Source organism: Scomber scombrus, chromosome 8, assembly GCF_963691925.1.
Source record: "Scomber scombrus chromosome 8, fScoSco1.1, whole genome shotgun sequence".
Taxonomy (NCBI): Eukaryota; Metazoa; Chordata; class Actinopteri; order Scombriformes; family Scombridae; genus Scomber; species Scomber scombrus.
The window spans coordinates 8,715,525-8,965,527 of NC_084977.1; the positions used below are offsets into that span (position 1 = coordinate 8,715,525).

The following is a 250,003-nucleotide window of genomic DNA, read 5'->3' on the forward strand; positions in this document are numbered from 1 at the left end:
GCACAACACTGGGCGGTTGAACAGGATCCATGTGCATCCTATAATTCCACACAAAAGGATGCGGTATGAAACACATGCAGAAAACTTGCAACATGAGTGAGGAAAAAAAGGGCTATTTAAAATGTTTAGGATGATTATGATAACCATGAATAATGCTCAAAAGATGAAAGCTGACTTTTTGTAGTGTATTTATGGAAAACTGGCATTATGGTATAAGATTTTTTTAATTTTTTAATTTTTTTTAAGGTTTTTTTTTTTAATAGTATGACAACAGGGTAGTTACTGAAAAGCAACAACCACTTTTTATTTTTATTTTTTTAAAACAAAGTGTCATCAGGTTATCCAGCCAGGGTCCCACCTGTTGCAGGAGCTTTCTCGCTTGTGTACAGCATGCACATCCACGTGTAGGTGGGAGGGGGACACGAGGGAGGAGAAGGGGGTGACCAACACCCAATCAGATGCGAACGTCTCTCCAGCGCTATAAAAGCCGCGTGCGCTCCTCCTCTGCAGCAGTGCTCGCGGATCTTTCCTTCTTCTCCTTCGTGTGTTGTTACCTCTGCTCAGCCAGGAGTCACTTCACTGCTTTCACTTGAAGGTTTTTTCTCCCTGAGCTTTGAAAAATTTAAGAAAAGAACACAGTTTTGTCTTCATTTTTTTCCTCTTTTCGAACGGAATAGACGAACGGACAGTACGAACAAAATGCGTCTTATCCACAACATGACGACCATCGCGGAGTACGCAGCACCTGAATCCTCTGTCCCCAACCGGGTCATTAAGATAGCGGTGATAGGAGGCGGTGGAGTTGGGAAAACAGGTAAGAAAAAAACCAAAAGCACAGCGTCGTATTTTATTTGTAGCTCAGCAACAGAGTGATTCATTTTCGTCTAATGTTCTGCTTTTTAACATCCTGTCTTCTGCTTGTCTTTCAGCTCTCGTCGTGAGATTCTTAACCAGACGCTTTATCGGAGACTATGAGAGAAACGTAGGTGAGTTACGAAACCATATTTTTTCTTTTTTAGGTAGAAACTTGCAAATTTGGCTCTCAAAGACAAGAGAGACTCTCAATATTAACATAGTTGTGTTGGTTTTTGTGTGTGCAGGTAACCTCTACTCCAGAGAAGTCCAGGTGGATGGAGAGCAAGTGACCATCCAGGTTCAGGACACCCCCGGTGTTGAGGTAAGCGCTCCCTGAAATCACACTGAAACCAGACAGATGAGTTAATGTTTAAGGGCTGACCAGGTTCAACACGTTAAAATCTGTTTAAGAGCTGTGGATAATCCAATACAAAGACAATATAATCTAATTGACTGTCTGACTGTTAAAATCATCTAAGCCTCTCTTGATTTGGCATTAGTCCAGCACCAATCTGTGCTGTGCCTGTCTGAATACATTTTTTTTTGTTCTGCTAGTACAGCCCTTCAGTCTGGCTGTCTAATCTCCTATTTAGGTTAATGGATGTCTGAGGCCAGGGTAAATGATACCCTGATCTACATCCAGACTCCTCAATCACCCACACCTCACTGTTCTGGAGGAGTAACTCTATAGCTCTCGTCTGCCTCAGTCAGCATTCCAGTCATTACAAAAGATCTGTTGCATAAAGTCAGGGAATGTTTAACCTGGCATCAATTCAGTTTCATTCAGTTTTAGGACAGAAAAACCTGAAAATGTGTCTCTAAGGAGGTGTGCTGGATGTTGTAATAAGTTTTTCCTTCTTTTTTTCCTCCTTCACAGATAGCTGATAATGGTATCAGTCTACCTGACCATGTGAGCTGCTCCATCCAGTGGGCCGATGCAGTCGTGCTGGTGTACTCTGTAACAGACCGCCGCAGCTTTGACCTCATTGATCAATTGCACCAGCTGGTTGTTCGTACCGGCGGTGCCAATATGCCCCCGGTCATCCTGCTGGCCAACAAGGCAGACCTGTTGCACCTGAGGCGCGTGGACTCCCAGCAGGGGCCTTTGCTGGCGGGCACGCTGGGCTGCTCTTTCTACGAAGTGTCTGCTAGTGAGGACTACAGCCAGGTGCATGGGGCTTTCCAGAGGCTGTGCTGCCAGCTGGCCAAGCAGCCGCCACCCGCCCCAAACTCCTCACACAACACTGCCAGCGCCACCACAGAGAAGAGGCGCTCGCCCCTCATCCCAAGGCCCAAGTCTCCCAACATGCAAGATCTTAAGAGGCGTTTCAAGCAAGTGCTCTCTGCAAAAGTCAGGACTGTGACCTCAGTGTGAAGACCAGAAGCTGATAGTGGTCCAGGGTGACCACAGACAGAAAGAAAGCGTTGAAGGTGGAAATGAGGACAGAGAAGATGCTTCTCCACTGATGTCCTGTACCATTAAGGCTAAAGAGGGCGGGTGTGAGATGAACAGGAGGAGGCAGGAGGTTGATGAATCTTTACAGAGGTGATGACCTCAAGGTGGAAAGGTGTCTCTCCTGACAGACACCATGTGTGAGGAGAAACAGTGAGGAGGTTCATCAACTGTTCAAGAGCAGAAAAGACACCAGAGGAAGCAGAAGCAGCTGCTGAACCTCAGACACTGCATATAAACTCTGAAACTGTTAATCAAGCTCTCCTGGCAACAGCAGCTCTGAAGGACTCCTACTTATTTTTAGCTGTGCTGCCTATTGTGGCTGTTCTTTATCCAGACTGCCACAACATGGCACCACTAACTGCTGGTATTATACCAGACACTTGAGCCAGGGCTCTGTGCAGCAGTGTGTGTGTTTGAATTGTGTACTCAGTCTCCTGTATGTCAATGTCTGCAGTGTATATATATTTTTTTACACCATTGAGAACTATTGTGCATGATGGAGTGGGGTGGGGGTGGGGGTGGGTGGGTTGTAGCAGGGCAGCAGACACAGTATGTAGCATGTTGCGATTATTATCACTGATGCACTTTAAACAGGAATAGTCCAAAAGGGCTTATTGTTATTTATTTTGTTGCAAATCCACATTTTGTTCACAATAAAATGATGATGAATTTGACAATGTCTCTGGTTCTTTAATTATCATGCAGCACAGGGGCGCATGTGACAGCAGGAATGACTATAAGCACCTTCAAACAAGCAGTCAAAGAATGTCTACATGTCCTTGGCTCTGTACAAACATCACTGCTGCTGTTAAGGTGATGACGCACATAGAGAATAAAATACATGAATAAACCACTTCACAAAAAAGGCTTTTATAACAGCATTGAATAGCATGAAGACAACAGAAGCATGACTCTACAGTGGCCTCTCAGGGTTTTCTTCTAAAGCTAAAAAACCCAGTGATATCATCGACCCCAGAAAATGAATTTGACCCCAAATAAAAAGGTGTTGAAATAACCTGAGTCGACAGAGATGGAGGAGTTCATGTTAGTTTTCTCAGAGCTGACCTTGTTTTATCAGGGACTCGTCAGAGAAACGGCGAGCTCCCAGAAGATAAGGAGAAAATATTATTAAGCTCTTTTCCAATTAAGTCTGAATGTGTGTTATTAGGTTTGAGATGGGTTTATTTACAATCCAGAACTTCATTAGTGAATTGTGAATATCTGATTCCTATCTGTCAGACACAAAACTGAGGATTTAATCTTCGTGTGTTAGACACAACTTGGGAGACTTGTTACTCAGAAGCGATGTAGGTGGGTGAAATGACTGAGCTCCAGCAGAGGTGATTCATGTCGGAGAGAATAAAGAGTCCGTAGAGCGAGGAGGAGGGGGGCAGGAGGGTGTAGGCGAGCTCTATGTGTGACCTAATTATCATTCATAGCAGACAGTCACTCTGCTCTCATTAGCTACCATGTGATATTGTTAGGTGAGAGCGGACGCTAACAGGGAGTGTGTATTCTCTCCACCACAACTGCAGGCCTTCTTCTGTTCACACACCTTCACCTGTAATGAGTTCACACATGCGCCTGCTTTTAACACTTCCCGGTTGAAACGGCTAACAACTGAGTCCTGAAAATGCAAAACAACAAAAACAGCATCACAAGTGTTTGTTTGAAAAGAAGATAATTTTATTAAGATTTGAATCAAGGGTGGTCTGAAACGTGTGTCGTAGTTCTACACATGTTGCAAAAACTACAAAGCGGCTTTTGACAGACTTCTGTTTGGCAGAATAAGAAAGACATTGTCAGTCCCACATAAAAATGTTCATTTTCTTTATGGCCTCCAAGAAAAATAAGCCCAATAGTGACAATTAAATCATTATTTTGCACTTTAGAATTAAATACAACAAAACAAATCGACACACACACACATACAGAGGAATGTTTCATCAACATGTCTCTCAAATTTTTTTATAGTCTCCATGATTTCCATTTGCGGCTTTTAACAGAGAATTTCACTCATCCAGCCTGACTCATACGCGATGAGGTGTTGAGACCCATGTGTCCCTACACGTGAGCGTTCCCACGTGATGGCCTCAGACACCGATATTGGGCACCAGCCTCTGGGAGGTGAAGAGCAGGTCGGGGATATCCGTTGGCCTCAGCAGTTTGGTGGACAGAACCAGCACCTGGAGCATAACACAACACGTTCGTTAAGGTAGGTAGCCGTGTGTAACCCAACACTTCTGAGTGAAGCAGACGTGTGAATAGCGGCAATCAGCAAGGTGCATGAATCAGGTGCCTTGGCAACGGCTACATTTTAATTAACTTAATTATCTCCGCCAAGGTGACATGCCTGTTGGTTTTCATTGATTGAAATGGCATGATACCTTAAAAACTACTTTTCAGTTGGGCTTAAATAACCCCAAATCTCTTTTTTCAGTAGGAAATACTGTTAAAGAATGTGTTAAGAATGAGATAAAACTTGTGTATTGACCCAGTTTTGGGGATAAATTATGACTGGAAACGACTGTGACGAGCAGCGGTGAGATGAAAAGTAATGTCAACAAGAAAGAAAAGACTTTTCAGTTACATCACTGTTTGCATCAGTGATGGGTTCCAACACGTATTTTGTGGTTGAAGGCTTAATTAATGACTGCTGTGACTGTGAGTGCTTCTCTTCTAGTGCTCCCCCTGATAAATGTTCCCACTAATTGCACCATTAGACAGAGAATTCTGCTGCCTATTTTTACAGAGTGATGGTGCACAAGCATTGAATAATTGGCCTAAATCCCTATTTGCTCACATATAGAAACACAGGAAGAGAGTGCACAGGTTTGCAAAGTTTCACAGGTATACGGTTGTGAAAGTTTTTTGATCCTATACTGCTACGGTTTTGTTTGGTTAGATTTAAATACAAAAGGATTAAAAACAACCTGGTTATATATAATTTTTTTAAATGTTTGAATTGCTTTTGAAAAAGGAACCTCCACAACTTCAATAAGGGCTCATTCACAGTGTTTCATGGTTCATTCATTTCTATTTTATTTGTACATAAGAGGTGATAATTAAGTGATCAGTTCATTAAAATGCTCTTCATTGATGCATCTAGCCTCCGTGCATTACACTGTGTGCTGCTGTCATTGTTAATGTTAACGTGACGGTGTTTAATTCATGACTGCATGTCAATATTTACGTGGTGTGATGCATGACTAAATAGAGATGTTAGAATTCAAAACCACTGTGAATCCATTTGTTCTATGCAAATAAGCGAACCTTCAGTACAAACATGTGACATTCACAAGTCTACAGGGGGTGAAGGTTTGACACTCAAAAAACACATTTCAATGAAAATAGGTGGAAATTTAGACAATGGCTAAAGGGGCAAGTGATTGAATTTTAGTGTGGATTCAAGGGTTTTTCAAATAAAGGTTTAAGAAAATGATCCTCATTAAATGGACTTCTTGAATAGAAAAACTCATATAGACTTACATACACCATGATTTTCCTTTTGGTATGTGTATTTCGATGCAGATCTGGACCCAGATGCAGTGAAAAAAACTTGAGCCCTCTTTCAGTGCTGTCTAGTTAGAATAAGAGGTTCAGTCCTCTTGCAGTATAACAGAGCCGCTCTGTTCCTCTGCTGCAGTGTTGCTTTAACACTGGGTCGGCACCTCAAATTGGCAGTGGGCCTGTTTGTAGTGGCAGGGTATGTATGGTTCAGCGGAATTTTGTCCAAAATGCAAGAGTCAAATGTGCAGTTTGGTTTCAGTGTAACATTTGGTTAAAATGCAGTATGTTGTGCAAAAGTGTTAGGCACTAAAAGTAAAGTTAGGATGTTAACAAAAATAATGCTAGGAATTGTTTTAGAAAAGTGCATTAATCAGAAGAAACCTTAAATGAAATCAATATTTGGTTTGAGCACACTTTTCCTTACAAAAGCAGCAGCTCTCCTCAGTACACCTGCACACAGTTCTTCAGGTACTTTGTAGGTAGGTTGGCTTCATCTTGGAGAAGTTGCCACAGTTCTTTTGTGGATTTAAGTATCTAAATTTGTTCAGTTTCCTCATATAATCCCAGACTGAGTCCATGATGTTGAGATCAGGACTCTGTATGGGCCACACCATCTGCACCATCTGTTCTCCTTGTTCTTGTTGATCAAAATTGCTATTATTGACCCAGGTTGTATGTTTGGGACCAATCAGGCGCCTCCCTCATGGTACTGCATTATGGAAAAGAATCTAAACATCTGAAGTGCTTACAACTTTTGTACTATATGTACTGAGGTCAGTGTGTGTGTGGGCCTGGAGGATATTATATAGGCTTGTCTTTATTCAGTCTCCCTGATTACAGATGGAAGGCTTTGATCCTGGCCAGCCCTTTCATTCCCTTGGCCTCCTTCTCGAAGCCTTTTATTAAGACAAACCCACATTACCCAGCCTGATCTCCCTGCATGCCCTCCTCTCACCCAGAGAAGACACATTCATCTGCATGTTTTGCAGTGGGCAGTGTGGACTGCATATATAATCAGCACTTAAAACACCCCCAAACACAAAGGCAGAAAGACACAACATCTGACGTATGAAATGACTGTAATTAACACAAAGACCAGATTCATTCTCACTTCTACACCTGATCCGAGCCACCTGCATATGTAGGTCAGCGTTTATGTTCATTCTTTCACTCACATTCTTTGCCAGGCACAGTATTAAATCTGCTGGTATGAAATCGGTACCAGACCCAGTGTTAAGCCTGTAGAGTTTACTTTCTTTCCTTTTTTTTATCTGGATGAATATTTTAATGATCATTTTACAGTTTGACACATCTACAGGGACATAATGGTTTTGTAAAAAAAAAAATCTAATTAGGGCAGCAGCTTCTGAAATGTATGTTGATGATTCATCAAGTGATAGAGAGAGTCAAGCTATCATTAACATGTTTTATTGTATATTTTGTCTGTCAGAATTAAACACTGAAGCACTTTCTGCTCTGGTTGATTTTAATAAACAACAGCTTTACTCACAACCTACTATAAAAACTCCATAATTTTTGTCTTTCTTAATCTGGTTCACTTATTTTGTTGCCAGATGTTGAAGAATTCTTCTTCTTTTACTTGAGTAAAAGTAGCAAAACCACAATATACATATATTCAATTTGGTTAGTTAAAGTAAAAGTCATGCATTCAAAATTGTACTTACTATTTCTACTCATTATGCTGGCAGAATGGCCCTTTATCTTATGACATCACAAGAATTTTCCAGCTTCAAGTTATGCGCTTGTGTCCAAACCACCAAACCAATCCGTGACAGATGGTTCATCCAATCACCTGACAAGTATTTTTTAAGGAAGTACCTGCCCTTTTCTAAACAGTTACCAAGGACGACTTCTCAGATGGTTCTGTGTAACAAACCATGTGGTGTGTCAAGTTAAGTGGCCCATGTCAGTATTATGTTATTATACATTATAATAATTGATTATCATTATTGATGATGCATTAACCTAAAAAAACAGCTTTTTAAATGTTGAAATATTTGACCTACTTATCTACTGGGTAGATACATCATACTTTCTGAGCTGGTCACATGTTTTGTTTGTCAAATATTTGCTTCTGATATATAATGGCATATAAAGTAACATAATTGAAAAAGCAGATTAAAATACTGTGCTAAGCTTTTCCATGTTAGCATATTACCTGCCAAGCATTTATCATTTTAGAACCACAAGTTCCATTAAATTAAATGTAAAAGTAAGCTGAATTTCAATTAAGTTGTATGAAGATAACTTGATGTTTTATAGTTTTTGCATTAAGTTAAAATGATGTGATTCTGTTGAGAAGATAACATACAGTAACACTACTGTTAGTGCACAATTCTGGGCTGAGTGAACCCCGGTGTCTTACTCAGTTTGGTTTGATCCTAAATGATCCTTTTACTGCTTTAAGGGGAACTTGAGACAAGAAAGAACAGTTAAGTCCAGCTCAGATGCAGTAAAATTGTTCTATTCCCCCACAGGCCCTTTACTACACACAGTTAGCATTATCCACGAGGAGATCTGAAAGACTTCACCGGCCCTCTTAAAGAGACAGTCTGAGAGATGATCCCTGTCTTTAGGATTTGTATTGGGAGAGTGAGATGATGTGCCAAGGCAATTGAAACCGAGCTAGTTCACACAAATACAAATACAGATGGACAAATGTTTTATTTCATCCACAAACAGCTGGGCTTTTTATACAAGTAACTGTAATGTAGGAAATGCAACCATGACTACATAGACACTGACATCTGTTAGTCACTTACTAACTGTATTTAGCCCACTCACTCACCTGGGTGCCTGGTTTGTGCGTGGTAACAATCTCCTTAACGAGCCGAAGCTCTGAGGGCGTGACTCCACCGACCAGGAAGAGGAAGAGCAGAGGGTTGTCGCTGGGATGTGGACGACTAACCTGTGGAGTTAAGACGACAAATTGTGATTTGTCTGTGTATTTTTAGGCTGTCTGAGACCTTAATTCGGTTTCTCATTATAGAACGTGCCTGTAACAAACAACCCACTTCGTCCAGGGAACATTTCATCATTTCCCTTTCATGATACCATCTATAGTTGACTCTGTGTCTTGTTGCTTAGTCTCTGCTCAGCTGGACGCTTGTGATATTGCGCTGATGCTGATGAGAGTGAACTCCACTGGGAGGTAGGGCGCAGCCACCACAAACAAAAGCTCAACAGATGATTGTCACCCTGGTGTTATGATGGTCGACATGTGGTCACACACACACACACACACACACACACACACACACACACACACACACACACACACACACACACACACACACACACACACACACACACACAAACACACACACACACACAAACACACACACACACACACACACACACACACACACACACACACACACAGAGAGAGAACTGCACCACATCACCTGCATGGGGAAGCTCTCACTACCACTTTAAGATGTGTTTTAACAGCAGGGTGAGGTCTGGTGTATCTGCTGTGTGCGATTGGTTTTCTGGGGAATAATGGCTGTGTGCTATTGGTTGGTCAGCTGCATTCAGGACACATCTGCACCCGCTGAATACTAACCAAGCAATCAGAGCTGCAGGGGGCGGACCCAAGGCCAAGGACAGAATGGCTGTACACGTGAAGCACCAACAGGCTGGGGTGAAGCGTGTTTCAGGCATGATTCAACGTGGCTTTCATGAAAAATGTGTGAACAAACATTTTCTCGTGTATTCTGCTCATGTTATGCTTTGTATATTCAGTGGCGCTCGGTGGTTTCCCAGACACACCAAAACCATGTGCGAGAAGACAACCACCTGCGTGTTGACGGAGAACCATGTGCACTGCCACGGGACTTACAGGGAAGGAGGGGCTTATGGAAGTGTGTGGAGACGGTGTGTGTGCGAGAATAAGTGTAAGTGAGGACAAGAAAATATTCTATGTCCTGATGATAAAATACATTCACTGATGTAGAAATGCAACCCACTCAATGTTCTTGATGCATATTATTCAGATTTAAATGCCTCAGATACATTTTCACAGTTGTGTTGCCAGTGTTGCTCAGTATATCCTTTATGACTACTGCCCTGTTCTCCTCTTCGGCTGTCATGTACATTTACTTGATGAAATCCCTTTACTCCACCACATTTCAGAAGGAAATTTTGCACTTCTTTCTCCACTACCTATATTTGACAGCTATGCCAGCTGGTTACTATTCAGATTAAAATTGTACATAGAAAACATAAAATATTTTTATACAAAACAACCAACTGTTTAATATTAAACAAGTAGTTTTCAACCTTACTGTCTTGTGAGCTCTTGTATAAAATCAGTGTGTAGTTGTGGCTCCTTGTCATGTTTCAGATGTCTATGAGTTATTTAGCAGTTCCACCAAAGAGACATTTACCACCTAAACACACACACAAATCAAGGATAAGAGAAATTTATATTCATCCCATGACAGCTCAGATTTGCCTTGTAACCCTTTGGAGGGGCCTGATCCCTACATTGGGAATCAATAGACTTAACTAGCTAACAGTATATAAAGTAGATAAAAGTTTGCTCCATCTTGAACAGCTACTATGATATGCTGCTTAAACACGGATGCAATAACAACAATCTAATAATGTCATATACATTAACCAGCCACTTCATTAGGTACAATACAAGGTAATCCAATACAACAGCTCTGCCATAAACTCTATTTTTGCTAAGCTTATGTATGTTAATGGAGTGGACAAAATATTAGGAACACCATTCAATATAATGCACACCAGTAAACCACCTCCATGCCCACTACACCCTCATTACTAAACATGAAGTAGAAGTATCACCTTTCAGACAATGTCAACAAAAAGTGAAAATGTATAAGCTTTGTAAATGTAAGCAGGTTTACTTTAAGTAAAATTAGCTGTTAATACTTTAGTTATTTCACTCAGGAAGGCTTTTCATTGCAGGACCTTTACTTGTAATGTAATATAATAATCCAATAAATTGTTGTATTGGCACTTTGGTAGTGATCTGTGTACCTTTTCTAACAGAGCATAAAGGTCACTGCAAAAACTGTAGACAAATTGCACCTAACTGCTGAGAAAAATGTTAGCGTTTGGATGAATCCATAGTGTTAGTCAGCACATAACAAATTGTGCTTCATAAATGTGAGAAATCCTGTAAACCTTGGATTTAAAATGTTGTATGTGAGGTGTTAGTTCGAGAAACTGTGGCCTAATTAACTTTTGAAGGAACAGGGGTCACACAGTCTAAATAAAGACTAAACATGGGACACTGCGCATACGCATGTAGCCAATTAGTTACAAGCAGTTTAAGATGACAGTTTTAGCAACGGTGCAGAAGCTCTCAGTGGGTGATAACCCACACTGCAGGGTCTGCAGAGTATTTAATGATATAAACCCTGAAGTACACAGTATACCCTGTGGTTAAAAATAGATGTTTTATTGGCGTCTTTTACTGCATGAAGGGTGTGCTCTGTGCTCCTATAGAATTCTCTGAGTTCAGGTTTATAGGTTTACTATGTCTGAGTTGGTGCTTCGTGGGCCAAGTTTCTTAATTTGTGTAAAACCAGGTCACTGTTACACAACCAGTCTAATTCCTCCCCCTGGGTATTCATCAGTTTAATCAGGCCCAGATGTGGGATAATCAGACTGTGGATAGTGATCTGCTCTGCGGTGGATATACATTACCCACAAGCCCAGAGCTACATGTCTGTTGCAAAAGAGCATTTGGCCAAAATATTAACATAAGTAACCCAAAAATGCAGGTCTTTGCATCTCCCTCTGAGGCATTCAAGACATTCAAAAAACAAAATTGTAAAATGTATGTATGTATAAATATATAATAACTAGAAAAAGTTTCCACTCTCTCATAAGCCTCTTTCACACATAGCTCCTGGTAAATTACTGGGATAACCTTTCAGGCGCTGCTAGTGATTTTCACTATTCACACATGCAGCCACATTCAGGAACATCTCTGTCTTCCGCCTTTTCGCAATGCGGGAATAGACGGGGCAAAGGACAGTCCAGCTGATGGCGGTCATGCAACACTTACTGATACCAATAATGAAACTCAACAGAAGAAGAAAAAGGGGTGGGTTCCAGTTGTGTTTGGAAGTCGGAATTTCCGAGTTCCCAGTAGTAAATTGCAACGGGAACGCCCCCTGAAGTCAGATCTCCGACTCGGAAAGTCGGACGTACCACACCAGCCCCGATCTCAAGATCCAAGATAGTAGCCCTGTGCATTAACAGTGTGTAAGTTGTAGTTATATCCTTTTTATTAGCAGTTTTGCCTTATTTGTGTCTCATTAAATCAATCGCACACACACAGCACTGTTCAACTTCTATCTGTGGACATGTTGCTACATTATGAAATGTGCGAAACTTTTATTGCTAACAATGGCTAACCTGGCTAGAACTGTTTTTCTGACCTTTAAACCGAAACAACACAAACTTGGGTGTGACGTCATTCCCAGCTCCGACTTCCAACTAGGTAGGTAAATGGAGCACAGCATATGTGTAAGACGTCTGTTCTTATTTTCAGAAACATGGCGGGTGTAGAGCATTTTTTGTCGGCTGTGAGTGTTCTAGTAATGTATTTAATATTCCGCAAGTTCACGAGACAAATCACCAAGAAAAGCATCGGCGAGGTAACCATAAACAAGTCAACGGTTCACGTGAAAGTGTCTTTCGTGAGATGGAGGTAACCCTTTATCTTTGCGATGTTACCACTTTCCTTCACAACACAGCCGTACCTGATAATGTACAAAACGTTACCTGGTATTGAGCTAAGAAACTTGCGGTACAGATTTCCCTGAACATCGATCCCTGCTGCCATTCACACGTGACCCCACGCAGGAAATATTCGTGAACATTTTAGGGATAGACTTCACGTGTGAAAGAGGCTTTATACAACAGAAAGTTCTGCAAATTCAAATGTTTTGTGGTTAGGTCTTCTTTACGGTTGTCTGGGGAAAAACCTCTTGTTCACCACTGCAGGGTAGAGGGTTCAACTTCTGGCTTCCATAATTCTTGAAAATGCGCCCCACAGAACACAGTTTGCAGTGACTGTAGGTGGTAATACAAATAAAGAAAACCTTTTTACTGGCTGGTTGGCGAAAGGGCAAAAGGGAGGTTGGGATCAGTTTAGGGGGGTAGCGTGTTAAGCTGTCTCAGTAAAGAAAATTGAGCTCCGTAATTGTGAAAAGAAGCAGCTGGTGACTCCATGTGGAGACACGTGGATGTTTGCCCTATAAAGTGTGATCCTTGTTCAAATGTATTGTGTTTTTCTTTCCGCTCCTGGCTACAGAATCTGTATTATCTGACAATGTTTCCTGTGCATCAAAATCTGAAATGTCTGGCGATGAAAAGTCAAGATGAAGAATGAACTGTAAGGTAAACAGTATACCTGCAGATATGGAACGCTTACTCAGCAAATTGTTAAATTAGGTCAAGTCCAAGCAACAGAAGAAATCACTTCATTGTCTGCCATGAGTGGTTGACAAAGGTAGAGTTAAAAGGATGTGACATCGCTGACCCCATTTCATATAAAAATGTGTGTGTACGTGTGAGTGAGCACTGCCTGACCTTCATGAACATGCTGAAGCCGGTCTTGAGCAGGTCGGTGAGGCCTCCGGACATGTGCTCGATGTCGGGGCATTCGTGTCTGTCAGGGTGGAAGACCTCCTCCAATATCTGCCTCAGGAAAGGACGGTAGGTAGCCTAGAAAACCCCACACACACATGAACATGAAAATTAACACAGAAGACACCTACACTGACAAGACTTTATACACAGAGATGTATACATTTCACAGTGAATTAAACAATCTTTAAATAAATGTGTGAGCATATGATTGAGGAGCTGTTGGTGTGCCCTTCTTTCAGCACTTGCATGTTTGTGTGAATAACTGTGGGTGTGACAGTCAGTGGAGTTATAAAAAACTCTGCTGGACCAAACAGGCCGCTGACTTATGAATCACTTCAGGAAGAGTGCCTCAATCAGGTTAAAAAAAAATCCCCATTGTTATGTTGGCTGAATGTGGTGTGTGTGTGTGTGTGTGAATGTGTACATGGATGAAAACAGCACTTCAGCCCACCATGAGCAATATTTTGAGGGAAAAATCAAATAAAAGTTTCTGGAAATAGATATTGCTGCTCAATTCATGGTCCTAAGAGGATGAGTCACTCCTCCCCAGGGGATCTCTTCTCTTTTCTACAGGGACCACGATGGGGTTTTTAGCTTTTAGCAAAATGTCTTGACGATGTTTAAAATCTGGAAAAGATAATCATGGAGCCCAGAGGATGAATCCTAATGACTTATGTAACTTTTATTTGTCCAATACCTTGCTTTTATGACTAAATAACTGCAAAACTAATGCCATTCCCATCAACTTCACTTGTACTTTGTGTTCAGAGCTAATTAGCATATGATAGCATGCTAGCATGCAGAACTACTTAGCTCAAAGCTGTAGTGTGCTTAAGAGCAACAGAAATCGCCCAGACAGTGTTAATATTTGAGCAAAACACATCTGAATGCTGAAAGTCAGTCACATTTCAGCTTCAGCTGTTTTCAATGAAGCTTAGTGTGCATGTGCAATGAAAAACTGTAATATTTTTCCTCTGAACACTGTCATATGACCTGACCTGCTTCTCCAAAACAGTAAACAGCACCTGCTTCACTTCTCCATAGTTATGAGCCACCGCCTGGCTTTCACAATAGGCACATTTTATTACTTTGAAATATGTCCTTGAAAGACATAAACTGCAAAGCTTCAAATAAAGCCTCATAAATGCCTTTTAATATTCTTCAGAGGTGATTAATGAAAAAAAACCCAACCTCTAACAGAAACAGGGAGTCAGCTTTTTATGCTTGGCTACCCAGCACAGAATGAACCATTTATAGACCTCAAAGCTAGAAGATCAAGAATTAATGAAAGGGTTTTTTTTTGTTCATGGGAGTGAACATTGCTGTCGTAGAGAACAATAAAGAGCCAGATAAGACTTGGCAGAGCATAAATTTGGGTTCTCTGAACAGCAGATCTTTTAAAATAGTCGCGTTGATTATCTTTTACATGAGTTTACAATTTACTCAAAATGAGGCCGAGGCAGGAAACAAATCTTTTCTTTTTGGGACGTCAAAGGAACATCTGAACACTCAGGAAAGACTGCATCTACCAAACTGTTGATTCAGGCAATAAATACACACACCTACACCTACACACACACACGCAATGCTGACCAAATACTAATGCGCCCAGGTGTTTCTGCCCACAAGCATCTACTCACCTCGACATGGAGTTTCTGTATATTTCACTATTAACAGAAGACTCCCACTCCTCTCGTCACTGAGGAGCAGCCAAACGAGGCCTGGGAAATCCTGAATTATGTAAACTAACATTTACTTCTGTTAACATGACTTTACTGCATGGGTCAGCCTGCACAAACTAAGCTTGGAGTAAACAAATTAATGATTTACATACGACTAAATAACCCGCTCACGCACGCACATACACGACCAATAATATCGCAGGAATAAACGTCAGATGCTACCCACACCCACGCATACTCCATTTTGATCTGCATCCCAAAAAGCTAAAAGCAATTCTATTAACCCACCACCACAAACACCCACATGATAAAGAAAAACAATATTAGAATTAGTCATATGATAATACCAGTGCTTAAATATTCCTCTGCGCACGCACACACACACACACACACACACACACACACACACACACACACACACACACACACACACACACACACACACACACACACACACACACACACACACACACACACACACACACACACACACACACACACACACACACACACACACACACGGGTATCAGTTTCCCCAGGGGTTTTCTTGGCATAGAGGTGGATGAACAAATTAATTTTCCAAAACAACATGGTGACAACATCAAAAAACGAAAACACACATAGAACAGAGAACAGAACAGGCTGGAGTCAAATTGATAACAAAGTGGTGTTTTACATCGCATTTAAATTTCTTAAAACAATGTGCCAAGTTTTAATCAACACATGCACTTTGATTTTCGACACACACACACACACACACACACACACACACACACACACACACACACACACACACACACACACACACACACACACACACACACACACACACACACACACACACACACACACACACAAATATTAAAATTAGTTTGTAAGTGATGTATTTTTTAGCAATATGACTGAAATTCTTTTCACCTCTATAGTGAAAGAGTGGAGGCAGAAACATGTGATAAATATCTCAAAACCTGGGAAACTAAACACTACAGTATGTGCATGCATAGATTGTACTGGTAGTACGTAATGTTCTTTGTAATTTGGATGAACCAACCCTTTTATTAGTATTTTTTTTACATTTTATTATAAAGCACCAGTATAGTAATTTTGGGAAATTCACTTATTGTGTTTCTTTGTGTAAGTTGTGTTCTTTCTGAAAATTAGATGAGAAGATTGATACCACACTCATTTTTGAACATTAAGGATATGGGTTTTTTTTTTTTTTTGCCTGGAGCAGTGTCTTTGTGGAGTGTCTGCTGGTTGCTGGGCAACATCATGGTGATGACAAGACTCCAGTAAGTCACTGACCTGGACACGAAAATGTCGAGGCAACTATTTCTTTAAATGAAATATATGAAATACACAGTACAACTAGATACTGATAATTGATGTCTTGCAAAACCATGTTAATGTATTACATGTATGACATTATGTTCCATACTCAATGATAAATTAACACAGTCAATACTTCATACAGCTTCTGTCAAAATGCTCATGACTTGCACTTTGGTAGGTGGAAAATACATCTAGTCATAGGTGTGTACTCACTCATATGGAATAAATAGTCAGTAATAGGTATGTGTAAAAATGACTATGTGTGTGATACAAAGTCAGACCCGGATGAATCATTTTCTTGTCTTTACGGATATTTCTTGGTTATGTAACTCTAGCCTTAACTCTTGCTGCTCTTAACAAAGATTTCATATAAGAATGAGAGTTCGTGCAGCAACAAAATATCTGCCATTAAATGTTTCTCAGAAAAGCGGTAAATCAACCCTTCCTCTCCGCTGAGGTCAATACATAGCATTAGACTCCAGCTGTTACAGGCTCCGTCACTCTGATTTCATTGATGTACTTTTTCCAAGAAATTCGTCAGCACTCAGTAACTCACAGCTTGATATGTGCTCAGGAAATGTGCAATTTTCATGCAGCTCTACAGCGGGCATACATGTGACAGTACATGCATACGAGTGATGATGTTTGCTGGCTTGATTAATTATGGTTGGAATAAACAGAGCGTGACTGGAGCCAACAGAGAAACTGTGCTGTTCTCATTTATAATACTAAATCCATTTGCTATTTTTCAAGACATTACTTCGCTTAAATGAACTGTGAAAGCTTGATTACTGAAGATAATAGTGCTGTGCTCAGTGGTATTCATCCCATATTGACCAATTGCAGTGTTTGACAGCAACTTACATGGCATACAATAAAAAAACAAAAGACAAGAGTAAGAGTGTGTGTCTAAACTTCTCATTTATGTCTGAACCCAGAAGAGGAGAGCTTGGCCTCTGGGATGACATCTTGACCGGCAGGTATCGGCTTCATCATTGGACGGGGATGCTTGCTGAGAGCAGGCTAATGGATTTTTGAGGTTTCTCAAGAACAGGCAGTAGCTGGCAGATATCATGCTGTTTTCTTTTTATATGAAATCATTTTCATAATGCAGGAGGAAAGAGGACAGACAGTACCGTCCTAACACAAAACACAACAGCGCTCCTCACATGGTTGCGCACACACACACACACACACACACACACACACACACACACACACACACACACACACACACACACACACACACACACACACACACACACACACACACACACACACACACACACACACACACACACACACACCGTCTGTAAAGTAACAAAGACGTTAAGACAGAACTGACTTTATATGGTGCTTGGCCACAATCAGTGAGATCGTGAAGTAATAAAAAGCTGCAGGAAAAAACTTTTTTGACAATTAGGGAGAAGAACAGCAGAAGTAAGTTTAATGAACTCTGGATGACTAGATATAACATTTCAGATATGCAGCTATTTAAACTAGGATGAAAATGGATGAAAATGAAATGCTCCCCCAGCTTTGTAACTCACTGCTTAAAGAACTTATGTAAGAAGCGTTGAGATGAAAACCTAAATCGACACGTCAGCACAACACAAGCAATAAAAGACGAATAGAGAGAAAAAAAACGGAGATCCATCCAAACATTTGCTATTGCAAATCTTTCCATTCAGGCTCAACTCCAACTATATTTCATCCACTCTCCCAAAGACTTTAGCTAAGAAATAAGCACGGCCATTAAAATGAAGTGTCTTGAACTTTCATTGACTAACCTTTATGCTCTTGCCCTATTATTCTCTGAAAAGCTACCTGACCAAAACGAAGGACGGTGGGAGTGGAGACTGTTGATTGTCTGGGAGAAAAAGGTAAGAATCTTTCACAAGGACAAAGATGTACACAGGGGCCCTTCAGAGTTACATAAGCTTCAAGACACAGACGGTTTGTGAAGATGGCTCTCACAGTGAACTTTCCTCTCTTTGCTTGTATGCATGTGTGACGCAAACAGGAAGGGGACAAAAGCAACACAGGGCCAAAGGTCCTCCACTAAATCTCTGCCTGTGTTCGTGCAACATCTAGTGCAAAGTAGAGAAACAGGTAAAAAGAGGACGAGGTTAATCAAACGTGTGATAAGCAGCAAATATTCAGCTTGTCTTGTGTGTGCTCGGGATCATAACTGTGTCGTTTGAGGATGCGGTGGTGTATTAACAGTTGATGTGTGTGTGTTTTTTGACACTGTTAATAACTGTTTGTGTGTCTCTGACCTGGTGGACTCCATCACCGGCGGTGTAGACGGAGCGAAGTTGCTTGAGGTGGTCTCTAGTGTGGCTCAAACCTCGGAGGGTCTCGAACATCTCCTCCATTGCGGAGTGGACTCGCTCTGTGGTCAGCTCCTCTGGATTTGCACAACCTAGCAACACACACACACACATGCACAATTATTATTAGATGAAACTCTAATAGGTTTCTTTCTTTCTAACACATGCAAAAAAAAAAAAAAAAAAGTTTGTATCTGCAAGAAAAAAATGGGGTAATAAGAAGTAACATGTTGGCATTTGTGGGTAATTTTCTCAGCTGGGTGTGTGCTGAAACCAATTATCAAGGTAAACGCTTGGAAGCGAGAGGACAAGAGCTCCTTTATTCGAGGAGAAAACACTGCTGTCTAATCAAAAGCTAATGTTCCCTCTTTTCTAAAGAAGTACGGAGGGAAGCAGAGACTCCCTGTGAAATAAACTTGAAATGGCAGCGGTTAAGATAAAGGGAGAGAGACGGGAGAGATGGTGACAACAGAGTGGAGGGGGTTGGGGGGCATAAGAATGTGAGCGAGAGGTAAACAGAGAGAAAATGAGAGGATAGAAAGACCGTGGAGGAGGAAAGAATATGGCAGCCGAGTTTACAGTGCTGTGGGCAAAGTAGGTCGACTGGCACCTGCGATTCCCTCTCGAGCTGTTCAGGTATGTGGCAGCCTTCTGTTAACAAGATGGTCAGCTGTGTTATAGAAGATATAAACACAAGGCTGAAAGCTGCATCAGCATGTAGCTGCATCTGTGAGGCTCGTTACAAACAAGAACACTAATGACTCTGCTGTTAATGCTGCAGAAACAGCAAATTTACATATGAAGGTAATTTTCACACCATTGTAGTGTGTTTATATTTTAAAGGAGTAGCTCCACATTTTCTTTACCTGTCGGGAACTTTAAGCTTCATGGATGGAAGCTGTGAAGTGGGCGCTGGGATGAGATTACAAAAGCCACTTCCCGTCTCCTGCCTCTCTGGGCTCTGTTGGGTCACTTTGTGATATAAGAAGTGTATTACACCACCATGACCACTGTCTATAGGTGTGCTTACTTGTTTATTTATTTATTTTGTAAGGGACCATGGTTGTTGCATTTCATGATTCTGAATGATCTGTGAGGACATTTTCCTCCACAGTCCACTGATCACAGTTAAAGCATAAAACACACAAGAGTCACAACATAACAGAACTTATACCATATTGTAAATGAGATGGATGTTTACCAAACTAACAAAACAGCCATACCAGCAGCTATGAAGTACAGCTGATAGGAATGTCATGCCCTTTGCGGGTATTTGGTATTAAATCAAAGTATTGGACAAACATTTTAAAAAATGTTGGTAGTGCTACAGGATAAGTCGGGGGATCACCAAAGTCATTGGGATTTAACCTCTTGGGTTCATAAATGTCTGTACAAAATGTCATAGCAATTAATTCAATCGTTTGTTGAGATATTTCAGTCTGGACTAAAGTGGGGGTGTAATATTTCCCATCCATATAGCCCTGCTGCCAGCATGGCTGAAAACAGCAAAAGCGAGAAAATATTGTAAAAAGCAGAAAAACTGCATTACACCAAACTGATGAAAGCTAAAATACTGTGTGTCCGAATGATACAGTAAAAATCTCTGCCGGAACGTGCTGCATATAGAACATAGAATATATTAACAAAGTGGGACACGCTCGTCTCTCAGTGAAACAGGATACTGTCTGACCTGCTCTCAGTGAAAGGTAGCGAGAATTACCCAGGCACTCCAACTTTGATTAGACTAATAAGGCTAGACTCAAAAGGTTATGCATGACTTCTGACACTGCGGGGCTACCATCAATCCCTAGAAACTCAATTAAAGCTCTTTCTCCCACATTATATAACAACGTATGAGCTCATACATTATACAGGCTTACTTTGGAAAGAAAGCAAAGGCATGTGTGCGAGTAATATGTGAGATAAGATCTAACACTCGAGAGACATGTGGTAAAAATCGGCCTTTGTGCACACAGATTCACTGCTGCCTTTGCTTGTAACATGGAGTAAATTGATGGATTACGAGGGCAGCTATATCACTCCTAACTCTTCTCCCTCAAGACCGTAAAGGCAAGATATGACTTCCACAAGACTGAAAACTGACCTGCGTAAATATTTTTGCTTCATTTGATTTAGCACATTACATACTCCTCAGAATACATCAATGTCAGAGCATTTAGATAACGCTCCCAGAGCAGCTTGACTTAGTCAGGCCTGTTGTTTGTTCTCTGATAGTTCCTTTTTCCATCTCATAGAGATGATATCAAATTCAGCACGGCGAGTCATTGTTTTGAGTCGCTGCCTTCAGGAATGTAAAGTGTCTAGCCCGGCGGTTTGCTCTCCTGTGTGCTGCTCTGGCTGAGAGGTAAACTCTTAGGAAAAAACAGGAGTGCTATTTCATGGTGCTGAGCGTGAAGACTCAGTCATATGTGGGTCTTATCTTTCCAGACACCCGCAGAGGAGAAAGGCATCCTAGAAAACAAACTAAAGCTGGTGTTTGTCTCCAAGCATTTGCACTGTCCAAAAAAAAGGAGAAAAGAAGCATAAATTGCAAATGTGGAGTATATTTAGATGTTCCATGATCTGACTGTAACCATGTGTTAGTGAGGATATGTGCATGTTCCACGTGTGCAAGGGAGGAAATGTAGAGTAGGAGTGGGTTGGTTATAAAGACTAGGTAGTAGGAGAAGTGTAAATCTGTTCCAGTGCTTGCGTGTCTGCAGTGGGAGAGAGCTTGGTTGACTTGTTGCCAAAGCATACAGTGCAGGCCCAGGACTCGGTCTGGAACTGCGGCAGGTTTGTTGGATGCTGGTCTTCCCCCTCCTCCCCCCTGAGGCAATCTGTGGGTTGCGATGTTGATCGTGGCAGATCCTGAGTGGGAGCAGGACCAGGTGCTGATCCGGGAACATCCAGTTTGGCAGCGAGAGTGAACACCTGTGTCTAAAATTAATCTCACGCAATGCTGCGACCCATCGTATCTGTGCCACACCACACTGACACCCCCGTCCACTGTCTGGTATCTCGCACGCAAATATGGGAACCAAATTTTTGTTTTGTTCAAATCAAGTCCATAATGAATGCTTATTTATTTAACTCCCACCTCACTGTCTCCTCGCATAATGTGTAGTCTTTATATGATTACAACCTTTGTAAAACTGAGGCACAGGATGGGAAATGATGAGTAAGTACATGTCATCTGAACAGCCCTGCATAATGCCTTTTTACATCCATAAAAACATGCACTTACTTCCCGAAACTGCTCAGTTTAACAGTCGCCAACTTGTTTAGTAAATTACAATGTAATATCTGACTCAGCACTGCGCTGCTAAGAGGGAGAAAAGGAGGAGAGATAATGCAGTTTGGTCCTGAAATGGAGAAACAATAAGAATCCAGACAGGAAATGGTTGATTGTTAGGTTTTCTAACAGAGCCGTAGGTGAGCAATAGTTAGTGAAAGGGGTGTGAGCGCAACTCATGACGCAAAAAAAATCAAGTAGAGATGGACACACAAATGCATCACTAATAAATGCACCTGAATAGGGATTACAACAAACAATAACTGTGGTAGTTACTACCTCTATTATGCAGCAATTGAGCAAACAGGAACATGGTGCATAATGTGTGGAAATAATTAATAAAAAAAGGAAAAAAAGAAGGAAATGTGGATTAAGAAATCATATGTGTCTATTAGCACCGCTGCCCTGCATCTGCCTGCAGGAAATATGGCCTTTGCTAAAGAACACAGGGAACATTAAATTAGAAAAATGCGGTCTGTTTCCTCAACAACCCTCAAAACACTGCAACAACTCAACATCTAGGCCCCACAATCAAAAGTAATCGCTCTGTACTTATCAGTGGAATGTAGACAACCAGACTACTTATAAATATCCCGCCGTATTTTGAAACCTGATCAAAAATTCTATTCTGGTCTGAGAAAAGAATGAGGGTCCGTGATTATCAGAGAAGGAGAAACACACAGAGGGAGAGAGAGAGGGAGCAAAGTAAAGTTTTTATTTTATTTTTTTTTATTTTTAAACAGACAGTTTGTATCAGCTTTGGTAATCCTGTGTGGAATGTCAGGTAGGGAAATCTCACCGTTACTGTATCTCTGGATGAAAGGAGAGAGACGGAAGTGGTGGGTTTTCAGAGCTACAGGTTTGTCATGACCCCTTTTCTCTTACATGATGCTAGTGGTCACCATGGCAACCGTGTGATCACTAGGTCGGGAGGAAGTTACCTCCGCGTGGTGCGATCATGAGACTGACATAAGAGGAGCTCAGCTCTACTGAGGAAATGCGCACATGAATGTTTACAAGAAGCTACAATGCATTTACCTTCAGCTGTTCTAATTATCCTTAAGAGGTAAAGCAAACACACAAAAAGGGAAAAATAAAAACAAATGATGGAATACTACAGTTCTATGGTTGAGAAAATGTATTAAATTATATCAAAGAATATGTAGTTTAAAAATGTCTGCACACTAAATCCAGCGTATACTGAACCTGATGTTTATCCTGAGGAACCTGGAATACAGTGACAAAGTCGGATCACATATCTTCCCATGAGGATTCAGTAATTAGTCAGCAGTCTGTATTCATATCCCAGAAAAAACAAAACATGTGCCTACTATTTTCTTGCCAGTGAATATGATTAAATTGTCTCACATGCTCAGAATGTGTCTGCAGACTAAGAATGTGTCTGCTGAAAAGCAATAACACTTAAAAGTCCTGCTCCACTCAAAAATGGGTTTTGTTGTTATTTCACTGTGATGTTTGAGCTTCACTGTGCAGAATGATGGATGAGTTTGATACTAGAAAGGCTGTTTTGGCATCGCTTCTCCACGTTTGACCGTAAATCTGAGTTAAAAGCCGTGTTTGGCTTCGATTCTGATCCAGTATTCAGCTTACAAGAGTGCGATGTGGAAACTTGAAGCCTCCAGAGCACAAACACTGAGAATTGATTTTACAGTGAAGTTGGAGACATCTAGGAGTCCCGAAAGTTAAACTTGAGATGAAAAATATTTGCGTATTCACAGTTTATGGAATTTTTATGAGGGGGTACATAACTGAACTTTTGTGGAAAAACCATGTTACACACAAATTATTCATTCATTTTCCATTTTCCATACTGCTTAACTTAGAGAGGGTAGTGGGGAGGGGGGGGGGCCGGAGCAATTCCAGCTGTCATTAGACGAGAGGCAGGGTACAACCTGGACAGGTCGCCAGTCTATCACAGGGCTAACATAGAACAGACAGACAACCATTCACACTCACAATCTAGAGTGACCAATAACCCACACAGGCACGAGGAGAACGTGCACACTCCACACAGAAGGGCCCCAGCCGGCCGACCACCAAATTATTATTCAAAAATACAAAAAAAATGTCTGGGGTCGGGGATGGGGGCTTAAAGAACTGTATCTGGTGTTGTCAGCATGTGATCCCTGATTCATTACACTGAACAGCCTGTTAAACAGCTCCCTTTAGGCTGCTTCTGACACTCGGTCAATTGGCCAAAATAAGGGCCAGCTGGTGCCAGAGGTGCCGACAAGGCAAAAATAAAAGGTGACGGTCGGCCACAGATGGCTCAGTGACTTGGCTTGCTGTGTAAGCAGAAGTTCGGTCCACAGTTGTCTGAATTCCGGTGATAAGCCTTAATCCTCTCCCAAGTGGCCCACTTGAGGGAAAACACAAGACCTGTTAATCTGGGCTGCTTCATAGACTCTTTACGAAGCGCTGAACAATACACACACAAACACATACACACACACTCAGTAGTTACAGCATGCCAGCATCCTAAGCTTCAGTCTTCCGCTGCAGGAGCTTGTGTATCCACTGTGGATGTGATTAATCACATGCTGAGGAGGGTGTGGTCTCCTGGTGAAAACTTTTCATGGTTGGAGTGGGCCACAAGTAGCACAGCTGTGGAGAACAGAGGGATCTGGGTGTAAAGCACTGTCTCCTGAGTGCTTTCATGTCGGCCGGGTGGTTGTGTTAGTGGCTGGGTGTGCGGGCTGCACAGTGGCCTGGCAACAGGGTCCTCAGATGTTACGCTGTCTACTAACAGGCGTGAGGAGATTAAACAGCAGGCATGTAGGACGCACTCACTCACTCAGGGAGGAATCACCTTGTAGCAGCCAAAGGGAGTTTCTGCGTGTGTTTACGTGCGGTTAATATAATGACGGACGAGAATGGGGGTACGTCTGTGTTTCTATAAGTAGATCAGAGAGTTCTGTTGCGTGTGTGAAAACAAAAAGAAAGATGGATGAAAGTGGGGAAAGTGGCTTAAATCACAGGGTAATGATATGCTCAATTAGAGAGTGGCAGCCGCTTATTCCCCCATCTGCACATTAGCTGTTAGGCTCACACACACACACACACACACACACACACACACACACACACACACACACACACACACACACACACACACACACACACACACACACACACACACACACACACACACACACACACACACACACACACACGTACTAATACGCACACAAACCAAATACAAGTCTGTTTGGGAAAAATCTTAGCACTTCTTCAGACACTGTGTATATAAAAGACGCACAAAATATACACACCTAATGCATCAATGAGACAAACTTACCTTAAGTAACCCTGAGCCTAAAAGGCACATTATTGCTTTTTATATTAAAAAAATATTACTCACTAAGGACTTTTTTTTAAATCAAATTCAATTCTCCCAGACAATGGCTGATTCATGAAGACAATTAGCTGTATAAAAGAAAATGTTCACTATAAAAGAAACTCGTGTTTCCTTCTCCTAACCCCGGGTTCACTCTTTGATATTGTTCCCCATGATCTGGGTTTCACCTCGCTGTCGTCTGCTATTAGCCGGACTATCAGACTCGCTGAATTTCACTTTGATCCTCTGTAATTACAGTGCGGTATGTTTGTGCGAGTGTGCACGAGTGGGTGACTGTGTGAGAGTGACGCTGTGTATCGTAATTGCGGCGGTTCCAGTGTTTTAAGCTTCAAGGTAAATCAGTGAAATCTGGCAGTTTGCACAAAAATGCCACCGACTCCAGACAAAGACAAAATTACGACTCTGCACGCAATGCAACATGAGTCCCCTCCTTCACACAGGATGGCGAAGTGGAGCAGGGGGAGAGGGAGAGAGGTTTTGTGTGTGTGTGTGTGTGTGTGTGTGTGTGTGTGTGTGTGTATGTGTGTGTATTATGCTGGGATGTTAAACAAACCCCTTTTCCACATCAGGCCTACTGCGGCTTTCTGCCTCACTGGATATAGAGTGTGTTAGCACTCCTGTCTCATAAATTTCCCTGTAGTTACATAACCACATCTCAGTGGATCACCAGGTGCTTAATCACACGTCTACTGCAAAAATATTCTTCAGTGGATTAATGGAATACATGTACACAGGTTTATGCATACAAATGCAGCACTCATACTATTAGTTTATGCATATAAACAAATGTAATGGGCTGAATGCGGTCAACATGGAGATGCTTGGGTTGGATATGTGAAACAAAATAGGGATAATGATGGTGCCAATGAAAAAATGCTGATTTTAAACATATTTTGTAGAGTGTTACATCACTTAATCACCATAATGGGCTGGATGAGGATCAGTAATGTTGCTGACCATAAAACCAAAACACAGAACTGAAAGATGCTAAAAAGCTCCATAGATCAGGCAAACTACATAGTCAGGTGATTATTCATCACTACCTTTCACTTTTTATAAAGTTGTTCCATGTATTAGGTTTGGACATCAGAGGTGGTGACAGAGCATGAACAAAGAGAAGCATACTGGATTGACAGTCTTAAAGCCAGAAGTAGATATTAGGTGGAAGGTGTGGTCCATTAATCACTATTATATATTGTACTCTATATTAAATCTGAGTTGCTTATTCTTATGTAGTTGTTCCAGTGAATTTCATGTTTCATATTGTTTTTATGTCTTTCTATTTACGAGTGTTTTTTTAAATATTGAGACTTTAAAAAAACAACTGTTGTCATTATTGTATACATGTGGCATGTTTGGTTAAATCTGTGCATGCATGCCACTTTACAAAGTTCACACTGGAACTCACAAAAAAATCCGATCTGACTGAAAAGTGGGAATTGAGCATAAAGGCCTGTAATGTGAACATAGCCGACAATGCAAGCATTATGTATTGGGTTCACTTCACAGGTGTGTAGAGTTACTGTTTATTGCTTTGGGTTCATTGTATGTGGAGGAGCGCAAGTGTGCCAATACACATTGGTGTGTTTTTTAATGCATCATTCAATATTCATGAAAGGTTTTTATTTTTAACCAGCCACCTGGTATTATGCCACACCCACCCATGGATGAGGGAATATTTTTTGTTCCTTCAAAATTTTATATATTGTTGATATTAAAATATAGCTTTAAAGCTTTAAAGGACCATAACAGTTTGTTCATGTTTTGGCCCATTTAGCACCAATTCTATATACTTTATATTACAGGTAACCCTTTTGCAAACCACACTGATGTATTATACCACTGATTTTTTTTCATTATCATTTGTAAGGTATAAAAATCTGAGTTACATCACAGTGAAATTCAAATGTGCATAATATTTTGATACAAGCTACATTATCTTTCTCTGGTAACACAGTGTTCACTTTGGATTTGTATCAATGCAATGACAAATTCAAACAAAAACCAGAGATTGTACAGCATCTACTTAATAATGCACATTATAAAGAGCACATGTGTTGTAGTTGAGGAACTCAAACTTGCATTCACACTGCTAAATACTTTTATGCAGATCTCTGACTTGTGTATATGCTCTTGTGTACTTAGGGTGTCTGGGTTCACATAGTGTGTCACAAGGTGCTTATCTGGCCAGTCTGCAGGATTTATGTTTATGCGGGTCGAGAACGTGGTTGACATGGCAACCCAATACCTTCTCTCAGGCTGAAAAGGCTGCTTGCACTGAATGAGCACAGTAAAGCTAATACAATCTGCTTTCTTTGTGTGTCTGTGTGCATTTAAATGTGAGGGGTACTTGTGCACGCACACACACACACATACATGTGCCTATGAGCATCAGACATGTTTTGCATTACCAACAGTCGCTTTGGTGAAATAAGGGAGCTTTAATTAATGGTGAAGGTTCAGGGAGGTGTGATTGCATCTGAGAAGCGAACAGTATTTTATCATACAATTGGCTGGCCATGGCCATGGCCATGTTATGTAACCAACAAAAAACAGCTTTTTGCAGCAGCTCTTACGTGACTATGAAAGAAGAAAGAGTAGCTGCTGAAAATCACCTCGCCTGCAAAACTAGAAAATTCTGATTGAAAAGATATTTTAGATTTACTTCAGTTCCTTGACCGATAACAAAACCCTTTCAAAGGAAACTGCTATAAAAAAACACATTTCAGCACTGCATTTAAATCTACTGAGAATCTTTTAAGATAATAATTCTAATTCTACCTCTTGTACATTTTTTAAAACCATGCAAACAACCTTGTATTCTGGAAAAACATCTCTGTCCAGTATGTCAGTCACTGAACCCCACTCAACCTGGACAGTGTTGCGACGCAATCATACCTGTATGTGTGTATGTGTGTGAAAGAATGTCATTAGCACCGCGATGACTGAATGTGTGTGTGTGCGCCAGGCCGGGACAGAGAAAGAGAGAGTGTTTTTTAATTTGGTGAAATATGCTGCGCCTGTGTGCACATGCATGATTAAGCAGTGTGCACACTCTAACAAGTGTCAATGTGTGTGTTTGTGTGTGTCCATACTGGTAAGGGACAGTTTTCAACACTCCTCAATTCTAGATCATTCCTGAGGCCCGGCGTCAGCGCTGCAGACATCAGGCCATTCCACAGAGAAAAGTGCTCACAGTGTTTCCTTTTTCTAATCTCCCAGCAGGAGCTGGCAGCATTTGAGCTCCTCAAACTGCTGACAAAGACCTTGACTGTAGGACTGTGCTGTGAGATTAGGCATCTCATTTAAACAAGTTACTGTGTACAGACATACCATGAAATAATCATGCTGAGCTGACCAGCTCCCCCTGCTACACAAAGGAAGGTGGTGGGCCATCCAGTAAATTAGGCAAACTGAAGCAGGGTCACTCTATTAGCAAAAGTAAGCCTATTCTGCCCCCTAAAGGACAAAAGAGGCAGAGCAGACAGTGAACTATGTGCAGCACACTGGAGGTACAGTGAATGGCAGCTTGAATGAATAGTGTCTAGTCTATCTGCAAGATTGCAATTCCCTCAATGGTTCGAATGGTATAAAACTTTATGACAGTGTATCTGTAATAGGCTAAACCTTTATTAGAGCAGAGGGTATTCTTCTGAGACTAGTAAACTTTTTTTTTTCCACTGACAGAGAGCCCTCTGTTGGTCAAAAGCAGACCAACACATAGCAACTGTCTCTGCTGCCTCTGTTCAACATCCACCTAAATTTAATGGACAATTTAATGTGTGTGTTGGGTGACTGTAGCTCAAGTTGTAGTGCCATTCATCGTGAGGTTGGTGGTTTGCTCCCCTGCTCCTCCTGTCCACATGTTTAAGTGTCCGTGCAAGAAACTGAACAGGGAGGAGAGTTGCTTTGAATTAAAGGGTTTGCCAAATAAATGTAGTGCAGTTATATGAGGATGCCCTTTAAACTAAGTTCCTCAGGTGAAGCAGAGTTTAAATCAGTATAAATCAACAGTGCAGGTGTAAGAGGAGGAGATCATTTAATACTGACTGGCTTGTCAGCTTGTACCTGCTTGACAAAGTCAATAAAGTTGGTTCTAGACAGCCAGAACACAAGTTGAAATATGCTTGACATGTTTTAATTAACTGTCACTGCTGGAAAAAGCGATGGCATGCAGAGAATTATAGATAATTCATTCCGACAGGATGGGATTGAATGATTTTGAGGTTTGAAAAAACGTGCAGATGCTCTGTGAAAGTTTGAAATAGACCTTGACAACAGTGTCTCTCTATCAGCTTCTAACTATGAGTGAATGGGTCATACATGGACAAGCAGTGCTCAGCCAACATTAGATATTTATATATTTGTGTTGTCTCATCTCGCTAGTTTGAAGTGGGTGAGGCTCATTTGAACCAAGACGATTCTTGCACTTCCATGCACCAATCAGGATTTATCAACATATGAATCCAGATGTGATGACAGTTATAGTGTTGTCTATTTATGTTGCCAGGCCGCCGTCAATCAAATTTATTCAGACCACACCCAAGCAGCTTAGCTGAGTTATTTAGTGTTCAACTCCTAATAAATAACACCTCAGGATGTTTTTTTCCCCTAACTTTAACTTTGATTGTTGCTTATTTTTCCATGAAGATCTAATATTATTAGGAGATTTAATTTTATTCACTGCAATTAAACAAATAGTTGTAAGTTAATGATTTTGTTCAGAACTCTTTAAACTTTTAAGCTCTCTCATTTTTACCATGAGTTTTATTTGGCTACACAGCTAATGTTTATTCTCCTACAAGTTACACACATTATGCAATCACTGAACAAAGAAAAGCTGCTGAAACATCTGTGCTAATGTCTTAATTGTATGTGTTGCAAAATTTTTGATTTTTGGCTTTCTTTTGGACCTCATCTTGATTTTGTGAGCATGAAGTCATTTTTTGTGGGTTTTAATGGTTACCAGTGTATACATTATATCAAAGTCAACATAGTGGTATCTGGTTGAGTATCTCAACAGTTTCTGAACCAGTAAGACTTCAATAGCACAACATTTGCGGGGTCAGAAAAGCCTAAAGAAAAGAGAGGTCAGCAACAAGGTTAAATATGAGTAAACAAGGACTTCCTCCCTGAGGGTAAAATCTGCACCTGGACTTCTCATTACTGCTGCGCTCTGAGTGTGCTCAGCACTACAGAGCACATGTGGCCCAAAGGAAACAAGCTCATAGTGCAGCTAGTTTCCAACATTGCATCAAAAACACACACACACACACACACAGGCAGAGAGAGTTCTGGGAAAATTTGCCGGCCAGTGGGGGTTCAGTGGATCACCTCCCTGGTTTTCATGAGTAACCATGCCGGCATTGCATTCTGTTAAAGTATCGAGAGTGTTAACAAAAATCACAGCTGCACGCACGCACGCACGCACACACACACAAACACATACGGACACACACATAAGCTCAGAGATAGCTGTTTGTATACGGTTGCCCACAGTGCTGTTAGAATCAAGAGTAATACAACGTCCGCTCCATCTGTCCGCAGGGAGGGCCCAGGATTTATTTATGACTCGCTGACACTTTGATCCTCTTCAATTTCACAGCTCAAACAGCTTGTTTGCTTCCTCTCTGCTCCAACTCTGTCACATTCATCTCTTACTATCAGCACTGATACAAATGGTTTGCCATTTCTGTGCCAGTAGGTGCCTGTCTTACGTTCGTCTCGTGTGCAAGACTGATGCATCTGTCGGATAAAATACACCACGTTATCATTATTATAAAGTCAAAATGTATAAAAGCAAATATCCCAGTGCTCTTTCTCTATCTGCGGTCATGTCTTTCTGTTCTTCTCCTCCATTTCTGCCTCCCTGAGGTCTTCACCTGGGGCCCAAGGCCCTGTGGAGCTCTACTATACACTGTGGGGAGCGAGACATTAATCAAAGAGGGAGCACAAGGAGGAAAGCAGGAGGAGAAGGAGGCGGGGATGTCCTGCTCTCCCACCATGTTTTCTCCAACCTCTCAGGATTTTAAATCTCTCACAGTCTGAGGAATCATCACCCACAAAACCCCTCCCCAGTGCAAATCCCCAACTCACATAAAAACAGAATGCAGAATAAACTTGAGCATTCATGAAGCTAACTTCAAAAAATGTAGGTAAAAAAACCAATCCTTTAAAAGCATAAAAGGTGTAGACAGAACATATAGTGAGCTGCTTGTGAATGAGAGAGTCACTGTTGAAGGGGAGGTCCGAGGGGGCCAGCTCATATTTTGACAGTCCTTATGTCCTGGAGAAAATGGCCTCTGTTCTGTTTGTTTTCTAAAGAGAAACATCTGAACATCTGTGGTTGTTCCTCGGAGCAACACGCTGTGCTAGAGTTACAAGCTGCACCGGTGCACAAGAACGCATAAACACATGTGCTCAGTCAGACACATAGAGACACATGCACGCACACACACACACACACACAGACACACACACACACACACACACACACACACACACACACACACACACACACACACACACACACACACACACACACACACACACACACACACACACACACACACACACACACACACACACACACACACAGATTGATTGATTGATTTAACTAGAATGTTTTTTCCCCCCCTCTAAAAGCACCATCGAGGGACAGTATTAATCTGAAGATGAGGTACTGTGTCATATACCTGCTATTATTCTTAAGCAATCCCTTTGTTTTCTCATCAGACGGTGAGGAAATAAACTTCAAAGGCAGACTGAGGAATGTCGCCTAACCTCACGACTGCTGGGGTACTCTGACCACTGTGAAAGTGTGTGTGGCAGATATAAGCTCAACTCAAGTCTGCAGCAATAGCTGGACGGCCAGCTTTATTGTCTTCTGGCTGTGGCTGCAGTTCATGTTGCATACATATTAGACCAAGAAATCCAAGGCTCAAAAAACAATTCTTAAGCAAATATTGTGTAAGCGCTAACATATTTCACTTGGCAAGAACATCTGGGCTTTGTCACAGAACCTCCTTCTTTCTCAAAAAACACAAAACAACAAGAACAAAAAAAAAGAAATAAGCTTCGTCTCCAAATGCTTTCTGCTGTGAGAACAGATATATTTCAGTGATGATGGTGCTCTGAAGAACTTCATCTCAACGATGGGAGCAAATGTGTTCGCAGAGAAATACTTTGATCACACAGGGGAGTTTATCTGGAGTCTGTTTCTATACAATCTTTTCGGATGCAGTTCCTGACATGGTCACAAGGGTTCACTGTTACACTGTTCACTAACCAGCCTTCACACATATTCAGGTACACACGCACACACTCCTAAACACACTGCTGCCACGACTGAGCTGTTTTTTCTTGTTCTCCTCAGGGAGATAGTTTTTTTCTTTCTTTTTTTTAAATTTTTTTTTACTGTGTCCAACTTCTCCATCTCAGATAATACATGGAGGTTGTGGCCCAGATGTGAGGCACCAACTCTAAACTCTAAAAAACACAGCCACTTTCCCTCCTCCTCTGCGCTCTCTGTGTTTTCTTGTCCATTTTTAACTCATACTACTTTACTGCGGTGCTGTTTTGTTGTTTTTCGAACCTAATGACATATTAAAAGAACCACATAAACAGAAATTTGACTTTCTGCAGAAAGAAGTAACTTTAACGTTTAAATAAGTGCTGCCCACACAGACAACACATACAAGTGAGTATAAATAAATAAAGGAAAAATACAACAGTTCATCTAAGACAGATAAATTTGATTCAAACAGAAGAGACATTTGGTTAAAGCAGTTGATACTCAGCAGTGACAAGCTGCTAATCAAAGTAACCCACTGACACCAGTCATGTCATTTCAAAGCCAGTGTTTGACTTTGTTCTGTTCTACAACTGTACATGGTATATTTCAGTGGAAGTGTAGCGTGAAGTGACACTACCCTAACATGTTGCAGGGACAGCTTTGACTTCCTGGAACATATGTGTTATTATTCTGGACTTTTCTTTCTTAACCACTACTGGAAAGACACTTTACAATGGTCCAATACTTGCGTGGGACATGAAAGATTGTTAAAAGTACAGCATTTTTGGCTGGACCGCAATCACAAAGCAAGCCCTATAACTGCAAATATCTGTGACTGAGTGGCTGAGTGATGAAGTTAAACGATTGGTCAACTGAATGCTGCCACTTCCTGTACCCCACTGAAAAACAAGTTAGAGTGTCTTAGCTTCTGTACTGTGAGCTTCAGAGGACTGTTGATTCCACACTCGCCCAAACCTGTTGTTACATCAGGAGGACGAGGGAGAGGTGAACGAATTAAACCTTTAACCACACTGTTTTGGAAGGTTTTGCCCACCGATAACACAAAAACTCTATCCATCTCTCTCTCTCCATAATGCTCTGTTAGCTACTACAACCCACAAGCGGTCAAGTGTGGTTTTATATGATGGGTGCGGTTAGTTTGCGCCCGAAATCACATTTAATTGGATTAACTTTTGTAAACACCATTGACATCAAGATGAATCGTCTAAACATTTTAAACCATTTTCCAGGAAAAGGAAAGACAATGATTTTGATGAAAATATATATTTTTGACATATAATTGGTGTATATCAAGAAATAACTGGACAATTAACACAGAGACACAGGATTAGAAGTGGGAGAATGTATTTTTCATTTCACTAGGTCTTTAAAAGCTCTTTACTGTGTCATACATGGTCCACCTAGTCTTGTTTAAACCACATCTGGGGAGGTGCTGTGCCTCACACAGAAATTGGGACCTGTAAACTTGTAATGATGGTTGAAAATAGAGGCTTTGCAATCATACTGGACACAGGTTGACATTTGAGAGAGACACTGAGGCATAACAGTAGGACCCAGCCTTTTGAACTACAAAGACGGGATAAATGGCTGACATGATACTGAATGGAGGGTTTTTAAATCACACACCAATGCCACGTTGTCAACAGGTTCAAAATATCAAACAAACTCCAAACTTTTTAAAATAGATTGCACGCCTTGGTTTTAGAAACATACTGCTTTTAATATAGATAGCATACTTTCATAGTAGTTCCTAAATTATGTGTAGTGCATTATTTGTCAAGTTATCAGTGTCAGTATCAGTGCAGACAGCCATGCAGATAGTAAGCAGGCTGCATGATGCGTCTATGAGACTGGTGTTAGAGGTATTCAGATGAAAAAAAGCAGCATTCACAGTATCGCCTGTATCAAAGCATCCTTAACTCTGCAGTGGAGCAGTACGTTTTATTCACTGACAAGACGGTGAACATGATGAGATACTGCATCACAGACTGATACACAGAAGGAGACAGAGACTGAAAAGTCGCTAGTGAGCTTCAGTATATGAAACTCAGTCAGATAAAGATATTTTATCAAGGAGAAAAATGTGTTACCTCGTGGAGTTTTGACCACTGGTAGCACAACGGAGCAATGCTTTCATAAGTGAGTCTCTGTCTAGTTTGTGTTGTGCATGAGGACAAACATGCATGGACACACAAGCAGTATGACACACAGTCCTACTGCCAGTTTTGGTTTCACGCTATTCCGCTGACCGACAGTTGGTGGCACCAATAAAGGAAAAGAATAGAAAGACTGGACAGGAGTTCAAATATTTCATGAAATTGGCTGTACGAATGTTTTACCAAGAAGGAAATGCATTCAATGTGTTTTTCAGGCCTCAAAGACACACACGATGCAATTTGGGGAGTTCATTTAATATACCACGTCAGTACTGCTTGTCAGATGGTCAGATAGCTCTGGCCAAACACCAAATGCCAAACTACTTCTTTGATCGTCTCCATGTTCGGATGCGACAAAACAAACTCCACAAATCTAAGTAAGTGTCCTCCAAATGCGCCCAATGATCCACCTCCAGTGAATCACACTTGTACCATCAAGGGACATAATTAAAACAAAGTCTACAAATCAGAGTCGGAGGAGCTGTTGGTAAGTTTCAAAAAGTACAAATCACTTTTAGTAGAACAAATGAGCAGCGATACACAAGAGAATACAACTGGTAGCATCTTCTGGGGGGAGGTAATGGAGGAAAACAGAATGATCAAGTTTTATATACAGGTTCTGTCTGACTTAGTTACATGAATAGCCGCTTTAAAGGACCAATGTGTAGGATTTAGTAGTATCTACTGTTGAGGCTGCAGATTGCAATTTAGTGAATACCGCTCCCCTCCTCCTCCATTTCCAAATGCGTAGAAGAACCTACGATGGCTTCGAAACTCAAGACAAACATGAACTCGCTAGAGCCAGTGTTTGGTTTGTCTGTTCTAGGCTACTGTAGAAACATGGAGGTGCTACATAGAAGGGTTCATTCTAAGGTAACAAAAACACAAGGATTCTTATTTCAGGTGATTACACACTAATTAAAACATATTTATGAATATTATATTCTATTTCTGCCGAGTTCGTCCCTCTTGATGGCATTAAATTCTACACACTGCACCTTTAGCACCCTATTAATGTCTGCCTGGTGTCATTTTTTAAAAGAAATATTTGTGTTGCAATGTCTACATCCTATTTCTCCATTTAACTCACTGGAAGTCAGTATTATTAACAAATCACGATGACATAAAATCAAGTTGTTGCAAATGTGCATGTTAAACTAATCAACTCATAGTGGCCACCTGAGGATATCTGACCCAATAAATTTATTTCTACATCATACAGTTTGCAGTTTTGCCATCACTCTTTGACAGTTGCTTATTCGATGAATAATGGAAACTGTTGGAATATTAAACCAGACGGACTATAATAAGTCCAACACACCAGACTCAAAGAGATGGGTGCTGCTTGATTTACAAAACACTGAAATCATGCAGTTTCCCAAGACATCACAAGCACATACAAGCGTGAGTCAGATCAGTGTGTGAAAGTGCTCAGAAGCCTGATGGCAAATGTTCAATCCCACACACTAGGAAGCATGATAATGTGATAATGTGCATGGCAGCCTTTATAACCCTGAGTGTAGCCTGGTTGCTCTGAGCCTGCACCACCATGCTAATGAAGAGCTGGAGGAGAAGCATGGCTGCGGGCCAGCCTCACTGCTGGGGTTATCACTAATGAAGTATGGAGCACAACGCTGGAGGCTACTTCATGGCAGAATATCACTTCCTGTTCCAAGCCTGCCTGATTCGCCGATGAAATTCAGACACTCAGAGGAGCTGTCAAATGTGGATGCTACTCCCTGAGGTTTTTGCACAACATAAGAAAAGGGCCAATCCGCAAATAACTACGGTTTAAACACAAGATGTCTCTGCTAACAGAAATAACACATTAATGCAGCAGAAAAGAAGGTTAACTTATAAGGCAAAATTCAGATTTGAATACATTAAATTTTGATCATTTTAAACCACTGTTAATAAATGAATATATAACTGAAAAGGAACTTGGTTGCATACCCTGAAGTCTTTCCTAGTTAATGCATAATTTAATATCGTTTTGTTTTACAAGCACACAGCCTGGAGTAATGATATGGAAACTCACACACAGAGGAATATTTCTAAATATCTACTTTTGAATTGAGACGATTACGATGTTTGAAAATTATTGCCGTGGGAGAACTGCAGAAAGACAACACGCAAGCAAAAACCCAAAGACTAACTCATATTCACGCTGTTGCTTAAAAGGATAAGTTCACAATTTTTTAGGTCTGCCTTAAAATACCAATCACGAGCGCAAATGAAAACTGAAGTTTTGCTCTCTGTAATAATTCCTTTTGTTCATACTGGCTATTAGAAGATCCCCTTCAAATGTGCTCACAATGTAAGTGATTGGGGCCAAAATCCACAGCCTTTGTTTTGAGCAAAACACATTTAAAAGTTTATCCTAACATAATATTAGGATTCAGCCATCTGCTAATCAAATCATGAGGATATCTTCCACAGTTACAGTCTTTTTAATAAAAAAATCTCTCTTTGTGTCTCGACAGACAGTGCTTTCCTGTTCAGCTGCAGTGGAAGGATCATAACAAAAAGAGGGACTTTGGCACTAAAATGATAGAAAACTCGAAAGACAATGACGTGATTTGACTAATTTAGACGACTAAAGCCTCATATTTTGTCTAATAAAATTTGAAATACATATTTGCACAGATGGTGGATTTTGTCCCCCATCACTTTAAAAGTGCATTATGAAGGGATCTCTTAATGGTCAGTAAGTACAGGAGGAATGATTGTAGCAAGAAAAATTTGGGTTAAAGTTCAGTTTGGAATCTGACTATCGTTTTAAGACATATCAAACTTGAAACACTGAACTTTTTCTTTAAGAACAAAAGGATTTTTTAGGGTTCACTGCTCAGGCTGCAGGATCACATCATTTTCAACAAGAGAATCATCATCTTTTACTCTTATACAGTATGATCCTTGGATATCATATGCTGGCTTGTGCTTTGAACGCTGAAGCACCTCACTGCCATTTTGTGCCCCTGATGTAAAAAAAATCTCCATTTGATAGTTCAGGAGGGATTTCTGTAAACGTACACCTCCTGAATGAATAAGCACTTCCTGTTTCAGTCAGGGTTGGGGTTCACAGAGGGGGGTAAGACTCTGAAATGTCCTCTTCTCTCTCAACTTAAACTTCTTTCTCAACTCCAACGAAAGAAGAAGAAAAAAAGAGATAAAATAATTACATTTAAAAAAAAACACCCAAAGAGCAGAATTTTCAGTTCACTTACAAACTAAAATCTCACATACTTATCAAATCATAGAAAGGCTTGATTACACAGACTTTACTGGAGCATACATCAAATTAATAGCCAATTTTACAAGTACAGCAGAAACACTTGGTTCCCATTAAATCATCTAATGTAAACTGTAGATTTTGGTTTCAGAGGGAAAAAAAAACCTCTTGGAGATGGAGAAAGATAGAAGAAAACAATGGAAAAGGAGGACAGTGTGTTTATTTACTGCGCGCTAGAGAACAAAGTGCATCCAAAGTGTCCACTAGTGAAGACAGAAATGCTGCCGCAACCGCAAACTCATACATATGTACACACCACCTCACACACACACACACACACACACACACACACACACACACACACACACACACACACACACACAAAAACCCACAACCATTAGACGAGAAGAGGACAGATAGAGAAGAGGGTGGTGCAGCTGATGAAAAGACATGATTAACCTTTGATCTACACTCAGTTCTGTATGTGTGTGTGTGTGTGTGTCTGTGTGTGTGTGTGTGTGTGTGTACATAGGCATGTCTTGGAGAGAGTGAGTGTCTGCTCAATGATAACTGCGCTATGTGCTCGGCTGCTCCCCCGGGAGACAGAGATAGATAATGTTGACGCTGTTCACATCCTTTAATAATGGCTGCAGGGATGGAGCGGTGAGGAGGAGGAGGAGGAGGTTGGTTGGCGGTGCTGCTGTGTGTGTGTGTGTGTGTGTGTGGGGGTGGGTGTGTGTTTGTGTGCCTCTGATGGGTGGGTGACATGTTGGTGGTGGTATAGCATCTACCCTCTGGTGGTCCCTGGGTGCTGCTGGTCTGAATTACGCGCTACAGATTGGGGGGGTGGGGAGAATGTTTGTTTGCGTCTGACCTATGTAACCGAGCTGATCTGAGACAAAGCATGGGAACTCGGTAGCCTCGTATCTGTCTGTATGTAATGTATATGTCGTAGTTGAAAAAGTTAGCGATTGCAAGGAGGGAAAAGAGAGAAAATGTGTCTGTGGGAAAGCAGAAAAGAGGGATTAGTTTCTATACATGCTGGACAACGAGCTGTGTATTTGTGCAAACAAGTTCATGCGCGACTGTTTGTTGACTCTACAAAGCTATTACTACGCAGTCGGACTGAGGGAATACACACGCGATTGTGAGAGAGTTGTGGGTTTTCATTTGATACCTGAAAGCTAAATAAACAAGTCAGACCTGCCAGATCTGAACCTGGGGCAATAAACTCAGCTGATATCTGAGACACTGGGGTGTGTTTACTGGCTCATCAGTCAACACACCACAAGGGCATACACACACACACACACACACACACACACACACACACACACACACACACACACACACACACACACACACACACACACATCCATCTTTCTTAACAACACCGTTCCATAAAAATCTGTCTTTTTTGTTAGTTTTTTCTCTTTTTTTTTGCTATAAAGATATTCAGATGGTATAAAAGATGTGAAGTTCAGTATTAAATGACTTGTTTTCAACCATGAAGACGTCTTAAATTGTCACAAGTGTCTGTGAAGGGTAAAAGAGGGGTGGGACATGACAGAAAGCAGAGATTAAAGCCACATGTCCAAGCGCATTACAGATCACGCTCTCTCTCACTCACTCACACACACACACACACACACACAGATTGATTAATCTGGAATGTTTTTTTCCCCTCTTAAAGCACCACAGGGAAAGCCAAAAGTAGATGAAAATGTTTATACTCTAACACATTTAAGGGACCATACACTTAATTTGTTCCTGTTTATCCTTTTTTGCATCTTGTACACTCAAACACTTAGCCGTGACTCACACTCATCTACTCAGACACTATTGTGCTGTAGCATGACTCACATCTTCTTCACACAGGAGAATGACGGGGTGTTGTGCTCTGGGATGAGCTCGCAAACTGCAGACTGATGCCGCAGAGAACAAAAACAAAGAGACAAAGTCTTCATCTCCGAGTCCCCAGTTTCTACAAGAGCCTTGTAGTGAAACATATAAAAACCTCCCTTGTGATCTCAACAATGACAGCTGCTGTTAGGAGTGGAGCAACGTTCTGTTGTTGGTCTGAAGGGATAGTAGCATATAGCAGGAAGGAGAGGTTGTGTCAGTGTATAATCCCATAGTGAGGAAGAGGATGAAGCTGCAGAGGGATGAGGACAGCTCTACTGAGATGTGAATGAAAGTGCAAGATCTCACATGTAGTGAGGACCATAATGACGACTTAAAACACTTCGGCAGAACATATGGTGAACAATTTTCATTGGGACTACTTATTGGATAGAATGTAGTCCCAGTGAACTATAAATAATACTTCCAATGAATGAAGAAATAAAGGTTATAATGAAACTGTTCACAAAAAGCTATGTGAGAAAGATAGATATGGAGACACTCAGAGCGCTTGGCATGCACTCTCACCTTTGGTAATGTTGTGGCCAAGGGTTGGAAACTTATTGTTCCCTGGGACATGCAGAGTTTAAAATATGACTACAGCAGCTAAAATATGCTGCCAACAGTACACGATGAGTCTATTTAAGCTGAATTCACTTTTCTGAACATGCTGAATATCCAACAGTAACTATGCTTTCTGTGTGTAACAGTGGAGGTTTTTTTAATCTATTTATTTTTTATCTCAGTGATCCATATATTAACCATCTGCACTTACACAGTTACAAAAGTTTAATACAGGCTATTATGTAGCATGATTTGTTTTTATGTCTGAAATTATTTCTGAAGCTCAATTCAGTTAGAATTCATATAACATGAAATGCATACATACAAATAACTGCTGACAAAATAAATATTTGCCTGTTTAATCTTCTATAGTAATGATCCACATATAAATTATTTATAAGTTTCTCATCACTATAAGCGTTAACTTCATCATCTAGTGAATATCAAATCATGTTGGTGATTAAAGCCACACGTATATCTGTTTTGTGATTAAAATGTGGACCTTCAGGCAGTTCTTTGGCCTGACTCTTGAAAAGGATAATGCAGGCAGTCGTTGCCCATAGTTACCGGATGTACTGAATGGAAAAGAGAGATTTCCTTGTAAAGATGGTTCTGAGTTATTAGGGGTGAAAGAAGTTTTACTTCATATGATTTTTCATGGGACTGTGTGAACTGTTTTCAATAAATCTGTGTCCAACACTCCTGTTGATTCTCAGAAAAAACTGTGCCGAATAATGAATCATAAAGGACGAGTCCAACGTGCACATAAGCACGGGGATTTCTGGACTTATTTGGCATAAGTCTGGTGCTGCTTGCACAAAATTTAAGCTGTGGATCAGCGGTTTGGCTTGAGATTGTGCAACACCAGTCCAATTAGGGACTGCAAATGGAACAGACACCTGCTGACTTCATATGGGTGTAAAAAGAGTTTTTTGGGATAAAGGAAAGGAAGTCAGTGTCAACTATTAGCTGTTGTGGATGGCAGAGCTTGTATTTATATGTTGTCGCACTGGCATTAATTCCATAATCAGGATAAAACTTTGTTTCTCTAAAGAAGGTAGAATAAAGAAAGACAAGCAAAACATGAATAGAGTTGTTTCATTTCAGAGAGGTTTATAATCAAATAAAGTGATTACAATTATGGAAAATGCGTGCTGAGCTGTCGAGGCAGAAATCCCATACACAGACATCTCAAAACCTTTCAGAATAAAACCAAAACTGTCTGACTGGCTATTTATCACTGAGGAACTGAACTTTTAACCTGAGAATAAAGTAAGTGTGACATTAACATTTAACATGTCGAGCAACAGTGTTTGACAGAGGAGTGAACTGTAAGACGAGGTAGTCATCGCAGTTAGTAAGAAGGGAGTCGAGATAAGGTGCTGAGTCCCACAGACACAGAGGAAGCCTCCTATCACAGGAAGCTCCCCCTTGCAAATGTCAAATGCTCGTAATCGGCCCTCTACTTCCTGTCTCATTCCCCTGAGCTGGACAACATCACACGAGCAAAACACGGGAGGCTCGCACAGATACCCGAGACCAAACAGGATCATACATACACTTACACATCCAGGCAGGCATCCTACACAAACATCACGTCCTGGTGGGGTTGAGGTCCGCATGAAAGTGGATTACAGGGCTGGATGAGGCTGGCGCTATGGTGACCGCTAGCAGACATACCACTTATTATTTCTGACCTAAATACGTTGACACCAGCCAGGGTTCAGGGGGAACGTCTCCAAACTATCCGCTCGCTTCTGTCCCTCATTTTCTCACCATCAGTCCATTGTCTTAATAATGTTGACATGACCTGTAATTGGAGAGTGTGTGTTTGCCCGCTTACATAAACAGGTTAGGATAACACAAACACTGTAACGCAGCGTGATTGCTTCGATGTTCTGCCTCAAATCTTAATCGCACACAACTTTTCATACATCCGAGCCCTATGGAAACACACAAACTCGATAATCCTGTCATTCAAAATACACAACGGGCTAATCCGCTCTCACACATCGCAACAGAGGGCTGTCACGGATTGGGTCAGGAAGTCGGGCACGGTGTATCGCAACTAATAACATTTGCGATGCAAGGCTTGCTAGTTTTAGAATTATTAAGATCAAGAGAAAGTGTGAAGCAGCGGTGAAAGTGTGTGTAGAGAGTGTGTGTGTGTGTGTGTGTGTGAGAGAGAGACTCTTGACTGGTGCAGTGATGCAAGGAGGCCTAACAGAGGGTGGCTGCTTCCACCTGAGAGACAGATGTTTGTGTTATGTGTGTGTGTGAGTTCATGCGTCCACACAGGCAGACAGGAGAGGGCTAAACCTGCCACCCCAGTGCTATAAAATGCACATTAATGTGTCTAACAGCACTTCAGAATGAAAAAACACCAGCGTGCGAGCACTTATCCTGATTGCACGATTCTTTTCAAATAACCGACTCATAATTCAACAGTTCGAGCCGTGTTTCGTCATTAATTCTCGGCGTGTATTACACTACGAGATCCACACCCAAGATGTGAATCAGACATCACAGAAGCAATGTCACTTTGTCAACACTTAGAGATGAATAAGTGAGTGTTTCATTATAGGAGAGAGGTTGTGTACAAGTGAGTAACTGTGGAGTAAAACTGAACTCTTCTAGCAGCAATATGAGAGGAGAGAGTCTTGGGAAGGGAGGGAGGAGAAAGCAGGATATGCAGAAAATTAAAAACATACATCCCATCCTGGAAATAACACATCCCCTACAGTGGATTTTCTTAGGATTTGATATCGGTGAGGGAAATTATAGCACGGCCAAAAATAGTGAGTGTTTTCAATGTGGAGACTTCAGTTTGTATGTTCTGGGTCAAAGACTGTGGTGTCAAGGACCTGGTGAGTATAATAGGAGTAAGGGGGGGGGTGCTCTCGCCTTAGGGCAGCTATAAGGGAGGTGTGTGTCTGTATATATGTGTGAGATCTAATGTGTTTATTTTCTAGAGAAGGGAGCTCAGTTTATATTAGCCTCACTGCAGCGATTCCTTCGCCGCAGAAAGTCATTATCACTGTATATACGCCCACGCTCTGTGGATGACGGTGATAACGACAGCGACGGTCGTCCACGCCGAAAAAAGTTGCTCGCCCCCGAGAGATATACCGCAGAGGAAATGTTATAACAGACAATTCATTCATTCCCCCAGAATCTCTCTGTGCCCACCAGAGCGAGACATGGTCTGAGTCGGATGTGATAGGGCCGAGCTCAAAGACACAGTGCAGACGGTGAGCAGCTGCCAGCATCAAAGAACTGTTGAATGTGTGTGTGTGTGTGTGTGTGTGTGTGTGTGTGTGTGTATGAGAGAGGGACAGAGAGAGAGAGAGAGAGAGAGAGAGAGAGAGAGAGAGAGAGAGAGAGAGAGAGAGAGAGAGAGAGAGAGAGAGAGAGAGAGAGAGAGAGAGAGAGAGAAAGAGAGAGAGAGAGAGGGAATGTGTAAGAGGCAGCCTTAGAGGACCATGATGCAGACAGAGCTAACAGGAGATAAGATGAAATGATGGAGAGTCAGACAGAAAATGTGATGGGGAAATAGGTTCTATTGATAGCAGGATTTAAATGATAATCTTCCGCAGCAGTCTGTGCTTTATCAGACTGAGTCACTGCAGCAGGACCAGTCATCTAGCAGGGTGTGGGCAAAATAAATTGAGCACCTAATATTCAGGGCTTGTTATTGAACCTCAGTACTTGAGAATACTGACAAAAATGAGCCTGTGACACTAAATATTGAAAGCAGGCACTGAATGTCTGAACAGACTCTTACTCTTGTTTACAATTCTTTTATCAACCATTTCCAGATTTAAATGATTATTTTATCAATTTTCGACAGCATTTTGTCAAGGCAAAGTTCTTGTGTGGCTGGTTTGTGTTAAGACAGAATGCATTCAGGAAATGTGGCTTATTTGTAACAGAAGAGCACAAGAAATTGTTTTGTAGAAAAGCAAGTTTATATTTCTCCAAGTAAAGAAATATACAGTAGTGTTTTGTTACCCAAAACTCAAATAAAGTATTGTATTAACACTGATATAAAAAAGTATTGAATAAAACCATAGCAATCCAACACAATAGACCTGAAATTCAACTCAGATGTCATTTCAAACTTTACATTGACTGTTTGTTGCTAAGCGATTGCATTAAACTGCATTACATCCAGATATACAACTTAATGAATGACAGTGGCATTGTATCTACAGTAGTCTGCGCAGTCACATGGTTACGATTGAGCTCTTGCTAATGTCTTGTTAAAGCTGGTTTACATGAACTTTTTTCAGCATTGATTACCCAATAATGAGGTTTTTTGTTTTGGAGATTCCAAACTTTCAGAGTCATTATTTTTAAAGGATATGGTTGGTGATTTTCCATATTTCTCATGTGCAGAGCCAAACCAACAATTAACTGATCTATTTAGTATTGTATTACTAAGTATTGTGTTTGTATCCGAAGCCTGACCTATTTTATCCCTCTGTGCCGTAGTTTAACCTCTGCTGTTGTCTAAAAACGATTAAAAACATGTCAATGAAGAATTTGGCCACGTTAATTTGTTTAGAAACAGCTCCAAATACTAATAACGGCGGTCACGGTTTGAGCCTCCAGAGAGTAGTTCTGTGTAACGGCGGCACGTGTGTGGGAATGCGGTTCGGTTTACAGAGCTTTGCTAGCTTGTTGTGCCATATATAAAAACCTCTTGACTTTGTACTGAAGTTCTCTGAGAAATTTACAATGTAATATGAAGTCAAGTGGTTGTGATATGTAGCACCTGAGACCTGAAATCTTAAGTGTTGTTAAGGTGAACCATTGCTTGTGAAATCTGTTGTTTTCCATCTGTTTTGCAGATGAAAATTAAACACCATAGAGATTTTTTGACTGGAAGGTTTATTTGATGAATGAACAATTAGTATCTTTTTTTTTTCTTCCAAGGTTGTGTCCTCGGATAGAGAAAAAATAAACGATGTTCTCCTAAAACTGTAATAGTATGATTTACTTGGGGCCATAAAAGTTCAATCATAATTATGAGATTAAAGGGTGAAAAACCACAACCTAAAGAAATTATTGTTTTCGAGCCAAAGTCATCACAAGTTCTTGAATTTCTCATATTTTGCTCAACTGGTGTTTTAACTGGACACAATTAAGTTTGTATGTGTTAACCCAAAACCAGGAAACATGAGTGATAAATACATGAGTCAATAAGCTCCGTGCATGTAAATGAATCCACTGGAAAACCACAGCTGAGGCAACACATCACCATTAAACTCTGCAGATGAGGCACGTAGACCATTAAACGATTAAGAAAAACATAGCAGGAAAACTCAGTCCAAACATTTCATCTGACTGCCCCCCTCTCGGTTTGTGGGCCTGCGTCTGGTCAGACAGGAGGGTCAGCGGAGTAGGTTGAGCATTGAGATAAGCTTATCTCCCACTGTGTCCATCACACCACTGAAGACACTAACAGATGAAACAGAAAGTGACCAGAACACCAGGCCGAGAGTAAAGAAATACTCCTTTCTCTTCATTCCTTACTATCTCCTTCTATCTATTGGCTGGACCGCTATAGGGACGCTTTGATAACACAGACCATTACCTTCTCATGGTTTACGACCACCTAAAGACACTCTGAGTGGAGTATGACATGTAATAAACGAGCGAGGGGTACGGTATGGAAGACAAAAGAAGAGAAACTAAAGGGGGAAAATGGGGGTGGAAAAAAAAAAGTGAGTTTCTTTTCTCTGCTCGATGAGGGGGTGTAAGAGAAGAGGGGTTGTAAAAAAGAAAAGGAGGAGGAGGCAGGGGAGTAGGAGGCGTTCCCGCTGGCTCGGGTCTTGATTAACACCAGGCCTCTTGACAGGAAATGACCCGGCCAGCTCATAGCGCCAGGAGAGCTTCCATCTGGTGTTGAGGCCATAGAGGAATTCTCCACCCAGGAGAACCGAGCAGAAGAACTTCGAACTGAATGAACACATTTCACTTCCAGGGTCTGTAGATATTAGTCCAAGTGCTTCCCACCTTGTATCGTTACACAGAAACCACCCTTCAGTTTCTGTTGTTTGCCAAAAACAGAACTGAGCTGCAAGACTTTTTCAATCTAGGCCCTCAACAATCACGACCACATTGTAAAACTCTAGCAGAAAAGTTTCAATCTGGACATCCAGTGAGGAGCACGAGGTAAAAGTAGGTTAGCGAGCTCCTCGGATTCAAAGAGGGGAGGAGGAAGTTGCACGGGTTGGGGGTGGGAAGGGGTGGAGAGAGACAGCGAGGGGACAGTTTGGGGAGGAAAGCGGGTACATTAGGACAGGTCATCTTTCACTGCTGACTGGAATCCTAAACGTAAACAAGTCCTTCCGCACCCACAGATAAAACGCAGATATACCGTAAAAAACCAACTGAGTCTGGTAAAAAACAGACTCGCACGCACACACGGTCTGCTACACTTACACACTTGAATATTGTTTGAGCAAAGACATTTGCTTCTGTCGCCATCATACTGTAGAAAGCGCACAGATCGGCAAACACAAACACATTTCACCAAGAACCTAAAAAACTACTACAAAGACCTGCTTTAAAGTCTTTGTCTGTCAGTCTGAGTGCTGCGCAGACTCTAAACCAGATGCTAATGAAAGCAGGGATGTCCCCCCAGATGAGCCAAGGAGTGTCCCTGTAGGACAAGACAGAGGCGAGCGGGTAGTGTGTGTGTAGGCTGGACTCCTCCACTGACCCTCCGTCAAAGGGTTACGGGTTGACCCCCGCCTGCACTGACGCGTGTGCAGGGGCCAGGGGCCGCTGTCTCAGTTAGAGTCCCTCTGGAGCCGGCCCGTATATGTGTGTCTGGTATGTATTTCTGCTTTCACTTCGTAGTGAGCGACTGCTTGTGTGTGTGCGTGTGTGTTTGTGTGTGTATTTGCGAGTCTGTGTGGGATGGTGATAGTGTCCGTTTTCATTCTGCAAGCCCAATTCCCAGCAGAGATATAAGTGCTTACGAGCCTTTTATGATGTGCATTTCCTGTCATAAATAAGAAGCAGAGGAATTCTCTGCTGAGCGCTAACACACTCCATAAAGCAAACAGAGGTGTAAACTACACACCAGGACAACTCTGTGAAATCTAGCCGACAAACTATGACTACTACTGACCGCACTGCTTTGATAGTTGACAACCTGTATCGTTTGAGTGACGATACAGGTATAACTTTTCTTACTGTGCACAGTTGATTTTGAAGTCATCTTAAGACAAAAATAAATGAAAAGAAGCAAGAAAATATTTCCTACACAAAGATTTAAAGTATCTTCCTCTCTTATTTCATCCACAAGTCAAAATGAAATGATCCACTGGCCTGAAGCTGTAAAGTTACAGATGTTTCACCACTCATCAGAACTTTATACTCTGTTTCTGCTCTGTTTCATTTCTTCAGTCTCCTTTCATACTTGACACTGGATGATTGAAATGAACTCAGACAAGTTTTTACTGAGATATAATTACCAAATCTAGAGTTAATGACAGTCCACAGCCTGATGCAGCAGAATAACTCCATGATTGTTATTAATTTGTAAACTATCCATTCATGCATCTAACAAATTCTTGCAGTTTCAAACCAGCCAATTCATTCTGGGCCAGAAGCCCTGGTGTGAAAGCCAAGTAGAGGACATCCATGGCTGTACTGTGTTTGTGTTTTTTTTAAAGAATAGTCAATGAAAAAGTATGTTTTTTTTAAAGCTCTCTAGTCGCTCTTAAAGAAAAAGAATTATCTGCATAAGGTCAAGGAATTTCATTCTATCAGTCTGATCAGTCGGAGATTTCACTGAGAATAATCCTTTAAGAATTTTAAAGGAGACTGTCGTGGTTTGGGGGGGGGGGGGGGGGGGGGGGGTAGATGTACATAGATGTGGGATAAAAAAGGTTTAAGATGTGCTAAGAAACAAAATACAAAAATTAGCAAAATTGATACTTTTTCCTCTTTTCATGTTAATAATATGATAGATATCCTCCTACAAGCCTGATCTTATACTCAAACAATAAAACATGAAAAGTAAAATCATGCAACCATTTGAAGGGGTAACAGACCCATCAGACGGCAGTTTTTCACACGTATATGCCAGTTCATCTATATGACTTTGTTGCTATTCTGCTTTAAAGTTGAAGCTATTTGTTACCTTTGAAACTTGACCACAAATTCACTTAGTTGCCTGCCTGCCTCAGCATAACTGTAAGTCTGCCTCTAAACAGCGTATACTGGCTTTTAAATCTACCTTCTACTTCCAGGTGTCTATATTTCTGTCCTGTTCTTGCCTCTAAAACTGTCACACCTTGCCTTGGTGCTAACTTGGCGGAACTAAGTGGAGGAGGAAGCAGAGAGTTGGGAGGATAAAAGGAAATAACGGTACAGTATGGAGACCCTACCACAGACTTGGGAGCAGAGTTGGTTGGCTGCGAGTCTGGGGGTCTGATCGCGACTATGTGTGTGGGCCTGCCTGTAAACCAAGCCTGTCTAGCCCGGCAGTAAGGAGCTGATGAGCCTCTGCTAATTAAAGCCTGAGCTCTGTGTCATTAGCTTATCTGATGAAGTGAACTAGAGAGAACACTGCCACCGGCTGCGTTGTTCACCCTGGGGTCTACAGTTTTCACCTCATATATGTATGTGTGTGTATATGTCTCTGTGTTTGCGTAACAGAGGCGGAAGTAAAGAAAGACCACCAATTAAAAATAATTGGGACTAATTTCATAAACACAGTGCAACAGGGAAAATATATTTAATCAGGCACGATCATTAGACCGACTTATGCTCGACTTCCTCCTATGACCAGCTCGGTGCTTTTAGGGCCTGGGAGAGAGGGGATGGAGAAGAATCACAGGGAGGTATAAAAAGTGAAAAATGTAAGAAGGGAGAGAGAGCTGTGGAAATGGAAAAGGAAATGAAGAAAAAACAAAGAGAAGAAAAGTTTGAGAAGTAGGCAGACGTAGAGTTGGTGGCCAGAGTTATGTGTGATCCCTTTCATGTCCCTTGACTGGCCCGTGTTGCTGCGCCAACCCAAACAGTTGCGTTGGGGAGGTCTGACTCTCCCACTGCTCCCCTCTTCCTTGCCTGGTGCACACCCCATTGAAAGGATGAATAACAAACTCAATGTGAGTCCGGGGCAGAACATGACACGAAACTGCCACAATTTCAGTTAAATTCACGTCTTGCTCGAAAAGTTATTTTGCGACCTTCTTCCCTTCCACTGTCACTGCTGCCAGTAAATCACTATCATCACCATCTGGGGACTGGGGATTTCACGTTCTCACTACTGGAGCTGTACGCCCACACACTGACATAAGTGTAGACAAACTATGATCCATCATACTGAGCTTGCTCTGTCCTAGGGTGAGGAATTAGGAACATTTGGGTTGGCCTACTCTCTCTCTCTCTGTCTCTCTCTCGGCCCACTGTACCCCAATGCTGCGAGAAGAGGAGAAACAAATTTAAAGAAAAGGGAAGAGGTTTGATGCTGCACCAAAGAAAACTAAGACCCACCAGGGTTGACAGGAAACACATCCATAAAGTAGTCTGAGGAACTCTCTTTGGCTCTCTCACCAGCATCAATGTAGTTATTGCCACAACTGAACGAGGGATTAACAGTAACTGCTTGGAGCTATTTACAACCTGCACACATCACACACACCACCCATATACACCACAGACTGTCTGGCAGCAGCCAATCAGACTGCAGGGTTCAGGAGAGCAGTGAGTTTCTCATCCAATCCCATCGTTAGTTCTCCCTCTGCGGTGTTGCCCACGACCAATCCAGCTCTTTCCACATGTGGTGTTGGCTGTGGAGCATTTGGTTTAAGACCTTGTTTCCCAGTCTGCAATAAGCACAACCATTTTCTTGGATAAATACTGTTCAACCCTTTAATCAAAGCCATACCCTGACACAACAATACACAGACATACTGTTGAGTATGGATGTTCATTTCACATGCACAGGCACCCACAGTGACGACAAAGTAATCACAAATGCAAATGTACAGGCATAAAAATACTTATTTTTTACTTGAAAACCAGAAACTCTGGTTGACGCTTTATTTATTATGACATTTTAAGGAGTCTATTTGACTGTGCTGCTGTCCTCCACTCTTGCAACACAGGGAAACTGCAAATAGCGAAACTAATTTGTGTATGACAACTCAGTGGGGGAGCTAACTACTAACTGCTAACATGCTAGCCAACTGGGCAAGCGCTAGTCAGCCACAATAACTATCTAAGCTTCTTTCTATTCAGTCTGAACTGTGCTTTTAACTCCCCCAAGCATTTTATTCACCATTGCACAACATTTTGTTAATAAAAACGTCAAAGAATGAAAATAAAGATCTCCAAGATAATGAGTTTCATAATTGTCAATTATTAGCAAGCTTGTTAGCTTAGCTGGGTTGCTAGCAGGACAAATAAGTTCACATTATTTATTCAAAAGAAGTATTTTTAACATCGACTCCTGTCTCATAACTGTCTGCAAACCAGTGCTCCTTTGTGGAGCAGTTTATACTTCATTAATAGCTAATAAGCGTACTCCATTCTGGACTCTTTTGTTGTCTGTCAGCGTTAGCTTGTTACACTTGTCACAGGAAAGCATTTACAGATCGAAATTCATTGAGTTAAACTTGATGCTAAAAATCTGAGCTGATTTATTTCACTCCCACAAGCAAATCCACTGATTGTGGATTGGAATTTATTGGAATTCACTGACTTTGCCATAAAGGTGCATATCCACCTAAATTATCTCCTGCTGACAAAAAGAATGCACTTAGCCTATTGGAAAAAAGCTTCTCTGACGCACTCTACTTGGGACATTCACCAGCTGTCTGCATTATTGTTAAAACTATGTTTTTATGGAAATATGTTGTTGTACCAAAGAAAACAAAGATCCACCAGGGCTGACAGGAGACATGTAATATCTACAGTGTAAAGTAGTCTGAGCAACATCTTCCTGTAGATGTTCTTTAATTTTGTTCCCAGAAGGAGGTAGTTAGCGGGGTCGGGTTGTGTTTGCATTAGCCTATCCTGTCCTGCTTACTGTCCTAAAAACTCACTTGTCCTCGCTTCTCTCCGTTTCTGGCAATCTTTCTCGTGTATATTGTTCTTGTGTTTCTGCACCCTGTTTGTGCATGCACTGTGTGTATCTGTGTATCTGCAGTGTTTGAGCTAAGCTCCAATTGCTTACTGTAGCCAGGGGGAACAGAATAGAAGAATTTGTAAAAACATTGTTCTCATGGCGACCAGGTTTCATTCAACGTCTGGTTTCCATTTGAGTCCTTTAATTGGGGAGAATGTCACAATCAATGTTTGGCTCTGGATGCGGAGAGAGACGACCTCCCGCCTCATGTTACCCCAGCCAAGCACTTCATCGGCTGCCATAAAAACTTTGCACAGACCCTCATACACGCACACACACACGCTCAGATTTAAAAGAAAGGTGCACACACTGCTGAATTCCTCTGAATGGGTGAGACATGCACATGTGCACACACACACACACACACACACACACACACACACACACACACACACACACACACACACACACACACACACACACACACACACACACACACACACACACACACACACACACACACACACACACACACACACACACACACACACACACATTATTTTCTCTGTCTAAAACACACCTGGCACACTATGACAGGGTAATTTCCAATGAAGTGTTTATAACAGAGAGTCAGGTTTTTAACATGAGCCACATCTCTAGGCCTGTGCCTGCCAAGAGGCCCCTCAATTCCAAGCAGCACTTAGCCAAGTAGAACAGGAAGAGCGATAGACAGAGTATGAGAAGGAAAAGATGGAGAGAGAGCGTAAAAATGAGCTGGGATCAACAATCTTTATTAGTGCTTTACATAGATTTACCAACCCTATATATACTATATGAGCCTATGTGCGATATGAGATGGAAACCCTAACAGCAGTGTATTATTTCAGGGTGTGTGTTAAGGTATGGAGTGGGCCAAAACTAAAAGTAGCTCTAATTATGAACTATGTGGCAGGGGAGGAGACGGTGTGTGTACAGGCTCAAGGTTAAAGACGCTATTACTCTGGGAGGTACAGCTGGTTGTGGTGTGGAGATAGATGGTTAATTCGTCTTAAGTGCTGGCCTTGATGTACTATACCACACAGTTACCAGCTCAGCTACAGACTCAAAAGCTACACGGAGGAACAAAGAAACCAGTACAAACAAATGCTGATGCTTATTAGCACCACAAATAAAAGGTCTTCCTATACCTGCAAGATGTAGAGGATTAAATGGAGGGAATGACGCGCTAATTTCTCTATCACACTATTTCTCCTTCACACTTACGCACATGCATGAAGCCCAGCGGTTCCCACACTCGACTATTTTTGTAGCTGCTTGGCAAATTGTTTTGGCAGTGCACTTTTTACGTGTGTAGGTGTGCGCGTATGTGTGCATGCAAGGAGAGCAGCGGGAGAGGGATGAAGTGTGAAGACTTTGATAGAAATCCTCCCATTAGAAGGACTGGAGGTAGAGACAGGAAATAAACAATCAGCTGTTTCCACTCTCTAAGTCTAATTTCTCTCCTCTTAGACCATTGGCAAATCTGGCAAACTGAGCATGGCTCCTGGAAGTAATCATGAAGTGGAGATCACATTAACTCTTTCTCACCTGTGAGTTTCTGCAGCAGGGGGCTGAGTTCTGTCTCTTGGGTGATGACCAGGGTGAGAGCTCCTATCAGCTCCCTCTCCAGCTTCTCCAGCTCCTCCTCGTCGTCCTCGGCGTCGCGGTCGACGGGCTGCGCCTCATCAGCGAGGGAGTAAAGGTAGACCAGCAGGAGGATCAGCTCATCGGGCCCGCACTCCTCCTTCCCAAACCTCGACCCAGATGCCACGCTGTCCTCGCCTCCATGGGGCTTCATCAAGGGCAGCAGCTGCTTCAGCACACCCAGGAAATCAGAGTCTCCAAGAGCCTGTGACCCCCACACACAAACACACACATGCATGAAAAACAGTTGGTTAATCGGAAGATGGCCATTTTTGCACCTTGTAGAGGTATAATAAGTTATATGCCAATAGCACAAAGTAACCAGAGCCTTGACATTTTGGAGAGTTATTTCATTTATTGCAGCCATTTAGGTGAGAAGATTTATCCCACCTTCATGTCTGTGCAGTAAATATAAAATGACAGCCAGCAGTCATTTAGCTGAGCAAAAACACTGGTAACAAGGGGAAATCTCGTTTGTTTACTCTGTACAAAACCAAAATGAAATGACTTGTGGTGGTTTTATTTGGGTTTCCAGAATGTTATTGTGCCATAACCCCTGTAAAACCACAACATGTCGGTTTTACAATTTAGGTTTTTGCACAAATTAAACAAATGACTGTAACTTTATATTTTCTGTATAGACATGAGAGTGGTATCAATTTCTCAATTGATTCCTTTGAAACCATTAACCAAAAGATGTTTGGCTGTGGAAACTGACTGTCTTCTTGTCAATGGAAGATGCTGCAATGCAAAATGAATGTATAAGTGAAAATTTCGTGTGAACTACATTATGTTGCAAAGAGTATTTACATCATTTGATATTACATATTCATTAGTCTGTATTCTTATTGGTTGGCATCCTGTAGAGATACAGTAAGTGTTTAAATTATGACCACTCTGTGAGTGAGCTCATCGTTCCATTCGCTAATTTTACAGCCCTGCAAATGGTTGAGGTAACGCTTAATTTTGTTTCATTCTTTTGTTCACATGGGTACTGAACTGCTTTCTCTCTCTCTTTCTCTCTCTCTCTCTCTTTCTATCACACTTTCACACAGATACACACACAGTCAGCCAAAATTTGGGGCAATGTTTAGGTGCAGTGACCTGTTTTTGTGAGCCTGTCTGAGCAGGTTTTGAATAGTCCCACACGGTTGCTGTAGATCACAGGACCGTTTACAGAACACTGGCCACTCTCATAACAAGGGTGAGCTCATAGACCTATAAAGCAAGGGTGTGGAGCTAATCTGTCTGATGAGCAGCATGAAATTTCGATGAAAAATAGGACTCTAGGAGGGGGGAGAGGAGGCAATAGAATCAAAGTGGAGCGAGAAAGTAAAAAATAAAGCCGGGAAGAACGGGAGTTTAAGAAGATATTACAAGAAGTATTAAGCTTCAAATAATAGTATAAAAGGAATGATTGTTGACAGAGGACAGTATGTTTGTGTCGGATGGAGCTACAAATGCCCCTGTGGATAGATTTCATTCTAACGAGGGATTCCTTTGTGAAGATCTTTGTGTTCCTCTCACCAAGACAAACAGACTCTCTCTGCTTTGAGAATGAGGGGCTTTGGATCTGATGGTGGGCCCACTGGGGGGATCCTGTGTCTGACCCAGAAGAACTCTTAAACTGAGCCAAAGACGCAACACAATCAGACACAGAGATGGTGAGCCAAACCCACAGAGCAGACTTAAATGTCCCTCATGAAGAAGTGGCTACGGAGAAGTCTTTTTTGGAAGACGACTGTCCCTTGAGGAGTTTGTTCACAACGCAAGGTCAATGTCTGTGACTCTGTGGACGTTAGTGATTTCCTGGATCATAAATATTAATTTGAAGTTAACAGTACGGTGAAAGTCATTGCTGTGGCATGAACAGATGCCGCTGATAGTGACATCTGCATGGCTTACGAACCTGCAAGGTATCACAAGAACGCACTGTTGCTGGTCTGTTCAGTTCAACAACAAGGCCTCCTCCCTGTCTCAGACCGGGCCAACGGTTTGCCTCTGGGGACCGTTCAAACACAATCTAGCCACAGATTTTTCTTCTTAAACATTGTGAAATCAAATACCTCTCCAAGTTGCACTCATTCCAACTGCCACACAATGTTAGAGATGTTTCCCTTGCTCGTTTTGCTGGTGTGGAGAGAAAGACAAAGAGCATTAAGGGCTTCTTGTTGAAATGCAAATGGCAAAGCGCTTTCTCTTTCATCTCTCACTTTAGAGCAACTACTGATCTCATACACCTCTGTCTCGACATGTCCAGCGATGCATTTATACAATCTTTTTCAGGCTCTCAAACAAGCGTGTCCACTGTCAACAAGTTACTTTTTCATTTTGACCAGCGCTGGCCTGAGAAGTACCCTGTTGCCATGTAACTTTGGCATCAGAAGCTCTCAGTATGGGTCAGTGGAGAGAGGAGGAGCTGAAAGAGGAGCTCTGGAGGGACTCTCTAACATCATCTGTCAAAAAGTACTTCACTCAAACCTGACTAGTATTACCTCGTGGGCCTCTGAGCACACTAAAAGCTCACAGTATGTTCGCAGTTGTTGGCATCCAGGTTTTTTTAAAGTCTATTATCCTTCAACATGTGGTCTTACTTACTGTTTGACAGGTTGCAGGTTGGTCAACATCCAGTAGCTACCTGGCATACAACTAGTATGCATTAAAAGCAGGGCAATGACGCCAGACAAGCCTGTAATCATTTTCACCATCACAGTCATCATCATTTCAGTATTTAGAAAAAGCCTGTTTAGACCATTATTGTTATTACATGCATTAAAAGAGCACTCAGCTGATTTAGCAGTGCACTTTTATTCAGCCTATTTGTCTACTTCCCTCGCTGTTGTTTGCCCTATCTGGTTGGAAGCTAACTGAATAATGCGTACAATGATGATAAAGTTCAATGTAATCTAATCTAATAACATTATCCGGATGGAAAGATTAAGAAAAGTTTCAAAATCGATGCTGTGGAACCGGGTATACTATCTCGAGTGCAGACATTTGGGAGATTCGGGTGTGTTGTGATAGTAGCAGCTAATTGCAGCAGCTAATTTATTGTAATTCTACTCAGTTGTAGTCATTTGTTTTGGTCTTTTATATGCCTGGAAAAGTGTGTAAAAGACTGCATCTAAATTAAAATTGAATCTGGATTTGGAAAATTTAATTTGAAATAGTAGTTTAAAGTAAATCATCAAACATTTATTCCACTGAAAAATTGTATTATATTTAATAGTCTTGCAACTGTCATCACTAATCTCCCTTCATTTCTCTTTTTCTGTCACAAAGATGTCTGGTTTGTCTTTTTTGGTTCATGGCCTCAATCATTCATATAAATGCACCATAGGATACTTTCATTAACCGTGTGTCTAAAGTGTGCACTGTGTGTTTTCACGTGTGAGAGGAGGCATGCACTGTAACTGGGTCCCTTCAGGAGATCTATAAAAGCTGCTGTCAGCTGCATGCCATGGCGCCAGAGCAGGAAATGGAGGTCTTTGGTACAGAACTGAGACTGAACTGAGTGAAGCTGAGTGGGAAGACTGACTAAAGCTCTTTCCAGCACTGGAGCTACACTCAACAATGACCAACTCACAGCGCTAACACACGGCCTCACTGGAAAGGTGGTGTACTGTACACCTCTGGGAACCCAGGTTTACAGGTTCATGCATCAATAGCTTAACGGTTCAGAAGGGACCCATTCAAGTACATTTTTCCTGCTAATACCTGGTTTATTTAAGGTAACTTTCTTTTTTTTAAAGGATATCAAGGACATGAGTACTTTTTTCATCACATCATTCATATAAATTTCTAAAAATCCATCATTTCTCTCAATGACAGACCTTCAAAAAACGTTGCTGGATTCATGTGGCGTTAAAGGTCCACTCTAAAAACAGTGCTCCTGGCCTGAACTATAGCATTACTGCAGTAATAACAGGAAGCTAACATTATTATTATACACCATTACTGAATCCACTGGTCTTGCTGCCATGGTCTAATGTGACCATTACACACAATTATAGAATAAACAATGGCATTACTCTATCAAAACAAAGCTAATTTTGGGGCTTGCAATTACTCAAATAAAGCTATTACTTTAGATTACTTTTCAGTTTCTTATTATGACACAATATTTCCTAAAGTAAAAGTGACTTTAGGTAAAAATATAGAACATAACACCTCTTTGTTCTCTGAATGGGCTCAGCAAATTGGCTGGTACTGAATTTGTCGCTGGATTGTTGGTAAAAGACTAAAGCATCGCTGACTTCTTGCTCAGGCCTTTGCACCAATCCCAAGCTCCCCCTTGCATTATGTTCTGGTTTGAATCTGTATGCCAGTGATTGACAGATTACTGTTTGGCAATCCCAACCATCATGGGGTCCATAAAGGCTCACTCTCACCCAATCACAGAGCTGGGCCAAACTCCGCCCCTGCCCAGCGCAGCCTGAACAGGAAACCAGCTCCAGATGCAACCCCTGGAGGAAGGCGAGTATTTCAGATGCAGCTCTACGCGCTAACCAGAACCAGGCCTCACTTGCCTTGCTCCCTGCCTGCACAATGAACCTTTTCTGGGCTCGACGGCAGGGGGAGGGGTGGGTATTGGAGGTGGGGGTCCTGGTGGGAGCACAAACAAAGTTGGCTATAGGTCAGTTGTTGTAGTCAACCGAAGACAACCTGGCCAGGAGTCAACTTACATGGATGTCAGACAGTTCATCATTACCATAGCGACCAGGGGAAAAAAACACCCAACCCATTTGCATTCTTGTGAAAACACACACATGTGCTTCATTTGCAAATATGTAATCACATCCAATTTGCCTTCACAAATAACAACATGCAAAGCTGGAAGACATAAAAAACAAAAACTAAATGCATAAATCTTGCACTTAAAAGACAGCAACTAAACTTTGACTCCAAATTATGTACAGCAAGCTTACTATTGATTTGTAGTAGAACAGCTGGAAAACAAACAAGTATGTCTTCAAACTCGGGGAGACTGGCAGGATTTAGAAAATGTAAACACCGAAACTCAAAAAGCAAACTAACAAAGGCTTAGACAGACATTTTGTGGATGACAGTGACTCATCTGAGCCTGCCAGCGCACTCACACATGTACAGCATCTCCTCAGGGACACATGCTCATTGTAACCTGTGGGCCGTGACAATGATGAATCCTAGAATGGGTTCACCGGAAAATTTCTGTTTATTAAAAGACGGAAATTTGCCTCAAGTTGAGGCGGAATGGAAAAATAAAGTTTATCTCTGACTCTCTTTTTATACCCATTATTCTGTCTTGTGTGAAAGGTGTGGACAACGTATCCCGTCTTTAACAAGGACAGCGGAAATGTGTGTTTAAACAAAGAGGAGCAAGTCTGCACACAGAATCATATATACACTGAAGAGTGGAAGATCACCAGGAAATCAACTTTGTGCAAAACTAGCTTGCAATCCACATTTCTCTCTTGTTCCTTGCTCTTTCTTTTAAGAAAATGAACAACAGATGAATTTGAGAAAGTTCATATAAGTTTATATATCTGTTTTAACCAGGGAACAAACTGCTGGACATAAAGAGTTTGCAGAATACAGTCTCTAAATTCAGATTTATGTTGTAAAGGAGATCAAACAACAGAATCATAATCCTGTTGGATCAAAACACATTTGCTATTATTTTCTGTAGGTCATTTACGAGGTGAAGGATTCTGTAACTGTACACGCTGCAACCTCTGCCATATTCACTTTCTTCGCCAGACTGATCATCGGCTAGGTGATCTGCTGACTAAGCAAAAACCCTGCTTGACTGCACTGGGAAAACAGAGCAGGATTTACATCACAACAAATCTATTAATACTCAGTAAATGATGGAATGTACTGAATGGACTCAGCCAGACCACTACTCCATGGCTTGTCCATCAGTCGGTTAACTCTTGCATGTCGGAGAAAACATAGAAATGGCTGCGGAGACGAGTAAGGAGGGGGAAAAAAGAAAAGAAATGGCTACAGATAAGACTGTTTGATTGATTGATTGGACAGATTGTGGTGGATGGAAAAGCTCTTAAAAGTAAGGTGACCCCTGGTCTGGCTCCATCAGCCTGATGCCTGTTGTGTTTGTAGGAGCACTGAGACATAAATCTTTCATTTTAAATGAGGCCTGAATTACCACACAGTGTGTGAGGTGGTTCTGTTTTGTTTCTGCCCAGCCGTACAGCCTGGTCGCAGGTCTACATGCTGGACTGCTGGGAGGAAAATCAATAGAGTCCCACTCACAGCTGAAGGTCAGCTCACTGGAAGGAGGGATGAACAGGCAGCTGCCTCCCTTGCCATACAAGAAAAAGCTTTTTGGAGGCTTTCACATCACTTCTTCTTTGTTTCACCTTTTATCTTCTTCAGTCACCTTCTTTAAGCCACTGTTCCCACATCCATTTGTTTAATCTGCATTTCTCTCTTTTTTTTCTCTCTTTGCTCAGCGTGTCAAAGGTTGGCTCGGTGCAACGCTTGAAACCTATAATTTAGAAGAGACGTGGGACCCATTCACAGACACAAACACACAGTCCCCGCACCCCGCCCTGTCACCGCCTGCCAGCCACATGCTGGTCACTGCGGCTGGACTCTGTCTGCCCGGCACGCGACACCCTGCCTGCTTATCACACTCCGGCTGAGACCCAATACGCCGCTCATTGGAAAAATGAGCGAGATAGAAATCGTAGGAGCTCCAAATGTGAAGAAGTGTATTGAGGCAGTATACTCTGAGTGTTTGGAAACATAGGAGGATTAATGAGGCTTTATTTTTGCCACATAGGCTGCAACAGATTATGGCGTAATTCACCAGATGAGAGTTGCCTGCAGCCACAAACCCCAGGGCCATGTAAAACCTCCCGCACTTTTCTCACACTGAGAAACTGAAACACACACACACACACACACACACACACACACACACACACACACACACACACACACACACACACACACACACACACACACACACACACACACACACACACACACACACACACACACACACACACACACACACACACACACACACACACACACTAATACTGCCAAAGACAGTACATTACATGTACTACTAATTGACTCAGGAGGCTCCAGCAGGGGAGAAAACATCCTGAGGTAAACAGACGGTTTCTAGACGAAGCCGAATGCAAGAACCGCAATTTATCCGATGGGACTCAGAGCAAAAAAACTGGGTTCAACACTGTGCAGTTGCTCTGTTTCATTTTTCATCGCAGCCCATAAGACAGACGATACGGCCATGATACGAGGGATCACTTTTCTTTTCTTGTATCTTTTTGTTTCTTTTAAATGAAGAAACATGTAGTGTGAAAGATTAAAGCAGCCCATCTGATTCCAGTTTGTGTCTTGCACACGGAGAGGAGGGTGCAGAGTGGGGGGGCGGGTGGGAGAGGGAGGGCGGGGGGAGGGGGGAGGGTGGTTGGCTTGACTGGTTGGAGTTTGGCTTTGCTGGCTGTAAGCAAGCTGCAGGCAAATTTGTATGTGTGATCAAATTCTCTTTTTGAGCTACTGTGCATAATTAAGGTGATGAAAAATGTATTTTTTTGAAGAATGTATGTGTATATTTGCATTAGAGAGGAATACACATTTTAATTTTGCTCATGAGGCATGTTCTCCAGGGCCTGTGGAGACTTTCAAACATTAGGGGGCACTGTTGCACCATGCCAAGTCCAGGCACGGTTCATCCTGGTCTGCACAGATCTGCCTGTCTCTTTCCCTCAAAAACTCCATCCTCCATCCTGGAGAAGGATCCAATAGACAGGAAATAGTCTGGAGTTGAAGTGCTGGATATTTTTAAACTATTAGCTGTACGTTAGGCGTGTCATGGCTGTGGCATTGTGAATTCTGCAATGCTGACCTCAGCTCTGTCCACGCCATCATTTTAAACCTGGCAGCGTGTCATCACAGGCTGCAGAGCTCTGTTGGGGTTCTGTCGAGAAGTTTGAATAAAACATGAAATTCACCATGAATTACCCGAGAGCTGTGTCACTAACTGATGTTCTCAGATGTGCGTCATGACTCGGAGACACAGCTGTTTCGCTCTCTGTCTCTCAAAGGAGGAGGGGTTATGTGTGTGTGTGTGTGTGTGTGTGTGTGTGTGTGTGTGTGTGTGTGTGTGTGCGTCTCCTATATTCTTGTGCCACATTTGCAGAGAGGCAGGGCTTCTTCTCTGACCCACATTAACACAGAGGTCACAGAGGTAACTCTGTATTTATGTGAGTACATGTAAATTAAAAAGAAGGTAATGTGCACATCTGTTTTAAGTTAAAGTGGTGCTAAGCTTTTGCAAGGGAGGACTGTGTATTTAGATGTACATGCCTGAGTGGTTTTTTTTTGTGGTGTAAATATGGTCTGCATCATAATCTGGATTGTCCCGGCAACCTGTATCTCTATCAGGAGACACTGACAAACACGCCTACACATGTCTGCTCTTCCCCAAACATTTATAGAACACTCATTACAGACACGGGAAATGGAAAACAAATAATCTCCGTGCATCTTTTCGCAAATGCGCCTTTATACACACACACCTGGGAGGATGTGGAGATGAATTATGTTCAAAATAGAAGCACTGGATCATGTTAGCTAACATCGCATAAACAACAAAAAAATATCTGAAAAGCAAACAAAGAGAGAAAAAAAGAGAAAAAGAAAGAGACAGAGAGAGAGAGAGAGAGAGAGAGAGAGAGAGAGAGAGAGAGAGAGAGAGAGAGAGAGAGAGAGAGAGAGAGAGGGGGGGGGGGGGGAAACAAACAGTAATGAAGTTTGGAATGATGGGAAGGGGATGAAGTGAGACCTCCACTGAGAGATATTATCGGTAGTAGTGTGAGTGTGCTGGGTCACATGATGCTCCCAGATGACCACATGAGTGATGTGACTCAGAGCAATGTTCTATTTACTAGTCAATTATGATAAACATGGTTATTTACTGTCTGAGCTGGGGCCAACATAAGGGGTCTCTGTGTAAATAGAAACCAAAAAAAAAAGAAAGTTGAAATACAGGCCTGTAGCACGCACACACTCATTCATGTTTCCCTCACTTCAGAGGACATTACATTGAATTATTCATTTCCTGGAGACCTTAACCATAACCACGACTTGCTGTAACCCTAACCTTAACATAATCTGAAACTTACCTTAACTTTAAACCAACTCTTTAAACCAACCCATAACCGTACAATTAATGATTTATGTAAAATGGGCTTGCTTTGTGTCCTTATAAAGGATTCAAGTCCCCACAACATGACTGTATAAACAGATTTACGTCTCCATAACATGACACACACACACACACGCATGTATAACACAATTAAATAAAGGCAGAGTTGGGTAATGAGGCATTTTCTCCCATCCTTGTTTTACTGGAAAACCCTGATTCACACAAAAAAGAGAGAAAATTAATGTTGGGCAATAGAAGCCACAATGAGAGGTAGTGGTGGTGAGGAAGGAGAGGGAGGAAAACATTTAAAAGCAAAGCTCAGAGATGAAAAACTGTGAAAAACATGCTTATTTCCCTTCTTTAATTACTTAAATTGTATTATGTGCTAAGAAACCTTTAAAAAGGTTTTCACAGATGAAGCCCTGCTGTGATGATGATTGCATGTATTATTTTAACGCAGTGACTCCTCTCAGTGTATCGGAGCAGCGGCCCGTGAAGAAAACGCTCTTTCTGTGAGTAATCTAAGACCTGAGACACAGGGTGGCATTCTGCACACACAGCAGTCCTCTGTCACACGTACAAACTAGCGTGCCACTGCTAACACAGGTTGCATGGAGGCAAGCTTGTCCCCACCAAAACAGTATGAATCCAGTCTGACTGGAGCACGCAGACACACACAGGCAACAGAAGGTATATGTGTGTATGTGTACGCTAATGTTTACTTTCGTGTCATAGGTAGAGCTAGAATGAAAGAGAGCACAGACATACAGCGACTACATGTCTGGATACTGACACCCATTGTCCTGCATGAATTCCATCTGTTATAACACTTGGAATATCAGAGGATTTTACCAGGATCTCTTTTTTTGGCAATTCATTTGAGCATTGACCCACATTTCATGGAAGTGGCAGCGGAACACAAAAGAGCGACGGGGGCAAAAGGGAGAGTTTGGGAGACGATGTCAGGATGGAGACAGACAAAGTGATGAGTGCATGACGGATTTCTTTTTGTGTGCGAAAAGAAAACACAGTCCTGGTCTGCTGACGGCGGTTCGACAAACAGGCTGAAAAAGAACAATACAAACAACATTGCCCAGGGTTTCTACTGCACAAACATTCCCAGAGCCTTAAGCCCACAGCTCAGCTAAAAAACACTACCAGGAAGGGCAACGAGACAAGCCTAAACCATTAATACATTCTAACACCTCTTCTTTTTATAAATCTTTTTTCTAGGACCCACTACATCACTCCCTCTATTATTGTCTCACTCTTTCCCAGATTTCTTCACCCACTCCCCAGTGCCTCCCTCTCTTTCCCTCTCATCGCCTTGTTTGTGAAGGCATAACTCTGCTCTGGCTGAATTACAAACTCCTAAAACTATCCTGACGTGATTAAAAACTCCTCCAAGGCTATCACAACTTGGCAAAATCATAACTTATATCTCGCACACGATCGAATCTGCTAGAACCGAAAAGTACCAGGAGTGTATAAATCTAATCAAATAACAGCTCCGCTGAGGTTTTCAGAGAACGTCTTGTAATATTGGGGTGGAGGGCGGGGGGGGGGTTGGCTGATTGCAGGATTGCTACACTAAACTCAAGCAAAAGTAAACTCCATTTTTATCGAGCTCATTCCGCTCTACTTCAATCCTTACCTTATCTCCCTGGGGTCTAATGGATCACCTACACTTCCCAGAATTCTTGGGTCATGAGCTGTGATCCCCTCACATGTCAAGCATCCTCCTCAACAACTGAGGGCAACAGCTTGACTGCGTTTCTCGCACTTTCATGACTGTCAGCTGGGATTGTTTCTCTTTCGGTGCTTAAAATTTCGGGGCTCTCTCTGAGCATTTAGATTTTCCGTCAGCTGGGGGTCTCTAAATGTTGGCGGCTGCTTCCAATATCATTATCCCTCCCCCCATCGCTGGGAACCATACCTCAGTCAGATCTTGTATTTCAGCATCACTGACAATCCCTGACCTGTATTCTAGGTTAAAGATGACAACGTGACACAGAGGGTACCACAACGTCTACATGGCCACTCTGATAAGTAACGGTTGATGTACGGCAGTAAATCCTCAGACACCCCCCCCTCCCCTTTGCTTGTCCCTTTGTACACCGTGAAAACGTCTCTCTTCCTCAACCTCTCCCATCGTTTCTGTCCTTCCTGAACAGATGGTAAACATATCACTAATGTCTTGTCTGTCTGTTTGTCTATCCTGTGATGCAGCGCAGAACCTCGCCGCTAAACAACGACTAAACACATCACACTGGCAGAGAGGTACCTCTTCTCCAAACACCACTAACACCATGAGAATTACAATGTCACTGTGTGCTTGATGGTCTAAGTGCTAAAGTACCACTTAGCTAATATTATCCATTTATTTTTTTTAACTTTTAGCTCGAGCACCGGTGGTTGGAGGAGTCATTTTCCCACTACCACTGTACTTGCCTGCAGTAACACCAACAGAGAGAAAGGCTATTTAACAAGGAAATGCATTTAAATTGACAGAAAATGTGGTATAAACAAAGCAACACTTATGAACACTTCATTAAACCATACAGTGGTTTAACGTCAGTTTAATGACTTATTTAATGGCTTTTCAATTTCAGTGCAAGGGTTTATTGACTTTTATAAAAGTCAAGTGATGTGTGGAGATGAATAAGCAAAAAAAAAAAAAAGTATTTTATTAGAAGGTGTTTGTAATAGTTTGGCCAACTTCTTTGACATGAATTAGCTTGGACTAAATACTGCAAACAACTTTTCACTATAATGCCATGTAATGCAACATTACCAAACACTACAGCCTCCAAAATGACCATGGAGCTGAGTCAGCACTTTTCTGACACAGTCTCACCACAAACTGAATATGATAGAAGTGCATTACATATTGCAAGGCTGTATTAGATTAGATTATATTAGATTTAGAGAGGTGAAGTGCATCTACTGTAACTGGCAAAGCGTAGCTAAAAAAAAAAAGTTTTCTTTTCATTAGTCATGCACATAATCTTTTTTTATTTTATAACCACTTATGACATGTTGTAGAATTGAGTAAAAAAGTGCTTAACTAATGCTTAAGTTTTCTGGAGACATAAAAAATAAACATATTGTGAGCAAAGTCAGCCGACTACAGACTGAAATGCAAACTTGCTAAAATAAAAAATATGGATTCTGCAGTTTAACCTCCGTATTATTATGCTTTAGACAGGATGTGGAGCGGTGGTTAGAGCAGTGTGAATGAGTACATCTGAACTTCTGATCCTCACAGCCAGATGTGCAATATGCGTTTAATGTGTCACTTGAGGCAGCGCTTCATTTTTCTCTCCAATCTACTCTTATTATCCAAGATAAGCAAGCTCATGACACTTGAAACACAAACACGGCCACCCAATCTGAACACACACACTCATCAAATCATAGCTGCTAATATTTATTATGCCTCTCAAAGACACAATGCGCGGTGTGTATAAGGCCGTAAACAATGTCACTTGTCATTTGTCGCCCCCCCACCCACCAGCTCTTGCTTAGAAATACGAGATGAGAAAAGACAACTCCGCTGTGCTGTTTAGACACACGGCTGCTCGGAACACAAAAGACATCACAACAGCAAACATGAAACAGAAAGCACGCAGCATCTTAAATAACAAGAAGAAACAGAACAGAAGAAAGAAACAGTGGGGTGGAGAAGATGGGGAGTTAAGGAGCAGAAGATTGGGAGGAGGAGGGGGGGAGAGTGAGGGTGGGTGAGGGGGGCACATGGCGAGCGTATGAGAAACCCTGTCTCCCAGCCCCTTCCATCCCTCCTCTCGCTCATAATTAGCGGTTCGGCGTCGGTGCTCGTTTTGGGTTACTTTCATTCCTTTTCTTATTTCCATGAAAACAGCAGTGGGACAAACAGGCCCACATGTGTCTCAGCGTACACCCAAGCTTAGAACAATAGAAGAAGAGAAGTGGGGCATATGAGTTCACTCTAGATGAAAGCTTTAGCGGGAAAACACAGGAATTAGTGAGGTTTTCCCTCACATGTTTTCAAATCAAGTTTTCCTATTGGATAAAATGTAGTATGGAGAGCTGGAACTGCTTAGTTTTGGCTTAAACTGGCATACACCATGACGGGCAGTGGAAACTTTTCGACAAAACTCTACGGGCCATCATAATGCGCTGGTGTATGGTACAATAACCTACACATTCAACAACTTCTATGAATTTATATCATGTGTTGCTCTTTCTGTGTGTTATAAGCAGAAAACACGTGAGTTATCAGTCTCTATTTGTCATAATTGCACTAAACATATCCAGTATTTTGGCAACTGTTCTGAGGGATTTCTAACAAATCTATTTGCAAATATTTTGTTGATTCATACATGTTCACATCAGTTGCTCTGGTTGCAGACCCTTACAGGATACTTAGCATGTGGCTACAGCCTTTCTCGATGCCGTACCAGATGCACCCCTCTGCTTCAGAAAAGACTGCAGATATAATGAGAGACATTTCCTCAAATCAACACAGGACCAATTGAATTCATGATGAGAGTTAAAAGGGTTGGGGGTAAAGAAAGACAAACTTCAAGGAGAAAAGCTCGAAAAAATACATTCAAAACCAAGAGAAAATACTAATAATATAGGGAATGGTGATAGAAGGATATTTAACTACCTCCAGACCCCAGCAGAGAGCCTGAGGGCATCTCCCAAAATTCTCTTCTCCTTGATGTCAATCACATTACGAGGGGAGAGGAGCGGTCCCTTCCTTAAAGCTCCTTCCGCAGATGAGTTTAATTTCTAGCTCATACAAGATGATTCCAAGAACAACAAAACGCAGGCTTGTCAAACACACACAAGAAAAGAAGGGACCCTGTATGCATTTTTTGTCATCCACATGGCTCCTAACAAATGCAAATACCAGCTCGAGTTAAAAAGCTGAGTTTAAAACCAGATACAGCTAATGTTGTCACAACCTATAAACATTTAAAGCTAGAGCAGGCTGGGGTCTGTACGCTCTGGTTGCTTGAATCAAACAAAGTGCCCTCTCTCAACCAGCAGGCCCTGATGTCTTTGGGATGCTGTTAGACTCATCTTAAATGGCTCAACCGTGAACTTTTTAAACCTTTCATCAAATAAAACCTTCCTTTAAGGCCAAAGGTCCCTGAAACATTACACAGCCGATACCATAAGTTTGAGTTGTTATTGATAACATGGCATATCCATTTGACACGCTAGTTCCAAACACTGTCACAGGGTGGCACACTCACTTAGCTGGTAATGAAGACAACACTGACCCCGTCACTAATACCCATATGAAACAAATGGCGCTGCGCACCTGATCATACACTCAAACCACTTGGATCCAGCCTGCTTAGCTATGTGGTTACACGTGGAGCAGTGCCCCGGGGAACTATGGGTAATTAATGACAGAGCGAGGGTGGTAAGAATCTGTCTCTGATTGACCCAGTTTGACCCTCACCGCTTAGTTGCCATAGTGACTGGTCAGCCTCGTTCCCACCGGGCGACTGGTCGAATCCCTGGGGCGACAAGGTGGTCTGTAGGGTGGGCATGAGTGAACAGAGTGGTGGGGGTGGAGAAGAGAAGGAGGTGCAGACTGAGGTTTCAGATAGGTACAATGACATGCTATACCAAAGAGCAGTCTTTGTCCCACCTTTGCTTCACGACCTAAGGGGATCATTCCCACTTCCCCCACCTTACCCCATTCCACTCTATCCACAGATCTTTGCAAGTCTTTGCTCACGCTTGGCAGCAGGGGGCACAACCAATCTACCTTGTCTCCAAAAAGTGTAAATCAGTAGGAAACTTGTCAAAAAAATTCCAAGAGTTCACTGTCCACTGGTTCACAAGGCTGAGCATTCATCATCACTCAACTAAGCAAAGAACATCTGTCATCCGTCCATCTGCAGCTTTGAAAGTATGCTAATTCTGCGAGGACTAGTGTGGACCTGGAACAGCAGAGTTTTTAGTTTGTAACTGGTCGCTGATGTACTCTTCACCCTTAACTGATCAATCACAATGAAATTTTCAATCTGACTAAAAATGTTCAATCTTGCGCAAAGGGGGTCAATCAGTGTCTAAGGAAGACGCTTTAAGGTCCTGGAATGTTCCTCTGTCTCCATTTCAGATCAGATACAAAGACGCATGTCCTGTGGCCCGTGACCTTCTCTGGCCTGTGCTCAGCAGGTAGTGACAAATGACCTGATAGTTAATCTGTCCTGAGGTGGAGCTTTTCTGCAGGGAACAGAGAGCTTGTTTGTGACAACAGGAAGTTGAGACACTGTTACCAGAATAAGCACATTAAAGGATGCACATGCATGAATGCATGCATGCATGCATGGCCGCACATGCACTTGCAAGCACATCTGGCTATAGTTTCAGATGCAGTGTATCATGGAAATGGCATATAAACAGTGAGCGGTGACATGCTAAACTGACGGAAGAGGTCTTGTGTCCGTCAGATGTATGAAGTGGTTCACTGGCCGGCTCCATCCGGGACACAGGGTCATTGTTGGGTCTCTTGCAACCCCCGCCATCTTACCTAATGGTCAGCTTTTTCTACGGCCTTCCTTGTTAACAATCTGAGGGTGAATGCTGGGCATTGTGGGATTTTCCCTAGTCTGTGGTGTCTTGTTGGAGCATGCTCAAATGAAGTCTGACGCCAGGAGGCCAAGTCAGCAGACCACACTGACCTGATTCACCGGGGACGGAGAGCGTTAGCGGGAGCTCCGAGAGCCCCTCCGATCATGTTCCCTAGACAACCTCACCCAAACACTGCAAGATTACAATGCAGCTCAGTAAAACTGAAATTCTGAAATACCGAAAGTGTGCTGAAGTGCAGAAAGCAATGTGGATGATCTCCAAGAAAGATCAACCGTTTTATACTGTGGGGTCGGTCTGATCAAGTGTGAGAAAAACTAGCCTCCTTTGGCAGAAGCTGCAGAGCCCTCAAAAACACACATTCGTGAGGAGAAAAAAAAAACAAGCCACATGAAAAACCCTCCTGACGTGAAGGGTTTTGACTCCTCAGTTAACCAGCTGCAGTAAACAATAGAGACCAGCACAAAGAGTATCTGCAGATGCACATGTGTGGTGAATGCAACTCTGACTCAACACAGAACGCCAAAAGAAAAAGGCGGCTTTATGTAAAAGAGAAAATATTGAATGTATGAAACCCTTATGGGCCGATCTTACCCCCTCAACTTTAACATGCAGAGAGCCGTAGCGCTATAATTTTATGGCTATTAACACCAAAGCAATTCCTATAAAGTTTCAGTTCAGTGGGCTGAAATATAGATTTAGTAGAAAGATGCTTAGTAGAACATTTAAAATGCAGCACATGCAAATTACTACTGAGCTGAGAAGTGGAGCCAGTGAAGTTTAATAGGAGGCAACTTTGGTTGAGTCTTCTTGTGTTCCTCGATTTTTCCAGGGCAGACATATTGAGCACAATCATAGCCAGCAGAATGGTGAGGTGATTAAGGATAAGTAATGCAGAAAGCGGAGTGAGACAAGCACCTAGCTCTCTGAGAGAAAAGAGGTAATGATAACAGGAAGTGAGATGAGTTGGTGTTGCCCTCTGGCCTACCAGCCCATCACCTCTGTTAAAAAGGTCCCTCTCTATAAACAGGCCTCTCTGTGCCTATTAAACAGATAGTACATTAGGCCTGAGCTGTGCAGAACAATGTAAACACAGCCGTCTCAGGGTACCAGCGCTGAGCGAGGGGGGGAGGGCGGAGAGGAGGGGAGCTTAGGATGGGGCTATTCCTGGGTCTTCCTGGGAGTGAACTCCATCAATGCTCATCTCTCCCACTGTAATCCTCTCCAGCTAAACACAGGAAGGAAGAGATCGGTAAATAACTCACTCTTTTGATAAACCCAACTCTCTTCCAGCTCTGTATTTTCCTCTACTTTTAGAAGGCTTGTTATGCTTCAAAATACAGCAGCTTGGACATAAACTGAGCACATACTACACGTGTATGTGTATATTATAGCGAGGCATATGTTTGGAGAACACATAACAAAGATACAGGGTAAACATAACATATTCAGAAGGGAAGTGCAGGATAACGTGTAGTTTGGAGAAAAGGGATGAACTGAAAATGACAGGAGAGAGTCAGAGAGGCCACTTTGTCTAAAGACAGTCAGGGCTTGATCCAAAGCCTCCTGTGGCTCATTCTGCCAGCGGATCTGTGTTGCTCCAGGGCTACAGAGAGGATACACAAAGGATGGATGAGGGAGAATATGGTACAGAAAGCGGGTGGATGGGGAGAGGGTCAGTCCAGGTCAGTCCAGATGTGAGACTGTTAAACAGTAGGGAGCTGGAGGAGGTCAATGCTGGACATCTCAGGGCAGTGCCCCGGAGTCATTCACGCCCCTTTGTTACAATCTCCAGCAGAACACAGCAACGCCACCCCCGTGGGGGTTGTGGGGACACAGCCGAGATGGAGAATAAGGGGAATGTCTGGGATGTGGGGGACAGGCTCCATACCCTGGGGAAAGGCCAATTACAGGCTTTAAGCCCCCTGTCTGTCTGTGGCATGCAGCTCAGATAAGATGAAAGTTACTCAGGACCAATATCAACATTTTTCCCTCTGTCGCCTTAAGTAATGATACAATCCAGATGTTACATATATAACTGCACGTTAAGTATTCTGGGGATTGGCATGCTTTCATATGGTTTTACATAAAAGGAGAATGACATGGGTTTTTTTTTGTTTTTATTGTCAGTCTTCTGACATACCACAGAACCGCAAGCCTGAGCCTTTACAGGTCAGTATATGTCCAGAAGGGGTCAAGGGATAGAGGTGCAGGGTCATGAATCTCTAAGCCAGCATAAACTGACACTGTACTAGAGGGGTTAATGGGGTATGCAGGCCAGGCTCCAACTTGGATGTATACTAATTACAACAACAGACACAGACACAAAGAGCGAAACATTAGTTTGGAAAAGACTTAGGACACATCATCTAGAGAATTAGATGTGACACAGCAGCAGAAAATTTAGTTTTGCAGTGTTTCTTGTAGGAACATTTGTCAAGAATATGTTTAGTTTAGTTTTTCTCTCTTATTCTATCATTTGTTTTCTTTTCTGCAGTCAAATGATAGATGGTATAAAGTGTAAGTGGGATTTTTGGTTTTGTTTTGTTATTTTGTTGAGTTGTTTATACATTTTGTCAGCATTTCCGATATATACAAATATTTAATTTTGGAGTCATTGTTCCTTGTACAGTAAGAGTTCATTCAGTTTCTTTTTTGTTATGTTGTAAAGTTGTTGGAAGGTTATACTAGTTGTTTTAATAAACTAGTTTGAACTTTAGTTCATAGTTTATTGCATTCCAGTAGATAAGTTGAATAATGAAGGCAAATTACCACATTTCATTGTATAAATACAAATATTTTTTCTTCTATGAAGTTCAACTGCTGTAAATTAATATCGTGAACCACTGGGTGCGGCTTCATGGCTCCATTTTGACAATTATATACAGCATTTTTGACTGAAACATAAACACACAGAGAAGCCAGAGATAAGGAGCAGGCAGGCAGTTTGTGTGACCCATGGGAGAAGGGGACATGCAGCCAGCGGAGCCTTCTGTCTGAGCAGCGCTGTGACCAGTAATAACTCGGCGCTTGAATGTTTGCAGAGGCATGCCCTGGTAATCCCAGCAGAGTAAAGCAACAGGCCGGGGTTAGAGAGGTTAGCTCCTCTCCACTGCACTGCTGTCATCACGACCATGTTCAGTAGTGTGACAGACTAATCAACAGTAGGCTGCGCAGCACACTCAAAGTCAATGCTGGCCTTACAAAATCTGACATAGATAATGTAGCATTAACCCCCCCCCCCCCGCAAAAAAAAGAATTCAGCTCTCTCTGGGAGGGATGCACAGTAGTAGTGTACATGTTTGGTTTGGTGAGGTAGAGACTCTGGCTGGGCTGTTGATGGGAAGGTTGGTGCTCCTGTGATGTTCTGGGAAGTGGAGAAAGAGCGAGTCTGTTGAGTTTCGTCTTGGCTGCGCCGCCCCTGTCCAGCGCTGAGTACTTCTAGCATACACATTCTGTAGCTGTGGGCTGGAGCTGAACCAAGCCTGCTCAATCTGACCCATTCAGACCGAAACCCAGTCACATGCCAGACAGCCACGGGGGGAGGTTATAGGTGCAGGGAGGGTGGCAGTGCCAGCCAAGAAGATATCTGGCCGACTCACACAAATAGCAGTGCTAAATTGAGAAAATCCAACGGTCGGTCTCCATAAAGGCCGAATAAACTGTAAATATTACACCAACAGCATTTATATATCTCAGTCCAGCTCACATGTCAACCTCCATAACCACATCTGTACATCTAACTCATAACATCCCAGCTGCAAGACCCTCACAGGTACCCTTCAAGCAAAGGTTGCCATTTAAAATCATCAAAAGCACACTTGCACATTTCAGAAGAGCTTTTTAAGTGTTACAGCATATTCAAGCATTACCTCATGAGTAAAACACTAGGTTGCTGCTTGGAAAAGATGTCTGGGTCACAAAGTAGCTATTACAGAGTATTTTATTTTGCACAAAGCGTGTGGATATATGCGGAGAAAGACGTGAACTAGGCAAGCCCCTGAACTCAATGGCCCTTTGCCTCAGTTCGACTGCTGCCCACTCCAAGGCTCCTGTGTGTCACAGAGGGGTTGAATGAACTCACACTGTGCACCAGCGATGGTGGAGCGCCCAAGCTCTGCCCGGTCGTACCCACAGCATCCCTCACACACTCAGGCAGAGCAAACACAGTCCAACCGCCAGGCAAAGCTAAAAGGCATTTCATCCCGCCATTCTGTAATGTAATTAACTTCCCTCTGTCCATGTTGAGCCAAAGTAAAAAAAAATCTCACATGGAAATTAAATAAACAGAGGGGGCACAGAGGACACACAACTCATTTCCCTTAATACCTCAATAAAACTCGGGGCTCGTTTTGATTGCAAACACCAACTCTCACATCGCGCTCAAGGCCTGATTGTGAGATTTGATTCTTGAAGAATGTCAAGTTGAACAGCGGCCAAGTGCTAAATATACAACGCTGCTGCTAAATACAACAACGGGCTGTTCTTTTCATAGTCACCGTGAGTTTAATGAAGCTCGGCTCCACCTGGGGACAACTCACCTTAGAAGGCTGCTGGTTAGGAATCTGACCACAAACAAGTGGTGAGAAAGTTGCACTTTGATTTATCCAGGTATAGCAGACGACCATGGGAGAGTGGATCAAAGATTCATGAAGTAAATGGATACTGGAAGTATAAGCCCTAAAGTCTTCTTCCTTTATTTAATAAACCAGCGATGGCTCCAGCTGAGGACCAAGGTTTATGAGGTTGTTTTCAAATTCCAATTTGGCATGGGGCACTGCTGCGAGCTTGTTTTATTTTTCCGTGATTTAGTTTAATAAGTTCCTAAATACTCGGCTGTCCTACTGCTTGCTTTACAGCTTCAGGAATATAAAGAGACTCCCATGAAAACAGAAAGGTAAGAGAAGGAAAAAGGACATGGTTTTAGTACTAGTGAGCTCACAGTGTAGAACATACATTTTTAAAATATCCACCGATGATGCTGAAGTGAGAGGCGAACTATTGACGACTGAAGCTGGCCCTTGTCTCTCTTGTCTCTCTATCAGATTTGCCCTCTGACCTTTCCACCGTCAAACACACATGTACATCCGCCTCTGTCCTCCCCCGTAAACTAGACCCCTTCCCTCCTCTAAAGTCAAAAAGCCACTAAACAACATGATGGAAATCTGGCGTTTTCACAGTGTTTACTGGAGCCGAATGTTTTCCCTACAAACACAACTGACCTTGTTTACGAAGGAGAGCGACCTGCGTTTTTTCCTGTCTCTGTCAGTTTAACACAACATTCTGGCCCCCATCGAGCGAGCCACAAGCACCCACTTACCTGCTGAGCGTAGACCATAAAATATTTACCGAAGGCAAAGATGTGAAAGAATAACTACGGAGTTAAGCACACATTGCTGGTGAATGTGCTGTTTCAATACTTAATTTGGCCAGTGTGACGCTGTTTAGGATTTAATTTTAAAACAACATGTGCATTTTGTAATTTGATTCACATTCCTCGTTACTGAAAAGAGAGTTGCATGAATCTAAAGGGTTAAAAGGCTTAAAAAAAATCTGTCTGGCTTCAATTTTTTGAAGTTGTGGACATCTCATTTTGAAACACTCCTTTTCATTTTCATCACCTGTAGCACTTATGGATAACGGGTTTTTGTAAGGTGAGTACGGACCTGCAGCAGCAACCTCTCGAAGGCCAGGCAGGCGTCCCAGCGGGGAAGGCAGGGGTGGCGGAGAGTCTGGGCCGTGGCCAGGCCCAGCTGGAGCATCCCGCAGTGACTCTCTAGCGCTCCCCAGCTGCTCCGAAACAGCTTCATGTAGGTGCACAGCTGCTCGGGGGTCACACGGCCTAAGAGGAGGGAACACAAAACTGTTATCTTGGGGAGAAATTTGGACCCCTATTGCAAATGTACTAATCGGTGTTGGTCAAAGCATAACACACAGTATATACTGTATATAATCCACAACTGGCCTAATGGTGTTTTGTGTACCATCTGTTACAAACAAATAAAAATGTTTGAAGTGACATACACACACATACACGAGTTATTCATCCTGGGAAGAGCAGAGCGTGGAAACAGAATAAATAGACAACCTTTTCCCAAGCATAACAGCCTTTTTAATAACCACCACACTCTCAGCTCAGGGCAGAGGGGAATGACTGATACTAAATCAGATCATAATATTATCTTAATGAGCAAAAAACTTCAAGCAGGCTGGGAAAGAAACAGGAGTGTGTGTGCGTATGTGTGTGGCTGTGTGACACACGAAGTGCCAGTCAGGAACTAAAATTCTTTATATGGGTGAGCTTCAGGTGTTAGAGTTTTCAGTGAAATGTTTATACGAGTCACAAACATCCCCAAGTGTGTGTGTGTGTGTGTGTGTGTGTGTGTGTGTGTGTGTGTGTGTGTGTGTGTGTGTGTGTGTGTGTGTGTGTGTGTGTGTGTGTGTGTGTGTGTGTGTGTGTGTGTGTGCGTGCGTGTTTGCATGCAGCAGAGGTACAGCACTGTTGATAAGAGCTCCTGAGAGCCGGTCTTGAGTGTGACTAATAAGTGTAAATCAGAGGTTTTCACTGATTATTTACAGAGGCAGCAGAGAGAAGCTGGACTCCTCGTTCTGTTTAAGACCCTCTGCATCCTCCTCTGCCCGTCCCACGAAGATTCACAAAGACACAAGAAGAGCAGCATAAAGACTGTAAGGGCCAATGGGTGTGTGTGTGTGTTTGTATGTGTGTGTGTGTAGGGTGGCCTGGAGGTAAGAGGCGCTGTTTTAGGGGTTGGGATAGAGAGGGGCACACATTAACTCCCCATAAAGACTACTTCTTCATGTTGATGTTCTGAACCAGCACCAGATGTGGGAGTATTTCCTGTTGGACTACATGGCCAATGTTTTCTTTAGCGGGGCCAAACACATGACTAAAGGAGCAACAGACAGGCAGAATAAAAAGTGGAGCAGAAAGCTACAGAATACTAAAGACAATATAGATTTGTGACTATTAACAAAGGTGAAGATAAATCATTTTTTCTTTGTTAAACTAGATGATAAAATCTATGAATATGGAATATTTTTAGAGAGAAAATTGCAAGGAATCATCCAGGGCAGCTTTCAATAAAAACTCATTTTCACTGCACTGATGCGTAAACCTGACAGCGAAATAGAAATCTGCGAGTCGGCCTGTTGGGAAACATACTTTCTAAGCTGCACTGACAGTGTCTGTTTGTCGTGCTGCACTTACGAGCAAAATGAAGCAAGTGCCTACAAAAAGAGGATCAAGTTTCTTGTTGAAATTAAAGCATTTTCAAAGAATAAGCTTCAGTCCAGACATAGTCAGGATCCTGAAAAGCTCTATTGTGAACATATCCAGCCATAAAAATCCTGGCGGTAAAACCATGGTTCACGAATCTTGATGTGCCAACTATAATTCAGCACAGAACCAGGAAATAGGTCCAATGCGAGGGCCAAGCATAATTCCGCTCGAGAATAGGCAACCAGGAATTGTACAATGTCAGCCAAGTATAATGAGACTTTACAGCTAGCACAGACCAGGTTAGACTGACTGAGAAAATGTAAGACACTGGAAAAACCTGACAAAGAACTTAAGACGGGAAAGCCACACAAAAGCCTGTTCTCCATTACACAATCAAACAGGCCTGGTCCAACATCAGCTCTTATCTATGTCACTAAACTTCCCTCAAAACAATTCTGCGATTCCTCAGTCATCTTGCTGCCAGATGCAAAAAATGAATCTTAGGGGGAAGATCTGACAGCTGAGTTGTACTCTCAAACTTTGGGTGTTTCTGCAGTAAAAGCAGCACTGACTGGAAAAGCTTCTATGTTTCAGTCTCTAATAAATAAGTCTGTATATGTAACAAGACACGGCGACTTAACTTTTCCATGTCAGCGTTAAGATTTGTGTGACACTGTTTCCATTACATGTCTAACTCTATGATTAAATCTATTGTTTTGTGTTTTTCTGTTCATTTTTAGCACATTTAAACATAAGTCTTTAATTTCTAGTGTTGAAAACAGCAGAAATAGTTCATGTATGTGTTTAAGCTATCTGTATCAAGTATTAGGCACATGAAAGGTTTCTAATGTGGAGTTCATTCAGTTAAACCAGTTGTTTACTAGTTGCCTAAGGTTTCAGGAATTTACATTGCTGTAGTGTCCTGGCGCATGTTGGATATCACCTAAGATGGTAGAGAAACCTGAACCTTTCGGCCATTTTAATGTTCTTCTGGGTGTATTTATCGCCGGACCTGCCATAAAACAAATCACATTTTGACTCTCATGCTATAAACATTTTGAGCTGCTGCCCATTTTACCCTGATGTGCAGAAGTGGCAATTGAGGCTCAGCCATGATCAAAGTCATGAACAATGCAAAAAAGGGCAGGGGCCAACAATGATTTAGTCCGGTTACTGGAAGATGACTTGCATTCTAGGTGCACAGGGTTACTCAGAGGCTAAGTGATGTCTGATGTCAGCATGGAGCTGAGTGGTGGCCTGCCTCAGCAGCTGGACAGCCTCATAAGTAATTCTGCATGGATGGGGGACACAGGAAGGCTGAGAGACTTTTATTTATGCACTCGAAGAGGAGGCAAAGTCCGGGAACTTTTACTTGTGGATGTATTTTTGGGGCCCCTTTTGAGACTCTACTGTACGAGAATGGAGAGCACATGACATGACAGGGCAGCGCACAGATGCACCAACATGTCACTCAGACTATGTTTAATGTCCGTGTGGAAGACAGGTTTAACTTTGGATCCGTCTCAATCAAAATGTGTGTTGTGATGAGTGATGTGATGATCCAAATATCTGATGAATCACTTTGAACAAGGTGTTTAATCCGTTCCATCTGCATGGATGAGCCATGTGGTACAACTCTGAAAAGCAAACTGGAACAAGTTTTGATTATCCAAAAAAATATATGATCTGCTTGATCTTGTAATCATACAGCTTTTTTTGTGTATTTTATGCTTTTTAAACAAAGTGTCTCTGGAATGACAGAGGTATAACTGAGGCTGTACGTGGATTGTGTGCATGTGTGAAATTTCCAAATATAGTACATTTGATAATGCTTATTGCATGACTGATTCCTAGTACTGTATACACTGTGGTTTTTGAAAGAAATAAACAGCTGACACCATATTTATATCTTACTGCTTATTGTTGCTCTGCATGTTAGCATGTGTCACAAAATGGTTATAATCAGTTTTGGCTGGTTGTGTTTCATCGCCTTGTCTTGCCTGCATTGCTACCTGTACTATTCAGTACATATTGTTGCTGTATTATTGTTGCTGTCTCTTGAGAATGCTAATTTTGTTGCATCTTTCTGTCTTCTGTCTAACAATGGCACACTCACAGAAATGCTAATTATTGTGCTTCTCCCTTAAATTAAATGTTTTTATTGAATTTGCTTGTGCAACGGTGATGACCAAAATATGCGATGAATACCAATAAATGAAATAATCTTATTAACTGAAGAAGAAAAACAAAACAATTATGAACTGAAGTACAAAGCAACCTTTTTTCGCACTTTAATTGTCTTTTAATTGAAGATTTAAAAAGGAAGAGATGATATGAATATGAATACTGATTTGAACTAATTGCGATACTACACTATTTCACACTGCTTGAAATGATGAATGCAATCAATTGTGTGCTTGAGTCTCATTCCTCCACGCTGTTGAAATCCCAGAGTACACCGAGGGAAGAAAGGCCCTGTCAACACATCTCATTTACACTGCAGTATCAGTGAAAACAATATAACATTGTACACATAACGTAAGGTTGTGACGCACGCGCACACACACACACACACACACACACACACACACATACACACACACACACACACACACACACACACACACACACACACACACACACACACACACACACACACACACACACACACACACAAAAGATAAACGCACGTTAACGGACGATGTAACCAAAGCTGTCTGACTAATTCCCTGCTAAGAGCAAAAACACCAAAGATAAACACTGGATTCACAACCGCATACATATCTACACACACACACACACACACACAGGGAGCGAGGGAATTTCATCATCCTATTGTGCTATGAGAAACCTGACGGGTCATGCTCGGGCTCTGAGAAATGGATTATTTTCTCTTTCTCTCTGTGGATGATCTTATCCTGTTGAGATGAAAAGAAGCCAAGTTTGGTCGGTCTGTATGTGAGAACGCAGGGGCCTGTAGTACACTGCTGGACTATTTTCTCTGCTGATCTGCATAAACCTCCCAGAGTTAGAATGCGTCCAGGGTGCGAATGGAAATTTCTACTCTCCTAGAGTGTGAGTGGGCACTGAGAGAGCAGATAGGTATTAATGCTAAGCGTTTCATGTTACTGGGTTTAGCTTGGTCTCATATGAGCAGACCATGATGGATTGAGAACTCCGCTGGTGGTGCTGGTGGGCAGGATGGGAACTGTGTGGGGGTGTGCTGGGAGTCTAAAAGGCTTCGTGGAGTTTGGTCGTCCGCCAGTTGGGGTATAAAGGTTCAGTGTTTAAGGAGTTTGTTCGGTGCCCCCCTCTTTCCTCACTTTTCTCTTTCTCTTTCTCTCTCTCTCTCTCTCTCTCTCTCAGCAAAGATATTAAGTCAACAGACTGTCAGTCAGCAGGCGGGAGCAGCGTTAACGCTACACCTTCTTCATACTTTCTTGCTTTTACTGCCACTCTTAATCTGTTCCTTTTGTTCTTTTTTTTCTCCCTTGCAGCTCGTTCTCTTGTTGTTGTACATTTGTCTAAATAAATCTGCGACGAAGCGGCCGCCCAGAATTAGAAGGATCGTTGTTTAGCCCAAATGTGTGAAAGGAAACCACCGTGTGTATGCAGATGCTTGGCAGAGTGTGCGGGGTGTGGACACATATGTGTGCGACCTCCAACATATTACAACCTGCTTGTTAAGAGAGGAGACCTTCTTCGCCGCCCCTCCCTCTTAACTCCCTCCTTCTGCCAGATGCTAACCTGCATATTAGCCCTGAGTGTGTGTGTGTGAGTGTGTGTGTGTGTGTTTGTGTAAGTGTAGTACATCAGTCACCCATTACCTATATGAGTCAGAGGGCTGCATAAAGGTGAACGTGCGTGTATACTTGTGCGTGTAATGACTTTATTTTTGCGTGCCTGCACATATTTTTATCCCTTGCTTCAGCCCCATTTGCTTCATTAACAAACAACAAAAGTTTTCGAAAGCAGCGTGTGTGCGAGCGAGCATGTGTGTGTGTGTGAGTGTGTGTCATCGAGCCAACATGTGGTTCAGATTTCCTCTGTGGCCACATGGACAAATACACGGCAAGGAGGAGAAGCTGGATCTCGATAGGAGGCGCTATAGTTCTGCACTACAATCGTGCAATATTTACACACACAATTTTTATGTATTTTCTTTTTCATTGGCATGAATTTGCTTCTTTCTTTTTTTTTAACATTGGGAAACAATATGTGTCCCTGTATTCCTCATTGGTCGCTATCTCATTCTTACCCATGCTCATCTTGATTGGCAGCTTCTCCTTGCTGGCTGCTTCCACCAGTTGCCGTCTGACCTCCATCACTCCCTCTTTATGCTTACTGGTCAGCATGGCCTCCCACAGCGACCGCGCTGCAGATGACCTGAAAGGTAGAACAATCAGAGAAGTCAGTTAAGTCATGAAAAAAAACAGATCTTTTTCCCCCTGCGCTGGAGCAACTGTTGCTTTTCTTGTTTGTTCAGAGATTGCAGGCCTCTGAGCGTAAACACAAAAGAACAACACGGACTTGATTGAGCGCTTGTCTCAGTGACAGAGAGCTGGCCCAGTTGGAGAGTGGTTACTCCCCTGTGGGACCCCTCACAGGAAAAAGAAAGAAATTAGCGCGGGGAACATTTAGGAATGTTTTCAATCCACCTAAAATGTGAATCAACATTCCTCTGGACTGATCTGTGACGTCCTTAGTACATCAGTGGCAACAGAGCCTGGAGACCAAGGCTCCTCTTGATACCATCTTGGTCCCTCGCCTCATTATCTGCTAGGTTATGAAACACACTGATCCGCATCTCTGGTGGGAGAATGAGGATAGGGCATGTGTGTAAGACCATTACCATCTGCCATGAGCAAGGAAAACAGCTTCAAATCTTTCCACCAAAGAATCAAAGAGTGCTGTTGAACTTTATCATCATTAGCTTCACAGAGTGACACGCAGTCTTATAAAATGGCCCCTGTATCTAGATTCAAGCTACAATCCGTTTTTTTTATACGTCTCCTTCTATCTCCTCTTTCATTTCATGCCCTGTTAAAGGCACCGACACTTTGTAGGATGGATAAAAAGGCATCAAAAGCCGACGTCTATGTCTGCGCCTTTGACAACAAGACAGACAAGTGGACACGATCGTCTCCTCGCTCTCAGGAGTGACCAGAAAGTGATGAGGGAAAAAGAGACAAAGAGAGAAAAGAGGCTAAGGACAGAGAGTAGACGAGGGGAGAGGGGAGTTAGGAGGGAGATCGTTGACAAATCCACTCTGTTTTTCTTTTTTGAAAAACTTTTTTCTTCTCTCGCCTTTTCTCCTTTCTAACTGCTGCCATGTGTTTAATATCAGATGTAATCTGTTCCAGACCTTGGGCTTGGGCTGGATGGGGAGGAGAGGGGCTCACACTGGGACGGCCGCCATCTTCACACTAGAACCAGACACAAAGACCAGCAAACACGACACAGAACTCAGGACAAAATCTTATGAAAAGACTCATACAGTAAAAAAAAAAAAAGAAAAGAAGATAAATCAGGTATTTCATAACAACCTCTTGGCTTGTTTAGTCTTTTTTTAAGAACGTGAAGATAATAGTGAATTGTAGCCATTGGTCAAGATTGATGACATGGTATAATTTCTGGAAAACACGTCTCTTTATCCTTTTGGAAACACCTCCCATGCACTTAATGATGAAGTATTGGAATGGCTACGATTATGAAAATCCTGAAGTCTCACATACTTGTCATGGCTGAAATACCAGTAGTGTGACTCAAGCAGCCATATGTAAGCAGCCATGCGTATGTGTTTAAGGATATGTGTACATGCATCTGTATATGTTTGCACACAACCCTGTGCATCTGTGTGTGTTCCAAGAAGACGAGGGCCCCGACAGAGTGTGGATGAAATATGGTTCTAATTTGGCTCTTTGCCCAACCAGCCCCCCTCTCCACTGGCCAGCTCCCCTGACGCTTTCCCTGGGCCATTTGGTCAGACGAAGGCGGGGGTTCGAGCTGGGCCGAGGGGTGAGGGGTGAGGTTTATACTGGCAGGGTGTGAGACAGGCTCCATAACTAGCCAGGAACCTTGTTGAGTAACTACTATACTATGGAAGAGGAGGGAGAGATGGAGAGTGGGGGGGGGGGGGGGGGGGGCTGGGGGCGCGGGACGTTTGTGCTTATCCATCTGTGTGGCTTTGTTTGCGAACGTAAAGTGCAGAGTGGTTCTCCTTGTTTGAAAATGCTGCTCAGACTGAAGGGGGCACTCTTGCACTTGACTTGTGTGCATCACAGTGAACGTCTTCTCTGGCTTACTTGGACAGGCTGTGTGGGTGTGTTTGGAGAGTGTGGGTGTTTGTGCCCCAAACTGAATTCCACTAGATGTGTTATGAGTGTTGTACCATTAAAAGTCAGTTAAGCAACAAAATAGTGTAACTAGAAAAAAAGAGAAGAAAAGATGTGTGCACCACGTAGAAGAATGAACACTCATGCGCCCATTAAAGTGATGAAATACCTCTGACTGGCTCCAAATATTAATGACTGTGGGGGTAAGGAGGGGGATAGTATTCCTGGAAGTGTATGATACAGCAGAAAAGTATGGCCCTAACCGGTCTGACGCAGGATTTCTTCAATTTACTCCTCATCCTGTGGCCCCCTCATCATTTAGTTAAACACACGTGTGTGCGTACACATTTTAGTGTTTATTTGTCTAAGCTGACTCCTTCTCGTCAACACACACACACACATACACACACAGCGTACACCCCAAAGTTCAGTATTTATAAAATGATTCAGAAGTGAGTCATACTTCATACATACGATTGATTATGCCTCTAGGCTGAGTGGCAAGTGGAACACACACACACACACACACACACACACACACACACACACACACACACACACACACACACACACACACACACACACACACACACACACACACACACACACACACACACACACACACACACACACACACACACACACACACACACACACACACGAACACGAACACGAACACGAACACGAACACACACACACACACACTTCAGTATTCATAACATGATTCAAAAGTGAGTCATATTACATACATAAGACTGATGAGGCCTCTAGGGATGAGTGGCAAAATGTAACATACACTACTGTACTGAATTGAGTTTGTGGGGCTCACGGCATTGAAACATGGAATTTTAAAATTCTGCAGCAACATCTCTTTCCAGAAGGCATCCCCACTTCTCTGTATAATCCGCTTAACACGCTGTTAACTGCTTTCATGGGCAATGTTTCTACTGCAGAAAGTACTTCCAATATAAATATGGTAAAGTCTGTGTATTATATACTGTAGAAGTGAGTGGGATCTTCTTTCTAAAAAGTCATTTCTGGATGCTGCAGATAAAATGTCATTCAATTACTTTGTATAGGGGTGGCAGCAGAAAGCTCAGAGACAAATCTCTTAAAACCTCTGCAAATATAACCCAAACTATCTGCGTGGCTAGATATCAGGAGAGATAAGTGACAAAATATGATTTTCCAAGCCTTTAATACTAAAAAACTATAATTAAACTGCCTGTAACTTTAACTTCTACCCTATTAATTGACAGCTGAGCAACTTCTTACTACAGATCACAGCTCATAAATCTTTGACACCACTTCTTGGAGATAGTCGTCTACATTTTAATATAATCTCAATGTGATTAAGAGTTTAGAAACTTCACACTCAAAGTATAATCTGTAATATTTCCTATTTTCCTATGATTCCGGCGATCCTTCTTTGCAACAGACTTACAGTCCATCTAATGGAAACGACCTACTAGAGTTGTGCCAGATCAGCAAAAATTCCTGGCCGTTAATTTATGGAGAATGTTTAATGGAGTGAAAACATGCCGTCGGTTCCCTGTAAACATCTCATGTACCACAGGAACAGGACGTGACATGAGGAGGGGGAGAAAAGACTGAACCAAAACCAGACCTGGCCTTGAGTGTCTGTGTGTCCTGGCAAGAGGGACAAATGACCCAGCAGATTTATGGACGGGGGGAAAAAGGGAGAGACTGCTGCAGGAAGTGAGGAGAGGAAAGGGAGATACACAGTAAAAATTAAACAAATCAACACAGCTGTACATGAGGAGCTTTAATTGACCAGCTACGATTCAGTGATGTCAGCTTAATGCTGAGTTCACGCTACGTCAGATAGGAAAGATCGGAAACAGTCTCATTAGGGCCGCATGAGGGTTTGAAATACTGCGCACTGACAAAATTACATTATGTATGTTAAATGTGGGTTTAATCACATTGAACGACAGACTTTGGCTAACGTGAGGTGTCCATGTTTGCTTGGTTTTCAGGCACTTCAGTATCATTAAATGCTAATTCGGATATATCTGACCTTTCAGAAAAATCCCATTTTCGCAGTCATGATCACAACCTGGAGACTGACCTGAAGGCGGAAACTTGTAATTATGGTTTCTCCGGTATAACATGAACACAGCAATAGGGATGACTCCATATATCCTACTAAAACTATTGTAAAATACTTTACTGTTAACACTCTTTGCAATTAAAATGTACGTTTTTGCTCCCAACAACAACGCAAACTTTGATGACAGTAGCAAATTTCCTTCAAATTACACTAAAAGCATGTTAAGCATATAAAGTATATATATATATACACATTTACAGTGAAAGACGGGAAAAATGACATATGAACATATGAAAACAGACATAAAATTGACTTTTTTCAAATAGATCTTATTTTGTAACGGAGTAGTGAGGATGGTAAAATGGGGAAGAAGGTAAGAAATCTCAAAAGATCTGGACGGGGGGTGATGCAGGAGTATCTTCCTCCCTTCATGTCTCTTGGCTAGTTTACCATTTCAAATGAAAGCCAGCAGCGGGGGCTCTTTGAAGGATTGGGCCTGGAGGATGTAAAGTACCAACTTTGGGACGGGGGGGGGGGGGGGGGGGGGGGGTTATCATTTTACTGAATAAATGTGCACTTTTTCTCTGCTAGAAGTGTGTTTCTGGAGTGAAAATCAAATAAATGTCGTTGGCGGCATACAAGACAGAACAGGTTATGTTATCTCAGCCCTGATGGGAACACCGAGTACAAGTTGTTCAGGTGCAAGTTATCTACTTGATTGATGTACTGTGTGGGTTTTGGGATGAGACGCCTTCTACTCTGCTAGAGAAAACAAAATTAGGTAGCGAAGGAAACAGAGACACAACATCAGAGATGGACCAGAGAACATGTCAGCTCTTTGAATCCTAAGATATGACTAAATCCCTGCATTGCCTAAACTTCACTTCACGAGTCAAAGCCACTGATAGCAACTCTGAAGCAATCATTGACCTTTAGGGATGGCTGATACAAATCTATGATAAATTATTAGATGAAAGCAACCAAACTGTCTTTCACATGAACAAACATATGCGTATGGCTTAAAGGGAGAAGTCGATCTCTTTTTTTTTAATCGAAAAACTGAAAGAAGGCTTCTAAATTAAATTGCAACTATTTTTTGGTTTGATCGTCGCTATATTGAAGTATTGCAAGTTGATTCTCACTAAGTTATATGAAGTGCATAGCTACAGTTCCCACCCACACACACACACACACACACACACACACACACACACACACACACACACACACACACACACACACACACACACACACACACACACACACACACACACACACACACACACACACACACACACACACACACACACACACACACACACACACACACACACACACACTGTATAAGCACTGCAATTCACTTTCCACAGACTAATCACCACAGACTATTTACAGTATCATCAGCTGCAGGTTAAACCATGGCAGGAGTGGATCATAGAAACCACTGACTGTAAGAATTCAGTTTTCTGGGCGACACAATGTAAGGATGTAAGGAATCCGATGTTTGGTCAGTAACTATATCCCACGCTGCTTGTGTCTCTGTTCAAACAAACCCTCTAAACCTCAAAACATACCCAACAAGCAGGCCTGTATGGGAACTCACACTATACTGTAAATAATACTCAATCAGACTCGTTGCATAGTCTATAAATCACTCCAAAGTCTTCATGTTCATTCTGCTGTTTGTGCCACTGTTCACAATAACATGAACCTCCTTACACCAGCATATTACAGTCTAAGTATAGAATGGCAAAACAATCTTCACCCCACAAGGAACCACCATAGAATGAATGTGGCCAGTTTTCATACCCCCTCTTTATTCTTGGTGGGGTAAAAACAGGGTTAGCTGTTCTTAGCTGTCTATCATTTTGTTCGTTCCTCTCCACACTCCTCTATCTCTGCTTCTTTTTTCCATTTACTTTTCCCCATACAGCCTCAAATCAACTAAGTGTGCATGACTTTTTATTCGTGTTCATATTTCCCAGCTGGGACATAAATAGGTGTTTTTTTTCCTCCGTCTCGGTGGTGCGTGTGCAGAATCTGCTGGGCAGATTTGGAGGAGATGGCAGCCTCGCAGTGTTTTCTCATGGCAGGGTGCGGTCGGTTACTCTGCCTGGCTGAGACTCAGCAGCTCCCGAGGCAGACCCAGAGCACCTTGGCCACCCGTACTCGGTTCTAGCCACATGCACACACCCCCACCACAGGATCAAGGTCCAAGGCGGCCAGATGACGGGGGTGCAGGGTTCAGTCTGAGACGGAGGGAAAACTTGGTGCCCTCTGCCAATGGGGTTCATATGGCCTTCTCAGGATCAAAAGGGCCGTGCAGCCAAGCACAGCAAATTACACAGACTGGCCTGGAAGGTACCTGACCACAGATACACATACACAGACATACAAAACAACACTTCGACTGCAACTTTCACTCAAAAGCTTTCAACAGTCAATTCTGCATCCTGGCACTATTTAATGGCTGCAAAAGAATGTCACAGTTCAAGAGCGGATAACATAAAACCCACGCAGGCTAAGTGTGCATATGTGTGTGTGTCAGTGTCTGTGTGTGTGCATGTACACACCCACTCAAAGTATACTTTTTTCCCCTGGCATGATTACTAGAACCACAGAGTGAAAGTCAGGTTGTAGGATGAGGAAAATTCACACCGGCTTATGAAAGACAATACGACAGTAATTGCAAAGTAAGTGTGGGGTCTTGCCTGGAGAGCTAGAATCAACAACCACCCACAGAATGTTTAAGACACAGTAATCTATAAAAATATCCTGGAATTACTGAGGGAAATATCATACAAAAAGGTTCAAATTAGGTCCACACCTAATATTTAAAAGGTTTGAGCTGGTCTACACAACAAAACCAATCAAAACACACTGCAATCTAGGCTAAAAATAACTCGAAAAATCATAAGTGTATAAACATCCAGCAGGAGGGAACTTATTATATTATAGACAACCTAAACCACACAGAGCCAGTAAGGTCTAGTGGTTTGCACAGCTCACATCATGTAGAGAAAACAAGCTCCAGAAAACCTTTCCTTTTTATCTTTCGCAGATTAAGGCGCAAGAACGGCACACCTTTAACAACGCGTGTTTGCAGAGCCGTCTTGAATATACTATAGCGTTCGACATAAACACTGCCTGTGGCGAGCTGCGCACTTGAAGGCCGTTAAATAAAGTGGGAACTCTAGGCTTCTTTCTTGCTGTGCCTCGGCAGCACTTCAATCTCCTAAACATCTGTGATAAGGCTCAACCGGGCCATCTGCTCACAGATAGCACAAGCAATAACACTCCTGCTGATCCGGCTGGCCCCGATCATACGCTAACCCCATACAAGCAGAGCCCCTGCTGCATTGCTTATTACTTTCAGCTACACTTCTAGACCTGTTTGTCTGAGCGCCTGTCAGACCTTGTATACAACATCTGAATCGATCTTCTGAATGTTCTGAGATAAGCTTCTTGGCTGTGCTATGCTCAAATGTTCTTGGGGAATGTGTGCAAGCATTGCTGCTAGGATCAAAACCGCTGCACAGTGACCCACTCCAGTACTCTGCTTCAATCTTCATATTTAACCTTTTGGGAGGATTCAATTCTTACAGCAGCATCCAGCATGTAATATAAAACATTTCCTCCATCTACAGACAAACTGTAAAAGACTTTAAAGCAAGATATTCAGAACAACTAGAGTCATTTAAGCTGAGACACGAGACAAGCATTTGTGGGTGTGTTGTAGGTAACTGGTTGACGTGCCCCAGACTTGAGCCCTGCATCCGAGGGGTCGGTGCAACCTGCCCCTGCTGTGCTCACATTATCTGCTACAGTACGTGCTGTCTAAACAGGATTGACTCGAAAGATCTGAAGCCGGTTCCATTACAACAGAACCTCCCACCTAGCTCGGAACAGTCCCTGCATCATTCAGAGTGTGTGAGCCGGTGCATGAAGTCAAAGCTGTGAGACAAACTGTATGACAGCTCCGGCCACAAAACTCTTCTTCTCAGTCAGAGTCTTTTCCTCCTGCAACCACATGCAGGAGTGAAGGGGGAGTGGAACACATGATGTAGGACTAATCCCTGCCATGTACAACAGTTCCACCGCAGGCGCCTGACACGTGGATCTGCACAGCCAAGACTGGAGGCAAGCTTCACTGAACAACTGCCACCTAATGCTGGTCATGTGCCATTCATCCTGCTCAGTGTGGGGTGGCTCTGAGGGGTGAGAGTGTGCGTTTGTGCAGATATGTGTGTGTGTGTGATCAGGTGGGAAAAGTATGTAAAAATGATTATAATGTGGTCATGTCAGTGGACAACATGCACAACTGTAACCCATTCAGATATGATTAATATCTCCAGTGGAGCTAGCTAATTAAGCATTTGACATGCTCTTCCTTAACTAAACTCATCGTTTAGCCATGGTCAAATTAGAGAAGGTTATGCTGTAATAGAAGAACATATTTAATGACCTCCATTAGCAGCGGGCCTAGCCTGGCAGTACTGTATTAAATAATCTATGAATTTATTATTCATACCCACTTATAGTGTGCAAGTTTGCAGGGGATGAAGCATAGTGTAATATCAAATTATTAAGAAAAACAGTTGCAAACTACTCAGTTGGCTCATTCTGAATGGGTCGTGCAGTAATATGCTTTTACGATAAGAAAGGGTCCACTGTCTGTGAGGTGATGTACACATAGCTTTTAAAATCAGCCATAAAGAGACAAATGACCCATGACAGAATACTTACCTGGAGCTGATATTAAATCAGCTTGTCTTGATGAGATTTTGGAGTCTTGCTTTTCTGGGAAACACTGCAGTTTGTGTGCAACTACTACTGAGTTGTGTACTTAAATTAGGGAAGGACCAATGAATGTTCAGGAAAACAGTATATTGCTAAATTCCCTGTGTGTAGGGGGATTATACTCACTCACTCACTCATGTGCTATGTGCCGGACTGAAATAATTGATCAGCTCATATCCTTTTAAAATAACAAACTGCCAGAAAATAAATAAATACTATTTGAGTGGGATTTATATCTGCAAAACTAAATTTTGCCCTTTGAAAACATGTTAAATGTCACATTGAGTCTTGGATATAACAGTGAGCCACAATCAGATCTTTCCTGCAAAAAACATGCAAATCTTAGTTTCAAATGATGGCTGAAAAGGTTTATAGAAGAGTTTTGATCACTGCTAACTTAATTCAATCCAAGTCATTCAGCACTGTGTGTATAATACAAATACAAAAGCAAAACAAAAAAAAGACTATTACAATAAAATAACACAAAAATAATAACTCTGTCCAGATGAGATGCACTTACTGGGGCTGTGCAAGGCAGCCAGGGGCCACGGTGGTTTGGGAGTGAGGGGTGCGCAGCACACTCGTGAGCTCTAGCATGTCCACCTGTACATCTGTCACATGACCAGGTAAGGGTTTGAGCATGGTCAAAATCTTCTCCACCAGATTGTCGCCGTGGTGACCGACAGCTCCTGAGAATCAAGAAATGGGGGATTCAAGTGTGTAGTAACAGTTGACAGTGACATTTTTACATTAATATGAATGTTAATGAAGCATAAAAGTGATCATGATTGCTGCTGTGGTGATGTGTTTTAAGGCTTTGACACACATGACACCCAAAGAGGGAGGGGGGTTTCACCTGTAAGGTCCATTGTTCGGTCCACAAAGATGATCGATGCTTTATTAGGGGCGGTTTTCCTTCTGTTTTTAGCTTGAGGGTGACTGGCCAGTTCCCCTGCTATGATCCGGCTCATTGAACCCACAGCAAAGCTCTCTTCCCTGGTCCCTGTGGCTTCAAACATTGAATTTAAAGCTGAAGCCAAAGATTTTATTTCAATCTGCAGTTCAGCAGGGAGGGAGTGTATGTCTAAGTCTATCAGGCTTCCAAATCTCTTCTTCTCTGGCCGTTTTGCATTTATTGCCTCCAGGTCAGGTAAGAGCAGGGGGAACAGGTGTGCAAAGGTGGGTGTGAGGAACAGCTGCTGCGACACAGGGGCGAAGACCACCGGGACATGCATGACTTCAGCCGTATAGTTCATGTTTCCCATCCACTCGCAAAGCTTCTCTTCAAACTGCTCAAACACAGGGTTACCTTCCAGTTCTGTGGTGACATTGTTAGCGAGGAGGTGGACAGAGTGAGACACGGTGGTGAAGACAACACAGTACTGGAAGTGACTGAGGGCTATGATGTCTTTCATGATGTCGACCGTCGTCCCTTTCAACAGGGTGCTCACCACAAACACCGCCTTTGGCTCATTCGCACCGCAGGCTTCGAAGCTAGAAAACTGTTTTAAATTTCTGGCTCCAGCCTCAAACAGGGCGGCAGCACCACCGTTCCAGTGGAGAGCCTCTGCACACTTGTCATCCATAAAAACAACAGCTTTCTTTACCTTCGACAGCACCCTCTCCCACATTTGGAGCGGGAAGTGCGAAAATTCCTCCGCCGTCAGCATTTTGTGTATTGTCAGTTTTGGCTAAATGCAGCTAAATCACAGACACACATCAGAAAAGTAGCTCCAACAAACCAAAACAAAACTGTAGAGTCTCTCAAAGGTGACGTGGCACTCGCGCGTCGCAGCGTAAAATACGTCACAAGAGCGTTGCCTCGTTGCTATGGTAATGAGCAGCGTCAAGAACAGCTCATAATAAAGTGTTACAGAGATAGTTAACGGTGAATTTATCGAAAACCATACGCAGCTAACTAACTCTTTGAGGTGTATATTTGTTTATTTAAAAAAAAAAAAAAAGTAAACCGTCTTAAAATTGAAATGGCTACTCTGAACGAAGACTCTAAAGGCAAAGTTGAGGAAGAAGAAGATGAAATATATAAGTGTAAGTTAAGTTAGCTTAGGTTAATTTATTGTTTGTTTCTTTCCATTTTCAGAATAAACAATTGCCAAGGGGTGCCACAGGTTTCCAAGTGAATGTCATACACCATGATGAAGTTCAAGTGTCAAATTTAGTCACTAACATTTATTTAAAAATGTTCCTGTTGTGTTTCAGGGATTTATAACGTGAACTCCACAGATGACACAGAGGAGACAGAAGAGGTTTCATCCAGGTATTTAGCACATGTACTCACTGGCCTCTTTATTAAATACACCTGTGCAATTTAATGCAATCCAATACAGCTCTGCTATAGATTCTACATTGATAAAGCTCATACATTTTAAATTTTTGTTGACATTGTCAAGAAGGTGATAATTCTGCTTTATGTTTATTATAGAGGTCAACGTGGGTGGTGGTGGTGTATTAGGGTACATTATATTGAATTACGTTCCTAATAATGTGTCCACTCCATTAACATACACGAGGGAGGCAAAATCATAGCAACACCAGTCAATATAATAAACATAAAGTAGAATTATCACCTTTTTAACAATGTCAACAAAAACTGAAAATGTATAAACTTTTTTAAAAAAGTAGAATTTATAGCAGAGCTGTTGGATTGGATTGAATTAGATTGCCCAGGTGTACTTAATGAAGTGGCTGGTGACTGTAGTCCCAATATATGTTTCCATGATAGTGCCCCTTTCATATTTAACATTAACACTTAAAAAATTAATAAAAATAATGTTATGGACACACACATGAATACAATCACAATTTTCTTGCCATAATCATGACAAAATTGTGATCTTATATTGTTTATGATCCTATTATTAGTTATTTCACTTAATTCTCCAGTTACCTCTCTTAATTTAAAGTCCATCAATGAGTTCAAAACAGGTTTGGAGCTGCAGACCCTTGTTGCATGCCATACACCTCTCTCTTCCCTTGTTTCCAGTCTGCTTCTCTACTGTCAGCTATCCATAAAAGACAAAAAAATGACCTAAAATATACAAATTAATATTTTAAAAAACGAAAACAGGTTTGACAGGCCATTAGTGTGAGTGAGCAATAACACATTCAGAATGAATTGTGCTGGCATGCTTATTTCCAATTAGAACCAACTACATTACAGTTATAAAGCATTCAGATATAATACACTTTTCACAGTACAATAATGACAGTGATCATTATAGTTGCACTGTACGCTTGTGACTGCACCCTGCGAGATGCCTGAAATGTGCAGCCAGTCATGTGGAACATTAAGAAGTATTTTGATGCTCATTAAATCCTCTGCCAGGCGAGCAGCGTTTATTTGTGAGCCTCGAAATGTGGATGTAAGCAATCAAACAAATGGAGCACTGCCGATATCTGTGGCCTGCATTCTCCAGCCTCTTTGTCTCAGAGTTAGTGTAGCATAACCTTGCCACCGTGCACCAAAGCTGCAGCAATACTTCAGGTTTTTTGTGAGGCTAGTCTTTTTAAAAAATGTTTTTGTATTTTTTACACTTGCAAGGTGCTCACAGTCAAGTGTTGTTGTGACACTTAAAGGAGGCTTGCAGTTAGGATGACCCACTTTGAATATTGTTGATAACTGTATTTAAAAAGGTTAATTTTTGTCAAGATAAGCCTTTTCCAGCAAAACATCAGTTATCTGCAGATAAAGGTATGCCTCTATTCAGGTGTTTTTATCATGTTTGCTTTGTGCCATGCAATAACTGACTGAGGAACTGCTATTTTCTTTTATAAATGGCAACACCATTTTCTAAAGAATCTGTAAAAGTGGGCACTTAGCCTGTGACTGTTCTTGACAAGAGTCATCTGAGTTAAGCACTCAGCTAAAAATAGCCACACTCACTGTAGAATTGTATCTCCAGTCCTCATTATTATGTACTGTGTATTTTGTACTTTGTACAGCATCTGGAAAATAAACTATTATGATTTTTTGCATGCAAGTGGATGTTATTATTTTCATGTGTTTCTTTTGTTTAAATGGGGAAATTTGAAAGCTGTCCAAGATGATGAAGGCAGTGAAGATGACACTGCTGATGAATGCAATGATTTTTGTGTAACCAAGCAGTCATGCATATGAGAGTATAAATATTTACCATCCATCTTCTGACAAAATAATGTGAAATTTTCCAGCCTTTTATTATGTTTGTTTGCCTCTTGGGCATAATATGAATGTGCATTATTTATCAGGAACCTCCTTCTGTCAAAATGTAGGTTTGGGATGTTTTCATTGTTCTTTTGTGAAATATTAGTCTTGTATGTGAAGAAATTGGGTTTGAAATTAGGTTATCACCACACAACCCAGCCCGCAGTGTTTCCCAGTTTTCAAGTTATTGTCTTGATGATGGAGATGCTTCTTGTCTTATTTCAGCCCTGAGCAAACACCTGTGTATCTGAATACTGATGGCGGAAGGACGCCACATGCAGTCAGTAAGTGGGTGCTCTGCTACACCATTTGGGAATGTCCAGAACACAAAACATAAAAACAACACAAGCTCAAAAACAGGAGGACCAGGAAAGTGTCATTAAAGAAAAAAAAACTGATAAGCATTCAGGCTCATTTCCATTATTAAGAAAGCTATTAGACTTACTTTTAGCCTAGCTGTAGAACAATGTAATTCTTTCTTGAGACAAGTGAGTAACCCAGGCACTATTTGACCTTAAAAAATTGACTTATTCACATCCTTAACACTTTCATCATTAATTGACCTTTACACTGAGAATATTTGCTTCGTTGCTGCATGTCGGCTCAGTTTAATGATGTATTATGCTAAAAATGCCCCATGGCCTTATGGAAAATGAATAAATAATGATCCTGTACATTAGATTGTGAAGTGTCTTATTCAGAGATCTTGTATCCTGTCAAATGTTTAACAGGTGGTGCTACAAAGAGACTGATCATGGATGCATTGGACGATATCCCAGTATTGATGGTTAATATTGATCCTTCAGAGGAGAAACCCTGGAGGAAAGCTGGTAAGTGGTGGTCTGTAGATGTAGGCGGTTCTCTGCAGTGTTTGCTTGTTTTAACCTAACCGGTTCAGTGCAACTGTTTATTCAATGACCATACAGTGTGCAGACTTTCATTGCTATGTTGTGTTTTGCTTTTAGGTGCTGACATCTCAGATTACTTCAACTATGGTTTTGATGAGGAAAGCTGGAAGGTCTACTGTAGGAAACAGGCAAAATACTGTGCTGTTAATAGAAAAAAGGCCCGCACTAAAATAACGGTAAGACAGGAAATTACTGATGTGATTTAGTCAACTACCTCCTCTTTTTGAGAAGACTTAATAGGGACTCTTAGAACATGAGCCACAATAGATGAGTCAGAATAGAGTAGGCTACCTTTGCTCTTGTTTTAATATTAACCAGAAATGAAGTGTGGGCACATTAGAGAGCAGAGGAGGACTGAGCACTTGGTTGTTATTCCACTCAGGTCCAGAAGGGGCCCACCAGACATGAAAAAGAAGAACCTTGTTGTTCTTATCTCTCCTCGGACAGCCGAACAGTACTAGCTTCCAGGTTAGTATCATGTCGTCTACCTGCTCTCATTGTCTATCTCATCATCGACAATGTTCCCCCTCACGTCCCATTCCCTGCTGTGGCTTCGAGCTCTGAGCCCAGAGAAGCTGGCAGCTGGTTGTTTCTGTTTATGACACAACTATCTGGCTGGTGCCATCTGTTTTCTGTGATCTTAAGATGGGCTCAGCATATTAGGGTTGTATTGGCAAGGGAGCCCAAAATGTTGAGGTAAACAATTGCTTATGGTCATTTGTTTAAGGCTGAAGAGAAATTTCATACATTTCATAGAGTGCTGTGAAAGGATGTCCAGATATTTGATACAGAGCAACTTGATATTTTAATGCTATTTGTGCTTAACTTCTTCCACCACTGGTCGTATTCTACAACCAATACCTTTGTGTTGGATTCATTTTTATAATCAATTCAATGCATAAAAACAAATTTCTAACACAGAGAAATAGGAGTTATATAGTAATCTAAAAATCAAACTAACAAACTAATAGTTGACTTTTGTGTTGTGAACTTGCTCTGTTCCTTCTCTTGTTCTGTGTGTGTTCCTCTTCACATTAATAGATGCTTTTAAGGAAAAGGTTTGAACAGCAGAGCTGGCTGATGCCTGTGGGAGACGGGGCTGTTAGACTGGGCTCATAGTGCTTTACAACCCAGTTATAGTCACCCATCATTTGTGTATACACTGAGCAGCAGATGCTTGTCATGTTAGTAAATAGCATCCAGTCCCAGTATGCACTTTGCTTCTATTTATGGACCAGGTGTTGTATGCCTTTGAGTGCTTTTGCCCATACAAAACAACATCTTTGCCCCAACTCCCTCTCATTTAGCTTAATGGTTGTCAAGGATGCATGTTGGTGGAGGTCCTGACTGTTAGTTGAGGGGGATAAGGTTGACTGATAGGACCACTTAATTAAAGACCCGTCCCTTAATGATGTTTCCCTCCATTGGCAAGGTTCAATGTGGATCTGAGCGCTAGTGGCTTTCATGCATCTACCTCTTCCTCAGTGACAGAGCTGGACCAGAGGAGAACCAGGACGTCATAGCAGCCAGAGACAAATAGACACACTTTATTATCCAGTCAATGATGATCTCAACAAGGCTTTGATACAGCACCTGTTGTGTGATCACATCACACTGTATTTATTGATCTGGGTGTGATGTTGTCCTTTGCAGTAGTGTAAGCAGAAATCACACTGTTGGTGGTCCCACAGAAAATCAGGTAGGCCTAATCTGTCCAAAACCAATCGTGCTTAATAGGTTCTGAAACAGATGTGAACCAAAATAGGCCATAACAACTATATTTGCCTGAATGCACCACAGTTTAATCATACAAGCCTTATACATTATCAATGCTAATGTTACAGGCACCAAGATGAATATTAACAGCATAGCCTAGCACAACAGCCACATATCACTCACACACAGCTGACAGACACAACAGTGCAGCAAAGGACAGAGGTATACCTGAACAGAGCCTGACACAACGGCCACACATTCAAACACACAGCTGACAGACACAACACCGTCATCAAGCGTATGGATAGAGGTACTCCTTTGGTGTTATCTACCATGTGTAATAGCTTTCCTTTGGGATGTAAGTGAGATTTAGTCACAATTTTCCCACAATTTTATATTCATGTTGTATCAGAAAGTAGTAGAAATTATGCGCTCTATTTCTGTAAAGCCATGGTGTTAAAATTTTTATTTGGCGTGTGTTTCAAAGCTGAAACGAGTTGAGCAGAAGAAAGATAAAAAACCTACGAGCACTTCCCAGTTGTTACATATGTCTTTCTTTACTGTTGATTAAGTCCAAGTGACAGAAAGGGGTTAGTGTTTCATTTGTGTGTGTGTGGGGTGCCTGATGGTGGCGGGGGTGTAGAATCGTAAAGGGCTGTGACCCAGTTAAGGAGGTTTAATGCGTTAATGGACCTGCAGGGGGTTGTTTTAGGGGAGTGAGATTAGGACAAAGTTATGTTCTGTCTTGATAAATATTAGATAAGTGCACATCAAAACTACATGTAGGCATCATTTAAGGTAAATATGAAAAAAGAATTAGAGAAAGATTCGACTGCCATTTTCAATACTGTATCAAAATCTCGCAAGGGCATGATGTGTTTATCAAGTGTCATATTACCTGATCAACAGAGAATCAAGTGCTGCCATTGATGCGACTGGAGGACAACCTAGATCCAGCAGCAGAGTGAAAGTCCCCCAAAGTCTCAATATTGAAGGAAGCAATACTCAGGTAATGTGTGTGTGTCTGTGTGCATGTGTATTTGTGAATGAAAGAGAGAGCGAAAGACAAAGTGAGGCTGTTAATAACTATTTTCACATTGCAGGTGGTTACTGAGATGTCTCCCGAGGAGAATAGATTTACTTCTTTTCAACAGCCCTCACCATTAAGTTTCACTGATATCTTTCCATATACCCCTCCACCGGGTAAGTTACCCCACCACTGGGGAAATAAAACACCCTTAAACATGCTCATTTATAACATCCCTACACCTGATTTTGGATCATTAACTATTTTGCGCAAATATCTTGCACTTGCCTTTTCTCATCTGATGCTATGATCATGAACACATAAGTTGTCTTCTAAGATGGTGTGGGAGTATAGAGAGATTTTCAGGTGGAAGAGGCCCCAGGAGAACCCCCTGTGGGCCACATCACACCATGCAGCTGCACAAATGACTAATGGCAATCTGGGCAAGTGTGTGTTTGTGAAGCTGCAACACTTGTCATAATAAATAATCCTGTGGAGTTGAAGGACAGAGGTGAACATTGTTGATTGTGTGTGTGTGTATGTGCACGCGTGTGTTTATGTGTGTGCATGCATGAGTTTGAGGACATTGTATGGATATATGTCTTCGTGAAGGCAGGTGTCTGTAGTGCCATCCAGGTGTGAGTCCATCAGTGCTGTCAATCTTTAGACTTCCTGTTGGCCTTTCGTAGTGAATCAGATAGAAATCCAGGAAGGCTCCATGGCCCGTTCACACAGCCGAACACATGCCATATCCTCATCTTCAAAGGTTCCAAAATAGAAATGCTGGCTTAGACCCCCTTTTTACCCCTCACACGCCCCCTGTGAGCCCCTTACTGCCTGGCGAGCCCATGCCAGAGCTGCTAATACAACCAAAATATCAAACATCCTGCCGACTGCAGCTTTGAACAATCGGCTCCAGCTTTGAAGTGTATTTGCGTATCTTTTATCTAGGCCACTCCCCTTTCTGTAAGTTATATGCCCTGCCTCCATTTGTGATGCAAATGTGTAACATGATAAAAATAGCCCCTGGAAAAAAAGTGCTTGGCCAGCAGATTGTGGCACGAGAAATGTGCTGAACAGACCGACCGTGGGGAATGGGAGAGAGGGAAACAAGGGGCTGTTTTATTTTCTTCTAATTTTTTGTGTTTGTTTTTCAGTGAGGTCACATTAGATGCCAAGTGTGTTTGATAGCGGATTTTGGAGAGGAGCTCTGCCATTGCAGGGCTTTACTTGTGTGATCTATCAGTGCAGCACAGCGTACAGCCAAGGTTAGGATGTCTGCTGCTGTGTGCTGCAGCTAATACTTTCTATAACTGGTTAGTAGGTCACTAAAGTCAGTGTAGCAACAGAGCTTGTACATGAGGGTCCTTTGATTTGGCACTGATACATCGATTGAAAATAACACTTGAGCAGATGTGCAGTTCTTTCTGAATTGACCACACCATTACCACATGCCCTCCGATCAGGGCTATTGATGTGAACCACTGACCTCGACAATACAACTGCAGGCATCATTTAAATCAAAAAGAGGAATATCAGCACTCACACAATAATACCAATAAGATTTAAAAGTCGGTTTTAAAAAAAGAATTGGATTTAAGTTCCTGGCTTTGCCGTCATTTCCAAAGAAACATTTGTGTGTGTGTGTGTGTGTGTGTGTGTGTGTGTGTGTGTGTGTGTGTGTGTGTGTGTGTGTGTGTGTGTGTGTGTGTGTTTTTTTTACTTTTTTGATCAGTCAATAAAAAGTATGCACCTAATATATGTTTAGAGTTGAGAAAAGCAGCTTTTTTTGAGCAGCAGCTAATGGCTATGCTCTTTACGGATGGCAGAGCAAAGGCGGGACACTGTCACTGAAAGACATTGTGCACATCTGTCTGTGCACAGTGTTGCGTCTCAGACTGTGGGAAACAGTAGCCTTTACCTAAGAAAAGAAAACTCTAGCCCATACTGCTGTAGTGCACAACAGCAGCATGTGGTCTGATGTGAAATATCAACTCCATCTAAAACCCTCCAGCCTGTAGCTCTGTGAAACATTAGCATGAGAGAGAAAGCCACGCAAGCACAATCGGTGGCAATTAGCCCTCAGCCATTAGCTCTCTCATATGCTGCCAAGCATGGAACCCCAGCCCTCATCAAACACTCACTTGAGATCACCACAGGTAGAAACAATTACTCACTCACGCTAACATTGATGGCATGTGTGTGTGTGTGTAGACGAGCTGGTGTTTACTGCGTGTGCATGTGTGTATGCAGTGCAGAACGCACTACATAGCATTCCCTAAGCGCAGTTACAGTTAGGAGTAGACATGCTCTATTTAATCACTTTATATTGCATACTTACATTATTTTCTACGTGATATTTCATTCTGTGAACTTTATATTGCGTCAGTGACTTCATCTATTTGTTGTAATGAATCCTTGTCTCAGGTGTTTGTTTCCATGCAGCACACTCTGTGTCCATGAAGAATCACACCATTTTCTTTTGGTTTACTCAACAGGGATTTAGCCCGAAGGTGCTCAGTATTTTAACTCAAGTTTCCCTCTAGATGTTTCTCAGTGTGTGTACGTGTGTGTGTGTGTGTTTTTATGTTCAGCTTTGCTCTTCCCTTGGATGTCCAGGTGTATGAGGTATCAAAGGCCTTGCTGGGTCCTTCCTCCATAGCAAGCAGTTCAGGCCCTCTTAACTCAGTGGGACTTGTATTTGAAAGGGAAGGAAGATGTTCTACATTTCACTTACAAAGCAGGGGAGCTCCACGCTCTTTTTATATATTCAAGCTTGAACTTCCAACAGCTCTTATTATTCTTCCTCCTGTTTCAACCATTTTTGTGTTCTTTATGTAGTTGAAAACTGCTCTAAGCCACTCTCACGTTAGGGGTCTTTTTTGAAAAAAAGGAAGGGGATGGTATCCAGATGTGAATGTGTGTTTGTGCCTCGACTCTTCAAAGGAATCCCTATATGTGTGTATGTGTGTGCGTGCAATGTGTAGTCAGTGCAGCCCATGTGTGCGATTCAGAACTGATTGTGTTGCTCGGTCACGTAAAATTTGAGCATTATAAGAAGTGGGACCATTAACTGTGCACCCAAGCGTTTGACTCGTTCTGTTTTATTGATGGGGAGAAAGGCAAGTAGGACTTACATTTAGTTACTCTGACATTTTGAGGCTGATCTAATGTCTCTACCTTAAAAGTAGTAACACCATAAATTATTACTTTATGTTGTTGGTTAGGGGTAATGTTTTTTTAATCTTGGGACTGTGCCCCTGTGTTTCGTTCCACATATTAATGCTGGCACATTGATCCTCCCACATTTAACATGCCTTCCCGTATGCCCATACTGTGTCTGTTCTGTCTCATGTTGTGCTTTATTGTAATGGCTGCCAATCTGAAATGCATTTAGTTCTACACAAGACAAATGATGTGTTTGCATTTACAAGTATGCTTTATTTTTTCTTTTGAATAGGTTGAATCGGTTCGTCTTGATGCTCACAAATCAGCAGTGTTGCTTCAGTAGTTCAGATGGATGCTCATTCATAATCACAATCGTTCTTTCTATTTTTATCTGTGTTTACACTCCAAATAATTTAAGCACACAACAATGATGCTGTGGGTTGTTGATGTCTGTCTACTCCATTCCCAGTCCAACAGTGGGTTGGCAGTGAAAAGAACTCTAGTGTATTGGAATTAGACATTCAAAACAAACAAACTGCTATGACAAAAACGAGCATCTCACCACAGTTATCACCAGATAATAGTGCTACCATTAAGTTGTTTTCCAACGCCCATTACAGTGAAAGAAGACAATAGATTTATTTATGTGTATTTTCTATTTTTCTTATTATCATTGTGGACAACAACCTTTACAAAAAAACAGTGTGGATGGAAGACAAATTAATCATAATAGATTTAATGTGAACCGTGTGACTGTCAAGAGCATGACCTGATAATCTGTATTACTCCAAGCAGGTTTCCTCTTCGTACCAGGAGGCAATTCTCTCTCCAACATGGCTACTTTGGACAGGTGAGCCCATGATTTTGTCGTTCTGTGTATGTGTGTGTGGTACCACAGAGCTCTGTATGTAGTGGCAGCAATAGAGGAGGAGGAGATACTGTAGGTGGGACACAGTGTCAAGGAAACAGAACACATATCTCTACTCAAGGAGGTTTGACTCAGGTGCAAGCACAAGTAAGACACAAATTCAGCAAAAATGTGGGAGAAAGAGAAGTCAGAGAATGGTCCACAGATCATTAATAAAAGCTTCACAAGTGCTGAAAATCTGAAACAAAATAATTGCTGCTGGAAGACTGTGCCTCATGTCTGAGTCAGACCCTGTTGTACTCATTTGACACCAAAGGACAACCCATCGAAGTTTATTGGCATTACTGCTTTTTATTCAGAGCTGGATGTGTTTTATCGCCGTACACTGTTCTCTGTTGCTGATTTTGCAGCTGGACCAATGGCCAAATAAGGTAGAAAGCAAGACAGCAACATTGTTTGTGCCTCTGGTCTCCTGTTTATCAGTATCCAAGGCATCCCCCACTCCTCCCCTCAGATATATGTCACAACCTGTCTGCAAACTCCCACATTTCAGCTCTAATTTACACAACATAGATAACAAGTGGACAACGCTGTGCCCCAGCCTTTACACATACCCCTCCATGTAGCTCCACTTCAGTTTGATTGCTGCTCAACTTGTTTCCTTTGGATGTTGTCTGTATCCAGCCTGTCTCAATACATCTCTCTGTTTGTCCGTCTCTCAAGCTTCCTGTACCTTCATCTTTTTCTCTTTTCTCAATCCTACGCTTTCCCTTTTCTCCTAATTTGCTGTGTCTACGTGTGCCTGAATTCACTCTGTACTCTGTCCTAAAAGATGGATTCTCTCACATCTCAGTCCATCTGCCAAATCCTCACATCCTTCAGGGACTTTCTGTTCCTATGAACTCTGCCAGTCATCTCCCTTACGCTTTATGAATCATTTCCTTTTTAACTTTTCTCTAATGCACACATGTGCAGTGTCTACATAGATAGTCCCTGCCTCACTGTTGCCGCTCAGCTTTTCCCTGGGGAATATTAGAAACAGCAGGTATTTCTGGCATGATCTGTGACCTGGCTTCAGATGTTGTGTGGAGGGCCAAGGACCCATGGGGCTTCCAACGTCCATATTTAGTATTTGAGTTTTGTTAATTTTCCATTTATATGCCTTTATAGGGAGATTAGTAGTGCCTTTGCTGAAGAACATGTATGCGTTTCAGTCTTTTTCATTCTCACTTTCAGCACCAGTCTAATCTAATGTATTAATGTTTTCATGCAACCTATAAACTCAGCATGTCAACATGTAGGAGATGTTAGCAACCTGATTAAGCCAGTGCTATGTGAGAGAGAAGGGGCTTATTATGGTAATTTAGAAAATCTACATTTGGACACATTCATCACTTTTTTATTGGTGCATTTGTTTAATACAGTGTGAGTGGTTAGATGAAGAGCTCCAAACCCACAAGAGGAGATGTTTCAGTTATCACGTTGTAAAAGTGGATAATTGTTAGTGAGAACAACACACAAGCTAATAGGAAGCTTCTCATAATTGAGTGAAACATTTCCTCGCAAAAAAAGAAAACATTCACTCGATATTTTAATATTAAAGCACAATGTTGGAAACACCGACAAACCAAAAACGAGAGTTTAATTGAATAATTCTGCTCCACTTGTGGTTTTTTTTTTAGTTCTGTTCTTTGTTTTAAATATGGTTTTTAGTCATCTTTGCTTTGATTCCAATAACATTGTAAAAGTACAATGTTACAAAATATCCTTAGAAAAGTAAGCTAGGCACATCTAGATTTATAGAACAATACTATAGATTGTGATACTGCCTAAAATGTTATCTATCTCTTCGGATTTGATCTTTATTCTGCGTTGGTGCAGCAACAAGGTCTCTTGTTGACAGGGTCAAAGTCATAAGATATATATATATATTGTTTACCATTAAAGGTGCTATTCTTGCATTTTAAATCCAGTTAGAATCGTCAGTGTCTATGTTGATGAAACACAGAGGCCACAAAGTGAGAGGCATGAGCAGTGAGCAGTGTAAAATGCTTTGATGAACCATTAAGCGTACAGTTATTATCCTCCTGTTAGTGCCTTGCCAGCAGCCACATGCTCACTCACCCAGGCTCACTCCATTCACTCATTCTGTCTCCATTCACAAACAAGCCTCAACCCATCTCTGTGTCTCTGTTAAACCAAAAATAGAATATAAGAGATAGAAAACTGGCCGTGGCATGGCTGACGTAGCACAGGGAATGATGGACCTGTTTTCCACTGGATTTATTGTGAAGTGTTTTTGGACCCACACCTGGTGGGAAGCAGCTCCATTGGATGAGCTTCATACACATCCAGTTCACCTTCAGTACACTCGGAAGTTTTCAATTGGAAACGGGTGTGGGTTCAAGCCATGTGGTGATGAAGAAATACACATTTGGGAAGTGTAGACTTGCTAATTGAGTGACGTCTGTCCCCTCCTGGTTAAGTCCCTTGATTTAGCTAATTGTGTGTCACATCCTAAGGTGTGAAAGCAAATGCCGCCCCCTTACTTGCCTTTTGTTTCCAACTGTATTTGCAACCCATCTGATAACTATATTACAAAACTATTGATCACTTCTACGTACATGTTCTACGTGCTTTTGTTTGACAGTGGATTCACCAGCATCATTAAAACTCACACGACTACAGCAAACTTCTGAACTGGACTTGAATGATTTTCAGTGGACAGGCAGAATATTCAAATCGTATCAGTAATATGCCCTCCATCCTTTCCTCATGGGTTGGCAAGCACACACTGCGCCTTGACAATGAGCCAGTCACTTCAAACACTTGGAAAACACAGCTGTGCATTTGGAAAAAGTACTTTGATCATGTTGCAGTCCCATTCACTATTTTTTATTATTATTCATTGATTCATCTGTAAATTTGTTTGCTCTCTCCTTTTCCTTTCACATTTCTTACAATGAATGACCTTCAGCACCACATACATTTCAATGAAACTTGGGAATACAGTGTCAGCCAGGAACAGGTAGTTAACAGGAGGGTTTGTAAATACTAGAGCAAAAAAAACCCTCTAAACACCTCTCAAACATTTTTTCAATAAAACCCATACTTCACAAACTTTTTTTTTTCTCATATTGTAACTTTTTTATTGGTTATTTATGTAGTTTATTTGTAGTAATCTGTGTTATTAAAACTTTTTCAATTGCATTCATATAAACTCTAAATTGACAATATTGGCAACCATCTTCAGTGTGTATTTATTTTCACTTTAGCTTACATGTATGGGATCTTTATTCACTTTCATTTGGAGATTTTATGTGTTAGTTGACATAGTTCACATACTTTTTATTCTTCCTTTTCAGTAGTTCACTTTCTAAAGGCTTTGATGATCCCTCAACTCCTCTATACCAGTTTCCATCAGGTATAAGACTTTTTTTTTCATACCGTATACCATATACTGTATAACTATGCCATCAGGGTTTTATAAACAATCTATAGTATCAAAAAAGAATGAATGAATGTTGCTCCTGGACAGTCTGGACAAACATTCCTTTCAGGAAAATGAAAATATGTCTTGGGAACCTGTGGGCCTTTTATATAGATCAGCGTACATTTACAACCATTTAAGATTCGGTCTGACTGTTTCAGCACAGCTTTTCTAGATTTTATGCATTTTCTTTTCTTTTCAATAGAGAACAGATTTAGTACCTGCACTAAATATTCTGTTTGAACCTCACCAGTGTCTGCATGTCCCAAATATGCTGTTTGAAAGACTGTTATGGTTGAAGTGCTGCCCTCAGAAGTTACATTAATCATACACAAGCATTGTTTCTGAAGGATTCTTTAATAGAAAAGCATGGCATAAATAGGTGGCAGGTGCTGCTCTGAATACAGTGAGTTGAAAGAAGCTTAATTTACACACTGAGTAAATTAAATGTGATGCAGATGCCAGCTGTTGTTCGTGGTTGTCTCCAGTCATCTGTCTGGCACGGCTCTGTTCTCTCTCTTAGGTCTATCGTCTGCAGTACCAGGGAGAAAGGCCTTAAGCGCTGGAATGATTGACACTGTCAAGGCCTGGGAATGCCATGTATGGCAGGATATGGAGGAAAAGTTTGACAAGGACAGCAACAGATACAAAGAACATGGTCATGATAAAGACAGCAAAAGAGGCAGAGATAGAGAAAGAGAGAGCTGTTTCTCTTCACACAACAGGTGGGTTTCAGTGATTTGAAGCTATACATATATATTCATGACCAGGTGGCGTATACCCTAGATCCATAATTTAACTGATGTTGTGTAATTCTCAAGTCTGTTTCCCTTTTGTATATCATGTTGATCAAGTGCAAGACACATTGGGCTGTTTTCCTTTACACTTCCCTCTCTCCACCTCATGCTTTCCACTTTCTCTGTCTCTGTAATGCATCACTACAAATGTCTGTTGAGCAGCTTTGGTCTTTTGGATCAGGCAACATATAGTATTTTGGTTCTGGTCCAGAACTGCAGTCTATTCTGGCCTCTCTCAATATGTGCACATTTGCAGCATATGTGTACAGCAAGCACATTTTGTCAGATGAGTGATTGAAAACTTGGGAGGAAAGACAAAAACAGAACAAAGAGGGGGAGGAGTTCGGCGAGTGGTGTCGGCACCAGAACTGGGTAATATTTAAGCATTTGATGGCAGTTTCTGTAGGAGCCGGCCTTAATTGGCAGAGAACCAAAGCCCTGAAGACACATGGGCAAGAAAATGTTTGATTCAGAAATGTATTGCTTTTGAGTTGCCTCGCACCAACTGTATCGGCCTCAGAATAACTTATAACTTCTGTTTATATCCTACAATAACGTGTAGCCCAGATGTTAGTGTTGAGTGGGGTTATAAAATCAATTGCCCATGAAATGTGTATGAATCTACTTATATATACATATAAAATGGCGGGAGGGATTGTGCAATGAGATTGTGAGGGGTGCCTTTCTCATAGCTGATAGCTGATATAAACTGTTTTGAGAAAATGCACAGCCGTTGTTAAGAAATGCACACCAATGCAGAAAAGCATAAGATTATTTTGACAGAAATCAAGATTATTGCAAGACCAGGAGAAATGATTGCCAGCATACGCAGAACTATTTTGGTTGTTCCTGGTGCAGTGAGATGGGCCAGGGTGCATTGTAGATGAGGGAATAACTCGCTGTATTTGCCAGCCACTGTCAGGAAATAATTGAGTGTACACTCTTCTGCATGGAGCTTGGGCTCTTCCTCCCTGTGGCTCATGGATGAAAAGAGCCAATCTGATTTCCACTCCAAATTTCACATAGTGCCCTACTACCCTACAGTCTGACAACCGGAGTGCTGCCGTATGTGTAGTCAAACACCCATGCTCACATGCATGCACGAGCCAAATCCTGCCCTACATTTCCTCTGCACACTCAGTGTTGACCAGTAGCCAGATGTCTATTTAATTATTATCAACTGAGGCAGCTGCCAACTATAATACACACAGGCACATCTCCTCCTACTCTAATACTCCTCAGCTGGCCTGAGGCTCAAGTGAGAGGGGGAATGTGACATTTTGCTGTGACAGAGCATTTCTCAGCAAAACATGTACATGTTAGGCATCAGAAGTGCTCTTGCCATTGCCCTTGACTGAGGCAGTGGCCTCAGATCTGGAGTCGGGCCTCAGGCATTAGACTGTGACTGTCTATTCCCTTGAATACCTAAAACTACAAATACATACAGTTCAACTGATAGTTGCACTTTAATATAATTTCTCAGTCTGTGTCGGTGGGTGTAATAGCTGTAATGCAGTTGATGACGATGAATTCCTCTGTCAGCTAGTGTTAATTAACTTGCATGGAAATAAATGCAAAATAGCAAAAATGACAAACTGAAGTATCTCTTGCTGTATATGCTCTATTAAAATATCCCTATATGCTATTCTGCTTTTCAGCACTTCTACTACTTAAAGTGGAGAGCTTTTGCTGGAGTATTTGTGTGTGTTAGATCTTTGGCTTCAGGTTTTCACAATAAGCTCAGAACAGTCTTGCGGCGGGTCAAATGAGGGAAATGGGACATGGGGACAGCTGGGAAGCTGTGGGCTAACTGCAGAAGATAAGAAATACCGGAATCACATGTGTGTGACAGACGTACGGAGAATGCACAGGAGATTTAGCTATTCACACCACAGATTTGTTCTAATGTCACAGTCACAAAGGACTATTGCTGTGGCTCTTAGTCCAATGTGTGCGGCTCACACCTTCTGGGCTCTGTTGACATGTGTGCCCTACATTCAAGTCACATGATCAGGCTTCACGCTGCCTGTGTCACACACGCTCATATGTAGAGGTTATGTGTTTTCCGTTGCATTGATTTATGACTGCACTGGAGACTATTTTTAGAATAGAACCGGAGGGATTCATTGTTACTGAGCGCGTGAGAGAGAAACAGAAGGAGCCTTGCATCGTCTTCTTGCTTGTGCCTCGTATTGTTAGGTGGACAGTGAGACTGGTATTTTGCAAATTTGGGCTGATGATGTAGCACCTGTACTTGGTAGCCCACATGTCTTGTGTTTAGTCACACACAGGAAGAGTGTGGCAGGGCAGCCCTTGAAGCGGCAGCTACTGGTTATCAGCTGTGGTTGCGACCGCATGCCCTGAATTTACCATTAATAGATTCCATGAGGCTAATGTTCACATTCATCCAGAGTGATACTTTGTATTTTTCTGTTTCTGTCCCCCTGCATCCAGCACCTTATCTTTTTTCCAGTGGGTGCAAGCTGAGTAGCTGACTGGCCATTTGGTCAACACTTGACTGACTTGACTGACCCTCTGACTGTAAATCATATTTTTGGATGATAAATATAGCTTTTTTCTTTCCAGCTGGCACCGCCTCAGGTTCCCTCACCATCTCTTTCATGTGCACATATGCACAGGATGACATGCAATGTCCACTATTTTTCTTGTTCTTCTTACACATGGCATCGGTTCACACATTCAAACAGATGCAAATCTAGTTTAAATACCATTTGGCTAGTTTGATCATTGGATGACAGAAAAGCTTGCACATAGAACCCATTGAGTTCACCGGATAATAATTGAATGGTGAAGTCCCACTGAGGAAATTAAAATGATAATTGTCTTCCTGCTTAAACTCGCACTAAAAGCTTCATTATAAAATGCTGTAAGGCTAGTTTCATTGTTAACAAAGGGTTTAGCTGACTCCGAATATAGAAAAGCAACTGATAATTGAAAAAGGCAGCTGTAATACAATACAATGAAACCAAATTAGGGCATTGCTAATTCAGAACAGCAAAAGCATGACAGTAACATTTTACAGCCTCAAACTAATTTGCACCAGTCAACAATAACAGCCTCATTCAATTTGCATTAATGCATAAAAGAATGATTTCTTTTCATAGCTGAATACATTTGGACTACATTTTCATGTGTTTCGTAAGTATTGCCTGTGTTTTGGCTGGAATCCATATGGTAGCTTTGATGGCAGCCTTGTGACTCAGGAACAGCCTAGTGTCTCTTTTAGGTTTTGTTTCAGATTTATGATGCAGTGGTGAAGTGCCCGTTCAAAACCTGCCTGTTTGGAACAAGCTGATTGCTCGGCCTGTGGCTGCTGCTCCAATGCATGCAGAAATGAATACTGTTGAGTCAAGGCGTGAATGAGTCTATACACCATGAAAGAAACCAACATTTTATTATACACAGATGTTATAAATTACTAGTTACTTACATAGTACTCTAATGGTAAATAATGTGATTTTTTCTCATTTGCTGCATTTAAAGATAACAGATAGCCTTTGATAAAACATACATCCTAAAATAAAGTAGATTGATTTTATTTGACTCTTGGATTGTTTATTTTCTATGTCTTCTGTTCAGATTTGAGTAGGTTTGCTGGTTTCTCATAGTGGTGCTTCACATTCACTGTGGTCTCGGAACAAAGGAGACAAACTGGTTTTGATCTACCCGTGTAAAGAATGACCATATAAAAGTCTGTCCATTCTTGGTTAAAAGCTCTGTTTTTCGCTGTCTACTTCTCTCTTTTTAGAGCATGCCATGTGAAATTACTTTTCTATGACTTACTTATTTCTCTGACTGTAGTCTCTCATGAGCTTGCTCTCTACACTGCAGTTCCGTGGGTCCTCAGCAAGATGCCCGCCAAGTGTGAAGTCGATCGGATGAACGGTTGTCAAGAAAATCAAATATTGGCTGCTGGCTGAGGTAGAGAGGAAGACATTTCTGAATGAGAAAGAGAAAGCAAGACTGCCAAAGCAGTTACCTTTTTTACAGTGAAGAAACTAAGAGTATTATAAAATGTAAAACATCACAATGTTTTACATGTTTCATGTTTCGACACATGATTGATTGCTGTATATTGCAGGGATGCATCTGTGCAGCTGCCATAGGAGGTCAAGATCCGCTACTAAACAAATGCAGCGCCGGTATTTATGCTAATATTTGCAGCTGCCATATTGGAGAGGTCCAGACCTGCTAAATATTTTCTTTTAATAATAGGTTTAACATTTCTTATCCAAACATCTTCACACTTGACACAGCACTTCTTTCGGTACCCAGCAATATACCTGCCAAATATGAAGTAGATAAGCTGAAAGTTTGGGGAGAAACAGACACACACACACACGAACAGTCAGAGACTCCTTCCTTTATAGTTAGACAGCATGATCCAAATTGTTTTTAGGAGATCAAGTTGCCACTTCCTTCTACTGTAGGCAAACGGGCACGGTTAAATCTGCCAGTTTCTTGATTTTCCTTTTCTGCTTTTGTGCCTGATGCCACTTTTATCCTGGCTTCAGGGTCTGTCTCAGGGCCTGTTCATTCTTCCACCCACATCTGTTTTTATTTTTCCCTCTACCCTACATTCTTAGCCTTCAATGAGAAATACTTTCTGTTTTCATGCCACAACTTCACTCATGAAACACATTTATTTACAGGGCCAAATCTTTGGGCCTGTACATCCTCTTTTTCCTTCCATCATGTGCCATTAACAGCCGGCAACATTTGCTCGCAAGCTGGAGTTAAAGCTTCCTTCTCAAGGGCACTGAGCACTGGCTGTCTTTTATAAAATATGTTTGTTTCTCACGTACTTAGCTGCAGTTTCCACGTTTTGACCTGCGGCCCCAATTTTGTTTGATTTTACAGTCACCCTCCCACAGAAATATTGGCTTCTAAGAGATTTACGCACAAAAGTCCTCTCAAAAACATATTCAATAAGATAGCACGGTATAATGGGCCAAATCAAACAAGGAAAATACTGTATAAATCTGGTTTTAATGTGTTAATCCTCCCATAGTGAGTCAGAGAAGCATGGGTTGGGACTTAATTTGTGATGGAATGGAAAGATTTTACTTTTGCTTTTTAAGTAAACGATGCTGCCTCCCTGTACGTGGAGAGAAATACAAACAAGACAAGTGCCAGAAATATTTTGGATACTGGTTGTGCAGTCGCTTTTAAACAACCTACCACCATGGGATGTGTTAAAGTAACCAAATAAGGTCACATCAGTAGAATATACTTAAGGATCAATTAGATTAATTGGCGGTAATATGTAAATATCAAGAATGATTATGGCAGAATGGAATAGTGCTTCTGAACGAGAGAGAAGAAACAGCGTGAGTGGCAGAGAAGCCACATGAGATTATATGATGTTATTTGTGTTATATTCTTGTTTTTAAAAATGTTATTATATCATCCTCAAAGAACAAACTCTTGCTTAACAGAAAAAAAAGATTTATTGCACTGCTCAGTTGGGTTTCTTTTGGCAATCAAATTCTCCTCCTTAATCTAGATAAAATAACAACATCTCCTGCTCTGTGAGTCATTTGACATTTAATCCTATCTCCCCACTCACAGCTGCTGTTTATTTCTGTGGATATTACTTTGATTTTAATTGTGTCAATCAAAAATTGTATTTCCTGTCTGAGGGTAACACCCACTGACTCATATTGGTTTCTCACTTAAATGACTGTAGGGATGGAGCAGACCAAATTGAACAGCGGTAGACCCGGGCATCTCATGAAATCTGTGATACAGGCTTGTGCACTAATAATGAATAAAATCATGAAATGTGAAAACTAATCCAAAGGCTCCCATGTTATAATATACTGTAGTTCCTCTAACACTGTCTCCTTGGGAACCATTTGTCAGTGTTCTTGGTGTTATGTGAGGTGGTTGTTTCTGTGTTAAAGCTAATGGCTTTGAGCGAAAACAAATATAGGCCTTGGGTCCTAATCCCTGCTGCTAACAGAGGAGCTGTCTCCAAATATTGAATACATTTAGCTTTGTACTTGTGAAAACTCTGCCCCTTAAGGCGCTCTCTCTTTTCTGTTGAGCGAGTGAATGGTAATAATTACTCCAGCCATGTGTGAGCTGAGTGTCTGCATTAGCAGTTCAGTGTTTGTACTTCCTACACACTTCTGTGGGCAAGATTACACTTTTAAAGAGGCAGAAAGAAATGCCCTCAGTGTCACGATCCTTAAAGGTCAGGTTGATTATTCTGAAATTGAAAACAGCAAGTTGTGCTGAGGTGTCTTTTCTTAAGGCGAGGGAGAGAGAAAAAGCTGATGCATTTTTATACATTACAGATTTCCCCTCAGCAGTCAGGAAGGTTTTCTCTTCAATAAAACAATTTCTACAATAACACAATCTGCTTTTTGTGTATTTACATGGGCCATAAAGACTACTGTTCTCTAGCAGGAGTCTCTTTCACTCATTATGACCATCAATTTTCAACCAGCATTTCCTCCCTTCAAAGATCTGTGCGTGCTGTGTAGTGTATTGAGAAACTGCAGAAGAACGACGGCAAAGAACAACAACAAATACTGATGTTGCTTTTGAGTAAGGAGGGAAAACTTTCTATAAAAGCCAATGCAATTTACAATATACAACATAATCTAGACAAAACATGGTCATACCTATTATTAATTATTTAATTTCCAGGCCTGGAGCTGTGCAGGGCTGAGTCTGACAAAAGGCATCTCTACTGTGCTGTAGGTCTTATACACAAACTTTGGGAAAGTATGCATAACTAACTGAAACATAATAAACTGAAGGAGGGTCGAGCAGTGTTAATGTGATAATTATGGTGAATGTCATTTTGGAAGGAGGCATTAGACACATCCTCCGAAGTAGACAGCTACTGAAATGGGACAGTATAACAATGGTCCCCAAACTTTTTTAAACCATCTCTTCATAGTGGCATTTTTTATTGGTAATTTATTACATTTTTTTACTTTATTTTTTTCTGTTTCTCAACACAATAACTACTGTAAGACATCACTCAGTTATATTGGATGATTTACTTAGGAGATGTCAGTCACAGAATGGTACAAAAGTCTCTCCTTTGCAGAGATACCTCCAGTTCTCTCTCACACTTCTGCTTTGTGTAGTCTGTTGAGTTGTTCCTCATCAATCATATACTTTGATACAGGTTCCCAGTAATATGTCTGGTGGGTTCAAAGTTGTGTGCTTTAATAAACATTTGTGCAACATCAGGGGTTTAGTCCTTGCCCAGTCTCTTACATAATAGTGCCACATTTGCAAGTATTTATAAAAATCTTGTCTCTCTAAACCATATTTTTCTGACATAGACTGGAAGTCTACTAATTCCTTCACTAAATAAGAATATTATGTGACACAGTGCCTCATCCAGTGTATATATCTTAGAAACTTGGGATGCTGGTTTCAAATTTGAGTCATATGCTGGACAACTACATTTATTTTCTTTCTTTATATCTGTCTGGATCTGAAACTTCTTTACAAAGTCTAACCGAGCATCATTTGCACCTGTGGCCTAGGTGTCTATATCGCCAATACATTGATCGGCTTCTTCTAGCCTTTTGGTTGTGAGGTCAATTTTTTATGTTGTCTCACCGATCTTATTGTCAGCCCACAACTCATTTAGTTGTTTCTTAATGTCTGTCTGGAAGTTATATTGAAAATCAGACAGTTGTTTTGTAACATCACTTCTGAGCTCTTGTAGTCTTTCAACACTTGTATGGTAGTTCATTCTATGTTGGTATTTTCTGTACAGTCACCTTATCTATCCACATCTCCCTTTTAACCTCTTCTTTGTGACTCAGAGCAGCCCTCGTCCTTTCCCCCTTCCATCATCCAACTAGTTTAGGTCGATTTTAGTTTTAGTAACTTGTTGAATTTAGGGGGTTTAGCCAACCATTAGGGGGCTAACTTTTTACACACAGCCATCAAACAATTGAACGCCACAAGTCCTAGCTAAATTATAACATTTTGTTAGGTTTGAAAATGTAACACAAATGTAGTTAATATAAATATTGCCTTGATGGCGAAACTATATTAAAACTGTACATTAAAAAGTTGGAAAATGATCATAATCCTGGGAGTTTGAAGGTGTTCATTCCAACCAACATTACACTATTTGGTTTCAGTGATGAGCCCCCTCTGTTGTGAAAGTTGTATGTTTCCCAGTGAAAACAGTACGTTCTCTCAACTGTCCCATTGCTCCTTTGCATGAATATAAATTTGCATGCATGTTTTCAGAGGTTATTTGAGGGGAGAAGAGGTGTGATGAATAAATCTTGTGGTCTCACAGGACCACAGGTTAATAATGGATTTTTCTCTTAGCTTAGTGGATACTGCAGCATGGCTGTTTGGCTGTAATGGAAAGGGCATGTTTTGACACTAGTGTTGGCTTCTTTGTTACTGAAAGTCTAGTCCAGGGGGGAGGATACAAAAGCTCAGCCAGGCAAACAGCAGCCACTGTGGTTAAGGTCTTGGTCCCTTGAGTTCTGTCTTATCTCTCTCCCAGTGGAGAAGTTGAGAAAAGGCCAGCAATCTCATTCCTTCAGGCCATGACTTCTTTTCCCTTTGTATTATTTCCCAATGAAAAAAGTCTCTATTTTCATCAATAGCAAATGGAAAAAATACATTGCATGCTTGTATGGTATTTTTCAGCAGGGAGGAGAGAATGAGGCACAGGGACACTGCGGAGCGAGGGCACAAACGCCACATTCTGGAGAGATTCAGTGGAGAAAAAGAAGGACGGCACAGAGAGAAGAGGCATAGAGAGTCAAGCGAGGGAAGGAAAAAATCATCATGCAGGTGTAACAGACACACACATACACACACTCCCATACTCGTCAAGAAAAGAAGAAAGACAACAATTGAAATGTTATTGTTTGTCATTTATGTTCAGCAGCAACAGCAGCAGCAGCAAGAGTAGGAAGGATGATGGTGAGGACGGGGACAGTCAGAGTAGACACAAACACAAAAAAGCCAAGAGAAGTAAGAAAGACAAGGCGTCTAATGAGACGTCCTCCGCTGACTAAGAGGAAATTAAAATCTGACATTCAGTCTCCCAGTCTGAGGAAGTGCTCTGTGGCCTCTTACAGTATTGAATGTCATATCAGAAAAATCGGAATTCAATTTTATTAGAGAAACTAGAAAAATATGTACGCAATCTATACAATGTGTTTATGTTGCATCAGCTTTTAGTGTTGTTTCTGTTGTTTTGCAGTAAGTTTTCTCACACAACTTTCTTTTTCAAACGACTTTATTGATTATTTAACCAAATGTACCATCAGATATACTACACAGGCCGAAGCGTGACAGACAGAACCGCAGTAGATAGGCCCCAGACCATCTACTGCTACACAGAAACCAAGTCAGTTTTTTTCTTAAAAGTAAGAAAATTAGTAAGGCCTCCACAATGTCACCTAATTAAATATTGTTTTTTTAACATGTTATGAACACATTGATCCTTTATTTTTTTTAATATATTTTTTTCCTTGCCAGTGGTTTGATAATTTAGCCATAGCTTCTGAAATAAAATCAAATAAAAAAACAAAAAAACCAAACCTCAACACAGACTACTACTTGGCAATGTGTCCTCTGGTCACAGATGAAGATGACAACCACTGTCAGTACAAACAGAATGGAGCCTATAAGGCCATACCACAAACAAACAAAAGAAACGTATTACAAGTGCTTGAATCAGTACTTTTTTAGACACCCAACATTTACAGTAAAGAAATGTGAGTCCAACTTAATGCATACCCTAATATATAACTACTGGAATTGGCAACGTGTTGTGTCTTCTCTCGATCCCCCCACCCCACTCACTGGATGCTGTGCCAGAGAATGACAGTGTCCTCTTAACAGATAACGCCCAACATCCTAGTTAGAAGTGGCTCAGGCCTGGATCCTCCCACTCCAGCGTTCTTGGAGGGGCAAGTTGAACTCTGGTAACAATCCAGTCTTATGTTTGTCCCTCTCCAAACTTCTGGTAAAGTCTCAGCTGTCCATCAGAAGTTAGATATCCATACAGCTATAGCACTATTCTAAGCTTCTCCCACACAGCAAGCTTAGGGTGGTCAGCCAGTCAAAAGTTCTGCCTTCCACATTCCTTGGTCAGTGCCACTGTAGCAGCGCTTGATGGCTTGGAGCACTGCTACAGCAGGCTGCCCGGCCAGGAGACGATGGTCAGGGTGATTCTTCCTCGAAGCTCTTTCAGAAGACGCACCAATGCTGTGTGGGTCATTCCCCATGTACTGTTCCCATTCACTTCGAGCAAGATGTCCCCACACCTACACAGACAGAGAGAAAGAGATTTTTTTTAAAACATGTATTGACAGCAAACCAAAGACTACCACAGTACCAAGAAATTATTTGGTGGATGTAACCAAAGATAATAGGCGATATGTATAGGCTGAATACCTTATCCTGCCGTCATTGTAGGCTGGCGTCCCCTCCACGATGGAGCGGATAAAAAAGGATTGATTGCAGTTGACCTCCTCCTGACCTCCTACGATACTGAAGCCCAGGCTCCCCGAAGTGCTCCGCCGCAGAACAATGTCTTTGCAGCAGTAGAGATGCCTGCATGAGCCAAGAAGGAGATTAAATTTACTAATCTCTCAACTGCATCTTTACATTATATATACTGTGCAGTATATCCACCGTATAGTACCGAATGTATGCGCAGTAGCTACACTATATTGCTGAAACCAGCCCCGATCATAAGACAAAGGCCTTGGAATGAAGGTGTGACTTTCCCAAGAGATGTGAAGCAATGAGACTAGTGGGACTTCTATATCAGTCTCATACAGATAGCCCAGGACTGAGTGAAAATTATATTCAAATCCTTTTAGTTGCATCACTGGCCTAGTCTACATTCCCACGGTGACTCAGTACTTGTTTCGCCTCCAAATCAATTCAGTGTTTGAGCAGAAACACATTTTTATTTAACTTTATTTTATAAAAGCAGGAGAAGCAGTTTTTTTTACTGCTGTCAGCGCACTGCTGTCTTCCTGACAACACGTTGTAGTAAGATAAATTCTTATACTGCAATCCCAGAGACAAAGTTTTCAATCCTCAGAAGCTCTACTGATAGAACAGTGGTGAATATTTCAGCTAAAAAGTTAGTTTTGAAAGTATAATGGGGATTTTCTTCCCAGCTGGCTCTGTCAAAATTTCAGCTGGCACCATCTGGCACAGGGTCAAAGGGACCGGGTATGACGGTAGGACGGTCTGTAAATTATACTGGGCTCAGAAAAGAGAAAATATATACTGAGTGGATACAGGGACACCAGGTTGCTCACCTGGGAAGCTGCAGCCATGACACCCACAGTGGGGAGTAATCATCATTGGGCAGTGGGCTCTTGGTGCTATCTGTTGGTGAGGGTGTGAGACAGGGTGGCAATGGACACTCTTGCAGGCTTTCATCGGGAGGACGCATCTCCAAGACCTTGAGCACAACGGGAGAGGAGGTGTTCTTCAGGTTGGCCACAGCTTCGCCTCGTGTCACCCCCGTCAAATCCACCCCGTTCACGTTTAGCAAGATGTCACCTGCAGGGGAGGAAGTGGACAGCACAGCTCATCCTCTGCCCAGGGTTGCTGCCCTGATAATAGCTTTTCAAAAGACCTCACACGACAGGGACTCATCATATGTCTATTTAATATTCAGCAGCCTCCCTGCTAGAACACAAAGGGAAGGAAACCAAGCGCCACCTGTGCTTTAAAAAGCCTCCCAGTGATGAAAGTGGTGCAAAGAAAAACAGACGGCACAGTCCAGCTTGCTAGCAAGCAACTCAAAGGACGCATTTACCCTGGAAGGATATGCAAATGCAAATGAATAGGCTATTACAATACACAAACATGTTTCATAAGCACACAAACAGAGACAGCTGCTGCTGCTCAGTCCCATATGAATACAGTAATGTGCACCTTGAACCATGCACAGGACAAACAGACTCAATTGCTTGCTGTTTTATGAAGTCTTTACTGTATTCTACTGTTGTGCTCCATCACAGCAGTTCTCTCATTCCTCTCATAAATAGCCCCAGGCAGGGAGGGATTGAGTCTAATGACAAGCTTAATATAGTTATGCTTTAAGATGGATATGCTGGAATCAGCAGTTGGGCCTCTCATCTTTCAGCCGCATTATAGGATATCAAGACTGTTGCTATGACATCAGTTATTTGTGTGCTGCTTCATGTTTTGCTCTATTTCAGAGTTGACTGATTTCATAAAATGAAATAATTAAGTACTCCACAGATTCTCTTCTGGAACACAATAAGTCCTGAGTGTAGCTATGCAAATGTTTGTGTTTGTATCGTTGTTTAAGCCAATTTGTGGAGCAGTGAACCACAGCAGCACTACTGAGTTTTCTGCTGGATGAATAACCTCCGTAATGAAACAAGTGTTCATCAATCACCCTGTTTGTTATATACAAAGTATTCATCGCCAAAGCCAAATCCATGACAGTCCGCCTTCTATAAAGAGAGTTCCGTTGCTTTGCGCAACAGTAGACGACAACCAGACAAAACAAATACTCCATCCAAACTAAATGAGTAATTATTTGCACTAAAGCACAAAGAATTGCATTCCTTGTAATATAGAAATATAAATAATATTCTGATAATTATAAAGCGGTAATAGAAAGAGATTTACCTTTTCGGATGGAGCCCTCCTGTCCCACCACTCCGTCGGGGTCCACGTTTGTGACATAAATAGGGAGGTCCCACCCTCGGCTGGACATGCCGCCTGCAACCGTCATACCCAGAGAGTCGTAGGGCTCCTTGGTCAGAGTAACTGTTTTCTCATAGCATGCAGGTTTCTGACAAGAGTCCTTCACAGAAAATACAAGACAGATAGAAAATAGTTACAGTGGAGTGTAAACTATTGTTGAATGAAAATAAAATGTATTTTTTGAGAACAGCAGTGGTGCTTTTCACCCCAACTGTTTTTATGCCCCATTTTGCTACCACTTTGTGGACACAAAGACATGCAAGTCACAATTGATTCTTATTAACACAATAACTTAAGGCCAAACATGATAAAAATGTAATTGTTACATCAAAGGCACCTTATATAGACTAATTAGATTCTGGAGGGGCTCATTTGCATATTAATAAGGGCTGTTTTCTCTGTGACCTGTGATAGCTCCTTAATGATAGGAAGATCCAAATGAATACCTCCCATACTGTGCTATAGGAGCATAAGAGTCCAATGACATAGACATAGTTGTTAATTAATGAAGGACCTCATTAGCATAAGTGTTAATGTGTAATATATGGTGGTTATTAGGGTAGCACGTTAGGCTCAAGTGCCTCTTCATTTTGTGTTCATGTTCAACACAGAGAAATGGATTTATTCAAAGACGTATGACATTCTACTTGGTTTGGTGAGCGAGGCGGTGTGTGTGTGTGTGTGTGTGTGTGGGATGAACTGAATGAGGTTTTATTTATGGCCAGTGTACTTGTGAGTCAGATGGGAGACAGCGAGGGAGAGTAGACTAGTAATGAATAACACACAGACACATTGAGGTTGATGGGATGTAGCTTGTGTTGCGTCGCTAATGTGCTGCATTCACACATTTCTGCTGCGCTCGCAGGAGGAAATCGCTCGTGGTCACGTGACTGACCCCGGGGCACGACACTGACACTGCTCTCTACAAACAATGCGCTGTGGTTTTGTGCTGTACATTATTGTGTGGTGTATTGTGTATATGAATATGTACACCATCACGAAGAGCAGATCATATATACAAGGTAGACCTGTCACACTGATCATTATTAGAGTTATCTCCAGTTTCAGTAAGGAGCTTGGGAAAATCTTCTGGGGGAGGATTCTAAATCCTGTGGAGTGAGAGGATGTTTTTTTTGTGTGATGAAAAACAAAGATGGCTGACATCATAGATGCTGCCCACTGTACTGTTTGAATGACCTGCTTGGCTTTGAAGGAAGTATAATACCTCCGTAGATCATTTGCACCTGAAAGGAAATATTTCTCATGGGAAGGGGAGACGGAGGTACAAAGCTTCCTCTCAGTGTATTGGTGCTGTACTTGTCTCCTGTGTGTGTCTATGTGTGCTGCTCACCAGTAGTGTTTGCTCTATATCCACGGGGGAATATGGTGGGGGACCATCCATAGCCCACGGATCCTCTTGTAAGATGTCTGGGGTAGGCAGGCAGATCTGACGTGATACTATGAAGTGGACACGCTCTTCGCTTGCCTAGAGAGCAGAAAAAAAGAAAAGAAGATTTCACATAAAAAAGCAATAGACATGTTACTGGCTATAAAATAATTGTTATTAAAGGGATAGTTCGCCCAAATTATATAATGGAATTTAATTTGTCTTTCTCAAAGCATCCAAAAGTAACTTTACTTATTATATTTCTTTAATGTCATTTTAAGTGTTATGAATATAAGATTTTATTGATCCATCTATCCAGAGTCTAGCATTTGTGTGAACTGACCCTTTGAGAGACATATGAAGGAAACCATGATTTTCTTCCTGTAAGTTCATCGCCACCCAGTAGTAACATTTTGGGATTCTCCTCTCTCTGCGACTTAAACTCCTGCGACTGATCTGCCAGTCCATTCACACATTTGCATGCAAGTGGTCGAGCAGACACACAGACTAACTGGCTGCTCCCCCCCCCCCGCTCTGTCATTCCTCTGAGATTTCCCCTGGTCCCTGTAGCACAGAGCTGACTCCTGAATTAGCCGGTCCAGCCCATTATTGCCTTAATTGGACTAATTTAATTTTTTCCCTGCCAGTTCTTAATCTCTGCCAGAAAGTGCCTGCTCCGAGAGGCCATCTTGGCTCCACAGAGACCCAGAAGAGCCATTCAGATTGCACAGACAGGAACACCAGGCCCAGAGACCCTGCACAGTCAGCCGCAAATACACTGCAATTAACCACGATTAACCACAAACACAGCACATAGACTAGCATCAACCAGGAACTAGAGGCAGCCTCATGGCCCAGTCCATCAGGGAATCACCACAATTAAATATTATTAACTGCAGTGAACACAGACACAACAGCACAGCAAAACAATTAGTCTGAATCACTACAATTATCTTTAATACCTCAGGGACCTGGCATAAGAACAGAACACAGTTGTTTATGGGCTATAACAACTTTTTATAAATGACCTGCTATCTCATTTAGTTAAATGACCACAAGACTTTCCCCACAACCCTCGCTGGCTGACCTGGATAAGCAGAGCAGCATGTTCTGGCGCTCCATAGCGTAGATCGTGCCCGTTGATGGCCAGCACGCGGTCACCGACGCACAACTGTCCATCACGTGCTGCCAGGCCTCCCTCCAGCAGGTGAAAGATGTAGACTCCATGCTCCTCCGGCCGCCTCACTAGCTTAATTCCCAGTTGCTCTTCTGGAGTGCTTTTATTCAGGACCACGTGGATGCTGTCATCCCTCAAGGGGTGGTGAGGTAGGCCGTGAGACAGGTGGCCCCCGGCGACATCGTGGCCGTGCCCGTGGCCGTGTGGGTGGCTGTGCGAATGTGAGCGGTAGCGGTGGCGCTGCTCTCTGAGGACGGTTAGCCGGAGGAGTTGGCAGGGCTGTTTGAGGGTTGCCATGGCGTAGCAGTGGGGCACGTTGCTGATGTCAATGCCGTTTACCTGAGAGGGAAAAAGAGGAAGTTATCACTCAGATCACTGCTTTCTGATATGTGATAGTACTGTAACCGTTACTGTTATATACCTTCAGGATCATGTCCCCAGGCAGCAAGCGTCCATCGCGAGCAATGACACCTTCTCTGTAGATATCCTGGATGAGGATGCGAACCAGGGGGGTTTCGTTGCCGCCGACAATGCTGATGGCCAGCGGCTCTGAGGGATCCACCCGTGTGATCTTAATACTGGTAAGTTCACCATCAGGGATCAAGTGATGGAGCTGCGGAAGAGCCAGCACTATGGGAGAAGTAGTGAGAGGAAAAAGGCTGAGTTTTGGCAAGAAAAAAAAGCCCATTTTGAGAAACAGCCAAATAAAACAGGAGAGGAAGTAGGAGAAGGGAACGAGGAGGGGGAAATGCGAGAGAGTGTTGTGCAGGGAAAGAAAGACACATCGAGGGAGAACGAGTGGTAGAGCGTGGTGGAGAAGTTCAGCAGTGGAACCAGCTGTCTCTACTCCCTCAGGTTACTTAAACAAACTTGTACAAGCCAAGAGGGAAAATTTACTTGGCTGATTATACTGCTCGATGTTTGTATCATTAGTCACATACATCTGTACCAAGTATGCTTGGGAAAACCCTCAATTTCAAATTTCCACAATGTTATTACATGGGTGGGGATACAAGTGGAGTTATAATACACATACACTTGTGTATCTTCCAACCACTGCGCTGTGAAAATATGAATACAAACAAAGACATTTTTCAAACACTGATTCATAAATTGTTGTCTTCTTTGAAATTAGTCAAATTAATCTGCCCATGGTAAAATCCTTTATCCTTATCTGTCAAGAAAATATGTTGAAAATTCAATTGGGATTGGTAGCAGATTTTTGTTTTCCACTTCAACCCAACCAACATATAGTATCCTGCCACAGCAACAAATGCAGGACTTTACTTGGCAAAATAATGTATCCAAAAAACCCTGATTGTAAGTTAATATTTCTCAGAGAAATGATTTTATTTGCTGGTTTTATCCCATTCTATTGTGCAAGCTTCACTACCTTCATGTCCAGTAAGGATAAGTAGTAGGGGTTGATTGATAAGCTCTTGGACCAACACTGCTGGCATCGGTATTTATGCAACATTAATTCATTGTAACATAGCTGATGTAGGTGGCAGCAATGCACCCTAACCCTGGTTGCCATAAAATGGAAAGAAGAATAAAGCACTGTGCAGCTTGCAGCAGGCTGAGGAGCGAGTCTGAGATGGGAGCAGGAGCAGGAGCAGGAGAGCAACCCAGAGGTAGAGAGGTCTTGCCCAAGATTGTCAGACTTTGCAAGTAGTGAATTTACAGCTCACAGGATATTAATATGATATTGTCTCTGGCTTTTGTTTGATATCGATATATTCATCAATATCGATATAGTGTTGGCAAAAAAGTAGTAGTATGCGTTAACCCAGAGGGCTAACTGGACTTATATATATTACGTGCACGCCGCTTTTTTCCCCATCAACTAATCAATTGGTTGAAGAGTAGGTAGAATTCCAGTTTGCACCAAATTAGAGAGTAGAATATCAATAGTATCAGTATCAATAAGCAGTATTGGGATTGATATCAATAAAATCTTAATGACACCCATCCCTAATACCCAGCTGTAAATTATGGATGTATAAAAAGAACTGGACACAGGAGAAGCTTTGAAGCAAATTTGACACAGCAGCCAAACTGTGTTATTACAACATCACTCGTTGCACAATGGCACAAAATGACTTTCCCCCATAGACTAACATTGTAAAAGTGATGTCTGCAAATCAGCAGATGGATTGTTTTGAGCATCACAACCCCCGCAAAATGACTTCACTATCAGAATTTGTTCCATTCGGTCCAATCACATTTCAACTCTAGAAGAGTTACAGGATTGAACTGTTTTATCCATGTAAAGTGAGCCAGATGGCTCTAGTGAGCATGTGATTATTGAGCATGCTCAGCATGTTTTTATCCAGGTAATTTCTTTACAGTGGGAAGTGACTTTTGGCTTCATTGAGCAACTTTCATAGGAATGAATGTGGCCCCGCCTCCAACACTGTATCCAGCTCTCTTCATTCATCCATGGATGAACTCATTTTAGCAGCAGGATGACACATCCTGGACTGGACCATGTGGATGTGGGTGGGGATATTTTGTGACTATTTTGGCCAACAGCCGTAGCCAATAAATGACAGAGAAGATGTATTCCTTACTTCATTTCTTTTTCTTTGGTTATGAAAAATGTCTCTTATCCACCTTTCCTCATTCCTCAGTGCACTGTCTTCCTGTGTTTCTAGCTCCATTGCCTCAGTCTTTCGTTCTACTCACGCTGCACTTTCTCCATTCCAAAGTCAATATTTTGTCTTTATCGCAGCAGATTGCTTCAAGGGTGGAGAGAACATTAACACAGAGACCTGCAACTATTACGTAACCATTGCTTTTCTCCATCACACACTCTTTCAACCTCTGTCCTTCTTCATCTCGTCATTTCTTTTTTTCTCCCACTCCTCCGTCCATGGGGACATTACCGTCCCTTTATTTGTTTTCTTATCTCTTTTTTTTCTCCCCTGTATTCAGTCTTCTCTCCATTTGCTCTGTATGGATCCATCCCTACTCCACTCTCCATCCTCTCCGTCTATCTTTGTCTCTCCAGCGGCAGGCAATGAATATTTAATCTATTCTCTCAGCCTCCACAGTGATGGCCTCAGAGAATAATCTAGTCCCCGATCATTCGTCATCCTTCATTCTTACACAATGCCACATTCCTTCTCCTCTTCCCATCATGCTGCAGTTATACTTCAACATTATCCACTTTTATAGTTGACTACATTCCCTGTGCTGCGCTCAGGCTGCAGATATAACGTTAAATATCACTGGAGCACATTTTCTTTACTACGTAACATCTTATGGATGTTATGTCGAGAACACAGCTCTCTCTGGGGACTGCTCCATCAAGTTGGTGCAAACCTGTTGACCCTGACTGTGTTGGAGGGAGTTCAAGAGGAGGAGGGGGGGATGAAGAATGAGAGGACTGGGAGGAGGGGGTTGAGATAAAAAAAGTGGAAGAACAGGAGGTGGAGAAGGGAGAGAAGACGTCATCTGGTTCTTCTTCTGTGACCTCCTGCATCCTCTCCCTGGCCAAAGTGCCTCAGGCTACCACTCTCCCTCCTGTTCTGTCTCTAGTGATGCATCAGTGGACTTATGCAATCTGCAGCTAAATTATTAAAGAAACATATGCTACTGTTACAACAGGCTCCCAGCCGTGTCACCCTCCTCATACAGCTGAGGAAACATCACAACTACACCGACACGGAGACACACATGTACACACAGAGCACTCTCCCTAGAATCCTCTTCAGGGAATCATGAAAAGTTCCAACACAGCAGTGGCATTATGCAATCAAGACACAATGCACACACAAGTATAGACATAGACACAAGAGATTGATATACAAGCCCTGATACATACCTTCCTGTGGCACATTGGAATTCCTGGCATTGTCTCTCTCTTCAGATGTTTCATTGCTCACTGCGTTGCCACTCTTGGTCCTCCGCAGGACACTGAACGCCCGGTTCAGTCTCCTGAAAGAGCGGCTCCTCACTGAAGAACGGTCAAAATTTCTGACTGCAAAGGGGACAGAGGAGAAAGAGAGGCACTTTATAGATGAGCTCACCCTCAACATGCCCAGACATGCCTGAATCTGCCTCCTCATAGCCAATCAAACAGCTTCCTCATGGTTTAATGGATATTTAGACTGAAAATAGAGGTGCATTAAAACACAAATAGATCTGTGTTGGTACTAGTGAGAAGATAAAATATGATCAAGGAAGTTCAAGGAGTTTTTGGGCTTATTAGATGCTAAAAAGGTGCACTGTACTGTAGTTTATAACACTATGATGACAGAATTTTACTGCTCTAGAAAGTTTTCAGCAATCAGTTTCCCCTCTGTCTAAATTCAATTATAGTAAGGTAAATTAGAATTGCGCTGTTGAAGAAGAATTTAACTGGCCATTGCAGTATGTTGCTGGGTGAAGTTTCACTGCATTTAAGGTAGCCAGCAGAGTTTTTGACCACTAGTAGTGCTGTAGAGCAGCATTTTAAGAGAGGGTCCCTGTTTTACATCGCCCACTTGCACAACATGTTACACATTACTACCGCTGGTGCCATGCTTATCAAGAGTCAGATACCAGTGCTCTCTGTTTCCCTAATTTAAAGTCTGTATGCTTCCTTGTGTGCAAATCACTTTATGTAAGATAACACAAGCCAGAAATTGCTGTGGTACCTAAAACTGAGCCTGCAGTACTATCCAGTGTTTAGGGAGAGTGCACTCCTAGTAAAGGTGGATGTAAACAATGCAGGGTTAAAAGATTTTAAAAGATTTGCAAATGTTTTATGAGGAAGGAAACACATTCAATATGTATGTTGTATCATCATGGTTACACACAATTTATTGTGAGCAATACTGAATATAAACTCAAACATGAGGTTTTTGATTAATATTTCAACACTGCACTGAAACATTTATTCTCCTGTTTTATCTGTCTTATTGTATTTAGCCCATTTTTAATTGTATTTAAATGACTTTTATATTGCTTTGTGTTGCTGTTACCGTACATTCTGTCTTGATGCTTTTTGTGTTTTTTTGTAAAGCACTATGAATTGCCTTATGGTTCAAATGTGCTATACAAATAAACTTGCCTTGCCTTAAACAATACTTTGCAGTGGTCTCATTACAATGCTGTGTTGTTTTTGCCTCCCAAATAATGCATCTTTTTTTAATGGATTGAGGCTTTCAACCGGTGTCCTTTCAATTAATAAACTCAATCTGTGCTGACTAAAGTTACATGGTTGCATAACTTCAGCAGTGATGTAACACACAGTGGACTTTAGTGACCATGTCCATAAGAGAAGGGTTCACACCCTCCCACAGAGACTCTTGTCTGGTACTTGGCTTTTCTTAGAAAATGACAGACAGGAGCTACAGGAGCTTGCAGTGAAAAGGCAGCATCCCTAGCCTGGCTGCACCGAGCACAGGGCAGCAAGCCTCTGCAGCGCCCCTCCCTCCCTCTGCGGGGCTGGGGAGATGCAAGGGCTCCTGACAGCCACATTATTCTTTAAAAGCGCCGACCGCTTCTGGAGCTGACAGCTTGTTCAGCATTAGTGACGCTGGTGGTGGTGGTGGTGGTGGGCGCTCAGTCGGCCAGGCCTAAAGTGCTGGTGCAGCGTCATTTGGTGTTCCCATTGCCTGTGAGCATACAGGCAGTGGGGGCACCTCCAGTAGAGAATGGAGGGACAGAGAGGAACACTCATGACTGCTTTGTTGTTTCACAGATGGGAAAAATAGAGGAAGAGAGGTGATCATGTCATTGGGCATTAACGCACAATCCGTTTGGCTATATTTAACCTACGTCTCCTTCCATTTCTCCTTGACTGCATTATGTACCTGCCTTCTCAGTGACTTTCTCATCTAACTCTCTACTGTTTTCCACCAAGAGAGATTTTATGGATTGGTGAAAAAAGAAGTCAGAGGAGGTAATTGGCTAATAGGATTTCTATCAGTGACCATTAGGGAGAACAAAGACTATATTCGAGGTTGAACGAGCGCCTGAATTTTACATTGTAATTCTGCAGGTGTAAATGTATGTTTGAACACAGATCACGGGCATCTGGTTTTGACTGGGAGACTGTGTAACTTTGACTAGAAAGCTTTCTACTCTATTGATTTTCCGTCTGTCATTCTAGAAAACGCATACTCCCGCTAGCTCTCTCTCTCCCTCTCTCAGATAACTTCAGGGTAACGTCATGCAGGATTGAACATGACCACACACAAACACAAACATCCGTTCGCCCACTCACACTCACTCTTCTTGCCGCTGCTGCGAGCAGCCAAGCTGGTCGTGCTGCCTGACTGGCTGTTGTCCTCCATGCTGGGGTCGAAAGCAGGGTTGACCAGACCGGGTTCATCTGACAGGAGGGCCACGGCGGCCGAGGTGGGGCCATCATTGGGTAACGTGGCGATGGTGAGTTCTGATGTGCTGTCGGTGCATTCACCCTCCTGTGAACGTCGCTTCCTGTCTGCTGAGAGCCCATAGTGAGAGGCTCCTTTACACCTGCACATATGAAAAACAAGGGTCAAAAGGTAAGTCTCAAACTCAGTACACAGTCAGTTATGGTGCAATTAACACTGAATATGATGATGAAATGATGGGATTGATGATCTGACATAGCATGCTCTTAAAGTCTTAAACAAATACAATTTTGTGATAAACCACATTGTGAAGCAGTCAGCAATAAACAGCATCATTATCACCGTAGAGTGGAAGTCAACAAATTCATGTTAACATCTAATGCAAAGGTCAGAAATCTCAAGAATAATGTGAGCAGATTTTAGCATCTCCTCCTGCCCTGCGGCATTCTGCACACTGACCTCTATCTTCTGCTTTGGGATCGCTTCACACAAAGACAGCTTATCTGACCTTAACACTCAAACAGAAACTCTCCCCAATACCACATACACAATAGGCTGCAACAACAAATATTGTGGCTGAACATATTTTCAGGCGCTCTCACTTAAAATTCACACAGCACCTCTCGGAAGGATGTACCAGAAATGTCATAGGGGAAAAAATAATCTCTCCCCTTTTCTGCCGCTTGCACACCTTCTTTGTGACAGGATCTGTAATCACATGTAGGATAGGTTTTTTCTCTGTGGCAGTGAGTGTGAGCATCTCTGACAGATGATTGAATACAAATGTAAGAAAACAGCCGTTACAGAAGAGAGAGGGTGGGTAACTGACACAACATTTGAATATATAAAAAGAGATTGGCTGAATGTCTTTTCTCAAAAACAAATCTAATTCCTAAGTTCCAGATGTCTACTCTCTGTCAACAACACCGCAACCACAACACATTGACACTGTCTCTCCCTCTCTCTCTCGCGCGCGCACACACATACACAAATACACAATTGTGCACATATTATGCTGCATGCCCTAAACAGCTTTTCACACTGTCATTATTAAACTGGGAATGTTTGTGTGTGAATAAAAGATATTCCTACAGAGTATGGTATTGTATTGTTGGAGAATTTTCCTCCATCTGTAAGCCATAAAGGCTTTGAGCTGACACTTCATCAGAGACAGGAATAACACTGGCTTGTCTCTCCGGCTGTCTCTGCGGAGCCATCAGCACAAACATTAACTGGGTTTTAATGAGCTGGATCAAACCCAGGCTCCGCTTCAACAGTAGCTCAGAAAAACAAGAGGAGCGGCATCGTTCTCCTGTGCTTTTAGATGGGCTGAGCAAGTCGAGTTAAATGGGAGGGGGTAAAAGCAAGGTAAAATGGTGGCTATCATTGCAGAGCCTCAAAAGAAACAAAGATTACATGCTGGTGAGCTATTTGATCCTAGGGAGGCCATCGCCTCCCTTGGGGCACCACATCACTGGAAGCAGCATTTTGTCTCAATAAGAGGGCTGTCTGAGTGGGTCATGCACTCTGTCCACATTTCCCAGAGAAAATCATTTCATCTTAAAATGGGTTCTATATCTCACTTGTAGCCTGGAGTCAGTGTCTCAGTTAGCTACAGCATTACACGAAGCTGAAGCACCTATTGATCCGTATTGAACCTGTGTTCTGTGACATAACACTGCGATACAGTCCATGCGTCTCTGCATGTGTATCTGTACCTGTGCGTGGGCAGTACCGCTGTGAGTTATTCTTGTTCATTCAGTTAGTAAATTGAATGCTATCAAGCATGTCCATGCAGCAACATAGCACTTAACTGAGTGAAGTGGTTGAATAGGGCAATATTTCAATCAGCAGCAGAGGAGAGGGCAGTGCTGCAGTCTTGAGGGGGCAGAAGCTTTTTCTCGTGTCACTCACTATCAATTAGAAGAATTAAAGCAGCATGCAGCTTGAAAATACTACTGGAACTCACATTGTGGCACCAAAAGCATTAGTTTGAAAGAATAGTAGCTCCCTAAACAAATGTGTGCCTGTATGTAAATACAAATATGTCAGTTACTAATCTGTGGTTAATGTGCATTGTCTCATGTTTTTCCTCCAGTGAAATGAACAGGGTATCTAGCATGGTGTTTTTGAAAGTGCAGCTGAAATCACATTAAGTCAGTCTTTCTCTAATCAAAACTATGACAATGTTTTTTTTAAATAACATTATTATTAATGATTTTTATTATTATTAAAGAAGTGATAAAAAAAGATTTAAAAAAGCTCCTTTTGTCTCAGTCGCTGCAGGGCTGTCGGTGTCTGTGTTTGATTGACAGTCAGCAGCAAAGTAAACAAACTGAAGCTGTAGCTTACAAGCCGCAGGCAGACAGTGTGTTGTCGTGTTGTTAGTGGTATTGATGAGTAAGGACCACACCAGCATCTAAATGAACCACAGTGACATTTGCAGGTATGTTATGCTGTTTTGCTGTTTAATGTGCTGCAGCAGAGCAACTAATTAGCGATCTGAATGTTTGTCTGGTGGTTTGTTCAACAAACTAAGATGCATTTCTCCGTTTTTAAATGTTTTTTATTGTTATTTTCAACAACGGACGAGTGATTTACAGAGCAAATATTTACACTGTAAAAATATGCTACAATTTTGTCTAGTGATTAAGTTACACACGTATATTGTCATCTGACCATATAACCACACTCCAACATACAGATAGGTATTATAACAACCTCTTAACTAAAGATTTAACAGGTTCCAGCTTTAATTGTCTTTACTTTGCACAATTTAGTACTGCTGTTACCATTCCTGTGTAACAGTGTCCTCATTAACTTTATTTCCTCCCAGCTGGTGATAATATCATCTTATATATATGTGTGTATTCACTCCCTACCAAAGCTTCATGTAGGAGTACTGAAGGAGTCTATTCTCTGAACATTTGCTTCCTTTTAATTCCTCTTTTTTGGCCACGGACCAGCTCTATAACCCCAAATGTTTGTGTATCACTCACTGACTGAGTGATGAAGTTACACCATTACAGACATCCCAACCTGCAAAAACTCATTTTAGGGAGGTTTGGTCCGGGGGGGAGGGGGAGGGAGAGGGTGCGATTGGTCTACTAAGCAGCAACACAGAGCAATCAGGTCGCTTTGCTCTCACACGCGCTGCATTGATAGTCATACAGAAACACACACACACGCGCGCTGCATTGATAGTCATACAAAAACACACACACACACACACACACACACACACACACACACACACACACACACACACACAATCACTCTCTAGTGCGCACTCTTGCTCGCTTGCTCCAGATTCTGGGAGATTGTATATAATTTGCGAGTGTCAGGGAGCCGCTATCAATTTTCCGGGATACTCCCCGAATTGCCGGGAGAGTTGGGATGCCATTAGTCGACCGGCCCAATATTGGAGTTTCCTTATTGGCCATTATACTTTTAAAATGAATTGGGCCCGACACTGTCATGAGCACCAACCCGCAGCCCATAGACTGTATGAAAATAAGGTGTAGCCATGGTTACCCGTTTAACATCACTTTGCTGGGCAGGTGAGAAGTGTGTTTACAGTTTTTGTGCAGAAGAAGTCACGGCATGGATATGACGTCACACAACTGAAGAACTGTTAGCCTAGCATGCTAATCCTATATGGATTAGACCAATATTTACAAACAGTGGCAGATAGAAACATAAAAATCAATATAAAAAATAAATAAGTTATCTTTGAAATCAAACATCCCAAGATATGAGTGGAAAACTGCATTTATAACCTTTTTTTAAAACTCTTAAACATTGCTTAACCACCAACTCACTACAGAAACATTTCATATTAACATAGACACTACACTGACTATCCCTGTAACAAACTGGCCACAATTTTGAACATTGACTATAAACAGCCTATCCAGCCATGTACTAGATTTTGATGTCTTGTTTAAACATCACTGCACATGTCAAATATAGACATTTATATCTCGGTATTCTTTGTTTTCCAGCTGCCTAGCCTTCTCATCTGGTGCACAGTTTGCTTTTCTCTTCAGTAGATCTCACTCAGACACACACACACACACACACACACACACACACACACACACACACACACACACACACACACACACACACACACACACACACATACACACACACACGTCTTTCAGCTCTTGTATAAAACTTTTGGTCCAATCTGACTACATGGAATTGAAGACATTCCTTTGAAGAAAAAAAAATGGGTAGTGGAAAATGGAAAAACCACAGTCAGTCAGTGGAGATGGGCAAATACTCTTGAACACTGGTTCATTCAGTAACATACATTTTACAGACCACCCAGCAAAGTGTCTGTCTAAGTAGGCTACCACTAAATGCACACTACACAAAAGTTTAGTAGGGACTGTCTACGTGACTGTGGAAGATCTCAAGGCGTGTATTTCAACAACTTATACTTTGCTGAGATAAAGAGGATAAAAAACAGAGAAATACATTAGGAGCTATCACAGGGAACAACTGAAACAAGTAGTGCTTTATGATAAGTTACAGAAACATAGAGGCTATCACAACACAGAGTCTCTGAGACAGCGGCACGCAGTCTTTGTTTAGTGTGCAGCTGGTTTATTAAAGGCTTTGTCTCTCGTTAATTAAAATCTCCTTCCTCTGAGGGATAAGAGGTGCCTTAAAACCGTAGCCATATCTCAGCTGCTTAGAGCTTTTAATATCTGAGTTTTTGTGTTAAGGCCATAGTCTGTGCTGTCTTGAAGTTAAAGGCAGGGAAGCATGACAGAAACCCCTTGTCTCACTCAGCAGGGTGGTCATAGAGCCTTCAGAGCCAAGGTAAGCATGCAAGTCGGAGAGATGCAGCACATAGGGGGGACGTACATTCACTTTCCCTCCTTTTTTTTTCTTCTTTCCCCTTGTAAACAAACATCAACATTGGTGTATAATGACTGAACTTGGAGTGGTTTTGCAAAGCTATCCTTTACTTAACAAACACAGAGCTTAGAGGATGCTCATTAGCACTGCTGTATTCGTGTCTCGGTCAGCACAGCCCCCGTTATCACATCATCTCTCTAAACCTCGGGATCTGTGGAGAGATAAGGGCGCAAAGACACCGAAACATCCTCAGCGCTCCCCTCCTTCTCTCTCCCCCCCCCCCTCCAGCACAGTATCAATTACCCGTGATGCCGCCGATGACACGGTGGTCGTGCAAGAGCGCCCTGGCTGTGACACAAACAGCCCTGTTCTTGAGATGCGAAATAAACACCAGCTCACGACTCATCAAAGCCTATGAGATTCTCCAATCCTCTTTAGGGGTGAGTGGATTATCCTTCCTAACCCAAATACTCTCTCCGCTCCCTGACTGCCATGGACAATCGTGTTGTGCCACACTCCGCATACAGTGCAAATTACCCAGGCGGTGAGGTGACAATTCCAGGTCAGGCAGTCGCATACAGAGAATGGGCTAAGTCTCGGTGCATATTTTCACATGCTGCTGCAACCACGCAAATGGCTAGGCATTCAAAGCCTTATTTATTTCACAAAGACACCCTGTGTTAGTGAGGGTACCTCCAGCTGACCTGTGTAACACCCACAATATGACTGACTTGTCTTTATTGTCTTTATTCTCATCTTCCTACCGCTTTATTAATCTGAAAGCAGCAGTGAGCAGTTGTTCCTGACAAGCTATGACTCCAGCAGCCAACTTTCTGATGCTTTTGAAAATAAAGCAGCAACACCTGCCATGTAAGACACCGAAAGAAAGGAAAGAATCTGCTGTTGCAATGTGAGCCAGGAGGTATGTAGCCTGCAGGTTCTTCTTCTCACTGAAGAATGTGTTGAATACAATATGCAAGTTTATTCTTGGAGCACTAATGAATACAGGAATGCAGATGGTGCAATATTTAATGACTTCTTAGTGCCTCTGATCATTTTAGTGCATGGAAACATTCTTGTCACTGCGATGCTGTGAACTAAAAACATCATTTTTTTCTTCGACCAGTGTACTGGGGACATAGAACTGATCAAAATATTGTACAAATTGGAAGAAAAGCCAGAAGCAAACTCTATACCCTTCTCCACCACATGTCCTGTCACTTTCACTATAAAGTTAAACAATGCAAAGAAAACAATCTGTAAATTCTGGGGATGTTTTATGGCCCCTGGCTTGACTCAGAATGTACTCCAGCTGATTCAAGAGATGGACCTCCTGAGAGAAAACTGTCTAACCATAATAGCTTTTGGCTGAGACACAATAAGGAGTAACTCCCTGAAAAAAAAATACAGGGCTCTGGGGAAGCACCTGTGACTGTAAGCTTGTGACACACATGCGCACACGTGCACACACAAAGCAGCCAAACAAGAATGCTGGTGCAGTGTGGGGAGGGGTTGGTGGTGGTGGTCATTAATTGAATTTATGTTGATAAAGCCGTGGACATTTTTCCCTTGATTAGATTAGTATATCAATTGCTCCTTTATCACGCGCTTGGGCACATGCCAAACGCATAAAGTAAAGTTTGATTGGGATGGAATGGACAGAATGATAGATAGATACATAGAGAGAGGGGAGAGCGACATAAAGACAGACAGAGTAATCCAGTTAATGATGAACTAGAGGAGTGTTAATCAGAGGATGCGCTGGTGTGTTGATTGGATCCGCCTGCTGTGAGGGGTAATCCCATCTGCTGCATGAGGAAGGGGGGTGAGACCGCAGCTAGAAGGGACGGTCTCTGCTGTGGGAGGGAATTTTGTCTCAGCTTGTTTCCAAAGACAGATCTGCTAAATTGAGGTAGGAGGTGAGGCTCTGTTGGGTGTGACTTCTCACTGCCTTGGAAGAGCTGTAATGCACACGGAAATCAAATGTGTGGAGCGGCCCACGCTGCAGATAAATCCTGTCTTTGTGTTTGAACTTTTCATTGTGCTCCTGTGCAGTGAGCGGTGGCTCGGCAGGTTTGGCACGCTCGCTGCATCCGTGTGTTTACGAGTGCAGAGACGAGGCCTCCCAGCCTCCCAGCCAGCGCTGTGCCAGTCGAGTCAGCCTGTTAGACACAGCCCAAACTCTGAGTCATGCTTTTTCAGCCAATCAATATGTACGATCATCAGTCGGGCCGTGACCTCATGATCAGGCTGGGAGGACATTTATGCAGCATTTATTGTGTCAGTGTCTGGTTTCAACCAGGAAGGCATCTCACACTCTCTATCAACAGGGAGGAAGAGCACAGGAAGTACTAGAGCTGATTTATTCTCTGTTCTCTGGCTGAGCTGGATCGCAGCTTACAAATGCACCTGACGTCCAACTCACCAGTGGCTGGTTTCCAGCCCTGCAGTGAAATACTATGTGTACATTTCTCACTGAAGTGCAGACAACTCCTGTAATTCCCCTCCGCACTACAGTGCATGATCATAGAGAATCCCCACTAGGCTGCTGTCCCACATTGCTCTTGGCACCTTTTAGCCTATATTTCTCACTCTATGCCACACTAGCCCTTGGCAGTGTCCTGGTTCTCTACCTCCACGTGCCATGGTACAACTGCCTGAAATGCAGCCAGCACTGGTCAGCCCAACCCAAAGCCCTGGCACTCAGCAGGGCACTGTTCACGTGAGAGATTAACTCTGCACTGCTCTCCCCTCTGCTGTCAGTCACACTCCGCTGACTCCCTGCACTGAAGGCCGTTCATATGGAACCTCGCCTACAGATTAGCCCGCCGCAGACAGCAGACGATAGAAAGTATTCCATGTTAAACACGACAAGCCTCAAAGACCCTTAATACCAGCCAGTCAGAGGCAAAGGTTAACAGACACCTATTTTCACAATACACCCATCTGCAGTGACACAGCTTAGAAAGTAGGGCACTTGATGTAAATGATTCAGCTCGGATATGAAAGTGCACCGCATTGCGGAAAACAAATATTATGCATTTGAGTTTAGAAAAAATGTAACGTAGTAAAGCACGACGTACTAAACTCAATCCCGTCTTTGAAGCTTCCCTGCGTGATGACACTAATACCTGCTCACCTTGCCACATTTCTGCTTGAACAGAGAGACATCTGACAGGAAGGCTCTGCTAAAGTAAACACTCTGACCCGCTACTCACTTCTGTTCATGAATAAATGAATACATGCATAATTAATCCGTTCTTTTGCGACTGTGTATTTACACAGGTGTCGCGCACACTTTGATTTTACGGTACATAGTCAAATATGTGTCTTGGTAGGTTGCTCCATGTGTATTTGTTTTACGTGAAGGGTGATACATAATGAGAGATTTATGTATTTGTCTCTTTGTGATCGGTATGTCTTCTGCAATTTGTCTCTGCCCTGTCTTGCACTTCATGTGTGATTGTGTAAGCGGTGCACGCTTAACACTAGTGTTGCTTGCACATTTTGTCTACCCATGCATATAAATGCTCCCACAGTGGATTCACTGAATGTGCTCCATACTGTGAATCCCACAAGAAAATAATTAAGGTGATTTAATATAATCTTCTCTTACAGAGCTGTGCAAGTTGTGCAGGGGGGTAGGAAGTAGGCTGTTAGCCTGATTTTTTTTTTTATCTCTCATCTACACTCCCCCTGGCCTTCCCTGTGTTTCTGGCCTGCTAGATACAACGAGACAGGGAGAGCTGCCTCACTACTGAACAGGGATTAATATTTAATCCAAACAAAAGTCTAATTAGTGAAGCCTGCCCCGCACTTGGAGTGGACAGGAGGCAGGAGAGTTCAAGGCATGGTGCGCCGCCTTTGACTTTGACTGGCATAAACAAATGACTGGTATTGTTCAGATCCAGCGAGTGCGTGGCGGCCGGGTGGCTAATCCTGTTAGGATGCGTCCATGCTGAAGATGTCCGGAGCACTGGGAGCACGCGCAGTTCTTGATGATCAAACACCTCCTAGATTAGGGCTGAAAAGACGGAAGCTAAGCTAATCATAGTGTTTAAGAAATCTCAGCCCAGAACCAGAAATGAACTTAGATTAATCATTAATGCTCTACAGCACTGCACTGAGATTAGCAGGAGAGGCCATGTGGGCTGGGAGGGGGAGGAGGGAGTAAGCAAGGTCTAATGGCATGTGTATGTATGTGTCTTAGGAGGTAAAATCACAATCTCCATGCTCTCCTATGTGTGTGTGTGTGTGTGTGTGTGTGTGTGTGTGTGTGTGTGTGTGTGTGTGTGTGTGTGTGTGTGTGTGTGTGTGTGTGTCTGTGTGTGTGCGTGCTTTTTATTGGCTGGTGCTGACAGTGTAAAATGGCAGTAACCATATTAAGCATTTCATCACAGAGAAACATTTACTCTCCTGCTGCATTGTTAGCTCCATCCACACCCCGCATATAGCCAATATAGTCTGTATACAAGAGTGTGTACGCGCATTTATGTGTGAGCAAGACAGATTGCAGCCACTCTCATTTTTCCCACGCAATATAAACTCACTGTAGTAATCACCGAAATTGAAAGGCATCAGAGAAGAAAGAGGAGGAGGCAGAGGAGGGAGGGGGGGAAAAAGACGAGCAGAGAGAGGGAGCAGGCAGAGGCGGTGGTCACACAGGGGGAGCTGGAGGCTGCTCCTGTCAACGGTATGGATAAAGACAAATGGTGTGCCACCGCTCTCTAGCCAGGCAGAAAAACACCACGTCCACGTTTGTCTGCTCCTGGTTTCTCTCTCTGTCATGTCATAATCAGCAAAAAGCTCACTGTCACAAATGCTGAGACACACACACACACAAACACACACAAACACACACACTCTGTCTGACTGTCAATATTTCTCACTCGGATGGAAATGTGAGCATTTTACAAAACTCACACTCACAGACATGACCCACATACTGGGCGTGCTGGGGTGCCATCACCATGGCAGCTGAATGTATGGCCAGATGGAAGGCAAGCACAGGAAGTGACCTTATACCCCCCTGTCTCCTCTCATCTCCACTCTGCTCTCTGCTGCACTTCCCTGAACTGCTCATCCACTTCACTTCCATCTCTCCTTTCCTAATTCTTTCTGCATAGAATCAAAAGTGAGGATTTCATCTCTGCTACCTCTCTTCTACCAACATATTCCGTCCTACGTCGCTGTTCTTTTCCCCCCCACCCTCTCTCTTCCTCCTCTTTGGCATCCATGGCTGCCCAATACTACGGGCTCTTGGTGTCTGCAGGAGCTAAAGCCCCACTCAGCGGAGAGAGAGCATACAATGAAATGAGGGGATTTGTGAGGTGCTCCATTGTTCCATGTATTCATGCAGTATAATGGGACATTTCCGTCAGACTGGAGAGTGGAGCAGTAGCCAAGCTCAGGAATCAGAGAGCCCTTGCTTCACATGGAGCTTCTGAATATAGTCAACATTAACTCCCACACAATGAGAGTCCGAGGGCCAATATGGAGCAGAAAACACAATCCGAGGTAGAGGAGCCAAGACAGCGTGACGTATAGTGCAGCGTACAGAGATGATAGATCATATTTTGTCTGCTGTTTCGTTTCCCGATACATCAAAGTCCATTTTCTAGCAAAGACGCCAAACATTTGCTGGCTCGAGCTTCTCAAATGTAGGAATTTTCAGCTTTTCTTTGTTTTATATCGCTGTGAATGTTACATTTTGGACTGTTGGTTGGCCAAAAACAAGCTGTTAGAAGACAGCAGCTTGAGTTGCGTGAAACCGAAAAAGAATGCCCTTTTTCTTACTATGTCCGATTCTGTTTTTTTGGATAAATAATTCATTGATAAATTGAAAGAAATACTAGATAAAACAGCTGATAATGAATATAATCATTAGTTGCAGTACTACTGTTGACACACAGTATGGATATAACACCAGATAAGAGGTTTGTTTCCATTGAGTCGCAATACAACAACAACACCTGACATACTGCCCATCTGTGCTGTATGTTAGCAAATGCTGATGAAATATTAATTAAAAGGTATACTGTTGTGGAAATGTGCGCCAACAGGTGTGTTTTTATATTACTTAATGTAATTGTTTTGGTATTGAAGCTGATGTTGTTTACTTTAATGATAATACAGATTGCGTGCATACAGAACATTCAATATATATAGAACAGAAAAGGAGAGTAGCCTGCGATGAATTTTTAAAGCTGAAGTGAAAGTCTTTTTCCACAAACACACTGTTGTCACATCCATCAGTGTGCTCACAGAGACTCACCTACACTCAGGGTTTAAAGCCTACAACTGTGAGCAAATGCATGCTGACATTTTGCTCAAAATCAATACAGTAGTCAAAGACACACTCACAGAGAGAGGGAGAGAGAGAGAGAGAGAGAGAGAGAGAGAGAGAGAGAGAGAGAGAGAGAGAGAGATGCCATGCTGCAGTGCCGCTCTGTAGCATCCAAACTGTCCTGAACAGCACAAAGCCCTACCTGCTAGCTCCACTGCATCCCACTACCACAGCAACCAGTGACCACAGCATCAGAGAGCAATTATTTGGTCATTTTCACCCCATAGAAGGACGCTTCAACTCTTGCAGTGACAAAATGTACACATGGTGCTTTACAGACAAATATGCATGAACGTGCTGCATGAAAAACACAAACAAGTCCCTGCTGTCAGTCACAGAAATACAGAATTAAGATTTACAGCTGAATGGATTGTTGATGGAGAGGGAAGAGATGGGCTGATGTGGGTGAAAGGATGCAGGAGGAGGCTTGAGTGTTGTACTCACAGCTCAGAATAGAGGATGTGCAGGTTGCCCAAATTGTCTGTGTAGTTGGCCGGGCTGAGCCAGGGCAGGACCAGCAGCAACAGAGCCTTCATGGTCAACGCTCGGCTCTGTCCCCCTTCTTTTTCTCCTCTCTTTCCCCTTTCTCTCCCCTCTGCGCTGAAGCTCTCTTGTCTTCTATTCCCCCCTCCTCCCCCTCCTCCCCCTCCACCTCCAATTCTCCAAACCTGGCCGTTCTGACCCCCCCTATAGCTTGCCTGCCTTCCCTGTCCAGAGGCGCCCTCAGATCAGAATAAATCCTTCACTTCCTACTTTTTTCAGCGTCTCTCAGTTCCTTTTTTTTTCTCTTCTTCCCCCCCACCACCCCGTCTAGATCTCTGTCTCAGAGAGCTCGGCAGGTTCTCCCTCTGCCTTCAGGCTGGCTGCCTGGTCATCTCAGCTGCAGAGGCACACGGGCCAGTTGCCAGAGGTTGAAGACGGAGCGGAGGAGGAAGAAGCAGCAGAAGCAGGTGCAGAGGAGAAGTCCCGTTGTGGCACAGGAGGAAGAGGAGAAAGTGCAAGAAGAAGAGGAAGGAGACCCATGCAAAGGTGGCACATTTGGAATACAATTTGAGATGTGCAGCCCCTTAATCTGCTCTGGGCAGTGGCGAGTTGTAAGAGGATTTGCGCTCGTATGCGTGTGTGTGCATGTTTGTCTCTCTCGGTGTGTGCGTATGCGTGTGTGTGCGCGCGTGTGTATGTCAGAGAGAACAGCGCAGGCTGTGACTTATACTGCAGCAGAAACCACTGAGGGGGGAGATGGAGCAGACCAAACTGAAACAGGAGGGGGGGGGGGGGAGGTACCTGGTGCTGCTCTGATTGGTTCTGCCTTCCCACCATCTCACACGCGCGCACACACGTACACCCTCTGCATTCACCTCCCCCCCTGCCTACACACATATGTTGGCCCGTGAAGGGGAGGATAAAGGGGAGGGAGAGAATGTGTTGCCTCTAAACCCTCACCCCTCCTCTCCAACGATGGACTGCTCCCTGTGCAGCAGATTGGTCTGATCACTCAAAAGAATCTGCCTACATGTGTGGAAAGGGGGGAAAAAAGAGTGCATGACCAAAACACACCGTCAAATCAATATTCTTCACAGGGATTGGATGTTGTTACTGTGAGTGGCATGAAAGAAAACGACAGGGATGTAAAATGTATATTTTTTTAAGCTGAACCACTGTCTAAATACACATTTCATTTATTCATTCATACATACATTCATTCATGCATTTGTTCAAATTTCAGAGGGAAATATAAAAGAGGGACAGGGAATGCACAATACCAGAGGTTAAACCCATCTGTCATCACGCCCTATTTCGATTGGTTGCGCAGGGATCTAGGAGAACACTTACAGATGGGAAGCGGCTGTAGGGAGAGGTGTGTGTTGATGGACTGGATAGGTGTTGACTTGAAGGTGTCATGCGATTGCGAATACAAAAAGGAAGATATACTTGAACCAGAAATCGCAATGAGGTTGTTGGAGGCGAGTACAAGATTTATTTTCTCTGTCAAGCGTGTCTATCTTTTTCATCTCTACTCTGATCTCACTTGCATCCCTCTCGGTGTCTTTCTGTAGTAAACACTGAGCAACAGAGCAAGAGAGTGGCTGAAGGATGCACTCCTAATCAATTTTCATCCTGACCTGTCAAATATCACCCTCAATCTCTTTTGCTCCTTCTTTTGTTCTTTTCTAGAAGCAGTCAAGTCTTGAAATCACACTTCCCCCCCCCCAGCATCATACAATAATCTCCTTATCCTGACCTTTATCATCTTCTTCTCACTCGCCTCCTTCTTTTCCTTCCCTTGTTTCACTCTTCTTACCTCCCCCCCCCCCCTCACAGTTATCTGATTTTCATAGCGCTGAGCTGTCTGTTACCCCAGAGAAAGACACTTAACTAGTGTAAATACCCTGTCTGAATGAATATTTCATGGATGGAGGTAGGCATGCTGAATTTGTGTATGTGTGTGTGTGTGTTTGTATGATAATGCATGCATGCGTGCATACTGAGGCGTAAGTTGTCCTGCGGTATTTGAACAGTACGCACAGCAACAAGACCACAGGGCACGCAGGAAATGGAAATGTAATTGGATTGTGACAGGATGCAGTTTGTGAACAGAGACCAGTCTGCCCCACAGGAGTCGTTTCATACTCTACCACATTAACTCACACTCACAAAAACAAGATCATAACATACACAACACAAATACCCAGGTCCCATTATTCCTTTTCATTCCTCACTCACGGCAGCCAGTTCTTCATACTGATGTGAACTCCAAGCAGGAGTTTGGCTGCGTGTATGATGCTATTAAACCTCAAACAAAGCAACAATATGGGCTTCATTTCCATGTTACGGAACATTTTAGTCTTGAAATTTTGCCTAGCAAAGACAGATGTTATGACAGTAAATTGATGGCCTGTCTCTGCATTCGAATGTAATATCAGCTGAAGAAAAACATGTCATTGATGCTTTAGAAATGATCTGACTAATAATTAAGGTCTCTTTCCTACAAAGAAACACAGAGAAAGGTCACATAAAGAAGTAACAAGAATATGTTAATTAAATAAAAATGACTCTAACTACAAGGATGGCTCATTCCCTTTCTAAATATTCACACAACCTTTGAAGAACTCCTTTGTGAGCATAAAAAGTATATTTAAAAACAAGTGCATTTTTACAAAAAAGCAAGGGAAAAAAAAGAAAAAAACTTCTATTGTGCTCAAGGCAGAACATCAGTTAAATATACACTTGGAACTCTGGGAATATTAACTTGGCTTATATAAAAATATGAGAATGAGAAGCTTGTGAAAACCTGTTTTAAGCATTACTGGCAGCACATGCAGTTACATGCGGAACAGGCTAAAGAAGAGAAATTACCTGAGCGGGGCGGGGAGTTTCTCTCTGGCTGAATTCTGTGCAAGCCCTTTCAGGACAAAGCCACAAAGCCAACAAGAAATAGTAACGCCACTGATCAAATGGTGAGGATTTTACTCTTGATTGCACCAGTTGTGTCCAGAATGACAATTTCCCCATCCAAAGGCCAATAAAGGTCATGAATGATTAGAGGAGTATGACCAGATGGCATGGCTGTCTCAGTCATTACAACTCTTGACCTGTCGCCAGATTCTGGTGTACAGCCAGGGACAGTGTCCTCTAGCATCACGGACATCGAAACACCCACAGATATGTTGGGGAAGAATGGTGTGTGTGAAACCGTTGATGACCTTTTTGACCTGATTTCCACGTCAGTTGTTTTTAGCTTTTTGTCGTATTTGAGAAAACCTGAACCTGAACCTTATACAAATTTAGAGAGTGGTGGAAAGTAGCTAAGTGCTTTACTTAAATACAAATTTGAGGTACTTGTACTTTACCTGAGTGTTTCCATGTTTCTACAGTAGCCCAGAACAGACAAACCAAAGTCTGGCTCTAGAGAGGGCTTTTTGCGAGTTTTACGGCCACCGACACGCTTGTTAGGGGAGGGGGAGGGGTATTCAGTTGGTTGCAGTCTTCACTGCTAGATGCCTACACACTGCTCCTTTAAGTAGAGTTCCATTGCAGGACATTTACTTAATTCATATTTTCTTACATAGCTGCATTGGTACTTTTAAGCTAGTAAAGGATCTGAATACTTCTTCCACAAACAAAATATAAACAAACAGACAAAATGATTTCAGTCTCTTTACTTTCCCCTTGTGGCTATTTGAGAGTTAACACCCCCTTTGGGAGTAGTGTGCTGTACACTAACACTGTTCAAATATATCATTACATTGATTATCTTGCATATACGGTTATGTCCACATTGCAGGCCTTAATGTTCAATTCCAATTTTTTAGTCAGAACAGATCTTTTAGTGTTGATGGTTCACATTCATGTTTGTTTGTGCCATGTGTGAACACCAATGAGATCATACACTGTCATGCAACTGAAATATGTACGCATGTATACAAGAATATCAATATTGTCATTTATGCAGCAGTGAAATCATTGACATGAATGACATGGCTGTGTTAGCATACATGTCGAGGATTATTTGTTGTGGAGGTCGGCAGACAATACAAATGATGAGAATGAGAATGAGAAAGAGAAAGCGAAATGTTTATTTTTACCAGCCTATGAGGTGCCAACACTGAATGATGATGACAGGCACACGTCCAGAGAAGTGAAATGTTACAAAAAGCACGTGAATTATGATCAGACTGTTCTGACAGCGGTCGTTTTGCTATAGATCAGATATGGATCAGTATTGCAAGTGGCCCAGATGTGAGATGAAAAATTGGATTTGGTTTATTCACACTTCCATGAAAAAATCTGAGTCACTTGGAGGCAAAAAAAAAAATCTGATTCAGGCCACTTCAGCATGTTATATGAACATAGCCTAAGCATTTCTGTTCACACTGTCTATGCTCTGAGGAAAGCTTATATGGCCAAAATGTGTCAGCAATGATATTTTAATAAAACATGAAGCTCCACAGATGCTGACTGCTTCGACAGTGTGTCACCTTTTATAACTTTTGAGCTGTTTTGTATTTTGTGAGGTGGAGCACCCAGTTGGAATGTACACTCTCTCGTTTTAGCAGAAAAAAATTAATGTCTCACAGATTCTGCAATGACACATGTTTCAGAAATGCATGCATGTCAAGAATCTGCTCAAATGTAGTGACTTGACCTTTCTACATCGTTCATGATAAAATCTCAACACATGCGTCAATCGTATGGCAAAGGGTAAACTTACTGCACAGCTTCAATTGTTGCGATAATTGCTGAACCGTATTGAAAGAGAGAAGAGAACTGTCGAAATGGGTATTTCACTTTTCACATCCTTGCACATAGTGTAGAGCCGTCTCTCTGGACGTGACCTCTCACCTCTGCAGATAACACCTTCTAACTATGGGAGAGCAGCTGAATCCTTTTGGGACAAGGCCTCAGCGCTCCACACCTCATTATAACACTCACACTACATGAAGGAAAAAGACTGGGAAGCAATGGAGCAATGTAGAGAAAGGGATTGAATTGAAGATAGAATAGGAGAAAAGGTGCAAAAGGAGAAGAGAAGCAGAGGAAATAGGAGTGGGTGGGCGGGCAGGCGGGGGGAGGGGGTTGGTTGGAGAAAGAAAACACGTTTTCATAAAGCGCATGATGAATAGGGAATGCAGATATGCTGCTTGTGTGTGTGATGTGTGGCGAGATGCACTAATTATCGTCAGAGGCCTTTGGACTGGGGGAGTGTTAATGAGCATTAATGAAAACAGACCCACACTGAGAGAAACCAAAGTACTGCCTTTTAATGATATATAAACACAGGAGTTGGGCCTAGTTTAGATGAAAGCCTGTTTGGAGGAAGAAGTCTCCCCTTTGGGGCTAAAGCTGTGGGTTAATGACAACGGGCAGAAGAGGGCGGGTATCTTAGAGTGAGTGTTTACAGCGCATCACTGTAGTTTAGTAGTTACTGGATAGCAAGACCATTGCTTATATCTTAGTTTACTTAATGTTAAATAGACATTTTAAGGCCTGCAATTGTCTCAAGATACACTTTGCTTTTACCACATGAGGCTGGTAAACACAGTGTTGGAATGAACTACGCTGTGCTTCTACTATCCTACCTGCTCTTGATGTGGTCTTCCATTTCACCACGGGGCAGTACTTCAGTGCAATGGTCAGTGAAGGGGCAAGCCACAATCAGCTTGTCCAGCAGCTTGTGCACCAGCAGGCTGGGCTTCCTGCAGCTCTGCAGCATTAAGGGCGTGCGGCACACAGGGCAGAAGTCACTCTCCAGCAGGAAGCTGGTGAGACACTCCTGGCAGTAGGTATGTCCACAGGGTGTGTCCAGAGGCCTGATGAGCGGCTGCAGGCAGATGTGACAGACGAGGTCGTCGTCCACCTCATCTTTGTAGATGTAGTCATGGTTCTCCTCCAGCAGGTGACAGTGGCCACATGACGGGCACAGGTCAGGAGGTGGAGACAACAGTCCAAAGTCTGATGGGGAGAGAGTTGGTGCCGATGCTTCAGCCATCGTCAAGGCGATTTCAAGCTGTCCTCTGTCTCTCTGGATATTCATCTGGAGAGCAGGGCTCAGGATGTCTTGTTGGTGGATCCAGTGAGGAGGTGATTAGCCGCAGACATCTGTGGGGAACTTTGTAAGGAGAAGAAACATAGTGTAAGACAGGGAGACAGCAGTCAGGGCTATCATGTCAAATAAACAGGGTGTGAAAATATTCATAAGCTGTTTTTCTGGAGCAGAAAGAGAGACAGAGAGAATGCTGGGATTCTCTGCTTTTCTTTCACACACACACATGAACAAAAGCAGCAGTCCTACAAACTTTTTTTTTCTTCTCTCAGTTTATTTGATCCCTCTCTCTCCCCCCCCCCCCCCCCCCCCCCCCCCCCCCCCCCTGCCAGCACAGGAAAGTCAGTATCGACATACTGAGATTTCTTCTCTGGATGCAGCAGTATCAATACATCTCATCTCAGCAGCAAGTACAGAAACAGATAGACACAGATACGTCTCCAGCACTCACTCACTGTACTGCATGACAAAAACACATCACAGGTAATCCAATTTGGAATGTGACATGATTTCAAAATGCCCTTTTATTTTATTTTTTTATTGCCACACAGGTTTACACTGTGCTTGACACTGTGAGTGTGCCAGTGTACACGTCATACCCAAAACAGGCAGGCTCCTTGAGCACATGGACGCGAACAGATGGGCTCAGTCAGACACACGTCACCTTGGCAACGGCCATCTTGTTGGCGCTCCGCTAATTTTGTTTCTGGACTCACTATTGAGTCACTTGAGTCACTAATGAGGATACTAAATCTCGTAAAAAAAAAACAAAAAAACAACAACAGAACTTTGGAGTCTAAAACATACAAATGTAATCCAAGTGCTAGCTCTGTTTTAATTGGACACATTCCCTCGCTCTTGTGCTGAATAGTTTAACAAACAATCCACTTTGATGTGCATCCTTATATGCTAATACATACAAATGCTTCCTGGCATATGTGCAACAATAGAGTTCTCAAAACAAACAGCCACTTTTCATTTCCTTATAAGCAGTGTGAGAATGGGCGCATGAAGAGTTGCGACACAGCCGTAAAAGCTCAGTGTCTTTTTGAGCGTCTGGGAGGGGACAGCTAATAAATAGAGGCTGAGCAGTCTTAACAAAGATGAACTTTCTCACTGCGAGCTGCGGTAACATGGCTGATTCATCACACACTGTGGCACCTGCTGCGTCTGAGGTCTGTCCTGATCTATGGAGCAGAGTACTTTCATCACTACAGAGGGAAATCGAAAGACAGAAAGAGAGAGAGTGCGAGAGAGAGAGCGAAAGAGCAAATGCCTGCCAGCAGGAGTAGAAAATGAAAAAAAAAAGTGATTCAAAGTTAAAGAAAATGAAAAATGAAGGTGGTTTGATATTCTCTGCAGCTCCTGATCTGAACAGGATAAGATAATCTCCTTAGAAGTTCGTTCTCTCCTCTCTCCTGGGGAACTTTGGTGTTCAAAGAGAAAAAAATAACACATGAACAATAAGAATATTGCAAAAAGGTTGGGAATATGTTCCTATTTAGTAGCCTAATACAAAATGGACGACATCTTTCAGCGCCCAGACACTTACAGACTGGCAGGAACACTTTAACCATAGTAATCTGAGTTTGGAATGAAGATCACACAGTAACAATGCTCCATGCACACAAATGCATGTATCAACATGCAAAGCCACGCACATGGATACACACACATACACACATGCGTATGCATGCCTCTACACACCCACTCTTACTGTAGGGCTCTTTGAGAGAACACACCCGTGCCTGAGGAGCACCAGCGCTCCCTTTCTCATTGCTAATCCTTCAAGTAAAATGACACTCAATTCCAGTGAATCTGAACACAATTTCCAAGTTCTATTTAAGGACAAGGCTGGCTGTGATTTTCAATATTTTTCATATTGTCTACAAATCTCATGTGCAGGGCCAAACCAACAATGAACTCATCCCACTGAAGTACTGTGATACATTTCATTCCACCAAAAACAATTAAAAACACATCAATGACTCATATATCGCTGGGGGACATGTTCCATCACCCCGACAGCAATGGTTCCCATAGTTTGTTTAGAAACGGCTCCAAAGAGTAATGGGTTACATTTTTAGTCTCAGGGAGAGTTTCATATAAGACAGACACCACTGCACATGTGCGGGAACGTAGTATCGTTTACAGACCTTTTCAAGCTTGTCGTGCTACTTATCATAACCTCTTAACTTTTATTTATTCTGAAGTCCTTTGAGAAACTTACAACGTAGTCACCCAGTGCGACGGTGTGGCTCATTGATACGTTTTTAACGTTTTTTGGACAAGGATGAAGGTCTACGTCACAGAGAAATAAGACCCATCAGATTTGGGATACACACACAATATTTGTCAGTAGATCAGTTCATTGTTGGTTTCTCTCTGCATGTGAGATCTGTTGGGCATAAGAGAAATATAGAAAATCGCAGCCATATCCTTTAATAAGTACGTCTGCAGTTAAATATACAACAAGAATGTGAAATGTGAGGTTTTTACTCTGGCTGCAAAGTAATTATTCTTTCCACGTCTCCAGTTCACTTTTGATCACAAGGTGAAAGAAAAAGCTGCTTAGATTGTAAATACAACACTATGATAAATGTGTTTTCTTTCTTTTTCACCTAAAGACATGTTAGGTCTTGGCTCAATAGGTTCTCTCTTTTCAGCTATTGAGAGCCAGAAGATTTGTTTATTTAAGATAGCCCATACCTTCTTTCTCACACATTGCACATTTTATGTAAATAGGACTGTTGATACACTCTCAGGTTACTCTCCTGTGATCTGAGATGACTTGACGAGTTAATAATGATATAAGGCCCTGCCAAGTCAGCTCCCTTTCTTAATAATTGATTCTGAAAAACAACCCAAACGACAAGGGAAGTGTGTCTGTGTCAGCACTCTCACCGTCCACACTGAACGAGCATGTTTCTATGTACGTAACCACAGCTCACATTCACCTAGATAAATCAAATAATATCTGTATCAATCAAACAAACACACCCTCGGAGCAAAAGGCTCATTCTACCAAATCAGATAAACTGCTGCATGTGCAGACAGCATGCTTGATGTAATGTAACGTAATGTAATGTAACACGGTGTCCTTTTACATACCATCTTTGTTAATCATGGTAGATTCATCTCATGTGCTGCAATGCACTGAACTGTCATAGTGTTATTTTAAGTGACACGGAGAGCACCTGGTCATTGCAGTTGTAACAGGTACGGTCTCACATTGTCAAGACCATAAACTACTCAGTGAGTCATGTCGACGCTATGTCAGTGTCATGGTAGGGAACTCCATTCTAACCAACGCAATTACAGCTCAGAGAGGGAGTGCCGAAAGTTACTCACAGACATATCAGTTCTTCATCATAAAAAAAAATATCACAAAACAGTATTGACTATCAGGGTGGCCCGCCCATCCAAGCAACTCAATAAACATGGACCCTGAGCCCTCAAATGAACATGAGACAGCCTGTTAAGTAACAAACACAGACTCCTACATAGTCTGTTTTGTCCAGACATGTCTCTGAAAATTCTGAAGGATTCCAGTAAGCCTTTTTTTCACTTTCTGATGACATCTGCTTAAGGACACAAAAGAACTAAGAGTGGTAAAAAGAATGTTTCTACTATCAGTATTTCTAGATAACTGAACAAACAAATGACTGAAATGTCTGTATGAATAATTAACACTTAAAGTGTTCAACTATGCACACTCTATCTCTAATCTCATCTTGAGGCAGTTTTTCCTACATGCTCATGTATAATAAGAATCTATTGTTATAATGGTGGTCATGTAGCGTATAAACAGCAGAAATGTGATTTCTATCTTTTCTTTTCTTTTCTTTATCTGGTTTAAAGCTGAGAGTATCTAACTTCCGCATTGTGACGTATTTTCAAGTAGAGACGGATTTGATTTGAACGTTGAAAAGTGGGCATGTCATAATGACACTCAAAATTGATTGATGGGTGGATGTCATATTATTGGTTGAAGTGGGTCGGTTCAAGCCTATGTAAGCACATATCATATTTAGTTTTACGTGAAGAAACCATGATTGAATTATGATATAAGAATACAAAGTTTCATATTAAATATGTGCAAATTATAGCCGTGGATGTGATCTTAAAGTGTTAAAACGTTTTGTTTTTTATTTCATTCGACTTTATGCTTGCTCATTAAGTGCAGGACACACAGATACCATTACATAACACACCACAACTCAATATTTTAAAAGTCTTTCATATCTAGCACATCTAGTTCCATTTAGAGTGAACATATGGGATGTGGCGCATCAGAGCAGCATAATTCTTGCCCTTTTGATAACCCTCGCATCAGGGCTATGTACAACATGTATGTGTATGTTTGCTTATGCTCTCTGAGCTCATAGCTATCTTCACGGTGAGTCCGAGCCAGGCCTGACACCTCAGTCTGGGAGAACAGCTGCAGGCAGATGTGAAGCGCTGTGAAATGTCTCTAATATCAGAATGGCTGACTGGGTCAGCACAGGCTGTACTGAACACCGACTGAGACGCTAAGATCAGCAATCACATACACAGGTTACAGAAAAATCTAAACATCTATGTCTCACACGTGTAGAGTTTAGGTGAAAACACGCAGGGACTCAGTGCAAATGAAATCCATGCAAATAACACAGAGCAGCAACAGGCACTGGAACAATGTTTTATAACTTCAAAGTCAAAGTTTAACTATTGAAGTATTTCAGAAAAGTAACAAACACATCTATATTATAAAAGCCTTTGATTTTATGCTTGAGGTAGAGAAAGTGTAGTATAATACTCACTCCATGAGCGACGTTCACTTTCAGCAGTGCAGCTCACCTGGACAGGTAAAGCCTCACACAGGATGTAACATTAGACCATTCTGAGAGGAGGTGGAGGGGAAGGAATGGAGCATTAAATGACTCAGTGAAGAGGACTTTGTCCCAGTCACTGAGCCTGCCGATTGGCTGCCGGTCTTCAGTGGAGAAATCTTATCCGACTCTTGGTCTGGGGGGAATTTTCCGGCCCAAAATGAGGAAGACAGTTCCTGTGTGAGCTCAGTACCTGCTCACCTCTAACAGGCCAAGGTGATCAGGAAGTGGAAGAGCAGAGGGGCGGAGACAGAGAAAAGGTAAACAAGAACCTCCCAAACCTGCTCTGGGAGTTTGGGAGTAACTCACATTTTTCTGTGAACCTGAAGGGACATAGGAAATGAAAGAATGGATGGTAGACTAGTGTACCAATAACAAAAAAAGGCATTATTTTTTGTAATGAAATACGGAAATGTCTTTCAAAACTGCACAAGCAGCAGGACCTCCTGTATAACACAATATAAATTTAATAACTCACAAAAACATTTCATACATCTACAGGATTGATTTCCTGCAGACCATTTACGTAAACACAAGGACAGCACTCTGTGCCTTAAACAGGAAGCCCATAATCTAAGTAAATGACAACATGTCTCATAGGCTTAGTAATGCTACCTGCTTCTTGTAAAGCAAATGTTTTGAAAACTATGTACAATACAGACTGTATAGTACTTATTGCTTGTATAGGACCTTTTTTGTTGTGGTTTCGTGTCTCTCTGACAATAGCTTCTTTATGTGCGCATGACTCTGAGTTTGTACAAAAACAGTTGTTATCCTGGTTTTCAGATGTGGTTTCCCTCTCAGCTTTTCCTACCTCACGCAGCTCTTTAAACCCTGTGACTGTGAGCCACAGGTGCTTCAGACAAACACAACAGCAGACACAAAATGACAGTTCTTCATGAGTCACTCCGTGACGTAAACAGGGTTGAATCACACGTAATCCAATATGTAGAGAATTTTCTCAAAGCACTTACAGTTGTACCCATTTTGAACGAGTCACATCTATATGATCGTACACCGCCGTTCTCGCTTCTCTGTCAGCATCGGTTATTTGTGCTGTGTCTGTGCAGAATATAAACAGAGACTGTGGTTACTCAGGCACAGAATATCAATGACTCAAGTGTATCCATCAAATGAAATGAAGCCTGCTGAATATGTTTTAATTACTAGTTAACATCAGGTGTAATGTGTGTTATTATACTATATATAGCCTCTTTTTTCTTTAGCCATAATAGCAGCATGGTTCTACCACTTTGGGTCAGACTGAAATACTCATCAGATCACTTGTCATTAAACATATTACAGATTGAGTAGGATCCCTTTAATCTAATGCCAATATCCGATAAACATTTTCATTTATCTAATAAGTTTATGACCAAATAAACGCAAAAATGATTCCTGTTAGCCTTGGCTGTGTCTAGTGCTACTGTAATTAGCAAATGTTAGCAAGCTAAAACTTTAAACTAAGATAGGGAACATTGTGAACTTTATACCTAAATATCAGCAAGTTAGCGTTGTCACTGTAAGCATGCTGATGTTAGCATTTAGCTCAAAGCTAAATATGCAGAAGTACAACCTCACAGAGCCTCCAGCATAACATATTAGTAAATGACAAAAGCAGGACTTTTATTTTAAAAAGAATCAGGAAAAACTTGTCAAGGAACTTTATGAAATGTTTGTGTAATTTGTATGTACTTTCCAGTCACTCATGACACATGGTTGTTTTGTTTTTCCCATCCTCATTTTCAGCCCAAATATCACTCACAACTCTCCTGCAAGTGATTTGTAGACAGGAACAGGAACAGGATTGTTTGTGTTATATTTGTTTAGATTTGGAGATTCAGAGGTATTTGTAAGTGGTATATCGTCACACTCGGTCACTTCACTGAATGAGTGAAGATTGAACAAAAAGACTGTAGAGCAGTTCCTGGTGACCTTTACAGCCGTCACATCTCTCCCACTTCCTCTCCACATGGTCTCTTTTCTTATTTCTCTTCTTGACAACTAATACAGCAGGATATGCTAACTGCTTGGACATACTTTCTATTTGTCAAATTATATGGTGTGCATTGCTACAGAGATTAAAAGATTTTGAGTTTCTTGAACTCTTAAGTTCTCTTTGAAGTGTTGAGTTGAACCTGCATCCTGTTTCATTTCTGCTGAGTCCTCAGCTCCCTCCTGCTGGAGTTTATCCAAACACTGTGGTGCAGGTGAAACCAATCTCCCCCTTCTCTCTAGGACACTTTCTCTCTTTTCTCTTATTTCTCTCTCTCGTACACACACACACACACACACACACACACACACACACACACACACACACACACACACACACACACACACACACACACACACACACACACACACACACACACACACACACACACACACACACACACACACACACATGCACCAAACACACTGTGCTGCTCCCTCTGTCTTTTCTCAGCTTAGCATTCCTCTGACACACTTTCCTCTAAGTCCACAGCAATGATTTGAATTCTGATGGCAAATGAGAACATTAAAAAATAAATAAAGTGGGCAATACAAAGCCAGGATATTTCCCTTATAACTCAGTTTTTGAAATACCCCTCATTGTTTTCTTTCTCTATTAATCCTCATGCAGCAGTGAAAGGTCGGTCATCTCTCTTCCTTCCACACACCATCCATATTTCATGGTACCAATGCAAATGCCCTTCGTACCTGTAGCATGAATACTGAAGAGGCAAATGGCAGAAGGAAGGTCATCAAATAGACGCGGTCGAGAAGGCTCCACCATCACCACGGAGATGGCCTCCTTTTTGTCCTTCTAATGTGATCGTTCAACACTGACTGTGTGTGGGTGCAGGTGTGAGGCCACGGTATGTTGATGCATCTGTTTGTGTGTTGTGAGCCAAGAGAAAAGAAAGTTTTTTTTAACAGACTCAAAAAGCAATACATGATTTGAAGCTTTCTCCTTTACCTATTCTTAAAGGACAATAATCTAGCTTTAAACAGCCCTCATTAACTATACTTAGATAAAATGCTACCTTGAGCTCTTGCTGCAGTCAACAATCATATTGGACTATGATTCAGTATAAATGTAGCTATTATACTATATTTATACTCTTCTACCTCCGTTAAGATGGATGATGTCTGCATTTTAGTGAGTAATTCAGCACTGGATTTTTCTTGTTGTAAATGAGTTATTCCATATTTAAGGAACATTAACCCTTACATTCTGTTCAGGGTCAAATTTGACCCAATTGTACATTTCTTTTAGCTTGACCTCTCACTAAATGTGACCCACAATATCCACATATGAAAATAAAATGCTTTTTTTCACATTTTTGTGCACATTTTATGTATGCAAATGTACAAAATTGATCTGTGTCTGCAACATTTTTATTAAAAATCACCATTCAAACATGTTGTTGTATTCTTCAATCTTCATATTCTATAAAATGTTCTCCTGGACTATTTTTTTGTTTTGTTTTTTCCCCCCTAAATAAATAGAATATCCTCTGTTTGCTCTCTGACAAGTTCATTAAGGATTAAACAAACATTTATTAATGACTAATGGGGAATTTATGAATGTGAACTGGTGCAGACACGAATTATGAGTCAGAATATGAACAGTATATGAGGGTTAAACAAAGCGAAGGTTGTGAGAGTATGAAAGGGAAATTCCTACACCTGTCAACCAAAACTAAAGGTGTTATCTGTGTATCGAGTAAACAATGAGTAGTCTCCTAAAAAATCCTGTAGCTGTTGTAATGACATGCACAGCAGAGTAGAGAGACTTACCTGCCCCCATGTGTTAGTGCTGGTTTGTTTATAATAGTATGAGGGTGTGGTTCACTTTCGGTTTAGCTCGATGTGCTAATTTGTGCACGTTAGAGACGCCACAGTAAACATGAGATGATGATTTATGTCTTCAAGATACCGAGCTGAAAAAATAAGATGACCAATCCCACAATATGGAGCTTTCATTGACTGAAACTATTCAGTAAAGGGAGTCGTGGCTGACCGATCTACAACTATGGGTTTTTCTGGAAAGCTCACAAATCTTTACAATGAAAGTTATCTTCATCCTCTGAATGGACAAAAGTATCAGAGAATAATCCAATTCAACAAATACCAGAATGTCCTTTTTTTAAGCATTAGAGCAGACTTCTACAGTGGTTGCTCATGATTCATTATTAAGCATCTCACTGAGTTCAGACCTTCTGTATCTCTGTGATGAAATGTAGTTATTTTTAGATGCAGCTTGTTCAGGTTTAGCCCAACTGGTTTGGTACAGTATACAAACAAAGGTAATGCTTTGAGACTTTGTCCTCTTGTCATATTCTCTGCAAATACTCACCAACCTGAAAGAAAGACACTCATCATGCTTTTCACCCTGTCTGCACTGCAGGGTAATTCTGCACAATAGTGCTTTTTCCTTTTACTGGTTTACCCTCATACCAATTCTCATCCTACTTTTTCCTTTTTTTCTCTTCTCTCTTTTTTCTGTTGTACCTCCTCATTGTATTCAATATCAGAAAAAAGTAGTGCTGTTTCACTTTGTGTTTTTCCCCCTCATGAATACATTTTCAGAGTCAAACACTTTCAATTTCTCCTGGTAATCTCCAGCTACCTAATTCAAGGTGGCATCTGAAATACACAAGTGCTCCTGTCTGATATTGTTTCCCTGGCCCTTCACTCGCAGCAGTAATAGAATGTGGCTTTCCATCACTCCCAGAGCCACACGTACAAACGCAAGTGCTTCACTTTCACATATATACACACACAAAAAAGCCATGCATCAGACAGGACCTCATCCATTAGTCTCTGCTTTGACACAACTGGCCAACTGCCACCGACACAAAACCCCACCCTCCTCTAACACAGTCTGGAGCCACACACTGAGACAAGACATCAAAAAGGAAGGATGAATTTTGGAGCGTTTTCATCTAAGTGTTACACTTCTCTTTTATCACTGCTGGTCTCATTTGCACAAAAAGGCATGGAGATAAAGTAGGGCAGTCGATTTTAATTTCCCCTGCTCTGACAAAATAATATGGAGTAATAATGACATATTCAATAAGTCATTAGTCTAGTGTCAAAAGGGGCTCAACTTTTGTCTCCGAGAAAAGTGTTTTGCATGTGTGTATGTGTGCAGAACATGCGTGCGTGTCTGACAGCTGCTCTATAAGTCAGTGGTGTGTAATCACTGGTGTGAATATCACCATTCAAAGTGCACGGGATGGATAATGTTATTTGTTATGCTATTCGTTAAATGTCACAGTGACACCAAGCCAGATTGTAACAAAAGAGAGAGACATTTGTACATGTGGGACATGAGGGACAGACGCTAGGCAGAATACAGAATCAGAAGCGAAGAAGAGATGGATGAACCAAGGCACAGAGAGAGAGCGAGAGAAAGAGAGAAAGCTAGGAAACAAATGGTGTGTCTGGCTCAGTTCTCAGAGTCGAATCGGTGGTCTGAGTCTCAGGGGGGAAGCAGAGCATTGCTGTTCCAGCAGGTAACACATCTAACGGCAGCCAGCAAATGAAGATGAATGCACTTAATCTCTCGGCTGCCAAAACTACACCTTAGCATTGAGACACACACACTCACAACGCAGACATCTAAAGGACCCCACATGCACATTAACCATCACTCAGGCGTCACTGCTAAAATGTTTACATTCATTTCAATATTTTCTCCCTCTCAGTGAATAAAAAAGCCTGGATGTGTGTGTATGTGTATTTGTATGTGTGTGCTGAAGTGTGTGTTTGACGAAGGAAAACTAGAGCAGGGCCACAGATGCTAGACAGCAGGACAGTCTCATTATCCCGGTCCAGTGTGAGAGGCTACCAGCGACCCCTGCCAACCCGGTATGTCACTCAGAAGTTGCCTTAACAGCAGATCGGTCTGATTGGCTGCGGGTAATGTAACAGGAGGAGGCTTATTAAAATGTCTTACAGTGTGAGAAATATCATTAAGAATTTGTGCAATTAAATAGAAAAGCTTGGGATTGTATCTACAGGAATCTGTCTAGAGATGACTGGATAGAATGTGTGAGAGGACATGTAGCATAGAATACTTTCCAGGGTTTTAACAAATGCAGGTAAACTGCAAAGATCAGTCACTGTTTGTTGACACGCTGATATCTCTGCCATACCTCAGTCCCCGACAAGCCCTCGATCTCCCAGCAGGACCACCTTGCCTGTGAAGAGCTGTGAAAACTCATTCAGTCCACTAAGAATAGATGGCAAGCGGAGAGTGTTCACACTCTAATTTCCCGTGACATTTACATCAGGATCTGTGGAGACCGTATCCCCCTATCACTTTAACTTCTTCTCCTACCAGAAAAACCCTCACCTGAGAAATGTCATGTCATCCACCCCAATTCCCACTCTGTCCATCTTTTATAATGGTAGTAATGGTTATATAATTGTGTCAGGTTACAGCACACAGTAAAAAAAGGCCTGTTATGGCCAATGTTGGTCTTGCTCCAATCATTTCGTATTATTTTGGAGTGATTAAATTGGGCTTATGATGCAACAGCCCAGATGACCCGGACTTACAAGAATGTGAACAGACGGAGTCATTCATAACAGCTGTAATCCTCTCATCTTTTTATTAGACAGTCACTCCACTCCGCTGCCATGCAACCCTGCGTCCCTGTGTATGAGCATCTCGCGTGACACCCAGTCATCGATGATACAGAAAAGGCGCAAAACATGTCAGAGAAGACGCAAAGATGATGATACTGCTTCTGTTTAGTGTTTGTGAAAGCAACATCATTTTGGAAAGGACATTTGAGCACTGAATGAATTACGCTTAATAAATATTCACCAATCTCTCCTCCTTTCTTTCTACCCCACTGTGATCACTTAGCTGCTCGTCCAAACAGCCTTAGATCTTTGCAGGCGCCAACTTCCATAGGGGCTTTAAAAACTTATTAGTACAGTGGAATCCAACATGTTTATTTGTCGGGAGAAATATTCATGTATTCAGAATGAGACATGAGACCTTGCCGGGAACACGCCGCACAAGATCACATTAATATAAAATCACAAGTGTAATTGGTCTGTCTGGGTGTTCTGACATCCATTTGCGATGGACATTATTTCTGTCTGTCTGTTGCCATGGAAATATGTTTCTAATTTCATGCTTCTTGACATGATCTACGTGTTTGCTGTCGCCACACCGATACCTGGTGCAGGTTTGTTTTCTGCTCCTGTGTTTTCTGACCGATTGTTTTGCATGTTTGTGAAGCTTTGCTACTGCTGCAGTATTTCTGTGTTGTATTGATTTTCACTGTACACTGCCTGTCTCTCTGTGTTACTATAGCGGAGTCTGATGTGTTGCTCTGGCCATTGTCCTCACTGCTCCAGTCACAGCAGCTGCTCTGATCTTAAGCCGGTCACCACTGGCTAACTCAGTGTTTGATGTGAAGGACCTTGATGGCTCTCATTCAGCCTAAGGGCTCTGTTTTGCAACTTCGCATTGACCCAGACAACAGCCATGTCGAAGAAAAAAGTAGTTATATCATACAGTATGTATGTATGTAGGACAGTTCTGTAGCATCTGTGTTTATCACTACAATAAAAACAACTTTTAATACTAGCACTGCTATTCAGAATTAGCTTCTCTGTCAGTATTAGTTTAACTCTTATTTACTAGATGTAAACTATACTCATATTAAGTGCTTTCACTGCCAAAATGTATACTTAAGGCAGGAGCCAACATACTATTATGCTACAATATGGCGTGTGATAACAGATATGTTGCCCTAACATAGGGTAATAAAATCTCATCCTACCAGTTTTATTTGAGACAGAAATAGGAGTGGATGAATTGTGAATTTCTTCCACAAGTGAATTTTTTTCATAATAAGAATGTATCAAATGACTGTGTAATGTTGAATTATCAGCCACTCTGCAGCATGCCTCGGATTTACAGAGCTTCATTGTTTAGCTGTCTGGCTCACAACTTTACTGTTTTGGTTCACTCTCACCACTCTCATAGTGTCAATGGACGCAGCGGGCGGCTGTTTTTCCAGAGAAAAAGCTTCAAAAACCCAACGCATACTACCTGCTAAGCACCAAATGGCAAACAGACACAGTGACTGCCTAGCTGGTTAACATAATGGAGCATTTAGCAGATAAAGAGCCAGATATTTCCCTCAGGAGTTGGTTAAGAGAAAACACAGAACTCCACATAAATGATAACTAACTAATGATACTAATGATAACTGTTTGCGAACAAATTCAACATATCAACATAAAAGGTGATGATATGTCAATGCTGTATTCATAACTTCTTTCTGCTGCCCCCAAGTGGCCAAAAAATCTGTTACTTACTACTGCTTAATCCTCTCTGTCCGAACATCTGGTCCTATCCTGTGCATCCCTCCCAGGTTAGATTATACGTTTTCAATTCTGAGGTCACAGTTCTCCACCAGGTTGTTTTTGGCCTCTGGAGTCCAGAGGAAACAATGGAGGCCAAAAACAACCTGGTGGAGAACTGTGACCCCGGAAATGAAAATCTGTTAATGAGGTTTAAGTGGCAAAAAAAAGCTATAAAAATCTCTCTCTGTTACAAGCAAAAGTCCTGCAGTGTCATATGAAAGTACAGTAGCATTAGTAGAGAAATGACTTTCAGAGTAAGAGGGTTTGTTATAGAAGAAAATGGCCCCTGTGTGTAACATAACTATCATATTAACATCTGATAACAAGAATGTTACATTGTAACAAGAATTAATCTACAGCCTGGTAGCTCAAGGTTAAATGCTAACATCTGCATGCTAACATGGTCACAATGACAATGCTAACATGCTGATGTTTAGCAAACCCTTTAGCGTGTTAGCATGCTAACATTAGCTAATTAGCACTTAATCAGCCCGTCCTTACAAGAAAAAGTACAGCATAGTTCCAAAAATCAGGACGGCAAAAACGACCTATAGTTACATTTACGCCATTAAGCAGCCATAGCAATGACATCAATATAAGGTGAATTGATAAGGTGACTAGATAATTTTATTTAGCTTTTTAAGGAGGAGGCAGGTTCAGTGGATAGCTAGATAGATAGTAGACTTTGCTACATTCACTTCAACCCCCATGTAATGTTTCGTTGTTTTTCATGTGGTCATGTTGCAGCTAACACAAAGTACAGCTGAAGCACAAGGGAATATCATTTTGAAAGTATTTGAACAAAGAAATTCAACAAATTTTGACCAGCTGATCAAACTGGGACAGTTGCTAGATGAAACATCAAGCGATCACCCAAATAATTCCAATTCCAAACCTGATGAGAACATGAATGTCTGTACAAACTTTCATGGCGATCCATCCAATAGCTTTAGAAGAAGTTTTGTTTGGACCAAAGTGGTGGATGGCATTGCTATCCAAACTGCTAGTATTGCTAAAACTTGAGGATGGTTGAGTTTACAAATGTATGTGCTGTTGGACTATATTACATATTATATTGTGAAGGTGTTCATGGCTTCAAACAAGCTATATTGCGGTTATGTTCACTTTAATCCAGCTTTTTATGTAAAGTTCTTGCCCTCTTTTCCTCAGTGTACAACAGCTTTTTCACAGGCTTTTGCAACAACGTGTCTTTGTCTTCTTGGTTGTCCGATACAGTGTGCAGTATTACCTCTATCTGCAAAACACACACAGAATGTACAGTTAGTGCTGTTTGAATATCTTATTAGATAAGATATTCAAGCAGCACTGCCTGAACTTCTGAGAAAAGCTTAGCAGAAACAGGGTCAGAGTCAGATAAAGAATAACAGTATTTGAATGTGAAGTTATTATGATGCGTGGGAGACTGGGGAGGATGTGTAAAAAGTATAAGACAGCTCTCACATCACAAAGCAGGCAGAGAGCCGACAAAGCTAATAAAGGGAGGCGGAAAGGATGGAGAGAGCTGTAGGCTTTTAAGCCGTCGTGCAAAATGAGTGGTTCACGAAATCGAGGAGGGAGAAAGGAGATGGACAGATGAATGTGAGGAAAACTGAGCCAGAGATTAATGGATGTGTGTAAAATGAGACTCTTCCACTGGCAGGACGGGGCCAGGAGTGACACTTAGGTCACACTTGGAGCTGTGCCTCTCCCTCTCCCTGTCTCCTCCCTCTCCGCTGTTCTTTCCAACACCAGCTCCTTTCATCCCTCTCCTCCTCATCCCTCTCCCTCTGGTCCCCTCCCTTCCTCGACCTCCCCTGCGGCTGTCCTGTGACGTTAAGCAGACGTGGAGGTTAGCATCACTGAGAGGATGAGGGGGAAGGCACAAAGGGGGGGCTGAGGATGGGCGGGGGCTCGGACATAAATAGAAACTGACCTATTATGAACATGCACTGGTGGACACAGTTTGCAAACATGAACACATACACTTCTGTATTTAGCAAAGGTTCCATACTGCATTAACATAATCTGTTGTTTTGGTGTTTTGTTTTGGTGGGGTTTTTTATAGGAGGATTAGTATAAAATGCCAACTACTGTGAGCTTAACAGAGTATGGTGTGTCTGGTGATTCAGAGAACTGATCTCCTCTCTTATAGCAGCAATACTCCTTTTTCAGTCTGCCTCTCTCTCTCTGACAAGTAGAAGTGTAATCAGACATCTCAGGTTTGCCCAGCATGTCTGTGCTCTGCTGTTCTATCTGCAGTCCTGTGCTGCAAAGTGACAGAGCAAGGTTGGTACAAAATAAAACCCATTTAGCCAAACACACACACATACACACACACACACACACACACACACACACACACACACACACACACACACACACACACACACACACACACACACACACACACACACACACACACACACACACACACACACACACACACACACACACACACACACACACACACACACAAAGGAGGTTGTGTCTGATGGATAAATGAAGAACATAATTACATTTTCAACTATTTCATGTGTTTTAAACCATTTCATGCTGAATTTAAAGTGGTCTATTAATCCCAGAGGGGGTGAAAAAAGGAGAGAGTTAATAAGAATGGGGTCCTTGGACTAGTGGTAATCCCATTTAGGTGGCTCCTAATCCTGTGAGATGGCTTGAGCTGGGTTAACTGTACTAGATGCTAATGACGGAGCGTATTGACTGTGGCAGAGGCCTATTTTTAAACCGAAATTGTTACATAATTAAGAGTGGATCGATAAGTCAATTGAAGGAGAAAGAGAAACAGTGGCATAGCCCACATATAAACATGTTAACAACCCCCAAAGGAGCCATGTGCACATTCTCTCTTTTCATCACCATAAACACACTCTCTCCTCTCTCTCTCTCTCACACACACTATGCAGAACTCCCTGCTTATTAGAATTATGCACTGAACAGACAGAAATGAAGGATAACTATTCACTGGCTGTTCAGAGAAACATAAGAAGGATAAGTGGCCTCAGACCAACAAAAGGGAAGCGCTGAACTGGTGAGTTAATAAGGATTCTGTACATGGGAAATTCTCTTTTGACATTTTTATTACAAGAAAAAAGCATCTGGGTTTAGTCAGTATGCATATTATGCTAAATTATTCAAATTAAAACAATGAGCAACTCCCGTTTGTGCTGTGTAGTATTGTTTCACACATTTGAAAACAGAGTGTTATTAACAGTGTTATTGCAGTCAAACCGTGACAAAAAAATTCTTATGTAAGAGTGTTCGTGGTGAAAAAGTAACAAATTATAGACAGTTGTAACACAGTTGAGTAGAGGTGCACTATTGATCCGAGCTGCTTTACTGTAAGTAAAGCTTTGCTGAGGTTTTCAGTGCACCCTGCTTTATGTTTGCAGTAAAAATGGATTTGAGTTGCTATGAGCGCAGCTCACACGTGTTGTACAGATTATACAGATTTAACAGCTGTATGGTCTTGAATACTCAATAGATACTGAGCTCTTACATACATGGAGCAATCAGAAAATGCCAACATTTGCAGATGAAAGCTAATTGATTGCGCAAGGATTAGCTTGCAGACACCATACTGTATGTTCAAAGCTGGGTGCTGTAATACATTTAATATCTATAACACCAATCATATACATGTTTAAAGAACCAGATGGTGAGTTTGTGATAACATTTTAACAGGTCAGTTTGAATGGGAAAGAAAATGCAGTTTTGTCCGTTTCAAGCAGCTGTGTCAGACGGCTGCCACCGCTCAGAAGTGATGGAGTTAGGACAGAGTGGCAGTGTACTGCTGCTGCTGCTGCTGGAGTCATCAAGATGCAACTACAGCCAGCACACAGTATTTAGCCCTAATGAGCTTCTGACTCTGAGGCACATCAATGAGGCGCCTCATTCATAATAAAGAGCTACAGTCCCGCAGGCAGCAACTAAATGAACTGGGACCGAATGCAGGCAAACAGTTTAGCCTGCTCCCTCAGCTCTGTCAGCATCGGCTGTGATAATTAACCATGCAGCTAAAACATAGAGAGATCTGATCCCACTGTAGGTAACACACACTGGAGATACACATGCACTGGTTACATGTGAACATCTGACAGTAAATTTAGGTCGAGAGATAATGATCTTCTCCATCTAACATTATGACAAGCCTGTGCATCAAACTGGGACAGAGTAAGGTTTAAAAGATCTTTTAAAAAAGAAACTCTTCCCTCGCTGTCATGCCTGTGAGTATGATACGACTGATTACATCTCACCACCAAGCAGAGGACTCAAGCCTCTAGACCTAAGAAATAATAACTTACCAGAAGACTTGTGGGACACAAAGTCAGGATTAATTAAATGCAGACCAATTTCAAAAATGATCTTACAGACAACTTATATACAATGCCCTGTGGATCCCAAAATAAATTCAGCATTTTGTCACGCACTCTCTTCAAATCCCCCCAGAAATGATCAATGGATCAACTCTGCAATTCTAATACCCGGAACAAAGCACACAGGGGGATTAGCAGTGTTTATCATCATTATCCTAATAGTCCCAGTCCAAATAAAATGAATTCTAGGAACTTGCTCCTGCCGCCGAATGCTTGAACGTGGCCATACGGCACTGAAGAGGGCATCACTAACACCTCAGAAGCAGCCATGATGGATGGCATCCGTACAGGTCAGCGCTGGCTGTGATTGATCAGCCTCTGAGGCCAACGATCTGAGTCGCAACCAATGTGACAGAGATGAGGGCAGACGTATGTGGAGGAGCCAAAGAGATGCACGACAATGCATTCATTACACAACAGTCGCATGAAAATGTGTGTTTCAAATGCCTTGTTTATTCCACCTTTCTACTCACTTCTGTTCATGTTCAGTGCTCGGTTGTATAACATAATTACAGTGCCATTTTGTGCAGGACTCTCATGAAAATGAGATTTCAATTGCGGGAGACCATTCAGATTAAATTAAGGTCAAAGAAAGAAATAATTGAATCAATGCATAATAATAAAAATGCTAATCAAGTTACTCAGCTTGCAAACAACTTACACAATGTAAGCTACAGTTTACAGATTTCTTCTCACACTCTTTATAACACTGCACAGACATTACTTACCTCTATGGCCTTTTCAGGAGACATACAGCGTCCATGACCAGCCAGGACAGACTGCATTGCTCCAGGGCTGCACAGCTGCTGAATAAACTACCACCAAATGTTACTCCATCAAAGTCACAAAGTTGCAGAAACAGGCACACACTGCTCGGTGAATGTGAGTCCTCAGTATCTGTATCCAAACTGGTAACAACCAGAACTGGTCAGTAGGGAAATGTAATGTTGACACCAGTTTAAAGTGACTGGAACAGCAGCAGTATCTTCTATGGGATTAATTCACATTCAGTCATCCAAGGTTATATATGAAGGGCACTTTAATTTTTCTGAAATCTATATTATATTCCTTTAATTAGACTTTGAAAGTTATACTCTGTAAAGATTTCATGATATAAAACCATGTATTTGATACTATTCATGACATTTCTTCAGCAACAACCATTCAATGTATTTTTACTCTTTAACTACCTCTTTGTATAGAAGTTTCCATCGTTGGTGGTGAAATTCACCATTCCCACGCTGGATTCAAAGGGATTTCACACACATGAAGGAAACAACGGAGCATGTAATCCACTGTTACTGTTTGTAATTTTATCTGACTGATATCAGTCTCACTGTTTAAATTTACTCTTCCAAAGTCAGTTCAGAGCTGTATTAAGTTACTGCTATTGCAAACATTTCCTACCGCTGCAGCTTCGCTTTAAATGTTTTGACTTGGTGAAACACAGAGTGGCTTTTATTGTAAAGCAGTAACAGGAAACACAGTGTAAATGTCACTGATGTTAGTGCTACATTTTTTATTAATGAATGGATAATTCTTTACTTTTATAAAGGAGTATAAGATGAAGAGGCAGCCCCTTTTACTGTGCCTGTTACTGTTGTTGTGTGTGTTCTACTTGTTGAGTTGTGCAGAATGAAATCAGATCTTCATCACCTAAACAACATGAGTTTGTTTGGCTGCGCTGTAAACAGATACACCTCAAATGTTTGCTGTTTTGCTGTTTGCACACACACAGAGTTTTTGGACGAGTAGTACTAAACCACTCCTACTGTCACCACCAGTAACCAACCACAAGGTCACCATATCAATCAGGACTGAAATCTCAAGGATCTTAGCTTTTGACTGTTCATCAGCCTCTAAGATCACACTCTGTGATGTTAGATAAAGTACATATTATCTACAGACATTATATACTGTGTACTGTACAACACTAGAACTGTTCTAGACTTTTATAACTATGTATTTATAAGATCTTACATAAGCAATCCACCTTTTTTCTTCTCACCCACCTGAGCAATTTATCACAGTGACTAAGAATCTTTAACTTTCTGCCTACCTTGACTCACTAATTGACCACATTGTGGCGTCCGTGGAAATGCGGTAAAATTGCTCTGTTAACAGCTCTGGAAATGGCAAACCTGCTGTGCTACATGTTATTTTGTTCTCGCAATTTAATATAAGTACACATTATCAAAGGTTCAATTTCTTGGAACATCTCAGTCTGAGTAGTCCATGAATCAGAATTGAAACAAGATTAACTTTGGCCCTGGATGTACCTTACTGTGATGTCTTGATGTATTCTCGACTGAAAACATACAATCTCTGAGTGCACTTCCTGCTTATGCATGAATGGAGAAAAATGTATTGAACTGGTTGTGATAGGATTACAGAATCAGCCTCTGTAACAGCAAACATTACAATTGTTGTGTAATCAGTAATTAAGACAATTCATCAACCGTTGGATGATGTTTTTACATGGGTAATTAAAACTGTCATTTAAACTTGCACATAAAAACCTCAGAAAAGTCAGACACGGGCAGTGAGGAAAAGAGCAGCCCATGTAAATGTACTGAGAGCGTGTGTTTGATGTTGGTGTCTCAGCCCAGGGAAGGATTAAACCATTAAGGGGCCCTGGGACGAAAATGAGCCGTGGGCCCCAATTAAGACCTCCACTAAATCCCATCCCTGAGTCAGTTGGGTTGTAACTTGATTAAATGTAAATGTATTTAATAATATGCAATATGTAAGCATATGAACAGTTCAACATAGGGACCCTACACAATACGGGGCCTAAAGAAAAAAAAACAGTTTCAGTATATAAAGTGCTGATTGCTTGCATCTTTATTCATATGTAAAGCATTTCCTTTTAAGGCACTAATCAAATATCTGTATACACTCAGTATAATTATTAGTGGGAGTTCTAAGCATAGCCTAAAATAAATGGAGATTACAAAGGCTATACAGCAGTACTAAACCACAGATTGATCTCTCAGTGTGTATTTTTATGTATTTATATGTTTGTATTACACACTACCAGTGGCGGCCGGTCAATGCGGGGCGCTGGGGCGCCGCCCCCATCAAATATCTGGCCAAAATCTACTTAAACATATTAAACATAAATGAATTAGATAATGCTAAATAATTAGGAAATAAATGGTATTAGTTAGCAAGATGGTCCTGTTAGCCTCTAAGCACCTGTCATCATTCATTATAAATCGATTCCAAATGGTATTTTATTAATTTCTATATGTACTTCCTGTATGCGGGGCGCCGGACTAATGGAAGTCAATGCAAGCCCTCAAACTTTTGACAAGCATGTGACCTGAGGCTGCTCTCTCATTGGCCTGCGTCACGTTTCCCACGGGGCGCAGCTCAGTGCGCCCCGGACACGCCCACTTTTATTGGCAGCGAATTGTTGTTGTTTCATGTTTTTTAATCTACTGTGATTGGACAGTTCCGGCTGTCATTCACGCCTTCCCGTCAGCTGCTGTCACCCAAATTCCTGCTGACGGTAGGTTCAGGAGATGACGTTAAAGTGGAGCCGCGGAAATTAAAGAAGATTATTTTGTAATTTCTCTACAAAAACCTAATTTCACAAGACTTTCACTAGAAGAGAGAAAGAGGATAAAGCAGCAGCAGGTGATGGAGGAGCTGAGAGTATCTCCTGCTGTTATGATAAACGGAGCTGGCTAGCTGGATGCAGTGTGAGTTATTCCTTTTATTGCTTAATCTATTTGCTGTTTCAAAGTGTCAGCACCGAAACGTTGTGGACAACAACAGGGGAACGAGACCTAAAACATCTCTCTGAAAAAAATCAAACAGAAAGCTGAAGCCATCGAGACAATAGCATGAAGCTAAGTTGTTTTTAGCAGACTTAGCATTGCTGAGCTCTTTCTGCAGCTGTTTCACCACATCTGGCCACATGTAGACCTCTGCTATGCCATGCTCCAGAAGAGGAACATAGATTCAGTCAGTGGGTGCATCCAGCAGCTCCAACAGGACATATAAAAGATCAGGTAGTAGCTGCATTGCTGTTATTAATATTGTAAAGTGTTAAAAAATACTTTATAAAAGACATAACTATGAAGTGTAAAAAACTAAAATGCATAAATGCAGGATAAGAAATGATGGAAGTAATTTTGACTATTACAGTTGATTTGGGTACATTTCATTATTAAAATAAGTTAAATAAATTATGCCTAATCACAGCAGTGTATAGTGCTTAATGCGCCATCTATTGTCATGTTTAGGTATTGCAACAACTAACAGATTACAGTGAAATCAGGACTGAAGACACAATAACTAAAATATAGGTGGTGTCTCTTTTTAAGCATATTACCTTATTGGTAACTCTGCTTTAACTGCTGGTATCTTTAAGTGATGTGAGTGAAATGGGCATTTTATCATGTCTGGTTATAATTTTTTATTCTTCTCTCTGTGGGTCAGAGATACCATACTGGGACAAACTAGGGGACATTATAGTGTGTTGTGTTGTTTTTAGATTAGTTTTTCTTTCTTATTTATATTTTTTTGCTGCGGTATGAAGTGGTGCTACGGCTTATTTGACACTAACCCTAGGACCACCAACCATCAAACTGCGCCCCCCCAAACATTTTTGTCACCAGCCGCCACTGCACACTACCGGTCAAAAGTTTTAGAACACCCCAATTTTTCCATTTTCTTTATTGAAATTCAAGCAGTTCAAGTCCAATGAATAGCTTGAAATGGTACAAAGGTATGTAGTGAACTGCCAGAGGTGGTGAACTGCAAAAGGTAAGGTTACCCAAAACTGAAAATTATAAAATGTAGGTATTTCCTACAGAGAATTTGCGAAGAAAGTCAAGGTGTCAGTGAGTACAATTTCACTCAGAAACTGGGGGAAACTCTGAAAGGAAGAGGTCTGGCAGACCCAAAGCCACAACAGACTCAGAAGATTCTGAGAGTCAACAGCTTGCGTGATAGGCGACTCACAGGACAACAGCTTCAAGCACAGCTTAATAGTGGTCGTAGTAAGCAAGTCTCAGTTTTTAACTGTGAAGAGAAGTTGCAGGTTTGCCAGGTCGAGTTGCAGGGAGGAAAGCAATTGCTAAGACGTCAGAATAAGAAGACCAGGCTTGCCTGGGCCATGACACACCGGCAATGGACTACTGAAGACTGGAAGAAGGTGTTATGGACTGATGAATCAAAATTTAAAATATTCTGTTCATCACGCAGGAGTTTTGTACGCAGTCGAGTAGGCGAAAGGATGGTTCCTCAGTGTGGGACATTAACTGTCAAATATGGAGGAGGAAGCATGAGGGTCTGGGGCTGTTTTTCTGGATCCAGGGTCAGCTACCACAGCATTCTGCAGCGACATGCAGTACCCTCTGGTATGCACGTAGTTGGTCAGGGGTTCATCCTACAGCAAGATAATGACCCAAAACATAAGTCCAAGCTATGCCAGAACTACCTTAGGAAAAAAGACCAAGATGGTAAGCTTGAAAACATTTTTTCAATAAAAAACTGGAAAAATTGGGGTGTTCTAAAACATCTATCTATCTATCTATCTATCTATCTATCTATCTATCTATCTATCTATCTATCTATCTATCTATCTATCTATCTATCTATCTATCTATCTATCTATCTATCTATCTATCTATCTATCTATCTATCTATCTATCTATCCCATGCTAATCACATTCAATCACACTGTATTTCTGTAGCTGCTGTGACCCAGTACACTACTTTCTGGTATTGTAAACTTCCTCTGTCAAGATGATCTAGAACATCGGGACACAACTGCTTAAAAAATCCTGTCCAGAGGCTGAGAGATTCAGGTCAGGTCTGCAGGCGGAACAAGGAGGTCTGAAATCTGAAACACACTGGCCTCAAAGAACAAAAAGAGAAGCTTAGGTTATAAATCAGTAATAAACCAGTCAGGTTCCTTGTGTTAAATCTTTTATTCCATCAGGTGCCCTGCACTGATTTTTTTCTTCACATATTACAGATCTTTCTCATATCAGACACAGTATGTGTGGGTATGATAAACCCACACATACCAGGCAAAAGTTTGGACACATCATCCCATTCACTTTAATGAGAAAGTGTGTCCAAACTTTTGACTGATCCTGTAAATGTACTGTGTATATGACATGTGCACATATGAACTCCTCCCACTTCCTCTGCTTGACTGCACCAGCGATTGGTTATCATGTAATTATCTTGACATTTAAGCTAACGCACAAAGGGCCCCTCTCTGCTTTAGTGTAATAAATAACATTTAAACGTATTACTGTAATAACTCTATGGATGAATGAGATTGCCCTCATACATTTCTCTCCCTCTCCCTTCTCGTCCTCCCATTCTATCTTCACACAAGTGTTTGATTCACTTGATTAACCCTGAGTGGAGGACACTGTGCCTTCACAAGGGGTGGTTCAAATAAATAGAGTTATACAAAGAGAAACGCACAATTACAGTCAGGTCTCTGTGGCCGCTTAAGCCTGAAATAGCATGAACCAGGCAGCAGTGGGAGATTTATGTGGCCCAGAGCCTTCACCTTCCTCGGGGCTGGGTGCACAGAGCGAGGCTCAGTCAAAGGGCTCGTAACTGGGATATTGCTTGTTCAGGCCTGAGGCACCTTTACATATCAACAGGAATACAGAACAACAGGGGGTCATTAGGCTGGAGGCAATTATCAATGTCTATATATTTTTTGTGTATATCTTTAATACAAAATCAGCCCTCAAAGGCATGTGAACTCACTTGTCCCTTAGTGTGATTCTGCCCAATAAAGTGTGTGCTACTTTCTTTTTAAAGTAAAATTTGTGCTCCCCCTCTGACGCCACAGTATAAATAATTATTTTTTGTTTGTTTCTTTGTTTTGCTTTTATCTTAGTGAGACATATGAATCACAGTGGGCCTGTGTCCCCAAGTGAGTGTGTTTTTATCTGTCTGTTGTTCTTACTTTTCCTGAAATTTCTTCCTCTCTCCAGCGGTTTCTAATCTCTCTCATCAGTGTTCTCGTTCTCTTTCTTCCTCCCAGTCATCGTCATTTCCCCCAAAAAATCTGAAGCCCTGGTGGTAGCAGTAGGTATTTCGGTGCTGTCTCTCCCTTCTCTCTTCAAATGTCATCCTCCCATGTTATCACGTGGCATTTGGAGCGAGTCCTCTGGGGCCGTGCTGTTTGAAGTATTGATTGAAGTGCCCTCGTCTCCTGAGTGCCATTACGTAACAGAGATGCAAAAATCCACAAAGTCACTGAGAGGGGGAGCATGAAGAGAGACAGAGGAAAGCCTGGAGGGAAAGGGAGGAAGTGTGAAGGAAGCACAAAAAAAGAGATGGACAGAGGAGAATGAGATAGAGGCACTGCAGAGGGGCGGAGAAGTGTCAAATGTGGATGAGAGGGAGGCAATCACTGAATCTGTGACTCATCCATCAGAGAATGGTGGACAAGTGTCATAGATCAAGCAGTGTATGGCCGAAAATAGGCCAGTGAAGGAGGCTATCTTTACTCCATCGTTATTGTTGTGTCTTATCACGACATTCTCGATGGGTTGCAAAGACACACAAGAGAGCATGTGACCCAGCAGCAAGAGATGAGGAAAGAGAAGCTTGGTTCTCAGAGGGATATAAAGTGCTTTTACTTACCAAAAATGTAAAGAAATACACACAATTGAGAGTTTGGTGACTGCAGCACAAAGACCATTCACGACGATGCAAGTAACATAAACTTTTCCTCATGCTCATGGACACATAGGTCATACCGTGTAGTTCAATTTATGTATTAAGTTTGTTAGTGTTTAGTCATGCTAGAATAGGGGTGAGGGGGTTCCCCTTTGGTATATGTTGCAGGTTCACATGATGCTCGTGAAATTGAAGGTAATTACAGCAAAAAAGCCTCAAATAAGAGTGTAATAAAAAGCCTCTTATCCTGTTAAGCTACATAGTGATTATTCAGCCTTTTTTTGCAGAATCATATTGTTTCTGTAGCAAATTGTTCCAAGACCTTGTTCTGGTCCACAGCCCACAGGGATGGGAATGTCTGGTCAGCAGAAAAAAGGAAAACAAGTTGAGTCAACCAGTGGAAAGGTAAGGAAAGAACAAATTGTGAAGACTCTTGGTTAATAATTACTTGAAGTGGAAAAAACAAACAAAGAAAAACAGTTTTTTGATAATAAAATCAGGCTGAACTTCCTGTAAAACCAAAACTCTTAAAGATTGAAACTAATCCTAAAACATGAAAATGCACTTTCATTGGGAATCATTTTTTTAGGGGAAGCAACACATATTAGTGTGTGCATAAACTAAAAGACACACATGCAAACACTTACATGCTTAATGATAAAAAATAAATATTTCATTTAGTATCATTGAAGACAAAAACTGTTATGGCAGGGTGAAATAAATAATGGGGAAAAGACCTCAGATTGAAGGCTGTGATATCCACCCCATCATGTGCACACACACACACACACACACACACACACACACACACACACACACACACACACACACACACACACACACACACACACACACACACACACACACACACACACACACACACAAACAGGAAGGATGGTAGTTGTTACACAAGGTCTTCGTTTGACACGCAGGACTCCCCACCATGATGAATGACCCCTCTTCAAAGGTGTCAGAGATGAACGTCGCTGCGAGGACAGACTCAATATGTGACCTTTGATCCCAGCCAGACCCTTGAACTGCATATTATCCTCCTGGTGCTTCAGGATGGGCATACACGTGTGTGAGAGTTCTCACAAGTATCTCTCTCAGTACTCATTATTCTTTGAGTTCTATTGACCATTAGGATTTTGCATGGCTGTTGTGAAAGATTGCTCTCTCTAGCCTCGTTTCCACTGATGAATCATCCACCCACTATTGATATTTTAGTGATTCAGATTTGGGTTCTGTTCTACCCACAACTTATTATTAGAGGAAGGAATTGTGTGTTTTGGAAATCTTTGCTTCTCTCTTGTTTATTTTCCTTTGTCGGGACATCTTGTCCTGTTTTTTTGTCTTAGAATAAAAGATACCAATTTTGGTAAATTTCCTTAAGCTACATGTAATTGTATGCCAGCCAGAAAAGCTTCAGTGTCTTCTCCAACCTACACAGTCAGCACCCTGCTCTCTCCTCTTTCTCTCCTTATAACTGTACACTGTCCATAACTGCACTACTTCTTTCCAAAGATTTCTCTCATTATTTTGTCTCCATCCCAGCATGATCTTTCAATTCTGGCCCCACTTACTGTACAGTCAGTCTTTTGATTGTCTCTGGTGAGAAGAAACATCTCTGTCTGCTTGCCTCTCGGCCTCATTTTTTGCTTGGTCTTTCCCCCGCTTTTATCTTAACAGTGTCTTGTTGCCCTGCTGTCTCTCCTCCAAACAGAGAACAGACCTTTCACATAATTAACTCCAGTGACTTTCCTCTACTCATAACCGCTTCTTTGCCAGCCAGCAGAAGGCACAAGGACCAGGGCAGTTCATCTTTCAAGACATTTGTAAGATGAAATAAAATCAGAAAGCCTCGAGTCTACAGCAAACTTAAGATTGACTGTAGCTGAATATCATTGGGAGTGAGCTCCTCTATGATGGCTACGTGACGGGAAGCCATCAGTGAGGGGTTTGTTAAAGAGCCCTGTAAAAGCCTTTCCACACAGGCTATAAGACTGATTCATCTGCCTCCGTGTTTGACTGTGTGACTTTCTCTGGAGGAAGAACAAAAGAGCTGCTTCCATTTATAGAGCTTTTAGAGGAGCCCACTGTCTAATTTTACCTCTGGAAATATCAGCAATTACCTAGACGCCCTTCATGATGAAAGATGGACTCTTCTGAGTTTCTGTGGCTTTGGGGTTTATGGCAAAGTTGAAATCAAGCTCTCTTGTTCTCCTGACAGCCATGGGTGGGTGAGGGGGTGCTGTAGGTGACAGCTTATATGAATACCACGCGTCCCGGCTCTTCATGAGTGTGTCATTAGTGATTCATACATGTGCATCACACCTCTATCACATGAGAGCAGCTGTTGGCTTATTTCTCTACCTGGCTCCTGCTACAAAATTATACACTGGATCTGTATTAGAATGCAGCAGTTTCCAGAAAATGTCATTCACAAAGTGGTCTGCCTAATAATGTAATGTTCACCGGTTATTACCCAGGATTGAGCTCCTCTCTTTGAATTCCTCATCATTATCGCCTCCGTATCATTGTGTCTTTAAGCCACCTCCTGCTGATCTCAGAGATAGGATGTGCTAGCCAGCGCTCCCATCTATCACAGAACACTTACATAACAACCCCACCTCCCGTATGTATATATGCAACAACGCGCTCGTGATGAAAAGGGGAGGAAGGGTGTTGGGGGGTGATGCCGAGGGACATTTTCATGAGTGTCAGGACTCACTTTGAAGATTAAGAGTTGAGCCATGCACACAGGAGACTGGAGCTACCGCAGTGCGTCTCCACAGGAGGAACTCAAGGCCGAAGCTGAACACTCAGCATACACTGAGATGCACACGTGGGTGTTTGTTTATGACTGAATATGAAAAAGTGGCTCCGATTTTTTTAATCTAGGAACTATCATCCAAATGCAACAAAAGCAGTATGCCGTTGCTAAGCAATAGCCAGCTGACACCTGCAGATTTAAACCCATCTCTGTTTAGCGTTTCCACCTTTTATTTCATCTAGCCTAAACAAGCTTATTTAAACATAAAGGAATAACTGAATGAATTATGGAGACGCATCCACATGTGTACATCCACATAAACACACCTATGTGAGGTCATCAGGTTGTATGGGGCAGACTCGGCTGACCTCGTGGCTCGCGGGTTACCATCAATCACAGTCCATCATGCCCAAGGTGAGTGTTTGTGATCAGGCGGCGCACAGAGCCACTGAGACAGCTAACCGTACAGAGCCTCAGCAGTGAGGTCAGGGGTCAGAGGTTACGCCTGTTCCCACAGTAGCAGAGGGGGCTTGTGTCTGTTCACTGTCACCTCATCAACACACTCATGGCATTTGACACCCATGAATTATTGAGATAGAGTTATCCCTGTTTCATTAAACATAAATGGAAGAAAGCCTTGTAAACACAATTTTCTAAGCAGATTAATTCCAATTTGAAAATTGTAACAGTGTCTGCTGCGGCTGCTCTGTAAGCTCACATGAATTACTGAAGTCATCCAAAGTACAAAGATTGGTATTTTTAGTATGAGGATGACACTGTTTCAATCTCTGACACCATTCAATCTAATAAGTCACTGTAATGACCTAATGGCTAATTAGCCCCCTAATGGACTGTCTAAATGACCAAAACTCTGAGTTTCTGAGATTTTCTGTACTGACAATAGACCAAAGATGGTGTCACTCTACAGTAAAGCTTCAGACTGCAAAATCCTCCTGGTCTAACTCTAACTCTGGACTATCTCATGGGAATTGTGATGTGAGCATGATAGAGTCTGACAGATGTTTTCAGTGAGTTGGGACCCCAGTAAATGTTTTAAATACTCTAGAGCAGGGTAAGCTGCTGTTGACGGGGAAGAGCAGCAGTGGTCACTATCTCACGGGAGAGTCTGGAGGGGTAAGCTATAGAAAGTGTCAGAGCCAATGTTGAGGAAAACCACTCTAAAAGACAGAGGCATTAAAGAAGAGGCCCAAAGCGCGCCTGCAGAGGTGTTCTCTATTTCTGCTTCTCTTCTACTCTCTTCTTCCTCCTGCCCTCATCATCACAACTTAGAGTCTAAGTGAAACTGGAAATTCTGGGTCTGTTCCAAAAGTAGGAAAACTGCCTTCAAATGATTTATCACTTTGACATTCATGATAATGCATATACCTAAAAATTCAGCCTTGGAACATACTTTTTAAAAGGTTAACTTATACTCTTTATTCCATACTTCTGTTTTTAGTGGTCTTTACCAAACATCATTTTTCCTTAAAGATCCCCTCCAGACATGTTTTAGGACATATAAAAATCATAAGAAACTGTATCTGACATGTTCTGTCCCCAAAAAATGTGCAGTTACATCGTTAAAAATCCTTAAAATGACATCTTCTCCTTCTCCCACATTAGAAATCCAGAATCTATATGCAAATATGTCTCATTTGAAAAGTTTCAAGATGTCCCCTACTTCAGTGCACTAGAGGCTGCTTGTTTCCAATCAATCAGCCAATCTTTATTTGTATAGTGCCAAGTCACAACAAAAGTCATCTCAAGGCACTTTACACATAGAGCAGGTCTAGACTGTACTCTTTAATTAAAAGACCCAACATTCCCACATGAGCAAGGCACTTGGCGACAGTGACAAGGAAAAACTCCCTTGTGTAAGTTGTATACTGGCCCTTGATTGACTTAGAACTAGTTGTTAATCCTCATATCACTCTTAAACCCACATTTAAGGTGAGGACAGAGAAACTTTCCACTTTGGGCAGATGAATGTGCAAACAGTCTTCTAGTGTTAAACTCTGCACAGTGAGACTAAAACATTCAACTGAAGGAACAAGTCTTGAACACTTTCAGGTTAAATGTCACCAGCTTAACCAAAGAGGCGACTGAAAAGGCTGTGACAAGCTCAGACATGTCTGTAATACCAGCACAGGGAGGAGAAAACTGTAGAGATTTCAAGAAAGCAGAGATGACAGCTAAAATTCTCAAAAACAACTTTAGAAGAGAGCTTTGGCGGGCAATGTCACGCTGGTAAAGTTTAATGAGAGCTGTAGTTTATTTGTATGCTATATTAAACTTTGAACTTCAAATAGCAAATTCTGTAGCAGATGCAAATTTATCCTTCACTATAAATACTGTAGTAATCCCCAGGAACAGGTGTGACCTTTTCAAAAAGGCTGGTTGAAGAAATGTTCAATAAGAGATTGAGAAATAATTTAGAAAATTGCCTCGGTCTTCATTTTCCTAAGTACAAATCAAATTCGACCAAACTGTTTGAAAGTGCATTGTATGACAAGTAAACGGTTCATTTTCTCCAATGTGATCACAACACCAGAGGTAATTCTTGAGGGAATTGTTTTTCGTGAATTAAATGATATGCTTATCTTCAGTATGGAGTCTTTACACATCTTTATTGTATTACAATAAAATGACCATGAAATCCTATTTCACATTATCAGGCTGTTTGTCGCCTCAATTTCCTTTTTCGCCTGAAATTGGTTTCTTAGTAGCATTTGGGACATTTTTCAGAACACGGTATCTCAGTTTCTCAGGGTGCGTACATGCATGGCCAGCAGTGAGTGTGACTGTGTGCAATCAATGAGCAGAGGAGTTTAATAAAAACAAAATTAGAAATCAGCGAGAAAGAAAACAGACTCGGGCAGATAAGAACACCGGGTGCAGGGATGAAGGCTGCCTCGGCTACAGGCTAGATGCAATTGCAATGTGGACAGCTCATCAAGATGAGTGACAAGCGTCGGGGCACCCCCTCAACCTCCTCAGTCACAGAGGGCAGGGATAACAACACGCTCCCTGCCTCAAGAAGAAAACTTTTCTGTTTTATTCATGTATTTCTTTCAAGTGTATATCCCCTTTTTTTCTCTTCTTTGTCCTGATCTCCATGCCCCTGCTTTCACCCTCTCATCCACATACAAACTCTGTCTGGTTACAAACTATAGTTGCAGCTAAAGGGAGAGCATCTATCATCCCCATCAGTTGAGAGAACTCCAGGAGTGTTATTACTTTGAGCCAAGCCATTAAGCTTTTACCCCGGAGCGATCGATGGCAGATGCTGGAGGGGTTGTTTATCTTTTGTCTTCTTATCAGAGCGGCAAAGGAGAGGTGGGGGCACAGAGACGGAGGTGAGGGAGAGTTACAAGAGGAAAGGGGGGGGGGGAAAGGAAGGGGAGAACACCTTGTTCCAGTAGAAGCAACAACTTTACAGTTGCACTTAAAATTCAGGGCACAGTCTCTGTGCCGCCTTTTGATTTGCCAGGATTCATGTGAGGAGCTTGACACTTCTGATGTGAGAGATCAGTGATTAGACAAGGTTATGTGAAAGGCTCACAGCCTACAGGGGAATGAATCAGTATGATAATCAGATGATCTGAAACTTCTGGTTCTTACCATTAAGCTCACCACCAGCCACATTATGCAACACACAAAGTCTACCTGTGTGTTTTGGGTTTAATATTTTATCTGACGCAAACTCTTCATTAAGGCAGTTCCACTCTGCTGTTTTTGGCTGTGATTCACATCAGCAGGCTCAAAGGCAACGTGAATGACAGCTAGAAGGTGACTTATGAAAAGGTGGGAGGCACACGCCAGAGAAACTGCTTTTCCAAACTCTTGAGATGTGCGAGAAATCCTGATGAAAGCTGCACGAGTCTCTCCACTAACGAGGAAGATGGGCCGAGCATGAAGCAGAACGATGAAAAACAGCTGTCTGTGGGAGATGTTTCCCTCCCTTCTTTCTCCCCCTCTCTCTCTCTCTCTCTCTCTCTCTCTCACTCTCTCTGTCTGTCTGTCTGGCTCTGTCTCGTAAACACACACACATACACAAACTTTCCCCCAAGGCTCTTTCCCCCTTTCCTTTCATCAATAATAACATCAAAGTCCTCTTGTTAAAATGTATTAATTTCTCCTCATAAATAAAGCAAAAACACACACAGTGAACTGGAATGAGAGTGAATGAATCTTCATGATTATGACATGTGTTTTTCACCCAGCCTTATTTTCTAAATTTATTTATTCACCTGCCTCCATCCCTTCGGTCCAGGTCCTCAATTAATGCTCTCATTCATGCACTCTTCCTCCCAGACGTTCTGTTTTCTCTCTCTCCCTGTCTCTCTCTGTCTCCCTCGCCTCATTTAATTCAGCTCTAACTTCATTATAATTACCTAGTTGATTGTGCATACAGGTGTGAGCAAAGATAAATCTCAAATCACGTTTTCTTAGCGTCTGGAGATGGTTGTGTTCATCTGACACAGCAAACTCTATGTCTCTCCCAGTCACATTTAAACTTTACAAACTAGATACACAGTATGATTTGGAAGCACTTTAAATTATAATTCTGTTTTTTACTCTTGCTTGTTAAATAGAGTTGTTAGCTTCCAATAATGTATATGCACGTGTATGTGGCATGTCAGACACTCACTAACTGGATATGGTGTTTGCAGAGTTGAGTGTACATTTTGGTTTGCAATGGGAGGTGTAAATCACGTTCTGTTTACCTGGCTAGAACAGGGCTGGTGTGTGCCTGTTGAAAGGACCCATTGATAGGCCTGAAGCCTGGGCATTTCCTGCTGAGCTGCCGCTGACAGCGCTAACTGTGCTTTGGGGAGCTCTCTGTCATCAGCTTCTAATCTCCATAAACCAGCACCTTGGTATCAACAGGTTCCCGAGGTGGCCTGAGGTCACTGTGAAGGTGAGGCAGGACCAGTGTCTTTCCACTGAAGCACTAATTTTTTCTCAAGTATTTTTCCATCTTGCAGCTCGAATTGAAGTCACGACAAGCAATTTGTCCAGCCCCTAATGACAGGCTTCACAATACGCTGCCTGTCTGTGATTTTTCAAATCAGGACGTGTTGAGTGCATTGTACATCTCATGCTTTTACCATGATGGTAAAAATAGGGGTAGGAAGACAAGCACACTGCAATCAAAATAACAAGTTTTTGGAGTACTTGTTGTCATTTTAACCCGTATAGGTCTGCGTCACCACTGAAAGGTACTGAAGGACACTGAGTGATTTAATCGTTAAAAATATTGGAGAATATGCTTATTCATGTTCTTGTCAAGAGATAGATAATAGAATTGATACCACTCTCATGTTTATACAGTAAATACAACTGGCAGCCACTTAGCTAAAACATTGGCTCTGAACTGGCTCTGCCTTTTTGCAAAAAGTGTGAAAATGACACGTTGTGGTGTTGTAGGGGGTTATGTGGGGGACTATTTCTTGGCTGGGGACAGTCACTTCCTGTTGATGGTTAAGAAAGTAAATTAATGTGTTTCCAAAAATGTCAAATCATTTCTTTAAACATGCAACCAGAACCATGTTTGAGGTATCCTGTTTTGTGGCTCATCAACAATGAGCACTGTCCAAGTCCATGGTATGAATAGCTGTGAATGTGTGACCATCTTTGATGTTTGTATGTGTTTGTATGCCATTTTATAGGAGGAGTTGAAGAGGATCATCTATGCTCCATCAAACAACAGCCTAAGGTACTGAACAGCTTTATCTCTCAAATTCAGGCAAAATAAAAGCTGTTCTTCTCTTGTTCAGGACACCCACATTATGACGTTCATAGAGATTTCTGATGTTTTATCCCCTGAGTAGCCAAACAGCCAGTTCCTGTTTATGTTGTTTTCATTTTCAGACTCAGTCATGCCATACCTGCCCAGTAGGCATCTTTAAAAGTTCCCTGCCTCTGTTATATCACCTGACTGCTCTTGTGATCAGCCACCTGCCTGCACAGCTGCTGCTCATTTGCTCCCCAGGATATAGAGAGTAGTTAGCATTGTAGTTTGCCAGATTGTTTATGTTGCATAGGAGAGCTGCCGTAGTGGTTTACTCATTCTTGCCTTCCCTGTACCTGTTGCCTGAGCTGCCTGTTGCCTACATTCAGCCTAATTTGTGAGTTTGTGTTTGCCTGCCTTTGACCAGCTGTAAGCCAGACATTTTATAGAGTAAACAGCATTTTGACCACTTCTGCATTTTGCCCTGCAAGTCTGCCTTGGGGTCTAAGCTCAGCCATACCACACACACACACACACACACAGAACTAATACACACAGGGACCACTGCTTATGGAGCTTTTCCTCGTAAGTCTCATAAAATCTTACCGTTGGAAGACACCTTAGGGCCTTCAGACGGATCCATTTTGAGTGGTCAGGTACAAAATATGTGCCAACAGTGAAGCACTCTGGTAAATATTCATTTGATGTTGAAGTCCTGTGAAATTATGTATGTGCTGTTTATGGACACTGTACCACAAGAAATATGAAATGCATGTCTATGCTTTGCCTGGGGGGAAGTTCTTAATGTATAATTATATATTTACATTTTTTTTTAAATTATATCAAATAATATCATATTACTTTTGTAGTTTATGAAAAATGTCCTCCAGAGCCCAATATGACATCTTATAACTCTTTTTTAGTTCAAATTATATAATGCAAAGAAAACTAGAAAAAGCCTCAAACTATAATATTTATATTAATAACTAAAATGAATAATTGATTATCAAAATTGTAAAGGATTACCTTTTTTTTATCATCATCTGAGCTGGACTTTTTTTCCAAAGCTGTGTGTACTGATAACAACAGTTATTGTCGTCTAAGGAGAGAAAAATCAGTGGCAGCCTGTTCAGAGGAGTGAAACACAGTTTGATTTGAGGTCTCCAACCAACGGTGAAGGGTGGGGAGGGGAGTCATATTGGAGGAGGAGAGGTCAGCTGTGCGTGCATTTGAGCCTCTTTTGATATAATAACCAGTATGACTGCTGTTGATGATCTCATGTGTTAAGATGATTAAATCCAGTTCAAAATGCTGACCTTTTACACACTGAGATAAACACAGTAGTACACACACATATGCGGAAACATGCGGCTCAAGAGCGAGCCATGTGCATGTTTGCAATTACAAGAGTAGGCTATTTTTAGCGTACTGGTTTAATAAGTATTTAAATTTCATTTTCATGCAAATGCATTTATTCATTCTACATCAGCCTTATCTACAAGTCACCTTCACGTTTGGATAATACATACAAACTATATTCATATACATTTTTTTCACTTTTGCTGTTTTTAAATGTCTATTTTCCAATAGAACAATTTCAGTGTCATCCTATCTTTCTTATCATATTATATCAGTTTTCTTATCACCTTTTCTTAATACCACGACTCTGATGATTCCACCTCGTTAGTTTCATCATAATCAGTTCAACTGACACGCTGTGATCTCCGCTGACCTCTCAGACTTGCTCTGGATGGTAAGAATGATTAAAGAAAAGTGATTCAAGTTAACTTCCAGCAAGTTGACGTATTCCCTGTGGCATTTGGACTTTATCGAGCAAAATGATGACAAGAACATTGGACATCAGCACTGTCTGGTTACCTTCATCAGTCACACACAGGCTCACAGGTAATACATTAAAACTATCCCAGTTTTTGAAGGTAAGAGATGATGCAATTTGATGCAATGGAAAATGTTCAGAGTGCAACATGAAAGCAATACTTATGTATGGAGGAAGTTTTAAAGATTATGCCTACCAATGAATAGTAACTGAGGAGGTGGTGTTGCATTCGTGATGAGTGGCAAAATAGAAAATAGATGTTTATGAGTATTTAATAGTTTGACACTTATCTACTTTCTTGCTAAGAGTTAGATGAGAATATACTCATGCCTTGTATGGCAAATGTGAAGCTTCGGTCAGCAGTGACTTAGCTTAGCTTGGCCCCCAGACTGGAAACGGAGAAAAACATCTTGCATGACTCTGTCCAAAAGTAACAAAATCTGCCTACTAGCACTTCTAAAGCTCACAAATTAACATGTTATAACCTTGTTTGTTTAATCCATGCAAGAACTTTTGTGTAAAAACCAACATTTTGTGGTTTTTACAGGGCGTTTTTGAGTCATACAATAACTTGGCCAGGCTCAGTAACTTCCTGGAGTCTCTGCTGGTTGCCTGGCCAGGCTAACCATTACATCCCTTTTTCCAGTCACAGGCCCTAACTCTAACTTTGCCACAGTGGATGATGCTTCCTGTCCAATATCAGTCTAAAATGCTGTCCAGTGTACGAGCTCTGGAGTGTAGGCAGATCTGTGGTCTGAGTACCACCACATTAATGATGTTGGTCTGCCACATTTCTCATGGTATTGCCACTCTCAGAAACAGCTGTTTCCTGAGTGCCAGCTGAAATACCTGTCAGATAACCCAGAGTTCACCCGCTCTGACCAGTGACACACTCCTGCTGGCTGTCTGCCTTGTCACTCTCCATGACCTTTATCACTTATCACCAGCCTGGCCCCAGCATATACACCTGGAGAGGTGTAAACAATTCAAACACACACAGATGGCCTCTCGGAAGACAATATGCCCACATGTATAAACCTAATATCACTCACACTTGCTCTTGTACTTTCTCCCAGTTATAATTCATGTTGAATGGCACTCTTTGATCACACCGGTGTTTACCGAACCATCAAGCATCCCTGCTATATTTTCACAGTATTAAATGACATGGAGGCTGGCTATGAATGCCTCCTGGCTTAATCATTCAGAATGTGCAGGTGAATACATTGAAGCGATTAGTGTTAATATGGGGTTGTGCGCCGCATCACTTGGCTGTCCAATAATAGCAGAGCTGCATTCAAAGCATATCCTCCCTAAAAGGATGAAGATTGTCTCTGATCCATTGCAGAACCTTGGCTGGTGTCTGTCTACACATTTGCTCATTACACTATGCAGGATGGTGGGGGGTGGTGAGTATTTGTGGGTGCATTAGTCGGTGTGCATGTGTGTGTGTTTTTATTAATGTACTTCTGCAGCCAGCAGCCACCTAATTACAACAACCCATAACCCTGGAAGAAATATTTTATATGCACACACACATAAAGTCTGGGCATGTTTCCACCATTTAGTAAGCATTACAGAACTGTGAAAGTTAGCGTTAGATATACTTCAGTAAATTGTAGTACTTTTTTTTATCAATAAAGACTGGCACCACATTCATGTCATTTATTTATGAGTGCCAGTTTCTGACTTGCACTGAATTCGTATTTGACTGGCTGAGAAACTTTTCTGGAAGCTCTGATACAGAAAAACTTGTACAAATGTCTGAAAAGCAAACAGACATAGATGGCATATATACCACCCAAAGTCCCTTGTGCAATGCGAATAAAATCAAAATAAATGTATATAGTGCGATACTGGCCATGCAAAGTAAATGTTTAACCCTTGCATGGCCAATCATATATGTTGCAGAGTTGATACTTGCAACTAAACATAACAGTAAAACCTTTCCTTTCATTGTCTTCCCACAATATCCATTCATGCAACACAACATCCACTCATAGGAACTAAAGCACTATCAAACTTTGTAAACTCTGTTATATTTTGGCACTTGCACCGGTTGGTAATGTTAGGGAATGATCATGGAATTGGTTAAATATCGACTGTGGAAACAAGACACCTCCCACACTAGAAATATGTTACCAGTGAACATAATCCTGGCAGCAACTCAAAGGCGGGTGCATTACTTTTTGAGTTTCTGACCTTATTTTTTACATCATTCTGTCGCTTCACATTAGTGTTCCACATATACTTAAATCCAAAAATTAAAATTCAGTTTTCCCCAGGTGACCTGATGTAGGTTTCTGCAGGATGATGTTGCTACATACAAACCAATATAAACCCAATAGCCCGCTTAGCAGTAGCCACATGGATTGAGCACTCACTGTTACCGCTGCTCAAAGTTTATAAAATAAACTCTGAGCTTTCCGCCTGCCAGTAAATGGCTCCAGATCAGAGCAGAATCCGGTGTGACTTGTGGGTGTTATTTGTCCCGAAGCTCCGGCTCTGCTCCTGGCACTCAGCAGCTGTCTGTCCTTCTGTATGTTAGTAAGACACTGTCAGCGATCTGCATGTGTGTGTGCACGCATGTGTGTGCGGGGGCTGGCTGGGGGGGGGGGCTATCAATCAGCATTCTGGCCCTAACCCATGTCACTGCTTTTTGCTAACGGCTGCTCGTCCGTCACCTTTCCTTTCAAACACAATTGGCGTAACAAATGAATATCCTGGTGGCCCTATCATCTATGGCATCTGTGTGCAGTACACTGTCATATATGCAGGTTTTTATTACAACAATAACTGCATTAGGCAATTTCTGTCATGGGTCCTTCTCTCTAGATCGTGTGTGATAAGCGAAACGTCCCAATTACTGCCACACCCTGACATGCAAACTGCTTTAGCTCATCGCCACTCTAGATCTATTGTAACTCTCCTGTATTCTGCAGTATAGTAAGCTGGATACCCAAAGTAAGAACAGATACTTGTTTTAGCTTCATGCGGGGGTTAAGTAAATCTTACCACAGCAGCTTTACTGTCACTGCCCCGATAAGATTTAAAACTTCGAGAAGAAACATGAGAAACGTGACCGTCCAAAGACACAACACACACATGCGCAAACTGTCTGCGCGCACCCACATTGTTGTTCGAATACATACATCATACTCATCTGTGTTGGAGTAAGCCGACTAGTTTTGCCTGTAGTGGCAGTGGGCTTTAGATAAGAATGTCAGTAATCTCAGCTCTTCTTATCATGCTGGTACAATAACATGACCCTAATCCTACACTGCAGTAAATACATTCTTTAAACCTATATTTGTACTGCACCAAATCTGTGAACCATCGAGTCCTTTTATCGCATCACGTCTGCTCCCCGAGGACCTCAGTTTCTTGTCTTTTCTGTGACTAGGACTTTTTAGAAAATGCAGCCTACTGTGTCATCTTTTGCCTTGGGCCACTGCTTGTATGCATGGCAGTCTTATCTGATACGCCATCATCATGTCAACTTGTTCCTGCTGCCTTTTTACCTGCTTTGTTCTACCAGGTTATAAGAAAATAAGTGGGGTTCAGAACATTTTTGACATCAGAAAAGAAATGACTATTGATGTTATGACTGAAGCTGTGCTCTGCAGGTCAATCTCTCAGCTCGCTCTATATTCAAAGTATGCATGTGTGTGTTTTTATACCTGTGTAGTTACGAAAAGGATTCCCCCGCAAGTTAAGTTATTAGAGTTGAGCTAGTTTGCATTTGAAAGCTAGCCTGGCTGTCTGGTCAGTTATAGTTCCTGCTCTGTAAGGGCTCAGAAAACATCTCCCTCCTGCTCTGTCTGTGTCCCTTATCCATTTGCCGCCCCCCCACACGCTCTCTCTCTCTCTCTCTCCTTCCTCCCTCTTTCCTCTCAGATGTGTGCTTCAAAGTGCGTCACAGATCCGGCTGTTTATTCCCAGCCTTCCTCCGGGCGTCTCTCCTCCTGAGCATCACTTTCATTTGCCACGGCACCTCTGATGGCTTGTCAAGTCTGCCACACATGTCCCAACACTAACTGTATGTGCACGCCAATACACATGCAAAAAAAAGAAAAAAAAGAAAGGAAAAAAGACAATACCTCCAAACAATGCAATGGCACATGTGCTCACCTAGCTCTATATATCCTTGTACTTAGCAATATACACACATACAGAATGGGGCAAAGCAGGGGAGGGGAGGAGGGTGTGACAGGGAAAAACTGCACACACAATAAAATATGCTATATACATCTGCAGCTGTACTTATCCTGGTTTTAAAGCAGTCTTTGCATTTTGCTTGTTCTGTTCGGCACGGTGCCCTGTGCACAGCCGAATGCATTAATTACATATGCACTGCTATAGATCCACTGTCTAACCCTGCTGATTGCTTTCACCCACCACATGTCAAACCTAATTGCGATTGTTAACCTTAAAGTTGCTCTCATAAATGAAATTGACAATCTGTCAGGTTCGATTAACTTGTGTAACAGAATGGATCGTGTAATTTCCTTTTTTTTTTTAACCTTAGCACACCTTCCACATTTCACATGTCCAGCATGCAACCACTGTGTACAGGCAGTCCATTTCATGATTAATAATTTGTATTTTTTTCATCAACTTTAGCCGAGCAGTATAGCTGAGATAGCAGAGTGTAAAGGGCCTCATCTTAAACACATGTCAAATATTCATGAACCTTTTTCCAGAGTGGTATCTTGTGACCAAAGCAGCTCTGAAGGTCTGAATATAGCACCAGTGATCTAGGGATTCTGCGTTGCGTAATAAGGTCCAGAGTGTAATCATTTTCATGATTGAATAATTTATGAACAAATGTTACACAACATGCAGAACGTCTCATGTATTGAATTCAGATTTTTCTCTCATTGTAGAGCTGTGTAGAGCTGCAACAGTTTGGATATTGCTTTCACATTTTCACACAGTTTTTCACTTGAGAGAGAAAAGCCACAGTATCATATAACATGAAACTGTGAGAGAAAGCACTGTTCCCACAAGTAGATCCAATGCATGAGAAGGAAGCTGGGTTGATGGAGCTTCATACTTTGCAGTGTCTCACGCACCCTCGCTCACGGCAATATATGAATAATGTACAAAATTATGCTTCAACACAGTTCAATATGCAGATCAATAACAGCAAAACTTGGAAGGAAATATTTTAAATGAATGGAGGAAAACAAGAGAAAACAGCTCTGTTACTCTAACAATTGGTCACAAAAATGGTCTTTCTATCTCTGACTGGCTCTCCATCCGATCCTCTTATTCACTCCGAGCCCGAGCTCTGACAGGCGATGGAAATATTGAAAATGGCTTAGTGTTAAAAATGTAAAAACAGGAAGGAACCCCCTCAGGGTGCTGAAGACAGATATGAGCAGCCATCTTACTCAAAGTCCTGGCAAGAGCTGACAGAATAGTTGGACACTGGGATTTGATGTACAGCACATGACAAAGAGAAAAAAAAAACCCTGAACTGGTGACATGAAATACGGGAGCCTAGATGGCAAGCCAAAAGTTACTGCTGCAGATTCATATGGACAAAAAAATGATCATATGTGTTTGATAAAGTTCGTTATGAACAAAAGCTCATGTTTTATAGGCATAGTAAAGACTTCAATAGAGAATAACATTTAAAGTTACAGATGTTTTACAGCTTTACTTTACATTTCTCCTTACTATTGTGATGTATTCAAAAAGTAATTAGATTTGTGGAAATTACACTTATTTTTTTTGATATTTTTAAGGCACAAAATTTATGGTGGTAAACCAAGCTTGAAATTAACTGCTATTCTCCAAGCAAAAAGCCTCTAAATAAAAAGACACAAGTGTGATAATAAAGTTTGTAGGGCAACATATTTTTAAGGGATTATTTCTTGGCAGAACTTTCATTTCTTCCTTAGGGTGTCACGTAACTGACAATAACCAGAGTATGATATAATGAGCAGACTCAATTCATGGATGAAATAATGATAAAAGAGACTAACTTCGACACAACCAAATTTACGATTGCATAGTTACCGACATGGATTATCTTGCTTTGGCAGTTTTCAATGTGGTGGAATTTGATTTTCATATTGTACAAAAAATAATGACTGAACATGGCTTCTGCTTTGAGTAAGAAAATAAGTCCTAATATCTCCAGTTATGCTCACTGCTTACAGACACCATCGGGAAATAACAGAGTCTGTGTTCCTGGCACCAGAGCTGTTTTTTAAACTCATTTGGGAGTAGTCCAAGTCATGTGTCAAGTCCTTTGGCAAATCCAAATCAATTCAGAAGTCTTTAGAAATGTTTCAGGTCACTGGAAAATGACTCTTTTACTCGAACAATTTCCTACCAGATCTGTTTTAATAGTAATTTTTATATAAACACAAATGCTTTACATCCATGGACATAGCAAAATCACACAACTTTACAAATTATTCAGCATAAAAAAGTAGTTATTTACCATATTACTTTTGTTGGTCAGCTCCATCAAATATACATTTTAAACATCAAATCCTCCACGAATCACATCTTCTGTATTTAAACAGAAGTAGAAATAGAAAATGACACATGGGATTGTTGGAGGTATTTACTGACCACTGGTAGCTAGTTTTAACGTTAGCTTCAGATGTCCCATGATGTCCCATCCAGGTGATTCCTGAAAGTAGCCTCACCAATGGCAAATGATAGCAAACCAGCTAAGAATACCACAACCTGTGCGTTGGGAATGGCTTTTATCCTCCTCTTTTCCTTTCACCTCCATGCCCTGCACCAAGTGTCCTGCATACCATGTCAGGTATCAGACCAGTGTGTCAACTGAATGTAGAGAGATCAAACTAATATCAACCATCAGTTAGTAAGTAAGACCCCCCAAATTATTAAAGTAAAAGAGCTTTACTGGGATTAGTAACCTAATATAGGACTAGTCAATTTCAAATCATAATCCCTTGTACTGCTCTTGTTTGTCCTTTTCATAAATAATAAATTCATCATTTATTCAGGACTTAATCAGGTCAGAACAACAGACTTTGAAGTCTTTTTCCTGGCATGAAAGATTTAGAAACACTATACAGCATAAACCACCACACACATTAAGACATAAAAAAACAGAAACATCATCTACCTACACATCCATCTCAACCTCAAACCACGCCGAATGTCTGATTGTTGTCATCAAAAGAAGATTGTGCTTTACGGCGAGGCCTGAGTAATGAGCCGAGGGGAGGACTGAGCCTGCAGCTTCTCGCTCATCCGGGCGGTGTCGTCTTTGGAGACGGAGGGTAGTGTGCTCAGTGAGCCATGGCCTGAAAACGGGGCTCTGAAGTTGTGATGCTGTTGAGAGTATTGTATTGTTACAGCGACTGACCCCTGAGGTTCCTATCTATCTCACTCCCTGGATTTGTGCATGCAGGTATGTTCTAACTAAAAAAAACAAAAAGGACTGTAGCACAGGTTTAAATTAAAAACAATATATACATCAGGATCAAGTTTAATACTCAGGCTGGCTCATTGTGTTATTCAAATGAGTGTACACATCAACTGATGACAAATACTGCTGCTGATGACCATGGATTAATGATTAGTCAGTCTTTCTGTTATTGGAAACACATCTAAGGGAACATTGATATTAATGAGCAGCCATCCCAGTTAGCTGCTAATGCATATCACATGGACCATACTGCAGCATGCTTCCTGCACTAATGGCTCACAGCTCTCTTTTATCTCAGCTGTGGCCATGATCCAGATGATGTAACAGCTCAATTGAAATATCATCACGAGGGGAAAGCCAAGCATCAAAAAAAAAAAAAAAAAAAAAAAAAAATCAGGGAGCACCATCCCCAAAACAAACCTTAAATATTAATTCAGTGATGCCACTTACGTAAGCCTCGGCACCAGTGGGAACGAGGCAGACACGTGCCTACGAGGAGAGTAGAAGACGTTTGATTTCACGAGTGCTGTTATATATTCTCTTCTAGCTTCATATGTCTGAATCCTAACAATCACATCTCTCCCATTCATCTATTCTCACTTTCTTCCTCTCTTTGACACTGCTTTATTCTGTATTTTTAAAGGCAGTGACAGCAAAAAAGAAACAATTCCCCTCACTATTCTATCAGAATGTCAGGTGTTTTAATTATAGCATTGGACAAGGGCAACCAGAAACACAGCGCAGAGATAACGATAGCAAATGAGACACTATTTATTGGGAAGGTGAGGCAGAGGACTTATCACAGGAAACAGTTAATCTTTTTTCGAGACAGAAAAGGTTACCCAGAATCTGCAGATGTCTCAAATATTTACATAAGGTGTGCTTAGACATTCAATCTCTCTTTGCTCCTCGCTTCCTTTCTTTCTGTGCTGTGAAACGGTTTACGTCCTTCCTCTGAGTTGAAACACTGGAGGAACATTCTAAACACTTTTATTAGACGTATCAAGGGAACCTAAATATTTGCGTAAGGGGATGGGCAAGAGGTCGATGTATCACTTGAGGAGGAAACCTGCAGAGGGTACAAAAATGAAATTGACTATACCAACATTTTGCTGTTACTCTTTCTTTACTGATACCTTTTGCGATTTGAAACACATGTAATAACATTATTTTACTCAGTGTCGCTGAGTCTTTATCTGGTGGAAACAGAGACTGGCATGTTCTGCAGTTCAGTTTATGCAAACGCAAAGCAATGCACAAAGTATTGCCTTCCTTCAGTCGCTTAAATACCTCTGCAGTAATCATGTTTAATCAGCCACTCATTATTTTATCATCACTACTTAACATGGTCCCTCCTACACAAAGCAAAGAGAAGGAAATTGGGATTCTAAAGATAACAGCACCCTGCGTTTACCAGTTCAGCTGTGGTAATGGATACACTGCCATCTGCACCTCAGGGATAATTTGATTTACCCTGACATGGTAAATTACCCTGCTACAGCCTGTCCATTTTATTTGCTAATTCAATTCAGTGTCACTTAACACCCAGAGTCCTGCCTTCGATTGGGCCCCAGAGACACGGAGAGGGCTGGTTTACTGTAAGCACTTGTTTTAGGGTTTGGTGTACCAGGCTGGGCTCTGATGAGTGGAGATGACCAGGGTGTGTCGGGGGTTGGCCCGGCCTCTGAACTTCACAACACTCAGTCCTGACCATCAGGACCTTGACATGGAGGGAGGAAAAAATGCCACAACAGCAGAAATACATGCTGACTTCATTTGTGGTGTCAAGGGCAGTTGAACTTGGCTGGCCACACTCCTCAACCTCACAAATGAACACACAAGTTCACATGTAGATGAACACATACACACATGCACAATTGCTCTTATAATGTAGCTCATGATTTCAGGGTTAAAGAGACAAAGGTTCTTTCACTGCCCCGCCCTCCTTTCTCAGTGGAGTCTTTGATTACTTCAGACACTGGCATGATGAAAGGCTTTTATATATATACCATTAAACCTCACTATAATTCATCCTCCTGACATAGATATCCTCAGGGAAGTGATCTAAGATAACTCTCCATTTACATTTTCCGAGCGCTTGATAAAAATAAAGATGTTCTCAGCGACTACTGACCTTGTTTTTCCCACCACAAATGATACTTTATGGCCAAGCTATGTCATGTTTGGTCCCTCTGCATAAATATGTAGAAAAACAGTTTCACCAAGAAACCGTTTTCTCTCTATAAACTCTCATGCTGACATGAATTTTTACAGTTTTATATGTTTGAACAATGATTCTCCACCAACTGGCTAAGATACTCTAGCCAAAAGTTTCTTTTTAAGTCTGGACAAGAGTCTTGTTGCCTTCTTCTCCTCTTTCATCAAATTTTTGTGTTCTGTCTTTTATTGTTGATGTTTTTTGAACCCGAAGTGCACTCCTCTGAGCTTTCCAGTAGACTAATATTTGTCTTTCCACCTCCTCCCTCTCTGTGAACATCTGGACTGGAGCTTTGCAGAAACACAAACTTCCTTGGAGAGCCTTTTGTATCTTTTCATGATTGCATACATAACCATCCATAGTTTACCGTGACCATAAACATTCCCAACTGGCCACCAAACACATGGCTGCTCGGCTGACTGGCAACTTCTGTCAATAGCAATATTTATGAGAAAGGCGATGTAGCACTCTGTCAGCCATCTTGCTGCTGTGGTGCAGTGGTGGGAGATGGATTTATAGTGGAAACTTCACAAATTGAACACAATGGAACAATCCAAAGCAATCTGGTCATATTGCAATGATGCCAAATGACCCTGACATCATTAACAAAGCAAAAACAAAGGTCTGGTATTGTAATGCATCCAGACAAACCAGAATTTATCACCAGATGACATTTACCAAGTGTATTTGCAAGCACTTTGTCCAAGATGTGGCCAGAAACTCTGAGATAAATCATCATAACATATGCAGGATGGGTAATTTTAGCAATGAACGGTTTGATTGCATACAATTGCTGATTATCAGGTAAATCAATAAATCCTGTGACTATCTCAGTGGGAAGTCGACTTAAAAAGCTGTTCTTTGCGGTTGGAAGTTTTATCCCTTGATTTTGATAGCACTGTCTGCAGGGGTTTGATGTGTCTGGGCCCTTGGGAGTAATCTGATTGGTCTGAGCACCGAGGAGAAAATGAAAAACACCCGAGCCTTTATATTGTAGCATGTTTTTTCCCTTGCTCTCTGCTTCCATGGCTGATGTGGTGATAAAAGAAATGAAGGGGGAAGAACAGGGGTGAGTACGTGCTGAGTGTGAATGTGCTTGTACTGTCAATCCGTGCGTGTGCAGGTCGATGCACACACCTGTCTACAAGTCTGCATGTCACCAAGTCAAACAGCCTGAAGTTTGGTCCAATTTCCTCTGTGGGATGGAAGTCGTTACAGCTCTGGCTCGCTGATCTGATTGAAGTCTTTTAGTCACAATGGGCTGGTGTGACTTTGTCTGAGGCACGGTCAGCGAAAGCCGCCTCTGTAATCAGGTGGGATTCAGGAGGGAAGATGTGTTCAATCAGGCACATACCAGCCACAGTCTGCAGGTCACGAGACTGTGGATTTCATGAGCAGCTCCATGTATGCTGTTGTCAATCACAGACAGACACGCATGGATGAGTGTGTGCATGCACAAATAGATAAGCTTAAAAATATATTTATATAGGCTGAGAGAAAAAAATACTGTGCCAATCTGATAATGCAGGAAATAGTTTCTCTGTAGATGGCAGTGTAGCACAGAGTTATAACTGCTCTCTATGTGTTTGTGTATCTGTGTGTGTATGTGTGCCCCGTTACATATTCAAGCCCCTGATAACCAAGATAAACCCCTTGTTTGAAAGAATCCCACTTATTCCTGAAATAGCAGCACTCTAGCTTACCATAGTCCACTCACTTTTACATAAATGTACAAAATGCAGCAAGGTCATACAAATAATTCACTTCACCGTCTTTGATCTTTGCTAAATTAATTGTTCTGTTAAGTGAAGAATCCTTTTGTGCTGATTGTCTTTTTGATACTCACGCCAATGTTCTTAGGTCCGGGTGAACTACAACAATGCAGCCATAAAAATGTATGTATGTATGTATTATGTATGTATGTATGTATGTATGTATGTATGTATGTATGTATGTATGTATGTATGTTGACTTTATCTCAGTTATAAATTATTATTTGTGATAAAATTTGATTAATATTGATTTTTATTGTAGTATGGAAACGATTAAGGAGTCCATGTTACACACACATATTCGTGCCAGTCTATACAACACATGAAGGACAGAGTTTTACTGTGTGTGCGTTGCACATGTTTTTCTTGCACTTGATGTCCTTCTCGGGTTCACAAACATTGCAGTGCTTCCTTTTGTTGCTATCAGCTGCAGCCTAGAATGATGAAAACACTTCTCTTCTAAAATCATTTCTAAGACCCTCTGAGCAGAGAATCTCTTTGCCATATTGATTGATTGTGATAAGGAGCCACGCACGCAAAACTATTTATTTGTTGGGTTCCGTGCCCAGTTTGCAGCTGGGATAGAGTCTGAGAAAATATAGAAGGTTTAGAAATTTTGGAAATAACATGGTGCAGGTTCTCACAAGACATTTTGTAGTTTCACACACTACAAAGGGTGAAATGTGGAGGAACATGTGTGAGTAGAAAGGTTCTTAGTGCCTGAAATGTAACAATGTTGCAACATTGTGTGTGTGTGTGTGTGTGTGTGTGTGTGTTCACACTTTTTTTTTTAACCTTGGGTCCAGTGGCTCTAAACACAATTTGTAATATACCGTAAAAAACGGTGTATAAGACGCAACTTAAACACATTTTTTTTTTCATTTAAAAGTGGGGTGCGTATTAAACACTGATGTGTCCTATACAGGAGTAAAATGCAGAGAGAGGTTGTTTCCGGATATGATTATAGGTCTGTAAAAGGCCGTCCACACTAAGAACATTAACAATAATAACTATAAAGATAACGATGTGAGCGTCCACATGTATGACCTATAAACAGTGGTGTCAAGCAGGCACTGCACGCTCCAGCTGTATCGACAGCTAACGATAATAGATAGGCTAAAAAATAAAACCAGGCGGGTTCACCGACAGGTGCTGATTCAGTGTGTTGATCAGAAGTATTTTGGGACACTAGTTCGAGATAGCAGCAGATGTTGAAGCGCAATATGCAAAAGCGCACAAATGAGCAGGTTTTATTGAGCTGTGACAGAGATACGCAGTATGAACACACATCTGAAACCTTAAAGATTCACTAACTTTGTTGTTTTTCTCCTGGATGGGACAGCGGATGATGCTTTTTTTGAGAGCAACAGCACAGATGAAGATGTAAATTGTAAATGTAAATTGTTCTGGAATATAAACACATGTGTTTATAAATGAATAGCTACTGGTGCATTTGAATAAACCAGTCTTTAATAGAAAAGCGTTTTTCCCAGCATGACACCCCCCAAAATAGAATGGGTCTTATACACCGGTGTGATTTATACGCTGGTTTTTATGGTAGATGTGTAAGGCGGTGCACAGTGCGCACTCAGAGGAAATGTTTTTCACAGAAAATGAGCCAAAGCCAATGAAAAAATAATTCATAGCATCATTTTTCTTTTAGTAAACACTGAAATTGGGTCCTGCAAACCAAAACACCACACAAGGGTTAAAAGAATTGAGATACAGGAGCATTTGTGCATGTGTGTTTCAGGAGACGACTGATGGAAACTGCAGATTCCTCCTCATCCGCCACATAGGGCTGTCAGGAAAACAAGCCAGCTCTTTCAGCAAGAATAAACCAAGTCCTGCATTCATTTGCATTCATGTTTCCAGTAAATATATTCCTCTGTATTCCACAGACAGAGACATCTCTGTGAAGAGTATGCTCAAGAGTGGCCACAAGCAGCGAGACGGGCGCAGGAAAGGGATGAAACATAGAATAAAGGACCAGATTAGAACCAAATTGGCAACGGAAATAGTAAATTTAGCAGATATGGTATTGATAAGGGAGAGGAGGCTGTATGTGAGGAATGCAGCCAGGAAGGGCTTTGACACATATCAGAGTGTTGTGAAGGGAGAGGAGGAAAGAGAGGACTGACTCTATGTTGAAAGAAGGAGACGGATGTGACCCGGTGGTTAGTCACGTCCCTCATGGGGTCCTGGGAGGCCGGCAGTGTCTCTCGCACTCGCTCTCGCTTTTTCCTCCTCGTTCTCTACTTTCTGTCAGGCCCCATGCACTCTTGTCCTCTGCTCTCCTTCAACATCTGGAGTCTGTTTAGCATCATCAACGCCAGAGCCCCCACCATGACACCTCTCCTAAAAATGCCTAGGATGATGACTTTCTGGAGGGTAAAAGGAACAAACAGTCCAACGGGAATGACCATTTGCAAGTGCTTTTTTAAAGAACAACAACTTTAAAATGTTTTTTCTAGGGAGATCTTCTTTCCTGTGGTTTTAGACTTTATATGTCTTAATTTGTCTTTGCTACTCAACAGACCACTCTGCTCTAACCTCAAATTGTTAAATCATGTTTGACTAAATGCTCTGACATTTTCATTGGAAGAAATTATTATGCTTTAATGAAAAACACTTCCAGGAAGGTATGGCTCATTGTCAGAAGCTTTGATGAATCTCTGCTCAATTAACAACAAGATTCCAGTGTTTACAGATGTAGTGATAAATGAACCTCAAGTACTGTACTGTTTGTTGAGCCTGGTCTTTCCTGCTGGTTGACAACATTGAGTCATGTTTAATTGGAAGTTTTGCATAAGCCTTGAGCCACAGCCTATTTGTAGGTATGCATGTATGTGTGCGTGTGTTCGATGTTTACACAGTGCAGTTACAGTCCCCCTGTGGCCATAGGATTAGAGGTTAGCACACACCTCTGTGAAAGTGTTTAACATCAGGGCCACGCTGAAGGATCTTCACGCTGGTCAGTCAGCAGATGAGCACACCATTCATTTTCTGTTGTCAGAGAGATGACCTCTATGTCCTGGGCCATCTCCCTTACGCCTGCTCGTGGGAAACAATCTTCCACCAGGCTGGAGGATGGTGGTCTGTGGGTCTAGAGTGTGTGATCTGGTCAACAGCTCAAAGCAGTAAAAGAAGGGCGTTCAGGTTGGGGGGAGGTGATGCGGCTTAGACTGTAGATTTTGGATTTGGGGCGCTGACAACTGTAAAATGCATTATTGAGTTCATATGAGGCATACGTGTGCCGAAATACCTGATGCGTTATGCTTTGAGTTGAGATGTGTTTTGTGTCAGCTTATGCAATGAAAGGAATGGGTGTGCAGTCTAATAAGGACCTCTTGGGAACACCGTACATTATGTGCATGCAGCTGCAGATTATGTGTGTGTGTGTGTGTGTGTGTGTGTGTGTGTGTGTGTGTGTAGCACATTCGGCCTGGCTGTGGGGGTCCACATGGGAGAGGGCGGGAGTTCCTGGGCACCAGGCCTTTAACAGTAAAACATTTCAGAGGCTGTCCGTCACAAACCTAATGACTTCAGCAGACAGAGGCTGGATTTTGGCTTTTCCCCACGGCTGACACCAATGGCCATAAAACACTGCATGTTTGGAATGCAGAACATGAATCCTGCGGACAAGAACAGCAACACAGAGATTACACACAAACCAGAAAACACTGTGGCTTATACAACGAGGTGTTCAAAGCTATATTGATATAGGAAGTGCTGTTATTTTGGGCAGTGGACTGTGATATTTGTTTGCACGCACTCATCACACAATTTTAAGCATGCGTGCAAGAGTTTGCATTACATTGGTAATGTCACAATACAGAGCAATGTGCATCCAGCTCCAAAGAATCGGGATACTGAATGATTCATTGAGCGGTGTAGGTGACAGTGTTTACAGCAGGTCATACCAACAGACCAGTCCTCCTGACCTTTAACCTCTAACCTATAGAGGCTAAAGAAAGGCTTAGTTTACCAAATCAGGAGACAGAGAAAAAACACAGAACTGAGCATCAGTGACACCTCATTGATCTGAGAGAGTAGTGGATGATATGAATATATACAGTTTATATATGAGACATAGGAAGTCTACAAATGAAGTGGCTATTACACTATGAGAAAGTGAAAACAAGGAGTTAAAAAACATTAGTTTTTAGTTTGTATGAATCAAGATAAGTTCAGAGGAAGAAAAAATGCAATACCCGGAAACAACGTTAGCTCTCCAACTAACCATGTCAAATTCCCAGCATGTGTCCATTCAAATCCCTTATCTTGGCCCACCTCCTTCACACAGGGTAGAGGTGGAGTTAGGTTACTAAGCTGACCTCCCACATGGAACCAGCAGACAGCAAAGGTGGTGCTCTGATGCCGTTTTAAGAAATGTTACATGTTAACTCCTGGATCTTCACCTACTGAACTGGTAAAAAGAAAGGGAGCTTTGCAAATGAACTGGAGAGCTTAAACTCTCAAAACTGAATTTTATAACTTGATCATCTCTATTTACAGAGAATGTCGTCCAAATGCTCCTCGCTCTGTACATAAAAAAGATTCGAAGAAGTCATTACCAACTGGAAATGAGATTTTCCGTGAGAGCGATGGTTTTAATCTCACAGCGGGCCGAACGACAGGTCAGGCTGATGGAAGAAATGACAGAGATTATTCTGAGTGCCACAGAGGTCATTGTCATTTGAAGCCGGTCCCCATCCACTGTAATAGGTCACCTCCCCAAGAGCTACCACAAGCACACAGGCCAACACAGTCACCATGGAAACGCGACTGCCGCACGGGGGATTAGACATGATGAGCTGTCACCAGGTCTGAAATGAATACAATGGTTATAAGAAAGTGGACTGTCACTGGTAGAGGGAGAATGGCTGTCTGGGGGCCAGGTGTCAGGATAGTCTCATTAGGAGTGAGTGTGAGTTTGTCTTGTTACAGTTACTGCATGTGTGTGTGTTGAAGGCTTTGTGATGGAGTTCACACAGCAAACTTTGTTATGATTTTAACTTCCAACACTCAACACTGAGGAAACTTTGTCAGCTGGCTTTTTTCTGTTCAGAGCTCAGCCCACATCAGGAATTGATTTAAAGGTTAATGGATAATGTATTACACAATTTAAAAAGTTTCTGAAATAAAATATCTTGTTGCCCCACCTTAAATTTCAGAAACATAAATGGTGAGCACAGCTGCAAAAGCAAACTTATGTATACATTTAGACTCACTGCTACACATGTTTCAATGACTCCCATAATCTTTTCATTTTTAACTTATTGTGTAACTTCATGGTCACAGCCAACTCCTTCAACACTAAAAAACTCTTAAGATGACATATCATTTTGCAATGAAGGTTTTGAGTGATCCTATCACAACCATATTCTCAAGAAACCAAATTTGTTGGGTTGATGAGTTTTGTGTGTTTGTTAAAATGCTGATGATTTGTTTAAAGGCTGTGTAAACTAGTGTAGGTTTTAAATGCTGTGGTCTATGGCAATGCTTCATTCAATATATTTGTCCTGATAAATTCAACTTTTAACATTTTAATCGGAAACTTCTGTATTTTTCAACCTGAACCCTATTTTCCCATCATTTTGTGTCAACAGTTTTTTTTTTAAATTGGTCCATTATTGAGTGGGAATGTGAGTAAGAGCTGGAGAGAGGAGTGCTGTGAAAAGTTTGTTGTGTTGGAGCACATAAATCATAACTTAGTGTTATCTAAAAGATTTTCAAAGTCATGGCTGAATATTTAGCTGATTTCAACAACAACTCAACTCTTGTGACATTTCAGAATGAGACGTCTCCTTGAGTGAGACTTGGCCAGACACAATAACAAACAGACCAGATCAAGTGAAAGGTAAAGAAAAACTTACTGTTGTCAGAGATATATAACAATCTGAGTCTGTCAGTGGTTAAAACTAGAACTTTAAGTGAACGTACATTGCTGGGGCGCTGTTGCCCCGCTGGATTACACTGCAGCCCATTCCATGACTACCAGCTGCAGCGTTTCGGGTCCAGGTTAAAAAAATCTAAGTTTCCCTTTAATTGCTAATAGCACTGTTTGTTAATGTTTTGTTAAGCTCAAAATGATATTAAATGCAATCCAGATCATCCTCTCAAATACAGAAGAAGGCATCCAAAAAAGCAAAAGGAAGCCATACATAATTTAATATGAATGTAATTTGAATAAACTCTACCTAAATTAGCAGAGTAACATTGTGTGATTATGTGTAATTCATATTTCCATTCATGCTTTACACTTGAATCTAGGAAGTTTGCCAATTGTGACTAAAACAGTCCCACGAGCAAAAAAGCTTTAAGTTTCTTTACTTTAAATGCCTTCTTTTTTCTTCTTTTAACATCCTCATTTATATCCTGCATTTAATCCCCTTCCTCTCATTTGCCTCGTGGACATGTTGAACATTTTGTTTTCAGTAGAAATTACTGAAAATGTTTGTTTTGCTCACAAAAACCTTGCTCATAAAACGGAGCGTGTGAGAACTCAATACTCTGCTGACACACAGATCCGACTGACAGCATCACAATGGCTGTTTTTCTTAGTGGGACTCGCTGAATGAAGGGCCCTGAGGAACAACCCCCAGGTTAAAAAAAGACATCACATTGTCATTAGACTGGTAAATGAAATTCTATTGGTCCCCTCTAAGAAACAATTTAACGATTCACTGACCCCACTTTTCACTGAGTCAACAAAAAACCCTGCAGCTGAAGTCTCTCAGCTATAAACGAGCAAAACTGCATTAGATACCACAACAACAGAAATATAATATCAGCCAAGGACAAATGTATAATTGCTAGTCTTTTCGGAGCGATGGGAGACAATTCAAGTACATCATGTTTTTTATTGATACAACAAATAAAGGTGAATCATATTATCTGTGTTTCCACATGAGTCAGATAGAGGGCAGTGTTTGTCTTTTCAAACAGAGTTGCACTCATGAAGCACAGGGTATCAAATCAGAGATAAACAGAGATGATGGTCAGCTGTTAATTCAGTCACTGTTAAAACAATAGATAGAAATGTAAATAATTAAAAATGTTCTCTGAGGTGCTTTTGTTTCCACTTGTAAAATCTTTATTGTAATCATGAGAATAACTTATAATGATTGCTCATAATACTGCACACTGCTGGGTGGAGTTTCTCACTCTCTTCTTATTGTGGTTTGCATCTCTACAGTACTTTGTTGACCTTAACAATGATTACTTATACGGTAATTGGTCTCCTTTAAAGAGAAGCACTGAGAGCATCTTAAGAATAGTCTTGAGTGCATATGTCTCTCTTGAGGAGTTAAGAGTGGTGTCCTTTTTGTAAGCTGCCTCATTTACCCTGAGAATGTGCATCTAGCGCCCAAAACCCATCGAGAACAATGGTCCCTCCTGACTTTGATCAAGGACTAACACGGAAATAACAGAGGTTGGACCGAGACCCGGCACAAACAGGGAGAGAAAGGATTCTTCCACTTCAAATGTGGGATATGGTGAAACTGTTGCTGTTGACATGTCGTGCTCTGGAGCCGCATCAGATGTGGCTTTGATTTGGTGTTGCTGATTTCTTATTTATGTTGGACTTTTCTTCAAACAGTATCACTGATCAGTGACATAATGTTTTGTTGAAGTAGTGACAAGAAAGCTGAAACTGTTGTATCGTTTATTTCTGAGCACAGATGAGCTTGAGCTCTTGTTTGGCTTCTAAGTTCGAAAAAGTGGACATAACTCAGCTCAGTGTGTGGGTCAGGCAATGCACGATGGGTGTCACCTACAAATGACCTCGACTGACAACCAAATCTCCTTACTGCATCCCTGCGAACAGATTAGCAATTAAATCCCCCTCTGTGTGCCACCTTGCTTCTTTCTCTGACAAGACAAATGTGTGACTGTGACAGCCAGTGACATAATAGGGTATTGCATGTCTCTGAGCTCAAGTGTATGAGGTGTGTTAGTGTGTGTGTGTGTGTGTGTGTGTGTGTGTGTGTGTGTGCCTGGTTTCCTGCTGTAGGTGGGTAAGATTACTGCTCATGTCTTGACTGGATAGAGTCGCTAGTCTTTTGATGTGTCAGCCAGACATCCAGGAGAACTCCACTGAGTGATTTATGAAGGTGCTGGAACACACACACACACACACACACACACACACACACACACACACACACACACACACACACACACACACACACACACACACACCTCGTTGCCTCCCTGCAGAGAGGTGCAGCAGTAGACAGGACGCAGGCCAGGCTTGTGTTGTTGAATGGTGCAGACTAAACAGTAAACAGACACCTCACAGTGTCGAGTCAAAGTTTACACCATTGCCTGACTGAATGGCCTAAGAAACAAACAGAATCTGACATATTTTCCACACGTAACATGATCATAATCCCTCACATTCAATGAAAAAAAACACTCTTTGAAATGTATTCCCATCGTTATATACAAACAAGAGTATTTGGACTGTGTAATTACAGAGATGTCGCATACAAGTCTAAAGTCATAAACTCATGGCACGCTGACACAATCTATGAGCTTTAAGTGTTTATCATGTGTAATTGTGTTCAGTGTATCTGTGTAATTCCTGTGCGATGTCTGTCAGTGGAGTCTTTGTGGTGCGGCCTGTATAATAGGAGGATCTGGCTTCATAATGGGACCCTCTCTATGGGCCCTGGCCCAGTGCCAGTAACCCCAAATGCCTCTTACTGGCTGTTGGTTTAGCCGTTGATCCCTGGAAGTGGCGGTGGATGATCATGGCTGTATTGGTGCTCATATAAATCACAAGATATGGTTAGTTTTACTGTGGTTGATTTTTTTTTTTTTTTTTTTTACATCTCTACAATGGCCTCAGACTCTCAAACAAAGCTGAGATGCCTTTTCCCCACGCCCAAAATAGCATTCTGTCTTCAGATAGGCCTGAAAGCCGGCAGGCCACAACACACATTTATATCTTCATTGTTTTTTTCTGGACTCTTTAATGTTTGTTACAGTCTCAGTCTTGCATATACCAGTCCCCCTAAACAAAGTCCCCTCCAGTATCCCTCTCATCCATTCATGTGCTAACCTCCTACACACAGTCAGAGACAGACAGGCGGGCACAAACACAGAAGAGCTGCGATTATAGCCGTTGGGGCTCTTCCATCAGAAGCAGAAGTGGAGATGAAGAAGTTGCAGCCAAGGAAAGCTTATGTGACACAGAGAACATGGGAAATGATTTTTGTGTCATAGACTGCTTCTTTTTTCTTTCTTTCTTTTTTATGTGTGGAGCTTTCATGTGTGTGTTGTTTTATAAGTTGACAGTGCTTACAGTGACAGCCAGACTAGCATTTCAAAGGGCCAGAGCAGATCCAGAAACTTTTTTTGCTCCATATATTATAGACATAGTGTCACCATTGCATAGTTTGTGGCGTAGCTTCTTAAGACTAACTTTTAAAACTCTCTAAAGCGTTACTGTAGGTAGGTAGAATATGTTGAGTTGAGTTTGACCTCTCTAAACTCTAATTTGCACAAGTTTAATTAACCAGGAAATTGTCCAACTAAAATTAAAAGCTTCTTTTACAGGAGTGATTGCAAGATAAAACATAGAAATTAAAAAATATGAAACACGGGCTTATAATTAATTGGATGCATACTGTTTCGTAGATGGAAATGATCAAGTAAGATTTGTAAAATGAGTGCATAATATACCATAACAAGCAATACAAAACAGATTTAAATTCTAAAAAAACAAACACATAAAAATAGATTAACTAAATCCCAAAAGATGACACAGATGATCTCAACATAGCCTACTTTTTGAATAAATAGTTTAGACACACCGACGGCTCAATCAGTACCTTAGGAACAAAAAGAAGATAAGTTTGGAAAACCACAAACATGCAACAAAATTAGATGAATAACGATGGAGTAAGTAAGCTGCCCTTTAACCCACCCTATCATACAAAACCTAACTATGGGAGCATAGCAACAAAAAATCATGTGTCTACAGATTTTGCTGTATATTTTAGAATCAAACTCCCAACATTTGTATGAACATCACTTCAAAAAATCCTTTGTGTGCAGCCCACATAGGCACAAAGCAGACCTCAATTTCCATACTTGGGGTAATGAAAAAACATTCTTCAACTTAAAATTTCTCACATCTAAAATGGGAGATATCATCCCATCTCCTCTCATCAGGCCCACAGGCTTATCCCTCTTGTAGAGCTGTTTCTCTGTGTGAGGGCAGCAGATACACCACCCACAGCCCCACCCTCGCTGTAATGAAAAGTGTTATGAATGTATGTGTCTTAATTCTCTTCTACTAATGTCTGTGGGTGGCAAAATTAGGGTGGGCTGTGCAGGGGCTACTTAAATAGAAAACCGTGTCCAGTTTAACCGAGCTGCTCTAAGCCGATTTTTTAAGGTCACATTGGCACCAATGGGGGATTAGTTTGGTTCAGATCAATGTCTGATTGGGATCTTTCTCTCTGCCATTGCCTCCCTCTGTCCTGGGAGAATGCAGCCAAAGTCTTGCGATTTGTACTTGGGGAGAAGAAAGGCTCTCCCCTCCCATGGAGGACAAAGACACACATTAGCTCAGTTTTGCTGTTTTTTCTCCTCCAGCAGTAAAGCTCCCAGCCGAAAGGATCAAACGTATGAAGACATGACCAGTGATGGCACCCCACCGCAGCTGCTGCAGCTACTGTTCCGCTGGATATGTGTGTGTCCAATACATGTATACATGTGTTTGCATTTTCATGTACGTGTGTTATGTAAAGCACAAGAAAAAAAACAGGTGGCTTCAGCAGTGGATGCATGCATATGTTGTGAATGTATGTAAACACATTTGGGCTTGTGAGTTTTGTCTGTGTGAGGAATCGCTTCTGAACAAGTGGCATCCACATTAGTGGAATGTTTGTCATGTTTCCCACGAGACTTAACATAACGTCCTGTATGGTCAATGCCATCCACTCCGATTAAAACCAGCATTTATTGTATATGATCAACAATCAATCCAGTAACCAGAATGTGGGAATTCATTCTTGACACTAACCTGAATGTATGAAAAACAGATATTGCTTCTTGTGCTTCCTTCAAATCCAATAACAACTAATAATAGATAGCTTTAATGTAGCACACTTTTATTATTTATGCTTTTAAATCACACATATAGGCTAAAGGAAAACGTTTGCCATTTTGGGAAATATGTTAAGCTAGAGCCAGCAGCGGGTTAGTTTAGCTTAGCCCTAAGACTGGATACAAGGGCTCGCTGTCCAAAAGTAACCAAACACAGTTAACAGATCCTCTAAACCTCACTAATCAACATATTATATCTTGTTTGTTTATACAGTGTACTTGATATGTGTGGTTATTTGTGTGGTTATGTGCTGGACTATTTCTTGGCTAGGTGCAGTCACTTACCATGGGATTTTGTAACTTCTGGACAGAGCTTTGTTAGCTGTTTTTCCCCTTTTTTGTGCTATACTAAGCTAAAAGGCTTCTGGCTCCAGCTTTATATTTAGTAGACATAGCAGTGGTGTTGATCTTCTAAGTCTTGGCAAGAAAGTGAATAAGCATACTTCCCAAAGTATCAAACTATTCCTTTAAAGAGTTGGCTCAATCAAAAGCCACTTTGAAAAAGGAATGAAATATTCACCAAAAAAAAAGAGTATTTTAGCTGGTGGTAACCACAGTACAGTACAGTAGCTCCACTGGAGTAGTCGGGGTTAGGAAGCATTCTTGTGGGAAAGCTTGGCACTGACTATTGAAAAGAGAGAACATGCTTACAGCCGAACCTATCAGTCACAAGTCCAGTTTCTTTAAATTCTTATTTCCAGCTGTTTCTATATGTTGGATATACTGTAGATGAATACAGCCCTTATATATATAAGTTTGATGTTGGTTTTATGTTGGATGTATGAGAATACATTGGAAAGTACCCGGAGACATTAAACATTTATTAGCAACATTTTTACCAAACCAAGCTCTTCCTTGGGGAAACACTTGGATGAGGATGCAGTTATTGTAGCCTGTGGTGTAAAGATTACAACACTGAACGTGTTGAAAGTCTGTTGTGTTGCTGTCATCTAAAATGGGCTGTGATTAGGGTGTTTTTCCAAATTTTGTTAAACCCACATTTATTCAGACAAAAGGTTACAGTTCATCAGTGTGCATAACCGTGCAGAGATAATTGCTGGTGTACATGGAGCGTGAAATGTTTCTTTGTTCATCTATATCTCTCATTGCAGCTCAGGGTATCATTATCCAATCAAAAAGGAGACCAATGAAACAAACAGGGCAGACCATAATTGATGACAAAGATGCATAGTATTCTGTAATTCCATCTGTTGTCCAACCAAAACCAGTGCCATTATTTAAAGTAAAGAGCACATATGAAATGTGTCAGGTAATTTCTTTTTCTCTGGTCACAATGATATTGTTTATGCTGGCACAGCAGGTCAGGAATAAACAGACAGGTTTACACAGTCAGTTTCCCAGCAAAAACTGGGGGAAAAAAGCACAGAAGGAAGTGCATCAAGTACATCAAGACTGAATATTTGATAAGTACTGTATGACAACATGAATAAAATTAGCTCTTGAGTTAATTGTAATCTGACTCATTATCAAATTATAACCAAATCAAAATATCATACCCAGTTTTTAGCATTTTCATTTGAAGAACATTTTGAAAGTGAATTATCCCTGCACATTTGAATAACTGTTATCCACTGATACAACAGTCTCAAGTGACTTCCTACAAGTGTACTACAAGAGTCTTGAGTCTACTTCGAACGCTGCTTAAAGAATGGACACTCCTCCCCTTTCGTTAAAGGCCATTGAAAGCCTCAGCAGCTGGTAGTGTTTGTCTCCTTGTAGTACACTGATGAGGGTTAGTTAAATTAGGGTCACAGGTCAGAGGTCAACCCCAGTCCTGGTGTAGAATAGGTTTAATTGACACAGAGCCAAGCTCCTCAGGCAGTCACCTGTAACATTAGTCTTTTGGAGCCAAACGTAATGACAAGAGTACATGTCGCCAGACAGCTACTTCAAATTTTCAAATGTTTACAGCAAAATAAAAAGGTATCAGAGCTTATCTACTGATTAACTTTTTCATCATTCAAACTTGGTTTACCAGTTAATAGTTAATAATTTAAAGGGGACAAAAAAATGTTTTAGGGATTTTCTGTCATTTATATACGTTTTTATGTCAGATATCTATGTTTAATATGGCCAAAGTTCTAAAACTTGAGGTGTATGTACAAAATACTGCCGCTGAGTCAGGGCCTCAGCTTGTTTTGAACACTGCTGCAAAGTTCGTGTTGATTTCAGATCATTCTCGCACACCCACAAACAGCCATCTGTTCCATAGCCTTTTTTGCTAAGGTTGTTGCTAACGTTGTTTTTGTTGTCCACTGCACAATTCCCATTAGATTCTGGGTTGAACGTGTAAGTTAGTTTGAGAAGTTTCCATTTTGAGAAAAGAACCAAGTGAAGTCTGAGCGCTGCTATTACTGTATTGTTTGTTTACGTAGACTCTGGAACTAACCAATCAGAACAGAGTGGGCTCATTGCAAGGGGGGCTTTAAAGAGACAGGAGCTAAAACAGCTTGTTTAAGAACGAGGCTGAACTGACATGATTGCATAAAGGGCCATTAGAAGATAAATAAGGACTTTTCTGAACTGTAAATCATGCAAAGATATTCCAGTTGAGCTACAGAATATAAATATAGACCTGGAAATGTACATGGTACACCCTCTTTAAGATCCACTAAACTCTACCTTAGCTGTCAAACTGTATAGAAAATAGACAGTTGAATACTTGAAGTCAGTCCTACTGTACTAAACCCGGAGCCATAAAACATTGTTAAAGGAGCGTGTCATTTCTCTTTCGGAACAGACACAGCAAATGTCAAGAAACCTATAATTTTATAAAACCAAGAAAGCCCATGAGGATACATTGCTAATGATTAGGGTTAAGTGCTGTAGTTTCCCCTGGTAACTCAGTGTTTGTGTCTGTAATGTTGCCCACTGCACTGAGCCTCACTAACGGCAACCCAAATGATACACACAGCTGCTAGAAGTGGGCCCTCTCCTACAAACAGCAGCCTCTGCTGGAGGCAAATCTGTGACTGTCTAATTATGTTAAGCGCCGACATAGATGAAATGGTCTGAGAGGTCATTATGCAGGGATACTTTTCACACAGCTGCAGGGCAGGGACAGATGTGTATATGTCTGCTTCTGTTGGTAAATGTGGGAGAAAGTTACAGAGAGGGAGAATGGATCAGAGTAAACAAATTATACACTTTAATAGATGGAAAGAAAATGGTTCTAAAGGATCTAAAAGTATGAAGCTGTAAAACTTTCCCGGCACACAAGGTACTGTTTGTACAGTCTTGTGGTTGATATGGACAAGAAACACCTTTGTCTTGAATCAGTATGATCATGTATTATTCCTAAATTGTGTATTATAAATGTGATGCAGTGCTCCATGAATATAGCAGCATCGTACCACAGAAACATAAACTGAGAACAACACTTATGTATCAGTTTATCGTTTGGTTCGTTAACAAGAATCATTATCAGGTCCACCAGAACATGACCCCATAAATCCATTTTGTTACCTCATGACTGAAAGCAAGTTTAGTTGATGGGAAGCAAATGATTACAGTCAGTACAGCCTGTGTCTTCACTTAAGTTCCTCCAAGAAAGGTTGGCAGTATCAGTTGTGGTAGTCATGCCAGCCAGACTTGCCTAGACTGCATATTTTTGGTATTGCAGACACAAATATAAAGCTAGAGCTGGAAGAGCTTCCAATAGCATTCAGTCCCGTGTTTGTGAGTGGTTTTCCATCAAACTGTGCCATAATTGGATAGATTGGATTGGACATCTGTGTGTCAACAACTGCAATCAAGTCATTTTATGTCTTTATAAATAACAATACTGATTCCAAACTCAGGGAATCAACCAAAACCAAGTACCAATTTGATAGTGGCAGTGTTATGCTATCAAAAAATGCGATGCTGTAATTACAGGTCACTTTTTAAGTATGAATGGAGACTTTCATCCAACAACATGCTTTTAGGCTTGTGAAAATGTTGTTTCGGAGGTTTATGAAATTGTATCATTACAAAGCATTAACCTCATAACGACAGACATAACATTACATTCTTGATATGAACTCGCATTCAAATACAGCCAACAAGCTCCTCAACATAAACACGTTTAGTTTCAAATATTTTGTCCAAGATTGTTTTTATCTGCAAATTTATCAATATTAAGCTTGTTTTTTTGGCTTAACAATCTAAATTTTAGTATAGGAAAAAATCCAAGATGTAAGGTTGCTGGTGTTAGTACAGGCCCAATAAACATGACACAATAAACATGACACAATAAACATGACACAGCTGGTGTAAGCAGCGGTGATCCAACTTACCGTGTCCACACGGAAAAGGCTTCCCTCTGCTTCATTACATGCATATGCATCGCCTCACAAATCAACTTCACCTGTGTGTCGCTCCATCTAATCCCCTCTGGTGTCTTTACACAAGTTAGCTTACAGCTGTTAATTAGCAGGGTAAATTGTAATGTTAATGTGTGGCACATTACCTGATCTGCTATCAGTATCTATGCTGATCCAATGAACAAATGAAAAATAATCAAAACCAAATTCATCTGTGAGAAATCTTTCTTCTTGCAGCCTTTTTGATGCAAATTTTAATCAGGTCAAAGCAAACAGTCGACACCACAGGGACTTTTGGAGCCCTGCAAACTAAACAACAAATCAGGTTGTTGACATTTCCTCCCAAAATGACCTGTATTGTTGTTTTTGATCAGGTCAGGGTGGCATCATTTGTAAGTGTCTTCCAAACATTCTCCAACATTTTCTGATCTGCCATCTGGTTAAAGGTGCTTTATGAAAGAATAGCCCCGGTCCATCCTGTCTTGTAATACAACTTTGTTCCTCAAGAGGTGACAGTGAGTCACTGTAGTCTTCATACTGACATCAGTCTAACATGACAGCATAAAGAAGTCTACTGTTCAGTGAATCTGTGCTACGATGATGCCAAGATATCAAAAAACCCAAAAAGCTGCACAGATCACTTCATCAGCTCATGTTCTCCACAGTCCGTCATATCAGGAGTCAAGGTGCGAGCAGCTGAGATGACCGACTGGTCTCATCCAGCCAGCGCACACCTCTGAAAACAAAAAAGTGTTATTTGGATAATCTGACCAAATACTGGAAATCTAAATTGTTACTTTCTACTTAATAAAGTGACATAATAGTGGTCCTGGATCAAAAATGAGAACAGCTTTTAGCCTGACTCAAACTTTTCGCCATTGCTGCCGGCTGCTTGGGGCAGAGCTGCTTCTTCATCGCCTCATGTTAGAGATGAGGGCAGACTGGAACCTACAGTGACTCACTATCGTCTCCTGAGGTAGAAAGTGGTATTACAAGACAGGACGTGCCTGGGCTATTCTTACATATTGCACCTTTAAGATTTGTTAAAGGTAAGTTGATTAAAAGAAATGGGACGTAAGTGGTGTAAAAAGCACACACTGTGTTCACCAAACCATACAACTCAAGTGTTTTAACATTGCGTAGGAATATGGCCCTATGAAATATGCTTTTTAAAATAAATTACATTTTTTTCCCTATGCACAAAAAATATACAGAGTTTTCTGTACTATTATATGGCTCATTTGTTGTACTGGCTGCTGGGCACAAATGTTTCCCGCTTTCTTATTGAGGAAAAAAAAAACGTGTTTGTTTTACTCATGGGTTAGGTTTTGGGTAAGATTGACAGTGCACCTGTGGGCTACCAATGAAGGGCTGACCCTGTAAAAGAGAGGGGGAAGAAGAGGGGGAGTGGCTGCCCAAGAGGTTCCTCAGCTCTGCAAACCACTTCAGTTCTCACTTGAGTGCCTCTCTTTGGGCCTTAACCCACACAGACCCCCACCTAACCGCTTCAGATTGAAATTCCTCCACTCGGCAAGACCCTGTGCCCCCCCTCCTCCCCCAGCGCTCGGCACACACCAAGGGGCATTCAAAACGCATTAACACCAAATCAATGGGAAACAGTGAAAAAAGCAAAAAAGAGAAAAAAAGAAAGGGAAAAATCTCCTTAGCAACATAATCTAGACGGCCTGACTAGAGGAGAAGTGAAAAGAAAAGAAAAAGAGAGGGGTGGTGGAGCAGTTTAGGGAGGGAAGAAGAACTGAACACAAAGGCTGGGCACACAGACAGCAACAAAATTGAAAATTAACACAGAAGAAACTGTTCCCTTTTTCATGGAAGCACAATCAGCTACATTAAACCCGAGCCAGGCCCCTCCTCCTCGCCTGGTCCTCCCTCGCCTGTGGAAAGAGCCTGCCACAGGACTTTGCCCTGCAGAGAACTTTTTTCAGCCAAAGAAAAGTGTGTTTTTTCCCCCATAAAGTTTAGGATGCATGTTACCATTACACATGTTTTAAGTTACATTACATTTCTCCAAATAAAACACATTTTAAAGAGAATTATTTGCATTTCATTTCTTTTTTGATTTCATTTTACTCCATTAAGTCATACTGTCTTGAGGGCTTTCTGCATTACATCTTACAGTAAAATATGGCTATATTTGCCTTCTTATAATATTTGAAAAAGCATTTTTTTTAGAATTAGAACAAGACTGAAACCTTTCTACGAATGCTCTTATAAATGTGTCTGCAGACCTTATCTGCATGTCCACAAACACTTACTGGGGATTTAAGTTGTCTCGTCTAGCCTTTAGACAAACACTTTAGTCTGGCTTAATGAACTCAGGGTCTGTGTTTGTGGTCAGGACAATGCTAAAGTCCCTGAGAGAGACTGCTAGTCTGTGTGCAGTGGGAGCAGACACACTGAATGGTGAATTCAGTCTGGCTGAACTGAAACAACAAAAACAAAAAAAGCAAAGACAAAAAAGGAGTTTAATGTAGTTATAATTTGTGGGAAAAAACAGAATTCAACTAATTCCACAGGGAAGCACATAGACTGTTGAGTTTACCTCGCTATGATTATTATGTCCATTTGTGCATATCGTAGGGCAATTAGCATGGAGCAGAAACTCTGGCCACCAGCAGCCCTGTAAATGACCTCTGACCTCCACTACATGATCAGCCCATTGAGAGGAGGGCCTGCTTTAATTAGGAGGTCATTAAGAGCCAACCTCAACACAACATGAGACCACATAAAGCCAGCACTCACTCCCACCTGCAATCACAAAATCTGCGCTCCAACTAGCATTCAAATACAGCCGACTGCTCCACACAACGACACGTCTAGTTTTGAACATTTCAGTTCATTATCTGTGAAACTTTATCAATATTAAGCTTGTCTTGTCAGTCTAAGAAGCAACATTTTCTATTTGAGCAGTACAGGTAAAAATTCTAACCTGAGCATGTAAAAAAAAAACCTGAAATAACCAGTTTCTTGCTTTTTCTTCAGTTAAGAAACGACATTGCATGTGATTGGCTGAAAGGTAAAACGAGGGTTACACTGGGACCATGCTGCCTAAGATGAAATATAGGGGAAGTGAAAGTAAAAACTATGAAAGGCGGGTGAGCAACAGAGAGGAGAAGAGAGTCTAAAGAGGTGAAACAACAAAGTCAGATAGAGTATAAAGGTGGAGAAAATAGATGACAAGAGAAAGAGTGATTCCACAGCCCTTTTATTCAAGCCTCTGATTTCACACTCCCACAAAGAGCTTTGGGGACGTTTCATCCTTTTCACATTTCTTCTGCATTTATTCAGTGTTATTCTGCAGTGCAGTGTCTCCTATATGGGAGAGGGAGCGCTGCCCGGAGAGGAGTCAGCTCCATTCACAGCTTTATAAATCACCTCAGCATGCGCAGACCGTGGCCAATCGGCCAATTACGCCCCCCTGACACACCGGGGCTGATAAAGAAGGCCCAGGACAATGGGATCACAGGCCAGATAAACGACCCTTTAATGAAGTCGCCCACAAAACAGGCCAAAACCGCGCGCCCCACTTACGTATTCCATCATGCCGTTGCCCTCACATTTCCTCTTGCTCAGCCGCCACGGCAGGCACAGCTGGGGAGAGGGAGACAGAGAGAAAGAGAGGCAGAGTAAGAGAAAAAGGAGAGAAAAATGACTCTGTGCTCTGACACTGCTAAGCCCCCCACCCAAGGCCCCTTTCAGACTTTTGGCCGAACAAAAGCATCTGTTGCCATACTGTGCCGCTCAGACCCCCCTTAACACACACATACTCAAGCTGGGTAAGGAGCCTCGCAGGAGCTAAAAAAGGCAGCACTGGGCCGTATGCAGCTGAGGCTGCTCACCTTGTGGCACAACCTATTGTGCGCCCCATTCCAGGAGCTTCTCCATCCATCTTTGTGTCTTGGGGACAAATAGAGAGAGAGTGAGAGAGAGAGAGAGAGAGAGAGACAGAGAGAGAGAGAGAGAGAGAGAGAGAGAGAGAGAAACTTTGTATGACAGAGTAAGAGACTGAGAGAGAGAGAGGGGCACAAGACTGCAGCTGCAGAATGAATAGGAGAGGGAATGAAGAGATGAGGTGGGAGTGCGAGAGAGAGGGAAGGGGGCAGCTGCAGGGTGGTCCCACCCCTCCGTTCTTCCACCTCTAGAGTGTAGTTTGGCTTCTATTAGGATTCAGAACACAAACAACTTAGTCGTCATGCTACTCGCTCTGAACGCAGACTGTTACACTGCTGAAGAATCAGACATGGGTGAGAAAGAGAAGAGAAGAATGTGCAGAGAGAAGAGCAAAGGTGCATTATTTACCTACTGTACATGTTAAGCATCTGAGAGAGACAGGAGGAGACACTGTCAGTTATTAACACCTTGGCATTCAGTCTACTGAAGTAGCTAAAAATAATCTTTACCACACTGTCTGAAAAAATACTAGCGTGTACATTCTTGTTCCATATTTTCACTGAAGATAATAATATGTTTACACCGAGTGAAATATTGAAACCAAACACTTTTCGTGGGTGTACCACCATCAAACGGAAATACTCCAGATGTTAGTGCATAATTTTATACACATAACTTCAAAAACCAGTCTGACATATTTGGTATCTTTAGAAGCTAAAATTCTAAATATTTCACTGCAGAGCATGATTTTGTAATGACTGACTCCTGCTTAAAGGATAAGTTCACAGTTTTTCAAGTCTGTCTCAAAACAACACTCAGGTGCCCATGAGCACAATAAAATATGCTTTGCTCGCTGTAATCATCCCTCCTGTTCATACTGACTATTAAGAGACCCCTTCATAATGCACATGCAATGTAAATGATGAGGGACAAAAGTTTTCATCTTGAGAAAAATGTTTTAAAAAGTTTATCTGGAGATAATCTGAGGGTTCAGCCATCGAACTTAGATAAATGAAATGGATATCTTCCACTATCTTTGTTATAATCTTTTCAGTAACAAAGTCCCTCTGTTTCTCTGGGAAGTGTTTCTGTGTTGAGCTGCAATGGAAGGATTGTAAGAAAAAGGGAAATTTGTGCTAACATGGCTTTAACTTTGGAAGATATTCACTTGATCTGACTAAATTAGACAGCTTAAGTCTCATATTAGCTTTAAATAAACTTACTTTTGAATAAATTATTGCACAGAGGGAGGGCTGTAGATTTTGTCCCGTTACACTCACAGTGGAAGCACATTTAGAATGGCTCTTTTAATAGTCGGTATAAACAGGAGGAATGAATAGAGAAGGTAGAAAAAAACAGTTTCAACTGTCATATGGGCACCCGACTGTCGTTTTAACACAGACTTGAAAATGTGTGAACCTATCCTTTAATGTAAAAAAATACACAAATAAACATAATTCAAAAATTAAGGATGAGCACACAAGCAGGAGCTGTAAAACAAGTTAGAATAAATACAATATAATCACAAAAGTTAAAGTTAATTTGACTTTTAAAGGCAATGACCATTAATCAGGCACATCTTAATTAGAGAAATTATGTTTTTGGTTCTTTATATTGCTCAGCTCAAACAATATATCCATTGTTCTTTATGTCATAGCTCATTATTCTGGATCTACACATGCCCAGTCTTGGAAAGAGAGCATATAATCCAAAATATATTTAAAATCCATCTGGAGACCTCTAATGCGTTGTCACTAAGCTGAAAAAGGGCTGCTTTTCTGAAAACAACACTTTGGAGATATTCACATTATAATGACAAAAATCTACAACAAAAACAAATAATCAGGACTAAAAAAGACATCTTTAGCAATCTACAGGTCTAATAGCGTATTAGGTGTTTGCTTTTGAAAAAAAAAAAAAAAAAAAACAGGAGCCAATTTAAATGAGAGAATTTCGGCAGTTTGGTGGAAGAATAAGCTGATGATTACCCCAGCTGCAGGTGCAGAAAGGGTGTCACCAAGTTCAAATCCCTCCTCCCATCTCTCCCCTCATCCTCAGCGGTCGCCTCTCTGGAGGGGAGCCGCAATGTCCAGCAGACGTCCTCTCTGTCATCGAACACCACGACCCGAATCTCCAACCTCCAACCTCCCACCTCCTTATGCTAAATATTTCACCCTGACCCACTTCTCCGTACTTTGTATATGTAACCCTGCTCCTAAAGAACTTATTAGATTTCATTGAAAGATACCTCTTTTTTTACTAAGATCCTCATGAAGCCTAAAGCCTTTTAGAGTAGATCCTCCACTGATGTTTTTCTGATTTATATGTAGATCAGGTCTCATCCAAAGATGCTCCTACAGTATCATCACTGTAGAGATATCTTTTCTTCATCCACGCAAACATCTCTCACTTGCACTTAAAACACATTTACTCTCTCGGGCATTGTCATGCTTCAGAATCAGACTTTTAAGAGTGTGTTTAGCATTCAGGTTTGGTCATTCATCCCGCCCGTCTCAGCCAAGAAATCTTTGTTTGGCCGCTCCTCTTCAAACCTTAGAGTGTCAGGAGGGGCGGGGGGGATCGATTTGATTCTAATCGGACCATGAAAAGAACATGATCTAACTACTTTCAGACCGAAGTATATTTAGGCCCACTCCTCTTTACACTCTCCCTCTCTCTATCACCCCCTCTCCACCCCCCCACTTCAGTGCAAGCACAATGAAGCTGGCCAATTTAAAAAGCTTTGAATGTCTCGTCAATGACTTTGTGAATACAGGGGAGAGAGATTTGGAGAGGGAAAAAGGGACTGAGGAAAACAGGAAAAAAAGGGGGAAATGGAGGAAAAAAGGCCAGGGAGCAGACATAAAAATTCCAAGAGTTGTTTAAGCGTGGGTGGGTTCATTTGCATGACAGCACCATGTGAATAAGACTGACCTCTTGGACCGCCCCAGTGCTAGGCCGAGCTGCAGCCTGACGTGCAGGCTTTGACCCAGCTCATTGACTCTGAATGGATACTCTGTCAAAGGGAGGGACCTTGCAGCTCTCAGCCGGACAGGCATCTGCAGACCTCCTGTTTGACACCCAGCTACTTCGATTTCCATCACTACCACTATCACAGAGAGGCGTGCGCACTCACACACACACAAACACACACGTACACACACACACACGTGTACACACACACACACACACACACACACACACGTACACACACACACACACACACACACACACACACAAACACACACACACTTACCAAACTATAGGCAGATTTTCAAAACTCTCTTATCGCCGACCCCCAGGCCCGCAAGAGGAATCACAAACAGGGAGAAGATGTGAATACAGAGAAGTAAACATCCATAGAAAAAGCTAAAACAATGTCATTTGCAAGGACCTTTTCTTTACCATCAGAGAACACACACACACACACACACACACACACATGCACACGCGCACAGACACGACAGGTGCAGCAAAGCTCTTGCACGTGCAGACCCATCAACACGCTTCACTTGATGGCTCTATGATTTACTGCAACAGGCAGGTGAGAGGACATAGAGTGGACCAGGGGGGCAGCTGAGCGATGTAGCCTGCATACAAATCTGAGTTACTGCCCCGGACTCCCCCTCGACTCCATACAAAGTTGTGACTCTGTGCAAACACAAAGCTCAGACAGCTTATAAACACTCGCTCCATTTATCTGGCCAGCACAGAGCTTGGGACGATGCAGACAGGAGCTCTTGGCCCTGACCTCAGCTGTCTAGTTGCGTTCAAAAGGAAGCCCACGGCACTTGGATATGCAAACAGTGTGAAGTAAACACTTGTTAAATTTCTCTATATTCATTTACTTTCAAATGAAAAGACCAGTAAAGATGTTCATCGAGATGGGGCTCTCAGTATGTGGCGCTGAATGGCCGATAGTGAAGTAGTGAAGAGCGTGGTCCTTTTTTTTTTTTTCTTCTTCACTAACTTTGGTTCTCAGAGAGTAATTTTACAAAAAAAAACTAAATTACATCACTCTTAGTGCCAACTGTATTTCTTAGAATTCAGCCAAATCACCACAATCAAGCAACTTTGTGGTTCAAGAGCTCACATTACATGCCATGCAGACAAAACAACTCCAAATGTGTTCATGCAAATTCTGTTACTGTGGATTAAATTCTCTGGGTGAATAGCACTGCAACACAGCTACTTCTCACTTTACTTCATACAGTGTAGATAGCCGCATGCTTGTTTAATATGGAACAGGCCAGTGAATGTGTATTTGTATTTGTTATTATTGTTTTACGTATTGTTGTTGTGTTTTATTATTTTATTGTTAAAAATACCATCCAGTATAGGTATCACACTGTGGAATGTGTACCATTTAAATGATTGGTCTATTGCAGAAGAGGTTATAAAACATGATGATTTTTTGGGTGAGGCAAATACAATCTGGCTACATGTTCCTGTTCTGCCTCACAATTTGTACTAAAACACCAATCAGAAAACATATTTATTTAGAGTAAATATAAAGCTGAACATCTCACATATTTACTGTATATGACCGTTCTTCATTAGCTTAAACAATAGGCCTAGAAAAATACAGGTGTTACTAATGACATTAACAATGGCTCCTTTGTATTCAGGTGTGCCAGTAAAACACAACAGTGAGGCAGCATGCAGAACACCAGGACCTGAGACTAAAGCAGATAAATGAAATTCAGCTTCATTTATTATTTACATCTGTGCTTTTTTCTAATGTAACATGTCAGTGATTTTAAAAAATGTTGAATATTCATAAAAATACAGCATTAGTATACATAATCTTATTTTAAAGATAATCTTTAAAAAAATAAGTTTCATTACAACCAACCAACAGCATTTATTGGGCAATAAATTAAATAAGGTAACTGTAATGAACTACTTTAATTAACTGGAGCACTTTTTTGGATCTAAACTGGCAGCTCTAATAGGAGGCAGATTTGAACCTGGTGACTTTTTTAGATGACATTCATTTATCCAGTTTTATTTATTTACATATTTATCGAATTCCTTATTTGCATGCTTGTTTGTTTTCTGACGGATCTTCTATTGAGCAAAAATCACAATGATTCACTTTAACAATGTGAAACAAGGCAGATGTGTGGTTTCACTTTTCATTTTCTGAAACTGTGTTTGAAGAGAGATAAGTTGCCTACATCGCAGTTAAATATTTGTGTTCATTTTTTAAACTCAGCACGGCCATATGTTAATTTTGCTGTACTGCTGTGCTTCATTGCATTTATTGCATATTCTATGGAAGTGTGAAGAAATTTCAACAGCTCAAAATGGGATTACAGCATTCTCTACTTAGTTTTCCATATTTAAACGGATTCATATGAATTACTGCATAAAAAACCCGTAAGTATCACACTTTGAAAGAGGCTCGGCTCTGTTCCTCTGGAGGGCGGCTCTGTGCTGCTGTTGCTGCTACGTCTTTTGACTCGCTGAGCTGGAGGTTGGATGCAGCTGCCCACCAAACTCCAGCCAGTTCATGTGATGCCCCAAACTACCTACCACACAATTAGCTGCCTGTTGTATAATAAGCTCTGTGAGGCTTAAAACACTTCATGAGTTTCACTGCACTTAAACCTTGTGATGCCCTCGATCTTGATTCCCCAATTGTTGGGTGAACATGTTTAAAAAGAAAAATGAAAGAAAAAGAAGCATGCAGTTGAAATGATATTCTGCTTTTGTAAAGCGTTTCTTTCTATGTTTGTCTGAGACTATCAATACACATGCAGGCTGGTCTAGAAAATACAGATACTGTACATATATTCTCCTTTTCATGCAAGTACAAATAGTCTGGTATAATGCAGTCACCATAGTGACCTTTTCAGATCGTTGAAGCAGGCAGTTTCACTATTTGTTCATGATCTAAAATTAACCTCCTTATTATGATCAGATAATCTTGTATTCATGTACTTAAACAGATAAAAGTGCAGCTGGCACATACAGTAGGGTCTATCTAAATTAAAGTGTCAGAACCTTTCTGCTCTTGAGAGATATTTGGTATACTAAAACAGAGTCTGCCTCTGGTCACAAACAAAATTTGAAGCACAGCTGATTCAGTAGCTGACAGCTGTTTTGGTGAAAATGTCAAAAGCTTATAGCTTTTTTTTTTAAATCTGAGAATTACATGAGAACACAGTTGTGGTTCCCTTCAGGACAGTAAATAATTGCCTGTTGCTGCCTTCTTCAAATTAACATATACTGTATATAAATCTGATAATCCTCTCCGAGTGACACAAAAAGAATCACATGCCCTGACTGGGAGGAACACTGTATAAAATATGAGGAGGATTTCAGTTACATTGGCTTGTGCTAAAACTGAGGAATGAATATAAATCAACACTGAAATGCCAACAGCTGTAACGATGATGAAAACAAAAACAGAGGAAGAATCAGATCGATGCGTCCTTTATTGTCCAAATGAGCAGAACAAGGCAGCCTCAGAGTGAGCCTGACACATTCTCCACCTTCTATAAACTTCAGCATGACTTCCCAAGAAAAAATAATAGACAGAAAATATCATCTCAATTAAGAAATGTGCTAGAATTCATATCTGTGTGAAAGCCTGTAGCTGACCTCAAACGCAGAGACACAACTGGGATAAGGTTGGAGCGACAAGCTGCCTGAGAGACGCTAACAGACAACAATGAAAATCAACATAATGACAGACACTAGTTAACGTAAGACTTTTCCAAATCAATATGAAGTCTGAAGAGAGGAAGAAAAAGAAAATTGTAATGTTATATTTTTTTAAAAGTCTGGTTTTAAGCAGTCGAAAGCCTTGATCTGCTGTCTGCCTTTCTCTAAACTTTGCAAGAACTTTCGAGAACAGCGAACCTCACTTGAAAGAGAAGGATGCTAATTAAAAGCAAAAAGCTGCAGGTACCTGGATTTGTTTCCTACACACTGATTGGATTAAAGATGTAATTCAGTGGAAGCTGTTACTGGACAAGTTCAACCATCCCCGTCAGACTAAATTGACAGGTATAAGGTGCCGATAACATGCGGATGAAACATTCTGGTTTGTTTGCTTCTTCACAGTCTGATAAACAGAGGACAGAGGGATTGCAGCCCATGTCTATTCATGGCCCGGCCCTGCGACAAAAGATACGGCCTGCATGGACACACATTCCAGTCTGCTTCCGCTCCAGCACACAAGCTCAATCCAAGGGATTTCCCCTTTCAAATGAGAGAAAAAGGGCTACAATATCACCTCTTTTAGATTGATGGAGAGACTGCTTGGGGTAACTGGGTGGAGGGACTCCTGTCATTCACTCTTTGATACATTTCCTGATTTAAGTTTCAAGGGAAGTCAGCACCTCTCTGTTGTGAGCAGAGGAGGGGTGAGAACCTTGTTCACAGAGGGGGCTGACTGGTTGCCATAAATAGCCACAGCTGCTTATAATTTGTGAGTTTTTACCAAATAATGAGTGTAAGATATTTTTCTGCATTCTGCGTAGATGAGCGCGGGTTCAGACAAAGTCTAAAAGGCATCACTCCGTCCCCAAATAATTGCGGTAAAAAGCCAATCATTAACGAAGATAAAACAGCATCTTGATCTTCCAGGAAACCAGTGAGGGAGCACAATAATGAGTCCTTGCAGCTGATAAGTCCTGCAGTGTGGCGATGCACCACAAAGTGACCGACGGAATAGCTTCTTATTACAATAAGGATGAAAATTCAGCAGTATTTGACAACTCAAGCAAGAAAAGATTGAAATAAGGGCTGTTCTGTGTTGTGCGGCTTATTTCGTCTCCGTAATTGCATTTGCTTAGTCTTTTGGAAACAACAAAGGAGGCAGAGGGAGGAACAAGGCTCTGACAAGGAGCTTTAATAAAGACATTTCTCTGGGAACTTAACCGTGATCGGCGTCACTATCGGTCGGTGTTTATCTCGTTTTCGGGACTCGTTAATTGTGTGCACTATCAAACGGGGACACATACACATGCTGGCTATGTGTGCGCGTCGAGTGCGGACATCCAGACACTCGTTGGCGCAGGGGCACACTTCAGTCTGGAGTGTCTGGTCTGAGCAGCTCTGTGAGACTGAGAACCGTCTCCCTAATTAGAGGGAGCCTGGTGCAGGACATCTCTATAGGCCATCAACAGGGTCCTCGCTGGCTTTGTTCAGCAGCCTCTTCTTACACTGAAGCTGTCACTTTACTTTTCTATAGGACTGAGGGCCACGCTCTCAAACACTGTTCACTATCACAGAAACACTCTGTGCATATTTTCAACGATATATGTACAACACTACAATCTTGTAAGTGAGATGTTATAAGTCCTATATAGGAAAGAGAGAAGCTGTTTCTTGATCTATCTTCCTCTTCTTCTCAATGTAATTTAAGTTATTGATCTTGACCGGTGAATTGGAAGAGCTCATAAACTCCTGGTGAGGCACATTAAAAGAGACTGCTTTTCTTTGTTTATGTGGCTAAGTTGTCACAGCGTTTTAAAATGTAATTATTTCCAACTCATTTTTGCATAGAAACCTAATTATTCACCCAGATATAAATTAGATTCCACATTCATGGAGACCATGAAGCCCTAACTCCTGCAGGATGCTATTCACTGCAAGCCTCTTTCTCCCCGCTCCCCTTTTCTCTGGAAGCTATGAGATGGAGACTAGCCACTGCAGCTGCTATTCACATGAACGAGATAATTGTTAATGAAAAGTCATTGCGTGGCATTATGTTGTCCACGGGAGCATTGTTCATTTTCCCCCCATCGCCATTGAGATCTATATGGCAGAGCAGAGTGTTTCCTTTGAGTTTTGGTATTCAGGATCTGTTGCCTGGTAACTAATAAAGGGGCAAATCATCCACTGTATTGGCCAAGATGGGCCGCAGACTGGCCCTGCACAACAATGCAAGGTTTGTAAAAAGGCGTTGATACAAGTTAATGACGCTTGTTCAACAAAACATTAATGGACTTCTTCACGGTATAATATGGCATGGGATGCGATGTGAATGAGAGGGGGGAACTTTAGCACTGCACTTTAACAAGTTTGTGTGTTTTTACTACTGGGAGGAGCTGGAAACACACACACACACACACACACACACACACACACACACACACACACACACACACATACACACACACACACACACACACACACACACACACACACACACACACACACACACACACACACACACACACACACACACACCTTTCTTTCCTCTTTGCTGCACATGCATGCAAGCAGATACACAAAAACAGTGTAAGTGACCAAAATCTGCCCAAAATCAACTTTTCTTTTATCCCCTATTTGAATTTAATTTTCATTGCACTGTGAATAGGCCTGTGATTAATTGCCCATCAACATGATTTGAAAGGGGGTGAATAGTGGAGGGTGACTGCTGCACTATAAAGTAAAAAGGCGCACAACGTTGGAGAGAAAAAAGAGGCAAGTGAAAGGTGGGGCCCTGAAAGCTTTATACATTTCTGAAATTCTTTTTAATGGGACGTTTAAACAGGAGTAATATTGCAGCGGCCCTGTTTCTCGCACCGGCTTCTTAACCAAAGCAGACAAAAAAACTGCAGCCCTGTCACCCCGAGCAGAATAAAGGGAATCAAAGGATTTTTCCCTTAAATGGACTAATTTTCTCCTTGAATTATGAAAGTAATGGCTAGGTAACAGCCTGTGCTCAGTACCCGACGGCTTAATGCTTCCTAAATCCTTCCACGTGGCTCCACTAGTCCTGGCAATTAGGCCTCATTATAGCCTCATAAAGGATCTCATTTGTGGGATTACTTAATAGACAATGAAATTTTATCGTGCAGAATTATGGAAAAATAATATTAGAGCTCGCATGGTGTGATGAGGGCGCGCGCCACGCATCATTCCGCTTGGTTTGCTCTCTCTCTCTCTCTCTCTCTCCATCTCTCTGCCTCTCCATCTCTCTCTCTCTTGTTTGAGACTGTTATCTTTACCATAACAACTGTGTGTGTCTTCCTTGTCAAACACTGGCTTCACTTTATTATAGCAATTATTGTCTATGTGACAGACGTGTTTGTTTTTTTAACATTATGAGGAGGTGGATTTTAAATAATTTCAAATTCTTTTAAAGACGCATTTAAACTCAGTTCAATGAGAGCTTCAGTTGCTTTTCTGCCTAATCTCTTGATTTTGCACGGTGGATTATTTGCAGGGAAAAAGGGTGTACTAACAATGGAGGTGACTTCTACAACTTGGGGAACACAACATGTTAAGTGGATTTTACGTGTTCTTTTCTGATGTCAGAGGTGAAAATGACACATGTTGTGTTGGACCTGAACCGTTTGCACCACAAGCTCACTGACGGCTCGCCTCTGTCTGCAGGTCCGAGGCGTTACTTGGCAGATGAAAGCAGAAGCTAAACCTACCGGTGACCCGCCAAGGGATCAAACTCGCTAATTATTGTCACAAGATGAGGGATTAGCGCATTTCTGAAATAGCTGCCTGTTTACCCCCGCACAGACCAACCATTATAAACACTTTCTAATTGAATCATAATCGCCATCAAATAACCACAGCCCAGACTCGCCATCAGTTCATAATTCTTTAATTGTTGGAAGTGAAACCTTGGCAGACCGGATTCAAAGTATGATTAGGCTGCAAGGCAATTAGTGCTGGGCTATATGGTCGCGTGCACAATTCCTTCAACAGTATTTACAAAGTATAAATTAATAAACAATAAAAAGTAAGAATAAAAGCAGGTCTGGATAAAATCCATCATGTAGAGGTGCTTTAGATCCTGGTCAAACGACCGATTTGGTCTTGTAATTTGGATGAGTTGCTGATTAAAGAATAAGTCAATTCTAATTGATTTCAATATTGAATTGGGAAACTGTAATAATTCAATCACATGTATTCAACTGCAAACTGGTTATTCTATTATAATTGCAGAAGTCATAGTACAGGCTAAGCTAGTATTTTTTATATTTCAGTTATCACTGAACTTGCACTAACAGGTTATTATTTTAACTGTTGGTAATTTATCTAATTTATTCAATGCACATTTAATCTCATTGAAGTGTTACTTGGTGATCAGAGTTTATACAAGTTCACATGTGTTATTTTATATTTATCTGACAAGTTTCTTAAAGAAAGTATAAATCCATTTTCCATTAAAATTTTAGCAGCATGTTTGTGAGAATGTATTTTTAAAGCTTTAATGCATTTTAATATTGTTTCAAAAATGATGGGTCACTTACTGAATGATTCTGCTGGAGAGAGACAGTGACAATTAGTTATGAACAAATAAATAAATACAATTATTTATTTATTTTAAATCTGTGACGGGTTCCATGATTCTAGTGTCCAAAACTTTCTAAATTCGGGGATAAAAAGAGTAAATCTTCAAGTTGTGATTGGAGGCCCGAGTAGACATCACGTGGTTTGGGTCGTTGACAGTATAAACCCTTGGAGCCGGGTGCGCACGTGGGTGACGCTGCAGGGCCAACCCTCTTCGGGGTCCCTTTTGTTGAACCATCAAACATAAGCACCTTTGGAGATCCCGAGGGGTTCAGATGAGAAACAGCTATCATCTTGCGCAAGGAGCGATTACTTATCAACGGCACAACCATGTCGAGATCTTTTTACGTCGATTCTTTAATAATCAAGGATACTGTGCGACCTGGACCACCTGAGCATCCAGGACAAGACTTCCTTATTCCCATCAGCATGCATTCTCCGAGCGTAATGACGGTCACTGCTCCGGTGTGTCCATCCAGGAAAAACGGGACTTTCTGTGTTTGCCCGCTGTGCGTCACGTCCCACATCCATTCTTCCCGCAGCGGTATCCCGATGCTGAAGAGTCATTTTCCAGGAGCAGAGGCACAGTACTGTCATAGAATAGCGCATCAGCAGTCTCCGGCACTCGCGCACCCTGGACATACACCTGTCTGCACGCCCACCTTCAGCGTCACAGATCCCAGGAGATACCACTGTCTCACTATTGGTAAGCCACCTGTTTGCTACATTCTCAACTCATACTGTCACTGTTCGGCACCTGTTCGATTAGTCTTAAAACCTTTCATGACGCATTTCCAGGCAGTTAGTTGGATGTCATCGATCGGCTTTTACGCACAATGATTTACGCACGGTATTTTGCGTAATTGCATCTATGATTGAGTTAAAACTTACAGCGATGGTAAGAAACTAAACGTCTGACTTTTTTTCTTCTTCTCTCCAACAGGCGCCTCCGAGAGTAGCCACATACAGAATGGCAAAAGGATGCGTACGGCTTTCACAAGCACACAACTCTTGGAATTGGAAAGGGAGTTTTCCACGAACATGTACTTGTCGAGACTCAGAAGAATCGAAATCGCCACGTATTTGAACCTGTCAGAGAAACAGGTGAAAATCTGGTTTCAGAACCGCCGGGTGAAGCACAAGAAGGAGGGGAAAGCCACCCAGAGGAGCGCACACAGCGGTTGCAAGTGCACAAGCGGTCACACAGACTATTCAAGGTCAGAGGACGAGGAGTCTCTATCTCCAGCCTCTGCTTCGGAAGAGAAAGAGGTGTCAACCATCTGAGAGCAACACGATTCCCAGTTCCTACTGCTGGCACTTACTCTGCCCTACAGTTACGGGTCATGGCATCACGCAACCTCTGGGCCTGCATGAAGTATGAGAGGAAATGTTGAAAATGTCAGTTGCTCTTCACTTCATGTTCATTCTCCCGTTAAATTAAAGGAAAAAAATGTGAATATGTGTTTTAAACTTCGTTGTGAAATACTTGGAAACATGACCTACTGTATCCCATAATGGACTTTTGTATTTTGATCCTTTCAGGGTTCTAGCTTAAAGTCTAGTTAATAATCCCAAGTAAATGTTTTCAACTATTGCCCGGTATCCCACCACTGTCAGTGACGTTATGTGGTAATGAAAGCCCTTAGAAATAGTATAGGCCTAACCTGTGTGGAACCTGTACGCAAGAATTTGTAAACTATGTATATCTGTATTTATTGTAATAAACATGAGTTGAACTAAGAAGTTGTCAGTGTATTTTCATCTAAAAAAAGAGTGCCTCCTTGTATGATCAATGATGTGCTCAAATTTTAAAATGAAGACCTAATACTACCAATATTGATTACTTTTTAAAATGAGTTTTAATTAAAATATTTTTACATGATTGGAAATTAAGGTATTTCAATTAAAATGAGCCACAGAAGAAGACTGCCTTCATTATTTCATTTCAGCATTTAGTACATAAAAGCTACACAGACTATAAGGCATTATGCTGTGACATTGGTTGCAATGGTTCACTGTTCCTTGCTGGTGATGAGAGAAATTTGACTCCGCTGTATATAACAGGATTTGATACAGTACACAAGGGGGATTTGAAACACCTTTCTATATAATGCAATCTAGTTCAACACCATCACTAAGCAGAGCCTTGAAAATGAGCACAGCTGAATCAATTTGTCTGACAACCAAAATTTAAAAAATAAACAAACATTAACTGTGGCAGAGGAAGCTTTAATTTGCATGGCTGTTTAATTGCATTCATTGCACAAAATTCATATTTTTCTTGCTTCTTTGTAAGTAGTTTTGCGTAAGTGATCAATGAATGAAGTTATTCTCCTCTACAGATTTTACCACGCAACGACTTTCTATCATCTGCCACTTATTCTTGTCAAGGTGTCATTTCTGTGTTTTGTTTAATAGCCATGTTTTCCATGCGTATTTTATTTGAACACACGTTGCAGAGCGCCATTTACGTGATATAAGCTATTTAGTTCAAAATGGATAGAGTGAACTATATTAAATTGTAGCTGTAATTTCTCATTAGATCTGACCACAAAAGGGTACCCGATAACGCCCCTGGGGAGCAGCCAATAGTCCATTAATGTTCGCTTTTGAAAAGATTTTGGTTGTCCAAAGCGAGTTTAATTGCGTTTTCGGTCCCACGTTGGTTGATTATGCTGCTATTGCTTCAAACCACAGAACAAGGATATATAGAAGTGGGCAAAGGCTTTGACAGGTTAGATTGTCCTGCCTTGGGATTCGCATTTAGCCGGAGACCCCCGACGGCTGTGTGCTCAGAGAGCTTTGAGAGACAGCTACAGGGTTCCTCCGAGCGACAGAGAACGATTTAGTCACTGTTTCATTAGGCACTATTTGAACCTTTCAACTTATGGTGAATTAAAGGGGCATGCTCAAATGGATAGACTCTGAGGAGGGATTACGTAGGAGGGGCCACTGGAAATTAGCTGACGCCTAATTTAACTCGATTCTGTGTTTTTTTTTTCTCCTGAGTTTGGGATACATTCCTAATTGAGAGGGGAAGCAGGTGAAGTTTTGGTCCCACGCAGACCCATTCAGAGAGGGAATAAATGGTCCCCTTTCACATCCCGCTGGTGATCATATATTATTGGGGGAAAGCCACCTAATGAATATATACTGAAGTTCCTATTAATCGAATTAGAGTTCCCTTGCAGGTGTGAAAGACCAATGCAGCATTTAAAGCGACTAACAATGGAATAAACTGCAGTTTTGAGAGAGACCCCCCCTCTTCCACCCCCACCCCTTTTCAGCTCTACGGGACATGACCTCAGACTGTAAGGCCGCTATAATGGGCTGAAGCTCATTTGGATAATAGATCAGTTGGTCCAGGTCAAACGGCTCTCTCTCTCTGTGTGTGTCTCTGTGTGTCTCTCTCTCCAAAAATGTCACATTCACTGAAAATTCTCATCACATCGCTTCATCTAATATAAATAAATTAAATAAATCAAGGCAGAGGTGTGGAACTTATCTACCTACTCTTATATATACCTACTAATGCACAGAGAAACGAGACCACTCCAAAAAAAAAAACGTCAGGCCTCGGCCACCATTGAAAATGTGGCAATTACGCATGACAAAAGACAATTAATAAGAGCGCTTTTGAGCCGGTTGCAGCTGCTGTCTCATGGGGAGAGATAGAGGCTAGAAGAAGCTGAAGTGCCAGTGTGGAGAAGGGGGGGAAACAGCGTTGTCTTTCACTAAAGAGATGTCCGCTTTATTTATGAGTCATCTTCCATGTGGCCTGTAACTCATCTGAATCCGGCTGACCGACACATCAGAGAGGCTGAAGAGTCCTAAAAGAAGATGGTCCTTATTCTAAATTGTGCTCCTATTATATTGTCTCAGTCTTCTCAGGTTTAGTTTTTCCAATAACTATTTTTACACTTTTAACCACACACTTTGTACAAACTCTACAGTGCAAACGATGATGTTGCTTAATTGTTATCAGGCCAGACAATCAGAACTTCATTGGAAAATTGATCACATTTAGGCTCTTGGATTTGGTATTTAGTGAATTTTAATGGGAGGTGGTGGTGGTGTGTGTGTGTGTGTGTGTGTGTGTGTGTGTGTGTGTGTGTGTGTGTGTGTGTGTGTGTGTGTTGGCTGGGGGGAGAAGGGGGTAATTTCCTACCATTCTGTCGTAGTGTTGAGGGGCTTATCTAAGTGTGTATTGGGGGTATTAATTAATCATAATGGTGACCTTTGAAAACTAAAAGTCAAGTACATCCATCTTTGCATAAACGAGGTCAGGTACATCTACCAACAGAGAGAGGCGGGGCCAGCGGAGTACTAGAAAACAGATTTGTGTTGATACTGAATTCAATTGAATTCATTTTTTTTGTTGCCTTTTCCGCCAAAAATATTTTATGACTTCTTTCTTCGTAATCTGTATGGGTTGGTTGATAGCTAAAACAATTGCTCTCAAAAAATAGATCTAAAATTTTAAAAAATTGTTTAGTATACCAGTTAATCAGAAATTAGTGTCTTTTCAAACTAGTTGTGACAATGCCAACGTGCTATGCATGTATAAATCCTATTTATCTATTAATTTATTGCTTTTTTGAAAAAAAAAATTAAAAAAAACTCACCTATGGTTAATGACTGGTTCACTCTTTGACGCCAAATGAGTTTCTCTCCGGTTCATGCACTGCTTCAAGGACATCAACGCTGTTGACAAAAGATAGGATCATTTGATTTAACTATCAATCGATTGATTCATTACATGGATAAATAGAGTCAATTGGTTGAGAGGCATCACTGGCCAGACTAGACACATTTCAGCACGCTGGACAGCTCCAGCGGGGACCGCCGCCCGAGGGCCACCAGTCAGCTTCAAAGGACTCATCACTCCTGTGACTAACAGGACTTCCTGTGTCCAGTGCTGACATGTGTTTAGGCCAGTTGTGTTGTCTCTCAACCACTGACATGCAAGTCAGAAAATGACAATAAAAGATATTTTCAGAGTTCAACTTTTTGGTAACAACAAAATGTAGACGACAACACAAATGGATTATCCAGGAGTAGGTGGAGCTCCAATGGGACATTTTTAAGTGCTTCTGGAGTGTAAAGAGTAGAGTCATGAGCACTAGAGATTTTAGACATGTAGGGCTGTTGTTACTCTCGGAGTTTTGCCAGGTTTTGAAATAGTGAAAGGCAAATCCTGTGTCGAAATCAGCATCTCAACCTGCTTTAAAAAAAAAAGATTTTTTATCATAATTAAATGTTTTCTCTGCACGCATTTAACGAATTTTACAGTGTAGATAACTTATTTTAATACAGTTTGCCATTTTTATTAAGCCCCCTGGTGGACAGATGAAGGAAGGTCGGGCAGGTCACAACGAGGATGAATAATGTTGGCAGGGTAGCATCCCTCCTTAGGGGATGGAGTACAAACATCCTGACAGTTAAAGATCCTTAAAAGATATGTCTCCATTCAGCTTTATCTTCAGTTAAGAGTCTGTTATCACATGGTCAACTTCTCAGTTATATTTATTTGCAATAAATGGAAGATTATAGAGTTTATAGACGAGTGATTATAAGTTCCCTTATGTAATGCTGACTGTGACAGTGTTCAAAATAAAAATACAACATTTTCAGCAAACTTTCCAGATGATCTAAAACCAATTTAGGAAACCAAATGTACCTAATACACTGTGGAAAAGGGGGGAAATGATTCGCAGAAAATCCCTCAAATGTGAGAATTTCCACCAGTTTGAGGTAAGCTTGCCTTTCCGAAGCTGAGATCCTTTTGTTTGGAGAACAAGGATACTGTTCTTTTCGGCAACATGTGGAAGTAATTGCGCCAAACGGCTGGAGCTGGGAGGGGGTGAGCCTCGGCCCCGGGGCTCTGTAGACACACCGGTCTGATGCCCCTCTTCTGTGCCCAGAGATAGGTGATTCATAAGGGCCCATTATTCAATTCTTTCCCGTTAGGAGAGCCTCTGGGTACGGGGGGGGGGGGGGGGGGGGGGGGGGAGCTGGGGTGCAAATGATGGCAGGACTCGGTATCCAGCTGACGCATGTGTGCCAGTAAACAGGGGTCCTGTTCGTTTACTATGGTGCAGTAAAGTACTCTGAAAGTTAAGGGAGGTGCGTGTGTGTGTGTGTGTGTGTGTGTGTGTGTGTGTGTGTGTGTGTGTGTGTGTGTGTGTGTGTGTGTGTGTGTGAGAGAGAGAGAGAGAGAGAGAGAGAGAGAGAGAGAGGGGGAGAGAGAGAGTGTGAGAGAGAGAGAGAGAGAGAGAGAGAGAGAGAGAGAGAGAGAGAGAGAGAGAGAGAGAGAGAGAGAGAGAGAGAGAGAGAGAGAGAGAGAGAGGGGGGGAGAGAGAAAGAGACAGAGATGTGGTTTGTGATATGATGGTGTTGGAGCGCCCTCTATGAGTTTTCAGCGCTCCACTGTTCCCAGTTTGTGACTGGTGAACTGTATATATTCACTGCTGCCATGCATCATGCAAGTAAACATACATGCATTTTATTTATTGTAATATACCAAAAAACGCTTGTTGAGGAGAATCGCTAACAATCCCAGCTACAAAACATGCACATTTGTGCAGCAGAAGCAAAAATAACACCTAAAACACCCATTAGACTTACTTTTGTCTTCCAAAAGTTCTCGCATCCAAATAAAACACAGTACAAATGTCATTCCTTCGCTTAATTTCGAAGAGACATTCCTCTAAATTTCCCCCGAAAAGACTCGAACTTTGAGAAGGGGTCTAACTCCAGAGGGGAGGAGAGGGGGGTGTCATTTCCTGAGAGTTATTTACTTTGAGCCAGATGATTACTTTTTTTTGGACGGGGGTGGAGGGGAGGAGGGTGGACTGTAACATTGAATCAGTTACAGGTCGCTGTAGCTGCAGCGCAGTTGTGAGGGCGGTCGTGGATGCAGACAGAGGGTCGCACATATGCTCTCACAGCGCAGGATCTCTGAGGATTATTGCCGCTGTAAAGGACCCTTACTGCGCCTTTTGGAGCGACCAATTCACTGTGGATATACTTACACGAAAGGAATATAAAGAGGGGATTACTAAAGGTAATTGAAAGGTTGTTGGGATCCAAAAGATGATTGAATCTAGTTTTTCTGAGGTATTCTAAAAGTTTTGGGTGTTTTTTTTAATCGGGTGAAACGCAGGGAGTATCAGGGAAGTCTAATATGAGTTTAATTGCAGACTTAATTAATTCCTCTGATTGTTACATTGCCTTTTCTCATTTTACACGGAATTTTGCAAACGTTTCTTTAAAACTTTTATTCACTTATACCTGAATGCTCCGCTTCCCTGCAAGTTGTATGCAACTTCTGCATTAGGCAATGCATTGGGTTTTTTTTTTTTTTAGATTAAGATTTCTGTATCTCCGTGCACCATATGGTCTCACCGCTGGACGCAGAGCGGGGAGACGTCGCTGACTCGGCTGGATAAAAGCGCTCGATTTCGGCCTCACAGCTGGAGGTGTCACCTCGAAGACTGAAGGCGGCATTGTGGGATACCGCCTGGCATTTAATGGGAAACACATTGGAAATTGTACATCACATTGTTTTCTCGTCTGGTCGTGGAATGTGTGGAATTAAAATGGAAAATCGGCACCGGAGGGACAGGAATGAAGCTTCATAGCTGCAGCTGAATGGATTCAAGTGAAGAAGGGCTGAGTGTGTTTTGGAGCCACGACGCATTCTTCATTAACCACCAACCCTGCTGTGTCACCAAAGGATTTTGCATAGGAATACTGTCTGTAGAGATAATTTCACAAATATTAAGCAAAAGAAATGATTCAAAACTTGTTTTAAAGTTCACTGATGCGTATTGGACGACTGTCATTTTGTATGTCTCCTCACAATAATTTCCATGGAAATTGAACTGAACCATTTAACCATCCGTGGGAGTCAGAAAGTTGAGACAAGCCATTATCAGCTGTTGCTCAAATGGATCCTGCCCAGCGGAGCGATGCATTTGCTATCTGGCACATTTGTTGATTCGCTTTGTGAGAGCAGGGAGGGGGGTAAAAAAGAAGAGCAGGACGTACGGGCAGTCTGCTACGGTAGAGTTAAGATTTACGCATAGTGGCTGCAGGATCGTCGCCAAGCCAAGGCAAAAAAACCCTCATTGAAATTGTTCGGGACAAGGCGTGTGCACAAACACGTCAAAACTGATTGGCAATTTTGTCAGCTGATTCCCACGCCAATATGTACTTTTGTGCGGAGTGAGTCCACTAATTATATAGTTAGGTTGCCCATGGATAATTTAGAACGTTTCGGATGAGTATAGAGCGGACAGCCGCAGGAAGCTTTGTAAGGGCCAAAAGCTTTATTGTTTGGAGGCACTTTCTATAGACCATTTGAGTTAAATCATTCCTGTAGTCGGGAGTTGCTTTTCAAAAGTAGATGTGCAGCCTCCTATGAAAACAAAGATTCTTTCGTTCCGTGAGCTTAAATTGTGTGGCCCCTGACAAAAAAGGGACCCTTCTTCAGACAGACAGACAAACAGACATATCAGAGGAATGTTCACTGAAGAGCTCAGCGACAAAACTAAACATGACAGCAGTCTGTCCAAACTAGAGAATGTCTTAATTAGTCATCATGTAGACATTTAGTTAAAATTGATTGGCCAGGCAATACAAGAATTTAATTAAACTTTAAAAAATAGCTACTGTATCAAACTATACCTTTTCAATCGTGACCAGGCTTACCGAGTGAAAAGTGGAACATTTCTTCAATTAGACCAAACTTTGGAGAAGCGGTTGAGAAAGCGGGAGAAGATCCGAGGGAACATTAGAGCCTTCAATATGTGGACTGTGTCGCCCTCTACCGACATTTCTCAGGTCTCATATTTGGAGCTCCCTGAATCCTCCTCTCCATCCTGTGGATTCACCAAAACGCTGAGCAAAGAGCAGCCTGACGCATGACCCGCAAACAGAAAGTCGTGTCATCCTGCGATAAATTTTACATGACATAGTTTCAGTACTGAGGTGATGTGGGAAACCACAAGCCATTACATTGCTGTTAAATTCCAAAGATCAATCTTTGGGTCTTTATAGGATTATAAGGCTACAGCGTGGTTACTAGTGTCAGTGTGTCTATGTGTCGAGTTTGACAGGACATTAAGAAATCAATAAGCCATGGATTTATTGATTACATAGTAATGTTATCAAATTGGATAGAATGTCCAGACAGTGGTATCTAATCAGAAAGGGCCAAAAGGTGTTTACCTTACTTGTTGATTAAATAACTCACTTTTTCTGTCTTTATAGGCCAGAACATCCATGATCATGGATGGGGTGAGGATGTATGTCGTCTTTGGGGTTATCTTGTTGGTGTTGGTTACAGGTAAGTTCACAGCAAAGCAGAATGCATAATATTGATGTTTTAACTTATTTTGCTGCAGGCTCACTAATGTTAAAACTGTCTTGCAGTTACCTCCGGACTGTCACCACCAAAGATTATTTCCAACGAAGACGAGTTTATCCTGAAGCCAAACTCCATGTTCAACATAAGCTGCACCGGTAAAAGAAATGTGGTTTGGCAAGAACCCCTGCCCAAAAACGTCTTCGTTTATCCAGGATACTACACGGCGACGCTCTTTATTGACAACGCAACTGTTGAAAACACTGGCTATTATATGTGCACGTTTGAAACCCCGGAGGGTGATGTGGAGGATGAATTGGAAGACGAGAATGAGGCCGGGATATATGTCTTTGTTCCAGGTGAGATTTTTGTTTGTTTTTTCATACTCACTTTGTATGAGAAATTAAAGGAATGTGCAGTAGAAATGGTTATGTGTAGTAATAACAGAATAAAAGGGCAGATTCACACTTTTTGTTAAAGTCGTAAAGTAGCAGTCAGGTGCCTAAAGGATAATTGAAACATTTGTTCTTGCTGTAATCATTCCTCCTGAAGATCACTTCATAATGCATTTTCAGTGAGGAGACAAAATCCGCAAAAGTGATTTTTTTCTAAAATGTATTTGATGCTAATATTAGACTTCAGCTGTCCAAATGAGTCAATATCTTTCAGAGTTTCTGTCTTTTTATTGCCAATTTCTCTCTTTTTGTTTCAATCTTCTCACTGCAGCTGAACAGGAAAACAGTTCACTGAGACACAATGTTTCTCCAAAAACGTCTGTAACTGTGGAAGATATCTACTTTATTTTACTAACTCAGATGGCTGCCTCATATAATCTTCAGACAAACTTTTAAATACATTTATTCTCAAAACAAAGAACTGTGTATTTTGTCCTCCATCAAAACATTGTCAGTGTATGTGAAGGGATCTTCTAATGGTCAGTATGAACAGGACGAATGATTACAGCAAGCAAAACCTGTTTAAATGTTCATCCAGGCCCCTGATTGCTGTTTTAAGGCAAACTTGAACATTTTTTAACCTATCCCTTAAGTATATATTTTTAAAAAATAACTCACTTTTCAATCAAACCAACTGCCATAACATAGTGTAACCTCATTTATCTGCTTGCACACCTAGATCCCCTGGTTCCATTTGTTCCTGAGTCTCCTGAAAACTTGGTTGTACCCATGGACAATACTGGAGTCCCCATCTCCTGCCGTGTGTCTGACCCCTACTCTCACGTCATCCTGAGGAGTGTCCCCAGTGGACGGGATATACCTGCATTCTACGACAACAAGATGGGCTTCTTCCAAAGCCTCTCCCCTGGGCAGTATCAGTGTGAAACTATTGTGAATGGCCAGACAGTCACAAGTGTTATTTACACTGTAGAGGACAAGGGTAAGTTCAGACAAACATGCATGCAGTGGGGATATTTTCTAGATTTAGTGTGATATTGTCTTAAACATGGGTGCATTGTTACTGAATCAGTTGGGATGAAGTGCAATTAGAAGTAAGAGTCAAGCTATTGTTGTGATTTTCTTTTCAAAAAAGCACTAAAGTGATAGGATGAGGAAAATAAATACTGCACAGCTGGAAACACTCCCCAAGTCTGTTTACCATGAGAGGGCTGCAGGGTGATCTCACTGCATGAGAGCCATGACATTATGTCATTATCACCGGGAGGTGGGGGGATGGGGGGGACTTGACACGCCTGTTTTCAGTCTACGTGTGTGTGTGTGTGTGTGTGTGTGTGTGTGTGTGTGTGTGTGTGTGTGTGTGTGTGTGTGTGTGTGTATGCGTGAGTAATGGTGACCTACTAAGCTGCCACTCAGTGATAAATGAGTTCATGGTAATCAAGCTGTCATTATCTTGGGACCTGTGAAATGACGGTGCTGATATCTGCTCTCTGGTGGTCCCTCTAGTCTCAGCAGAGGTGGAGGACTTCGATGTTGATGTAAAAGCCAGCGAGGAGACAGTGAGAGCGGGGCAGCCTTTCAACATCACCTGCACCGCTCCTGCTGGACTGGGCTTTCAGCAGCAGTGGCTCCATCTTAAAAAACAGGCAAGATTCAACACTGTGCTAGTCATCTCCCTTTTTTTTCTGTGCTCGTTTAAATAACTCAATTCAGTCTACTCTGTAGCTTAATGCATAATCTGCTTCAACTCAGGCTTTGGTGCTGTCCTTCTTGCACCGTGTCCCTCAAACCCCTTGTCATTTCAATGTTATTTCCTACCCAGCAGTACTGAGCCTTAAATTAGACAATAATGGTTTTGGACCAAAACCTAGCAGTGGCAAGTGGAATATAGCTCTGAGGACGGCCCTTAGTGGTCACAAAGTATGTGTTAGAATAGCAGCGACTGAATTTTGTGTCTTCATTATGAGGACCAAACTGCTCTTGCTTGCAGTTAACCCCATGTGAAACTCAGAGACACTGACAAGAAAGTTCAGGACAAATGGCTGGAGGGAAGGAGGCAGTTCAAAAGAGGGAAGAATAAAAAAGACAATAAATCCTTTGACCCTAGTGACCTTAAGACATGTAGGACAGATGCTGTCTACACATGACAGCCAACAAAACATATAATACCTTTGAAGTTTGAGCTTAAAGAGTTTCATGTGCAATTTATGTTTGTTTATATTTATATACAGATGTTTTGCTCTAATCTATGCAGCATGTTGTCTGTTACCCTGCATGGGATTCATCTAAGCCATTTTCCAGAGATGGTGAGAGCAGGAACGTAGGACTCTTGACTCCTGGTTTTGGTCTCACTAGCAATTACAGGCTTTTTAAAAGGCCCTGTGATCCTGATTTATCTCCTGTGGCACAGCAAGTGTTTTAACCATTAGCCCTTCAGCAGCACGACAAACCGATTCGGATATGTTTTACCTGTAATATGGAAAAACACTGACTTAAAAATTCTAATATCTCATTACAAAGACAGTGAAAGATATAGCTTATTTTCCACAGAGAAGGTGAAACTCATATTTCTTTTCTGTTCTTATAGGCTCTGGATGCTGTTCAGATGAAACAGACTCTTCCTGACCGGGTCATCTACACCCTCAATTTCCCACAAGCCACCTCTCAGGACAGTGGCACCTACGAGTGCTCCATCACCCACGAAATCAGTAGAGAGGTCAGAGTCGGCAGGGTGGCCATCACCGTCTTCGGTAAGTCTTCTCTCAGAAATATTTCCTGGATCCCTTCAATGGGCTTTTCAGCAGAAGCACAATAATGTGAATCGCATGCTCACACCGCTGACTTACAGTCACTTAATCCACATTTAATATTCTCATCATCATTCAGGTAAAGTTATTGTGGTTTCTCATATGTGCACGAGGTGCTTTTAGTGGTGTGTGGAAGTCATTTTCTACCACCCGGCTGTAAAGCTTCACCTCTGCTTTCAACATCAGCTACTGTGTTTTATGGGATGGCTTCAGCAGATGTTTGTCAGGCTTTCATTTCACCCTCTCTGTCACTTCTCATTCATCTCAATCCCTGCCTTGCTCCACTGTCATCTTTAATATTTAATCTGCCCACCATCACTGAATCCACCTTTTAAATCCATTTTTATTCATTATCCTGTACTAATTCTTTTCTTATTTCCTTTCTATGTATTCAGAGGAGAACTCCTTTGTGGCACTGGACCACAGTGGGATTCAACCAATGGAGCTTGTAAGCCTTTTGGAGGAGACAGAGTTTACCATCCTCATTAACGCCTATCCAGCCCCAAAAGTGACATGGCTGAAGGACGGCAAAGCCATACCAGAGAACTACTACCTCCTCACCAAAACTAGCCAAATTGAAGGGAATAGGTAAGAGTAAAGACTGTGATTCATCATAACATTAATAGGTGAGGCGTTTCAGATTCAGAAAGTGAAAATAAGCTTATTTGCTTTCTGTCCAAAGGGAATAAAATCCACCTATCAGCCCTTCTAAATCACATTCATTAACATATTATGTCTCTTTTGTTTACTCCATGCAAACACTCATTTGCTATTTTTCAGACTTATATGACAAACTACCTCTTGGCTAGGGACAGTTACTTCCTGGAATCTCTGCTGGCTGCCTGGAAACTGCTGCCACTCAAGAAATAGTCCAGCACATAACCTCCCTTAAAAGCACAAATTGTTGTTTTTACACTTGGTGTTTGTTCACATCAAATTACCGACACATAACATGAGTTTTAGAGGCTCCAGTAGCACACTTTGTTACCTTTAGACAGAACTACCTGTTTCAGCCTGTTCCCAGTCATTATGCTAAGCTAAGGTCAAGCTTAATTTTTACCATACGAAGATGAGAGGGGCATCAATATTAATATATATATATATATATATCTGTGGGTGAGAAAGCAAGTAAGTGTATTTGTCAATTATTCCTTTAAATAATGAAGATATTTGCTCATTTTCCTCTTTCAGGTATCAAAGCATTCTAACATTACGGCAACCTCTGGAGAAAGACAACGGGAATTATACCATCACAGCTGTCAGTGGCTCTCGCATTGCTCGGTTCTCCTTCACCCTCAAAGTGAAAGGTAAGATAGATAGATAGATAGATAGATAGATAGATAGATAGATAGATAGATAGATAGATAGATAGATAGATAGATAGATAGATAGATCATTTGTGATCTATAAATGAGCATTGTACATGTCTTTCTTTCAGCCTCCACCTCAGGCATGTTCACACCATCCTCGGCCCCTGTGCTGCTGCCTCACGAAGAGGAGATGGTGGTTCCCCTCCACACTGCTTTCACCTTGACCTGTCGGGGAGAGGCAAAACTAGCCTGGGAGACGCCGTTCGATGTTCCTGAGCAAACGCAGGAGGACAGCAGTGGCCTGTTTGTCACCACCATCACTGTGGACGCTGCCACTGCGATGCACACTGGCTTCTACACATGCTTTTACAGTAGAAATACCACCGAGGAGACCGAGGACAGCAGCATCTACATCTATGTGCCAGGTATTGTGTACACAGCAGCTTTGTGATTGTATGTTTTTTTCATTACTTTACATTATTATCTGGTCTGAAAGTCTTTTTTTAATCCCACTCAGATCCAGATGTTCCCTTTGTTCCATCACCGGTGCCTTTCGGCAATCATGTTCTGTCCGACCGCGGGGAGATGGAGATCCAGTGTCGAGTGTCTGATCCCAGTGCTAATGTGACCCTGATTAATGTTGACAGACAGGAGCCTGTGCCTAGTGTTTATGACAGCAAGAGGGGCGCTCTGGGCGTATTCACTGCAGGAACCTATGTTTGCAAGGCCCTCATAAATGGAGAGGAACACAACAGTGGGGAATACATCGTCCATGGGTGGGCAGGTGTGTGTTTGTGTATCAGAAGGTGTACGGATATATCTGTGACAGTCATATCTGATCTGTCATCTCCATGTTTTGACCTAAAAAAATAAATTGTTGTATGTCAGGTGGCGGAGCGCTGCATGTTGAGCTAACAGCCAAAAGGACTGCCCTGTTGGTGGGAGATTCCATCACAGTCAACTGTCTGGCTCGGGGATCTGAAATTCTGGAAGACCACTGGAAATACCCTGGCAAACTGGTGAGGACATAAGTCACCCTGTTTTCGGCACAAAAGATGACTCAAAAAGATTGTGTGTTTGGTTTTAGTCAAGTTGCTGCTGTTCACTTCATTGCAAGCTGGTTTGAAACTCAAGGTATCCTTTTTGTTTGACAGGCTGATCGTGCTATCAAGACAGTGCACGAGAATAAGAGAGATCAGGAAATCCTTTACACCCTGACGATCCCGCATGCCTCAGCCAAAGACAGTGGCATCTATGCTTGTTCCATCACTGATGTTGTCAGTAATGAGAGCCAGACAAAGCAACTTGTTGTCACAGTTTATGGTATAAAAACAGATTTTCTTTAATCACAATAAATAACATGTGACATTAAATAAATTCACATACATATATTCTTATCCTTCTTGTAGTCATCAATGAATGTTTGCTCATTATCTGTCGACCTCTCTAACAGAAAACGAGTTCATGTACTTTCGGCCGGAGTTCAGCGTCCGTGAATCAGCAGAGCTGGATGAGGTTCGGGAGTTCAGGGCCGAAATCGACTCCTTCCCCAGTGCACGTGTCACTTGGCTCAAAGACGGCCTCCCACTCAGCTATGTGACAGCTGAGATCTCCTCCAGCCTCCGACAGCTTAGCGAGACCAGGTGAGACTCTCAATAGGTCCACTAATTACAGCAGAGCTAACAACAAGCTCAAAGACACATTCCTACAAATTAGCCTGGCTTCTCAGGCCTGTAATTAGGGTTTTGTGCGATTATGAACTTCTGTCACTGAGTAGTTATTGTACATTCTGGTATGGTTGTGTTGTTTTGTGTAGGTACCTGAGTGTTCTTACCCTTATCCGTGCAAAGGAGGAGGACAGCGGGAACTACACAATGCGAGTGGAGAATGGAAACCAAAGTCGCAGTGTCAGCTTTATCCTGCAAGTCAAAGGTCAGAGAGGAACAGAACAAAACCCCTTATTCATTTTTGCTTGTATGTCCCTGGATACTGCTCTTACAGCCTGTTAACTCCAGATGCAGTCTGTCTTTTTTTCACATATACTTTGGTATGCTAAACCCTGTCTGTTTGACTCTGTTACAGTGCCTGCAGTCATTGTGGACCTGATGGACATCCACCATGGCTCAGCCACAGGCCAGTCTGTAGTATGTATTGTAGGAGGGCAACCCACTCCTGAAGTGGAATGGTTCGTCTGCAAGAACATCAAACAGTAAGTTCAGTCTTTTTTAGTACAACGTTCATGCTTTGGGATTTTTCACAGCACAGTATGCAGTCATAACGCACTTTAATTAATTTAGTTGCACTTTGTTTGTGCATAATCAGTTGTGCCAACGACTCATCTTACTGGATGCCACTTCCTGCAAACTCCACGGAGATTACAATCGACTCGCACATCGACGAGGACAACAACCTGGAGAGCCAGGTCATGTTTGGCCATCTGGAAAACACACTGGCGGTGCGCTGTTTGGCCAGGAATGAAATGGCTGCCGTCAGCAGGGAAGTCAAACTGGTGTCCAACGGTAAGATCAAACACAACATTTCATCCATTCTTGTTTCCTCCTCAGTAACTTTCCTTTTCACCCAACTTTGAATCAACATTTGATGTTGTTGTTTCCACCCTTGTTTCCTCGTAAGTTCCTTCCATTTCTGACACTCCGAGTGTTGCAGGCTTTGTAAGTGAGTGTGTTTGCGTCTGAGTTAGTGCTGTCAGTGTTGGAGCAGCTGTCAGATGATGGCGAGACAGCTGAACGAGGGGCTGTGCCTTAAACACGAGGAAGTGATTCTGTATTCTGACAGCTAATGCATGGAAGCCAGAGATGGTTTGGCCATTTGGTCCTTCCAGATGAGCTTTACACCCCCCACCCCCCCCCCCCCCCCCCCACCCTCACCCCCCCTCACCCACTCCACTTAAGCCAGTGCCTCCCCATCCCCCACTTCTGCGTTATCTTCCCAGCATAGCTTTTGGTCCCAGTAATCAGGACACCCTATAGATTTAACTGTCTCTGAGGCCTGACAGAGAACATTTCTTGTGCAACATGCCACTGAATTAACTTTAGTGTTACTGGCACAAGTCACGAGCATTTCACACTTGTCATTACAACAGACACATGTTGCATCCATGTGATTAATGTGCTCACCATCTAATATGTCTGTCCACTGACTCTCATCCTGAACAGGCCCTCACCCAGAGCTGACTGTAGCTGCTGCTGTGCTGGTGCTCCTGGTCATTGTCATCATCTCACTCATTGTCTTGGTTGTTATCTGGAAACAGGTACTACTGCCATTATTCAGCACTCATTCCTACATATTCACTCTCCCATCTATAGCCTTCTACTTACTTCTTTCCTCTTTTGCAGCATTCACATTGACTCAATGCTTCCAGTACAAGATATAAAATTAGATATTTTTGTTTTATGACAACCATTTTGAAGTATTTCAACTGTGTTTGGTATGCATTTCTGACTGGTTAAAGGCTGGTCTATTTAACTGCAGAGTAACTGGGTTTCCAGCAAATAACACACTTCTAAGTTAAGCAAAAGTGTACTAACCCAATAAATGAAACTAAACTTGTGGTCAGACTGTGCAAAGCCACTAGAAAGCTGCTGTTAAAATCAAACGAGTACTATCCGATAACCAAATGACATGGACAATTCCTGCTCCTGTCTTCCAGAAACCAAGATATGAGATCCGCTGGAGGGTAATAGAGTCTGTGAGCCCAGACGGCCATGAGTACATCTATGTGGATCCCATGCAGCTTCCATATGATTCCAGATGGGAGTTCCCCCGTGACAGACTTGTGCTTGGTGAGCTGACTGGTGTCATTTTTTTAAATGCTAATGCTGTAGGCTTGTGCTTGTGGCTCTGCAATCTTCCTGCGGGCATGTTCTGGTTGGGATGTCTCATTCAGTCTTTGAAGTGAGGCTATGATAAGCTAATCTGGATTGGGCTGTGGGGTTTGCTGGCTAGGGTTTGGTTCGACTCAGTGATCAAGGGGAAATTCAGCCAGTGAAGAAGTCACAGATGGGAGAGCAGAGGCATCCAAAGTGCATGGATGTGTTTGCAAGGTTTTTTGTTTCTCTTGCTTGATAAGTGATCCTATGTCTGTTTATCAGGTCGCATCCTGGGTTCTGGAGCCTTTGGTAAGGTTGTAGAGGGCACCGCGTATGGACTCAGCCGTTCCCAACCAGTCATGAAGGTGGCAGTGAAAATGCTGAAACGTGAGTTTAACTGAACAAAACTGACAAGACACTTAAACTATGTTATTTGCAGTTATCTGATATATTTCTTTTATAGTACCAAAACTCACTACTTATAATGACTGCTTAGGTGAAGGTAACTGTTACTACTGCAGCTCATCTGTAACATAGATTTGTAAGCCTATAAAACACCGCAATTGTAAATCATCAGTGGCCCATAGTGTTATTGTCCCCAAAAATGTAATGTGTAAGGGTTGGAATATATCTCACCTGCCAGCTTTTTAGATATAACTGGTGCAGAACCTATGCAGGCAATGGGAATGAAGTGGAAAAAGATGGAAAGCAAGATACTGAATAAAAAAAAAAAACCTTTTTAGATACGATGATACAACTAAGTATAGAATTGGAATAAAAAAGGTGGTCATGTTGTTGACAGTTTGATCATGTGGGAACATAGTCACACTTTGTTGTACCTTCTTTCAGCCACAGCACGCTCCAGTGAGAAACAGGCCCTGATGTCAGAACTGAAGATCATGACTCATCTTGGACCGCACCTCAATATTGTTAACCTGCTGGGAGCGTGCACCAAGTCAGGTGAATAATATATTTAAACACATTTTGAAGATACAAAGACAAAAACATGTACAGTATAATAAAGGTGAACCTTTGTTGTCTCTCCCTTGTGTTACAAAGAAACACACAAAAACACCCACATTCACACTGCCAAAAATGGCACTTATATCATTTACAGCTCTAAAAGCAAGAAATAAAGATTGACAGCCCTGTCCCAGCATTTAGTGGGTGTGGTATTTTAATAGGCTTTTTATGGGAAAGTAGAAGCTTGCCCTCTTGACTGTGCTTTTAGCCTTTATGAGCCTCTGATAAGATTAGCCTGCAGACTGACGCCGATGCATGACTTTATCTGCTGTGTTGTTCCCAGGCCCTATCTACATTATCACTGAGTACTGCTTCTACGGAGACCTGGTTAACTACCTGCACAAGAACAGGGAAAACTTCCTCAGCCTGAACCCAGAAAAAACTAAAAAAGAGATGGATATCTTTGGGATCAACCCCGCAGATGAGAGCAGCAGGAGGTACAACATACTATATATGCTTCTAAGCTTGCACGCGTGAACACATGCACTTAGTCTCTGAATTGAATTTAAATTTATTACAGTTTCTTTTTAATTCAGACCAAATATTCCAGCCATTGATACAACACTTTGCCCAATTCCCTCTCACACACACACACATTCTCCCCTGCTCATTATCAGTAACTCTATCGCCATTTTCTCCATGGTTGAGGAGATTGTCTGGCGTCTTCAGCTAATCAGATCACAGTCAGAAGTGGTCTCAGCTTTCACCCTAATTTAATTGCATTGGATGTACCTGTTAATTCTTTCTGCCCAGACATCCATGGTGAAAAAGCATTTCTCTCTCTATCTATGTCTGAGGCTCATCTGTGTTGATGGATGACTCACACTGACCACACCTCGAATTGACCATGACATGATTTAGTCCTGGCTTCTATGTTACCCTCAACCACATCTTCCTCTAACCCAGCCAGGAGGACTGACACACCACTTCCACGTACACACAATAGAGGAGTGAATAAAATATAGTACATATAGATGCATACAACATAATGTGTTGGTTCTTATATGGCTCTGTGCGCTCGATATTCCCACAGTGTAGAACAGCACGACCTGTCCTCTCCTCGTCACTAACAGCATTCCTCCTCTGCATCTCCCTTGTCTATGCACACACAGTTATGTGATCCTGTCCTTCGAGAGCAAAGGAGACTACATGGACATGAAGCAGGCTGATAACACTCAATATGTCCCCATGCTTGAGATGAACAATACCTCCAAGTACTCAGACATCCAAATGTCTAACTACGACCACCCACCTTCTCAAAAAGACTCCAATGGTAAGCACATGCAGTTTCTTCTCTCTTTCCTCCCTTTTACTCTCGTCCCTGAGTTGTTGGTGTATACTCGCTTGGCTTTAGTGTTGTGTTTGAGTCAGAGCTGGTGGAGGGGTACACCCTTGTCAGAATTTAGGACTGGTACAGCCCTGTAATTACATGGAGAGGATAATTGTAGCACACACATAATAATGCCCGGTCTCTGCCCTGCCATTAGTAAAAGCCAGGTTTGAGGAGCCAGTACTATATTTACAATACATGATGAACATACACTGGTGGACCACTTCATGGTGTTTTCTGTGTGTGTGTGTGTTTTCTAAACCAGAGGGCGAGATGGACAACCTGCTGTCAGACGAAAAAAATGAGGGCCTCACCACCACCGACCTGCTCAGCTTTACCTACCAGGTGGCCAAAGGCATGGAGTTTCTGGCTTCCAAAAATGTGAGTTACAGTTAAGTCCCTAGAGGGACACTGAATGAATTTCATCCCCTTAGTTTGCACTGTTTTGCTAGCAACTGCCGGCAGAGAGTATCTTGCATACCACACACTGTAGGTCCTGCAGCCTCGCATTCCTCCTGACTCCCACTGCACTGATGGCAGGTTGTGGATTTATACGTGTTTCCTATATGATGACAGCTGTGCCAGCCAAGGGGACTGAGGAAATCAGCGGTTCTGTGATAAGCAGTCCCGAGAAGGCTGAGCCCACTCAGGAGAGAGGCCAGTGGCTGAATATAGTAGCAGCACAGCCAGGCTAGAATTACCAGGCAGGGACACACTGCAGCCAGAAGCTATTCATTCAGCTTCATAGTTATTATCCCTAAATATCCAGTGGTCACAGCTATCCCTCCAACTGGCATGTTTACACAAGGGCCAAGCTTTATAAAGCAATATGAAACGGTATTAAAAATAAACCCGCCTGAAATGAAATAGACGCAGAAATAGATGCATTCGGTAGCTGTGGGAGTGAAATGTTGATGGAAGAGACAGAGATGTGTTGAATTGTGAGTGAAAACTGGTGTGTATGATTGCAATTCGCTGCTAATCACTTCTCTACTCTGTCCTTGTGTGTTTCTGCAGTGTGTGCACAGGGACCTTGCAGCCAGGAATGTCCTCCTCTCTCAAGGCAAGATAGTGAAGATCTGTGACTTTGGACTGGCAAGAGACATCATGCATGACAACAATTATGTCTCCAAAGGGAGCGTAAGTCTCTCTTAATACATGATTATCATTTTATGCTAACAAAAAGTGTTGTTATACTTTTTCACAAGAGGTATACAAGTGTGATTGACGTTTTCTCTGTGATCACAGACTTTCCTGCCAGTGAAGTGGATGGCACCAGAGAGTATTTTTGACAATATGTACACTACTCTCAGTGATGTCTGGTCCTACGGCATCCTTCTCTGGGAGATATTCTCCTTAGGTGAGCTGCTTCAAATGTCTTTTACAGGAAATAAAAACAAGCTGATTTCAGTATCAATATATGTAAATGTCACATAAACTGAAGACTAATGAGAATCTGCTGTGTTCTTAAGGTGGTACCCCATACCCCGGGATGGTTGTGGACTCAAGCTTTTACAACAAGATCAAAAGTGGATATAGGATGTCCAAACCAGAACATGCACCTGATGACGTGTAAGTTATCGTTTGCACAACATAAAGCTTCCCTTTGCACCCAGTCAGATGAGGAATGTGTTGGTCTTTAAACTGGGAACATTTTGTTTCTGAAGTATGATCTACAGCAGCTGACAGGAGTCATGGTGAAATTACAAGTTACAGGACAGTTCGTACTGTTCTCTTATTTAACATGGCCTGTTTTTGCTTTTGCAGGTATGAGATGATGATGAAGTGCTGGAACAGTGAGCCAGAGAAGAGGCCTTGTTTCCTGGGTCTGAGTGACACTGTAGCTTCGTTGCTGCCCTCCAGCTACAAGAGGGTGAGTCTCCTCGTGACCTCTCACATCCTCAGACCTCCACGGATTCCTAACACCTGCTTTCTAATTTACCACCTTTCATTCTTGACCCTGCAGTTGGACCTGCACATTCTGTTCCTCTTTTTCTTTACATTACACGTTGGCTTTTTTTAGACGTCATCGTCTCACACTTTTAATGGTGTTGCACAGCAAAGTGCAGGTTGAAAATAATTTAAATATACTTTTAAAAGTAGCAGGCTGTTCATTTGAAAACGCCTTCCCCTTCCTCTGTGAGTGGATTTGGAGAGTTTCTGTGGGCTTGGAGCTCTCTGTGTTTCTGTAAAACACAAACCTACAAGTGATTAGAGTGCAAAATGCAGCAGCTGGATGTCAGAGTGGCTGGCCTCAGTCTGGGTAATGACGCAGCCCCAGTTCTCGCATCCAACACCCACCCTTAATTACCCCATTAAACTCCACACCACACATGGCACATCAAAACAGCTTTACCTCTGCCTCGTTCAGAGATTTAACGGCTGGGGCCAGTGGAGAAACCAACTCTTGTTTTAGCACCTCAGGCTTGGATGTAACGTGTGATTTTCAGCTTGGATCACACCATCCAGCTGGCAGCACAACCAGTGATCACACGTACTTGTACCACAGTTCTCCTGTGGCTCAATATGACTTTGCACATTAAGTCTGTGCTTACGCTTGTACATTGTATGCAGAATCTAATTCCCTAATTTTCATCTCTTGTGCAGCATTACGAGAAAGTCAATCACGAGTTCCTGAAAAGTGACCACCCCGCCGTGACTCGGGTGTGCCTGGAAAATGACGACGCCTACATCGGCATCACCTACAAGAACCAGGGCAAGCTGAAGGACAGGGAAAGCGGATTTGACGAGCAGCGGCTCAGCTCTGACAGCGGCTACATCATTCCCCTCCCTGACCTGGACCCTATATCTGATGATGAATATGGAAAGAGGAACAGACACAGGTACTGAAAATGAAGTTAACATGTATCTCTACTATACTTTCTATAGTGTGCAACAGATGGAGCTAACCTATGTCATTTGTGTTCCGTGCAGCTCTCAGACGTCCGAGGAGAGCGCCATTGAGACGGGCTCCAGCAGCTCCACTTTTGCAAAGCGTGAGGGTGAGACTCTGGAGGACATCACACTCCTGGATGAGATGTGTCTGGACTGTAGTGACCTCGTGGAGGACAGCTTCCTGTGACCCCTGCCCAGCCTGTAGAGCGAAAGCAGCAAGGAAGAGGAATGAGAGGACGTGGGAAACTAGAGAAAGACCTGTAAATCAACCAAAGACTTTGTTGTCTACCCTCTAGCCCCATCAGTACTCCTCCTGGACCGCCCTTTCAGAGTACAGAACAAAACCACTTCACTGTCTGGATGAGTCTGTGGTGATAGTACGGTACGCCCCTTCCTTCTCCCTGGACACTGCCCCCTATTGGGCTGGAGGAGTGAGTGAGCAGTGACGAAAGCAAGACCTCAAGGACTAAAACAGCCACTGAGCCCAAGTATCGGACCTATGTAGTGACAAATGTAACTGAGAACAGATTAAAAAAAAGATTGTCTTTTTAATTTGCAGAGCTTTATTTTATCGGGCATTCTTTTTAACAGCAATATAAGCAAGAAGGGAAGAAACAAACATGTCTAAATGAACACCACAGGATGTCAATCAGCCATATTTAACCACTACAGATGCACTATTTAAACTAGATGAGTCCAATACTAGCAACAGCATTGGCAGGTCAACTCACCTCACCTGCTGCAAGAGAAGCACCTGATGCTGGCACAATCAGTAGCAATACTCGGATTTAAAAGCACAAAATCTGGACTACGTGCATTTTTTTGGTTTTATTTTTTTTGTTATATGACCATATGACCATCTAATGTTTTCAATGGCTAAATAAGTGCAGTTTATTTTTTTACTTTGTCATTATGTAAACATGTATTTTTTTGTGAATACCAAGTAGATATTGACCATAGCTGTTGAATGGTGACGAGAATTGAGCTTTTGAGTCGCAGGCGGTGTCTCACTTTTTGCCCAAATACAACATAATGTTCTCCGAAGTCATTCCAGATAAAACTTCAATCTTAGTAAAAATGAAGTGTGATTGTAATGTAAATAGCTCCAGAGTTGTTTTATAAGAGAGAATAAATGGGATAACACTCATGTATTTTATATAAGCACAACCCCCCCCCCCCCATATATTTCCACAACAGGAATGACACGGAAATATTTGCTATCATTTGCTATCATAGTGGACAGAATACAGTTTTTGACAATAGTTGTGGAGTACATCGCATGAGAAATATTCATATTTGATCATGTTTTTAATAAGTGACACGGGTGGTATTAATCAATGTACCCACTACAAAAAATGGGAAGCATAAAATAAAAGGGATCACAGTGAAACACAGTTCATCATGTTGTCAGTAAACATGAAATTAGGGCCAAAAAACAAACAAAACCATAATTATATCCAATGGCTGTGCTTTACAAGCAGGTTATGTCCTCCAGTCTCATATTTGTATCTGTTGTCCTCACGTCTATTAGCAGGTTCTAGTTATACTAAGACACTAGATATAGGACTAGAGATTCGTGTTGATCTGATGTCATACATCAATTATGTGTAGTCTTCTGTTATCTTGTAGCTACTGTACCAGCTGTACCACTGCCTCTGACTCTTTCTGTTGACTGTGATATAATCTGCAATCAATTGTTGCACTTTCCTTTTGTCCCAGTTTTGTTTTGGACGTTGCAGAGTAGTTAGCCTGCTTTGGCTTTAGATGACTCCCTGTTTAAAGCAGCGTGGATGTGAATGTTGTGGATGTGCCGCAGATATGAGTGATGTGTTGTTGACGGTACAGTATCTGTAATAATAGGTAATCACCCAATATGATGATTTACTGCTACGTTTCATTATGTTACACCATGTACATTCAGATGATTTATATTTCAATAAATGATTTATAATGTTAAAAAATGCTATGTCGTCTCGCTCTCTATGATTTTAAAGTATTACACACCGAAGCAGAAATTTGACAAGTGACAGATTTTCGAGGATTTATAAGGTTCACTTGGAAGGAAAAATAAAATGTCCCAAATGAAATATTGCACACATTTTGTCCACTGGGATATGGGATCCAATAGAAGATGCAGCAGTCCTGGACAAGAATAATGAGACCACAAAGCTTAGACGAATGGTGCTCATTTTATATATCTGGCATAACATAATGTATTGGTTAATAACAACAATATGAATAACACAAGACTGGGGAAAGAAAAGCCTTTTATAAGTATGGGCAATGACATATACACACACACAAACACAAACACACAACTACCATGTCCAAAACATATGCACACATTAAGAATAAAATGATGAAAAAGCATCTATAAAATATTCATATTCTTTGGCATTGTACAGTATGTAGAGTAAGCTGTTCCACTATTACAAATGTAATCTGAAGGCCTGCCAGTGGAGGGCAATAATGCATCTGTGAGGCTGCCAACTAGTTTGCCAACAGACAGAAGCAGAAAGTATAACCTATTAAGTCATAATATATACTGCCCAGTTTTCTCAGTGCCAGTGCTTTGGTGGTAGATAATGTGGTTGAAGTTTTTACATTATTTTTGGGCGTTTTAATCATCTGAAAATCCCAAAAAGGCTTTGCTGTATTTGTTGACACTAACAGTGAGTTTACCATTTAACTCCACTAGAGGGAGGTCTTATCTAGATAATAGCTTTGTCCCTTTAGACTGGGAGATAAAGAGGTTGAAGAGGAAGGTCAACATGAGGTAGTGATGTGAGCCTGCAGATGTGGGTGGACCTTCAGAGCCCAGACACGCCCTTCCATAGCTGACCATAACAACCTGGAAAGAGTGTGTCTGTGTGTGTGTGGTGGAGGGGGTGTGGTGAGGAAGGTGTAGCTTTATATGACTTAAGGCCACAGCTGGATACCTGCAATTATTTTTTTATCAGCTCCTCATGAGGTAATGTTATCCACAAAACCATAAAAAATAACAATGTGTTTCGCTACATCTTTAAAGAATCACAAAGCACTATATGGCATCATGCTGAGACAAATATTTGTGCATTGAGTGCATTGTCCAATTCTATGTATTTCCACCTCTACATACAGTATAGGCTAACTTCATAGCATTATCCATATCAGAAAGGTTCTACAACGTTATCCCTTATTTGTCATACTAATTCAGTCTTGTTTTACAGGTTTTCTTTTTTTCTCCTGTTTGCTCAAACTGTTGAACCCTAAAGGCAGATCTGTGCTAGTACAAAGCAGGGTCAATATCAGCTCCAAACCGCAGCTGCAACTTCAAGGGAGCTTGCAGAGGAGCTTTTACTGGATGGACAAGTAGTGATGATCAGAAGAGCTCTGCTCGGGGCTACTGGTAAACATAACTGCACTCTCATAGAAACAGTTGAAAGCTTAATTTCAGGTTTTGTATGAACTGCTGGTGCAAGGAGCAGTTTTTCAAAATGTCTTCATTTGCACCTGAGCCCTCATGTGCCCTCACATGTGGAATACAGTGAAGTAACTGCCAGAGACTGTCACTGTCAGACTGGAGTTGAACTTCATCAATAGGGGATTTGCAAATGAACCTTCTTTTTTTATTAACCGAAGTCCAAATAACTTATTTTTACTTTAAAAAGACAGCTGTGCCCAAAACTGAAGCTTTGTTCAAGAGAAAAATAAAGTCCCTTGTAGTATGGGGGGCGGAGGAAAGAGCCCCCCTATAATGATAACAAATGTGCCATTCACTGAACTTTAACATGAGACATGCATGCAAAGTGCTGCGGTGGACATATGGCATTGAATAACTGTTTGGCCAGACCTGCATTTATGGAAATTGATTCCAGAGTAATGTATCTGATGAGAATTTATTTCCTTGTTTAAATGTTCAAAGACCAGCTTCAGCTCAAAGAAAACAGAAAAAAAACTTGTAACAAGGCATGAAAATAAAGATACTGAAAAAAAGGTCCACATTTATGAGAAGTTAAAAAATGTAAACATTTGTAGAGAAGCAAATGATGTGATATCTCTGGAGACTCCTGTTACT

General features: G+C 41.7%; 5 protein-coding genes across 5 annotated transcripts; 3 read left to right on the forward strand and 2 right to left on the reverse strand.

Moving 5' to 3' along the window:
- The first annotated feature begins 699 nt into the window (after nt 1–699).
- Nucleotides 700–2,230, forward strand: rasl11b (RAS-like, family 11, member B). The gene is made up of 4 exons (XM_062424592.1): nt 700–814; nt 930–986; nt 1,101–1,177; nt 1,733–2,230. The coding sequence occupies exons 1-4, from the start codon at nt 700–702 to the stop codon at nt 2,228–2,230; spliced, it is 747 nt and encodes a 248-aa protein (XP_062280576.1).
- A 1,612-nt stretch (nt 2,231–3,842) lies between these two features.
- On the reverse strand, nt 3,843–91,437 carry scfd2 (sec1 family domain containing 2). The gene is made up of 9 exons (XM_062424148.1): nt 90,538–91,437; nt 90,202–90,370; nt 80,731–80,858; nt 74,899–75,074; nt 53,353–53,653; nt 18,774–18,919; nt 13,421–13,555; nt 8,631–8,750; nt 3,843–4,497 (listed from the first exon to the last, which is right to left on the reverse strand). The coding sequence occupies exons 1-9, from the start codon at nt 91,349–91,351 to the stop codon at nt 4,405–4,407; spliced, it is 2,082 nt and encodes a 693-aa protein (XP_062280132.1). The 5' UTR covers nt 91,352–91,437; the 3' UTR covers nt 3,843–4,404.
- A 24,537-nt stretch (nt 91,438–115,974) lies between these two features.
- lnx1 (ligand of numb-protein X 1) lies at nt 115,975–145,201 on the reverse strand. Its single transcript, XM_062424372.1, has 10 exons — nt 144,792–145,201; nt 127,388–127,635; nt 124,994–125,149; nt 121,586–121,794; nt 121,075–121,503; nt 119,952–120,086; nt 118,523–118,700; nt 117,172–117,418; nt 116,291–116,449; nt 115,975–116,160 (listed from the first exon to the last, which is right to left on the reverse strand). Exons 1-10 carry the CDS (start codon nt 145,199–145,201, stop codon nt 116,025–116,027), a joined length of 2,307 nt encoding a protein of 768 aa, XP_062280356.1. The 3' UTR covers nt 115,975–116,024.
- A 78,097-nt stretch (nt 145,202–223,298) lies between these two features.
- On the forward strand, nt 223,299–224,252 carry gsx2 (GS homeobox 2). Its single transcript, XM_062424635.1, has 2 exons — nt 223,299–223,674; nt 223,912–224,252. The coding sequence occupies exons 1-2, from the start codon at nt 223,299–223,301 to the stop codon at nt 224,250–224,252; spliced, it is 717 nt and encodes a 238-aa protein (XP_062280619.1).
- Nucleotides 224,253–230,012: 5,760 nt separating this feature from the next.
- Nucleotides 230,013–247,909, forward strand: pdgfra (platelet-derived growth factor receptor, alpha polypeptide). Its single transcript, XM_062424285.1, has 29 exons — nt 230,013–230,034; nt 232,245–232,320; nt 232,407–232,697; nt 233,473–233,733; nt 234,258–234,397; nt 235,339–235,501; nt 235,954–236,146; nt 236,750–236,865; nt 236,997–237,293; nt 237,386–237,652; nt 237,757–237,887; nt 238,023–238,191; nt 238,322–238,511; nt 238,685–238,800; nt 238,951–239,077; nt 239,191–239,387; nt 240,045–240,139; nt 240,539–240,671; nt 240,981–241,085; nt 241,548–241,658; nt 242,005–242,158; nt 242,834–242,994; nt 243,317–243,432; nt 244,069–244,191; nt 244,300–244,411; nt 244,524–244,623; nt 244,819–244,924; nt 245,659–245,894; nt 245,986–247,909. Exons 2-29 carry the CDS (start codon nt 232,257–232,259, stop codon nt 246,131–246,133), a joined length of 4,422 nt encoding a protein of 1,473 aa, XP_062280269.1. The 5' UTR covers nt 230,013–230,034; nt 232,245–232,256; the 3' UTR covers nt 246,134–247,909.
- The last annotated feature ends 2,094 nt before the right edge of the window (nt 247,910–250,003 follow it).

What these genes read in the sequence shown, in the direction of transcription:
- lnx1 (XM_062424372.1), bottom strand. Translation starts at nt 145,201, where the DNA reads ATGGCTGAAGCATCGGCACCAACTCTCTCCCCATCAGACTTTGGACTG. An exon ending in ATATAGAGCAAACACTACTG is followed by an intron (nt 118,701 to 119,951) that starts GTGAGCAGCACA and finishes TTTTCTGTGAAG; the next exon opens with GACTCTTGTCAGAAACCTGC. An exon ending in TACAATGACGGCAGGATAAG is followed by an intron (nt 116,161 to 116,290) that starts GTATTCAGCCTA and finishes CTGTCTGTGTAG; the next exon opens with GTGTGGGGACATCTTGCTCG.
- pdgfra (XM_062424285.1), top strand. Translation starts at nt 232,257, where the DNA reads ATGATCATGGATGGGGTGAGGATGTATGTCGTCTTTGGGGTTATCTTG. An exon ending in GGAAATACCCTGGCAAACTG is followed by an intron (nt 237,888 to 238,022) that starts GTGAGGACATAA and finishes TTTGTTTGACAG; the next exon opens with GCTGATCGTGCTATCAAGAC. An exon ending in TGCCCTCCAGCTACAAGAGG is followed by an intron (nt 244,925 to 245,658) that starts GTGAGTCTCCTC and finishes TCTCTTGTGCAG; the next exon opens with CATTACGAGAAAGTCAATCA.
- scfd2 (XM_062424148.1), bottom strand. Translation starts at nt 91,351, where the DNA reads ATGCTGACGGCGGAGGAATTTTCGCACTTCCCGCTCCAAATGTGGGAG. An exon ending in CCGGTGATGGAGTCCACCAG is followed by an intron (nt 13,556 to 18,773) that starts GTCAGAGACACA and finishes GGGGTTTTCTAG; the next exon opens with GCTACCTACCGTCCTTTCCT. An exon ending in GCTTCAGCATGTTCATGAAG is followed by an intron (nt 8,751 to 13,420) that starts GTCAGGCAGTGC and finishes TTAACTCCACAG; the next exon opens with GTTAGTCGTCCACATCCCAG.
- gsx2 (XM_062424635.1), top strand. Translation starts at nt 223,299, where the DNA reads ATGTCGAGATCTTTTTACGTCGATTCTTTAATAATCAAGGATACTGTG. An exon ending in ATACCACTGTCTCACTATTG is followed by an intron (nt 223,675 to 223,911) that starts GTAAGCCACCTG and finishes TCTCTCCAACAG; the next exon opens with GCGCCTCCGAGAGTAGCCAC.
- rasl11b (XM_062424592.1), top strand. Translation starts at nt 700, where the DNA reads ATGCGTCTTATCCACAACATGACGACCATCGCGGAGTACGCAGCACCT. An exon ending in AGACTATGAGAGAAACGTAG is followed by an intron (nt 987 to 1,100) that starts GTGAGTTACGAA and finishes TTGTGTGTGCAG; the next exon opens with GTAACCTCTACTCCAGAGAA. An exon ending in AGGACACCCCCGGTGTTGAG is followed by an intron (nt 1,178 to 1,732) that starts GTAAGCGCTCCC and finishes CCTCCTTCACAG; the next exon opens with ATAGCTGATAATGGTATCAG.